The sequence below is a fragment of the Oncorhynchus masou genome, chromosome 18 (assembly GCF_036934945.1).
Source record: "Oncorhynchus masou masou isolate Uvic2021 chromosome 18, UVic_Omas_1.1, whole genome shotgun sequence".
NCBI classification, from domain to species: Eukaryota; Metazoa; Chordata; class Actinopteri; order Salmoniformes; family Salmonidae; genus Oncorhynchus; species Oncorhynchus masou.
This window is the reverse complement of record NC_088229.1, coordinates 22,310,137-22,598,494: the sequence shown is the minus strand read 5'-3', so window position 1 is coordinate 22,598,494 and position 288,358 is coordinate 22,310,137. Positions and strand designations below refer to the sequence as shown.

General features: G+C 42.7%; 5 protein-coding genes, 1 long non-coding RNA gene and 1 pseudogene across 17 annotated transcripts; 1 reads left to right on the top strand and 6 right to left on the bottom strand.

Annotated features, from left to right (window-relative positions):
- The first annotated feature begins 11,901 nt into the window (after positions 1 to 11,901).
- LOC135504240 (coiled-coil domain-containing protein 50-like) lies at positions 11,902 to 57,000 on the top strand. 3 transcript variants are annotated; one of them, XM_064922621.1, is made up of 13 exons: positions 11,902 to 12,001; positions 13,421 to 13,533; positions 30,782 to 30,844; positions 30,949 to 31,084; positions 31,372 to 31,462; positions 47,580 to 47,658; positions 48,878 to 50,311; positions 52,187 to 52,305; positions 52,571 to 52,654; positions 53,755 to 53,889; positions 54,008 to 54,099; positions 54,998 to 55,098; positions 55,190 to 57,000. In XM_064922621.1, the coding sequence occupies exons 2-13, from the start codon at positions 13,485 to 13,487 to the stop codon at positions 55,333 to 55,335; spliced, it is 2,529 nt and encodes an 842-aa protein (XP_064778693.1). In that variant the 5' UTR covers positions 11,902 to 12,001; positions 13,421 to 13,484; the 3' UTR covers positions 55,336 to 57,000. The 3 variants fall into 3 exon arrangements, with proteins under 3 accessions (XP_064778693.1, XP_064778692.1, XP_064778694.1); XM_064922620.1 differs by lacking the exon at positions 11,902 to 12,001 and adding an exon at positions 12,023 to 12,408; XM_064922622.1 differs by lacking the exons at positions 11,902 to 12,001; positions 48,878 to 50,311 and adding an exon at positions 12,023 to 12,408.
- A 1,637-nt stretch (positions 57,001 to 58,637) lies between these two features.
- LOC135504239 (tumor necrosis factor receptor superfamily member 9-like) lies at positions 58,638 to 63,067 on the bottom strand. Its single transcript, XM_064922619.1, has 7 exons — positions 62,740 to 63,067; positions 61,963 to 62,082; positions 61,684 to 61,827; positions 61,490 to 61,562; positions 61,157 to 61,278; positions 60,918 to 61,073; positions 58,638 to 60,732 (listed from the first exon to the last, which is right to left on the bottom strand). The coding sequence occupies exons 1-7, from the start codon at positions 62,879 to 62,881 to the stop codon at positions 60,620 to 60,622; spliced, it is 870 nt and encodes a 289-aa protein (XP_064778691.1). The 5' UTR covers positions 62,882 to 63,067; the 3' UTR covers positions 58,638 to 60,619.
- A 10,872-nt stretch (positions 63,068 to 73,939) lies between these two features.
- LOC135504238 (segment polarity protein dishevelled homolog DVL-1-like) lies at positions 73,940 to 123,029 on the bottom strand (annotated as a pseudogene).
- A 5,579-nt stretch (positions 123,030 to 128,608) lies between these two features.
- Positions 128,609 to 145,824, bottom strand: LOC135504235 (matrix remodeling-associated protein 8-like). Its single transcript, XM_064922616.1, has 10 exons — positions 145,736 to 145,824; positions 140,502 to 140,528; positions 140,037 to 140,342; positions 139,817 to 139,918; positions 139,189 to 139,707; positions 131,870 to 132,034; positions 130,251 to 130,281; positions 130,046 to 130,125; positions 129,829 to 129,882; positions 128,609 to 129,694 (listed from the first exon to the last, which is right to left on the bottom strand). The coding sequence occupies exons 1-10, from the start codon at positions 145,752 to 145,754 to the stop codon at positions 129,669 to 129,671; spliced, it is 1,329 nt and encodes a 442-aa protein (XP_064778688.1). The 5' UTR covers positions 145,755 to 145,824; the 3' UTR covers positions 128,609 to 129,668.
- Positions 145,603 to 247,903, bottom strand: LOC135504233 (rap1 GTPase-activating protein 1-like). Of its 10 annotated transcripts, XR_010450108.1 has the most exons (27): positions 247,757 to 247,903; positions 217,920 to 217,955; positions 196,994 to 197,096; positions 179,505 to 179,540; positions 177,703 to 177,750; positions 177,181 to 177,219; positions 176,823 to 177,011; positions 176,089 to 176,192; positions 175,473 to 175,551; positions 175,283 to 175,336; positions 175,082 to 175,165; positions 173,989 to 174,089; positions 172,685 to 172,814; positions 171,769 to 171,924; positions 171,588 to 171,659; positions 171,395 to 171,481; positions 171,127 to 171,267; positions 168,662 to 168,739; positions 167,373 to 167,482; positions 160,154 to 160,285; positions 152,817 to 152,955; positions 152,598 to 152,709; positions 152,243 to 152,322; positions 150,149 to 151,640; positions 147,304 to 147,425; positions 146,778 to 147,197; positions 145,603 to 146,576 (listed from the first exon to the last, which is right to left on the bottom strand). XR_010450108.1 is itself a non-coding variant. In XM_064922607.1 (24 exons), the coding sequence occupies exons 1-24, from the start codon at positions 247,798 to 247,800 to the stop codon at positions 151,545 to 151,547; spliced, it is 2,250 nt and encodes a 749-aa protein (XP_064778679.1). In that variant the 5' UTR covers positions 247,801 to 247,903; the 3' UTR covers positions 150,116 to 151,544. The 10 variants fall into 10 exon arrangements, 9 of the variants coding, with proteins under 9 accessions (XP_064778679.1, XP_064778681.1, XP_064778680.1 ...); XM_064922607.1 differs by lacking the exons at positions 145,603 to 146,576; positions 146,778 to 147,197; positions 147,304 to 147,425 and having other exon boundaries at positions 150,116 to 151,640; XM_064922609.1 differs by lacking the exons at positions 145,603 to 146,576; positions 146,778 to 147,197; positions 147,304 to 147,425 and having other exon boundaries at positions 150,116 to 151,640; positions 152,817 to 152,934.
- A 29,362-nt stretch (positions 247,904 to 277,265) lies between these two features.
- On the bottom strand, positions 277,266 to 286,220 carry LOC135504237 (uncharacterized). The gene is made up of 3 exons (XR_010450110.1): positions 285,921 to 286,220; positions 278,282 to 278,336; positions 277,266 to 278,165 (listed from the first exon to the last, which is right to left on the bottom strand). It is a non-coding gene; the product is annotated as an uncharacterized LOC135504237 (long non-coding RNA).
- Positions 286,221 to 286,228: 8 nt separating this feature from the next.
- On the bottom strand, positions 286,229 to 287,223 carry LOC135504236 (5'-nucleotidase domain-containing protein 2-like). The gene is made up of 3 exons (XM_064922617.1): positions 287,097 to 287,223; positions 286,553 to 286,613; positions 286,229 to 286,426 (listed from the first exon to the last, which is right to left on the bottom strand). The coding sequence occupies exons 1-3, from the start codon at positions 287,202 to 287,204 to the stop codon at positions 286,302 to 286,304; spliced, it is 294 nt and encodes a 97-aa protein (XP_064778689.1). The 5' UTR covers positions 287,205 to 287,223; the 3' UTR covers positions 286,229 to 286,301.
- Positions 287,224 to 288,358: the final 1,135 nt, after the last annotated feature.

Below are 288,358 nucleotides of genomic sequence, written 5' to 3'. Positions count from 1 at the left end.
CATTCGCAATTGTTTATTTAATTAACAGAGGTCTCTGATGTCAGTCCCATGGTCTCGTATGATAATGTTTATTTAATTAACAGAGGTCTCTGACGTCAGTCCCATGGTCTCGTATGATAATGTTTATTTAATTAACAGAGGTCTCTGACGTCAGTCCCATGGTCTCGTATGATAATGTTTATTTAATTAACAGAGGTCTCTGACGTCAGTCACATGGTCTCGTATGATAATGTTTATTTAATTCACAGAGGTCTCTGACGTCAGTCCCGTGGTCTCGTATGATAATGTTTATTTAATTAACAGAGGTCTCTGACGTCAGTCACATGGTCTCTCATATGATAATGTTTATTTAATTAACAGAGGTCTCTGACGTCAGTCCCATGGTCTCGTATGATAATGTTTATTTAATTAACAGAGGTCTCTGACGTCAGTCCCGTGGTCTCGTATGATAATGTTTATTTAATTAACAGAGGTCTCTGACGTCAGTCCCATGGTCGCATATGATAATGTTTATTTAATTAACAGAGGTCTCTGACGTCAGTCCCATGGTCTCATATGGTAATGTTTATTTAATTAACAGAGGTCTCTGACGTCAGTCCCATGGTCTCGTATGATAATGTTTATTTAATTAACAGAGGTCTCTGACGTCAGTCCCATGGTCGCATATGATAATGTTTATTTCATTAAGAGAGGTCTCTGACGTCAGTCCCATGGTCTCGTATGGTAATGTTTATTTAATTAACAGAGGTCTCTGACGTCAGTCACATGGTCTCGTATGATAATGTTTATTTAATTAACAGAAGTCTCTGACGTCAGTCCCATGGTCTCTCATATGATAATGTTTATTTAATTAACAGAGGTCTCTGACGTCAGTCCCATGGTCTCGTATGGTAATGTTTATTTAATTAACAGAGGTCTCTGACGTCAGTCACATGGTCTCGTATGATAATGTTTATTTAATTAACAGAGGTCTCTGACGTCAGTCCCATGGTCTCTCATATGATAATGTTTATTTAATTAACAGAGGTCTCTGACGTCAGTCCCATGGTCTCGTATGATAATGTTTATTTAATTAACAGAGGTCTCTGACGTCAGTCCCATGGTCGCATATGATAATGTTTATTTAATTAACAGAGGTCTCTGACGTCAGTCCCATGGTCTCGTATGGTAATGTTTATTTAATTAACAGAGGTCTCTGACGTCAGTCCCATGGTCTCGTATGATAATGTTTATTTAATTAACAGAGGTCTCTGACGTCAGTCCCATGGTCTCTCATATGATAATGTTTATTTAATTAACAGAGGTCTCTGACGTCAGTCCCATGGTCTCGTATGATAATGTTTATTTAATTAACAGAGGTCTCTGACGTCAGTCCCATGGTCGCATATGATAATGTTTATTTCATTAACAGAGGTCTCTGACGTCAGTCCCATGGTCTCATCTGATAATGTTTATTTAATTAACAGAGGTCTCTGACGTCAGTCCCGTGGTCTCGTATGATAATGTTTATTTAATTAACAGAGGTCTCTGACGTCAGTCCCATGGTCGCATATGATAATGTTTATTTAATTAACAGAGGTCTCTGACGTCAGTCCCATGGTCTCTCGTATGATAATGTTTATTTAATTAACAGAGGTCTCTGACGTCAGTCCCGTGCTCTCGTATGATAATGTTTATTTAATTAACAGAGGTCTCTGACGTCAGTCCCATGGTCGCATATGATAATGTTTATTTAATTAACAGAGGTCTCTGACGTCAGTCCCATGGTCTCGTATGGTAATGTTTATTTAATTAACAGAGGTCTCTGACGTCAGTCACATGGTCTCGTATGATAATGTTTATTTAATTAACAGAGGTCTCTGACGTCAGTCCCGTGGTCTCGTATGATAATGTTTATTTAATTAACAGAGGTCTCTGATGTCAGTCCCATGGTCTCGTATGATAATGTTTATTTAATTAACAGAGGTCTCTGACGTCAGCCCCGTGGTCTCGTATGATAATGTTTATTTAATTAACAGAGGTCTCTGACGTCAGCCCCGTGGTCTCGTATGATAATGTTTATTTAATTAACAGAGGTCTCTGACGTCAGTCCCATGGTCTCGTATGATAATGTTTATTTAATTAACAGAGGTCTCTGACGTCAGCCCCGTGGTCTCGTATGATAATGAAGGTGGCGCAAGCGGCCGGTGACATTGACTTTTTTACGATTCATAGACTGTTTCAGTTAAGGGTCATCTGATTCATTTCATTTTGATGGTGGTTTAAAGAGCATGTTTTAATAAAGTAATTAGTTGAAATTGAAATGATTTGTGGACTCCAACCGAGCTGATTTAAAAGAGATTTAGTAGAGAAATATCAGAATGTTGTATAGGGTATAGCATTTATAAAAGAGCACAACTCAATAATCAGAGGTGGCTGATGATGGTGTTCTGTGTGAGACAGACAAAAAACAGCGGGTTGGGAAGGATGAGAAGAAGTGTCACACCTCCAAAATATTTTTTTACAATTATGTTCTATCAGGATATGGTACATTATCTGGCAGGATTCAAATGGAGCTAAGTACTATGTTTGTTTTTATATCTATAAAGAATGCACAGTCGTGTATATTTGATGCATATAACTATCTGCTCGTTCCTAAACAGTTCACCCTAAATTTATGGGTGTAGCTGTCTTTTGACCTTGTGAGTGCCACACACAACTCTTGCCAGAGACAGAAGAGGAAGTGAGACATCCCACTCGCTGTTTTTTTTCTTCAATGAAAGTTAATGAACTAAGTAGACCCGACCCAGCTGCTATTGCATTGGTGTCTACACACCCAGTGGTAAACAGCCTTGGTAAACAATCTACCATTTTCGCTCATGCCACTGGCTTGTTGTCACCCATGTCATCCCATGGACACAGCTTGTTGTTTTTAAATGGCACCAGCAGATGGCAGAAAATGCCTAGTAATTCAAGTAACCATTTAACTTAATTGCATTAAAATATAAATGTTAGTTTACATTTGAACTTGTGGAAAAGTTTTTAAAATATACAAATGTAAAGTTGTTTTGTCAAGTTTCAAGTATCGGATGTACTGTAGGCTACAGGATACACACACAAACACGATTTATTAGTCTATGTAGGATACATATTGTAAGGAAACAGCAGGGAGCAGGTCTCGAACCCTCAACCTTATAGCCCGAGGTCCGGCGCACTATCGACTCTGCCGAAAAAACATGCTCGTGCAGCAGAGTCGATTTCCACGCTTATGAACCCAGGGTCGTTACACTATGTAGCACTACTGCCTATGGGGGGTGATTCATGCCAGAATTAAGCCTTGTGAAGCTACTGATAACTCTCACCAAGTCACCTAACGTCTTCCTTGCGTCATAAAATCACGCCATGGATTAACATGGACTGTCAATGGAGACAAGTTTGTTTCTAAGGCGTCAAACTGCCGACGCTTCACGTCACGTACACGTCATGTAGACGTATTGTTCAGGTTGCGTAATGTGTCACTGACACGTCATGTAGACGTATTGTTCAGGTTGTGTAATGTGTCACTGACACGTCATGTAGACGTCATGTGGACGTATTGTTCAGGTTGTGTAATGTGTCACTGACACGTCATGTAGACGTCATGTGGACGTATTGTTCAGGTTGTGTAATGTGTCACTGACACGTCATGTAGACGTCATGTGGACGTATTGTTCAGGTTGTGTAATGTGTCACTGACACGTCATATGGACGTATTGTTCAGGTTGTGTAACGTGTCACTGACACGTTATGTAGACGTATTGTTCAGGTTGTGTAATGTGTCACTGACACGTCATATGGACGTATTGTTCAGGTTGTGTAATGTGTCACTGACACGTTATGTAGACGTATTGTTCAGGTTGTGTAATGTGTCACTGACACGTCATATGGACGTATTGTTCAGGTTGTGTAACGTGTCACTGACACGTTATGTAGACGTATTGTTCAGGTTGTGTAATGTGTCACTGACACGTCATGTAGACGTCATGTGGACGTATTGTTCAGGTTGTGTAATGTGTCACTGACACATCATATGGACGTATTGTTCAGGTTGTGTAATGTGTCACTGACACGTCATGTGGACGTATTGTTCAGGTTGTGTAATGTGTCACTGACACGTCATGTAGACGTATTGTTCAGGTTGTGTAATGTGTCACTGACACGTCATGTGAACGTATTGTTCAGGTTGCGTAATGTGTCACTGACACGTCATGTGGACGTATTGTTCAGGTTGCATAATGTGTCACTGACACGTCATGTAGACGTATTGTTCAGGTTGCGTAATGTGTCACTGACACGTCATGTAGACGTATTGTTCAGGTTGTGTAATGTGTCACTGACACGTCATGTAGACGTATTGTTCAGGTTGCGTAATGTGTCACTGACACATCATGTAGACATATTGTTCAGGTTGCGTAATGTGTCACTGACACGTCAGTTTGCGAGTAAGAATGTTATGAATGATCTTACCATGAACGCCTTAAAAACGTCTACATGTGTTTCGTGCTAGTTTAAGTGTCTGTTTAGTTCATCAATTTCATTTGTTGATTTAGCTAAAATAGGACTGTCACCTCAATGCAAAAATGATTAGGCTACCTGATATCGCAGCCACCATTACTGTGTAGTTATGCCTATTTCTCGCATCATATAAACACAAGGGCTTATTGGTAGCCTAGTGGTTAGAGGGCCAGTAACTAAAAGGTTGCTAGATTGAATCCCAAAGCTACAAGATAAACTTTTTTTGTCATTTTGCCCGAGCAAGGCACTGTTCCCCGGGCGACAAAAACGTGGATTTTGATTAAGGCAGCCCCTTACACCTCTCTGATTCAGAGGGGTTGGGTTAAATACGGTAGTGTTGATAAAGAGATATGATGAAGGGCGAGCCGGTCAAGGATCGATGCAGACAAGGTGGTAGATTGTATGACAAGCGACAGTTTATTCAGAGTAAAGATATCTGGTACAGCGTATATACGGGCCCTTCTATTAGCTCATGAGGAACCAACAAAAAAGCCCCGCTAATCGTTTGCACAAGCAATTAATACAGAACAGAAAGTAGGTTGATTCTAGAAGTTCGGTTCTTCGGATTGGTTCAGGCTGGGGTGTAGTCTTCCGTCAATGGCTCAGTTGTCTGTCCGTCATCGTAGAATCCCTCCATGCCTGTTCTCAGTCACACAATGTTCAGCTAGAAAAAGGAGGTTATGTGTGTGCGCTGGTTTGTCTCTCCCTGCCAATGTGTGTAGGAGTCTTATCTGTATGTCCTCGGTAGTTAGTGTGTAATGTGTGTGCGTTCGTGTCCTCACTGGATGTTGTGGCCGAACTGAAGGCTAGCACCTGTGGCTAGGATGTATCCTATTTTGACAGTGTTGTGGATGATTTAAGTGAGTCTGTGAAAATACGTTGCTATGTGTTGTCTAAGTTACAGCAAGGCAATAGCAGTAAGTTGGTCACCTGCATAAGAATTAACATTTCTTTACAGTAGACACATTTCAGTTGAATGCATTCAGTTGTACAACTGACTTGGTCGACCCCTTTCCTTTTCTTTGTTGGAGGTAGCCTAGGGTTGCCCTTTCCTTTTCTTTGTTGGAGGTAGCCTAGGGTTGCGGTCCAAACACTTAAAAGACACACCCAAATTAAGTGGACAGTGGACGTATCATGACGTCTAACGAGTATATACTTACAGGGCAAGGGGCGAGAGGAAGGAATGATTTTTAAATGGAACATCCTTGGTCATCAAATTGTGTTTTCAGCCACCAGTAGCTTGTGGGTGCTTTATGTGTGCTACAGTCAATTATGTTTGCATGTCTACTTGTATTAAATATATAATTATTAATATACTCCTACTGTATGATAGCTAGCAAATTATTTCGCTAACCAACGTTAGCCTGCCTAGCTGGAACTTCTGAAGAAGGAACATGTTTTATTTCTACACTATCCAAAAGATAACCAAACAAAAACATATTTACTTTTTACGTAGTAGCAACATTTCTAACTTATTTGCATTCGTTTTTACTTACACTTGTATGTTGACTGCTCCATTGATGTTGTTTTTAAGTTTACGCTGACTTTTCTTAGCGGATGTACAATCGACACAATTTGAATTATGGGGAGTTTCAGGCCCTGGAGTGAACATAATTGTACACTAGCAAAACTGGTTAAAATGAGGTCTGAGGGGCTTACATTACATTCCCTTGCTTGGCTAATCATTTGGACCACCCACCAAGATGGAGACGGGGATTCCCCAAAGGGCATAAGGCGAGGGTAAGTGGACGAATGTGTGTCTTTTAAGTGTTTGGACCATAATCTAGGTCTCTAGTGGTGCATTCAAAACTCGGAAGTCAGCAATCTCTGACTTCCGACTTCAGTGCGATCAAGACAACTGGGAACTCTGAAAAAAACAAGGTCAGACTGGGATTTTTGTTTTGACCAGTCCTCCAACTCGGAATCTCTGGCATCTTTCTCTGAAAATCACTGAGGTTATGATTTGACCTCGTTTCCCTCCCCCACTTCACCGGATTAAGACACAATCAGTCACCATGCAATCCTTCGTCTATACATTTCTGTAGAGATGTCTTATGGTTAAAAACAGGGTTCGAGTTGAGGGGCTATGTGAGGATATAGGCCTTGTTATAGACTTGCAAAAAGCATATGCTACCACTTGTTTGCTTAGCCATAGGAAAAACAACAGTCCAGATTTTATAAAGCGATCTAGGCTATGACAATGATAAACTCCACGATTATTTCCGCAGTCTACTAGTTTATCAAAGGTCTTGCGCAGCCTAAACATCACAGGAAAATGTGGATGGTTTATTAAATGCTCTGCAATGTAGAGCTATGCCTAATGCAAAATACCCAAAAGTTAGAATTGGTTTGGGTCTATGAATCAATCAAACAACTTAACAGATAAAAATATGTATTATTCAGGAGAATCCCATTGAATCAGGCTATTCATTTCAGTGCAGTTGCGTTCTTACGCATATACTTAGACTCAACGGAACCTGATGAAGCCTGAACATTTAAGCTGTTTGTCATTGATTTAGTCCAAAATTGCCGACAGATGAAGACCTATATTTAATCTGGAATTGACAAACAAAAGCCTGACTAGGATCCTGACTTTCCCCCACGTCATATTACCAATTAGGGTAAATGTATTCCTATTAATTTGCATGGGCTAACCATTGTGATTAATGTAATTTACCATCGTCTGCTTTTTATGAATAAACAGGCATCAGGGTAAACATTACATCATTTCAATCCCCCCCCCCCCCCACACACACACACACAATAATGTTACTTGCCTTTACAGATCACAAAGTGAGCTATTTTCCACCCCATTCATATGCAAATGCTTTTCATTCATACACTGGCTTGTCTAGCTGGCATGTTTTCATTTTAAACAGGCATTCCCTTCCCTACACTGAAAACATTTTTGTCCTCAATTGTGATTTAAAAAATAATCTCATTAGTACCCCCTTGTGGTTGAATATATATATATATATATATGTCTTTTGATACAATTAATAATGTTGAACTAACAAATACCATCAAGGGATACGTTACAATTTACAACAACAAACACCTTATGAAACAGCTGTGAAAACCAATTTAGCAATATTTTAGATTTAAATACATAACCATTGATATTATTTTGGTACATGTGTATCAATTTACTTTCAGATTTGTTGTACTCTCACATGGCAATCTTAGACTGAAATACAGAATTATAGTGTGTGGAATAGGGAGGAGGTGGGTATTGTGTGGATGGGAAGTTCTGCCTGTCACTTGTTCTTCAACAGGTAGTGGACTCGAAGAGGGAAACTGCAAAGTCCAGGCGCTGCTGCCCTCTTTGTTCTGAATGTTTGCAGTGCTAGTGTTTTTAGCTAATCTGTGTATCTCACATTATGTGCCCAGTATGATAGTTGTCTTGCTCTTTCTTAGCAGATAATGACAACTTGACATAACAGTAGCTGTAGATGATGTAATGAAAAGTTGGAGGGTGGTTGGTAATGGAGGACATCAGGTGGATCCATGTCTGTGTGTTTGGCAGAACCCCTAGGTCCTGGAGAACAGGAGCAGAGTAAAGGGAACAGGGTAGGAGACAGACGTAAACAAGCAAACACACAGGTTGAATGATTCAGGTATGTAAAAATAGTTATTTAATTATTTACTTTAAATGTTTGATTAGACATGGTTAATGTTAACGGCAGACAGAAAATAAAGGATACCTTTCTAATTGTTGATGTCAGTGGGGTTGGGAAGGGATGGTCCTTGCGAAAGGTAGAGAGATGAGTTGTGAGAGAAACTCCAGGGTGGTGTCATGACCACTGGAGTCATACACCTTAACAGTACCTATCTGGAAGTGGCGGTTACTTAACATGACCCAGTGGTTAGCCTAAAAAGTTTTCTCCTTTGGTGACAGCCAAAGAACCTTGTTGGAACTTCTTTCTCAGAGTGTACTCAACAAGTTTAGTCTGTTAAGTTTACACCATTTGATTCTGTACTCAAACATCTGCCTGGTATTCCTGTACATATACCCCTGCGCCCATCTCAGTGTAACATGATCCATCCAAGGCCTCAGCTGGATGCATAAAATGTGATAAATGTTAGCGAGATGCTATAGTATGTGTGTGTGTTTGTATGGATGGAGTTCTAGGTAAAGACCTGAGAAGATGACAAAGGAGATAGTGATGAGAGTGAGAGCATACAGTATGAAAATAAAAACCACTTGTGGAGGGAGAACAGTGAGGGTGGTGGGTTGAGCACCTGCAGTGAAGCTGATTGGCTTCTCTGGCTCATCACACTGTGACTAAAAGAAAGAGATTTTGAAATTAGAACAGCTGAAAAGCCGTCATTAACATACTCCCAGAGATAGCAATATATTCAGAATTCACTGAATGAAGTAGCCTACCCATCCCCATTTACAATTGTATTCATCACTGAAATAAATGATACTATAGCATATTCAACTACATTATTATTGTAGACTATAGACTACTCTGTCACGCCCTGGCCTTAGTTATCTTTGTTTTCTTCATTATTTTGGTTAGGTCAGGGTGTGACATGGGATTTATGTGTTTTGTCTGGTCTAGGGGTTTTTGTATGTTTATGTGGCTGGCTCCTTTCTAGGTAGTTTGTAGGTCTAAGGTTGCCTAGATTGGTTCTCAATTATAGGCAGCTGTCTATTGTTGTCTCTGATTGGGAACCATATTTAGGCAGCCATATTCTGTGGGTACTTTGTTGTTTGTCTTCTGTCTTTGTACCAGATAGGACTGTTTCGGTTTTCACTTTTGTTGTTTTGTATCTTGTAGTGTTCTCGTGTATGGTCTTTATTAAACATGTTGAACTCTAACCACGCTGCATTTTGGTCCTCCTCTCCTTCCCAGGAAGAAAACCGTTACATACTCCTGTATCTAACTTGTACAATAACGTAATCATTGAATGAAATAGCGTACCATCCACATTTACAATTTAATTGATCAATAATACTAGCACATACAGTTACATTGTTGTAAAATAGACTATTACTGTATCCACACCATATTAGGATACCGTTTTGTCAGGCATGATTTTACAGTTGAAGTTTACATACACTTAGGTTGGAGTCATTAAAACTAGTTTTTCAACCACTCCACAAATTTCTTGTAAACAAACTATAGTTTTTGCAAGTCGGTTAGGACATCTACTTTGTACACAACACAAGTAATTTTTCCAACAATTGTTCAGACAGATTATTTCACTTATTCACTGTATCACAATTCCAGCAGGTCAGAAGTTTACATACACTAAGATGACTGTGCCTTTAAACAGCTTGGAAAATTCCAGAAAATGATGTCATGGCTTTAGAAGCTTCTGATAGGCTAATTGACATCTGAGTCAGTTGGAGGTGTACCTGTGGATGTATTTCAAGGCCTACCTTCAAACTCAGTGCCTCTTTCCTTGACATGAGGAAATCAAAAGAAATTAGCCAAGACCTCAGACAAAAAAATCTGGGAGCAATTCCCAAACGCCTACGTTCATCTGTACAAACAATATTATGCAAGTATAAACACCATGGGACTGTGAAGATGCTGGAAGAAACAGGTATAAAAGTATCTATATCCACAGTAAAACAAGTCCTATATCGACATAACCTGAAAGGCCGCTCAGCAAGGGAGAAGCCACTGCTCCAAAACCCCATTAAAAAAGCCAGACTACGGTTTGCAACTGCACATGGAGACAAAGATCGTACTTTTTAAAGAAATGTCCTCTGGTCTGATGAAACAAAAATAGAACTGTTTGGCCTTAATGACCATTGTTATGTTTGGAGGAAAAAGGGGGAGGCTTGCAAGCCGAAGAACACCATCCCAACCATGAAGCATGGGGGTGGCAGCATCATGTTGTGGGGGTACTTTGCTGCAGGAGGGACTGGAGCACTTCACAAAATAGATGGCGCCATGAGAAAGGAAAATTATGTGACATCAGTCAGGAAGTTAAAGCTTGGTCACAAATGGGTTTTCCAAATGGACAATGACCCCAAGCATACTTCCAAAGTTGTGGCAAAATGGCTTAAGGACAACAAAGTCAAGGTATTGGAGTGGCAATCACAAAGCCCTGACCTCAATCCTATAGAACATTTGTGGGCAGACCTGAAAAAGCATGTGCGAGCAAGGAGGCCTACAAACCTGACTCAGTTACACCAGCTCTGTCAGAAGGAATGGGCCAAAATTCCCCCAACTTATTTTGGGAAGCTTGTGGAAGGCTACCCGAAACCTTCGACCCAAGTTAAACAATTTAAAGCCAATGCTACCAAATACTAATTGAGTCTATGTAAACGTTTGACCCATTGGGAATGTGATGGCTGAAATAAATAATTCTCTCTACAATTATTCTGACATTTCACATTCTTAAAATAAAATGGTGATCCTAACTAACCTAAAACAAGGACATTTTACTTGGATTAAATGTCAAGAATTGTGAAACACTTTAGCCAAATACATTTAAACTCAGTTTATGTAAACTTCGACTTCAACTGTAGGTCTTCCATCGAAGTTGCATGTTGTACCTCGTTTCCCTTCTTCAGTGAAAAGTAGTTATTTCATTTATAATTGAATTAATCCATTAAATAAATACTAGGAACTATAAAAATATTTTAAAATAAACCAAATTTGCCTTAACATAGTAGGACTAAATATTTTCTAACGATATCACGACTTAAATATAGTCTATTTACTACTCAATTGGATCAAGTACATATTGGCAATTATTTTCTTGTCTATAATGAAACTATCTGGGGTAGACACTCAAAAATCCCTTCTGCCGCTTGTTTAAAAAAATAATAAAATGAATATCTGTGTTGCTGCCGAGCTCTCAAATACCGGTGCCAGTCTCTCACGCTACGAATGGTCACTGCAATCCGGATTCCTTGGGACTTCTAAACTTAACCAATTTACATGTATACTTGATAGAGGTATGGACATCCAAAAGATTCCAAATAGCAACTATGAACTCCCCTGAAAGCCGTGAACACAACTCTTATTGGTTGTCTGATGTGGAAGTTGTAACAACACAGTTTGTGATTGGCTGAAAACATTTAGATCTGTATACAGCGAGATAAGATAACATAACATGCCATGAGGTGTTGAGGGAAAGACAGATTATCTATAGATTAGGCATCATCTTTTCTAGGCCATTAGCCATAATAGGAAATACACAAGCCATTGGCTATAGTTCAAGGTAGCTATGTCCCAATGTCTGCTTGCACAGAAACATTGTATGTTTCTAACATTTATGGTTGAGATTTAATTAATATAAACTATGCACATTATCACTTTCATTAAACGCGATGCAGGCATCACACAGACCTTAGTAAGGCGTTGGTGTCATGTAAATCAGAAAACGAAACGCAGACTTAGTAAGGCTTTGGTATCATGTCATGTCAGGTGGAACGGTTGCCTAGGCATATATGTCCCTTATCACCCCCCATAACTATCTCCAGCCAAACAACTTCACGGTGAGTGAGCTAAGCTTTTCCTGGGCCTTGATAATGACTCTCAGTTCCATTGCACATAAGAGTCATTGGACGAAGGCGTCTTCTCTGTATAGGGTAGTTTTACAAATAGCCCTAGCTTGCGCTTGGTCTGAACATTAAATCGCGTCACTTGCGGTATGGTTTTGGAAGCATAATGACCTCGGCGAATTTTTATTTTATTTTTTAGCACACCTTTATGGGGCTAGTGCTCCCACAAGGCCATATAACCATGTAACAGCGCGTGTTTACGGAAAACAGACGGAAGACAGTCGACTACCTGCGCTAATTAGCCATCTGAATCTCACCTGTGTGTAAATAGAAGATGGACGCCACAAACGTGTGTCACTGAAAAATACTGTCAGTTGTAAATACGGTTAAAACAGTGTACAGTAAGTATGTATTTTGAATTCGTGAAATAGTTGTTGATGTGATATGAGAGTAGAGGGATTTGTTTCTAGAACTGTACCGCAAATATGAATCAATCGAATTATCGTTTAGATTGCGTATTGGACTGTTTTGGCTTACAGAATATGTAAGGTTCTTGGACTATAAAGGAGGCTCGTTTAGTCCATTATTTGTCCTTGATGGCGTGCCATCAAACTATCAGCTTTGTTTCATTGATAAACTAAAAACATAGTTGTGTCAGATCTAAATAGATGCCTGGAATAGGTGTATCGAATGTATCCGAGACTGGCGAACGTCAAACGATAACTGCGGATAAAGTGTCTGGAAAATAGACAACCGCAACAAAATAATCAAAGGTTTTCTCAACTACCATGTTTACTTGTTGAATGTTATTTTGTGTGCACGAAGGCTACAAACTATATTCAGGGTAGTGCTGCGGATACAGGTAGGTAACAGCTGTAGGTTTTGTTTGTTTTGTTTGGGCATGTTTTTAGCGATTGATTGAGCTTGACAGACACGCATTAAACCATTGTTGATCTTTATATTAATTTGACAAAGAGCACGTTGTCTGTATCGCCATTATCATACAAAACAAATACGTAATTGCAATGTTGTGCATTGCCTTTGTAATGGAATTCTGTACGTGTTGCAGCATACTGCTGTGGAAATTCGTTCCGAGTTTCTCAACTGTATGTAACCGCCATGCAAGTGTTACATGGGGGTTACATTTGTAGCTATTGTCATAATAGTTTTAGAATGTTTAACATAAATTTAGTATAGTTCATAGGAATTATGTCATTATAGTGTGTGCTTCAACGGTTTGCCTGCAGTAGACTTCTGTGCATACATAGACACATTTGGACAAAGGATTAAGAAAGTCAAATGCTGAATGTACCCTCCTTGCAATAACAAAGAGTAACTACTGCAATTCAATGTTGAACATGGCTGTTCTATGCTACTGGACTCATTTGTCTTTATGTACCCTTCATTCCCCAGGGTCTGTCTGTACTCTGATCCGCCCTGAGGGCAATGAGGCCGTGACTGCCCTTCTCTAGCTGCCATGACAGAGCTGGAGCTTGATCAGTCCCACCTGCCTCGGGTCCAGGAAGGTATGTAGAGGACCAGACTCACTGGCCAGACCGTCATGTGTGTGTGTTTGGAAACATAGGTGTAACACATAATTTGATTTGAAAGGCCAGGCCACAGATACCCTGACAGTCCGCCACCCTCACTAAGACTTAAAAGAATGTGTGACTTCAAATTGCTGTGAAAATAAAAAAGCCAGACCCTCATTACATAGACTCTTGAGGGATTTGGTTAAGGAGGAAGGCTGGCATTAGTTAGCTACCCAGCATCCTTGTTATGTGTTTCAGCAGAGGGTTACGTGTTGTTGCCGTGTCCCTTTCCACCAGCGCGTTGTTTTGTTTTCATCTGGGATAAGAGGTGCTCATGCGATGTCTTAGCATGGCTGGCAGGACTGTACACTGTCAAAGCCCAGACTGGTCTGTAGCATGTGGCAGCAGATAAGAAGAGCCTGTAGTGTGATGGCCATTCAAGATACATCCCTCTCTGATTGCAGCTGAGGGTAGAAGTTGGTCCCACTGGAAAAGGTACTGTGTGTGTGTGTGTGTGTGTGTGTGTGTTAAGGAAACTTGGCCTCTTGAATTTGGTACTTTTTTGTTGCCACTTGTTTCTACCCATGGGTTCTAATTTTCTTACATTATGAAATTAGTAGGTTGTGGCTTGGGTGGATTAGCTTTCTTTGGTATTTCTGCATACATGCTAACTCATGAGCAGGACAGCAATAGATTTCCAGATAATTTCCCTTTCTGCTCTTGTTTCCATAGACAATGAGCAGTGTGTAAGAGCATTTTCACGCTTCATTAAGCAGCCAGCAGTGGACTAACAAAGCCAGCTGTAGACTGTTGGACCCCTATAGTATTCACTAAAACAATAGCAGCATTCAAAGATGTCTGATCATGCTAAACTTTCCCTTAGAAATGTATTTTTACTGAAATATTTTGTCAGTGTTCTCATTGTTTTACATTGAACAAAAATAAATGCAACATGTAAACTGTTGATCCCATTTTTTCATGAGCTGAAATAAATAATCCCACACATTTTACATACTCACAAAAAGCTTGTTTCTCTCAGTTTGTGCACAAATTTGTTATCATCCCTGTTAGTGAGCCTTTCTCCTTTGCCAAGAACATCCATCCACTTGACTGGTGTGGAATGTCAAGAAGCTGATTAAACTGCATAATCAATACACCTTGTGCTGGGGACAATAAAAGGCCACTCTAAAATGTGCAGTTTTGTCACACAACACAATGCCACAGATGTCTCAAGTTGAGGCAGCGTGCAATGGGCATGCTGACTGCAGGAATGTCCACCAGAGCTGTTGCCAGATAATTTTAATGTTAATTTCTCTACCACAAGCTGCCACCAACGTCGATTTAGAGAATTTGGCAGTATCATGGGTAACCAAGCCAGCCCAGGACCTCCACATCCGGCTTCTTCACCAACGGGATTGTCTAAACCAGCCATCCGAACAGTTAATGAAACTGGGTTTGCACAACCAAAGATTTTCTTCACAAACTGTTTGAAACTGTCTCAGGGAAGCATATCTGTGTGCTTGTCATCCTCACCAGGGTCTTGACCTGACTGCAGTTCGGCGTCATAACCAACTTCAGTGGGCAAATGCTCACCTTCGATGGCCACTGGCACCCTGGAGAAGTGTGCTCTTCCCGATCAAGAGCCTGATCAACTCTATGTGAAGGAGATGTCGCACTTGTTGAGGCAAATGGTGATCACGCCAGATACTGACTGGTTTTCTGATCCACGCCCCTACTTAAAAAATAAAGGTATCTGTGACAAACAGATGCATGTCTGTTATCCTAGTCATGTGAAATCCATAGCCTAATGAAGGCAAGCGCGTTTGTCCGTGTGCTCATGTTGATTTTGTCCATCCACACCAGACGCGATCGGGACACGCAGGTTGAAATATCAAAATGAACTCTGAACCAATTATATTAGTTTAGGAACAGGTCAAATCACATGAAACATTCATGGCCATTTAGCTAGCTAGCTTTCTGTTGCTAGCTCATTTGTCCTGGGATATAAACATTGGGTTGTTGTTTTACTTGAAATGCACAAGGTCCTTTTTTTCTGGCTCTTTGTAGAATTTTGAGTCACACAATCGTGTGTTCTCTATGACAATTAATGCACAGATAAAAGTGGAAACATAGTGTCGAGTAAACTCTCCTTCAGTCTTCTTATGTGGACTTTATATGGAAGTTGGCAACCAACTTTAAGGTGCATTACCACCACCTATTGGACTGGAGTGTGGACCTCAGTTCATCTTTCCATCACCCACATGGGTATATGCTCCTAAATATAACAATGGGGTGAAGAAGGGACATGTGTTAAGTGTAAAAAAATATATATATACATGCATACATACATACATAAACATAAGGTGTATTTTAGCTCCTGGCTATGCATACGCACGTGAGCAGTTTGGATGAAAGGATTGTATGTGCACATTTATTTTGCAGCGCACGTAATGCGAGCGGTGTGGTCAGCATGTTATATGAACTGTAACTCAGTAAAATCTTTGAAATTGCATGTTCTGTTTTTAAATGTTTCTTCAATGTAGTTAGGTTTACTCAAAATAGTAAGTTAACATCCTGTAGGTTGTATTTATGCATCAGTTTCCTGAAGTGTGGTGTTCTCAGTGTCTCACTTCTCCTTCCTCATCCTAGAATCTCAGCCGAGTCAACTTGCTTTGTTTTCACTCCCCTCTTATCTGTTCCTGTTTTAAAAAAATCTATTCCTCTGGCTGCGTTCCTGATATATCCTGCCTCACAGGGGGAATGTAGCTCCCTAAGGAATGCCCCCCCAATCCCCATCCCAGTTACTCTTTCTCCCAGTGACTCTCTCCCAGTCCACACAGCCCACCCCTCTCTGTGACTGCTCTATCAGTGTCTGAGCACACAGGAGCTGATGGTCCCAACTCTTGTTAAAACAGTCCACCACAGAAAGAGAGGGATTGAGCGGAGTGTGATTTAAGGTTTACAGAACAGGGAATAGCAGTAAAAACAGACTAGTGGGAAGGAGGGAAGGGAAGCAGTGAGGGGGTGCGTGGGTGATGGGGATTTGGCTTAAAATAGAACTCCTCGTCACTTTCTCCCACTCTCACTCCTCCACTTCTTTTGTCTGCCAACCACTTTACATCATCCACTGGCCAAGTGGCTGGGTAGATAAAAGCAAAATGGCTGTGTTCCTTTTGGAACACCAGTTGCTTCCTCTCACTGGAGGTTGGTTGGATAGATTTGCATTCTACTCACATTGTTTAAGTACCAGTCATTTTCCTAATGCATGATTGACATCCTCAGTGGGGGAAGATTAATGGTAGGTGAAGGTGTTTTTACCCACAGGTCGCAAAGTTCATTGCTGCCAGCTTCTGGCTCTGCACTTTAACTTTAAACTTTTATAGTCCCTTTCCCTGGAGAGGCGACTGTCTGGAACCCTCATTAACCTCTTTCTGTATCGCTTTCATCCTTTCGGTCTATCAGAAACCCTGGCTGTCCTCCCCCTGACTCCCTCACTGTGACAATCTGATACCCTTCTAACCCCTACCCACCAATTTGTCCTTCCTTCATTCGCCACTACCAATTCCACTTGATATTTTACTCCCTATCCTCTTAAGAAACAAGTCGGTGCCTTTGTAAAGAAGCTTAAAGTCCCCTCCCCTCTAAACTCACGTAAAGATCTCCTGGGTCGTTCCATGTCATTTCAGCAAGCCATGACCCCTATCGTCTGAGATTGTTCTGTAATAATTTCTTTAGTTGGGCCCAGATAAGATAAGCATTCCTGCAACATTTATTTGGTTGAAAGACTATTTGAACCTTGAAATTAAGCTAGTTGATTTGCACCCAAATTGACCATTTTAGTTTTATAGGATTCAATCCAAGGAAATTGTCAAACGCCACCCACGGATCCCCTACACCCCACGCCAATCCCACCCTAACTAGTATATAGTATCAATTCTCAGTCTGACGAGTCGTATGGCGCTGCGGCTTGGAGTATTGTTTGTTCATCTTACGCATTTTTTAAAAATTTATTTTATTTTACTAGGCAAGTCAGTTAAGAACAAATTCTTATTTTTCAATGACGGCCTAGGAACAGTGGGTTAACTGCCTGTTCAGGGGCAGAACGGCAATGTATTCACAGTAAATTTTTCACCAAATTCATCTGTACAGAATTTGTTTTAGTAATTGAAGTTGTTAGGTTTATGTCCCATCCTACATCCTGATATTACCCGTTTCTGTCCACTAGAACCTGGTCATAAAAGAAAAAATCACATGGGGATAGTTCACCCAAATTACAAAATGGCATATTGGTTTCCTTACCCTGTAAGCCAGGTGTTCCCAAACTCTTTTTTTTTTGTCCCTTGACCCCATGTTTATATAAAATAATCGAGACCCTAACATGTAAAAAGAGACCAAGTTCACTAAGAGTACGTTACATAGGAGGAAGAAACAATACTCTGAGCCGCAGATCCATACTGCTTGTCAGACATAGAGAACTGATACTATATACTCATTGTTGAGATGTGGCGGGTCCAAATTGGATGTTAGGTACTATATTTATATGAATCCTATGAATTGAAATGGCCAATTTGGGTGCAATTAATTATCATAATTACTCAGTCCAAATTATATTTCAACAAAATAATGTTGGGGGAATGCTAATATTTCTAACAAACAATTCAAAACAATCTTGAGGTGGTGGGTGTCAATCCACTTGTGCTTTTTGAGGTGGCCACATAATTGTACTGACTCTATCCTCCCCACCCTGAAAATGTTTTATTTTTGTTGTGGCCATTGTGTACTTCCTCCCAGCCCTGTCATGTAATACCTGTCTCTCTATTCTTCCCATCCACACCCTTGGATGTGTAACTTGAGCTTAGTTTTTCAAGGGCTGACTGAGTTCCAGAAAACGAGTTAACCCACATGGCGTACACACCTACACGGCCTGTCAGTCACTTCCACTGCTCTAGGGCCTGAGTGAGTTGAGCAGTCTTTGTTTAACATGATGATTTTTTTTATTTCAAGAAGTTTATGGCCCTACTTGATTTTTTTTCTTCTTCCTGGAGTTTGTCCATTTAATTTCTCTTGAGTATGTTGAGGCATGGAGAAAGACTTAAACTCTTAAGCTGTTCTGGTTCAAAGTAGTCACAAAATCTGTGCATTCTGTGAAGACTGGACACAAGGGCAGCTGGCTGATCCATTTTGTTGCATAATCTCTTTAGCCACACGGCAGGTAACTGTGATTGAATGGCGTGTCTGGATGAGGGTTAATGCTGGGGTTAAATCTTGAATGCTGATTAGTCTCAGACTGACATTCATCCACAGTGATAGTGGAATTAAATGTATCTGGGTTTAGTGGTCAGGAAGTGTGGTTACCTTTTGACTTGCGGTGTTGTCGAACACGTTTGCATGTTGTTGACCTCTAAATTACCAAATTGACCAAAAAGAAACACCCTTCCTTCCCTGTTTTACGGAACATGACAAAGGTGAGACATCCTCAATTTCACTGGCTCTGTGAACTCCGGTTGCTTGCGTGAATCCAAGATGGAACATGGCATTGTTAGAGCAGGGTGTAGTGTAGGTACGGAGGCTTAAGTCTACTGGAACAATTTAGAACAGCGAGATGGAGTGGAAAGGAAGAGGAGGATGGAGACAGACGGTGAGAGGGAGAGCGACAGAGTGGTCATTCACTGTTAACATAGGCTCTGCTCTGCCAGTCCATGCTGAGAATCTTGTTTACACAGACATGGTCCAGTCTTGTTTACAGGTTAAGCAGTGGAATTATGTGTGTTTTAATTGTAATTGACATCTCCTGGCTTAATGGCTTTCCCTACAAGAGAAGACTGCTGCACAAACCATCCTCCTAGTGATATCATTTCTTGGTTACATGGGAGTTTCACTAAATCTTGAGCAAATCTGATCAGTACATACATACAGTTGAAGTCAGAAGTTTACATACACTTAGGTTAGAGTCATTAAAACTTGTTTTTCAAACACTCCACAAATGTCTTGTTAAACGAACTATAGTTTTGGCAAGTCGGTTAGGACATCTAACATGACACAAGTAATTTTTCCAACAATCCTTTACAGACAGATTATTTCACTTATAATTCACAAGTTTACATACACTAAGTTGACTGTGCCTTTAAACAGCTTGGAAAATTACAGTAAATGATGTCATGGCTTTAGAAGCTTCTGATAGGCTAATTGACATAATTTGAGTCAGTTGTAATGTACCTGTGAATGTATTTCAAGGCCTACCTTCAAACTCAGTACCTCTTTGCTTGACATCATGGGAAAATCAAAAGAAATCAGTCAAGACCTCTGAAAAAACATTGTAGACCTCCACAAGTCCGGCTCATCCTTGGGAGCAATTTCCAAACGCCTGAAGGTACAACGCTCATCTGTACAAACAATAGTGTGAAAGTATAAACACCATGGGACCATGCAGCCGTCATACCACGCAGGAAGGAGACTCCTTCTGTCTCCTAGAGATGAACGTACTTTGGTGCGAAAAGTACAAATCAATTCCAGAACAACAGCAAAGGACCTTGTGAAGATGCTGGAGGATACCGGTACAAAATTATATCCACAGTAAAACGCGTCCTATATCGACATTACCTGAATTGGCCGCTCTGCAAGGAAGAAGCCACTGCTCCAAAACTGCCATAAAAAGCCACACTATGGTTTGCAACTGCACATTGGAACAAAGATCGTACATTTTGGAGAAATGTCCTCTGGTCTGATGAAACAAAAATAGAACTGTTTGGCCATCATGACCATCGTTATGTTTGGAGGAAAAAGGGTGAAGCTTGCAAGCCAAAGAACACCATCCCAACCCTGAAGTACGGCAGTGGAAGCATCATAATGTGGTGGGGCTTTGCGGCAGAAGGGACTGGTGCACTTCACTAAATAGATGGCATCATGATGTAGGAAAATTATGTGGATATATTGAAGCAACATCTCAAGACAAAGTTATAGCAAAATGGCTTAAGGACAACAAAGTCAAGGTATTGGAGTGACCATCAGAAACCCTGACCTCAATCTAGTAGAACATTTGTGGGCAGAACTGAAAAAGCATGTGCGAGCAAGGAGGCCTACAAACCTGACTCGGTTACACCAGCTCTGTCAGGAGGAATGGGCCGCAATTCACCCAACTTATTGTGGGAAGCTAAACAATTTAAAGCTAATGCTACCAAATACTAATTGAGTGTATATAAACTTCTGACCCACTGGGAATGTGATGAAGGAAATAAAAGCTGAAATAAATCATTCTCTACTACTATTTTGACATTTCACATTCTTACAATAGTGGTGACTCACCGAACTGACCTAAAACAGGGAATTTTTACTTGGATTAAATGTCAGTAATTGTGAAACCTGAGTTTAAATGTGTTTGCCTAAGGTGTATGTTTGTTTTTTTATTCATTTTTATTTAACCAGGTAGGCTAGTTGAGAACAAGTTCCCATTTACATCTACGACCTCGCCAAGATAAAGCAAAGCAGTGCAACACAAACCACACAGTTACACATGGAATAAACAAACGCAGTCAATAATACAATAGAAAAATTATATGTACAGTGTGTGCAAATGAGGTAAGATAAGGGCAATAAATAGGCCATAGTGGCAAAATAATTACAATTTAGCAATTAAACACAGGAATGATAGATGTGCAGAAGATTAATGTGCAAGTAGAGATACTGGGGTGCAAAGGAGCAAAGACAAAAAATAAAGTTGGCTGGGCTTTTTACAGATGGGCTATGTGCAGTGATCTGTGAGCTGCTCTGACAGCTGGTGCTTAAAGTCAGTGAGGGAAATTTGAGTCTCCAGCTAATTTTTGCAATTTTTCCAGTCATTGGCAGCAGAGAACTGGAAGGAAAGGTGGTCAAAAGAGGAATTGACTTTGGGGGTGACCAGTGAAATATACCTGCTGGAGCGCGTGCTACAGGTGGATGCTGCTATGGTGACTAGTGAGCTGAGGTAAGGTGGTGCTTTACCTAGCAAAGACTTATAGATGACCTGGAGCATACAGGTTGCAGTGGTGGATAGTATATGGGGCTTTGGTGGCAAAACGGATGGCACTGTGATAGACGGCATCCAATTTGCTGAGTAGATGGTGTGGAGGCTATTTTGTAATAGACATCGCCAAAGTCAATGATTGCCAGGATAGTCAGTTTTACGAGGGTATGTTTGGCAGCATGAGTGAAGGATGCTTTGTTGCGAAATAGGAAGCCGATTCTAGATGTAATTTTGGATTGGACATGCTTAATGTGAGTCTGGAAGGAGAGTTTACAGTCTAACCAGACATCTAGGTATTTGTAGTTGTCCACACATTCTATATCTGAACCGTCCAGAGTAGTGATGCTGGACTGTGTGCAGCGATCGGTTGAAGAGCATGCATTTAGTTTTACTTGCATTTAATAGCAGTTGGAGGCCACGGAATGAGAGTTGTATGGCATTGAAGCTCGTCTGGAGGTTAGTTAAGTGTCCAAAGAAGGGCCAGAAGTATACAGAATAGTGTCGTCTGCGTAGAGGTGGATCAGAGAATCACCAGCAGCAAGAGCGACATAATTGATGTATACAGAGAAAAGAGTCAGCCCGAGAATTGAACCCTGTGGCACCCCAATAGACGGCCAGAGGTCCGGACAACAGGCCCTCTGATTTGACACTCTGAACTCTGTCTGAGAAGTAGTTGGTGAACCAGCCGAGGCAGTCATTTGAGAAACCAAGGCTGTTGAGTCTGCCAATAAGAATACGGTGATTGACAGAGTCGAAAGCCTTGGCCAGGTCTATGACTACAGCTTCACAGTATTGTCTTATCGATGGCGGTTATGATATCGTTTCGGACCCTTGACCAGCTCGGAAACCAGATTGCATAGCGGAGAAGGCCTTAGATAGGCAGGGTAGGTCTTCGACTGAGGTGTGGCTTCCTTCTGGCCACTCTACCGTAAAGGCCTGATTGGTGGAGAGCTGCAGAGCTGGTTGTCCTTCTGGAAGGGTCTCCCATCTCCTCAGAGGAACTCTGGAGCTCTGTCGAAATGACTATCAGGTTCTTGGTCACCTCCCTGACCAAGGCCCTTCTCCCCCGATTGCTCAGTTTGTCCGGGCGGCCAGCTCTAGGAAGAGTCTTGGTGGTTCCAAACTTCTTCCATTTAAGAATGAGGCGACTGTGTTCTTGGGGATCTTCAATGCTGCTGACATTTTTTTGGTACTCTTACCCATATCTGCGAAAAAAAGTATTTAGTCAGCCACCAATTGTGCAAGTTCTCCCACTTAAAAAGATGAGGCCTGTAATTTTCATCATAGGTACACTCCAACTATGACAGAAAATCACATTGTAGGATTTCTAATGAATTTATTTGCAAATTATGATGGAAAATAAATATTTGGTCACCTACAAACAAGCAAGATTTCTGGCTCTCACAGACCTGTAACTTCTTCTTTAAGAGGCCCTTCTGTCCTCCACTCATTACCTGTATTAATGGCACCTGTTTGAACTTGTTATCAGTATAAAAGACATCTGTCCACAACCTCAAACAGTCACACTCCAAACTCCACTATGGCCAAGACCAAAGAGCTGTCAAAGGACAGTTTGGGAGAATGGCTGCCCTGTGAGTTCTGCTTTACATACAGACATTTCGAACGGTTTTAGAAGCTTTAGAGTTTTCTATTTAATAATAATTATTATATGCATATATTAGCAATTTTGGACAGATTTTTTTTCTGTTTACTATGGGCACGCAATTCCTCCAAAGGGGGCAGTATTGTGCGTAGCCTTAACAGGTTTTAAGCCAATACATGTCCAGGCCCGTCTGAAGTTTGCTAGAGAGCATTTGGGTGATCCAGAAGAAGATTGGGAGAATGTCATATGGTCAGATGAAACCAAAATATAACTTTTTGGTAAAAACTCAACTCGTCGTGTTTGGAGGACAAAGAATGCTGAGTTGCATCCAAAGAACACCATACCTACTGTGAAGCATGGGGGTGAAAACATCATGCTTTGGGCTGTTTTTCTGCAAAGGGACCAGGACGACTGATCCGTGTAAAGGAAAGAATGAATGGGGCCATGTATCGTGAGATTTTGAGTGAAAACCTCCTTCCATCAGCAAGGGCATTGAATATGAAACGTGGCTGGGTCTTTCAGCATGACAATGATCCCAAACACACCGCCCGGGCAACTGTGGTTTCGTAAGAAGCATTTCAAGGTCCTGGAGTGGCCTAGCCAGTCTCCAGATCTCAACCCCATAGAAAATCATTGGAGGGAGTTGAAAGTCTGTGTTTCCCAGCAACAGCCGCAAAACATCACTGCTCCAGATGAGATCTGCATGGAGGAATGTGCCCAAATACCAGCAACGGTTTATAGAAAACGTTTGACCTCTGTCATTGCCAACAAAGGGTATATAACAAAGTATTGAGAAACTTTTGTTATTGACCAAATACTTATTTTCCACCTTAATTTGCAAATAAATTCATTAAAAATCCTACATTGATTTTTTTTTTCTAATTTTGTCTGTCATAGTTGAAGTTTACCTATGATAAATTACAGGCCTCTCATCTTTTTAAGTGGGATTACTTGCACAATTGGTGGCTGACTAAATACTTTTTTGCCCCACTGTATGTGTATATATATATATATATGAGGCGTGTGTGTGTCTTTTCCAAATCATGTCCAATCAATGGTATTTACCGTAGTTGGACTCCAAGTTGTAGAACCATCTAAATGATGATCAGTGGAAACTGGATGGACTCAACTTCAATTTCAAGTCTCATATGAAAGGGTCTGAACACTACTAAATAAGGTATTTCTGAAAAAAATTTTTTTTCGCTTTTTCATTTTTTGTAGATTTGTTAAATGCTTTATTTTAATACAGTTTAGAATAAGGCTGTAACTTAACAAAATGTGGAAAAATGGGTCTGAATACTTTCCAAATGCACTGTAAAATATGTGCATACACATGTTGGAAAAGCTCTGATTTTGTTGAATGTGTATTCAGTTGGAGTTGAACTGAGGAATAGGAGATTGTGACTGGGTAGAGCCTTTTGTCTATCAAGCATGTGGTGTATATTTAGTTTTATTCACCATGTCAGCCCCTGAGTGAGTTTTTCTTTTTTTTTTTTAATCTACACTGCAGGCAGAGAAGTTTAGATCCTCTCAGGCTGCTGTAAACCACTTAGATGAAACAACCCACCCACTAGTCTCTTAACTAGCTATTAAAACAAGTTCAGAGGACGGGAGCAATACAGTGGTCATTTTTCTACCTGAAGTTTCAAGTGTTTTGCTCCACTTAAACCTTTAACAACCAGCCTTCTCATTGGTCAGTTAATATCCTGTTACTAACCATGAAGTGCACCTCTCTCTACACATCAGGCATCACTTTCTCTCTGTGACCTACTCTCGTAATATCTCTCTCTGTCCCTCTATTTGACTTTCTGGTGGCTTAAGAATGGGGGGGAGTGGTTAATGGTAGTGATGCACCGATATGACATTTTTGGCCGATACCGATTACGGATATTTAACATTTTTGCAGCCTTTTAAGCATTCTAGTACAGTTAAATAGTTAACACACACAGTGGTCTAAGGCACTGCATTTCAGTGCAAGAGGCGTCACTACAGTCCCTGATTCGAATCCAGGCTGTATCCCATCCGACCATGATTGGGAGTCCCATAGGACGGCACACAATTGGCCCAGCGTCATCCGGGTTTTGCCGGGGTAGGCCATCATTGTAAATAAGAATTTGTTCTTAACTGACTTGCCTAGTTAAATAAAGGTTACACACACCACAGTGACCAAAAAGTTAATTTGTTGGTATTTACACATGTCCCGATTACCAGTAAAACATAATAAAAACCTATTTCTTTCACTTACTTGCTGTGCTGTTTCGTTGTTAATTTGTTCAGTCGTTTCATTCTCAAACAGAATTTCTATGGAACGCCGTTTGGGACTTTGTGTGTCAAATAACACTTTGACCAATCAGGACCTGAAAATGACTGCACGTCACACAATTTAACTTCAAGCGACGAGCAATCCCGTATACGGGATCCTATTTATAGCCTCAAGCTCATTAGCATAACGCAACGTTAACTATTCATGAAAATCGCAAATTAAATTAAATAAATATGCTAGCTCTCAAGCTTAGCCTTTTCTTAACAACACTGTCATCTCAGATTTTCAAAATATGATTTTCAACCATAGCAAAACAAGCATTTGTGTAAGAGTATTGATAGCTAGCGTAGCATTTAGCGTAGCATTTAGCGGGCAACATTTTCACAAAAACCAGAAAAGCATTCAAATAAAATCATTTACCTTTGAAGAACTTCGGATGTTTTCAATGAGGAGACTCTCAGTTAGATAGCAAATGTTCCGTTTTCCTGAAAGATTCTTTGTGTAGTAGGAGAAATCGCTCCGTTTTTGTACATCACTTTTGGCTACCAAAAAAAATAAATAAAAAAAATCAAATTAACTCCATAATATCGACTGAAACATGGCAAACGTTGTTTAGAATCAATCCTCAAGGTGTTTTTCACATATCTCTTCATTGATATATCGTTCGTGGAAGTCTGCTTTCTTCTCTGAATTACATGGAAAAATACTTGCAGCTGAGGTTTATGCACCAATTTCGACGCAGGACACCGGGCGGACACCTGGTAAATGTGGTCTTTTATGGTCAATCTTCCAATGATATGCCTACAAATACGTCACAATGCTGCAGACACCTTGGGGAAACGGCAGAAATTGTGGGCTCATTCCTGGCGCATTCACAGCCATATAAGGAGACATTGGAAAACAGCGCTTCAAAAATTTTGCTCATTTCCTGTTTGAAGTTTCATCTTGGTTTCGCCTGTAGCATCAGGTCTGTGGCACTCACAGATAATATCTTTGCAGTTTTGGAAACGTCAGTGTTTTCTTTCCAAAGCTGTCAATTATATGCATAGTCGAGCATATTTTCGTGACAAAATATCTTGTTTAAAACGGGAACGTTTTTTTTATCCAAAAAGGAAATACTGCCCCTAGAGTTCCAAGAGGTTAACGCATTCATACATTTTTTTTACATAGTTATTACACAATCACTCGTATTTAATATGTCACAACGATTCATCAATACCTATGCTATGATGCTGGGAAAGTGGTCTCGCGCAGCTGCTGTGCTGGTCATAAAAAAAAACGCTAGCTCATGGATGCAAACAATTTTCTTCCCTAAAAACATAGAAAACGACATCTGTTTCAGTAGCTATATAGTTAGCTTGCTACCCGTGATTGGGAGTCCCACGTTTCATCAATGTGAAGCTAGCCACAATAGTGGACTTAAAAGTATGGCATAATTCTACTATTTGTATTTGTTTGCATCACTGCCAATGACATACTTTTATGTTGAAGGCAGACCGCAAATTCCACTTGTGCCTAATCCTTATTGTGGCTAGCGTCACAATACAACCCGGTCAGGTCGAGCCTCACTAGCTAGATGGCTGCTTATAATGCTAGCTTTGGGCAACAGGGTTAAGTAGCTGGGTAGCTATTTATTTTCATGAAGTTCAATTTCAATAGGCGAACAACAAGTGGCAACCTAGACTATACTTACTCACAAGGACTCCTAAATCATTGCTAAGAATAATGAAAATGACTGCAGTTTCTACTGGTCATTGTTTTCAGGCTTGTTGTATTGGTGCTAGCTAGGTACCAAGCTAAAGCTAGCTACACCAGAAGTTATGGTCGAACAAATTATGCTTTATTACCAATGCGGTATTAAAACACATCGTTCATGGCCGGTGTTTGCTTGTTTGCAGACTTTTTTTGTACAGCTTTGACAGTGCTACTGTATCTTTTTTGACACTCAAAAGACACAAACGGCGTTCCATAATATGACTTTTTATGAATTGATTGTCAAGGGCAAGAATTCCATTATCTTGGCTTTAATGGATTTCACCTTTTGAGTTCTTTCTCTGAAATTTTCTTACTCTTTCAAATGATTGCGTGACTTGACTGCTCGATCCACACAGCAGACATTGTGGGCTAGGTTAGGAATGCTGTGTTACACGTAAGCTTAACATTTTACATGGCTTCATTACGTCATGGTCCTTCATTATATAGGTATGCACGTCAGCTTGGACATTGGTTTTGCACATCGGGCGTTATATTCAACATCGGATTCGGCCGATATTAGCTAAAAATGCCAACATCGTTATCGGCCGATTCCGAAATGTTCACCAATATATCGTGCGTCCCTAGTTAATGGTGGAGTAAACTGATCTGCGGTATCACCATGTTCGGCAGTTGGCCAGGCCTGTGATATCTCGGTCCTGTGGCTGTGTAACAGTCAGACCATAATGCAGCAGGGTGATTTGATTTGGGGGTCAGAGGTCAGGAGTCTTTAAATGCTGCTGTGGAATGTCTTGGGGCCCCTGTTGGCACCTGCAGGGCAAGGGAGTAGGTACTAAAGTTATTTTCTGCACCAACTGCTCTGTCCCCTGCAGGAAAGGGTCTGACAATCTGTTTAGAGACCTTTTTATTAATGCTTCGCCCACATAAAGACAAATATACCACGGAGTTCAAACATTACACTTTTTATTAATTAGAACGTGACAAAAAAAAGTCAATTAATTCAATGATTTTCAATCTACACTAAATTCTTCCCCTGTGTATTGCTGTTTGTGTAAGTGTGTGTAAAAAGGTTGCAATGCATAGGAGGCTGGTGGGATGAGTTCATTGGTATGAATGGAACAGTCAAATATGTGGTTTCCATATGTTTGACGTGTTTAATACTGTTGTTGGAAAAGCTCTGATTTTGTTGAATGTGTATTCAGTTGGAGTTGAACTGAGGAATAGGAGATTGTGACTGGGTAGAGCCTTTTGTCTATCAAGCATGTGGTGTATATTTAGTTTTATTCACCATTTCAGCCCCTGAGTGAGTTTTTTTTTTAATTATTTTTTTTAATCTACACTGCAGGCAGAGAAGTTTAGACCCTCTCAGGCTGCTGTAAACCACTTAGATGAAACAACCTACCCACTAGTCTCTTAACTAGCTATTAAAACAAGTTCAGAGGACGGGAGCAATACAGTGGTCATTTTTCTACCTGAAGTTTCAAGTGTTTTGCTCCACTTAAACCTTTAACAACCAGCCTTCTCATTGGTCAGTTAATATCCTGTTACTAACCATGAAGTGCACCTCTCTACACATCAGGCATCACTTTCTCTCTGTGACCTACTTCGTAATATCTCTCTCTGTCCCTCTATTTGACTTTCTGGTGGCTTAAGAACGGGGGGGAGTGGTTAATGGTAGTGATGCACCGATATGACATTTTTGGCCGATACCGATTACGGATATTTAACATTTTTTGCAGCCTTTTAAGCATTCTAGTACAGTTAAATAGTTAACACACACAGTGGTCTAAGGCACTGCATTTCAGTGCAAGAGGCGTCACTACAGTCCCTGATTCGAATCCAGGCTGTATCCCATCCGACCATGATTGGGAGTCCCATAGGACGGCGCACAATTGGCCCAGCGTCATCCGGGTTTTGCCGGGGTAGGCCATCATTGTAAATAAGAATTTGTTCTTAACTGACTTGCCTAGTTAAATAAAGGTTACACACACCACACTGACCAAAAAGTTAATTTGTTGGTATTTACACATGTCCCGATTACCAGTAAAACATAATAAAAACCTATTTCTTTCACTTACTTGCTGTGCTGTTTCGTTGTTAATTTGTTCAGTCGTTTCATTCTCAAACAGAATTTCTATGGAACGCCGTTTGGGACTTTGTGTGTCAAATAACACTTTGACCAATCAGGACCTGAAAATGACTGCACGTCACACAATTTAACTTCATGCGACGAGCAATCCCGTATACGGGATCCTATTTATAGCCTCAAGCTCATTAGCATAACGCAACGTTAACTATTCATGAAAATCGCAAATTAAATTAAATAAATAGGCTAGCTCTCAAGCTTAGCCTTTTCTTAACAACACTGTCATCTCAGATTTTCAAAATATGATTTTCAACCATAGCAAAACAAGCATTTGTGTAAGAGTATTGATAGCTAGCGTAGCATTTAGCGTAGCATTTAGCGTAGCATTTAGCGGGCAACATTTTCACAAAAACCAGAAAAGCATTCAAATAAAATCATTTACCTTTGAAGAACTTCGGATGTTTTCAATGAGGAGACTCAGTTAGATTGCAAATGTTCCGTTTTCCTGAAAGATTCTTTGTGTAGTAGGAGAAATCGCTCCGTTTTTGTACATCACTTTTGGCTACAAAAAAAAAAAAAAAAAAAAAAAAAAATCAAATTAACTGTTTGTGTAAGAGTGTGTAAAAAGGTTGCAATGCATAGGAGGCTGGTGGGATGAGTTCATTGGTATGAATGGAACAGTCAAATATGTGGTTTCCATATGTTTGACGTGTTTAATACTGTTCCATCAATTCCATTCCAGTCTTTTACAATGAGCCCGTCCTATAGCTCCTCACATCAGCCTCTGTTGCAATATAGTCTGTGGGTGTAGAGAGGAGTGACAGTAGAGGCACTAAAAGACCTTGGTGGGGCCCAGGCCTGGGCCAGCACCCGGTTAATAACAACGTCTGGTTTGGTGCACTGTTACACTGCAGCTGATGACAATTCCAGGCTGGGTGTTCTTCTGAGACTCACTGGGCTGCCCTCCAGCTCCAGCCACTTGGTCATCACACTACAATAATAGATCTACCTGTCCCAAACATGCAGAGATGGCTTGTGTTGTGTGAATAGCTGCCTGTTTAGATGTAGGCTATTTAATGACCTGTATACCTTTCCATTGGCCTCCAGTGTGATTGGGACATCATGCAATGGATAACTTTTGTTGTGCTCCGAGGGGCACCAAGTGCTGTGCCAAAAACATCAACTGCCCACTACATTGTCTCTCTCTATTGATTGTCATAAAGGACAAGCGGTAATTTCTTTCCCAAGATATGGCCACATTTTATGACATGAGTTTAAAATGTGTTGCTAAGGTGCATTTATGTCTATAATAAAGCCCTTTTTGTAAAAAACAATAACTAAATAAACTAGTTCTGATTGGCTGGGCCTGGCTCCCAAGTAGGCCCACCCATGGCTGCACCCCTGCCCAGTCATGTGAAATCCATAGATTAGGGCCTAATTCGTTATTTTCAATTGACTCATTTCATTATTAACTGTAAGTAAAATCTTTGAAATTGTTGCATGTTGTTTTTTAAATATTTTTGTTCAGTACAGATTGCTAAAATGCCTTTTGACTAACGGTCATGTCCTCTCCTTCAGTGTGCCATGTTTTTGCTGTCCTGGAGGATGGAGCATTGGCACAAAACCTACAGGAACAGGAAAGTAAGTCCAACATCCCACACACCCCTCACAGTAGTCTGTCAGAGTTACTGTAGTAGGTGGTCCATGGCTGTGTTTGTGTAACCCTGTGTTCCCCCCTGTCCCAGTTGAGCAGTACTACACCACCAACATCCAGAAGAACCAGCTGGTGCAGAATGACATCCGCATCGCCATGAGGCTGCAGGATGAGGAGGAGGAACAGAGGGCTCAGCACAGAGCCCTGAGCCAGGCGTCTAGACAACTGTAAGGGCACTGTGTTCATTTAAATAAACACTTTGCTCACACGCAGGCACACACACATTTTCCACCTCACTCTCCATGTACCCTCTGTGTATTTATTTTATTGTACACTCTGTCACTATGTAAAAAAACTATCTAGACTGTCTCCATAAACAATTCCTACATAATCTAAACGATGGGTATACTTGTGGACCCCTGGCAATATTGTACTTACTGTATATGATACACAGGGTGGTTTGGTCTCTGACAGTAATCCATGCCCCTCTCCCCTGTCCCTTCTGTGTACCCAGTGAGGAACAGGATTCGAAGTATGCCCGGATGATCCAGGAGGAGATCCAGAGATGTGCTGATGAGACTCACAGGAGGGAGCAGGAGGATGAGGTGAGCTGCAGATGTCTTCTAATTTGATTTGAGGAGAACCTTGAGGTTCATAGTGGTTCTTTACAATACTGATAGTGTACTCACTACTCAAGTGGATTTCCACTAGCTTTCTGTAGATAATGGAATGGATAAGAGCGTCTGCTAAATGACTTAAATGTAATGTAAATGGAATGTCATCATTTGAGTTTCCCCAGGGACCAAATGGCTCGAAATACAGTATAATGTGGCTCTGTATTGAATGAGGTCACAGTGGGGCTGAATGCTGCGCTCTCTGGGCCAGGGTTTACCCACTCAGATTTATCTACTCAACACTGGGAGACATCAATCTGAGCAGGCTCAAAGGCCACCACAGAGACAACCTGTGATCTATTATTAATCTGAATGACAAGTTAAGCAGTTTCCCTGATAATTTACTGTAGGTTATGCTCCATCCCTCCTCCTCTGTCTCACTGAAGGTTAATGTGAGGAGAAACATGCTAGGTAGATGCAGAGGCTTTATCTCTACCACTCTGTACAATATCATGTCTAAAATGAGTGCATGTAAGTTTCCACTTTCATGTATCATCTAGTTGGTCAACTGTAGAAAAGTAGTAGGAATTTTCAATCTACTGTGTTAGAAAGGAGGTATTTGACGAAGTGATCAGAGTTTCATGAAAAGGAGCTTCCTTTTATAGATGTAGCTTCTTTCCAGTAAGTTGTAGATAAACTGACCTCTGACCCAGACATAAGGAGGACACCCATCCATTACCTCTGCTTCTGCCATAGTAGTAAGGCCAGACCAGTCCCTACTATGCACACAGGGGCCAGGCCAGGCCTCAAAATATACACAAGCTGGAGTAGACACAGAGAAGGAGTTGTGCATGTTTGAGCAAACATTCGGTGCGCCAGTATGGGACTATTTAAAGCTCGACTCTTTAGTTGCTACATCAATATTTGGACTTCTAAATTAATTATATATATATATACCTGATTCTTGAAGAATAGGACTTATCGAGTGCTTTCAAGAAGTAGTCATACCCCTTGACTTATTCCACAAGTTGTTGGTGTTAGCCTGAATTCAAAATGGGTTAAATCGTTTTTTTTTTCTCACCAATCTACATACAATACCCCATAATGACAAAGTGAAAACACGTTTTAAGAAATGTTTGCAAATGTATTAAAAATGAAATACGCCAATACTAATTTACATATGTAAGTATTCAAGCCCCTGAGTTATTAATTTGTAGCACATTTGGCGACGACTATAGCTTTCAGTCATCTTGGGTATGTCTATCAGCTTTGCAAATCTAGTTTTGGGATTTTTCTTCCTTGTAGATTTTCTCAAGCTCTGCTGTTCACCGCCTCTCCCCATCTAATTTAACAATCTTCCAAGTCTTTCCAAAGATTTTCAATGAGATTCAAGTCTGGGCTTTGGCGGGGCCATCAAGGGCTTTCACATTCTTGTTTCGATCCATTCCAGCGTTGCTTTGGCTGTATGCTTGGGGTCATTGTCCTGTTGGAATGTAAATCTTTGCCCCCAGACTACGGTCATTTGCCATCTGAAGCATGTTCTCATTAAAGATTTGCCTGTATTTGGCTCAATTCATTGTTCCCTTTATCCTGACCAGTAAGTCTCCCAGTCCCTGCCGCTGAAAAGCATCCCCAGAGCATGATGCTGTCACCATCATGCTTGACGATAGAGATGGTGTTATACCGGTGATGAGCTGTGCCTGGTTTTCTCCAGAGATAGCACTTTGCATTCAGGCCAAATAGTTTAATTTGTCTCATCAGACCACAGAATCTTTTGCCCAACGATGTGAGTCTTTCACGAGCCTTTTTGCAAACCGCAGGCATGCTGTCATGTGCCTTGTTCTTAGGAGTGACTTCCGTTTGGCCGCACTCCCATAAAGCCCAGATTGGTGCAGAGTCTGGGTAGTTCCATATTTTTTTTTCCTATTTCTCAGTAATGTAGACAACTGTGCTCTTGGAAACTTTCAACACTCGAGAAATGGGTGTATACCCTTCCTCAGATATCCAGTGCATTTGGAAAGTATTCAGACCATTATCTGTTTCCACATTTTGTTACTTTACTGTTTTTTCTAAAATGGATTAAAATGTTTTTTTTTCCCCTCGTCAATCTACAAACAATAACCCATAATGACAAAGCAAAAACATGTCTTAGAAATTTTAGCAAATGTATTTAAGAAAACAAAACAAGGGAAATGTCACATTTACATAAGTATTCAGACTCTTTACTCAGTACTTTGTTTAAGCACCTTTGGTAGTGATTACAGCCTGGTCTTTTTCAGGATGACACGACAAGCTGGGCACACCTGTATTTGGGGAGTTTCTCCCATTGTTCTCTGCAGATCCCCTCAAGCTCTGTCAGGTTGCACAGCTATTTTCAGGTCTCCAGAGATGTTCGATCGGGTTCAAGTCCGGGCTCTGACTGGGCCATTCAAGGACGTTGATACTTGTCCCGAAGCCACTCCTGTGTTGTGTTGTTGGAAGATTAACTTTCGCCCCAGTCTGAGGTCCAGAGTGCTCTGGAGCAGGTTTTCATCAAGGATTTCTCTGCACTTTGCTCCGTTCATCTTTCCCTTGATCCTGACTAGTCTCCCAGTCCCTGCTGCTGAAAATCATCCCCACAGCATGATGCTGCCACCACCATGCTTCACCATAGGGATGGTGCCAGGTTTCTTCCAGATGTGATGCTTGGCATTCAGGCCAAAGAGTTCATTCTTGGTTTCATCAGACTGAGAATCTTGTTTCTCATGGTCTGAGTCTTTAGGTGCCTTTTGGCTTGCCCCACCACCACAGAAAGCACTGGGCTAGGCTGAAACACATTTTGGAGCTGCCTCACTCAAGAAAACAAAAGAGACCTTGTTTGTATGTGGCTTTTTTAACTCAATTATTTATACATACATACATACATACATACATACACACACACACACACACACACACACACACATACACACATACACACATACACACATACACACATACATACATACTGTTCAAAAAATAAAGGGAACAACAACACAATGTAACTCCAAGTCAATCACATTTCTGTGAAATCAAACTGTCCACTTAGGAAGCAACACTGATTGACAATAAATTTCACATGCTGTTGTGCAAATGGAATAGACAACAGGTGGAAATTATAGGCAATTAGCAAGACACCCCCAATAAAGGAGTGGTTCTGCAGGTGCTGACCACAGACCACTTCTCAGTTCCTATGCTTCCTGGCTGATGTTTTGGTCACTTTTGAATGCTGGCGGTGCTTTCACTCTAGTGGTAGCATGAGACAGAGTCTACAACCCACACAAGTGGCTCAGGTAGTGCAGCTCATCCAGGATGGCACATCAATGCGAGCTGTGGCAAGAAGGTTTTCTGTGTCTGTCAGCGTAGTGTCCAGAGCATGGAGGCACTACCAGGAGACAGGCCAGTACATCAGGAGACGTGGAGGAGGCCGTAGGAGGGCAACAACCCAGCAGCAGGACCGCCACCTCCGCCTTTGTGCAAGGAGGAGCAGGAGGAGCACTGCCAGAGCCCTGCAAAATTACCTCCAGCAGGCCACAAATGTGCATGTGTCTGTTCAAACGGTCAGAAACAGACTCCACGAGGGTGGTATGAATCAAATGTATTTATTTATATAGCCTTTCGTACATCAGCTGATATCTCAAAGTGCTGTACAGAAACCCAGCCTAAAACCCCAAACCGCAAGCAATGCAGGTGTAGAAGAACGGTGGCTAGGAAAAACTCCCTAGAAAGGCCAAAACCTAGCCTGGTTCCTCTCTAGGTTTCTTGCTATGTGGGGTGGCCAGTCCTCTTCTGGCTGTGCCGGGTGGAGGTAATAACAGAACATGGCCAAGATGTTCAAATGTTCATAAATGACCAGCATGGTCCAATAATAATAAGGCAGAACAGTTGAAACTGGAGCAGCAGCACGGCCAGGTGGACTGGGGACAGCAAGGAGTCATCATGTCAGGTAGACCTGAGACATGGTCCTTGGGCTCAGGTCCTCCGAGAGAGCGAAAGAAAGAGAGAATTCGAAAGGGCACACTTAAATTCACACAGGACACCGAATAGGACAGGAGAAGAACTCCAGATATAACAAACTGACCCTAGCCCCCCGACACAAACTACTGCAGCCTAAATACTGCAGGCTGAGACAGGAGGGATCAGGAGACCCTTTGGCCCCATCCGAGGACACCCCCGGACAGGGCCAAACAGGAAGGATATATGAGGGACCGACGTCCACAGGTGGGGGTTGTGCTTACAGCCCAACCCCATGCAGGACGTTTGGCATTTGCCAGAGAACACCAAGATTGGCAAATTCGCCACTGGTGCCCTGTGCTCTTCACAGATGATAGCAGGTTCACACTGAGCACATGTGACAGACGTGACAGAGTCTGGAGACGCCGTGGAGAAAGTTCTGCTGCCTGCAACATCCTCCAGCATGACCGGTTTGGCGGTAGGTCAGTCATGGTGTGGGGTGGCATTTCTTTGGGGGCTGCACAGCCCTCCATGTGCTTGCCAGAGGTAGCCTGACTGCCATTAGGTACTAAGATGAGATCCTCAGACCCCTTGTGAGACCATATGCTGGTGCGTTTGGCCGTGGGTTCCTCCTAATGCAAGATAATGCTAGACCTCATGTGGCTGGAGTGTCAGCAGTTCCTGTGAGAGGAAGGTGCTATTGATGCTATGGACTGGCCCGCCCAGACCTGAATCCAATTGAGCACATCTGGAACATCGTCTCGCTCCCTTCCACCAACGCCACGTTGCACCACAGACTGTCCAGGAGTTGGCGGATGCTTTAGTCCAGGTCTGGGAGGAGATCCCTCAGGAGACCATCCGCCACCTCATCAGGAGCATGCCCAGGCGTTGTAGGGAGGACATACAGGCACGTGGAGGCCACACACTACTGAGCCTCATTTTGACTTGTTTTAAGTACATTTCATCAAAGTTGGATCAGCCTGTAGTGTTTAATTTTGAGTGTGACGCCAAATCCAGACCTCCATGGGTTGATTTCCATTGATAATTTTTGTGATTTTTTTTTTGTCAGCACATTCAACTATGTAAAAAAAAAGTATTTAATAAGAATATTTCATTCATTCAGATCTAGGATGTTATTTTAGTGTTCCCTTTATTTTTTGGGGCAATGTGTGTATATATAATGTCAGGAATTGTGAAAAACAGAGTTTAAATGTATTTGACTAAGGTGTATGTAAACATCCGACTTCAACTGCAAAAATATATATATAGATATAGATATAGATATATATATATATATATAATGTATTTATTTATAGTCAAGTCAAATACATTTAAACTCTGTTTTTCACAATTCCTGACATTTAATCCTAGTAAGAATTCCCTGCCTTCGGTCAGTTAGGATCACCACTTTATTTTAAGAATGTGACATGTCAGAATAATAGTAGAGAATTAGTTATTTCAGCTTTTATTTCTTTCATCACATTCCCAGTAGGTCAGAAGTTTACATACACTCAATTAGTATTTGGTGTCATTGGCTTTAAATTGTTTAACTTGGGTCAAAGGTTTCTGGTAGCCTTCCACAAGCTTCCCACAATAAGTTGGGTGAATTTTGGCCCATTTCTGCTGACAGAACTGGTGTAACTGAGTCAGGTTTGTAGGCCTCCTCCTTGCTCGCACATGATTTTTCAGGTCTGCCCACAAATTTTCGATGGGATTGAGGTCAGGGCTTTGTGATGGGCAATACCTTGACATTGTTGTCCTTTAGCCATTTTGCCACAACTTTGGAAGTATTCTTGTGGTCATTGTCCATTTGGAAGACCTATTTGCGACCAAGCTTTAACTTCCTGACTGATGTCTTGATGTTGCTTAAATTTTTACACAATTTTCCATCCTCAGGATGCCATCTATATTGTGAAGTGCACCAGTCCCTCCTGCAGCAAAGCACCCCCACAGCATGATGCTGCCACCCCCATGCTTCACGGTTGGGATGGTGTTCTTCGGCTTGCAAGCGTCCCATTTTTCCTCCAAACGTAATGGTCATTATGACCAAACAGTTCTATTTTTTTCATCAGACCAGAGGACATTGCTCAAAAAGTATGATCTTTGTCCCCATGTGCAGTTGCAAACCGTAGTCTGGCTTTTTTATGGCGGTTTTGGAGCAGTGGCTTCTTCCTTGCTGAGTGGCCGATTCAGGTTATGTCGATATAGGACTCGTTTTATTGTGGATATAGATACTTTTGTTTCCTCCAGCATCTTCACAAGGTCCTTTGCTGCTGTTCTGGGATTGATTTGCACTTTTCCACCAAAGTATGTGCATCTCTAGGAGACGGAACGCGTCTCCTTCCTGAGCGGTGTGACGGCTGTGTGGTCCCTGAGTTTGAAGGTAGGCCTTGAAATACATCCACAGCTACACCTGCAACTGACTCAAATTATGTCAATTAGCCTATCAGAAGGTTCTAAAGCCATGACATAACTTTCTGGAATTTTCCAAGCTGTTTGAATGCACAGTCAACTTAGTATATGTAAACTTCTGACCTGCTAGACTTGTGATACAGTGAAATCTGTCTGTAAAGAATTGTTGGAAATATTACTTGTCATGCACACAGTAGATGTCCTAACCTGACTTGCCAAAACTGTAGTTTGTTCACAAGAAATTTGTGGAGTGGTGTAAAAACGAGTTTTAATGATTCCAACCTAAGTGTATGTAAACGTTCGACTTCAACTGTATATTACATTGTTTGCAAACTGATATGTGACTCGTATTAATGCCAAAATAACATGCAAGCTCCCCAAAATGATATATATTTATTTATTTATTTATATCTCTTATAGTTATAAAACCTTTTGCTAAAAATGTGGGGCTCAATGCGCTGCCCCACCTGCTGTGAATGACGGGTCACCCCTGCTTGACGTAGATTTACAGTGGCTTGCAAAATTATTCCACCCCCCTTGGCATTTTTCCTATTTTGTTGCCTTACCACCTGGAATTAAAATTGATTTTTATAATTTGATTTACACAACATGCCTACCACTTTGATGATGCAAAATATTTTTTATGAAACAAGCAAGAAAAAAAATTGAAACTGAACTTGAGCGTGCATAACTTTTCACTCCCTAAAAGTCAATTCTTTGTAGAGCCACATTTTGCAGAAATTACAGCTGCAAGTCTCTTGGTGTATGTCTCTATAAGCTTGGCACATCTAGCCACTGGGGTTTTTGCCCATTCTTCAAGACAAAACTGCTCCAGATCTTTCAAGCTGGATGGGTTCCGCTGGTGTACAGCAATCTTTAAGTCACACCACAGATTCTCAATTGGATTGAGGTCTGGGCTTTGACTAGGCCATTCCAAGACATGTTTCCCCTTAAACCACTCAAGTGTTGCTTTTGAAGTATGCTTAGGGTCATTGTCCTGCTGGAAGGCGAACCTCCGTCCCAGTCTCAAATCTCTGACAAACAAGTTTCCCTCAATAATTCCTTGTATTTCGCGCCATCCACCATTCCTTCAATTCTGACCAGTTTCCCAGTACCAGCCGATGGAAAAACATCATGTTCTCGGGGTGATGAGAGGGGTTGGGTTTGTGCCAGACATAGTATTTTCCTTGATGACCAAAAAGCTCAATTTTAGTCTCATCTGACCAGAGTACCTCCTTCCATATATTTGGGGAGTCTCCCACATGCCTTTTTGGTGAACACAAAACGTGCTTGCTCATTTTTTTTTCTTTACGCAAAGGCTTTTTTCTGGCCACTCTTCCATAAAGCCCAGCTCTGGAGTGTACGGCTTAAAGTGGTCCTATGGACAGATAGTCCAATCTCCGCTGTGGAGCTTTGCAGCTCCTTCAGGGTTATCTTTGGTCTCTTTGGTTCCTCTCTGATTAATGCCTGCCTGGTCTGGTCTATACATTTTGGTGGGAGGCCCTCTCTTGGCAGATTTGTTGTGGGGCCATCTTTGTTAAAAAAAATATATAAGGGATTTAATGGTGCTCCGTGGGATGTTCAAAGTCTCTGATATTTTTATAACCCAACCCTGCTCTGTACTACTTCACAAATTTGTCCCTGACCTGTTTGGAGAGCTCCTTGGTCTTCAAAGCTTGCTTGATTGTGCCCCTGGCTTAGTGGTGTTTCAGACTCTGGGGCCTATCCAAACAGGTGTGTGTTTTATATATACTGAGATTATGTGACACTTAGATTGCACCCAGGTGGACGTTATTTATCTAATTATGTGACTTCTGAAGGCAATTGGTTGCACCAGATCTTATTTAGGGGATTCATAGCAAAGGGGGTGAATACATAAGTAACTTTTTTTCACTTCACCAATTTGGACAATTGCCATGAAATTCAAATAAAAATCCATTTAAATTACAGGTTGTAATGCAATAAAATAGGAAAAACTCCAAGGGGGGTGAATACTTTTCAAAGCACTAAGTAAAAACTGTAACTCTGCAACTCAGGAACATTCACGGTCTTCTTGGAAAGCAACTCCAGTGTAGATTTGGCCTTGTTTAAGTTATGGTCCAGCTGAAAGGTGTCTGGTGGAAAACAGGAAAAAAAGCAGTTTTCCTCAATTTTCCTCAATTCCATTCTTTTTAATGCTGAAAACCCCCTAGTCCTTGCTGACGACAAATATACCCATAACATGATACTGCTACCACTGCTTAAAAATATATGGATTTGTACTGAGTAATGTGTTGTATTGGATTTGCCCCATACAAAACACATTCGGGACTAAGAGTGAATTGCTTTGCCACATTTGTTTGCAGTATTACTTTAGTGCCTTGTTGTAAACAGGATGCATGTTTTAGAATACTCTTATTCTGTACAAGCTTCCTTTTTTCACTCTTGTAAATTAGGTTAGTATTGGGGAGTAAGTACAATGTTTATCCATCCTCAGTTTTCTCCTATCACAGCCATTAAACTCTGTAACTGTTTCAAAGTCACCATTGGCCTCATGGTGAAATCCCTGAGTGGTTTCCTTCCTCTCCGGCAACAGAGTTAGGAAGGAAGACTGTATCTTTACAGTGACTAGGTGTATTGATACACCATCTGAAGTGTAATTAACTTCACCATGCTCAAAGTGATATTCAATGTCTGTTTTATTTTTTACCCCCATCTACCTATGTGGCCTTCTTTGAGGCATTGGAAAGCCTCCCTGGTCTTTGTGGTTGAATCTGTCTTTGAAATTCACTGCTTGACTGAAGAACCTTTGTAGAAAATGTGTGTGGGGTACAGAGATGAGGTAGTTATTAAAAAATCATGTTAAATACTATTATTGCATGAAGGGCGAGTCCATGCAACTTATGTGACTTAAGATATTTTTAGTCCTGAATTTATGTATGGATTCAATTACAAAAGGACACTTATTTCAGCGTTTAATGTTTTATTAATTTGTCAATCATACGCAAACAATTGAATTGGCCACAGGTGGACTCGAATGAAGATGTAGTCTGCCAACATTTATAAAAACATGTTTTCACTTTGTCATTATGGGGTGTTGTATGTAGATGGGTAGATCTTTTAATTATTTGAATCCATTTAGAATTCAGGCTGGAACAAAGTGTAGAATACGTCAAGGGATCTGAATACTTTCTGAAGGCACTGTATATGCGTCATGAGCTTAGTCCAACTGTCATACCCCCATCAGAACCCAAAATATAAGCCTTTTTTACTCCTATGTTTGTAAACTATGTAAATATAAACACTATATAGCCTTAAAATATGGTTAAAATATCATTTTGATATCATTGATGGTCAGTCCATGCATAGCTCTCTTTGAATTTCAATGTTTTACATTTCATTTTTTATTTGTAAAAAAACAAAAGTGAAAACATAATTGTACTTTGAATTATGGGACGTGTGTAAGCCGGTGACACACAATCTCAATTGAATCCATTTCAGGCTGTACACAACAACATGTCAATACTTTGTGAAGGTAGTGTACAATTAGGGGTGTTATGGAGCCAGAGACCAGACCAGGTTATCCAGACTCCCAAAGACCGCTTTCTCATTCCTTTACTCTTTTTAGGTTTCCTTATTGAAGCTAGCTGCCTCAGAATCTCTCATAAAGGATCCTTGTTCAGAGTGAGTGAAGTCAGAGCAGACTGTTGGTATGTACAGCATTCTGGGGGTACGGTGGAGATCATTTAGTAGCTTGCCCCCTGAACAGTAGTGTTGCTGAAAGTGGTGGTCTCACACGGAATACAAATTGAAACGCAACATGTAAACTGTTGGTCCTGTATTTCATGAGCTGAAATAAATGATCCCAGAAATATTCCATATGCACAAAAGGTGCATTTCTGTCATATTTTGTGCACACTTTTGTTCACATCCCTGTTAGTGAGCATTTCTCCTTTTGTCAAGATAATCCATCCACCTGACAGGTGTGGCTGATTTTAAACAGCATGATCATCACACAGTTGCACCTTGTCCTGGGGACAATAAAAGGCCAATCTAAAATGTGCAGTTTTGTCACAAAACACAATGACACCAATGTCTCAAGTTATGAGGGAGTGTGTAATTGGTATGCTGACTGCAGGAATGGCACACATACACAATCCATGTCTCAATTCTAAAATTCTTTAACCTGTCTTCTCCCCTTCATCTACACTGTTTGAAGTGGATTGTTGTGTTAAATCCTGAATTTAAAATGGAATAAATTGAGATTTTGTGTCACTGGCCTACACACAATACCACAATGTTAAAATTAAAAGCTGAAATATAAGAAACTGCCGTTACTCCATCAGAACCCAAAATAAGCATGCAGAAAACAATGGAAATAAAACACTATATCCTCAAAACATAGTTCAAATATAATTTTGATATCATGGATGATCAGTCCTTGCATCCATAGCTCTGTCTATGAATTTAGAGCTATGGATGCAAGGACTGATCATCCATGATATCAAAATTATATTTGAACTATGTTTTGAGGATATAGTGTTTTATTTCCATTGTTTTCTGCATGCTTATTTTGGGTTCTGATGGAGTAACGGCAGTTGGACTAAACTCATGACGCTCAGTGCCTTTTAGAAAGTATTCATACATTACTTTTTTGTTTGTTACAGCCTGAATTCAAAATAAAAACATAATGACAAAATTAAAACAAGTTTTTATAAATGTTTGCAAATTTTATTGCAAATAAAGTCTAAGTGCTCACACCCCTTTGCTATGACACTCCAAATTGAGCTCAGGTTCATCCAATTTAGTTTGATCATCCTTGAGTTATTTTGTTAAATCCACTTCAATCAGTGTAGATGAAGGGGAGAAGACGGACTAAAAATGATTTGAAAGATTTGAGATATGGGTTGTGTATGTGTGCCATTCAGAGGGTGAATGGGCAAGACAACAGATTGAAGTGCCTTTGAGCGGGGTGTGGTAGTAGGTGCCAGGTGCACCAGATTGAAGTGCCTTTGAGCGGGGTGTGGTAGTAGGTGCCAGGTGCACCAGATTGAAGTGCCTTTGAGCGGGGTGTGGTAGTAGGTGCCAGGTGCACCAGATTGAAGTGCCTTTGAGCGGGGTGTGGTAGTAGGTGCCAGGTGCACCAGATTGAAGTGCCTTTGAGCTGGGTGTGGTAGTAGGTGCCAGGTGCACCAGATTGTGTGAAGAACTGCAACGCTGATGGTTTTTCTTTTTACGCTTAACCGTTTCCTGTGTGTATCAAGAATGTTCCACCACCCAAAGGACATCCAGCCAACTTGACACAACTGTGGGAAGCATTGGAGTCAACATGGGCCAGCATCCCTGTGGAACGCTTTCGACACCTTGTAGAGTCCATGCCTTGACAAATTGAGGCTGTTCTGAGGGCCAAAGTGGGGGGGGGGTGCAACTTAATATTAGGAAGGTGTCCTTAATGTTTTGTGTATAGAATGTATAGGTAGGAGCTTCCGAATGTCTTTTTTTTTGACACAAGCAAATGTGAACAAGAGACATTGTGCAAATGAACAAAGTTTTGACACATGCTTGGCTGAAGGAAGAACAGTACTGGCTCTGGAGCAGCTTGTGTACAAGCTGTATCTGTGGAGTCTGGAGTCGCTAGGGCTGCCTGCTCTGCTCTGAGAAGATTGGGGAGGAGCAGACGGGGCGAGAACAACCGAGAGTTGAAAGAAACGCAAGGAAATCAAGATGGCAGTAGAATCTGTATAGATCTCATCCAAAGGTCTTTGACTTCTCGAACATGGCAGAACGCTAATGCAATATGATGCCCTGTCACCTTATTTAGTCAAGCACTTGTTTAGATAAACTTCTTGTTAACTGGATAGTTAATACAACATTCTATGCTTTTCACACAGGAAATAAAGATAAAACGCATAAGAAATATCGTTTTCTAAACACAGATCTGAAATGATTGGCCTCCCGAGTGGCACAGCGGTCTAAGGCACTGCATTGCAGTGTTGTGGTGTCACTACAGCCTGAGGTTCGATCCCAGGCTGTGTTGTTACCAGCTGTGACCGGGAGTTCCATAGGGTGGCGCACAATTGGCCCAGCATCGTCTGGGTTAGTGAAGGGTTTCTGCTCGGCATCAATCTTCACTTGGATGAGAATTCATGAAGGGCATTCTATCAGCAGACAGCGCTCTGACTGATGTGTAGCTACTTTTCTCTGGTACTTTTCTCATAGTAGCCAGCCTACTTTTCTCTGGTACTTTTCCCATAGTAGCCAGCCTACTTTTCTCTGGTACTTTTCTCATAGTAGCCAGCCTACTTTTCTCTGGTACTTTTCTCATAGTAGCCAGCCTACTTTTCTCTGGTACTTTTCTCATAGTAGCCAGCCTACTTTTCTCTGTAGCCAGCCTACTTTTCTCATAGTAGCCAGCCTACTTTTCTCTGGTACTTTTCTCATAGTAGCCAGCCTACTTTTCTCTGTAGCCAGCCTACTTTTCTCATAGTAGCCAGCCTACTTTTCTCTGGTACTTTTCTCATAGTAGCCAGCCTACTTTTCTCTGGTACTTTTCTCATAGTAGCCAGCCTACTTTTCTCTGGTACTTTTCTCATAGTAGCCAGCCTACTTTTCTCTGGTACTTTTCTCATAGTAGCCAGCCTACTTTTATCTGGTAAAATGCAAGATTAACTTTTTAAGCAAAATATTAGAATGTAGCCAGCTACATTTCCTATGATAAACATTACAAAATATGAAGACCATGCATAATTTTTTACTAAAACAATTACTTTGCTTTTTCATTGTAAGCTCATTTACTTCTGTGGCTGCCTGTGAAATAGCATTGCACTTCTTTTGAAATCTGATGAAAATTAAGCTGTTTTCTGCTGAATGTGTTGCCCTAATGTATTTTCTGTGAAGGAAAACTATAGTTGCACATCCCTGATCACTATTAAAGCAACAACAAAACAAAACTTGACTTTCAATATAAAATGTGACCCCTGTCAATACACAGCTGGACTCACCTGCTCCCTCTTGTTCCTGTTGTGCTACTTACAAACACACGTGACTGGCTCAACTGTGCTGTGATACCACGGTAAGCTTCATAATGTGAAATAATTTGACAGGTGAAATGAAGAATACGATCTGCTTTATGTCCTAACTTTTTGCACAAGTTGACTGCAGGTATTATCTTAAGAAGTAGCTAAACATATATTGAAAAACTAGTTTCAATAGTTTCAATGTTGATGATATTGAAAAACCATCCCGTGGCTATTTCCAAATACCACCCAAGCCTGATAGTCATATTCTACTTCCAAGGTCATTGTGAATCCCTAAAAGACAGTCCAAGCAAATTCACATTTATGTAACGTTGGCTGATGTAGTGTGTTGATTTAAATATTAGCATCCCTGATGACTGTGTGTTTAATTGTGCAGCAGAACAGAAGGCACCAGGCAGTGCAGTCAGTCTGAATGCCAGTTCCCCATTGCACTCCCTGAGCTAACCTGCCATTTCAAGCTGCTAACTGTCTGCTGAGGCTGGCAAGGCTAAGCTGGCTAAGCACTGGGATTTAGCCAACCAAGAGGCTCTTAACACTTGTCATTGGAGGGTTTTTTTGTCCCGAAAGGGCCCACCCATCTAAACATGCACTATTTGATATAGTTGTTGTCTTCGGTCTCTCTCTTTAAGTAGTGTTGTGGTGTCTCTTGTCTCTCGGGATGTGTGTTGTCCTATATTGTATTTTGAACCCCCGCTGGAGGCCTTCTGGTAGGCCGTCATTGTAAATAGGAATTTGTTCTTAACTGACTTGCCTAGTTAAATAAAGGTTAAATAAATAAAACACATCTACAGGTGGCATCAAGGGAGGGCTTCAATTCTGTCTCAGAGGAGGCAGAGCACAAGTTTTTTTTTTTGAGGTCAAAGTTACAAGGGAGGCAGCCCTTGTCAACTTGGCATTCCACTGCCACCCTGCACAAGGTGTTCATGAAAGTAAAGCAGCCCACTCTCAGCAATTTGTCCAGACCAGAGCCCAGCTGCTGAGCCAGGCAGAGGGAGATAAAAGGTTGGCCTTCTGTTCTGTTCTGTTCTGGTCTGCCTGCCTGGCCTCTTATTTTCCATTGAGTCAGCCCCCAGGCCTTCCTGAAATTACCAGCCTGGCCTGGCCATCTGGAGCTAGTCTGTTCCTAGATCTGTTTGTGCTGTTTTTCCACAATGACCATAGGAGTTGGTAAGACCGTACAAACCGCTCTGGGACCAGGCTAACACGGCGCAGGTTTTGTGATGCGCAGCCACTGTGGTCATGCTAGATCTCCCTCCATAATGGAGACAAGTCACCTACTGTGGCTCTGCATTCAGCAACACTTCCACTGTCTTTCTATTGCAGGCCACCCAGACTATACAATTAGAGACTAGTTGTCAGTCTTATCATGTTGCAAGTTTCCACACGTCATTGAATACTATTTAGTTGTTGTAGTTGTAGTATTTGTAGTATTTCCACAGACAAAGCAAAGACAAAGCACAGACAAAGCAAAGATACATTTGTATCGTGGTCTGAAGAGTTTTTGATGTATTGTTTGTCCTTACTGCTTGTTTGAGTTAACCCACTAAACCACCTGACAGTGATTGAGCAATTGGATCCTTGCAGTGGTGTAAAGTACTTAAGTAAAAATACTAACTCCTACGTAAGCAGTTTTCAGGTATCTGTACTTTACTATTTACATTTTTGCCAAATTTTACTTAAACTACATTCCTATAGAAAATAATGTACTTTTTACTCCATACATTTTCCCTGACACCCAAAAGTAGTTGTTACATTTTGACATGAAAATGTTCAAATTCTCAAAACATAACTGGTCATTTCTTCTAAACACAAATGTTTAGTTTGTAAATTATGTCGGCGTGTTGGTGTGTGCCCCTGGCTATCTGTAAATAAAACAAGACAATTGTGACCATCTTGTTTGCTATAAGGAATTTGAAATTATTTAGACTTTTACTGTTGGTACTTAAGTATATTTCAGAAATTACTTTGGATACTTCTATTTGAAACCAAATACTTTGACTTTTTCTGTAGTATCCAACTGGGTGACTTTTCTATTAAGGTATCTTTACTTTTACTCAAGTATGACAATTGAGTACTTTTTCTACCACTGGATCCTTATTTGAATTGTGATTTAAGAACCATGAGCCAATCATTTCTAGGTCTAATGCCATGTCACTCATACACCTTAACATGTAGCAATAATATATCTGTGGCTTGATTTGATGCTTTGCATCACACCAGTCATTCATGACCAAGAAGTAAGAACCCTGACCCTATTTCTCTGAAGATTCTCTGTTGTTGATTTGACAAATGTTATTTTAGGGTAACAGGGCTTTACTGTTTATATTGTCATGTTGGGCCATGTTATACTGACACCTTGTGGTACTAATCTGTAATGTACAGAATGATCTCTTTCAAAGGTTCTCTGAATGTAGATGGGTGGAGGCTGAATAGAAAACCACAGTGATTGATGCCAGCGTCTGCCCACACATTGGCACAAGCCTACTTAACCTCAGCCATATGCTTGGCAAGCATTTGGAGGTTGACATATTAGGCATTTTCTGACTGACTCGGTACTGCAACTGAGCACAAACTGAGTGTGTGAAGGATACAATTAACATATTTCTTCTCCTGTTCTGGGCTCTTTATTCCCATCTGCTGACTGAGTGTATTGTTACAGCTCTGGTTCCATGGATGAAACAATAATAGATCTAACCTTGTTTCCACAGGAAATGGCTAAACACATCCAGGAAGAGGAGGAGCTGAGGGTCAGGCAGAGGAGCAGTGGGCAGGAAAGCCTCTGTGATGGTACAGTCACACTTAGTATCTGTTGCTTCATTATAGAAGAAAATAAACTGTCACTATTGTTTTGTTTGGGCCTCAAACAAGATTTCCAATTATTCCTAGGCATGACAATACTTTATAATCTAACAGTGTGCTTTATGGGTAAAAGGCCCCTCTGTTGACAGGGTCATTTGCTTTAGGGTTATTTTTTATCATCTATCTGGTTTCTTCTCTTTTTATTCTTGAAATAATGTCTAATGGTGACAAAGGTTGGTTGGATGATTGCTTTGGTTTAAATCATACTTTGGGTGGTACCTGCTATTCTGACCTGTCCTCTTGATTTTATTGTTACTTCTCAATGCTTTTTCACCATGGTTGGTGTACATACTGTTTCTTTTATGATCATAACAAGGACAAAATATGGCACAGAAGGACTTGAAATCCTAATCAACTCTGGACTCTTAAACTCTGATCAAGCCCTCCACACCTGGGTCATTGTAGCCGGTTTGTAGCTGTGGGCAAACGGGGATACCTAGCCAGTTGCACAACTGAATGCATTCAACCAAAATGTGTCTTCCGCATTTAACCCAACCCCTCTGGATCAGAGAGGTGCGGGGGGCTGATTTAATCAACGCCCACGTCATCAGCGCCCGGGGAACAGGTGTTGTGAGTTAACTGTCTTGCTCAAGGGCAGAATGGTAAGTTTTTCTACCTTGCCGGCTCAGGGATTCAAACTAGCAACCTTTCGGTTACTGGCCCAATGCTCTTAACCACTACCTGCGTAGTAGGTGTAGAGCTGAAGTTACTTGGGGAGACTGCTCTAATCTAACCCTGCTTTGCTCTGCATACTTGACTGCCTGTCCTCCTCCTCCTCAGCCGGACATTCCAATCTGCATCCACTTGACTCTACAGGTTTCCTGGCAGCCTTATCACTCTGGCAATCACTTCGCTCTAGCTATCTTGTTAATAACATGGACCGTGGCACTGTGTGCGTTGTTTTGTCTGTCAAGCTTGTATTTAAATGTTCACTTATAGATAAATAATCTAGGATAATTTAATTACATGCCTCCTTGCCAAATATTAAACAACATTATTACAAAATGGCATGTCTAGCATGGTCCCTTGTATATTGATATGAATGAACCCTGTGTTAGCCTGGCACCATTCACTGCACCTGTCTAATATAAACCATTAACACCCACACTCACCTGCTTTTGTGTTTGCATGTTTGGCTTGATTATAGACGGTACCAACGTCCGTGGCTCACCCTCGTCATGCTCACGCCTGCCTGCTCTCAGCACCAGCCCTAGCCAGGGAGAAGGGCTGCACCATCAGCCTGCTACCAGCAGGTGGCAATGTTCCATCTCTAACACACAGCCACAGTCACACTCTACTGCTGAGCCTCTGTATGAGACCCACAGGTCAGCAGGACAGAATAACAGAACACAATCATCACATAATGGACACTCTAATCCAACTAGACTCATCAGAAACTACCTCCAATGCCCTCCACCAGACTATTTGAGTGATGAAGGCTCAGAGGACGCAGACACTGTTTTCCCTGAACACCTCCCTCCATCCCGGCCCTGTAGACTGGAGAAATGGCTCAATACTCCCCCTAGTCGTTGCCAGGCTTCTGTGTACCAACTACCAGAGAGAAGTTACAGGAGTCTCGGCAGTCCCATCAGCTCCAGAGAAGAGCGCAGCAGGATGTGGGAGAGGGGAAGTGGAACAAGGGTGGAAAGGCATAGGGGGAGTTGTCAGGACAGGGATAGGGGGGTTAAGGAAAAGAGGGCTAGGATTTGGGATAAGAATCCCAGGGCAAAGCATGACCGGGGTTATGACAGGGAGCCCAGGTCAGAGGAGGGGAGAGGGTGGCGCTACATCAGTAGTACTAATGACTCTGCCAGAGGGCTGCAGGATAGAGACGGGGGGGTTAGGAGGAGGTGGACCTACAGAGAAACCAGCGACAACAAACAAGTCCGCTTCCAGGACAATGCCAGCAGGCATTGTTATAGTTACCATGACGACAGCAGGCTCGCAGTGAATGTATGGGACCTGATTGCCCATGATTTAAGAGAGAGGAGTGTGGCCGTGAGGCAGAGCTTCCAAGGGGGGTCAAGGTCACGGGGGGTCAGAGGTGAGGTCAGAGACTGCCAAGTGCATGATGGGGAAAATGCCGTTGCCCACAGTGACTCTCAACATCAACAGAGAGCGTTTCTAAGAGCTGTCCCCACCAGGCGTAGTTACCATGGAGATGTCGGGGAAAGAAAGAGAGCCTCACAAAGCGAAGGCTACAGTAACCAAGGCCATGGAGGAGAGGGAGAAAGAATCCTTGAAAACCTGACCATAGTGGAGGGTAGTGGGACTGAGGTCAATGTTGAACACAGCAGAGGGAGAGGGGGGAGGAGGAGTAGTGGAGACCCTAGGAACAGGGTCAGCTCAGGTGGGGACCAGAAGAGGGATGGCAGGGATGATAGGCACCACCATAGTGAGCGCAGGGTGAGGAGTGCAAGTGATTGCCAGCATGGGTATAAGCAGGAGGAGCAGAACAGCTCAGAGGAGGAGGAAGAGAGGAGGGAGGATAGACCCCTGCTGAGAGCCCACCATTTCAGCCAAAGCTTCTGCAGCAGAGGGGCCTCCATCAGGGCCAGATCGAGGCACACCTCCAAAGCAGGTAACACCCTGAGCTGCAGGTACCTCAGCACTCTGAACACAGACCTGCAGGGGAGGCGACTACTGTACTCTTTACCCAAAGCTTCCCAACAACCTCTCTGTGTATGTCTACTCCTCTTCACGTCCTCCCTCCTTAAACAAAAAAATCTACTCATCTTGGTTTCCTTGTGTTTAAAGGAGGGGCCTCCAAATCTTTTTATTTTTCTCAGAAATTAGATTTTTCTTTTGTAGTGTTCATTCGGATGGTCTGGGAAATATCTTCATCTGGATTTCCCTCATTTATAGACTAGCTGTTCTTCAAACCCCTCTCCATCCTTCATCTTTGTCCTCTCTTGAAATGATCCAAGAGATGATTGTTGTTCTTCTTGATGAACCTATTTTATTCTTAAATAAATATTTTGTCACATACACAGGATAGGTAAAGTGAGATGTTGTTCTGTAGGGTCAGCTATAGTAGTGTGATGCCCCTGGAGCAAAATAGGGTTAAGGCCTTGCCCACTTTTCATCTTGACAGCACGGGTATTTGAACCAGCAACCTTTCAGTTCCTGGCCCAATGCTATCTGCTAGTCTACCTGCTACCCCAGACCTGTCTTCCAGCACATGTGCTGTATGATTTGCAGTATGTTTCTTTTCTCTAATTATGAAGAAAAATATAAACGCAGCATGTAAAGTGTTGGTCCCATGTTTCATAAGCTGAAATAAAAGATCCCAGAAATTGTGTGGCATGTGGCATGAAACAGCACGATCATTGCACAGGTGCACCTTGTCCTGGGAACAATAAAAGGCCAGTCTAAAATGTGCAGTTTCGTCACACAGCAAAATGCCACATATGTCTCAAGTTTTAAGGGAGAGTGCAATTGGCAGGCTGACTGCAGGAATGTCCACCAGGGCTGTTGCCAGAGAATTGAATGTTAATTTCTCTACCATAAGCCGCCTCGTCGCATTACAGAATTTGGGAGTATGTCCAACCGGCCTCACAACCACAGACCACATGTAACCACGCCAGCCCAGGACCTCCACATCCAACTTCTTCACCTGTGGACAGTCTGAGACCAGACACCCGGACAGCTGATGAAACTGTAGGTTTGCACAACCAAATAGTTTGTGCAGAAATTCTCAAGGAAGCTCATCCGCGTACTCGTTGTCCACACCAGGTTTTTGACCTGACTGCAGTTTGGCGTCAGAACCGACTTCTGTGGGCAAATGGTATAGGCAGGCATAAGCTAGGGACAACGAAACACAATTGTATTTAATCAATTTGAATGCACAGAGATACCGTGATGAGATCCTGAGGCCCATTGTCGTGCCATTCATCCGCTGCCATCACCTCATGTTTCAGCATGATAATGCACTGCCCCATGTCGCAAGGATCTGTATACCATTCCTGGAAGCTAAAAATGTCCCAGTTCTTTCACCTGCATACTCACCATTTGAGAATTTCCAACAGCGTGTTCCAGTTCCGCCAATATCCTGCGACTTCGCACAGCAATGGAAGAGGAGTAGGACAGCATTCCACAGGCCACAATCAACAGCCTGATCACCTCTATGTGAAGGAGATGTTGCAATGAGTCACACCAGATACTGACTGGTTTTCTGATCTACTTTATTTTTTAAATTAAGGCATCTGTGACCAACCGCTGCATATCTGTATTCCCAGTCATGTGAAATCCATAGATTGGGGCCTAATTAATTGATTTAAATTGACTGATGTCCTTTTATGAACTGTAATTCAGTCAAATCTTTGAAATTGTTGCATGTTGCGTTTCAATTTTTGTTCAGTATCCTTCACTAGATTTCATTTCATAGACCTTTTAATCATACCTCATCACAGCCTTTATCTCTAAACCTTCCTGACCCAGGTCTTTCCTTCTACAGGAGCCGCACTGCAGCCAGAGGAGGGGGTGTGTCTGGACCTGGGGGAACTGCACCAGGTGTTGCTGGATGAGGAGCTGGCCAGGAGGCTGCAAAAGGAGGAGGAGAAACTGTTGACTAAGGTAAGGGAGGATCATCCTACTGGCTGTACTGTGTCGGCTCACATCCAACTATGTTACTAAATGTCGCTGTTTGATGGTCTGTCTTGAAAATTTGAGGTTTTCAGGAAATGTATTTTATTTTTTTACACATTAACGAGCATACAATTATGAAACTTCAGAAGCCATTTTGAATATGTTCTTGGTCATAGAGTCATGACATGTTCAGAGTAGATTCAGGGGAGTTACTGCAGCAACACCATGCTGAGTTATCCTCTTGTCATTGCAGAGCCCTCCAGCCCGTTCTTCCTTCTCTCAACATGACTCCTACCCAGAGGGAGACTTCAGAGTTGCGCAAGTGGCTCAGGATGAGGTAAGATAAAGGTGTAAAAGGAAATATCATGATTTTGGTATTATCTCCCAACAGAACTGACTGCAAGTGAGGCTATGATTTAGGTGAGAGGTCTTCAACCTTTCCTTGCCCAGGCACCCGCTCCCAGGAAAACCGAAGACCCAGGGACCCTTTCATACGTTAACAAAACTAATAATGGCGAGGAGAAGTAATCAACATTTTAAAATGAATAGATCTGCTAGACATTTTTTTCTCATTATTTTGACTTCCCCACATTATAATTGTAGGAAGTGTAAACTCTAACATACTATTTGCTAGAAAGGTAACTCCAAACACATTTTTGCTTAGAGCAGCTATTTATCTGGTTAAACAAAGGTTAGCAAAAGTTTATGTCCAAGTCAATAAAACTTGCCAGTGGCACTGGTAGCCTGTTCGCGGGTGCTTTTTCAAAGCCTATGTTAAATAGATACTCCAGCGAGTGTAATTGACTCTTATTTTGCTCAATACTAGGAGTTAAGAAATAAAGTTGACATTATTAGAAATAAAATATTCTACTCTTTTCTACTGTAGGCATGTAATTCAAAAGTCATAAATTTTTTGCTTCTATATTTGTCGCAGACCCCCTGCGAAAAGGGCTCCCGAGTGGTGCGGTGGTCTAAGGCACTGCATCTCAGTGCTAGAGGCATCACTACAGACCCTGGTTCGATTCCAGGCTGTATCACAACCGGCCGTGATTGGGAGTCCCATAGGGCAGCGCACAATTGGCCCAGCATTGTTAGGGTTTGGCCGGGGTAGGCTGTCATTGTAAATAAGAATTTGTTCTTATCTGACTTGCCTAGTTAAATCAAGTAAAACGTTTTTCTAAAAAAAGTACCTTTGAGGGCTGTGGACCCCCAGTTGAATACCCCTGATCTAAGGAGAGGTATATTACCTTCTTTAACTAGGGGATGTGCTTCCAAAGTTCATTTGACCTTTTTATCAACCAATCTCAAAATTCATCAGATAAATCATAGGTTCAGGTCATAGGTCCCTCAAAGCCTTCAGCTAGAGTCCACCTGTCCAATGTGTAACAACATGCCTATTGTGTATTGACCCTTCATGGTCACTGTGTCCTCTGTCAGGAAATCGCCCGCTTCATGCAGAAACAGGAAATACAGTCGAATCGCCAGTCACGTGACCTTAATGGCCCGGGATCACGACGTGAACAGCATGACCTGGCTGACCCCCACAACAGGAGAACTGCCAGAGAGAGACCGGTGGCTGCTGCTGGTTTTATGAGCCATTGTCTACGTATAATGTTAACTATTGACACTATACATGGACTTAACAGTCTTATTTCAAAACAATATAATAATAATGTGTTCTGTGTGTCAGATTCAGCGGGAGAGACTGGACTCCGAGGGCCTCCCATCTCCTACTGAGGAGTGCTCTCCAGACTCTCAGGCCCCTAGCCCCACCTCAACACTGTGAGTCAGGCTTGGGCGGTATCCATATTTCCATAACTTCAAACCAACCATCCTGCAGTATGCGGTATTACCAAGTACATGTAAAATCCCATTGCGGATGCTAGCTAAATGTAAATGAGCGTATGCAAACATTTTATATGGTCTCTCAACTATTTGCAGGACAGACATCCCAGCTCAAAGTTATACAAGAAACTCAAACATGCTACTCACATTTTTCCTCACCCACAAAACAACCGTAAGGTTCTTGATCCAGGAGGGGATTCTCTGCAGTTACCAAGATGAGCTTGATTTTTGTAGGAAGCTAGCCACTTGGATAACTCGTTAGTAAGTTAGCAAATAAAATACACAGTATTTAGCACATTTTAGACAGTTATAACACATCTAACTGGAAAATATTTAGCAAAGTGTTACTAGATCACCTGCATTTCTAAACAAATGTGACCGGCTCAGCTATTTTAAGGGAACGAGGCATGCCTACTGGTAAGTACTTACTGGTAAGCTTCATGATGAAAAATAATGGAACAGGTCAAATGAAGAACGCAATCTGCTTTATCTCCTAAACTAGTGCACAAGTTGACTGCAGGTATTTAAAGTCAAAATAAATACTTCAATGTAATAAAAACTTTATTGAAAATCATACCATGAGTATTTCAAAATATCCCCAGTATACCAGCCAACCCTACTGTGCCACTCTAATGTATAATGCTGGGAAACCCCTGTCTGGAAATGCCCTCTTTAGCACCTGACTGATCTTATCATTTGCTGCTAAAATATGGGTCTTTTGAAAAAGTTTTTGCTAGAGATTTGCTACCTGTGTAATGGACTGCAATCATATGTTTTGTAATAGATTAGGCTATGAAAAGTTCTATATTTCAACCTGCTACTTATATCCTTACAGATCACAACAGCCAATCAGAAACATTGCAGAGGAACTGGACCCAACTTTCAAGACCAAGAGACCAGGCAAGGAGAGCATCAGAGCGGGACAGACCATTTCTGGTAGGAATAACAATGTAACACCTCACCATAACATGTAGCTTCATATAGAGGTGATGTACAGTTATAGGACCTTCTCTTGTCTTCTTAATAGGCCCATCCTCCTGTCAGTCTCATCCAATCCCCCACTTACATGACTTCATGGAGGAGCCTACGTTCATCCCGCCCACGAAGAGGCAAAGCGCCAAATCAGGACGCGCCAAATCCAAAGAGAAGAAGGAGAACTGTAAGCAGCAGTGATGTCACAGTTAGAGATACTGGGCCTGGGTGTACAGGGAACAACCCCTCATCCCGCCCCATATCAATTTACACCCCCCCCCCCCCCCCACACACTACTTGTATTATTATTTAGTTGTCCCAACTAGCACTTTAACCAGTTAAATACAATTGGAGATTTTGTTTTTGTTTAAATTACTGGTGTAGATAAGACAACAATTTGGGTTCATATAACCTAATATAATTAACAAAGTGAAGAATTATAGTTGACCTGCCAATTATTCTCTCGTCTTCTGTGTTGATGAGGGAAGGTTAATATCAATCACTATGTTTGATTGTTTGTTACTTTTATTTGTTTTATTATTTAGTATTATTAAAGGGATACTTCAAGATTTTGGCAGTGAGGCCCTTTATCTACTTCCCCAGAGTCAGATGAACTCGGATACCATGTTTGTGTTTGTCCCGTATGAAAGAAGTTAGAGGTAAATTTGTGAGCCAATGCTAACTTGCGGTAGCGCAATTACTACCCATAGACTTCCAGTCATTGTGCTAACGCTAGTTAGTATTGGCTCACAAATTTACCTCCAACCTTCATACTGGACACTGAGACACAAACATGGTATCCGAGTTCATCTGGCTCTGGGGAAGTAAATAGAGAGCCTCACTGCCAAAATCCTGAAGTATCCCTTTAATGGGGAGATCTAAGTAACACTCCACATGGCTTTAACCATATCTGACAGGGATTGCATCCAATCCCTCTTGTCAATATCTGTTTGAAAAATACCTGAGGAGCTCTCTATCAATACTATATCATTACTATCATGTCATTCACACCCTGCTAAAGTGACAAGTTTCCCAAGTACTGGGAAATAGACTTGTCACTTTATGCTAATACTGTATTTCCCCAGTAAGCCAAGTCTATGGTAGGATATTGAGTCATATGTTTAATCCCTGGGATCCCCATGCTGTACATACTGTACTGTAGCCACCCTACAGCTAACGCTACATCTTTAGTGTATGACAGGAGGACACTGCAAACCCAGTCAACAAAGCATACTGCTAAACCTTCTACCAGCAACCTTAACTGGACATTGATTGGTTATGTAAGTTCAACTACTAAAATACATCCTCAATGTAGTTTTCCCACCAACTCTCTGCTTCCCATCCTTTTGCAGCACTCATTCGAGTGCATTCAACAGACAATCATCGCTCTGTACTGTACATTTCCGTTCCTTTTATTTAAACAGTATTTTTTTTGCACACATCATACAGTAACTGCACATTAGACAGGCACTGCTGGGCTTGTAGTTTGCTACAACTTATCTTTATTGCATGATTTTTGTTTATGCACACACAATTGTTGTTTACTTATATTCTGTGACCTATTATTGCCAGTTATTTTTTATGGAACAGTTGATTCAAACGATCGCATTTATTTTGTATTGATAAATACTTTTAGTTTTGTGTTTATAGTGTCTTATGAACACAATCTGCTTCATTGCTTAAATGTAATCTTGTACAATACTTTTTCATGTTTGAGCATGAACATTATTCATTCTGTTCTTCTATTTAAGTAGAAATGTTCATATTACTATTGAGACACATATATTATATACACACACTGGCATTAGTGCTCTCGTAGGTTTCTGAGAAGTTTTTCTGAATAAAATGAACAGCCATGAAACCTCAGCAGTAATATTGTCTTTTTCCTCTCTCTTAGGGAAACTTGCAGTGCCTTCAAAGTATTCAGACCCCTTGACGTTTCCCTCATCTTGTTACATTACAGCCTTATTCTAAAATTGATTAAATTATTTTTTCCCCTTAGCAATCTACACACAATACCCCATAATGACAAATACATTTAGCAAATGTATGAAAACATTTAAAAAACATACCTTATTTATATAAATATTCAGCCCCTTTGATACTAAGCTCAGGTGCATCCTGTTTCTATTGATTATCTTTGAGATGTTTCTACAAGTTGGAGTCCACCTGTGGTAAATTCAATTGATTGGACATGATTTGGAAAGGAACACACCTGTCTATATAAGGTCTCACAGTTGACAGTGCATGTCAGAGCAAAAACCAAGCCATGAGGTCAAAGGAATTGTCCCAAGAGCTCCGAGACAGGATTCTGTCGAGGTGCAGAATCTAGGGAAGGGAACCAAAACATTTCTGCAGTGTTGAAGGTCCCCAAAAACACAGTGGTCTCCATCTTTCTTAAATGGAAGATGTTTGGAACCACCAAGACTCTTCCTAGAGCTGGCTGCCCAGCCAAACTGAGCAATCGGGGAGAAGGTCCATGGTCAGGGAGGTGACCAAGAACCTGATGGTCATTCCTACAGAGTTCATCTGTGGAGATGGGAGAACCTTTCAGAGGGACAACCATCACTGCAACACTCTACCAATCATCCCTTTATGGTAGAGTGGCCAGACGGAAGCCTCTCCTCAGTAAAAGGCACATGACAGCGCGCTTGGAGTGTGCCAAAATGCACCTAAAGGACTCCGACCATGAGAAACAAAATTCTCTGGTCCGATGAAACCAACTCTTTTGCCTGAATGCCAAGCATCACGTCTGGAGGAAACCTGGCACCATACCTATGGTGAAGCATGGTGGTGGCAGCATCATGCTGTGGGGATGTTTTTCAGAGGCAGGGACTGGGGGACTGGTCCGGATTGAGCGAAAGATGAACAGAGCAAAGAACAGAGATCCTTGATGAAAATCTGCTACAGAGCACTCAGGACCTCAAACTGGGCAAAGGTTCACCTTCCATCAGGACAACAACCCTAAGCACACAGCCAAGACAACACAGGAGTGGCTTTGAGACAAGTCTCTGAATGTCCTTGAGTTGTCCAGCCAGAGTCCGGACTTGAACCCGATCGAACATCTCTGGAGAGACCTGACAATAGCTGTACAGCAACACTCCCCATCCAACCTGGCAGAGCTTGAGAGGATCTGCAGAGAAGAAGGGGAGAAACTTCCCAAATACAGGTGTGCCAAGCTTGTAGCGTCATACCTAAGACTTGACGCTGTAATCAATACTCAGTACTTTGTTGAAGCACCTTTTGGCAAAGGGTCTGCGTACTTTTGTGACATTTCAGTTTATTTTTTAATAAATTAGCAACAATTTGCTTTGTCTTTATGGGGGAAAAGCAAGAGGGAAAAAGCAATTTAATCAGTTTTAGAATAAGGCTATAACATAACAATTGTGGAAAAAGTCAAGGGGTCTGAATACTTTCCGAAGGTACTGTATGCCGACCAGAAATGTGCTGTCATAACTTTAGCTGATTATGACAGTTGGTTGGAATACAATAAGACAACCCAGTGGTATTTACTAGTTCTTTAATATCAAAACAACAATATTACAGTACTTATTCAATCAGTACCATTTTATCATGGCCTATAACATATTGTATACAAGGCATAGAAAGTCCTAGGAGCCTGCCAGTCCAAGTACATATTCGCATGAATGCCACTCAATAATCCATCAGTAACTGGCTCTTTAAAAACCCTGTCCTCAGATGACTGACAGTCTGTGGCGGTGATGACTCATTAACACCTCTACTGTTATAAGCCCACTCCATGGGTGTGGGTTAACATTTTACACCATGTAGGCAATTATGGCCCCTATTGTGAATGTGAGACGTTCCATCTCAGTGGCCTATGCCTGTCACACCAGCTAAATACAGATACAGTTCAGACACCCTTACGTCTGTAACTCCACTGATACGCTACTCCTCTGCACACATGACAAGTCCAGGTTACATGAGTACAGATCTGACCAATGTTTCTACACAATCCTCTGGCTGAGGTGCTCTTTTTAACATTCATGTCTTCCCTGCACTGTGTAATTCAGCATTCCAACGAGATCCCGTGAGCTTTAGTCAGACCAGTTTCATTGTGTACATTCCCAGCAGTGATGGTACTACATGATTAATATGACACATCAGAATCCCTGGGCTTTCCCAGCTCTGCTTAGTGGAGAGCCCACAGGGAGGCATCGCGTGGCAGACACTTTTATCACAGATCTGTCATCCCATTGTACAGCACGTAGGATACCTTGTGAAAGCCATTATTTACAACCAGGAAAAAATGGCTTGAATTAACATGCATGTATAAGCAAGCCAAAGGAACAGCCACAAACAATGCTTGTGATTGCAAAACTACAGTGGTGAAAGGGTTTAATCAAACGAGGTTAAAGGTAGCCCTTTGGAATCACTTGCAATGCCTACTGCCTACATTATAAATTGCGTGTCAAGTACAATTTACATTTGTATTAGTTAATTTATGGTTCCAATGATATTAGATAAGCTTCTGTGTAAAGGGCTGGGGAAAGCCCCACATGAGAGGACTCCCTGACCTTTAGCATCCCCTACTACATTTGAGGAAAGTCCAGACCCCTCACTTTCTGGCAGTGTATCATAGAGAAGAATATGACATATTGTTTCCCACACATGTCCTTCACTCTTATCCCATTCAATACAAGCAGTACTTTCACACAAAACGCTGCTCCAAGTCCCGTACTGTATCACATTGGCACATTCCTAACAAAGTGCTGAGAAAAATACCTTTTGTCCTTGCTGTAATTAATCAGGTGTCACAGTAATGTTAAATAGGGATATTTACTTCTGATCAGTAACTGTGGGCAGCGGAGTTTAGCCTTACAGGAAATACGTGAATACGATACGAGGCAGTGGGAGGAATGTGGGCAGTCACATCTCGCTGCCTGTGGTTTACACTGTTGCTGCAACCCCACATTGCGCTGTATTATACGAAAACGGCATGACTCTGCTCACATCCTCACACATACAAATGTCAAGTGTAGCATGTCATCACGTTTAGGTCATCTAAACTGTATTAACAGGAAACTATGCTAATAAAACCAGGAAATGTACAAGTACATAGTTGAACTAATCCAGCAGCAGACACTTGATACAGTAACTGCTGGGGAGTCTAACTAATGAATAGGTCAAATAATGACAACGTTTTTCCCCCTGAACTTCCCCACCACTACTGACATTTGAATATCAGTTTACTGGCTGACATAAATGGTATACTTTCACAGAAAGTCATTGTTAAATAGAGATCTCAATATTCACATCTTTGAATGTGCATGTAAGATACAAACAAATGCTGGGGTATTAAAGTATCTGAACCTCTCAATTCCTTAGTGACAGCGTGTGGCATGAACAATCAGTCTAACAGTACTGGAACGATGTGTTGGCCAATCACTGGAAAGGCATCAGAGAGCCAGTGTGTGAGGTAGTGGCCTGGAGATCAGACCTGGTATAACCTCGCCACTCCCAATCACACAGGCAGGAGCTTGGTCTCAGAGTCCTGGGAGTGCAGTGTTTCAGAACTGCTGCCCTGTTCCTGCTGAGGGTGGTGGAAACTGACCTCTATCAGGCTCCTCGGCTCATCTGAGATGGAGGGGGGGGGGGGGGGGGGAGCGAGGGAGGATCAGGGAGAGAAGATTGAGTTTATATTTTAATGTGAGGTTAAGTTAAAGCTGTTTCTACATTTCAGGACAACAGTTTGAAAGCGTACAGAATATTGATCGAGTATGGATGAGTTGTCCCCTGATAATGAGGAGGAACATGATTACCTGTAGGAGGAGTTGGCACAATAAGGTTTGGCTCATTGTGGGTTGTCTTCTCTGGTTTCCTTTTGTTGTTGTTGATGATGATGACCAGAAACAAGATAATAAGGATGATAAAGACTCCACACGAGGCCGTTATAGCCCAAACCAGCCCTGTGCCATCTGGGAGTAAGAGGTTGGCATCTTTCAAACAAGGTGATATTACAACATCAATTTTGCCATAGTGTTAGATTCACAGGTCTTACCTTCAGAGCCTCGTTTCGTAGGTAAGGTAATCACTTGTGGGATTGAATTGTTGGTAATGCCACACTTGCTGTCACTAACTGCATCTCCAAAGGCCACAATGTGTTCATGGGGATGGGGACAGCTGGGACAGAGATGGAGAAATAAAGATTCAAGATTGGCTTTCTCCAATACCAGATTACATTGAGTAGCCATGGTGCAGGATTTTTGTTCCGGGTTGCTGTGATTTGCTGCATACGGTAATAATTTGTTGGCAGATTACTGCCATGGCATTAGTATTACCAGTACACCAATATTGAATCAAACTCAGAGTTTAGGGGGAAATTAAGTCTAACCTTGTTCTCCAAGGCTTACACTTCTCATGGATTTGGTCACTGAAGGTCCCAACTGGACAATTCCGGCAGGAGCCTATGAAGACAAACAGGCAGGGGTTTGAGACTTGGTGAATAAGTGTCCTGAGATTGAGTCTTATTAGGCATGCCAGATAACGTGTATGACTTTAGTGTTTGCAGGTACAGATGTGTCTTACGTGCAGCGGGAAGAGGTTCCTGGCCCTTTCCACACTCCTGGACACAAAAGGAGCAGTGGCCATCACCACATCTGAGTCCTGCCTTACAGTCACACTCTGTGTCCTTGCTTCTTGTACAGGCCTTCTTAAGGGTCAGTGCCCCACCTACACACACACACAAAAGCATGCGATAGTGGAGTAAAATGAATAATTGTTAAAAGTCTAATTTATCAAACAATAGACATTTCAGTTCAGGGGTAAATAAATAATGTTAAAAGCTCAAATATCCTGGTGACATACCTACGCACTGAGTACACCTGCGACAGGAGAGTGATGTCGTGTCAGTTGTGTAGGTCTCATTCCTACAGGGAACACACAGCTTTTTCGGGTCTGGACCACAGGGAGTCACCAGACGGTTCCCTACGCAAATACACACACAGACAACATTGAACGTACTATATTGAAATCAAATCTGCATCCATAATAACTCAGAGTCAGGTGATTAACATCACATTTGCTTCATCAGTAGCAATTGCAGTGGACATGAATATATAAGGTAAATGCTTTTGATAGGAAACTATTTCCCTTCCCACATAGAGCTGAGTTTATCATTGATCTGATCCCGGGTGATCATTATCCATCTCCTTTAATGTGGTCCTATTAGAAACCACTGAAAATCAACTGGGTCACTGTGGTATAACCACTAAAGAGGAAATAATATTTAATTCACAACCTGGGATACACTAGATTTTTCATCCCCATGAAAGACATGGGCTCTATTCAATCTGCCTCCCAGAAGTTAATTTGTACAGCTTTGTTGACATTTAAAGGCAATGTTCCAGCTTTAGCAGAGACATCATTCACGGTTAACGCTGCATATGTCATGTCAATCAGAAATTAACTTTACATTTCTATCGCGGAATTTGTAACGCTTCAATTTTACAGATTGAATAGACCCCATAATTTAACCAGATAAACCCTCTAGAATCGAATTCTCAAAATCCAAGCCATATTACATTAATTTACCGAGTACTGTTAAAGTTAAACCATATACAGTTTCCTAGTTTAGAAACTTACCTGGATGGCAGCTTTCACAGCAGATATCCGGAGAACCAGCAGAGGTTCTCCATTGCGCACAGCCTATCGCTATCTCGCCAGTGCTACTCAGACAGCCCGGTATGAGCAGAGAGAAACACAGTACCCTGAGTACCAGATGCATCGTCTTTCACAGCCCTCCAGACCAAATCTATAGCTACGGGACACAGCCGGGCTGTGGATTCCAGATGACAGCAGTGCAGGTGAAAATAATAATACTCCAAATAGAATTGACATTAACAATGGTATTTAATCTACTTGAAAGCACCTTCTTGTACCAGTAAACCCAGATATTACTAACTGTCCTTGTCTTAATGTACCCTACCATTGTCTTGAGGGCGTGGTTAAATATGTATTGACCGTATTAAAACCAATGATTTTTAAGTGTTGAACCCAGCGTGCCAAAAAAAAGCCTGCCTTCAACGTGGCACTCCCCCCACGATTGTAAAAAAAGCCTGCCTTCATCGTGGCACCCCCCCACCCCACGATTGTAAAAAAAAGCTGTAGAATGCATTTGGATGTATTAAATTCGTTATTGACACATTTACTGTTTTACAGACACCTTAATGCATACTTTTACATTATATTATGTGAGCTAAACATACAAATATTTATTTTTAAATATATTAAAACATTTTTGATAAAGTATACCTTTTTTGAGATTACTAATGTTACTGTCCCATCTACAACAACAAAATACTTAATTAAGTAATAAGTCCTGAGGGGGTGTGATATATAGCCAATTTACCACTGCTAAGGGCTGTTCTTATGCACAACACGGAGTGCCTGGCTACAGCCCTTAGCCGTGGTGTATTGGTCATATATCACAAACCCCCGAGGTGCCTTATTGCTATTATAAACTGGTTACCAACATAATTAGAGAAATACAAATAAATGTTTTGTCATACCTGTGGTATACGGTCTGATATACCACGACTGTCAGCCAATTTCTTCTGCCAAATTAACACACTTCTAGTGGCAAATGTGTGAAATTATAGCCATGGTATAAAAGGGATAATCAACTCGGGGCTCTATACATTCTCTGGAAAATAATGCAACTCCATGGAAGGTAACTTTACTGGATTATCCCTTACTTAAATTAATTTGAATCATGATGGTGCAATCATACTTATCAAATTGTTTTTCCAAGTTGTGTTTCCAACATTAAAGAGGCAGTGCAGTCAAAAATGTGATATTCTTGTGTTTAATATACACTGCTCAAAACAATAAAGGGAACACTTAAACAACACAATGTAACTCCAAGTCAATCAAACTGTCCACTTAAGAAGCAACACTGATTGACAATAAATTTCACATGCTGTTGTGCAAATGGAATAGACAACAGGTGGAAATTATAGGCAATTAGCAAGACACCCCCAATAAAGGAGTGGTTCTGCAGGTGCTGACCACAGACCACTTCTCAGTTCCTATGCTTCCTGGCTGATGTTTTGGTCACTTTTGAATGCTGGCGGTGCTTTCACTCTAATGGTAGCATGAGACAGAGTCTACAACCCACACAAGTGGCTCAGGTAGTGCAGCTCAACCAGGATGGCACATCAATGCGAGCTGTGACAAGAAGGTTTGCTGTGTCTGTCAGCGTAGTGTCCAGAGCATGGAGGTGCTACCAGGAGACAGGCCAGTACATCAGGAGACGTGGAGGAGGCTGTAGGAGGGCAACAACCCAGCTGCAGGACCACTACCACCGCCTTTGTGCAAGGAGGAGCAGGAGGAGCACTGCCAGAGCCCTGCAAAATTACCTCCAGCAGGCCACAAATGTGCATGTGTCTGCTCAAACGGTCAGAAACGGACTCCATGAGGGTGGTATGAGGGCCCGACGTCCACAGGTGGAGGTTGTGCTTACAGCCCAACACCGTGCAGGACGTTTGGCATTTGCCAGAGAACACCAAGATTGGCAAATTTGTCACTGGTGTCCTGTGCTCTTCACAGATAAAAGCAGGTTCACACTGAGCACATGTGACAGACGTGACAGAGTCTAGAGACGCTGTGGAGAACGTTCTGCTGCCTGCAACATCCTCCAGCATGACCGGTTTGGCGGTGGGTCAGACATGGTGTGGGGTGGCATTCCATGTGCTCGCCAGAGGTAGCCTGACTGCCATTAGATACCGAGATGAGATCCTCAGACCCCTTGTGAGACCACATGCTGGTGCGGTTGGCCCTGGGTTCCTCCTAATGCAAGACAATGCTAGACCTCATGTGGCTGGAGTGTGTCAGCAGTTCCTGCAAGAGGAAGGCATTGATGCTATGGACTGCCTGTATGACCTTCCCCAGACCTGAATCCAATTGAGCACATCTGGGACACCATGTCTCTCTCCATCCACCAACGCCACGTTGCACCACAGACTGTCCAGGAGTTGGCGGATGCTTTAGTCCAGGTCTGGGAGGAGATCCCTCAGGAGACCATCCGCCACCTCATCAGGAGCATGCCCAGGTGTTGTAGGGAGGTCATACAGGCACGTGGAGGCCACACACACTACTGAGCCTCATTTTGACTTGTTTTAAGGACATTACATCAAAGTTGGATCAGCCTGTAGTGTGGTTTTCCACTTTAATTTTGAGTGGGACTCCAAATCCAGACCTCCATGGGTTGATAAAATTGATTTCCGTTGATAATTTTTGTGTAATTTTGTTGTCAGCACATTCAACTATGTAAAGAAAAAAGTATTTAATAAGAATATTTCATTCATTCAGATCTAGGATGTGTTATTTTAGTGTTCCCTTTATTTTTTTGAGCAGTGTATATTTCCACTCTGAGGTTGGAATAATAATTTGAAATTGTGAAAATGATAATGCCCCTTTAGTGTAAGAGCTGTCTGAAAAGACATGACATTTCAGCTTGTTTTGCACGGGTGTGGTTTGTAGTCCTATGTAGTTGCATATCTGATTCGAATCTGTTCTTTTTCCTGCAGTCTGAACAGCCAGCCATAAAGCACATGGAATTGGATAATTCAAGCCATATTTAAAATCTAATTCATGGCCATGTGACTTGTGTCTGACTGGTCAAATCTGATTTATTTACCCTCAAGTGGATTTTAGACTGTTATTTTGCATATCTTGTTTCTTGCTGGCTACTCTATCGACAGTTTGACAAGAACATGTGGTAGATAACTGGCTTGGTAATTGTTTACAAACAAATAAGTGAATGTTCTAGAAAGCTAAACAGCTACCTAGCTAGCTAGTCAAAAAGGCTAGTCAAAAAGGACTTGACTTGAGACTTTAAAAGTGTTCTTACCCTATGATTTTGAACATTCAAAGCAACTGGGAAACGTCCATGACAGGCACTGTTGTCACCTTAGCTTGCTACATAACTTCTGAGTGATGGGAAGCACAGGCACCACCACCAATCAGCCTACACTAATACACACACACACACACACACACACACACACACACACACACACACACACACACACACACACACACACACACACACACACACACACACACGTCATTACTATGACAACTAGCATAGCCTTGTCAGCTGATTACTGCTGTCTGAACACACACAAATCCGATTTGGTCACATTTAACTTGCTGTTTGGACAGTCCATAGTGCAAAACGGATTTGAAAACTAAACTGATTTGAGCATTAAGGCCTAACATATCCTCATGGGGTTCTCTGTGTTACAATAGTAGTATTGTACTGAAAGAAGAACAAAAGAAGAGACAAAATATGTTATGATCTCACACAATGGAAGAATGTGAATGTCCTCTTAGGACAGGGAGGAAGACATTTCTTGGCTGAGAACAAGGCCATACTGAGGGAGAGAAAGTAGCATCAAGGGAGGAAAGATAATATTGTGCAGAGCAACACATGGTTTGGGAGAAGTCATTACAAAACCTTTCAAATTTCTTTGTCATTCCCTTGTGCTCATCCTCTGTTGTTTTGACTGAGTCAACCTGACTGGAGAGACTGCTACTATTCATATTTCACAACAAAGGAAATAGGAGCCTCACCACAAAAGGAGAAGCAACATTGCTGAACTGATGAAGCTTGGAAATGGAAAGTGAAACAAAAAGCAAGTTTTGACATGAAAGTACCAATGACTTTCCAAAACTTTTCCATGCATGGGAAACACAATAGATGGCTGCATAAAATACCAAGCAAACAGATCAAGCCCTCTTTAAATAGTTTAATTGAAATAGGGAGAGCTGTGACACCCTTGTCTTGAAAGGAGGTTGTTTGTTACTGCAACATTTGCTCAGAAATTGTGCAACTGGTTTGATTAGTTCTCGTAAATATATTTTGTTTTGAGACCTCTTGTTGTCTGGATATGATAATCCAACCATTGTAATGGAGAGGGGCTGTGCTCAGGGGCTGTGTGTGTCTGAGCGTGTGGGTGTTTGAGTGAGAATGTCACAGAGGAGAACCAACCAGAAAAAGCACAGCCCCTTCATTATTGACGCATCTCGCCAACAACATCAAAGAGCCATTTCAATCTCTGAAGCCAGGAGGACTTTGAGAGTTAGGTGTTAGCCAGATGGGAAATCCATCCAGGGGAACATACACTACATGGCCAAAAGCATGTGGACACGTTCTCGTCAAACATCTCATTCCAAATTAATTGGCATTAATATGGAGTTGGTCCCCCGCTTTTCTGCAATAACAGCCTCCTCTCTTCTGGGAAGGCTTTCCACTAGATGTTGGAACATTGTTGGGTTCAGCCACAAGAGCATTGATGTGGTCAGGCATTGGTGTTGGCAATTAGGCCTGGCTTGCAGTCAGCGTTCCAATTCATCCCAAAGGCGTTCGATGTGGTTGAGGTCAGGGCTCTGTACAAGCCAGTCAAGTTATTCCACATCGATCTTAACAAACCATTTCTGTAAGGACCTCGTTTTGTGCACAGGGGCATGGTCATGCTGAAACAGGAAAAGGCCTTCGCCAAACTGTTGCCATAAAGTTGGAAGCACAGAATCATCTATAATGCCATTGTATGCTGTAGCATTGAGATTCCCCTTCACTGGAACTAAGAGGCCTAACCCAAACCATGAAAAACAGCCCCAGAACAAACTTTACAGTTGGCTCTATGCATTCGGGCAGGTAGCATTCTCCTTGCATCCACCAAGCCCAGATTCGTCCTTTGGACTGCCAGATCGTGAAGTGTGATTCATCACTCCAGAGAATGCGTTTCCACTGCTCCTGAGTCGAGCTTTACACCACTGTGGCTCAGCTTCCAGGAGTTGCTAAGGATGGAGGTTTAGAGTTTAGTTGCTGTTCCCAATAAGTTATTCCTTAAGAGACGTCCAGGGAAAAAAAGGTGATGCATTGTCCATCCTGTGGTTAGAGACTCCAGCATCACTTGGGTTAGATGTGGGAGGGGGGAGTTAAGACGTGGAACTCAGCCCTACCTCAATGTTCGGGGTAGTGCTAAGATTAGGGGCAGGTTAGGATGTACCTAAGTACTTTTCGTTGAGTCCATTGGGGTATTTTGTATTCGTATCTTAATCCAAGCATTTTCACTGCTCTTGCTTTGTTGATCCGACCAATAACGATGTTCCAGGCCCATGATTACCAACATATTCATCCATGGTATTTAACCTGGGGTTAAGGTTGTGGTTGAGGCTAGGGTTTTTTAGTTAAGTCAATATATTTTTTGTATGATTTAAACAAAATGCTGTTTGATCCCATCCCTCGGGAGTAGGTACCGTTGAAGAATGGGATCTAAAATTAATTAGGCCTATGTTGTTAGACCCATCCCTTGTGTAACTCACACTCTCAAACACATAGATCCCCTGAACGCAGCTCATTTTCCAGCCCACTTTCCAGCTCACACTCTCAAACACATAGATCCCCTGAATGCAGCTCACTCTCCAGCTCACTTTCCAGCTCACACTCTCAAACACGTAGATCCCCTGAACGCAGCTCACTCTCCAGCTCACTTTCCAGTTCACACTCTCAAACACGTAGATCCCCTGAACGCAGCTCCATCTCCAGCCCAATTTCCAGCTCACACTCTCAAACATGTAGATCCCCTGAACGCAGCTCACTCTCCAGATCCCAATCACCTGAAGACTGATCACCTGTTCACACACCTGTATGTCATTATCACACACTATGTAGTTCAGTTCTTCACACCCCATCATTGTGAGGTATTGTTTGTTTTGTGACACACTTCTATTTGAAGTGTTGGGTTTCTTGTAAATAATCCTCCTATGTATGATTGTTTTGGCCTGCCTCACTAATGATGCCTATTACCTGCCTGTAATTATTAGTTGTTGTTAATTGTTTTTAATAACCTGCCCAGGGACTGCGGTTGAAAATTAGCCGGCTGGCTAAAACCGGCACTTTTACTGAAACGTTGATTAACGTGCACTGTCCCTCTAAAAATCGGATTTCCTGTTATCAACCTATTGCCTGATCTCCCTGATGACGTTACTAGCCTTTTCCCTGCCTGTACTGTTGCCTTGTTTGGACCCCCTGTGTATGACCTTCTGCCTTCCCCTGGACCCAGCTACCTGCCTCCTCCTGTGTTATGGCCTTCTGCCTGCCCCTGGAACCACCTACCTGCTTCCTCCTGTGTATGACCTTCTGCCTTCCCCTGGACCCAGCTACCTGCCTCCTCCTGTGTGTGGCCTTCTGCCTGCCCCTGGACCCAGCTACCTGCCTCCTCCTGTGTATGACCTTCTGCCTGCCCCTGGACCCAGCTACCTGCCTCCTAATGTGGTCCTTTGCAAATAAACACCTGCTGAGCCCTGCGCTTGAAACCAGCTCTCTGTCTCCCATCGTGTTCATTACACCTTCAGAGTATGTATTCTTGAAGTTGGGTAATCTCCACTAAATAATATTTAGAATTGGGTGACCTGGTTAAACTGTTGGGGTACATTTTTTGCACCTTTGTGTTGCTGTCTCTGATCTTCTTTCAACCTTTCACACACCCAACTTTGTCCAACACACACAAGTGTAGGATTTAAGGTCATCAGGACATGAAACGTCAAAAACTTAATCTGCCTACACATGTTACATCAATAGCACACCCCCACTCTGAACAATACTTGCGTACACACACAGCATGTTGAAGTGTAGGCCCCTACGACTACAGCCTGTCGTAGTAACACTGTCTAGTAAAAGAGCTGCTCATAGTCAGTTTGTCAAAGTGAGGGCTGAGGTGGTTTTGAGTAAAGTTATTGACACATAACAGAACCTTTTTATATAGTGGGCTTAGATATTTGCATCGAACAGGGCCATACTGAAACTACGTCACTCCACATTTCACGCAAACCTTTCCACCAGCTGTGCAACACAGCCATAGTAGTCACCACATGTTCTGGGCTGTAGCTCTGAAGAGGCTTGCTCTAGTGTCTACAGTAAAAGTGCCACCTCTGCAGCGGGGTCACCTCCTCTGCCTCTCCTGGGCCACAGCAGAAGCGTCACTTCCTGTTAGAAGCACCACATCCTCCCACTCGTGTGACTGACGGGTAGCATGTCAGTAGGGTCTCATGACGTCACAGCGGGGTCTGCTCTGGCCCGGTGTGATCCTCACTCAGGCTCAGACTCAACCCACAGGGAAAGTACAGCAGTGTTTGTACCAGTAAGTTCCACTCGGAGGCGTGTAGATTTACCAGCAAAGCAGATACCTTCATCAAGAAAAAAGACAAGACACTACAGAATGTATTGCCTTGCCAGAAAGAACACCACATTTACAAACCATGGTGTATAGTGTGCACTGGCACACATAAATTCAAACATTATCCACCAGTTATATTCTCCTGAGACCTAGCAATTCATTTTTGTCCTCTAATAAACATAAGTATTTGGTCTGTATCTCTAAGGCCATACATGCCACTGTGCTAGGTCTGTTGTACATTTTGAGAGAACATTCTGGCTTTTCAGTGATACCACGTGTGTGGGTGTCACCTTGATAATATTTTCTTTATGGCAGTTTGTTATATCTGGAGTACTTCTCCTGTTTTATCCGGTGTCCTGTGTGAATCTAAGTATGCTCTCTCTAATTCTCTCTTTCTCTCTCTCTCTCTCTCTCGGAGGACCTGAGCCCTAGGACCTTGCCTCAGGACTACCTGGCATGATGAGTCCTTGCTGTCCCCAGTCCAGCTGGCCATGCTGCTGCTCGAGTTTTTCCTAGCCAACGTGCTTCAACACCTGCATTGCATGCTGTTTGGGGTTTTAGGCTGGGTTTCTGTACAGCACTTTGAGATATCAGCTGATGTACGAAGGGCTTTATAAATACATTTGATTTGATTTGATTTCTTTCTGGTTCTGGCTACAATTACAATTACCATCACAATTAGCACATTTTATGGTAGGTGTGTGTAATTGTCTAATTGATTTTGAACTTTGACCTGTGTACAAATGGTCTTCTGTGCAGTAAAGACCCATGATGATCACAAGGATCTACACTGAAAAAAAATATAAACGCAACATCTAAAGTGTTGGTTCCATGAGCTGAAATAAAAGATCCCAGAAATGTTTCCTTTGCACAAGAAGCTTATTTCCCAAAATGTTAGTGAGCATTTCTCCTTTGCCAAGACGATCCATCCACCTGACAGGTGTGGCATATCAAGAATCTGATTAAACAGCATGGTCATTACACAGGTGTATCTTGTGCTGGGGACAATAAAAGGCCACTCTAAAATGTGCAGTTTTGTCACACAACGCCACAGATGTCTCAAGCTTTGAGGGAGCGTGCAAATGACATGCTGACTGCAGGAATGCCACCAACACTGTTTTAGAGAATTTGTCATTACATCCAATCGGCTTCACAACCGCAGATCACGTGTGTGGCGTTGTGTGTGCGAGCAGTTTGCCGATGTCAATGTTGTGAACAGAGTGCCTCATGGTGGCGGTGGGGTTACGGTATGGGCAGGCATAAGCTACGGACAACAAACACAATTTCATTTTATCGATGGCAATTTGAATGCGCAAAAATACCGTAACGAGATCCTGAGGCCCATTGTGAGGCCCATTTTTTTTTAAAGGTATCTGTGACCAACAGATGCATATCTGTATTCCCAGTCATGTGAAATCCAGATTAGGGTCTAAACAATTTATTTCAATTGACTGATTTCCTCATATGAACTTTAACTTATATTTTTTGTTCATTATAAGTATGTTTTCCATTTGATTTTCAAAGGGACAGTGATCTGAAGTTTGGTCAAAGAAATTGATGAAAATGTCTTAAATGTCATAATTTTATGATTTACAACTTTGGTTTAGTAATCAAACATTTGGCTCTACATTTTGACCAGTTGGATCTATCAACTCAGAGGGTTGAGCATATGAACGAGGACATGTTCAACTACTGGAAAATGCCTTTTTCGGGAGGATGAAATCATATATGTATTATCTTGATGTACTATCTGTACTTACTGTATGGGTTAAATTTACCCGGGACACAAACGGTTAAGGCTGAATCGAACATAAAGGGTTAAATAAGAGCTAGCTAATAAATGCACTCTGCTAACTAGGTTTTTACCTACTATCATTCACTGTAATGTCAAATGTTTAATATTTACTATTAACCCTAATGGCCACTACAGTTTAAGTACTGCAGTGCATCTCCTCCTCGTGGACTGCACCAGGTTTGCCAGTTCTTGCTGTGAGATTTTACCCCACTCTTTCCCCAAGGCACCTGCAAGTTCCCAGACATTTCTGGGGGGAATGGCCATAGCCCTCACCCTCTGATCCAACAGGTCCCAGACGTGCTCAATGGGATTGAGATCCGGGCTCTTCGCTGGCCATGGCAGAACACTGACATTCCTGTCTTGCAGGAAATCACGCACAGAATGAGCAGTATGGTTGGTGGCATTGTCATGTTGGAGGATCATGTCAGGATGAGCCTGCAGGAAGGGTGCCACATGAGGGAGGAGGATGTCTTCCCTGGAACGCACAGCGTTGAGATTGCCTGCAATGACAACAAGCTCAGTCCAATGATGCTGTGACACACCGCCCCAGATTGACGGACCCTACACTTCCAAATCGATCACACTCCAGAGTACAGGCCTTGGTGTAACGCTCATTCCTTCGACGATAAACGTGAATCCGACCATCACCCCCGAATCCAACCGCTACTCGTCAGTGAAGAGCACTTTTTGCCAGTCCTGTCTGGTCCAGCGACGGTGGGTTTATGCCTATAGGCGACAATGTTTCCGGTGATGTCTGGTGAGGACCTGCCTTACAACAGGCTTACAAGCCCTCAGTCCAGCCTCTCTCAACCTATTGGGGACAGTCTGAGCACTCATGGAAGGATTGTGCATTCCTGGTGTAACTCGGGCAGTTGTTGTTGCCATCATGTACCTGTCCCGCAGGTGTGATGTTCGGATGTACCAATCCTGTGCAGGTGTTGTTACATGTGGTCTGCCACTTCGAGGACGATCAGCTGTCCATCCTGTCTCCCTGTAGCGCTGTCTTAGGCGTCTCACAGTACGGACATTGCAATTTATTGTCTTGGCCATATCAGCTGTCTTCATGCCTCTTTGCAGCATGCCTAAGGCACGTTCACGCAGATGAGCAGGGGCACTGGGCATCTTTCTTTTGGTGTTTTTCAGAGTCAGTAGAAAGGCCTCTTTAGTGTCCTAAGTTTTCATAACTGTGACCTTAATTGCCTACTGTCTGTAAGCTGTTAGTTTTTTAACGACTGTTACACAGGTGCATGTTCATTAATTGTTTATGGTTCATTGAACAAGCATGGGAAACAGTGTTTAAACCTTTTACAATGAAGATCTGTGAAGTTATTTGGATTTTTACGAATTATCTTTGGAAGACAGGGTCCTGAAAAAGGGAAGTTTCTTTTTTTGCTGAGTTTATATAATAATTCCAAAATATTTTTTTTTGCTGTGTCTCAGAAGGATACTCTATACATCTGGCCTAGTCTTTTTGGACACATTTCATGTTGATCTGAAAACACTCATATCACGCTATTTCTAAATGTATTCTACAAATTTAACATTTCACAAATGTTTTACTAGAATGGGTGAATATGGAATAGAACAAATGTAACAATAAATACCTGATGGCTGGATGTCTCCTACTGCTGGTTAAATAATGTAAATGCAATTATGACTATTGGCTACCATTGAGCATATAACACTTAGCATCATGTAATACAGTTAAAAGTTGTCTAACCAACCTTTTTTTCTGGTTTCTGTACGTACAACTAAAAAGCACGGTTCACAATGTTGTTTTTTTAGAAGAGAAAAACAGACAAAATCTTTGTACATATATATTTTTTTATTCTTATATATAATACATTTCTATGTACAATTTATTCCTCTTTTTGTAAAGAAACAAAATGACGGACGAAGCTTTGATTGCAAACAGTGTTTCATACTAAAGGGCCAGAGAGAGAGCGAGACAATGAAAAAGTGCTCAAATAATTAGGACAGTGTCGTGATAGAAAGGTCTTATGCACCACACCATTTGTGTGTTGTCGGTCGACTCAAACACAGCTGTATTCATTTGTTTCAAAATAATAATTTTTCATCAGAAATCATCTGGTGATATCACAGAACAATACCTACACTGTACAGAACTACACACCTCACTGTGTGAAGCTTTGGTTATCTCTGATTCAGTCAACACTGATGACTGGAGGGGGACATCCATCCACTTTCAGCGACCCTGTTGTCTTTAACTGGTGATGATCAGCTTAGTTCTGTTTCAGGTAGTATACCTCAAACACATGTCTGTTGTGGAGGTCACGGGTCAATTGACTGCATTATTAATGAGACATTGGACAAAGCACAGCTAGGACAGTGGCCATAACCTGGCCACTGAGTCACAGAGAGGGAAACCATGTGTGATTGTAAATGTGTCATAGAGAGAGGTATGACACTGACCATCAATGCAACATCATGATCACATAAATATCACTAAACTTCTCCAGTGTATGGATTCTCCCTTTAGACCATTGGCAAGATACACGACCCCCACAATTGAAACTAACAACTGGCTACAGTGCCTCCCTTATGAAGTTGGACAAATACAAGGGCTGTCAAATGGGCTGAGGCTAGCTTTGACTAGTTAGATTACTGATATGCTCTCTTATCCGGTATTCAGGGAGACCATGACATATTATGTAGGGGGACCAGCTTCATACGGGATAAGATCGGTGAGAGCAGGAGTTTTGGTATTATGGGCTAAACAGTGGAAGTTTGTGTAAAGGGCTCTGGGTGGGTCTGGGGGATTGAGATCCAGACCCAGTCAGTTAGCCTGGATGTTAGGTTCTACAAACAGCAGGTAGTTGTACTCCACATAGAGTAAGTACATGCTCTCAGGACTGGACTGTCTGTGTGGCAGCTCACAAGGATCACCATATTGAACACCACTCACATCGATTTTACAAACTGTACACGTCACGTCAATACAAAGGAGCTGGCAGGGGTCCAGTTCAGACACTGAGGCTCTGTATGTTTGTGTGATAGCAGGACTCTCATCTGTTCTGTTGTGCTCTAGTCTGCTGTCTTCCCCTGCTCCAACATCAGAGGGAGGGAGGGGACCAGCGTCTACATTCTTAACTCAGGGATAGTCAGTAGCAGAGAGGTAAAGAAGAAAAGGACAGGCGTCAGGCAGTTGGACAGGGGAGTTGTTTGTGCTCTGCGAGTTTTTAAAAGGCACTGTCCTGTCTGTCACATGATGTCAACAAAGAACTCACAGGGATTGCCCATAGCATGCTGAAAGGACTGGCGGCTGGCCGTGAGCTCAGGGGGGACGGCTCCTAGCTCCCGTACCGGGGGGGCCCCGGGAGGGGTGCTGCTAATGACGGAGGTCTTAGGGGCCAACCGGGCCAGGCAGTATGGGGGGGGCAGGCCAGGGGGGCCGTAGGAGGAGGCATGGCTTCGCTCACTGTGGCCACATGAGCCAAGCCCAGGCTGGGTGAAAGGGGCGTGTTTGTAGGTGAAGGAGGCGTGGCTGTGGGCGTGGCTGTTCTGGGACTGACAGTGGCTCCTGTGAGACTGGGCATGGCTGAAACCCGAGCGGGCGTGGCTGTTGCTGGAGTGGGCATGGCTACTGTGATGACTCAACTGGCTGGCGGACCTATCACCAGGGCGCCTCGCCCCTAGGATGCCCGGTGGCTCGGATTCACTGCATGTGGATCGGTGACCCTTCTCTTGTGGGGAGGAGCGTCGGCTAGGGCCCTTCCCTATCCCAATACCCACACTGGGGTTGGATCCACTGCTTCTGCTTCCTAGGAGAGGACAGAAACACACACACGTCACCTGGGCAGTCTCTCACCTGGTTTAACAACACCAGACACACATCAGCAGCTCCACCTCAGCAGCTACTTATTGCTGATTTTGAACAGGTCGCTGAATTGGCTGCCATTGCTGTGATAATCATGGTGGTTGAACAATCATTATAATTCCCATCCACTATACAGACCTAGTTGTTAACAGTCAAAGACAAACACATGATAATTCCCTGGCTTTTTCTCCTGCAAATCTCAGACCGACTTCCCACTGGGCACAGACGTCAGTCCAACATCTAGTTTTGATTTACATTTGGTTAGTTGTCAACTAACCTGAATTCAAAGTGAAATCAACAAAACAATTCATATAATTTGATTTAGGTTAAAAGTTGGGTGAAAGAATGACATTCCCAAATCCAATCAGTTTTCCATGTTGATTCGACGTCATCACATTGAACTTTTTGTTGTTGAAATTATGTGAAAACAACGTCGATTCAACCAGTTTTTGCCCAGTAGGTTGAGATGCCACTCTATCACCTATCAATGCTGACTATGGATTCCTCTCTGCATTTTATTGATACAAATGTAACGATACACCTGCATCATCACATTTTAACATTGGAGCACTGCATTGGCAATAGCCCCACAAATGGTGCTTTTATGATCTGTTCTCAGAGAAAGACATCCATTCAGTATTCCAGTGTTTAATTGTACAGAGAAAGATGAAAACGATCGTACTGATACAGGTGTACAACATTATCATCATGATCAAACATTTCCCTCACCTTTCGATAAGCAATGAGCCCAACAGTACTGGGTAAAGTGGTGAATGATTGCCCCCTAGCAGTGAGAATGATAGTGCAAGGCTTGGCCTGAACTGATCCTCCTGAATCATTACATCTCTGACAGAGACTACAGCAACACAGTACCAACCAACACATGCCCACAGGTGCAGAGAGGGAGAACAGACAGTCAGGAGAGGAGAGTCAAACAGACACAGCTGCAGGAGCAGAAACAGTACGGAGACACACCTTCACACACGCATACACTCAAACACTCAGAGGGAGAGGCATGGGAGAAGCACGGGAAACAATAACCTTAAACGCTATGGTATGAGGAGAACAAGGTGTGTATATATACATTGGGGCAAAAAAAGTATTTAGTCAGCCACCAATTGTGCAAGTTCTCCCACTTAAAAAGATGAGAGAGGCCTGTAATTTTCATCATAGGTACACTTCAACTATGACAGACAAAATGAGAAAAAAAATCCAGAAAATCACATTGTAGGATTTTAAATAATTTATTTGCAAATTATGGTGGAAAATAAGTATTTGATCAATACTTTGTTATATACCCTTTGTTGGCAATGACACACTGTTGCTGGTATTTTGGCCAATTCCTCCATGCAGATCTCCTCTAGAGCAGTGATTTCTTGGGGCTGTTGCTGGGATTTTCTCCAGGACCCTGAAATGTTTCTTACGAAGCCACTCCTACGTTGCCCGGGCGGTGTGTTTAGAGCATTTGTCATGCTGAAAGACCCAGCCACGTTTTATCTTCTTTTTTGTTGTTTGTGTTTTTGATGGAATTTTTTACCCCTTTTTCTTCCCAATTTCGTAGTGTCCAATTGTTGTAGTAGCTACTATCTTGTCTCACTGTATCTCCTGTACGGGCTTGGGAGAGACGAAGGTTGAAAGTCATGTGTCCTCCGATACACAACCCAACCTAGCCACACTGCTTCTTAACACAGCGCACATTCAACCCGGAAGCCAGCCGCACCAATGTGTCGGAGGAAACACCGTGCACTTGGCAACCTTGGTTAGCGTGCACTGCGCCCAGCCCGCCACAGGAGTCACTGGTGCGCGATGAGACAAGGACATCCCTACCGACCAAGCCCTCCCTAACCCGGACGAGGCTAGGCCAGTTAATTGTGGGTCGCCCCATGGACCTCCAGGTCGCGGCCAGTTACGACAGAGCCTGGGAGCGAACCCAGAGTCTCTGATGGCACAGCTGGCGCTGCATTACAGCGCCCTTAACCACTGCGCCACCCGGGAGGCCCCACGTTTCATCTTCAATGCCCTTGCTGATGGAAGGAGGTTTTCACTCAAAATCTCACGATACATGGCCCCATCCATTCTTTCCTTTACACGGATCAGTCGTCCTGGTTCCTTTGCAGAAAAACAGCCCCAAAGCATGATGTTTCCACCCCCATGCTTCACAGTAGGTATGGTGTTCTTTGGATGCAACTCAGCATTCTTTGTCCTCCAAACATGACGAGTTGAGTTTTTACCAGAAAATTATATTTTGGTTTCATCTGACCATATGACATTCTCCCAATCTTCTTCTGGATCATCCAAATGCTCTCTAGCAAACTTCAGACGGGCCTGGACATGTACTGGCTTAAGCAGGAGGACACGTCTGGCACTGCAGGATTTGAGTCCCTGGCGGCGTAGTGTGTTACTGATGGTAGGCTTTGTTACTTTGGTCCCAGCTCTCTGCAGGTCATTCACTAGGTCCCCCCGTGTGGTTATGGGATTTTTGCTCACCGTTCCTGTGCTCATTTTGACCCCACGGGGTGAGATCTTGCGTGGAGCCCCAGATCGAGGGAGATTATCAGTGGTCTTGTATGTCTTCCATTTCCTAATAATTGCTCCCACAGTTGATGTCTTCAAACCAAACTGCTTACCTATTGCAGATTCAGTCTTCCCAGCCTGGTGCAGGTCTACAATTTTGTTTCTGGTGTCCTTTGACAGCTCTTTGGTCTTGGCCATAGTGGAGTTTGGAGTGTGACTGTTTGAGGTTGTGGACAGGTGTCTTTTATACTGATAACAAGTTCAAACAGGTGCCATTAACCTCTTGGAACTCTAGGGGCGCAATTTCATTTTTGGATGAAAAACGTTCCCGTTTTAAACAAGATATTTTGTCACAAAAAGATGCTCGACTATGCATATAATTGATAGCTTTCGAAAGAAAACACTCTGACGTGTCCAGGACTGCAAAGATATTTTCTGTGCGTGCCCTAGAACGTGAGCTTCAGGCAAAACCAAGATGAGACGGCACCCAGGAAATGAGCAGGATTTTTGAGGCTCTGTTTTCCATTGTCTCCTTATATGGCTGTGAATGCGAGAGGAGTAAGTCTGCCCTTTCTGTCGTTTCCCCAAGGTGTCTGCAGCATTGTGACGTATTTGTAGGCATATCATTGGAAGATTGACCATAAGAGACCACATTTACCAGGTGTCCGCCCGGTGTCCTGCGCCGAAATTGGTGCGCAAAAGTCAGCTGCAAGTATTTTTCCATGGAATTTAGAGAAGAATACAGGCTTCCACGAACGATATATCAATGAAGAGATATGTGAAAAAACACCTTGAGGATTGATTCCAAACAACGTTTGCCATGTTTCGGTCGATATTATGGAGTTAATTCGGAAAAAGTTTGACGTTGTAGGTGACTGAATTTTCGGTTCGTTTCGGTAGCCAAATGCGATGTACAAAACGGAGCGATTTCTCCTACACACAGACGCTTTCAGGAAAAACACCCCCCAACCCAGAGTCTCCTCATTGAAAACATCCGAAGCTCTTCAAAGGTAAATGATTTTGTTTATTTGGTTATCTGGTTTTTGTGAAAATGTTGCGTGCTAAATGCTACTCAAAATGCTAAGCTAGCTTAGCATACTCTTACACAAATTAGTCCATTGCTATGGTTCAAAAGCATATTTTGAAAATCTGAGATGACAGTGTTGTTAAGAAAAGGCTAAGCTTGAGAGCAGGCGCATTATTTTCATTTTATTTGCGATTTTCAGAAATCATTAACGTTGCGTTATGCTAATGAGCCTGAGGCTTTAGTCACGATCCCGGATCCGGGATGGGGAGATTCAAGAGGTTAATACAGGTAACGAGTGGAGGACAGAGGAGCCTCTTAAAGAAGAAGTTACAGGTCTGTGAGAGCCAGAAATCTTGCTTGTTTGTAGGTGACCAAATACTTATTTTCCACCATAATTTGCAAATAAATTCATTAAAAATCCTACAATGTGATTTTCTGGATTTATTTTCAAATTTTGCCTGTCATAGTTGAAGTGTACCTATGATGAGAATTACAGGCCTCTCTCATCTTTTTAAGTGGGAGAACTTTCACAATTGCTGGCTGACGAAATACATTTTTTCCCCACTGTATATATATCTAAAGAGAGACAGAAATAAAAAGAGATGTAGAGAGAGGAGAGGGCAAAGAGCAAGAGAGGAGGCAAGATAAAAAGTTGCAATAGAGAGAGAGAGAGATAGAGAGCGAGAGAGAGACAGAGAGAGAGAAAGAGAGAGGGAGAGGTAGAGAGGTAGAGAGAGAGGGAGGTAGAGAGGTACAGGTAGCAGAGAAGTAGAGGGGTAGCGAGTGGGTTAGCTGTTAGCTTACCGGATCCCCAGAGTCCAGGGACTACCTGGTCCATCAGTCTACCGTTGCCCAGCAGAAACAGAGGGAACAACAGAGTTACACACGCCTCCCAACCCAGCCTAACCTCTCAAACCTGTCTACTGCTGTCACCCCCCAACCCAGCATAACCTGTCTACTGCTGTCACCCCCCCAACCCAGCATAACCTGTCTACTGTTATCACCTCCCAACCCAGCCTAACCTCTCAAATCTGTCTACAGCTGTCACCCCCCAACCCAGCATAACCTGTCTACTGTTATCACCCCCCAACCCAGCATAACCTCTCTAACCTGTCTACTGTTATCACCTCCCAACCCAGCCTAACCTCTCTAACCTGTCTACTGCTGTCACCTCCCAACCCAGCCTAACCTCTCTAACCTGTCTACTGCTGTCACCCCCCAACCCATCCTAACCTGTCTACTGTTATCACCTCCCAACCCAGCCTAACCTCTCAAACCTGTCTACCGCTGTCACCCCCCAACCCAGCATAACCTGTCTACTGCTGTCACCTCCCAACCCAGCCTAACCTCTCAAACCTGTCTACTGCTGTCACCCCCCAACCCAGCATAACATGTCTACTGTTATCACCTCCCAACCCAGCATAACCTGTCTACTGTTATCACCTCCCAACCCAGCATAACCTGTATACTGTTATCACCTCCCAACCCAGCATAACCTCTCTACTGTTATCACCTCCCAACCCAGCATAACCTCTCTACTGTTATCACCTCCCAACCCAGCATAACCTCTCTACTGTTATCATCTCCCAACCCAGCATAACCTGTATACTGTTATCACCTCCCAACCCAGCATAACCTGTCTACTGTTATCACCTCCCAACCCAGCATAACCTGTCTACTGTTATCACCTCCCAACCCAACATAACCTGTCTACTGTTATCACCTCCCAACCCAGCATAACCTGTCTACTGTTATCACCTCCCCAACCCAGCATAACCTGTCTACTGTTATCATAACCTGTCTACTGTTATCACCTCCCAACCCAGCATAACCTGTCTACTGTTATCACCTCCCAACCCAGCATAACCTGTCTACTGTTATCACCTCCCAACCCAGCATAACCTGTCTACTGTTATCACCTCCCAACCCAACATAACCTGTCTACTGTTATCACCTCCCAACCCAGCATAACCTGTCTACTGTTATCACCTCCCAACCCAGCATAACCTGTCTACTGTTATCACCTCCCAACCCAGCATAACCTGTCTACTGTTATCATCTCCCAACCCAACCTAACCTGTCTACTGTTATCATCTCCCAACCCAGCATAACCTCTCTACTGTCTACTGTTATCACCTCCCAACCCAGCATAACCTGTCTACTGTTATCATCTCCCAACCCAACCTAACCTGTCTACTGTTATCATCTCCCAACCCAGCATAACCTGTCTACTGTTATCACCTCCCAACCCAACCTAACCTGTCTACTGTTATCACCTCCCAACCCAGCATAACCTGTCTACTGTTATCATCTCCCAACCCAGCATAACCTGTCTAATGTTATCATCTCCCAACCCAGCATAACCTGTATACTGTTATCACCTCCCAACCCAGCATAACCTGTCTACTGTTATCATCTCCCAACCCAGCATAACCTGTCTACTGTTATCATCTCCCAACCCAACCTAACCTGTCTACTGTTATCATCTCCCAACCCAGCATAACCTGTCTACTGTTATCATCTCCCAACCCAACCTAACCTGTCTACTGTTATCATCTCCCAACCCAGCATAACCTGTCTACTGTTATCATCTCCCAACCCAGCATAACCTGTCTACTGTTATCACCTCCCAACCCAGCATAACCTGTCTACTGTTATCACCTCCCAACCCAGCATAACCTGTCTACTGTTATCACCTCCCAACCCAGCATAACCTGTCTACTGTTATCATCTCCCAACCCAGCATAACCTGTCTACTGTTATCATCTCCCAACCCAGCATAACCTGTCTACTGTTATCACCTCCCAACCCAGCATAACCTGTCTACTGTTATCACCTCCCAACCCAGCATAACCTGTCTACTGTTATCACCTCCCAACCCAGCATAACCTGTCTACTGTTATCACCTCCCAACCCAGCATAACCTGTCTACTGTTATCATCTCCCAACCCAGCATAACCTGTCTACTGTTATCATCTCCCCAACCCAGCATAACCTGTCTACTGTTATCGCCTCCCAACCCAGCATAACCTGTCTACTGTTATCACCTCCCAACCCAGCATAACCTGTCTACTGTTATCACCTCCCAACCCAGCATAACCTGTCTACTGTTATCACCTCCCAACCCAGCATAACCTGTCTACTGTTATCACCTCCCAACCCAGCATAACCTGTCTACTGTTATCACCTCCCAACCCAGCAAAACCTGTCTACTGTTATCACCTCCCAACCCAGCATAACCTGTCTACTGTTATCACCTCCCAACCCAGCATAACCTGTCTACTGTTATCACCTCCCAACCCAACCTAACCTGTCTACTGTTATCACCTCCCAACCCAGCATAACCTGTCTACTGTTATCACCTCCCAACCCAGCATAACCTGTCTACTGTTATCACCTCCCAACCCAGCATAACCTGTCTACTGTTATCATCTCCCAACCCAACCTAACCTGTCTACTGCTGTCACCTCCCGACCCAACCTAACCTGTCCACTGCTGTCACCTCCCAACCCAACCTAACCTGTCTACTGTTATCACCTCCCAACCCAGCCTAACCTGTCTACTGTTATCATCTCCCAACCCAACCTAACCTGTCTACTGTTATCACCTCCCAACCCAGCCTAGCCTGTCTACTGCTGTCACCTCCCAACCCAGCCTAGCCTGTCTACTGCTGTCACCTCCCAACCCAGCCTGTCTACTGCTGTCACCTCCCAACCCAGCCTGTCTACTGCTGTCACCTCCCAACCCAGCCTGTCTACTGCTGTCACCTCCCAACCCAGCCTGTCTACTGCTGTCACCTCCCAACCCAGCCTGTCTACTGCTGTCACCTCCCAACCCAGCCTAGCCTGTCTACTGCTGTCACCACCCAACCCAGCCTAGCCTGTCTACTGCTGTCACCTCCCAACCCAGCCTAGCCTGTCTACTGCTGTCACCTCCCAACCCAGCCTAGCCTGTCTACTGCTGTCACCTCCCAACCCAGCCTAGCCTGTCTACTGCTGTCACCTCCCAACCCAGCCTGTCTACTGCTGTCACCTCCCAACCCAGCCTGTCTACTGCTGTCACCTCCCAACCCAGCCTGTCTACTGCTGTCACCTCCCAACCCAGCCTGTCTACTGCTGTCACCTCCCAAACCAGCCTGTCTACTGCTGTCACCTCCCAACCCAGCCTGTCTACTGCTGTCACCTCCCAACCCAGCGTGTCACCTCCCAACCCAGCCTGTCTACTGCTGTCACCTCCCAACCTAGCCTGTCTACTGCTGTCACCTCCCAACCCAGCCTGTCTACTGCTGTCATCTCCCAACCCAGCCTGTCTACTGCTGTCAGCTCCCAACCCAGCCTGTCTACTGCTGTCACCTCCCAACCCAGCCTGTCTACTGCTGTCAGCTCCCAACCCAGCCTGTCTACTGCTGTCACCTCCCAACCCAGCCTGTCTACTGCTGTCAGCTCCCAACCCAGCCTATCTACTGCTGTCATCTCCCAACCCAGCCTGTCTACTGCTGTCAGCTCCCAACCCAGCCTGTCTACTGCTGTCACCTCCCAACCCAGCCTGTCTACTGCTGTCAGCTCCCAACCCAGCCTGTCTACTGCTGTCATCTCCCAACCCAGCCTGTCTACTGCTGTCACCTCCCAACCCAGCCTGTCTACTGCTGTCAGCTCCCAACCCAGCCTACCCTTTTCAAACCCAGTCTAGCCCAGCCCCATCTAACCCAGAGCGGCTCCCTTTATTTCAGTCTAGTCTATCCCCTATCCTGTTCTGGTCCAACTGCAGCCTGACTTACTTTACAGCAAACTCACTGAATGATGAGTTAGAGCAATGAAATGTCCTCAGATACTCGCCAACAAATGTCCTGTTACTCTCTCTTTCTCTCTCACGCACACACACACACACACACACACACACACACACACACACACACACACACACACACACACACACACACACACACACACACACACACACACACACACACACACACACACACACACACACACACACACACACACACACACACACACACATTCTCATGATGAACATCCACAAATGCTCGCCTGGAAGTGCCAAATGAAAAAAACACTGCAAATGTCAATCAAGACATGCAGCAAAAGATGAAAGGGAATAAAACAACTTATGTAAAAGATGAAGATGAGATGTAAACATGCCCTCAGTCCTACAACTGTCCTACTGATGACTCATCCTGACGACTCTTCAGCCCTAAGGAACTGTATTACTGTATCAGAACAGTCCAGGACAATGAGGTCTGAATGCAATGGGAATCCTTTTGAAATAATGGGAGATGACTAAAAACATGTGATGACAACGTCTGGATGATTGACTTCATAGTGATTTGAACAGAAGCTGGAAATCAGACAGAGGAGCAATACGATGACAAATGTGAAACAAAAGACCAAAAATCTCCATGCAGGCTAGTTATTACCACCCCACCCTGATGCCACTCTCCCTCAGTGCAGTACCATGTCGGAACGATTACAAACCGTGCAGCAGAAACAGAGCAATGTAATGTGTAGTGTCGTGTTAAAATCAAACAACATATAGTTCAAGAATTGTTGGGAGGGTGGGACCTCATTTGATCATTTCGTGCAAGCAATAATCAGCCAAAAGCGGATACGGTCCTTAGTGTACACACCCAGTACTGAAGAGCTGTCCTCTGCATGAACCATGTTGAATCATGATCGACCTTGACAATATAAGACCATTTTAGAACACCCTCTATTAAATAAATATGTATCTCTGTGCGTGTGACATCTTATGTCAACTTAATTTCCAAGCAGGCCGAGCAGGCTAACCTGAACAGCCATATGCCTTATGGAATTTAAATACAATAGTTTGTTAACAGTTGACATTAGCTGTCATGAAAAGTAACTTGGTGACATACAGTATATGGTCAAATGAGTCATCCACTCTGACCCATTCATATTGATGAGGAAGTTAGAGTTAGCAGCCCTGACCTGCAGACTCACCCTCACTGTTGTGGCTGCCAGCACTCCCACTGTGGAAACTGTGGCAAGGGTCTGAGTAGCCCGGAGGGAAGCCTGCAGGTGCGGAGGGGAAGGGGGGGTAGGGGAATGGCTGACCCCCCAGGGGCCACGGGTTGGTGGCAGGGGGAGGGAGGGGGGCCAGGGTGTCCTGCTCAGAGCCCCACCACTGGAACCCTCGTTCAGGTTGAGAGACGCCATGTCTGAAAGAGAGAGCAAGAGATAATAAAGAGAGAGAGAGAGAGAGAGAGAGAGAGAGAGAGAGACAGACGTACAGACAGAGAGAGAGAGTTAGTGAGGTAGCCCCTCCATGACAGGTAAAAAAACACTCTGCCACTGGACTCTACAGTACACTTAACACATTGGACTCTACAGTACACTTAACACATTGGACTCTACAGTACAATTAACACATTGGACTCTACAGTACACTTAACACATTGAACTCTACAGTACAATTAACACATTGGACTCTACAGTACACTTAACACATTGGACTCTACAGTACACTTAACACAAGTAAAAATACACTTCTAACGATACAATCCAGTAGATAATATATGACTGTCAAAGTGGCTCAGTGTCAGTACTTTGGCAGAGGTCTCCGAAGGTGTAGTAGCACTGCTCTGAGAAGGTGATCTTGTTGACGGTGTGTCTCAGGTAACCATGTTTCAGCAGACTGCTGGCATACTTCCTGGCATCTCTCCTGTCCTTGAAGCCCTCCACCCTCGAGTAGAGCCAGTCCACCACGTCAGCACCTGGCACAGCGACACACACAGCAACACACTGTTTTAGACTGTAGTCTGAATCACAACCTCACAACGTCGAGTAGCGCCAGTCCACCACGTCAGCACCTGGCACAGCGACACACACAGCAACACACTGTTTTAGACTGTAGTCTGAATCACAACCTCACAACGTCGAGTAGAGCCAGTCCACCACGTGACACAGCAGCACACACAGGATAAGAAGACTGTAGTCTGCACTACAACAGCACACACTCATACAGGATTATATTACCCTATAATACTGATAGCATATACTAACTACACCACATCAAGCAAGTAGATGTTATGTTGACACTATCAAAGAAATGTTTTGTAAAAGACATCACAGTTTAACAGTAAGGGAAGTGATTGCTGTTTCAAGTCAAACTTTAAGCCCTTATTTAATACATTTAAATGGTACATTATTGGTAGTAATCAGTGTCCCCCAGTCCCTCTCACCGATGACAGCGTTGCCAATGGTGATCTTCAACCACATCCTGTCCCGGATCTCCAGACCAGAGTCAGGCAGCTGCATCACCTTGACGATGGTTGATATGTCCGTCTTACTCGCAGATAGCGGCAAGTCGTCAAATTCTGAAGGGGAGAGGAGGTTGAGACACAGCACATTCACAGACAGTGACTGACAACATGTTCTGTATGTGGCCTTTCTAGTACTGTGAGAGTGCAACTATGTCTAGTGATTGCAGTAGTTTGTGTGTGTGACTGTGGTCATAGTGTGGTCATACCGTAGTGTGGGTAGGGTCCGGTCAGGGCAGTTGTGTGGGAGATCCAGGCAGCAGGGTCGATGGGCCTCACTGGTTCAGCTGCACAAACATAACATAACACACACACACACAGCCAGTTAGAACACATAACCTCCATCATATACTGTGAGTTAGCCAGTATTTGTGGTGAAACTTCTACTCTACATGAATTTATAAGCACAAACACTGAGATTTTCAAAACATTTCAAAAAGTATTTAAAACGTTTCTAAAGTGAGTTTCCAGCAGAGTTTGAGAACCCTGTTTGTAAGTGGTAATAACCTGTTGTTGGTGGAACATCGGTGAGTGTCTTACCCCGGGGGATGGTGAAGTAGCTTCGCGGAGACGGGTCCCAACACTTGGCCACAGTAAGACTAATAGGACTGGAGAACACATGGGGAGACCATCAGTTACAATACATACATATTCTACTCACTTCTACAGCTCCTGCACAGTTAAAGGAACAAGAGGAAACAATAGAGAGGAAAGGAAATGATTGGTTGAACTACAAGATTTATGGAGAGAAATATTACTACAATACAATAGTCAATCAATAGTCAATCATGCAGGAGCTGTTTAAAATACAAACCCACTGTTATCCAATCAGAGATCAGCATCAACTGATACCTCTAATAAAATACTAATATACTCCAATCTTACCATCGCTCAGCTTTAAATCCTGTAAATACCCAACAGCCATGTTCTTTGACTGTCTGTCCTGACCTGTGACCATGTTCACACGCAACATTTGAACATCGCTTGAAATGTTTTCTGGGTTATTGTTAACAATCCTGCATTGTAACACAGTACTGCTCTTACCCTGTTTTGGAGACAATCTCTCTCAGGATCCTCACAGCGTCATCGTTGCTCATGTTCTCAAAGTTCACATCGTTCACCTGGGGAACACAAGCACACAGTTAACGTCCATGTTCACAGATCACGTCTTTAAAATGAACAAGTGGTTGGACAAAAGGAACAAGTGGTTGGACAAAAGGAACAAGTGGTTGGACAAAAGGAACAAGTGGTTGGACAAAAGGAACAAGTGAATAAAGAAACACAAAATAAACATGTGCTTTAGGACTCTGCAGTCTAAAATTATCCAGAGCACTATTGTCACGCACGCACGCACACACACACACACACACACACACACACACACACACACACACACACACACACACACACACACACACACACACACACACACACACACACACAAACACGCACGCACGCACGCACACACACACACACACGCACACGCACGCACGCACGCACACACGCACACACACACACACACACACAGTAAATCCTAAGCAGCTTTATAATGCATGTATGTATGGGTGGAAAAACACACTGGCTCCCCAATAAATTAGGTTAATAAATGCGGAATCCACAATAACTAGAGATCAGCCACCATGTATATTGTGTACAAGAGGAGGCGTGGCCAGAGAGGTTAGTCTGAGTCCATCCATACACACGTCAAAGAGAACTAACAACAGGGAGGAAATGGAAAAGCAGAAAAACAACTCATAGAAAAGAGGGTTATGGAGAGGGAAGTGATGAGGACCATTACAGATGGTTGTCAATAGGTCACAACAAAGCTAGGCAGAAACACAGGACCTGTTTCCCCTTTCCCTCATTGAGTCAAACACACTGTATCCAAACATCATTGGGAATGCTATGGAATTCACAAAGCAAGTTTTTCCATTTGCAAGCACTGGCTCATTCCCTCAACAAATCATACAAATATGGTCAAAATATCTCACGAAGAATGCAACATATAGAATAACCTTAGAATATTGCATATAGAATAAACGTTAGGTCCATTAATAGTGGGTGTACCTGTAGGAGCATGTCCCCAGGTTCTATCCTGCCATCTGCAGCCACAGCTCCTCCCTTCATGATGGAGCCGATGTAGATCCCCCCGTCCCCCCGGTCGTTACTCTGCCCCACGATACTGATACCCAGGAAGTTATACTTCTCTGGAGGAGAGAGACAGAAATAAGTCTGTTTACAGTCAATGGACTCTGATGCTAACTAACACTCTACAACGTAGAAAATAGTAAAAAATAAAAACCCTGGAATGAGTAGGTGTCCAAACTTTTGACTGTATCAAACACTATAACTCTGATGATACTGTATCTGTATAAAACACTATAACTCTAATGATATCTGCATAAAACACTATAACTCTGATGATACTGTATCTGCATAAAACACTATAACTCTAATGATATCTGCATAAAACACTATAACTCTGATGATACTGTATCTGCATAAAACACTATAACTCTAATGATATCTGCATAAAACACTATAACTCTGATGATACTGTATCTGCATAAAACACTATAACTCTAATGATATCTGCATAAAACACTATAACTCTAATGATATCTGCATAAAACACTATAACTCTGATGATACTGTATCTGCATAAAACACTATAACTATAATGATATCTGTATCAAACACTATAACTCTGATGATACTGTATCTGCATAAAACACTATAACTATAATGATATCTGCATAAAACACTATAACTATGATGATGTCTGTATCAAACACTATGAACCCTGATGATATCTGTATCAAACACTATGAACCCTGATGATATCTGTATCAAACACTATGAACCCTGATGATATCTGTATCAAACACTATGAACTCTGATGATATTTAGTAGAAAAAAAGAGTCCGAGAGAAAAGACATTAAAAGGGGAAAGCCGTACCCATGTTGAGTGTGACAGTGATGATGTTGAGACTCATTGTGGAATCGGTGATGCTGCTGAAAGACGAAGACTGGAGAGGAGGGAGGCAGATACAACAGTCACAAAGATATTCACATAAACCACTGTGGTTATTTCCTTTTCACAGGCACATGGGATGTGGGAAAACCTGTGAGGGGAACTCACCCTGTCTATTTTGGCCACTTTGTGTCTCCGTCTGCGGCGTTTATGTCTGCGCATCAGCTGAGAGGACGAGCTCTGTTCTGTGGAGCTGCTGAGTCTGAGACACAATTCATCTCAATACAATATACATTGGTCCCTGATACAGAAACAAGGGAAACCCTTAAGAAGACACTGTGTGCTAAAACACGGGTGTTTAATAAACATTCAATATCTGAGAGCATATATAGAGTGTGCAACTATCTTTCTCTGTACATAACAGTACCCAGCCCCACCACACAACATACACTGCAGGTTGTGAGCAGCACAGGGTCAGCCGCAGGGCAGCACCCCTGGAGCAGGAAAGGGGAAGAGGTCAGAGGGGATATGGTGATTTTATTTAGTAAAGAACCACCGATGAAAAGAGAGGAAGATGACATACAGAGAGCGAGATAAAGAGGGAGCATCTACCTGCTAGCGTCCTCATCTTCCTCACTGTCGACGAAGGAGCTGGACTCTAGCTCACTGCTCATTACTGAGGCACTGTCATAGCCCATGGCGGAGTCCCTTGCTGTGCGCTCCGACTTAGAGTGGCCGTTGATTCGAGGGACTGTTGATACGAGGGACAAAACAACAACAGGTCCGATATCAACAGTCAGATATCAACAGAACTCATGTTAACACTTGGATAGAAGGCCACATGAACATCTTTGACGCATGTGTCACTCCACGGTGGTCTTCTGGAGCTCAGTTAGAAGAGCATGGCTCTTGCAACACCATGATAGTGGGTTCTAATCCCAGGACCACCAATCCGTAAAAAATGTATGCTTGCAAGACTGTTAGACGCTTTGGATAAAAGAGTCAGCTGAAGGGCATACTTTACATCATGACACAGTGAAAGACAACTCAGAGCTGAATGAGCTGATATCAGAGACCAACTGGGCCAAGGAAGCATTTACTAGTGATTCACTATTACAGAAGGAAGCCCAGTGGCAAACATGGCATCGTACCTTACTGTATGTGATGGTATGGTAAACATGGCATCGTACCTTACTGTATGTGATGGTATGGTAAACATGGCATCGTACCTTACTGTATGTGATGGTATGGTAAACATGGCATCGTACCTTACTGTATGTGATGGTATGGTAAACATGGCATCGTACCTTACTGTATGTGATGGTATGGTAAACATGGCATCGTACCTTACTGTATGTGATGGTATGGTAAACATGGCATCGTACCTTACTGTATGTGATGTTATGGTAAACATGGCATCGTACCTTACTCTATGTGATGGTATGGTAAACATGGCATCGTACCTTACTGTATGTGATGGTATGGTAAACATGGCATCGTACCTTACTGTATGTGATGGTATGGTAAACATGGCATCGTACCTTACTGTATGTGATGGTATGGTAAACATGGCATCGTACCTTACTGTATGTGATGTTATGGTAAACATGGCATCGTACCTTACTGTATGTGATGGTATGGTAAACATGGCATCGTACCTTACTCTATGTGATGGTATGGTAAACATGGCATCGTACCTTACTGTATGTGATGGTATGGTAAACATGGCATCGTACCTTACTGTATGTGATGGTATGGTAAACATGGCATCGTACCTTACTGTATGTGATGGTATGGTAAACATGGCATCGTACCTTACTGTATGTGATGTTATGGTAAACATGGCATCGTACCTTACTGTATGTGATGGTATGGTAAACATGGCATCGTACCTTACTCTATGTGATGGTATGGTAAACATGGCATCGTACCTTACTGTATGTGATGGTATGGTAAACAAAGATTTCAGTGGACTTGTGAATAACATCTTTATGCAGTGTATCATCAAATATGATACCATAGACTTTAGTTAATGTATTATCAGTTGGCAGTGTAAAATAAGAGCTACCTCTGATCTACCAAAACAATAACATCAGTGTCCCCAATTCCCAACACCTCTCTCCCACATCTACCCCCAATACATACAGTGGCAGGGGAGGGGTCCTGTCTCAGCAGGGTGACAGCGGATTGGCTGGAAGGCTCTGGCAAAACGGCGAGGGCGTGGCTGACCCTGCGTTCTCTGCGAGCGACCAAAACATTCCAATAATGTGGTGGTGCCCATTACTGACTCAGCCCAAAGTGTGTGCACGCACACACATACACACACACACACACATACACTCACACGCACCACATACACACACCACATACACACACCACATACACACACAAATAAACAGCAGAGCTGTATGTCTCAGGTGCAAAACTGAGACTGTCTGGTGTCTGTGCAGTGCTCTGTCCCCTCTCTCCCAGCTCCTGTCTGTCTCTCAACCCCTGTGAGAAGGACCAGGTTCTCTGCCCAATGACAGGCTGCTGGCAGGCAGACTCCAATCCTTATCTACAATGAAGGCAGTGGAAAAAGACCAAAAAATATAGTGAATTTGGGGAAAGATACTGTGAAACGAAGAGAGATAACACAATCACTCAACATAATATTTTCTCCTTTTTGCTCATCACAGTCAATGGCAGGTGTCTCACAGCGAGGCATCTTGACTTATTAAATTCTACAAATGTCTGACTCTTTTTTATTTGATTTATTTCACCTTTATTTAACCAGGTAGGCTAGTTGAGAACAAGTTCTCATTTACAACTGCGACCTGGCCAAGATAAAGCAAAGCAGTGTGAACAGACAACAACACAAAGGTACACATGTAGTAAACAATAAACAAGTCAATAACACAGTAGAAAAAAAAGAGTCTATATACATTGTGTGCAAAAGGCATGAGGCGGTAGGCGAATAATTACAATTTAGCAGATTAACACTGAAGTGACTCTTACAGTCATGGGCAGTGTGGTTGGCATACACCCGATTCATTGACATGTCATCTACTACTATACTCATTGACCAAACAATACAAAAACAATAAATCAAACCTATTCTATTTTGGGACACTGTGCTGTGAACTATAAGCCTTCAGTGCCAAAGCTGCCTTCTATCCTCCATTACTCAGATTGGATCAGGATTTTTTCATGTCATGATTTTAGAGCCATAAAGAGGGATTGGAATGTCATACGTTATCTGCTAAAATGAAGGTATTACGGTATGATAAGGTGGGTGATTATGTAGGATATAATAAACCATTATGATCGCTATCTATTAGACTGTCTCAAAAACATTCACTAAGGCTACTCCATTCACAAAACAGTCAAACTCTTCAATAGAATGTAGTTTACACAATCGGAAAATAAATATTTGCATAAGCACAAAAGATATCTATAATTAAAAATGCCAGTGGTTGGATGATGATAATATTAGTTACTTCCTCGTTCAGCCATATCTAGAATGGATTTCTTTACTAGTATTGAAAATGATTGATCACATAATAGTCGGTAGGCTACAGATTGCCTTTGAATTTACTGCTGCAAAGGTTAGACAAGAACCTGCATTAACCTAAAATAAAGGACCTAAATCATTTACTTCCATCACACGTATCTACCATTTAACAGCCAGTGGACTACAAACTACACTATACAGCAATTCCATGAGCAAATTGTATTATCTTACCTCAACCGCGGGAGAGTCAGATCAGAGAGCCAGTGGTCTCGTGCGACGCACTGAGAAACTGAACGAATTGGTAGCGCGAAAACACTACCCCGCACTCCCATCCCATGGCACACGACTGGATGTCTGATAATCTCTCTCTGACCTATCAGAGAACTGCATTCCAAAGCGCGGAGAGATTGCCCTGCATTTGATGGGATTTTATATGATGCACGAGCATATCTCTAACCGCCACAGGTGTTGGTGCCATCAGGTGATGGTGCCATCAGGTGATGGTGCCATCAGGTGATGGTGCCATCAGGTGATTAACAGTGCCAAAGCCTCTCAGAAGCACGAAGCTCATGCTCTCCCTTCATCACAATACACTTCACAAAATAGCAAATGTTTAAATGAAAAAATGTTGCTAAACACTAGGTTCCAAGCATCTTAAACATTTAGGAATGCTCATTTGACCTATACATTTTAACTGAATATAAATATTCTGGATTATTGCTGCCTACATTTTGATTAGGCTATTATACAGTGATTCGTAAAACCACTCTGGAGTCAATACACCTATTGTAGGTGTCATAACAGTCCTGCCAAAGCCACAGCGTGATAAAGCCAGACAGACAGACAGACAGACAGGGGTCTCAGTTCACCTACCCCCCTCATCTCCCAGTGCAGGTAGCACAGCTAAAAGGCTTGTGGCCCTGAAACAGATCCTCTCCCATACCTCCACAGTGTCCTGTGGGCTCAGTCACCAGCTGTCCACTCTCCTCACCCTGTCAAACACTGCATTATTCATCCATTCATTCTCACATACCTACAGCCAGAAACGAGAGAACGAGAGATATGTTTACCTCTGTTAAAACACTGATTCACCCTGCTCACTTCATTGTAAAGCAGGCTGCATTCACACAGACACAGTGGCACTTAAAGAAAGAGGGGAATTCCTGCTATACTACTGCTGCAGTGCCAGGCAGGATAACTTTACATGTCGCTGGATGGGCATGGGCCTTTAAGTCAAGGACACAGATTGAATGACCACAATTGGCATTGTAGCGCTCGAAACAAATAATGCCTGAATTTGATTATATTGAGCAGTGTAGGGCAGAGTTTTATGAGCCATGATGCAGTGTGTTCACCATGAGGGACATGCCCTGTTCCCTGACACTCTCATTTAATTAGCACTAACCAACTAGCAGGCCGGCAAACCAGATGGAAGGAGGGGTGGAAGAGGGAGGGAGGGAGGGAGGGAGAGGGAGAGAGAGAGAGAGAGAGAGAGAGAGAGAGAGAGAGAGAGAGAGAGAGAGAGAGAGAGAGAGAGAGAGAGAGAGAGAGAGATTATTACTCCTTCAACAGAGGGGCTGCTACTGGCTGCTAATTCTAGAGAGGGCCACAGGGACATGACACACAGTCCTATTTTCACTTTCTCAAATCAGAACTTAACAGTGTGACTAGAAAGACAAAGGTTGTAGTGAGAGGAGAAGAGATAGGTTACATGATTCCAGCTCTGTAGTTTGTTTCCCAGTAGGACAGCAGGTACACACATGTACACACATGCTCTGTATTACACATAGACTTTACAGCTCTCTCCTCTCTACAGTACCAACCAGCCTGATGCTTTATCTTGCTCATCCTAATTAAGCCACAGAAATGAATGAGTGTTTGGTTAATGAGCCTGGAGCTGCAGGATCCACACAGCCAGGCTTGCTGTGAACAGCAGAACAGGGGAGGAAGAGATGGAGTGATGAGATAAAGAGATAAAGGACTGTCTCTGGCTCTATCTGCTGTGGGCATGGATGGAGGAGAAACAGAGGAACAGACAGCAGGGACTGTAGGCTGACACATTACAGTAGTTGTTGAATGGTAAATATAGACACCAACATCATCACACTGTTGAACCGGTTCCAGGAGAAGTGTATAAACAGGAGTAACAGTGGAAATGAGTAGGAGTGACTATTATTATTGGAAGAATCAGAATTGCTAATAATGATATTGTCCAAAGTGCCATCTTAAAATATTATATTTCTCAAAGAACTACACCGCACACATTCATTCTGAGTGTAGAAAGAGAGGTGACATGTAATGTGCTTATTTACTCTCTAGACAACAGAATGGTGGGACAAGAGGAAGGTCCCTGAAGGAGGACAGAGGAAGGCCCCTGAAGGAGAACAGAGGAAGGTCCCTGAAAGAGCATAGAGGAAGGTCCCTAAAGGAGGATAGAGGAAGGTCCCTGAAGGAGGACAGAGGAAAGTCCCTGAAGGAGGACAGAGGAAGGTCCCAGAGGGAGGACAGAGGAAAGTCACTGAAGGAGGATGGAGGAAGGTCCCTGAAGGAGGACAGAGGAAGGTCCCTGAAGGAGGACAGAGGAAGGTCCCTGAAGGAGGACAGAGGAAGGTCCCAGAGGGAGGACAGAGGAAGGTCCCTGAAGGAGGACAGAGGAAGGTCCCAGAGGGAGGACAGAGGAAGGTCCCTGAAGGTGGATAGAGGAAGGTCCCTGAAGGAGGATAGAGGAAGGTCCCTGAAGGAGGACAGAGGAAGGTCCCTGAAGGAGGACAGAGGAAGGTCCCAGAGGGAGGACAGAGGAAGGTCACTGAAGGAGGATAGAGGAAGGTCCCTGAAGGAGGACAGAGGAAGGTCCCTGAATGTGGATAGAGGAAGGTCCCTGAAGGAGGTTAGTGGAAGGTCCCTGAAGGAGGATAGAGGAAGGTCCCAGAGGGAGGACAGAGGAAGGTCACTGAAGGAGGACAGAGGAAGGTCCCTGAAGGAGGACAGAGGAAGGTCCCTGAAGGAGGACAGAGGAAGGTCCCTGAAGGTGGATAGAGGAAGGTCCCTGAAGGAGGTTAGTGGAAGGTCCCTGAAGGAGGATAGAGGAAGGTCCCTGAAGGAGGACAGAGGAAGGTCCCTGAAGGAGGACAGAGGAAGGTCCCTGAAGGAGGACAGAGGAAGGTCCCTGAAGGAGGACAGAGGAAGGTCATTGAAGGAGGATAGAGGAAGGTCCCTGAAGGAGGATAGAGGAAGGTCCCTGAAGGAGGACAGAGGAAGGTCCCTGAAGGAGGACAGAGGAAGGTCCCTGAAGGAGGACAGAGGAAGGTCCCTGAAGGAGGACAGAGGAAGGTCCCTGAAGGAGGACAGAGGAAGGTCATTGAAGGAGGATAGAGGAAGGTCCCTGAAGGAGGACAGAGGAAGGTCCCTGAAGGAGGACAGAGGAAGGTCATTGAAGGAGGATAGAGGAAGGTCCCTGAAGGAGGACAGAGGAAGCCCTCCTCCTCTCCAAGTGAACTTTTTAGAACTCTTTGCTGAGCTCAGTGCCAAAATGTGTCCATGACAGTAACAACAAATAAAGACAGAAGTATTTCTTCTTAACCAAGACTGGTATGAGTTTCCTGACATTTTCCCATGTCCATTATTCATGATACTGTATGTGTACATGCAGTAAGGATAAAATATGCAACAACAAATAAGAGTTTATTTGAATAGTTTCCCAATAGCAAAAAAAATACAAAGGTGGTTTCAGATCTCCACAATAACCGAGAGGCAACTATACATCTGCTATAGTTTTATTTTTTATTTTTTTGGGGGGGCCTTCCATCCACCACCTATCCAGCTGCTATACATGGTCATAATAGGAAGAAAAGTACTCCTCCCACAGATCCTGAAGTTAAACCATCAGGTGGAAAATAGCCTCTGACCATGAAACTGAACTGCACTCAAGAAAAAACAAGATCGGTCTCTTGGGAAAGAGAGAAAGCGCCGAAAGCAATCTTGGTCAAACTGTTCCACTTACCTGTCACCAGCAGATCTGAACCCCGTGAACCCTCTGATTTGGTTTTGACATTATTTACAGTCCACCCTTTCGGGGTGTTACTGAACAATGTCAGCACTGTGAGGGGATATTGCTAAAATGATGTGTAATGATATTGTGATGATGTGTTATTGGTGTTACAGTACCACACATACTGTACTTAGGTAGTTATCCTAATTGTGTGTATTGTTACTCACTTTCAGTCTCTCGTGCTCTCCTCCGGGCACGTTCTCTCTCTCTCTCCCTACGGTGGCTCAGGAGGGACTCTGTGCCTGTCTCTGTGTCCAGGCCATCCCGACTGCTCACCGCGTTGGCACTGAAATACACACATTCAAAAAGTTGAATAACTGTAGATCCACAATGAAACCAATAATTTATATATACACTAGATGACTGATAGGAGTGCTGTGTTGAAGTCACTGTGCCTCCATCTTGGCACTCCGCCACTAAAATACATTTTGTAAGCTATAGAAATACATTTAATGTCTCCATTTGTTTTTGCCACATTTATTCTAAAACAAATGATGACTCTGTTTCATATTCAGTCCCCCTGGCCATGAGAGATGTGTTGTTGGGGTGTGGTATGTGATGTGTGTTTCACTAAGTGTCATTTATGACCAGATACCCTGAGAGAGATGCATTCTATCCAATGCTGCATGGTACTAATGAGGGCCATTGAAATCCCAGATGATGCCTGTGGCAGGGGGGAGGATGGAGTGTGTGTCTGTGTGTATGTGTATGTGTATGTGTATGTGTGTGTGTGTGTATGTGTGTGTGTCTGTGTGTATGTGTATGTGTATGTGTATGTGTATGTGTATGTGTATGTGTGTGTGTGTGTGTGTGTGTGTGTGTGTGTGTGTGTGTGTGTGTGTGTGTGTGACCGGGAGAGCAGGTGTGGGATGGGACTCTTCTCATCCTGTACAGAGCTGGATAGAAGGTGCTGGAGGGAGGGTTATCTTCAGAGGGGTGAGAGGCTTTAGTCTCAGGGTAGCAGTGTAAAACACACTCATCACTAGTCAATGCTGCTCCCGAGTGACGCAGCGGTCTAAGTCACTGCATTTCAGTGCAAGAGGCATCACTACAGTCCCTGGTTCGAATCCAGGCTGTATCCAACTGGCTGTGATTGGGAGTCCCATAGGGCGGCGCACAACGAGCCCAATGTCATCCGGGTTTGTAAATAAGAATTTGTTCTTAATTGACTTGCCTAGTTTAATAAACCCTAACCCTAAGGAAACCTGAAGCTGGTGAGAAACACAACTCAACCAACCCAGCCTGCTGAACTCAGCACAAACACACTCTGCACATACACACTCTGCATACGCACACTCTGCACACGCACACTCTGCACACGCACACTCTACACAAACATACACACTATACACAAACATACACACTATACACACTCTGCACATGCACACACACACACTGCACATGCACACACACACTCTGCACACGTACACTTTACACATACACACTATACACAAACATACACACTATACACACTCTGCACATGCACACACACACTCTGCACATACACACTCTGGGATGTCCTAGACCTATACATATATGCATCATGCATGAACGCACCCGGACAACACAAGCGCATGCGCACACTAGTGTTCACGTACGTACACGCGAGTGCACATGACTACACACTGAGTAACTCTTGCATTATAGTCCTCGGGGTATAAAAGCCAAAGACTCATCAGCCTTAGGAGCATGAGTGGATGAGGCTGATGCGTGCACATTAACAACACACACACACACACATATATATATATATATACACTGCTCAAAAAGTAAAGGGAACACTAAAATAACACATCCTCGATCTGAATGAATGAAATATTCTTATTAAATACTTTTTTCTTTACATAGTTGAATGTGCTGACAACAAAATCACACAAAAATCAAATTATCAATGGAAATCAAATTTATCAACCCATGGAGGTCTGGATTTGGAGTCACACTCAAAATTAAAGTGGTAAACCACACTACAGGCTGATCCAACTTTGATGTAATGTCCTTAAAACAAGTCAAAATGAGGCTCAGTAGTGTGTGTGACCTCCACGTGCCTGTATGACCTCCCTAAAACGCCTGGGCATGCTCCTAATGAGGTAGTGGATGGTCTCCTGAGGGATCTCCTCCCAGACCTGGACTAAAGCATCCGCTTGGACAGTCTGTGGTGCAACGTGGCGTTGGTAAATGGAGCGAGACATGATGTCCCAGATGTGCTCAATTGGATTCAGGTCTGGGGAACGGGCAGGCCAGTCCATAGCATGCCTTCCTCTTGCAGGAACTGCTGACATACTCCAGCCACATGAGGTCTAGCATTGTCTTGCATTAGGAGGAACCCAGGGCCAACCGCACCAGCATATGATCTTACAAGGGGTCTGAGGATCTCATCTCGGTACCTAATGGCAGTCAGGCTACCTCTGGTTAGCACATGGAGGGCCCCCAAAGAAATGCCACCCCACACCATGACTGAACCACCGCCAAACCGGTCATGCTGGAGGATGTTGCAGGCAGCAGAACGTTCTCCATGGCGTCTCCAGACTCTGTCACGTCTGTCACATGTGCTCAGTGTGAACCTGCTTTCATCTGTGAAGAGCACAGGGCGCCAGTGGCAAATTTGACAGTCTTGGTGTTCTCTGGCAAATGCCAAACGTCCTGCACAGTGTTGAGCTGTAAGCACAACCCACACCTGTGGATGTCGGGCCCTCATACCACCCTCATGGAGTCTGTTTCTGACCGTTTGAGCAGACACATGCACATTTGTGGCCTGCTGGGGTTCATTTTGCAGGGCTCTGGCAGTGCTCCTCCTGCTCCTCCTTGCACAAAGGCGGAGGTAGCGGCCCTGTTGCTGGGTTGTTGCCCTCCTACGGCCTCTTCCACGTCTCCGGATGTACTGGCCTGTCTTCTGGTAGCGCCTCCATGCTCTGGACACTACGCTGACAGACACAGCAAACCTTCTTGCCACAGCTCGCATTGATGTGCCATCCTGGATGAGCTGCACTACCTGAGCCACTTGTGTGGGATATACAGGGATAAAGCATACAGGGATAAAGCAGGGATGGGGCAGTATGTTAATATTATCTGTCTCAGACAGGGATAAAGCAGGGATGGGGCAGTATGTTAATATTATCTGTCTATATGGCAGGGATAAAGCAGGGATGGGGCAGTATGGTAATATTATCTGTCTATATGGCAGGGATAAAGCAGGGATGGGGCAGTATGGTAATATTATCTGTCTCAGACAGGGGTAAAGCAGGGATGGGGCAGTATGTTTATATTATCTGTCTATATGGCAGGGATAAAGCAGGGATGGGGCAGTATGTTTATATTATCTGTCTCAGACAGGGATAAAGCAGGGATGGGGCAGTATGTTTATATTATCTGTCTCAGACAGGGAAAAAGCAGGGATGGGGCAGTATTTTAAATTTATCTGTCTCAGACAGGGATAAAGCAGGGAATGGGGCAGTATGTTAATATTATCTGTCTCAGACAGGGATAAAGCAGGGATGGGGCAGTATGTTTATATTATCTGTCTCAGATAAAGCAGCAGCAGTATGTTTATATTATCTGGATAAAGGGATAAAGCAGGGATGGGGCAGTATGTTAATATTATCTGTCTATATGGCAGGGATAAAGCAGGGATGGGGCAGTATGTTAATATTATCTGTCTCAGACAGGGATAAAGCAGGGATGGGGCAGTATGTTTATATTATCTGTCTCAGACAGGGATAAAGCAGGGATGGGGCAGTATGTTTATATTATCTGTCTATATGGCAGGGATAAAGCAGGGATGGGGCAGTATGTTAATATTATCTGTCTCAGACAGGGATAAAGCAGGGATGGGGCAGTATGTCTATAGTATCTGTCTCAGACAGGGATAAAGCAGGGATGGGGCAGTATGTTTATAGTATCTGTCTCAGACAGGGGTAAAGCAGGGATGGGGCAGTATGTTAATATTATCTGTCTGTATGGCAGGGATAAAGCAGGGATGGGGCAGTATGTTTATATTATCTGTCTCAGACAGGGATAAAGCAGGGATGGGGCAGTATGTTAATATTATCTGTCTGTATGGCAGGGATAAAGCAGGGATGGGGCAGTATGTTTATATTATCTGTCTATATGGCAGGGGTAAAGCAGGGATGGGGCAGTATGTTAATATTATCTGTCTATATGGCAGGGATAAAGCAGGGATGGGGCAGTATGTTTATATTATCTGTCTCAGACAGGGATAAAGCAGGGATGGGGCAGTATGTTAATATTATCTGTCTATATGGCAGGGATAAAGCAGGGTTGGGGCAGTATGTTTATATTATCTGTCTCAGACAGGGATAAAGCAGGGATGGGGCAGTATGTTTATATTATCTGTCTCAGACAGGGGTAAAGCAGGGATGGGGCAGTATGTTAATATTATCTGTCTATATGGCAGGGATAAAGCAGGGATGGGGCAGTATGTTTATATTATCTGTCTATATGGCAGGGATAAAGCAGGGATGGGGCAGTATGTTAATATTATCTGTCTATATGGCAGGGATAAAGCAGGGATGGGGCAGTATGTTTATATTATCTGTCTATATGGCAGGGATAAAGCAGGGATGGGGCAGTATGTTTATATTATCTGTCTCAGACAGGGATAAAGCAGGGATGGGGCAGTATGTTTATATTATCTGTCTATATGGCAGGGATAAAGCAGGGATGGGGCAGTATGTTTATATTATCTGTCTATATGGCAGGGATAAAGCAGGGATGGGGCAGTATGTTTATATTATCTGTCTATATGGCAGGGATAAAGCAGGGATGGGGCAGTATGTTAATATTATCTGTCTCAGACAGGGATAAAGCAGGGATGGGGCAGTATGTTAATATTATCTGTCTATATGGCAGGGATAAAGCAGGGATGGGGCAGTATGTTAATATTATCTGTCTATATGGCAGGGATAAAGCAGGGATGGGGCAGTATGTTTATATTATCTGTCTATATGGCAGGGATAAAGCAGGGATGGGGCAGTATGTTAATATTATCTGTCTATATGGCAGGGATAAAGCAGGGATGGGGCAGTATGTTAATATTATCTGTCTATATGGCAGGGATAAAGCAGGGATGGGGCAGTATGTTAATATTATCTGTCTATATGGCAGGGATAAATTATCTGCAGGGATGGGGCAGTATGTTAATATTATCTGTCTATATGGCAGGGATAAAGCAGGGATGGGGCAGTATGTTAATATTATCTGTCTATATGGCAGGGATAAAGCAGGGATGGGGCAGTATGTTAATATTATCTGTCTATATGGCAGGGATAAAGCAGGGATGGGGCAGTATGTTTATATTATCTGTCTCAGACAGGGATAAAGCAGGGATGGGGCAGTATGTTAATATTATCTGTCTATATGGCAGGGATAAAGCAGGGATGGGGCAGTATGTTAATATTATCTGTCTATATGGCAGGGATAAAGCAGGGATGGGGCAGTATGTTAATATTATCTGTCTATATGGCAGGGATAAAGCAGGGATGGGGCAGTATGTTTATATTATCTGTCTATATGGCAGGGATAAAGCAGGGATGGGGCAGTATGTTAATATTATCTGTCTCAGACAGGGATAAAGCAGGGATGGGGCAGTATGTTTATATTATCTGTCTATATGGCAGGGATAAAGCAGGGATGGGGCAGTATGTTTATATTATCTGTCTATATGGCAGGGATAAAGCAGGGATGGGGCAGTATGTTTATATTATCTGTCTATATGGCAGGGATAAAGCAGGGATGGGGCAGTATGTTTATATTATCTGTCTATATGGCAGGGATAAAGCAGGGATGGGGCAGTATGTTAATATTATCTGTCTATATGACAGGGATAAAGCAGGGATGGGGCAGTATGTTAATATTATCTGTCTATAAAGCAGGGATGGGGCAGGGATAAAGCAGGGATGGGGCAGTATGTTTATATTATCTGTCTCAGACAGGGATAAAGCAGGGATGGGGCAGTATGTTTATATTATCTGTCTCAGACAGGGATAAAGCAGGGATGGGGCAGTATGTTAATATTATCTGTCTATATGGCAGGGATAAAGCAGGGATGGGGCAGTATGTTAATATTATCTGTCTATATGGCAGGGATAAAGCAGGGATGGGGCAGTATGTTAATATTATCTGTCTATATGGCAGGGATAAAGCAGGGATGGGGCAGTATGTTAATATTATCTGTCTATATGGCAGGGATAAAGCAGGGATGGGGCAGTATGTTAATAGTATCTGTCTATATGGCAGGGATAAAGCAGGGATGGGGCAGTATGTTTATATTATCTGTCTCAGACAGGGATAAAGCAGGGATGGGGCAGTATGTTAATATTATCTGTCTATATGGCAGGGATAAAGCAGGGATGGGGCAGTATGTTAATATTATCTGTCTATATGGCAGGGATAAAGCAGGGATGGGGCAGTATGTTAATATTATCTGTCTATATGGCAGGGATAAAGCAGGGATGGGGCAGTATGTTAATATTATCTGTCTATATGGCAGGGATAAAGCAGGGATGGGGCAGTATGTTAATATTATCTGTCTATATGGCAGGGATAAAGCAGGGATGGGGCAGTATGTTAATATTATCTGTCTATATGGCAGGGATAAAGCAGGGATGGGGCAGTATGTTTATATTATCTGTCTCAGACAGGGATAAAGCAGGGATGGGGCAGTATGTTAATATTATCTGTCTATATGGCAGGGATAAAGCAGGGATGGGGCAGTATGTTAATATTATCTGTCTATATGGCAGGGATAAAGCAGGGATGGGGCAGTATGTTAATATTATCTGTCTATATGGCAGGGATAAAGCAGGGATGGGGCAGTATGTTAATATTATCTGTCTATATGGCAGGGATAAAGCAGGGATGGGGCAGTATGTTAATATTATCTGTCTATATGGCAGGGATAAAGCAGGGATGGGGCAGTATGTTAATATTATCTGTCTATATGGCAGGGATAAAGCAGGGATGGGGCAGTATGTTAATATTATCTGTCTCAGACAGGGATAAAGCAGGGATGGGGCAGTATGTTAATATTATCTGTCTATATGGCAGGGATAAAGCAGGGATGGGGCAGTATGTTAATATTATCTGTCTCAGACAGGGATAAAGCAGGGATGGGGCAGTATGTTTATATTATCTGTCTCAGACAGGGATAAAGCAGGGATGGGGCAGTATGTTAATATTATCTGTCTATATGGCAGGGATAAAGCAGGGATGGGGCAGTATGTTAATATTATCTGTCTATATGGCAGGGATAAAGCAGGGATGGGGCAGTATGTTAATATTATCTGTCTCAGACAGGGATAAAGCAGGGATGGGGCAGTATGTTAATATTATCTGTCTATATGGCAGGGATAAAGCAGGGATGGGGCAGTATGTTTATATTATCTGTCTATATGGCAGGGATAAAGCAGGGATGGGGCAGTTTGTTAGTATTATCTGTCTATATGGCAGGGATAAAGCAGGGATGGGGCAGTATGTTAATATTATCTGTCTCAGACAGGGATAAAGCAGGGATGGGGCAGTATGTTTATATTATCTGTCTCAGACAGGGATAAAGCAGGGATGGGGCAGTATGTTAATATTATCTGTCTATATGGCAGGGATAAAGCAGGGATGGGGCAGTTTGTTTATATTATCTGTCTCAGACAGGGATAAAGCAGGGATGGGGCAGTATGTTAATATTATCTGTCTATATGGCAGGGATAAAGCAGGGATGGGGCAGTATGTTTATATTATCTGTCTCGGACAGGGATAAAGCATGGATGGGGCAGTATGTTAATATTATCTGTCTATATGGCAGGGATAAAGCAGGGATGGGGCAGTTTGTTTATATTATCTGTCTCAGACAGGGATAAAGCAGGGATGGGGCAGTATGTTAATATTATCTGTCTATATGGCAGGGATAAAGCAGGGATGGGACAGTATGTTTATATTATCTGTCTCAGACAGGGATAAAGCATGGATGGGGCAGTATGTTAATATTATCTGTCTATATGGCAGGGATAAAGCAGGGATGGGGCAGTTTGTTTATATTATCTGTCTCAGACAGGGATAAAGCAGGGATGGGGCAGTATGTTAATATTATCTGTCTATATGGCAGGGGTAAAGCAGGGATGGGGCAGTATGTTAATATTATCTGTCTATATGGCAGGGATAAAGCAGGGATGGGGCAGTATGTTAATATTATCTGTCTATATGGCAGGGATAAAGCAGGGATGGGGCAGTATGTTAATATTATCTGTCTGTATGGCAGGGATAAAGCAGGGATGGGGCAGTATGTTAATATTATCTGTCTATATGGCAGGGATAAAGCAGGGATGGGGCAGTATGTTAATATTATCTGTCTATATGGCAGGGATAAAGCAGGGATGGGGCAGTATGTTTATATTATCTGTCTATATGGCAGGGATAAAGCAGGGATGAGGCAGTATGTTAATATTATCTGTCTATATGGCAGGGATAAAGCAGGGATGGGGCAGTATGTTAATATTATCTGTCTGTATGGCAGGGATAAAGCAGGGATGGGGCAGTATGTTAATATTATCTGTCTCAGACAGGGATAAAGCAGGGATGGGGCAGTATGTTAATATTATCTGTCTATATGGCAGGGATAAAGCAGGGATGGGGCAGTATGTTAATATTATCTGTCTGTATGGCAGGGATAAAGCAGGGATGGGGCAGTATGTTAATATTATCTGTCTATATGGCAGGGATAAAGCAGGGATGGGGCAGTATGTTAATATTATCTGTCTGTATGGCAGGGATAAAGCAGGGATGGGGCAGTATGTTAATATTATCTGTCTGTATGGCAGGGATAAAGCAGGGATGGGGCAGTATGTTAATATTATCTGTCTATATGGCAGGGATAAAGCAGGGATGGGGCAGTATGTTTATATTATCTGTCTATATGGCAGGGATAAAGCAGGGATGGGGCAGTATGTTTATATTATCTGTCTATATGGCAGGGATAAAGCAGGGATGGGGCAGTATGTTTATATTATCTGTCTAAAGCAGGGATGGGGCAGGGATAAAGCAGGGATGGGGCAGTATGTTTATATTATCTGTCTATATGGCAGGGATAAAGCAGGGATGGGGCAGTATGTTAATATTATCTGTCTCAGACAGGGATAAAGCAGGGATGGGGCAGTATGTTAATATTATCTGTCTCAGACAGGGATAAAGCAGGGATGGGGCAGTATGTTTATATTATCTGTCTCAGACAGGGATAAAGCAGGGATGGGGCAGTATGTTAATATTATCTGTCTATATGGCAGGGATAAAGCAGGGATGGGGCAGTATGTTAATATTATCTGTCTATATGGCAGGGATAAAGCAGGGATGGGGCAGTATGTTAATATTATCTGTCTATATGGCAGGGATAAAGCAGGGATGGGGCAGTATGTTAATATTATCTGTCTATAGACAGGGATAAAGCAGGGATGGGGCAGTATGTTAATATTATCTGTCTTATCTGTCTGTATGGCAGGGATAAAGCAGGGATGGGGCAGTATGTTAATATTATCTGTCTGTATGGCAGGGATAAAGCAGGGATGGGGCAGTATGTTAATATTATCTGTCTATATGGCAGGGATAAAGCAGGGATGGGGCAGTATGTTAATATTATCTGTCTGTATGGCAGGGATAAAGCAGGGATGGGGCAGTATGTTAATATTATCTGTCTATATGGCAGGGATAAAGCAGGGATGGGGCAGTATGTTAATATTATCTGTCTGTATGGCAGGGATAAAGCAGGGATGGGGCAGTATGTTAATATTATCTGTCTATATGGCAGGGATAAAGCAGGGATGGGGGGGCAGTATGTTAATATTATCTGTCTATATGGCAGGGATAAAGCAGGGATGGGGCAGTATGTTAATATTATCTGTCTATATGGCAGGGATAAAGCAGGGATGGGGCAGTATGTTAATATTATCTGTCTATATGGCAGGGATAAAGCAGGGATGGGGCAGTATGTTAATATTATCTGTCTATATGGCAGGGATAAAGCAGGGATGGGGCAGTATGTTAATATTATCTGTCTGTATGGCAGGGATAAAGCAGGGATGGGGCAGTATGTTAATATTATCTGTCTATATGGCAGGGATAAAGCAGGGATGGGGCAGTATGTTAATATTATCTGTCTATATGGCAGGGATAAAGCAGGGATGGGGCAGTATGTTTATATTATCTGTCTCAGACAGGGATAAAGCAGGGATGGGGCAGTATGTTTATATTATCTGTCTCAGACAGGGATAAAGCAGGGATGGGGCAGTATGTTAATATTATCTGTCTATATGGCAGGGATAAAGCAGGGATGGGGCAGTATGTTAATATTATCTGTCTATATGGCAGGGATAAAGCAGGGATGGGGCAGTATGTTAATATTATCTGTCTCAGACAGGGATAAAGCAGGGATGGGGCAGTATGTTAATATTATCTGTCTCAGACAGGGGTAAAGCAGGGATGGGGCAGTATGTTAATATTATATGTCTATATGGCAGGGATTGGCCAATGTGGTGTGGCTGTTGTTTGTCAATGGCAGCCGTCCAGCCTGGAAGGGGGTAGGCTGATCGCCTGTGTTGGCCGATCCTTTGTGAGATTACCAAGGGACGGAGGCTGGGGGGCTGCCAGCTGTGATCCCCCTGCCCCGCTAACCGCCTATCACCCCCCCCCCCCCCCCAGAGATGGTTGTTCGCTAATCCGGATTATCAGGCAGAAGCACATTAATTCTGCCTGCTCTGCACCACACTCAGCCCAAACTCCTATTCTACCTATTCTGTCCTCCATCAAACACAGCCATTCATACAGAAATGGATCCATGAAATACATGAATAAAGCACAATAACAAAATGAACTGGTAATAATATTCTGTCTATTTTCAGAATGAGACTGAGAATGACAGAAGCTCACTATGGGGAATTCACCATAGGCCTACTAAGACCAGAGAAAAAACACTGCCTGTCTGAAAGAGAGAGAGAGAGAGAGAGAGAGAGAGAGAGAGAGAGAGAGAGAGAGAGAGAGAGAGAGAGCAGAGAGAGAGAAGAGAGAGAGAGCGAGCAAGGGGAGAGAAAGTGAGGGGGGAATAGGAAAGTTAAATCCTTGTGTGGGAGCCGAACCGACATGCCCATATTTGACCACAAGGTGGCAGTAGACGCAGCAGGAAGAGACGAGGCCCGGACAATAAAAGGATCAGGCAGGCTGACAGCCAAGCAGCAGGGAGCAGCAGCCCGCAGAGGGCAAAAAGCCAGGATGTCAAACAGCAGATAAAGAGATACTGGAACATGACAGATTGCATGCTCTCAATACAAACCCCTGCAGAAGGTAACACTGCTGTAATGGCACTAACAACTCCAGCCCAGGGCCCACAGCATTTCCTGCTAAATTTGGCTTTGGGGGTCTCTCTCTTTACAAGTACAGTGAGAATCTTTAATCAGTCTGTTTGAAGTCAATGTGTAGTGCTTGCATAAGGGTCAAACAAGATTCGAGAAGCAGAGTTCACTCCTAAGCTTTTAACCCATCGATGTAGTAATAACACCACACATTGTCTGACCTCATAATATATCTTTACTAACTCTTAACTAGTAGTGCTGGGAATTGCCAGGGACCTTACGCTACGATATTGCCACGATACGTAGGTGCCGATGCAATATTTATTGCGATTTGATGTTCCAAACATGTCTGCTGCATGAGTGACGTGACAGCATGAGAAAATGACTTTTGATCAATCATAGAAGTAAAAGTGCTGAAAACACATTGGCTTGCTATTTAAAAGAAGATGGAGAACAAGCTATAAGATGAAAAATACAGGAGTTTTGGCGCAGGTACAGCCAACTGCACTCTTCGACAAAAAGGGTTCCAAAAGGGTTATTTGGCTGTCCCCATAGGATAACCTTTTTGGGGTTCCATGTAGAAGCATCTTGGGAAAAGTTTATACATTGAACCCAATAGAGTTCTATTATTATGGTGGAAAATAAGTATTTGGTCAATAACAAAAGTTTATCTCAATACTTTGTTATATACCCTTTGTTGGCAATGACAGAGGTCAAACATTTTCTGTAAGTCTTCACAAGGTTTTCACACACTGTTAATGGTATTTTGGCCCATTCCTCCATGCAGATCTCCTCTAGAGCAGTGATGTTTTGGGGCTGTTGCTGGACAACACGGACTTTCAACTCCCTCCAAATATTTTCTATGGGGTTGAGATCTGGAGACTGGCTAGGCCACTCCATGATCTTGAAATGCTTCTTACAAAGCCACTCCTTCGTTGCCCGGGCGGTGTGTTTGGGATCATTGTCATGCTGAAAGACCCAGACACGTTTCATCTTCAATGCCCTTGCTGATGGAAGGAGGTTTTCACTAAAAATCTCATGATACATGGCCCCATTCATTCTTTCCTTTACAGGAATCAGTCGTCCTGGTCCCTTTGCAGAAAAACAGCCCAAAACATGATGTTTCCACCCCCATGCTTCACAGTAGGTATGGTGTTCTTTGGATGCAACTAAACATTCTTTGTCCTCCAAACACGACGAGTTGAGTTTTTACCAAAAAGTTATATTTTGGTTTCATCTGACCATATGACATTCTCCCAATCTTCTTCTCGATCATCCAAATGCTCTCTAGCAAACTTCAGACGTGCCTGGACATGTACTGGCTTAAGCAGAGGGACACGACTGGCACTGCAGGATTTGAGTCCCTGGCGGCATAGTGTGTTACTGATGGTAGGCTTTGTTACTTTGGTCCCAGCTCTCTGCAGGTCATTCACTAGGTCCCCCCGTGTGGTTATGGGATTTATACTCACCGTTCTTGTGATCATTTTGACCCCACGGGGTGAGATCTTGCGTGGAGCCCCAGATCGAGGGAGATTATCAGTGGTCTTGTATGTCTTCCATTTCGTAATAATTGCTCCCACAGTTGATTTCTTCAAACCAAACTGCTTACCTATTGCAGATTCAGTCTTCCCAGCCTGGTGCAGGTCGACAATTTTGTTTCTGGTGTCCTTTGACAGCTCTTTGGTCTTGGCCATTGTGGAGTTTGGAGTGTGACTGTTTGAGGTTGTGGACAGGTGTCTTTTATACTGATAACAAGTTCAAACAGGTGCAATTAATACAGGTAACGAGTGGAGGACAGAGGAGCCTCTTAAAGAAGAAGTTACAGGTGTGTGAGAGCCAGAAATCTTGCTTGTTTGTAGGTGACCAATTACTTATTTTTCACCATAATTTGCAAATAAATTCATTAAAAATCCTACAATGTGATTTTCTGGATTTTTTTTCTTCTCATTTTGTCTGTCATAGTTGAAGTGTACCTATGATGAAAATTACAGGCCTCTCTCATCTTTTTAAGTGGGAAAACTTGCACAATTGGTGGCTGACTAAATGCTTTTTTGCCCCATTGTAGCTGCATAGATGAGCAGACTACTACCCCACAGATGGGAGGGATGCCACACACACACACACACACACACACACACACACACACACACACACACACACACACACACACACCTACACATTTACACACACACGCACCTCCCGTGTGCGGTCGGCTTGGCCCCTGCGTGATGAGTTCTCCAGATACTGATTAGCATATGGCTTGCAGTGAATTACAAAGGTGACATGGTGCATGTGTGTGTGTGTGTGTGTGTGTGTGTGTGTGTGTGTGTGTGTGTGTGTGTGTGTGTGTGTGTGTGTGTGTGTGTGTGTGCGTGCGTGCGTGCGTGCGTGCGTGCGTGTGTGTGTGTGTGTACACATGTATTTGTGTGTGTAATGATATGTGCATGGTGTTTATGTGTAATAGGACACATATGCAGTCAGTGCTGTGTACTCACTGGAAGGAGGGTGGGCGGGAGTCACCGATGCCCCCTGTCCTCTCCAGGGGGGGTGGCAGCTCTGGGTGGCTCTCTGTACACTGGGACCCCCCATCAGAGTGAGAGCTCTCTGCCAGGACGAGCTGCAGACACACACAGAGAGAGAGAGAGAGAGAGAGAGAGAGAGAGAGAGAGAGAGGGGAGAGAGAGAGAGAGAGAGAGAGAGAGACAGAGAGACAGAGAGAGAGAGACAGAGGGAGAGAGAGAGAGGGAGCGAGACAGAGGGGTGAGTCAGAGACCTAATAACAGAGACAAATATGAACATAGAGATACACACAGAGACAGGTATATAAACAGGGACTGGAAAAGAGGTAGAAAGTAACAGGCAAAGAGATAGACAAACATATTCAGTCACAAAAACAGACATAGAGAGAGATACAGAGACACACAACAGATAAACACAAACAGACATAGAGAGAGGCACAGAGACACACAACAGATAAACAGACACAGATACACACAAACAGACATAGAGAGAGACACAGAGACACACAACAGATAAACAGACCCAGAGACACACAAACAGACATAGAGAGAGACACAGAGACACAGAACAGATAAACAGACCCAGAGACACACAAACAGACATAGAGAGAGACACAGAGACACACAACAGATAAACAGACCCAGAGACACACAAACAGACATAGAGAGAGACACAGAGACACACAACAGATAAACAGACACAGAGACACACAAACAGACATAGAGGACTATCTGAGAGACGTAAGAGAGAAATACTGTCTAAATGAGATGCACCAAAGGGGCCTGAGGAAAGCTGGTGGCTGGTGGCTATGTATAAATACATTGGGAAACAGAGGGAACGACGCAGCTCACATTGCTTTCACTCTGGTGACTGTGTGCGCGTGTGAGCACAAAGGCTTATGTAAAATGGCCCATAGATACAGCTGCTCTGCTTTCACTTGAACCATAATAATGAGTGTTAAAGGAACATGCCAGAGGGAGAATCTAATAACACTGCGACATGATTAAGACACTGGGACATGATTAAGACATTAAGACACTGGGACATGATTAAGACACTGGGACATGGTTAAGGCACTGGGACATGACTAAGACACTGGTAAATTGTTAAGACACTGGGACATGGTTAAGACACTGGGACAAGGTTAAGACACTGGGACATGATTAAGACACTGGGACATGATTAAGACACTTGGACACGGTTAACCTCTTGAACCTCTGGGGGCAGTATTTCATTTTTGGATGAAAAACGTTCCCGTTTTAAACAAGATATTTTGTCATGAAAAGATGCTCGACTATGCATATAATTGACAGCTTTGGAAAGAAAACACTCTGACGTTTCCAAAACTGCAAAGATATTGTCTGTGAGTGCCACAGAACTAATGCTACAGGCGAAACCAAGATGAAATTTCATACAGGAAGTGAGCCAGATTTTGGAGGCGCTGTGTTCCAATGTCTCCTTATATGGCTGTGAATGTGCAAGGAATGAGCCTGCACTTTCTGTCGTTTCCCCGAGGTGTTTGCAGCATTGTGACATATTTGTAGGCATATCATTGGAAAATTCACCATAAGAGACTACATTTACCAGGTGTCCGCTCGGTGTCCTCCGTCGAAACTATTGCGTAATCTCCAGGTGCGTGCATTTTTCCATTTTGAAGAGAGGAGAAACCAAACTGCAACGAGTGATTTATCATCGCATAGATATGTGAAAAACACCTTGAGGATTGATTCTAAACAACGTTTGCCATGTTTCTGTCGATATTATGGAGTTAATTTTGAAAAAAGTTTGCGTTGTAATGACTGAATTTTCAGGGTTTTTTCTTAGCCAAATGTGATGAACAAAACGGAGCGATTTCTCCTACACAAATAATATTTTTGGAAAAACTGAACATTTGCTATCTAACTGAGAGTCTCCTCATTGAAAACATCCGAAGTTCTTCAAAGGTAAATGATTTTATTTGAATGCTTTTCTTGTTTTTGTGAAAATGTTGCCTGCTGAATGCTAGGCTTAATGCTATGCTAGCTATCTATACTCTTACACAAATGCTTGTGTAGCTATGGTTGAAAAGCATTTTTTGAAAATCTGAGATGACAGTGTTGTTAACAAAAGGCTAAGCTTGTGAGCCAATATATTTATTTAATTTCATTTGCGATTTTCATGAATAGTTAACGTTGCGTTATGGTAATGAGCTTGAGGCTATAATTACACTCCCGGATACGTTTTTTTTTTCTTAGCCAAACGTGATGAACAAAACGGAGCGATTTCTCCTACACAAATAATCTTTTTGGAAAAACTGAACATTTGCTATCTAACTGAGAGTCTCCTCATTGAAAACATCTGAAGTTCTTCAAAGGTAAATGATTTTATTTGAATGCTTTTCTGTTTTTTGTGAAAATGTTGCCTGCTGAATGCTAGGCTTAATGCTATGCTAGCTATCAATACTCTTACACAAATGCTTGTGTAGCTATGGTTGAAAAGCATTTTTTGAAAATCTGAGATGACAGTGTTGTTAACAAAAGGCTAAGCTTGTGAGCCAATATATTTATTTAATTTCATTTGCAATTTTCATGAATAGTTAACGTTGCGTTATGGTAATGAGCTTGAGGCTATGATTACGCTCCCGGATACGGTTAAGACACTGGGACATGGTTAAGACACTGGGACATGGTTAAGACACTGGGACATGGTTAAGACACTGGGACATGGTTAAGACACTGGCAAAAGGTTAACACACTGGGACATGGTTAAGACACTGGGACATGGTTAAGACACTGGCAAAAGGTTAACACACTGGGACATGGTTAAGACACTGGGACATGGTTAAGACACTGGCAAAAGGTTAACACACTGGGACATGGTTAAGACACTGGGACATGGTTAAGACACTGGCAAAAGGTTAACACACTGGGACATGGTTAAGACACTGGGACATGGTTAAGACACTGGGAAAAGTTTAAGACACTGGGACATGATTAAGACACTGGGACATGGTTAAGACACTGGGAAAAGGTTAAGACACTGGGACATGATTAAGACACTGGGACATGGTTAACAGACTGGGACCTGGTTAAGACACTGGGAAAAGGTTAAGACACTGGGAAAAGCTAATATAAATATCTCTATTTACAGTTCCCAGTATATAATTCACAGAAATGGTATGCAGTACAGTCTGTCATGATAATGTATGCACCACTGCTCCGAGCACTATGTACAACTATACCAAATTAACCTGTGTCTCGTATCCTTAGGTAGGCCAATGTAAATGATTGTTAGCTGACCTCATTTGTTGGTAGAATACTGTATGATATTGCTAGTAAAACTGTTAAGCTTGGACTGTTGTGATGTCGTTGTGTAACCATGCCTTAGTTCATCTCCCATTGGCAGAGCTCACACCTGTGTAAGGCACTTAGCATAGAAGCTCAACAATGAGTAAGTCCCTCTCTACTGTCGAGTCTTGAGTGTTGTACTGTGGAGGCGTGACAGTGTGATCTCTCTAGGTAGATACACTATATGGAGCGTTACACTACACGTATCTTTAGCTACCGCTGAGCCAGCGAGCCGCAGCGAAGTGGAGAGGAGAGCAATGAGACGGGGAGAGGAGCTACGGGACAGGGGGTGATGCCGCGGGGGCGCCATTCATCTCACTTACCCAGGACACCACTCTCCCGTTGAAGCAGGGCAACTTGGCGTTGTCGTCGGAAATCTCCTCTTTAACAACCCTGAGAGAGAGTGAGAGTGAGGGTGGGAGAGAGAGAGAGAGAGAGAGAGAGAGGGTGGGAGAGAGAGAGTGGGAGAGAGAGAGGGTGGGAGAGAGAGAGAGGGGGTGGGAGAGAGAGAGAGGGTGGGAGAGAGAGAGAGGGAGAGAGGGGAGAGAGAGAGAGAGAGAGAGAGAGAGAGAGGGAGAGAGAGAGTGAGAGAGAGGGTGGGAGAGAGAGAGAAAGAGAGGGTGGGAGAGAGAGAGGGGTGGGAGAGAGTGAGAGAGAGAGAGAGAGAGGGTGGGAGAGAGAGAGAGTGGGAGGGAGAGAAGGTGGGTGGGAGAGAGAGAGAGAGGGGTGGGAGAGAGAGAGAGAGAGAGAGAGAGAGAGTGAGTGAGAGAGAGGGTGGGAGAGAGAGAGAGAGAGAGTGGGAGAGAGAGAGAGAGAGTGAGGGTGGGAGAGAGAGAGAGAGAGAGAGGGTGTGAGAGAGAGAGAGGGGTGGGAGTGAGAGAGAGAGAGAGAGAGGGAGAGAGAGGGGTGGGAGAGAGAGTGGGAGAGAGAGGGAGAGAGAGAGAGTGGAGAGAGAGAGAGGGTGGGAGAGGGAGAGAGGGTGGGAGAGAGAGAGAGTGGGAGGGAGAGAAGGTGGGTGGGAGAGAGAGAGAGAGGGTGGGAGAGAGAGAGAGAGAGAGAGAGAGAGAGAGAGAGCGTGAGAGAGAGGGTGGGAGAGAGAGAGAGAGGGTGGGAGAGAGAGAGAGAGAGAGAGTGAGGGTGGGAGAGAGAGAGAGAGAGAGAGAGAGGGTGTGAGAGAGCGAGAGAGGGTGGGAGCGAGAGAGAGAGAGAGAGAGAGGGTGGGAGAGAGAGAGAGGGTGGGAGAGAGAGAGTGGGAGAGAGAGAGGGTGGGAGAGAGAGAGGGTGGGAGAGAGAGAGGGTGGGAGAGAGAGAGAGAGGTGGGAGAGAGAGAGAGAGAGAGTGAGAGAGAGAGAGGGTGGGAGAGAGAGAGAGAGAGGGTGGGAGAGAGAGAAAGAGGGTGGGAGAGAGAGAGAGTGAGAGAGAAGGTGGGAGAGAGAGAAAGAGAGAGAGGGTGGGAGAGAGAGAGGGTGGGAGAGAGAGAGGGAGAGAGAGAGAGAGAGAGAGAGAGAGAGAGAGAGAGAGAGAGGAGGGTGGGAGAGAGAGAGAGAGAGAGAGAGAGAGTGGGAGAGAGAGAGAGAGAGGGAGGGAGAGAGAGAGAGAGAGAGAGAGGGGGAGAGAGAGAGGGGGGTGGGAGAGAGAGAGAGAGAGGGGTGGGAGAGAGAGAGAGAGAGAGAGAGAGAGAGGGTGGGAGAGAGAGAGAGAAAGAGAGAGAGAGAGAGAGAGAGGGTGGGAGAGAGAGAGGGAGAGAGAGGGTGGGAGAGAGAGAGAGAGAGAGAGAGAGAGAGAGAAAGGGTGGGAGAGAGAGAGAGATAGTCAGTGCTCAGCACACAGTTGCTAGCCTACAACCCAGGGATCATTTCTACTACCCTGTCCTGCTCTGCACAGATTCATGCTTAATCAGTAGAATTTTCCACTTTTCGACCATAAAGGGATTGGCATCTATGTTAAGTTCATTGAAAGCTGATAGATGTTGAGCCTCAGCCTCCATAAGTGATTAATGGCCCTGACTAAGTACAACAACATGATATTAGTGCAGAAACATTACATGGACAAGCACATAGATCAACAGCAAAGTGAAGACGATGCAGACCTGTTTGGGCTCTGTGTGCTGTATGTGTATATGTGTGACAGGTCTGGGCATTGAGGAAATACATTGAATCTGTATTTATCATGTGCACACAATATATTGTACATATCGCCATCACATCCAATTCCAAATATATAGGCTATCCCCTACACTCTTGGGTGCTTCTAGAACCAAAAACGGTCCATCGGCTGTTCCCATAGGAGAAACCTTTGAAGATCCCCCTTTGGTTCCAGGTAGAACCCTTTTGGGTTCCATTTGGAACACTTTCCACAGAGGGTTCTACATGGAACCCAAAAGAGTTCTAACTGGAAAACCCTTTTGAAACCATTTTTTCTAAGAGTGTGCCTCTCCACCCAGCCCAGCCCTCGAATAGTGAGAGTGGTTGTGTTGCGGTGAAAAGGGGACAAGGTACTACCCGCCTGGGTGTCAGGAGTTAGAGGGGTATTAATAGACTGGTTGACTTCAGCATGTACATCTTAGACTGTAAATTCCCAACAAAAATACCTCCCATTTACCCTCTGACCCCTGGGACAGGGATCAGCAGTAACCACTGCCAGTAACCAGCCACACCTGCTGGGCTCCTGTCACACAGTACAGACTAGAGCAGGCCTGGTCTGGAGGCAGAGGATAGACACAGACACACAGAAAAGGTCCTGGGCTACAGTCCTGGGCTGTAGTTATGCCTATCTCAAAGGTGGGAGAATAATAGCGGATAAATAGATAATATAGGTGTGAATTCTGGAACCTGAACAGGACAAAGAGACGACTTGAAAGGAAAGCAACAGAGCATCTGATGAAGACTTTATGCTGCATTTCTATGAAACTGCTGGTCCATTCATTTACTTCTTTTCCCCTTCAGACATTGCCAGGAGTTCCTACGCACATGACAACAGCGAGCGACTGTGTTCTACTGCGGCTGTGTTATACTGTACTGTGGGAGTGGTGGAGAGAGATAACGTAGACTTGTGGCTGTAACTTACTAACACAGTAGACAGAATGCTGCCGTGTGTGTGGCCTGTTCTGTTCAACCACAGAGAGGAAGAGGGGGTGTGATTCTCATCGTTAGGTAGGAAGTGTATGTATCCTCTGTCTACAGCCACGTGACCAACTGAAGGTGACTTGGGAGGATGTGGGAGTGGTCAATAGAAACAGAACGCCTATAGTCAAAGTCATCGCCTTTTAACTCTTAAGGTCTCGGGATGGGACTCTGATATATTATTAGCAGTGCTAATTTAATGCGGTTCCAAACTGAACAACATCATATTGGTAAATTAGTGGCCAAGCACCCTGTTTAAGGGTAATAAATTTATAAAATAAGCTAGATACAACATGAATTGTAACAATCTCTCTCTCTCTCTCTGCCTCTCACTCTGTTAAAAGCATTAAAACCAAAGGAATCCAGACAAACGTCCAACGTAAACAAAATGATGTGCTCTCTGTAAACCATGACCTTTCTTCATGCATACTTTCATATTCCAACTGATTTCAGCATCACAATTTGCTACACCTAATCCCCATGCACAAACACATCCAGTAGCTACCCACTGGGCACACACTGGTTGAACCAACGTTGCTTTAAAGTCATTTCAATGAAATTACGTTGAACCAACATGGAATAGACGTTGAATTGACGTCTGTGCCCAAGTGGGTAGATGACACACACACAGGAGAGCTCAGTTTAAAATGTGACAAGTGTCAGACACTGGGTCCCGGTCATCACAACTCTCACTTCTCAAAGCCGGCAGCTTAAACAAGTCTTAACAGATTCCACAGGCTAATGACACAAGATTTAAAGGGAGATTGCTGCATAATGTAGTGGTGGACCATGGTACGGCAGGGCTGGCTGTGTGTGTGTGGGGGGGGGGGGTGTTGTAGGGATTAGAGGACTTTAATTATGCCCAGGGCAGGAGGGAAGCTAGTTATCATCTGGCCCAACAGCACAGGGTCAGGAGGGGCGACTGACCAGCCGGCTGTACACAGCAGGCCCATAGTCCAAAGCTTTCACTCGCCACAATAGTACACAAAATATCTGTGATTCAAATTAGAATGAAAATGTATTTAATTATTCAACAGGATTGGTTCCTCAACCTTAGCTCAGTGCTATTCCTGAAACCTCAGGTTCTCAGAACATATCAGGTTACTGTACTAATAACAACAGTAACCTTTCAAGTGAGGTACGGTAGACGTGGCGCAGGTGGAAAGATCTCCATATTCAGCTGAGTATCCTCATTCATGCCAAGAGCACTTACTTCCTTTCCTTATAACAATTACCTTCAGTGGTCCTCTATGACAAAGGTTTTCCTGAGGTCTCAAACAAACATCTCAACCGTTGCCATAACAAAACAGCATATTGACCATACAATTAGGAATTTGAATACTAATAGTTATTTAATAGGATCTCTATAATATCAACCTCAAAGCTCTACTCATTCATATGTGGTTGAACAACATTATAATGCAGTCTTTTGTCAGGCCAGTGAGGGATAAAAATTCAACAGCAAACCGGATTTACATTCTATCCTACACAAATCTATGTTTCAACTGGAAATGGACACACAATATTTCACGAGATATAAGACAGACAATAGATGCGTAATCATACACAGATGGACTAAATATATTTTATGGACCCCCAAAAGAATCATAAAAACCACATAGTCCACATGAACTAATCCTGGTATTATCAGCACAAATCTAACATTTTATAACAATGAAATAAAAAATAGCTTGCTTCCCCTTCACAACAGGGGGTCTACTATGTAAGATCGGGCACTGACTGAACATTTACATATCAAACACTGTCTAGAACTGCAAGGGATTCCATGTTTTCCCTCTCTAATGGAGTCTGATTATTCCCTAGTTCATTTCTCTAACAGCTATACTGTGTCTATGCGATACACCAGCCTTATTATCCTCTGTGTGTCCCTGACTGTCTGTGTTGTTCCCATACTGTATACAGCCGGTACACTGAGTACAATGCTGCTCAAGGATTTCACTTTCACATGTGACTTTCAGTGTAGCCTTTGCCTACTTATCTACTTTAACAATGCTACAGTTATCAAACCATAGGAATGTGTTGATTGAAATGACAAGACCAATTCCACCACTGCACTGGCCCTTGTGAAAGGTGGACCATGGCACGAAGCCTAACACTGCACTCAGCAACAGAAATCTGTAACTCCATGTGGAGTTCTAACCCTAACTATAACTCTTTAGAACATTATTTGTTTCCATAATCAGATGATGGATCTCCTCACTTGGGGCCTCATGGATGAATCTGCCCTGGCTGGTGACAGGGGGGACAGGGACAGAACAGGAAGGCCCTGCTGAGGACACAGTATAGACCCAACTAACTATCCTGCTACTAGGAAAAAACAGTTCCCTCACAAGGTCGTGCTGCCTGCTGTAGGAATTTCTGACATGACGATATGACGTCCCTGTGCTAGAGACAGGCGACTGTCTGTCTCTGTGTGTGTGGGTTTCCTCCTCTGATGTCTGTGATAGTGTGTACTAAAAACAGTTTGGCTGTGAAATCGCCTCAAAACATCTTAAAAACTAGAATAACTGGAAATCGCCTGAAAACATCTTCGAAGGTAGAATAACTGGAAACAATAGCACCTTTTGGTAAATGGAATAAAGCTAAATGAATGAATCACTGAATAAGATAATAGGTTTCAGAATGAGTCATTGCTAAGTTGATGACTCAAACCAAATAAGGGAAATACAATCATATTCACACCAGATGGAGTCAGGTCTTTTACAGAGCTATGCCTGTGTGTGTGTGTGTGTGTGTGTGTGTGTGTGTGTGTGTGTGTGTGTGTGTGTGTGTGTGTGTGTGTGTGTGTGTGTGTGTGTGTGTGTGTGTGTGTGTGTGTGCGTGCGTGCGTGCGTGCGTGCGTGCGTGTGCGTGCGTGTGTGTGTGCGTGTGTGTGTGTGTGTGTATCTGCGGCTGTGCCACTGTGTGTCTGCGGCTGTGTGCGTTTGTTTGAGTGCAATGTGGCGGCTGTGTGCGTTTGTTTGAGTGCACTGTGGTGCCATGTGTGCTGTGTGTGCAACTGTGCTTGTCAGAGGAGAAACAGACATTAACACAAATATGTCATCCTCCAAGGAGGACTCTATAACAAGTGAACCTCTGACCTGCATCTATTAAAGGTGTCCATGTTGTCTGAATGTATGGGAGCGGGGGAGGGGGAAGGAGAGGTCAAACACATTCTATTAACAGGACCATAACTAGAGACTTCTACCAACTCTTTAGACCGAGCTGCCTGTCTGGGGAGATATGTCGGTGCAGAAAGACTGAGCAATGACAACACAATACTGAGTGCAATGGAAAGGGTGAGAGGAAATACTACATACAAGAATAAAAACATACTTATAAACTGCCTGTAGGCCTATGGTGAATTATACATCAATGTATCCTGCATTAATTCTAAATACTAGACCATTTGAAAGAACAGAGGATAAATCCCTTTCACAGTAAAATAAAATATCAGTGAAAATAGGCTGTTGGCAACATGTGAAAAAGAATGTTAAACATCTAACAATTCAGACTATCATCCTATTTGATATCAGTGAGCATAAATTAAATGTCTGACAGGCAACAATGCAATGAACTAATTGCTACCACTAACCACATACAATCTATTGGCCAATAGAACTGTAGTGTACATTCACAGGACAATAGGCAGAACTATTAAAACTGAGACAAGGGTCATTAAAATACGCGTTATTAATTAAATAAAATGTTCAATGGAGTATTGGTGTTGGCCAGCTGAGCTTGTTCGACTGATTTACATGATGTATGTCAATAAAAAAATGTATGCGCGATTTGAGCGCTATTTGACAATTATGGCAGGCCGTCAGTCCACGGCACTCGCCTCTTTCAGGGAGTGCTCTTCTACCGGGCAGCCATGTTTCTACTCAGGCATTTTTAGCTGATTTGCGGCCTAGGGTCGCATGGCAAAATGGCAAAAAAAGAGAGCAAAATCCCAACAACGAAGAGTGAGCTTTTGGCTCTTCAACCCATTCGTTATATAACATATATGGCGAGCGCACGGCGCGTTATGTTTTCCATGAAAATGGATGTTCGCTTGATTCACCTTCAGCCTAGAATCGGAGGAAATTACCTTTATGCGTGTGTGTGTGTGTGTGTATTCGTGCGCGTGTTCGTCTAACGTGTAAAACAGAGCGACATGAGAGGGATACAGGATCCCTACTGTGACAATTTCAGTCCATTGGAAGCCTATTTGACGCATCGGATGACTTTTTAGCCTGTCCTATTAAATGAAATAAGATTAACATGACATAGATATATCAAAGTTCTCATCATATAGTCATGCTGTCACATTTGATAAATGTCTCCTGAAAATCACGATTGGCTACAGTTAATATGTGACTATTATCGATCGGCATCAATCTCTATTATGCCTTTCATTTTCTTCTCTCTCTTTATTATCTATTGCTATAAGTGCTACAAAGTAATGAACACACAAGAGAAACCTGTCTGGCAATAATTCATTTGGAATCGATCCCGAACTCGCGCCACACAGCAAACATGTGGAGGATTTGTCAATGTAACGTCTATATCATTAAATTAGATGGGTTTATTACATGACGATGACAACACAGCACAATCTCCGAAATGAGATATAATCACTTTTGTGCAGGCTACAGTAGCCTATAACCAACATCGACAACAATAAAAGCGTAACGTTAATCGCGTTTAATGTCCTATGAGATATTGATGTTACGGGTCTGAACTTCAAAGGACCAATTCTATTGCGCATTGGATACAATGAACAGGTGCCAACCGCGGATCAGACATTGCACAATCAGTCTTGCGCAAATGTTACAATGTTACCAACCTTTGTTGTGAAATTGGACACATGGTTGTGTCTGTGTAATAACCAATTAGCGCTGAGATACATTTATTTATTTACTTATATGATAACAATGACAAGACCGCAACATACACAGGAAGAAAATATAGTCTATTCATGGGTGGATTCTTACCCAAAATCCTGGTCCATGGATTTGAAGAAGAATTTGTAGCTATTGACCGGACGATTGTTGAGGACATTTTTAAAATCCGCTAAAGTGACTTTCTCAGGAGAAACGGATAATTTCACTAGATAAGGAGTCTCCTCCTCGTCAATGTGATATATTATTTTAGTCTCCGCCATAAGAGTGAGGGTAGGAGAATCATTGACACAGGAAAGGAACAAGGGTTGGCAGCGCAATAATAAATATGTGGCTATCTAGCTACCTAATAAGACGAAACGCTGACGTGACATCATTAATAAATATAACTGTAGACCTCACGCTGGAAAATAAATAACCTTGTCTTTGATAAAATAAACATAAATCTAAACATAATCGAGTCCTAAGTGACTGTATTCCAGCTCCAATGTGTCTCGGTACGGTGGCTCTCTCGGTACTAAAACAGGAAGGGACGGTCCACATCCTTGCGATATTGAGTGGAGAATATTTCAATTTTTTTCCAGTAATTCGTTAGACAGTGCTGTCATCTAGTGGTGTGTTTAGGCTAGAGACCTACTGTTCCCCATTATACAGTACTAGTCACAGCCGGTGTTCTGCAGGCTGCAGTGCACCACACATGAAGAGAGGATTGGAGTCACATTCTATTCAGTAAACCTTTGGAGTGGATTTTGCTCAAGCTACTGTAGGCCCTTTCTAATTTACCATAGGCTACTGTATTTAATTTTTTAATTTTTTAATTTTACCTTTATTTAACCAGGCAAGTCAGTTAAGAACACATTCTTATTTTCAATGACGGCCTGGGAACAGTGGGTTAACTGCCTGTTCAGGGGCAGAACGACAGATTTGTACCTTGTCAGCTAGGGGGTTTGAACTTGCAACCTTCCTGTTGCTAGTCCAACGCTCTAACCACTATGGTTTTCATCAGTAATAATAGTTTGTATTAACTGTTGAAATATTATATTGAGAACAAAAGGATATAATATTACTAATAACTTATTATTATATTATTAATTAATGTCATTATTTTTGTTATTATTAGCCTACATTATGGAATTCTAATTATCACAAATTTAGTAACAATCTATCTAATAATAGCAGATAATATAATCATTATAAATCCATTTTATAATCACAAATGAACTACAATAATTATGATCATGTTAACAAGTGATCATCATCATAATCAATATTATCATCAAGATGGGCAGACTTTCTTGATCACCTGAGTCCAACTTGTGACAGTAGGTGGTAGTCTTGTGCTGCTGTACAGTGTAGGCAGAAAGTCTTGCCGCAGCCAGTGGGTGAAGAAACCTATAGAATGAACATGGCATGTTTCTAACCTATGCAAACAAATACCTGTGGCCAAATCTTTTGTTCTTATTTTGAATTATTTTCAAGAAACCAAAATCATTTCCTAATAATTATTTATTGTGAGGCTTTTTGAATAAATCTAATTTGACCAATATTTTTCTTCATATTCATATATTCAGTGTACCAGTATACCACTTTGTACACATTGTAATGACCATATCAAATATTGATCAAAACACTATGGTTTGTTTTGAACCTTTATTAGAGGGGAAAGAATGGACCAACAACATGCAACTGCATAGATGCGTTGCTTGTATGTAAAACACCAAAATTGAAATATTGTCAGAACTTTAAATGACATTGTCAAGAATCCAACTGCAATAGTTTAATTCATCATCTTTTAAACACCAGTCTCAACGTCAACAGTGAAGATGCGACTCCAGGATGCTGGCCTTCTAGGCAGAGTTGCAAAGAAAAAGCCATATCTCAGACTGGCCAATAAAAAGAAAAGATTAAGTGGGCAAAAGAACACAGACACTGGACAGAGGAACTCTGCCTAGAAGGCCAGCATCCAGGAGTCGCCTCTTCATTGTTGACGTTGAGACTGGTGTTTTGTGGGTACTATTTAATAAAGGTGCCAGTTGAGGACATGTGAAGAGTTTCTCAAACTAGACACTAATGTACTTGTCCTCTTGCTGAGGTGTGCACAGGGGCCTCCCACTCATCTCTCTATTTTGGTTAGCGCCAGTTTGTGGTGTTCTGTGAAGGGAGTAGTACACAGCGTTGTACAAGATCTTCAGTTTCGTGGCAGTTTCTCGCATGGAATCGCCTTCATTTCTCAGAACAAGAATAGACTGACGAGTTTCAGAAGAAAGTTCTTTGTTTCTGCCCATTTTGAGCCTGTAATCGAACGCACAAATGCTGACGCTCCAGGAACTCAACTAGTCTAAAGAAGGCCAGTTTTATTGCTTCTTAAATCAGCACAACCGTTTTTAGCTGTGCTAACATAATTGCAAAAGGGTTTTCTAATGATCAATTAGCCTTTTAAAATGATGAACTTGGATTAGCCTTCACAACATGCCATTTGAACACAGGAGTGAGGTTTGCTGAAATTTGGCCTCTGTACGCCTATGTAGACATTCCACAAAAAATCTGCCATTTCCAGCTACAATAGTCATTAACAACATTAACAATGTCTACACTGTATTTCTGATCAATTTGATGATATTTTAATGGACGAAAAATGTGCTTTTCTTTCAAATACAAGGACATTTCTAAGTGACCCCAAACTTTTGAATGGTAGTGTGCAGTCAAATTTCAGCCCTGCCACAAAAGGACCAGCTGACATCATGTGTGAGTGTTGACAAGGACAGGGCTGGAGATCACTCTGTCATGCTGTCGTGATGTTGTATTAGTTAATGTGATGACTGTTGTTCATCGAATGATTAAAGTTTCTAATTGCGTGATTATCTGAATCAAGCAATTATTAACTCATTAACCTGGGGCACCATTGGAAAACTAGTTTTTATTGAGTTTCTATTTCCCAAATTAACTCAAAGAATATCAGAATATCAATTTTACAACAGCCGCTAATTAACTAGTTGCCTCTACCAGTCTCGTTCTGAACGTCGTATAGCCCGTGAATCTGCACGGACCCGGGTCTCACCAATGAGTTCATACCACACCAATCTTAGTTGAATATTTATTTACTAAAAAGCTAAAATGATAATAAAAGATACACATAGACAAAACACATTATAGGCTATTGATTAGAACTTAGTATAACGGGCCAACACACTATGGCGCGTGTTACCCACGATGGGGATTTCAATAGAGAGAGAAAAAAGAAAGTACACAAGAGAAATATACATTTGGGTGAATTTGTCAGCTATGCTATTCTAACCCTAGCCTTGCCCCAAACTGCCGCTCTTATGGGTCAGAATATAATGATGTAATTACGTGGGGATGTTCTCCATGGATTTTCTGCATAGGCCTTCAGCTGTTCGATGACGCACTACCCCGGCGCACCTCTCTGAGAGTCCTCCCAACGTCAGTGTCCTATTTTGGCTTAGGAGTCTGTTCCCTCACCCTTTGCTCTGGAAGGGGTCTTCTGAGGACAGACAGCTCTGTCGCTCAGAGCTCACAGCATAGGAATAAAACCCTTTAGATACCACGATTTGATGGGAGATGGAGGCTAGGTGGTTTGACTTGAATTCACCCACTTAGACACAGCTACTCATCCGTAGCTTGGGTAAAAAGGATTCCTTTGTCCTCAAACTTGCGTTGCGTTCTGGGTTCGTTGACTTTTTAGACCTTGCTGCAGCTGGGGTCACGTAGTCCTCCTGTAAATTCTATACTCACAGGTTTTAGACCAGAAGTGTGCGTAACCGCCTTTAAGGCAATTCTCTGGGCGTATCAAGTTAATGATGCAAGGTCTAGATTTTACTCAAATCCAATTTTAGACAACTAACTTAACATTTCATCTTCCCCAAAACATTCTCTTTGATTTGGATATTTTCCGTACAATGTATAAACATCAAGCATCTACTAGGAAAACTCTTTACGTTACAATGTTTTCGTAATAACATCTATTAACCTTTAATAACAAAACAAAAATGACATACATTTTCATATTCGATCTATCGTCATGACCACCATTGTGGCTGATGGAAACCATTGTTCCAAAGTCCCTTTATTTCATGTTTAATGTTCTGAGGCTGGTTCTCCATATTGTGGCAAATCTCTTCAAGGTTATGAGCGTTTGTCACAACTTAAGTGGGAAACTGTCACCAAATCACCCAAGAATGAGAGATCTTTCGAACAGGACAGTACCTGTGTGTTTGTTTCTCCATCCTGGTCCACCCAGGCCGTAGGCAAGGACAAGGATAGCATGGTTCGGTACACGAATCGGGTTCTCGTTAGGTCCAGGTCCAAATGCCAACAGGTAAGTCCAAAACAGTCCAGCTCATACACGGCAAATCCAGCCAATCTCTATTGTCTCTTTCTCTATTGTGCATAGATCCTTCCAGCCCTCTCGCTTCCTCTTCCTGGTTTTTCTTTACCCTTTATCTGTGGTTCAGGGTGGCCATTTCTGATCACGGTGGCCATTTTAGTGATCGGGCAGAGCCTGTTTATAGTTCTGCTCTCACATATCTGCCATTTATCACTCGACCTCCTTCTTTGCCACAGTAACAGGACAAAGGAATTTGTCTGTGGCCTGAGATTTACCACTGGTGTGAGGGGTCATAAAAAACACATCTTCAGACCTCTAGATCTCTCCTCCTCTGTTGGGGTTGAGAGATAATGTCCTGGAACCTGACCTGGTCAGGACAGTCATAACAATGCTGATTGAGCTTGAATAACAGAGTGGAAGCTTCAAAAGGAGGGTGGTGCTTGGAATCATTCTTCTTCCTCTGTCATCCATGGCTACCTGTCACGTTCTGACCCTAGTTTTTATGGTATTTGTTTGTTTTAGTTGGTCAGGACGTGAGTTGGGTGGGCATTCTATGTTTTGTGTTTCTAGGTTGTTTTTCTGTGTTCGGCCTAGTATGGTTCTCAATCAGAGGCAGGTGTCGTTAGTTGTCTCTGATTGAGAATCATACTTAGGTAGCCTGGGTTTCACTGTTGTTTTGTGGGTGATTGTTTCCGTGTCTGTGTTTGTTCGTCACACGGTACTGTTTCGGTTTTTTTCACGTTTATGGTTTTTGTATTAGTGTTCATGTTGAGTTTTAAAATAAACAACCATGGACAATTACCACGCCACATCTTGGTCCTGTCCTTGCTGAAAACCTTTACACTACCTGCAAGGAATCACGTGCCGGCATCATTGCTTTGCACAAAAAGGGCTTCACAGGCAAGGATATTGCTGCCAGTAAGATTGCACCTAAATCAACCATTTATCGGATCACCAAGAACTTCAAGGAGAGCGGTTCAATTGTTGTGAAGAAGGCTTCAGGGCGCCCAAGAAAGTCCAGCAAGCACCAGGATTGTCTCCGAAAGATGATTCAGCTGCAGGATCGGGGAACCACCAGTACAGAGCTTGCTCAGGATTGGCAGCAGGCAGGTGTGAGTGCATCTGCACGCACAGTGAGGCAAAGATTTTTGGAGGATGGCCTGGTGTCAATAAGGGCAGCAATGAAGCCACTTATCTCCAGGAAAAACATCAGCGAAAGACTGATATTCTGCAAAAGGTACAGGGATTGGACTGCTGAGGACTGGAGTCATTTTCTCTGATGAATCCCCTTTCCAATTGTTTGGGGCATTCCGGAAAAATGCTTGTCCGGAGAAAATAAGGTGAGCGCTACCATCAGTCCTGTGTGATGCCAACAGTAAAACATCCTGAGACCATTCATGTGTGGGGTTACTTCTCAGCCAAGGGAGTGAGCTCACTCACAATTTTGCCTAAGAACACAGCCATGAAAAAATAATGGTACCAACACATCCTCAGAGAGCAACTTCTCCCAACCACCCAGGAACAGTTTGGTGACGAACAATGCCTTTTCCAGCATGATGGAGCACCTTGCCATAAGGCAAAAGTGATAACTAAATGGCTCGGGGAACAAAACATTGATATTTTGGGTCCATGGCCAAGGAAACTCCCCAGACCTTAATCCCATTGAGAACTTGAGTTCAATCCTCAAAAGGCAGGTGGACAAACAAAACCCCACAAATTCTGACAAACTCCAAGCATTGATTATGCAAGAATGGGCTGCCATCAGTCAGGATGTGGCCCATAAGTTAATTGACAGCATGCCAGGGCGGTTTGCAGAGGTCTTGAAAAAGAAGGGTCAACACTGCAAATATTGACTCTATGCATCAACTTCATGTAATTGTCAATAAAAGCCTTTGACACCTATGAAATGCTTGTAATTATACTTCAGTATTCCATAGTAACATCTGACAAAAAATATCTTAAGACACTGGAGCAGAAAACTTAATTAATATTTGTGTCATTCTCAAAACTTTTGGCCACAACTGTACATTGTCAACAACCCTATCTGGACGCATTGATTCTGTTTAAGGCTTGATTTCCTGAGTTTTATTCCATGTATAGCCTTTCTTTGTGGTCCATGATCATCAATCGCAAGAATCTTGGTAAGAATACCATTATAACAGGTATAAAGGCTTAATACAGATTTCTAAGCAAGTTATGAACTAATAATTAACAGCATAGCTATAAAATACTTGTGACCCTTTACAAACCCTTTACACACAGAATGAATGTTACTAGTACATTACTAGTAAATTACAGGTTTGTGCAAATACTTTAATAAACATTCTCAACTAATTCTGAGCTTGCTGAGTTCTGAAATCAGAAAACAGAACATGACAGTTTTCCTACATACATTTAAAGACAACATGCTTTTGGAAAATGAAGTCATATAGTGATAGAAAGTATTTTGTTATGTACCAAAAGACAAGGAATGTTGAAAAGCACACACTGGTTGTTTTTTGTAATATAAAATACTTGACATCAAATATCTATGTAGTACAATACAAAGTTGAAGACATGTTTAGCCATCTTGAAATAACAGCAGATCAGAATACAGAATACACAAGTATGAAAATATGAAATAAAATATTAAAAACTGGCGCAGCAACAGAAACGTTTTGGTAAGAGTGTTTGGTAAGGGGTGTCTATAAAAAGAGAGTCCCTCCTGTCCTTTTTTGGATTCCACCATTATAAACCCTTGTTTCCTCTTCCTAGTCATGTGTGTCTGCTCTGGAGCCGCCAGCGGCATATCAGCTCTCTCTGTCTCATATCCACAACTTTCCATCCATTTCTAGAGAGAGAGAGAGATGGAGGAGGGAAGAATAAGTGGTAGGAAAGAAATGAGAAGCGGCATTAGCAAAAAACCACTGCATTAAATGAGACATGCAATTGTTGTTTTGAACCCCTGCTGTCACATACACTGACCTTTATTGCAGCTTTTAGACATATCTCTCTCTTTCAGTAGGTTGTTTTTGTAGTCTAAGGATAGAAAGTGCAAAAAGGTGGGTCATTAAATTCGCCATGTCATGATGTACCATGCCGTATGAGATCTGTGCAGCGGCAGCCATTATTGAGTCACCCTGTTCAAACTCTCTAGTCTATATGAGGTACAGTAGGGCCTACAGCAGCATGAGAACCTTACCTGAATTCGGGTATTCCTGGGTGCAGACCTTCAGCTCTGTGGCATCCAATGCGATGTCATCGTGGCCAGTCACATGACTCCTGTTTACCAGTAAGAGAGGGAGGTGGTTAGTGTTAACAGTTCAGTGAGAGTTCAGCTCCACCTTAAAATGAGTCATGCTCTCATTATCAATTGTGACCATCCACCATCCTAAATCAGTTCTGACCGTTCAGATCTTCGCAGGTCATACTTCAGCCCTAAAACAAGATTAAACATACTTTAATCACACCATTACAGATCACCAATCACACACAGAGCCATTTAACTGATTTAAATAGGAAATTGAGGACATTCATACAAATATATAGTTTGGTTGTGTGTGATAGAGAAGAGTCACGAAGAGATACAGTATATACAGTTGAAGTCGGAAGTTTACATACACCTTAGCCAAATACATTTAAACTCAGTTTTTCACAATTCCTGATATAAAATTCAAGTAAAAATTCCCTGTCTTAGGTCAGTTAGGATCACCACTTTATTTTAAGAATGTGAAATGTCAGAATAATAGTAGAGAGAATGATTTATTTCAGCTTTTATTTATTTCATCACATTCCCAGTGGGTCAGAAGTTTACATACACTCAATTAGTATTTGGTAGCATTGTCTTTAAATTGTTTAACTTGTGTCAAACGTTTCAGGTAGCCTTCCACAAGCTTCCCACAATAAGTTGGGTGAATTTTGGCCCATTCCTGCTGACAGAGCTGGTGTAACTGAGTCAGGTTTCTAAAATGTTCTATATGATTGAGGGCATGGCTTTGTGATGGCCACTCCAATAGCTTGACTTTGTTGTCCTTAAGCCATTTTGCCACAACTTTGTAAGTATGATGCTGCCACACCCATGCTTCACGGTTGGGATGGTGTTCTTCGGCTTGCAAGCCTCCCCCTTTTTCCTCCAAACATAATGATGGTTATTGTGGCCAAACAGTTCCATTTTTGATTCATCAGACCAGAGGACATTTCTCCAAAAAGTACAATCTTTGTCCCCATGTGCAGTTGCAAACTGTAGTCTGGCTTTTTTGCTGAGTGGCCTTTCAGGTTATGCTTATATACGACTCGTTTTACTGTGGATATAGATACTTTTGTACCTGTTTCCTCCAGCATCTTCACAAGGTCCTTTGCGGTTGTTTTGGATTGATTAGTACTTTTCGCACCAAAGTATTTCTAGGAGAAATACTCCTCACTCCTTCCTGAGCGGTATGACGGCTGCGTGGTCCCATGGTGTTTATACTTGCATACTATTGTTTGTACAGGTGAACGTGGTACCTTCAGGCATTTGGAAATTGCTCCCAAGGATGAACCAGACTTGGAGGTCTACAATTTTTTTCTGAGGTCTTGGCTGATTTCTTTTGATTTTCCCATGATGTCAAGCAAAGAGACACTGAGTTTGAAGGTAGGCTTTGAAATGCATCCACAGGTACATCTCCAATTGACTCAAATTATGTCAATTAGCCTATCAGAAGCTTCTAAAGCCATGACATAATTTTCTGGAATTTTCCAAGCTGTTTAAAGGCACAGTCAACTTAGTGTATGTAAACTTCTGGCCCACTGGAATTGTGATACAATGAATTATAAGTGAAATAATCTGTCTTTAAACAATTGTTGGAAAAATTACTAGTGTCATGCACAAAAAAATGTCCTAACCGACTTGCCAAAACTATAGTTTGTTAACAAGACATTTGTGGAGTGGTTGAAAAATGAGTTTTAATGAAGTTTTAATTACACAGTGTACGTAAACTTCCGACTTCAACTGTACAGAGGAAGACAAACACACACACACACACACTACCTCTCTTTCTGCGTCGTCGGGTAAGCACAATGACGATTGTTATGATGAAGGCTAGGAGGAAGAAGGTAGCCAGGAAGTAGCCCATCTGCTGGAAGAAGTGCCCTGGGTACTCAGGGAGGATGACGTTGACTACCCGTGGTCTCTCAAGTTCAACCACATCAGGGCCTGAAGGTAGAAGGACAACAACACAGTGGATTCATCCATCCACTAATAACACTCAATACTTTATAAACACAGTCTGGTGGTTCAAAGTACATTGTCTTGTTCACATTGTGTTTTATCCATGCTCAGTGAAATTAAAATGTCAATCAAACGATTTATCTTAATGATAGTTCAAATGATTATATGTAATGGCTATATGTCATTTATATTGCATTTTGAAGGACAATTACAACAGTATGTTATTTCTCCTTCAGTTAAAAACAATTGTGCTTATTTTAGGCTGGTTTTCATTTCTCTTGGGGAGCGTAAGGCAGAGAGCGTGAGGTAAGGAAGAGCAGCTTTATGCCAAAACACTTTTCAGCTGTAACGAGTTCCAGACCTGATGCAATGCAGCTGCTATTTTTCTCCTTAAAATAGAAATACAGATTAACCAAGAAAGGAAAGGGAGAAAAGGAAGGTGGGAGGGAGGGGAGAGGGGAGGAATTCTGTTGTGTGTAGACAAGTCTGTCTGAATGAGTTTTCCAGTTATTTACTTATTCTCAGAAACACAGTCAACCTTTTGCACAGTATGGAAAAATAAATCCTAGCCGTTGCCATCTCTCTCAGTCCCTGAAACTCCACCAGTCTGACTGGTCCATGTGAGCAGACATATGACATCACTCACCTCACAGTCATCAAGTCCTCTGCAACATAAACACAACTTCTGCTAGTTTTCAGGCAGAGTTGTGCAATACACCAAAATATCAGGCAGAGAGAGGGGGGAGGGAGAGGGAAGCCATATGATTTAATAGATAAAAATAGCTATTTCAGATTGGCATATACAAGTGTTTCTTCCCTCACTGAGGTGTTTCTTCCACTGTCTAGAATCTGCTCAAACCCTATGCACACAATAATATGTCATCCATCCATACTTTTCCATTAGACAATAACAGTTACTGCACCATAACCCTCAATCAGCATGCCACTGTTATTAAACAGGTCACGCTCTCACCTGCTGGGGTGAGAACAGAAATTATAGTCATTGGGGATGATGATGGTGGAGACCAAGCTTGGGAAGGCTGATGACACTAACAAATCAAATCAAATTTATTTATATATTATTTACATCAGCTGATATCTCAAAGTGCTGTACAGAAACCCAGCCTAAAACCCCAAACAGCAACCAATGCAGGTGTAGGAGCACGGTGGCTAGGAAAAACTCCATAGAAAGGCCAAAACCTAGGAAGAAACCTAGAGAGGAACCAGGCTATGAGGGGTGGCCAGTCCTCGTCTGGCTGTGCCGGGTGGAGATTATAACAGAACATGGCAAAGATGTTCAAATGTTCATAAATGACCAGCATGGTCAAATAATAATAATCACAGTAGTTGTCGAGGGTGCAGCAAGTCAGCACCTCAGGAGTAAATGTCAGTTGGCTTTTCATAGCCGATCATTAAGAGTATCTCTACCACTCCTGCTGTCTCTAGAGAGTTGAAAGCAGCAGGTATGGGACAGGTAGCACGTCCGGTGAACAGGTCAGGGTTCCATAGCCGCAGGCAAAACAGTTGAAACTGGAGCTGCAGCACGGCCAGGTGGACTGGGGACCGCAAGGAGTCATCATGCCAGGTGATGGCACTACTCCATACCCTGCTGAGACCTGTTAGGTAACTCAACCCAACCAAAATAGTAGTGATTTCCATCACCTTGGGGCATTTCTCTAGTTTAAATCTATTGTCCTTAGCCAAAGCGCAGGTTTGTCATGACGAGCCTGAGGAAATTAAGAGGTTGAGGCAGGCTTCAAATAAGAAATTATCTGAGGACAGGTACCACTCCTGGGTGGATCTTGCAAACCGCACCAGTCTTACAGAACAAATTGTAGTCAATTAATCTAATTTAACACTTCCCAAAGGGCATCAAGGTTGCTAATTATCTCTTGTCTGTTTTGAATTATGTTAATATGCACAAAACCGCAGTGTCACGATCAAGGTCAACTCTCTGGAGAACAATTCGTCAAGCCTCAGTTCTCTCTTCGTGTCTCAGCTGTTGACGGTTTCATTTCCCCTGACAGATAAAATGAGAACATACATGCAGAAACACAGTGTGACGTGCCATGCAGACTGCAGGGGTCACACAGGGTGTGGTTTTAGTCTTGTTGAAACATTGTGGTTAATTTGCAGCCAATGAGCTGAGGGAAGACATCTTCATTTAAACAAGAAGACACTGACAGCATATTCTATTCTATGCTAGCTACACGCTGTTACTGATACTTATGCACGTTCTTGTGGTCACAACAGAACTGAGTTCTACTTCAGCTTGCCATAAATGATTGCAGTGTAACAAAAGAGAGGGTAATGACTGCTGCAATTGTAGAGGATTGTAGAGGTCAGCACAGATAAGATTTGGCTGGATTTAACAAAGGAAAGGGCACAACTACGTAGGAGAAAAGTAAAGATAAAATTAAATACCTCAAGCAATATATGCATTGATCCATGTGAATGTCTTCCCTGCATACTTTACAATGATGTTAAATGGGTCAACCTATCTTAAAAGGGTGAAGCAGGATCCAAATCTAACACAGAACCTCCCCCCCCCAACTATTCCCTTTTATGTCCCAGCTGGCCCAGATGCTGAACAGATGTAGCACACTTCCTTCTGCTGCTGATAAACACGCCACAAGCAGAGGGCCAGAGAGAAGGAGAGAGACTAGAGATGAAGTGGGTAGGGATATATTACTGTTCTGTAAAGATAGGCTACTGTCCTGTAAAGATAGGCTACTGTTCTGTAAAGATAGGCTACTGTCCTGTAAAGATAGGCTACTGTTCTGTAAAGATAGACTACTGTTCTGTAAAGATAGGCTACTGTTCTGTAAAGATAGGCTACTGTTCTGTAAAGATAGGCTACTGTTCTGTAAAGATAGGCTACTGTTCTGTAAAGATAGGCTACTGTTCTGTAAAGATAGGCTACTGTTCTGTAAAGATAGGCTACTGTCCTGTAAAGATAGGCTACTGTCCTGTAAAGATAGGCTACTGTTCTGTAAAGATAGACTACTGTTCTGTAAAGATAGGCTACTGTTCTGTAAAGATAGGCTACTGTTCTGTAAAGATAGGCTACTGTTCTGTAAAGATAGGCTACTGTTCTGTAAAGATAGGCTACTGTTCTGTAAAGATAGGCTACTGTTCTGTAAAGATAGGCTACTGTTCTGTAAAGATAGGCTACTGTTCTGTAAAGATAGGCTACTGTTCTGTAAAGATAGGCTACTGTTCTGTAAAGATAGGGTACTGTTCTGTAAAGATAGGCTACTGTTCTGTAAAGATAGGCTACTGTTCAGTAAAGATAGGCTACTGTTCTGTAAAGATAGGCTACTGTTCTGTAAAGATAGGCTACTGTCCTGTAAAGATAGGCTACTGTTCTACTGTTCTGTAAAGATAGGCTACTGTTCTGTAAAGATAGGCTACTGTTCTGTAAAGATAGGCTACTGTTCTGTAAAGATAGGCTACTGTCCTGTAAAGATAGACTACTGTTCTGTAAAGATAGGCTACTGTTCTGTAAAGATAGGCTACTGTTCTGTAAAGATAGGCTACTGTTCTGTAAAGATAGGCTACTGTTCTGTAAAGATAGGCTACTGTTCTGTAAAGATAGGCTACTGTTCTGTAAAGATAGGCTACTGTTCTGTAAAGATAGGCTACTGTTCTGTAAAGATAGGCTACTGTTCTGTAAAGATAGGCTACTGTTCTGTAAAGATAGGCTACTGTTCTGTAAAGATAGGCTACTGTTCTGTAAAGATAGGCTACTGTTCTGTAAAGATAGGCTACTGTTCTGTAAAGATAGGCTACTGTTCTGTAAAGATAGGCTACTGTTCTGTAAAGATAGGCTACTGTAGACAGTTTCTGGGAGAGATTAGGGATGGAGGGAAATGTACAGAATCGGTACCGAGAGGAAAATGGGGGAGGGTCATGCTTTTTACATTTTAGTCAAGGGGAGGGTTTAGTATTTTTTAGATCTGGTCCAGGGGAGGGTCATGTAGTCTGTAATTGATGACATTTAAATATTTCTCCGTGTTTTAGAATGAGTTGCTCATTAGTCTATATATTAATGTGTGCCCAATGCCGCACCTCATCTCTGGGGAATATCAAGTGTGCCTCTAGGCTATGTAGTGTGGTCGCTATCAAATTATCCACAGTCTGTAGGCTATACGCTATGAAGTACATGCTCGGAGAAGCACAGAGCAAAGTTATATTTCCTAGATAGCTGCTGGGATGGTTTAAATTAAACTAGGCTACATTATGTGCTGCAATGGATATTCCAACCATGAGCCCCGGCCTGCTCTACTCTTGCTGATCAAACCTTGTTGTGTGCTGCCTAACCAATGCTGTGCTGTGTAGGCCTACAGTGGCAGTACAGGAGGAGAATCCCAAAATTATTCAGAAAATAGTTGTTGATTAGGCCTAGTCCAAAAAATGCAATATCTTGCACAAGGACCGGCCTATGCTCTTTAAATAGCCTACCTCCTTGTCAGTGAAAGGCTATTAAGTTAAGACCAGGATCCGAATTGAGGGGTATGAGAAGGGTATGCCATAGGCCTTAAAGACAATGGCAAAAAAGCACAGGCCTACCCCTTGTTAGCTTACCATTTTGAAGAAAATCAAACGGATCCGATTATAAAGTGATATATAACAGTGCTTTGGTCGGCTAGAAACAAGCTGAAAAATACCCGGATGCATATGGGAATATCATTTTTTAGTTTCTTTGACATTCAGAGATGGGGCTATAACCCTCTATAGCCAAGGATACAAACAATGTACTATGTTTGGGAAGTAATCTAATTCTGTCACTATCAATTGATTAAGCTATCCATATTCTGTAAAATAGAAGATGTTTTAACCCAGACATCTTTTAGGGAAACACTAGCTACCTTCTCTCATTGGGTTAACCCACAGAAAAAGAGTAGCTAGCAGTTAAAGCATACATTTTTCTGCATCAGGTAGACCTAACTTTTGAAAGTACCATGCTCAGATTCATAATAATGTCACAGATGTAATTATTTGCAAACAGAGACAGTTTTTTGCCAACAAGACAGACTGATTTGGCATTGGATAAATATGATAAGATGAACACATAGGCCTATCACTCAGTCCATTCTTAGCCTGTAATTTCAGTAATTTGTGTGGTATTAAAAATATTGTGTCAAATTACATGGAATTGCATGAAATGTTTATAGAGGGATATTTTTTCTCAAATACGATGAAAGAACAACATTGTGGCCCACAGCCCTGTGTGCTATCAACATTCTGGCCCACAGCCCTGTGTGCTATCAACATTCTGGCCCACAACCCTGTGTGCTATCAACATTCTGGCCCACAGCCCTGTGTGCTATCAACATTCTGGCCCACAGCCCTGTGTGCTATCAACATTCTGGCCCACAACCCTGTGTGCTATCAACATTCTGGCCCACAGCCCTGTGTGCTATCAACATTCTGGCCCACAGCCCTGTGTGCTATCAACATTCTGGCCCACAGCCCTGTGTGCTATCAACATTCTGGCCCACAGCCCTGTGTGCTATCAACATTCTGGCCCACAGCCCTGTGTGCTGTCAACATTATCAACATTCTGGCCCACAGCCCTGTGTGCTATCAACATTCTGGCCCACAGCCCTGTGTGCTGTCAACATTCTGGCCCACAGCCCTGTGTGCTGTCAACATTCTGGCCCACAGCCCTGTGTGCTGTCAACATTCTGGCCCACAGCCCTGTGTGCTGTCAACATTCTGGCCCACAGCCCTGTGTGCTGTCAACATTCTGGCCCACAGCCCTGTGTGCTGTCAACATTCTGGCCCACAGCCCTGTGTGCTGTCAACATTCTGGCCCACAGCCCTGTGTGCTGTCAACATTCTGGCCCACAGCCCTGTGTGCTGTCAACATTCTGGCCCACAGCCCTGTGTGCTGTCAACATTCTTGCCCACAGCCCTGTGTGCTGTCAACATTCTTGCCCACAGCCCTGTGTGCTGTCAACATTCTGGCCCACAGCCCTGTGTGCTGTCAACATTCTGGCCCACAGCCCTGTGTGCTGTCAACATTCTGGCCCACAGCCCTGTGTGCTGTCAACATTCTTGCGTTGCCATGTAATGCTCACAGGATGATGAACAGTTTTTAGAAACGGCATATCTAAGGCTCTGGTCTGTCCAAAAAGGGAGGGTAAATGGTACGCATGTTCTCTGCTATCCACTTTATGTTTTAAAAAATTGAAGCGCTCAGGGAGGGTTTTGGTCAAATATATTTTGCTGAAGGGAGGGCTATCCATTTTCATTTCAGACAGGTCAGATTTTCTCCATGTAACCTTTACTATAAATAACGTTCACTCCCTAATGAAACTAAAAGAGACTAACAGAGAAATCCCAATGCACCAGATGCAAAGCCTAACCATGCTCCCTCTTTCCCCTGGAGTCTGGCTTTACTGCTCCTGTCTGACTCTGTGGAGCTAAAATGGTGAACTAAGCCATTGCTCAACTGTGGAAAAAGGAAAAAGGTCTCCAATGAAAATGAGAGCACTTCCGTTATGGCCAATTAGTGGCCTTCCAGACAGACTTTTTCAGACAGGCTGCCTGCTGTCCAACATCACAGTTAGATTCCCCTTCTCCACACTCCAAAACTCTCAGTTCTCTCTCGCTCTGTCTCCCTCTATGACTTTTTTTTCTGCAGCCAAATGCATTATTTCATTATTTTTTTCTCGCTCCCTTTTTCTCAGTCTGTTTCCTTTGTTGCCTCTTTCAACCATTCCTCCATTCCCTCTTTCTCTCCCCCTTTCTCTCGTGCGGACAGGGAAAAGGTTTGAGGATCTGCCACAAATATGCACTGACTTAACCAACCAAAAATACCTATATGTAAAAATGACCCATAAATACATCCCAGGAACAGTGTTCTCAGACCACAAAAACTACTGAAAAGACAGACACACACCAATCAGATTAGGGAAAGCGAAACTCAGAGAAGATGTGAAAAAGAGATTATAGAGAGAAGATAGAATGATTTATAGTTGAAAAGAGAAAGAGAAAAGAGAAAGTGCTTTCAAAGAACAGAACTGTAGTTTCATTCTTACTTTGTCATGTTCTAATGAAGATTTCAAAAGGTTCACATTTACCATCAGAAAAGCAATTTCTAAAATAAAGGGTAATACTGAGTCTCTTACTTGTGTCATCATTGGGGAGTGTGTGGGGGACAGCAAGGCCAGTCGGGACAGCAGGGGCAGCAGGGGCAGCAGGGACAGCAGGGACAGCGGTGAGGACCGGAGGAGGTGGGGGCAGTGAAGGCCCCACCATGAGCCTGTAGATGAGTCTCTCGTGCAGGCCGCAGTAGTGGTGGTGCAGGTGACAGGAGTACAGGCCCTTGTCAACAGGCTGGAGATTAGAGATGGTCAGAGAGAAATCCCCTACAGAGAAGGCATCCTCAGAGACACTCATCTTGTCCACAGGGAAGAGTGGTCCATACTGCCGGCGCTCTCCAGAAGCGTAAAGGTCCACCAGGCGGTCAGCTCCATCAGGTCTCACCCCAGGTGGCTGCCAGTCCCAGTGGGCTACCTGCTGCTGGTCCTCCTGCTGGCCCTCCATCCACAAGGGCCGCCTGTTCACACAAGGCAACACCACAGAGCTCCCCAGCAACACCACAAACACTGTCTTGTCCCCGTCCCAGTAACGCTTCTCCTTACGGACTGAGACAGGACAGGTTGAAATGTGTTATTAAAATAAGCTAAACAAATAGTGCCAATACACAAAATTAATTAGATCGTTACTATTCAGAAATGTATTGAGGGTAGTCACCTGACTTGGTGGTGTTGAGCTGTATCTTGATGGACTGGTGAAGCTGGCAGTAATGGTGATGCAGATTACAACTATAAACACCTCGATCAGCTGTTCCTACATCTGGAAGAATAGCATACATTACAAGTACATTTCTAGATTCCAAGAATTTGTGTAATATTAATGTCGTCCAGCATGAAATATTTTATGGAGCATACAATAGACCACAGGCCCAACTCACTGTTGATGACGAGGGAGAAGTTCCCGTCAGTGAAGGCGGTTTTGGGGATGGTTATGCGGCCCTTGTTGAACCCATTGTAGACTCTCTCTTTGACGCCAGCAGACATGTCCAGTATCCTTTCCACAGAGTACTCTGGTGTGCTCCGGAACAGGTCCCAGTGGACCACCCTCTGGCGATCCTTCAGCCGGTCCCGGGTCCATATCATGCGGGGGCTGTGGCAGGGCAGCACGGCCTGGGTCCCGGCTGGGAGGGTGATGTTACGGGCCTCCACCACCATATCTAACTTGCTGTTGCTCTGGCCCCACGCTAATGCAATACACACACATGGGACGTATTAGTAAACTTGGCAAAGACCTAAAACCCCATGAATCACACACTACAAAACAAAGCCGCAAACACATGCATAAATGTTTTCAATGCAATAAAATGAGTTATACAATTAAGTCATATTTTATGAGGACGTACCACTGGGCAGGAAGAAGACAGAAGAAACTGAAACAAATAATAGAAAATGCAACTGAGTCATCATAGGAACAATAACTATCTGTCTGGCAGGGTTGGACCTGAGCTGATCCCTGACTTCTGGTCATGATGCTGTTGTTGTGAACGGATAGCTAATACAGTAGTCAGGACTGACTGGTATTACAGCTGGGTAACTGAGACAACTGGGTGGAGAGATAGAGAAAAATAGGCCAACAGAAAACCAAGAAGAATATGTAAGAATGAAGCAGGGAGGAGGAATTTAAATAACAGGGAGTGTCAGCACCAAAGGAACAATAAAGACCATGATTGTTTTCATTAAAATACTGTATATGCCTGAATTTAGAATTTAGAGAAATAAGTAAGTGAGATGTACAGTACCAGTCAAAAGTTTGGACACACCTACTCATTCAAGTTTTTTTTCTTTCTACATTGTAGAGTAATAGTGAAGACATCGACACTATGAAATAACACACATGGAATCATGTAGTAACCAAAAAAGTGTTAAACAAATCAAAATAAATTTTATATTTGAGATTCTTCAAAGTAGCCACCCTTTGCCTTGATGACAGTTTTGTTCACTCTTGGCATTCTCTCAACCAGCTTCATTAGGTAGTCTCCTGGAATGCAATTTAATTAACATGTGTGCCTTGCTAGAAGTTAATTTGTGGAATTTCTTTCCTTCTTAATGCGTTTGAGCTAATCAGTTGTGTTGTGACAAGGTAGGGGGATATACAGAAGATAGCCCTATTTGGTAAAAGACCAAGTCCATATAATGGCAAGAACAGCTCAAATAAGCAAAGAGAAATAACAGTCTGTCATTACTTTAAGATACGAAGGTCAGTCAATTCGGACAATTTCAAGAAATTTGAAATGTTCTTTAAGTGTAGTCGTAAAAATCATCAAGCGCTATGATGAAACTGGCTCTGATGATGACTGCCACAGGAAAGGAAGACCCAGTTACCTCTGCTGCAGAGGATAAGTTCATTAGAGTTAACTGCACCTCAGATTGCAGCCCAAATAAGAGTTCAAGTAACAGACACGTCTCAACATCAACTGGAGACTGCGTGAATCAAGCTTTCATGGTCAAATTGCTGCAAAGAAACCACTACTAAAGGACACCAATAATAAGAAAAGACTTGCTTGGGCCAAGAAACACAATAAATGGACATTAGACCGGTGGAAATCTGTCCTTTGGTCTGATGAGTCCAAATTTGAGATTTTGGGTTCCAACCGACGTGTCTTTGTGAGACGCAGAGTAGGTGAATGAATGATCTCCACTTGTGTAGTACCCACCGGGAAGCATGGAAGAGAAAATGTGAGGGTGTGGGGGTGCTTTGCTGGTGACACTGTCAGTGATTTATTTAGAATTTAAGGCACACTTATGTGTGTCGCACATTTTCCCCATTATCCCTTGTATATTTATACCTGTGTTCTCTGTTGTCTGTTGCCAGTTGGTCTTGTCTCATCAAGCCTACCAGCGTTTTTCCCCTACTCCTGTTTTCTCTCTAGTCCCTGTTCCCGGTTTTGACCATTCTGCCTGCCATGACCCTGAGCCTGCCTGCCGTTCTGTACGTTGTGACACTGCCCTGGATTACTGACCTCTGCCTGCCCTGAGCCTGCCTGATGTTCTGTACCTTTTAGACTCTGATCTGAATTACTGACCTCTGCCTGCCCTTGAAATTGTGATTTGCCTGCCCCTGTTTTGTAATGCACTTTTGTTACTTCAAACTGTCTCCCTCTGTCTGATGGAAACACCACTATCCTCACTGTGGTGGACAGGTTTTCCAAAGTCGCCATTTCATTCCCCTCCCCAAGCTACCTTCTGCCAAGGAGACGGCCTAGCTCATGGTGCAGCACGTCAACTGGATCCATGGACTTCCAGTGGAAATGGTTTCTGACCGTGGTCCTCAGTTCTCGTCCGGGTTCTGGTAGGTGTTCTGCACAGTGGGTCGTCGGCCAGCCTGTCCTCCAGATTTCATCCCAAATCCAATGGCCACTCAGAGCATGCCAATCAGGAACTGGAGCCTCGTCTCGGCCAAACCCACCCCCTGGAGCCAGCAACTCGTGTGGGTGGAGTACCCCCGGAACACCCTTCCCTGATTGGCCACTGGGCTCTCTCCCTTCAACTGCTCCCCCGTGGGTTATCAGCCCCTGCTCTTCCCAGAGCAAGAGGAAGAGGTCAACATACCCTCTGCAAAGATGTTTGTCTGGCGCTGTCGGAGTACCTGGAAGAGTGCTCGGTCGGCTCTTCTTAATACCATCTCCAGTTATCGTCGACCCCGGCTCCCCGCTATCATCTTGGGCAGAGGGTATGGCTCTCCCCTCGGGATCTGCCCTTCCGGGTAGAGTCCCGCAAACTTTCCCCCCGTTTTATTGGCACTTTCCCCATCTCCAAGATTAATAGCCCCTCTGCTGTTTGTCTTCTGTTGCCCCATATCCTCCGTATACATCACACTTTTCATGTGTCTAGGATTAAACCTGTCTCACAGCCCTTTGTTTGCTGTTTCCAGGCCCATCCCTCTCCCCCGTCTCATCGACGGCTAACCCGGCATACACGGTGAGGCACCTCCTGAAGGTTCGGCTGTGGGGCAGGGGATCCCAGTACCTGGTTGACTGGGAGGGTTATGGTCCAGAGGAGAGGTGCTGGATCCCCGCTAAGAACATCCTGGACCCAGCCCACATCACCGAGTTCCATCGCAGGCACCCCGGTCAACCAGGTATACGCCCAGGTAGGACGCCAGGGGGTGTCCTTAGAGGAGGGGTACTGTCACACCCTGATCTGTTTCCTATGTCTTTGTGCTTATTTCTGTCCCCCTCCAGGTGTCGCCCAATTGCCCCATTATCCCCTGTGTTATCAAAGCATTCTGCAGCAATACACCATCCCATCTGGTTTGCACTTAGTGGGACTATCATCTGTTTTTCAACAGGACAATGACTGGCCTTCACAAGCACTTGACCTCAACTCAATTGAGATGGTTTGGGATGAGTTGGACTGCAGAGTGAAGGAAAAGCAGCCAACAAGTGCTCAGCATATGTGGGAACTCCTTCAAGACCGTTGGAAAAGCATTCCAGGTGAAGCTGGTTGAGAGAACGCCAAGAGTGTGCAAAGCTGTAATCAAGAATCAAGGCAAAGTGTGGAAACTTTGAGGAATATAAAATATATTTTCATTTGTTTAACAATTTTTTGGTTACTACATGATTCCATATGTGTTATTTCATAGTTTTGATGTCTTCACTATTATTCTACAATGTGGAAAATAGTACAAATAAAGAAAAACTCTTGAATGAGTAGGTGTGTCCAAACTTTTGACTGGTACTGTATATACTTCTCTACATTTGTGTTTTACTCTCTTGGGACTGAAGGATTCCCTGTTGCAAGTCATCTTTTTCTAACCCAGATTTTCACTAAGTGCCATTACATGTGCTGTTTACCTAAGGGCCAGCAGCAGCAGTGAGATGTATACAGCCCAGGCAGCACACAGAGGCTTTATTCATTCCCCTGATAACCTCTTTCAAGGCCAAGGTCCTGGGGGATAACACAAAGTGACCGCTGCCACAGCCCAGCACTACAGCTGGCTGCCTATTACATAGGTCATAGATGTCTATTGTAATACCAGTGTATGTTAGCTATTCTTGTCAAGTCACATAGGTTTAGCAGGCATGTTTATGTTTTGTTTAAATTAACGCCATAAAAATGGATCGTAATGGTTTTGAGTAGGCCTACAGTATTCTGATATTTTTGAAGGGGTAGTTGTGGGGTTTATGAGAGACAATAGAGACCAGGTGCTTGTCTCTATGGGCATTGAAATACCATTATTTATTTCAAAGGATCATTCTGGATTAAAATGACTCTCATCCACTTCTGACACTTTAATGCTGATGTTTTATATAACTAGACGATACCTAGAAGAGGCTAGATGTCTCATCTATATGATCAACATGTCAATGCATGTCAATGAGTGAAAAAGTGTGTCAGAATTTGAGTGACTGCAGTCGGAGGGTTTTGTACAATGAGCTCATAATAGTCCAATACTGAGTATGCCACTGTACTTGCATGTGAGAGCCTACTGGAAAATGGTGGCATGAGCAGCACTGAAGAGTATAAAGTATTCTGTAGACAGAGAAGAAACTGTGTCTAAAACCCTATAATTTTCTCCTTGATCTCTGATGCAGTTAGCTGACTGACTCAGGCAGCCAAATGAACACTTAAAGACTTAACTACATGCTACTGGATTGCCATGTTTAATGACTGCAACTTTCACAATAACTTAACTATTAAGGTGAATCCCTATTGTGTTTTATATTCAATGTTCAGTTTTAACATGAATATATTCATTCATGAGGCCACAGGAAGAAATCATGCACATGGTTTCCTCTCCTACGAATCTTTGTAACCACCACGATATTGGTAAATCATTCAGCTGTGAACACGTTATCACACTAATACTTTTCTTTTGCAAGAATTCATGAAGAAATTACTTTTTTTCACAGTTCATATAAGACATTGTTATTTGCTAGGAGTCTAAGTCCCCTAAATGTTTTTTTTTCGGAGTGGTAATCCCCTTCCCCTGTATCTCGGGTAACTTCAGCTCATTTATGGTGAGACACTCATTACTGACACATATAATGACAGGCTGCAGGGATTGTGCTGACTCTCCTATTCTGACCGCAGTTAACTCAAAACACATCGGAATGAACCCATAAGAAAAGCACCCACACACCACCAGATGATGCAGACATGATGCATATTTTTTTGTTGGTGTTTACCTCATTTGCACAATGCCTGTCCCGGATAAATTAACATTTGTTCAATTCAGTCTATTTGATTTTTATCACTGATCGGTCAAAATGATACGCATACACTTCATAAGTAGATCCAAAAATAAATAAATAACAAGGGGGTCAAGACTGTAATTATGATTGTTTTCGGCTTACACCATAAAAGTAAGGTGATGGAGATCATCACCTATAGCTACTTCTTTCACATTGTACAACAAACTTATAATTGTCAAACAGAACAACAAAAAAATACCAATGGAGAACAAATGTTTGACTAACCACAGTACAAGAAACACCCCCTAACTGTGTATAACATCTTAGAAATACATTTATTAAAGCTTTACCATCTTCCCTGGCATTGACTCTTTAAAATGGTTTGCATAGCCTAATTCTCAAAGCGTTGTTCTTGTTTTAGTAAAAACATAGTTGGAACTTACTTAGAAACAACCGCAACATGTCTTCCAGTCTTTCTTCTACAACTCTTACTCAAAGAAATGGGATAAAAGTAGGTAGGTTACAACACAGTGTTTTGCGCATCAATGGATAGAGGACAGCAACACCTGAAGAAAGTTCATCAACCAGCAACAACAGAACTGCAGAATTCTCCAGAGTGTAAACCAGCTGTGTATGTCCCTCCTTCTCTTGCCTGTGAAACCCTACACCTTCCTGCCACTGCTACTGAGTGAGAACATCTTTGAAAGTGATCACTTCTTCTGACCTAATATCACAGCTTACCAGAATAGTTTTAGAACTTTGTCACTGACTGAACAACAGTAGACTATTTCAGCTGAACATCTTTGAGACTGCCAAGTTCACAATGTTCAATGAAACAAAGGTTGTATAATACTGCCACCCACTGTTTAACTTAGGAAACTGAATAGGAGAAGGTATTAAATAACAGCCTATTCTAAGAAGGTATGAACATACTGGTATGATATATTAAATAAGATAAGTAGAGTGAATAATCAGGATGTGAAAAAATTTGTATTGTTTTTTTTTTCACCTACTTGCAACAACCATCACACTTAACAGGAGAAGGCAGAACACAAATGTCCACATCACTAATGTCTTATTTCATGTAGCAGAGAGGAGAGGAGGCTTATGAGAAGCATGTGAGCATCCTGTCAGTCAGCAGTGTGCCAGAAGAGTACAGACATTCTTCAATCTCTCTGAGACTTTGGATTGTTTGTTGAAGATCCTCTGTGTATTCCATCCTTCTGGGGATTTCTTCAGTCCAGCTCACATCCAGATCCTCTGAAGATCCTTCTCAAAGCATTTCTGGATACAAGGACACAGTCACTGTTAGATATCTCATAATGGCTACAATAATACAGTAAACAGGTCTGTTCATAATATGTTGGATGCGTTGGGAACATTATTACTGAGGTAAACTTAGCTGTGCAGTTAAGAGTTCATACTCATAACAATAACAACTAAGAGCACAACATTCTTCCTCCCATCTCCAGCCAAAACACCGACCTGCTTCGTTTTCCTCCTGCCCTGCAACACTCTCCTCCTCAGGAACTTGGTGCGTTTCAGCAGCTTCTTGTACTTGTGCCTGTTCATCTTCCACCGCCGGATCTCCAGCACGTTCTTACAGCGGAGATTCCCAGCTACTTAGTTACTGAGCCTTCACCCTCCTCCAGGAGGGGGGCAGTACCTTGGTGTCCTCCAAGGCAGAGGAGACACTAGAAGGGGAGGGAGTAGTGCAGCTCGAGCCAGCTCTTATGTGGGGACACTGATGGATTACGAGGGATGAGGAACTCTTCCAGCTCTGGCTCCAGTGTTGGGGAGGCTGTGTGTTGTCTGCTGCTGGTTTTACAATTAGAGAAGAGCAACGAGTAGGAAAGACAGGAAGTAAAGATTCACTCAATGACTGTCCTGGAGTCTGAAGTCCACCTGAGCATTGAATGAGAATAAACATAATTGTATTAATTTACTGTTTTCAAGTGATAGTGCCACACTTTAGGTTAACTATAGATCTGACATGTCTTACAACACTTACCAGTACCTCTGTAAAGCAGACTTAGGTGAGGGGCCACCCTTGAGATAAGCATATCTATGACTATTCAAGTGAAGTAATCAGGAATGAATGAGTGAGTATGTTTCTCCAGTGCATGCAGTACCCTAAGGAAAAATGTTAGATAACAACAGTCATGTCAGATATAAAACCTGCAATATTAAAGGGAAGTTTCACACATTTTCAACTTAATTTTCATCATGTCCAGCACCACCACAACATCAACGTATGTGAAAATTGCACATTTCTATGTTTTGTAGTAAAAATGATAGAGGAAATAAGTGGTGTAATTTTTGTGTAATTTTAAACAATTATGAGTAGGCATTGCATGATGTCATTGAAAACACTTACAGTGGGACAAAAAAGTATTTAGTCAGCCACCAATTGTGCAAGTTCTCCCACTTAAAAAGATAACAAGCTCAAACAGGTGCCATTAATACAGGTAACGAGTGGAGGACAGAGGAGCCTGTTAAAGAAGAAGTTACAGGTCTGTGAGAGCCAGAAATCTTGCTTGTTTGTAGATGACCAAATACTTATTTTCCACCATAATTTGCAAATAAATTCATTAAAATCCTACAATGTGATTTTCTGGATTTTTTTCCTCATTTTGTCTGTCATAGTTGAAGTGTACCTATGATGAAAATTACAGGCCTCTCTCATCTTTTTAAGTGGGAGAACTTGCACAATTGGTGGCTGACTAAATACTTTTTTGCCCCACTGTATCTATCTTTTTACTACAATTTTCACATATGTTGATGCTAAGGAGGTGCTGGAGATTATGAATATAAATATGAAGAGAAAAATTGTGAAATTTCTCTATAACTAACTGTATTGCTGGCCCATAGTTTACACTTCAGGCAGTTACCTGGTAACTAGCCAGCTGCTATCTAACATTAGCTTAGCTGACAGCTACCACAGAGATCCTGTTGATTTCCTTGAATGGTAGCTGCTTTGCTAGCTAGCTAGTTTACGCTACTCTGAACACTCAGATTATGATGAAATAGTCCCCAAAACAGTATTTCTAGTATGACGTTTACTAACGACACATGATTGAATCGACAATTAAACAAATTGATTCCCAATTACTTACTTGGCAAGTGCTACAAGTGTAGCTAACATTAGCATAGATTTTCATTTTTAATGTGACTCCAGAAAAATACTTCCGTTCAGCCCCGAGCCACTTGGTTTCCACTAGCTAGCTACCACCAACACAAGTCATAATTGGCTATATCAACAGTCAATCTATAACAATTTTAAGTAGAGACCACTCAATAGTTATTCTCACCATACATAGCACATTGGTAGTAGTCAGTGGTAAATATCTAAAGCTAAGCACGGGATTAGTTCAAACCAAGGTTGAGAGACCAAAGGTGTATCTGTTGATAGATCAATTTTCCTGTAGGAGGTGCTGCCCAGCCTACTGACATTGTTTCAAAGGTACAATTTCAACATATTTTATATAAGGTTTGTCTATGCAGAAAATTGGTTACCATGATGACATAATCCTGGGGTTGAAATTTGATAAGATTCATGTCACGATACGTTTACAAATTACATTGAAACAATGTTGGTGCCCAGTGGGAATGGACATTTAGTTTAGTTTTCCTATGTAAATGTGTGTGGCTTTGCTGTACAGGCAACAGAAAGCATGGTGCACTCGCTCACTACATAAAACTTTGCTTCCCCATAAAGCCATGAATCTTTATAACAAAAAAAACGGTATTGTAGCGAGGTAAAAAACAATACAATTTTCTCAAGAAAATTCTAAACTCAGCAAGACATAATGCATCTGTCGCAGTCATTTTCACACATTGATACCATTTCTAGCCCCCTTGATGATGATAAGTTACTGACTCAATAATTATTAGGCCATGGCTACGAATACAGAGTTCTCGCTCACGCACGACCGCTACGGAAACCTTTTGCTCAAAGCTAAGAATCCGGATCACGTTCTGCGCATGTGTTATTTTACGCACACTTCGTAACTACTGCTCACACTCCACCCCTCTTTACGTTTCTATCTTTACTCACCGCTTCTGAACCATGATGATGTAGCCTATCTTTCTGAACAGCTGAAATAAATAAAAACCTGTGGCGATTTGAAGGAACATTCATTATTATGCTGCTCTGGTCCATGTGGCACAGTTATAGCATGTAAGAGGAGAGGAGTAGAGGCGTCTCCACTTCTAGAGGGCTCTACTTTTCGAGACTGGTGATGTTATCCACATCTAATAACGTATTTATGGGACGTTCCTTCAATGGTTTCATTCAGTAAAAAAAAACGATAAAGAGGTATACAGTAGGCTACACACGTTTAATTGTTTAACTGTCACAAGTGTTATGATGGCTTGTGGAACCCTGTTGTAGTTAGGATAAACGTTGGGAGGAAATACCAAATGATGAACTGCATCTTTAAGTCATCTCTAAACAGTGATCTAGGGCAAGAGGTGAATGTGTACAGTAGCATTATTCACAAACTATAGATATAAGAATGAAATAATATCCAAAAGGCAATTGAATATAAATGCTATCAGGGCAATTTTAGTTAGATAGACATATACAGTATCTGTTCAATCAATGCCTGTTCTACATTCAACCTTTTTTGTTCTATGTTGCCATTCCTCACACATAAGGCAACCACAAGTTACTTTATAGGTTGCTTTTTACCTTTTATTGAGCAGACAGTGTGGGCTAGTTTTTGTTTATTTTCAAACTTATTTTCAAATTGTACTTGAAAGCTAACAGCACCAGTAATAAAAAGATGGCACACAATGTGAACATTTGGCAGTACTCAATAGAACAAACAGGGTTATATTTATGTATAACTTACTGTATGACACAATCAGGATTTCTACTTAAAGAAATGTAATTGTTGGGCTGCAGTAGATCTGGCATGTAGTGTCATCTGAGGTTCCATGGTGGGTAGGACTATACTCTATATAACAGGCACAAACTGAAGTATTCATCTCTGTACATTATCAATCTATCAACAGCCTAAGAATTTTTATAAAACAGTGAAATATACTGTATAATAATAGGCATACAGTGGTGCCCCATCTCATCCCCAAATAAAACCAAAAATAAATAAATACAAACATGTTTTTCTTCGACGGTACTGATGGCAACACTTAAGCAACAGGATTTGTTATGTAGAGTACTGTAGATCGGCAGACAAGTTGATTAGATGGACTAATACAGTAGATTATCCAATACAGTTATGAATTACCCTTGTAGTCATCAACACATTTCTACATACCCGACCTCGGTAACCTGCTTGATACACATCATAACAGAGGGCTGTTTCTGAGGACAGAAAGAACAAAGCTAAAATTGCCTGTTAGCTTACAATGATACAAATGTACGGTGGTTCACAATAATAAATAAGTACCAGTTAGCAATGAGCATCTGTGTGCAAAAACAGTGTGGAACATAAAACAGAACTTCCCCATATCCATGTAATCTGAAACCACGCACTGGCTGCTTCTGGCCATGTTGATAACGGTAGAAATTAATAATGAAGGTATAGAAAAACTGTGTTTGAAAAGTTTAAGGCTATGTCCATTCTTTCTGGTTACATATCTATCTTCAATTACATTTACATGAGCAGGCGAGGCTTGAAGTACATTGTATATTGTGATGACAATATCCCAGCTATTGTATATTGAGAAGAAAATATTCACTGTCAAAGCAACTGTTTTTGGCTGTACAGTTAAAACTATGGCTAATAGACAAATTACAATGACTTTACCTGTAAAATCAATACCACATTCAACTGTATTCAACATAACCTACAATTAAAAATGCACATATATTTGTTGTTGGATATTTGGTATTTGGAATGAAATAGGTTCAATTAATAGATTTTTTCAGGCAGTGCTACTGTCACTATATTGTACAATCCATGTGACTATACCAACATGCCCCTCCCAAAGTCCCTGGCAGAGTTCAATGTCGCTATAGCTACCATGTGATCCACGTGTCTACATACAGTAGGCGTCAACAAAACTGAACCAAAGGTACCATTTGTTCACTGAGACAAATACACCTATTTACACAAAACCAGGCAGAAGATGTGTGTACAGACAGAGGCGAGGGAGTGAGCAGAACGAAACGACACTGTGCAAAAGTTGGCCCCTCTGTGTTTGACTTCCTCTCCTGGTACGACACCACCAACACCACCGCCGGGGCTTCTGGGAAGGGGTGGTCTGGCCTCACTGACTAGCAGACTATCCAGGGTCCACCTCATCCTCATCGTCATCCTTGGTTATGGCAAAAGCCTGTGCTCGTCTCACCTCCCAGACGGATTGTGTCTTATAGGAATGCTTTAGGGACAGGAGACACAAGACAAGACTCTTACTTAAAGTTGACATGACAAAATTAGATGGAAATGAGGCGACAGTATATAAGTGGATAAGCAGGGCAGGATGTGTGTGTTCTTTTGAGGAGTTCTAAAACACTAATGAGGAAAAACATGTACAGTAGTTACAGTATATACTGTATAATGAAGTCCACCGCTTTGTAAATCATTCATCCATGATAGAACCCCATTCAGAGAGAGACAGGCAACCTACAGATGGACACCCAGGAAATAACCAGGCTAACAGTTCTGGACAGGAAGGGTACACAGACAGAGATGCATAGAGAGCAAGAAGGAGTTACACAACAACCACAACAGTTATCACATGACCACAGTAATGAGAATACAACAGCAGCCGCAGTAACAGAAGTACAACATCTGAAGTTACAATGCCAAAGTTCACTTAATAGAATAAAATAAGAATTCATGCAAAGGCAGAGAGCACACATCTATTTATAGTGAGCAAGGCATTTCAAACTGTACAATCTGAACTATTGTATTAGACAGAGGAACAGCTGTAGACCCCTAGCCCTTTGAGGCCTAGACCCAGTATGGATGATGTCTCACCGATGAGGACCGACTATCTTTTGGCCTGTCCAGTTTAATGCGGATCTCTGACCCTTTACCCCCATCAAGTTGACCAGGACCTGGATAATAAAACACATGACCTCAACAGTTATGATCCTGGACCAGGTTGTACTGGGAGAAATGTACAGTATATGGCCTTCTCTGACTCAATACCCCTATAAATCAGACATATCTACATCATCAAACTGCCAAATGTTGTATTTATTTTGGTATGACCTTTATTTAACCAACCCCCTTTTACAATAACAACCTGACAAGCAACGGTAACTGACTTCGAGACTCATATGTACTTTATGCCCTCTAGCCTCCTAGGCCCCCAGGCTCCCCTCCTCACCTGGCGAGCTGCCTCGGCTGGTGGTGCTTGTGCTGCTCATACTGTCCTCTAGCCATGTGCTGTAGGTTAACGAGTCCTGCTTGTGTGGCGTCCCCGATGATGACAGGCTCTCCTGAGGAACACACGCAAAAGGTTAGAAGCATGGGCAAAACACGCACACACACATACACACACAACGCGGGCATGCACCAACACACACAAGCACACACACACACTCACCATGCCAGTGTCATAGTCCTCCGTGGCCTCTGTCTCGTTCTCCTCCACCACACTGGCGAAGCTGCTGTCATTGGAGGAGGAGCGGGAAAGGTCGTGACCCTCAGGGATAGACTGAGCCCTGTTGTTACAAAGAGCAAAACTACATCCTGAGTCAGTCAGCCATCCACAATGTGACAGGACCATGCCTGCATTAATAGTCCAACAATAGAACCAGGCACTGTCTGGAGTAGAAGACGTACATATTGTAGGATATTTGGGGAGGGGGGGTACCTAAATCACATTGTCCTAGTGATGTTGAACTTGATAGTGCACTACTCATGTTGATATGATGCTTACATTTTAATGTGAATGATAATATTGGCTTATACAGTGCATTCGGAAAGTATTCAGACCCCTTGACTTTCCCCCCAGAAATTCCACAGCGCTCTGGTGTAGGTTTTCCTCGAAGATTTCATGGTCTGTACATTGCTATGTTCTTTAATCAACATTATCATCATACAGCTGGCTGGTTATACGCTGTATCGTCAGGATAGAACAGCAGCGTTTGGTAAGACAAGGGGCGGTGGACCATGTACTTTGTAAAAAACAGCTGGTGCACGATATCTAAGGAAGTCTCGAGGTTTTTCCTCACCTGAGGTAGAGTATCTCATGATAAGTTGTAGACAACATTATCTGACCTTTAAACATGTCAACATTCACAAGGCCACAGGGCCAGATGGATTACAAGGACGTGTACCGCGAGCATGCGCTGACCAACTGGCAAGTGTCTTCACTGTCATTTTCAACCTCTCCCTGTCCAAGGGAGTCTGTAATACCAACATGTTTTAAGCAGACCACCATAGTCCCTGTGCCCAAGAACACTAAGGTATACTGCCTAAATGACTACCGACCTGTAGCACTCACGTCTGTAGCCATGGAGTGCTTTGAAATGCTGGTCATGGCTCACATTAACACCATTATCCCAGAAACACTAGACCCACTCCAATTTGTGTATCGCCTTAACAGATCCACAGATGATGCAATCTCTATTGCACTCCACACTGCCCTTTCAAACCTGGACAAAAGGAACACCTGTGTGAGAATGCTATTCATTGACTACAGCGCAGCATTCAACACCATTGTGCCCTCAAAGCTCCTCAATAAGCTAAGGACCCTGGGACTAAACACCTCCCTCTGCAACTGGATCCTGGACTTCCTGACGGGCTGCCCCAGGTGGTAAGGGTAGGTAACAACACATCTGCCACGCTGATCCTCATCACAGGGGCCACTCAGGGGTGTGTGCTCAGTCCCCTCCTGTACTCTCTGTTCTCTCATGACTGCACGGCCAGGCACTACTTCAACACTATCATTACGTTTTCCAATGACACAATAGTGGTAGGCCTAATCACCAACAATGACGAGACAGTCTATAGGGAGGCCAGAGACCTGGCTGTGAGGTGCCAGGACAACAACCTCTCCCTCAACGTGATCAATACAAAGGAGATGATTGTGGACTATAAGAGAAAGAGGACCGAGCATGCTCCCATTCTCATCGACGAGGCTGTAGTGGAGCAGTTTGAGAGCTTCAAGTTCCTTGCTGTCCACATCACCAACAAACTAAATGGTCTAAGCACACCAAGACAGTTGTGAAGAGGGCACGACAAAACCTATTCCCCTTCAGGAGACTGTAAAGATTTGGCATGGGTCCTCAGATCCTCAAAGGGTTCTACAGCTGCACCATGGAGAGCATCCTGGTTGCATCACTGCCTGGTATGGCAACTGCTCGGCCTCCGATCGCAAGGCACTACAGAGGGTAGTTCGTATGGCCCAGTAAATCACTGGTGCAAAACGTCCTGCCATCCAGAACCTCTATACCAGGCGGTGTCAGAGGAAGGCCCTAAAAATGGTCAAAGACTCCAGCCACCCTAGTCGTAGACTGTTCTCTCTGCTACCACACCGCAAGCAGTATTGGAGCACAAGTCTAAGTCCAAGAGGCTTCTAAACAGCTTCTACCCCCAAGTCATAAGCCTCCTGAACATCTAATCAAATGGCTACTCAGACTATTTGCATTGCCACCCCCCCTCTTTTTTTGCCACCTCTGCTACTCTCTGTTGTTATCATCTATGCATTATTCATACTTATATATAATTTTTAAACTGCATTGTGGGTTAGGGGCTCGTAAGTAAGCATTTCACTGTAAGGTCTACACCTGCTGTATTCGGCAAATAAAAATTGATTAGATTTTTCCCTTGATCCTGACAATTCTTCCAGTCCTTGCCGCTGAAAAACATCCCTACAGCATGATGCTGCCACCACCATGCTTCACCGTAGGGAACGGTGCCAGGTTTCCTCCAGACGTGATGCTTGGCATTCAGGCCAAAGAGTTCAATATTGGTTTCATCAGACCAGAAAATCTTGTTTCTCATGGTCTGAGAGTCCTAGGTGCATTTTGGCAAACTCCAAGCGGGCTGTCATGTGCCTTTTACTGAGGAGGGGCTTCCGTCTGGCCACTCTACCATAAAGGCCTGATTGTTGGAGTGCTGTAGAGATGATTGTCATTCTGGAAGCTTCTCCCATCTCCCCAGAGCAACTCTGGAACTCTGTCAGAGTGACCATGGGGTTCTTGGTCACCTCCCTGACCAAGGCCTTTCTCCCCCGATTACTCAGTTTGGCCGGGCGGTCAGCTCTATGAAGAGTCTTGGGTGGTTCTAAACTTTTTCAATTTAAGAATGATGGAGGCAACTGTGTTCCTGCAGACCTTCAACGCTGCAGACATTTTTGGTATACTTCCCCAGACTTGTGTCTCGACACAATCCTGTCTTGGAGCTCTACAGACAATTGCTTGGTTTTCGCTCTGACATGCACTGTCAACTGTGGGACCTTATATAGACAGTTGTGTGCCTTTTCAAATCATGTCCAATCAATTTAATTTACCGCAGGTGGACTCCAATCAAGTTGTAGAAACATCTCAAGGATGATAAGTGGAAACAGGATGCACCTGAGCTCAATTTTGAGTCTCGAAGCAAAGTGTCTGAAAACTTATTTAAATAACGTATGTCTGTTTTTTATTTTGAATACATTTTTCAAAAATGTCTAAAAACCTGTTTACGCTTTGTCATTGTGTGGTATTGTGTGTAGATTGATGAGGATTTTATTTGATGCATTTTAGAATAAATTCCGGTTCCGGGTTGGAGCGAGCGGTTGCATCTACACTTCGGTCCGCAGGTAGTATAACTTTTCATTACATTTTCATTACATTTAATTATAGTACAACGGTCTGATTTGTCTAATCTTAGCAATTTCTTCTTAGCTAGCTACATAGCCGTCTTTGTATCAAAGATAATTGCGTAATTATCGTATTTCGTCGTCCTAACGTAGTCTACACTGCTATCTGCCCAGCAGCTAGCTAAGCAGCTAGCTAACGTCCACCGTCCACCAGCACTGTAGAAACTATTACACTCAACTGAACGACTCGATTAGTGTAGTGTTAGCTAGCTACATAGTTGTCTTTGCTGTCTTCGAATCCAAGATAATTGTGTAGTTTAGAGTGTGTAGACTTAGAGTGATTATCTTAATTTACCGAGGTTAGCTAGCCAGCTATTTGTCGTCCTTACGTAGGAGATACTGCTAGCTAGCTAGCCAACAGCTAGCCAACCTCTACCGAATAGAACTTCAACTACCCGGGCAACATTCCGCGTCGCTCCACAGGTAGTATCACATTTTCATTTCACTTCATTACAGTACAACGGTTTGATTTGTTTGATCGTAGCTAGCTAGCTACATAGCCGTCTTTGTATCTAACACAATTGTGTAGTCTAGAGCGATTTTCTAGGTTAGCTAGCCAGCTATTGTCGTTCTTTTAACGTAACATAACGCAATCAACACTGCTAGCTAGCCAGCTAGCTCCCGAATAGCAGCACTGTAGAAACTATTACACTCGACGGAACGACTTGATTAGTGTAGTGTCAACAACGCAGCCACTGCCAGCTAGCCTACAAAGTCAACAACGCAGCCACTCCCAGCTAGCCTACTCCAGCAGTACTGTATCATTTCAATCATTTTAGTCAATAAGATTCTTGCTACGTAAGCTTAACTTTCTGAACATTCGAGACGTGTAGTCCACTTGTCATTCCAATCTCCTTTGCATTAGCGTAGCCTCTTCTGTAGCCTGTCAACTATGTGTCTATCTATCCCTGTTCTCTCCTCTCTGCACAGACCATACAAACGCTCCACTCCGCGTGGCCGCGGCCACCCTAATCTGGTGGTCCCAGCGCGCACGACCCACGTGGAGTTCCAGGTCTCCGGTAGCCTCTGGAACTGCCGATCTGCGGCCAACAAGGCAGAGTTCATCTCAGCCTATGCCTCCCTCCAGTCCCTCGACTTCTTGGCACTGACGGAAACATGGATCACCACAGATAACACTGCTACTCCTACTGCTCTCTCTTCGTCCGCCCACGTGTTCTCGCACACCCCGAGAGCTTCTGGTCAGCGGGGTGGTGGCACCGGGATCCTCATCTCTCCCAAAGGGTCATTCTCTCTTTCTCCCCTTACCCATCTGTCTATCGCCTCCTTTGAATTCCATGCTGTCACAGTTACCAGCCCTTTCAAGCTTAACATCCTTATCATTTATCGCCCTCCAGGTTCCCTTGGAGAGTTCATCAATGAGCTTGATACCTTGATAGGCTCCTTTCCTGAGGACGGCTCACCTCTCACAGTCCTGGGCGACTTTAACCTCCCCACGTCTACCTTTGACTCATTCCTCTCTGCCTCCTTCTTTCCACTCCTCTCCTCTTTTGACCTCACCCTCTCACCTTCCCCCCCTACTCACAAGGCAGGCAATACGCTCGACCTTATCTTTACTAGATGCTGTTCTTCCACTAACCTCATTGCAACTCCCCTCCAAGTCTCCGACCACTACCTTGTATCCTTTTCCTCTCGCTCTCATCCAACACTTCCCACACTGCCCCTACTCGGATGGTATCGCGCCGTCCCAACCTTCGCTCTCTCTCCCCGCTACTCTCTCCTCTTCCATCCTATCATCTCTTCCCTCTGCTCATACCTTCTCCAACCTATCTCCTGATTCTGCCTCCTCAACCCTCCTCTCTTCCCTTTCTGCATCCTTTGACTCTCTATGTCCCCTATCCTCCAGGCCGGCTCGGTCCTCCCCTCCCGCTCCGTGGCTCGACGACTCATTGCGAGCTCACAGAACAGGGCTCCGGCAGCCGAGCGGAAATGGAGGAAAACTCGCCTCCCTGCGGACCTGGCATCCTTTCACTCCCTCCTCTCTACATTTTCCTCCTCTGTCTCTGCTGCTAAAGCCACTTTCTACCACTCTAAATTCCAAGCATCTGCCTCTAACCCTAGGAAGCTCTTTGCCACCTTCTCCTCCCTCCTGAATCCTCCTCCCCCTCCCCCCTCCTCCCTCTCTGCAGATGACTTCGTCAACCATTTTGAAAAGAAGGTCGACGACATCCGATCCTCGTTTGCTAAGTCAAACGACACCGCTGGTTCTGCTCACACTGCCCTACCCTGTGCTCTGACCTCTTTCTCCCCTCTCTCTCCAGATGAAATCTCGCTTCTTGTGACGGCCGGCCGCCCAACAACCTGCCCGCTTGACCCTATCCCCTCCTCTCTTCTCCAGACCATTTCCGGAGACCTTCTCCCTTACCTCACCTCGCTCATCAACTCATCCCTGACCGCTGGCTACGTCCCTTCCGTCTTCAAGAGAGCGAGAGTTGCACCCCTTCTGAAAAAACCTACACTCGATCCCTCCGATGTCAACAACTACAGACCAGTATCCCTTCTTTCTTTTCTCTCCAAAACTCTTGAACGTGCCGTCCTTGGCCAGCTCTCCCGCTATCTCTCTCAGAATGACCTTCTTGATCCAAATCAGTCAGGTTTCAAGACTAGTCATTCAACTGAGACTGCTCTTCTCTGTATCACGGAGGCGCTCCGCACTGCTAAAGCTAACTCTCTCTCCTCTGCTCTCATCCTTCTAGACCTATCGGCTGCCTTCGATACTGTGAACCATCAGATCCTCCTCTCCACCCTCTCCGAGTTGGGCATCTCCGGCGCGGCCCACGCTTGGATTGCGTCCTACCTGACAGGTCGCTCCTACCAGGTGGCGTGGCGAGAATCTGTCTCCTCGCCACGCGCTCTCACCACTGGTGTCCCCCAGGGCTCTGTTCTAGGCCCTCTCCTATTCTCGCTATACACCAAGTCACTTGGCTCTGTCATAACCTCACATGGTCTCTCCTATCATTGCTATGCAGACGACACACAATTAATCTTCTCCTTTCCCCCTTCTGATGACCAGGTGGCGAATCGCATCTCTGCATGTCTGGCAGACATATCAGTGTGGATGACGGATCACCACCTCAAGCTGAACCTCGGCAAGACGGAGCTGCTCTTCCTCCCGGGGAAGGACTGCCTGTTCCATGATCTCGCCATCACGGTTGACAACTCCATTGTGTCCTCCTCCCAGAGTGCTAAGAACCTTGGCGTGATCCTGGACAACACCCTGTCGTTCTCAACTAACATCATGGCGGTGGCCCGTTCCTGTAGGTTCATGCTCTACAACATCCGCAGAGTACGACCCTGCCTCACACAGAGTACGACCCTGCCTCACACAGGTCCTAATCCAGGCACTTGTCATCTCCAGTCTGGATTACTGCAACTCGCTGTTGGCTGGGCTCCCTGCCTGTGCCATTAAACCCCTACAACTCATCCAGAACGCCACAGCCCGTCTGGTGTTCAACCTTCCCAAGTTCTCTCACATCACCCCGCTCCTCTGCTCTCTCCACTGGCTTCCAGTTGAAGCTCGCATCCGCTACAAGACCATGGTGCTTGCCTACGGAGCTGTGAGGGGAACGGCACCGCAGTACCTCCAGGCTCTGATCAAGCCCTACACCCAAACAAGGGCACTGCGTTCATCCACCTCTGGCCTGCTCGCCTCCCTACCACTGAGGAAGTACAGTTCCCGCTCAGCCCAGTCAAAACTGTTCGCTGCTCTGGCCCCCAATGGTGGAACAAACTCCCTCACGACGCCAGGACAGCGGAGTCAATCACCACCTTCCGGAGACACCTGAAACCCCACCTCTTCAAGGAATACCTAGGATAGGATAAGTAATCCTTCTCACCCCCCCCCTTAAATGATTTAGATGCACTATTGTAAAGTGGCTGTTCCACTGGATGTCAGAAGGTGAATTCACCAATTTGTAAGTCGCTCTGGATAAGAGCGTCTGCTAAATGACTTAAATGTAATGTTAAATGTAGAATAAGTCTCTAACGTAACAAAATGTGGGTCTGAATACTTTCCGAATGCATTGTATAGCTGTGTTAAAATGTAATCTACTCACATGTTCTTTGTAATGAGCACTTCTGGTGAGCTTTGATTGGAGGAGTTCTCAGACTTGGGGTCCTGAGAGGCATGGTCACTGTCAGGAGTCTTCTGTGTGCCAGGTAAACACTCCCTACCGCTGTGACTGCTGCTGAGTGGGGAGTGGACAGGGCGATAGATGGATACATGGACAGGGCGATAGGTGGATACAGGGACAGGACGATAAATGGATACAGTGCGATAGGTGGATACAGGGACAGGGCGATAGGTGGATACAGGGACAGGACGATAAATGGATACAGTGCGATAGATGGATACAGGGACAGGGACAGGGCGATAGATGGATACAGGGACAGGGCGATAGATGGATACAGTGCGATAGGTGGATACAGTGCGATAGGTGGATACAGGGACAGGGCGATAGGTGGATACAGGGACAGGGCGATAGGTGGATACAGGGACAGGACGATAAATGGATACAGTGCGATAGGTGGATACAGGGACAGTGCGATAGGTGGATACAGGGACAGGGCGATAGATGGATACAGGGACAGGGCGATAGATGGATACAGTGCGATAGGTGGATACAGACACAGGGCGATAGATGGATACAGGGACAGGGCGATAGATGGATACAGGGCGATAGATGGATACAGTGCGATAGGTGGATACAGGGCGATAGGTGGATACAGTGCGATAGATGGATACAGGGACAGGGCGATAGGTGGATACAGGGACAGGGCGATAGGTGGATACAGGGACAGGGCGATAGGTGGATACAGGGACAGGGCGATAGGTGGATACAGGGACAGGGCGATAGGTGGATACAGGGACAGGGCGATAGGTGGATACAGGGACAGGGCGATAGGTGGATACAGGGACAGGGGCGATAGGTGGATACAGGGACAGGGCGATAGGTGGATACAGGGCGATAGGTGGATACAGGGACAGATAGGTGGATACAGGGACAGGGCGATAGGTGGATACAGGGACAGGGCGATAGGTGGATACAGGGACAGGGCGATAGGTGGATACAGGGACAGGGCGATAGGTGGATACAGGGACAGGGCGATAGGTGGATACAGGGACAGGGCGATAGGTGGATACAGGGACAGGGCGATAGGTGGATACAGGGACAGGGCGATAGGTGGATACAGGGACAGGGCGATAGGTGGATACAGGGACAGGGCGATAGGTGGATACAGGGACGATAGGGGGATACAGGGACAGGGGCGATAGGTGGATACAGGGACAGGGCGATAGGTGGATACAGGGACAGGGCGATAGGTGGATACAGGGACAGGGCGATAGGTGGATACAGGGACAGGGCGATAGATGGATACAGGACAGGGCGATAGATGGATACAGGGACAGGGCGATAGGTGGATACAGGGACAGGGACATAGGTGGATACAGGGACAGGGCGATAGGTGGATACAGGGACAGGGCGATAGATGGATACAGGGACAGGGCGATAGATGGATACAGGGACAGGGCGATAGATGGATACAGGGACAGGGCGATAGATGGATACAGGGACAGGGCGATAGATGGATACAGGGACAGGGTGATAGATGGATACGATAGATGGATACAGGGACAGGGTGATAGATGGATACGATAGATGGATACAGGGACAGGGATAGATGGATACGATAGATGGATACAGGGACAGGGTGATAGATGGATACAGGGACAGGGTGATAGAAGGATACAGGGTGATAGATGGATACAGGGACAGGGCGATAGATGGATACAGGGACAGGGCGATAGATGGATACAGGGACAGGGCGATAGATGGATACAGGGACAGGGCGATAGATGGATACAGGGACAGGGCGATAGATGGATACAGGGACAGGGTGATAGATGGATACAGGGACAGGGTGATAGATGGATACAGGGACAGGGTGATAGATGGATACAGGGACAGGGTGATAGATGGATACAGGGACATGGTGATAGATGGATACAGGGACAGGGTGATAGATGGATACAGGGACAGGGTGATAGATGGATACAGGGACAGGGTGATAGATGGATACAGGGACAGGGTGATAGATGGATACAGGGACAGGGATACAGGGATAGATGGATACAGGGACAGTGATAGATGGATACAGGGACAGGGCGATAGATGGATACAGGGACAGGGCGATAGATGGATACAGGGACAGGGCGATAGATGGATACAGGGACAGGGCGATAGATGGATACAGGGACAGGGAGATAGATGGATACAGGGACAGGGTGATAGATGGATACAGGGACAGGGTGATAGATGGATACAGGGACAGGGTGATAGATGGATACAGGGACAGGGTGATAGATGGATACAGGGACAGGGTGATAGATGGATACAGGGACAGGGTGATAGATGGATACAGGGACAGGGTGATAGATGGATACAGGGACAGGGTGATAGATGGATACAGGGACAGGGTGATAGATGGATACAGGGACAGGGTGATAGATGGATACAGGGACAGGGTGATAGAAGGATACAGGGTGATAGATGGATACAGGGACAGGGTGATAGATGGATACAGGGACAGGGTGATAGATGGATACAGGGACAGGGTGATAGATGGATACAGGGACAGGGTGATAGATGGATACAGGGACAGGGCGATAGATGGATACAGGGACAGGGGGATAGATGGATACAGGGACAGGGTGATAGATGGATACAGGGACAGGGTGATAGATGGATACAGGGACAGGGTGATAGATGGATACAGGGACAGGGCGATAGATGGATACAGTGCGATAGATGGATACAGGGACAGGGTGATAGATGGATACAGGGACAGGGTGATAGATGGATACAGGGACAGGGTGATAGATGGATACAGGGAGATAGATGGATACAGGGACAGGGTGATAGATGGATACAGGGACAGGGTGATAGATGGATACAGGGACAGGGTGATAGATGGATACAGGGACAGGGTGATAGATGGATACAGGGACAGGGTGATAGATGGATACAGGGACAGGGTGATAGATGGATACAGGGACAGGGTGATAGATGGATACAGGGACAGGGTGATAGATGGATACAGGGACAGGGTGATAGATGGATACAGGGACAGGGTGATAGATGGATACAGGGACAGGGTGATAGATGGATACAGGGACAGGGTGATAGATGGATACAGGGACAGGGTGATAGATGGATACAGGGACAGGGTGATAGATGGATACAGGGACAGGGTGATAGATGGATACAGGGACAGGGTGATAGATGGATACAGGGACAGGGTGATAGATGGATACAGGGACAGGGTGATAGATGGATACAGGGACAGGGTGATAGATGGATACAGGGACAGGGTGATAGATGGATACAGGGACAGGGTGATAGATGGATACAGGGACAGGGTGATAGATGGATACAGGGACAGGGTGATAGATGGATACAGGGACAGGGTGATAGATGGATACAGGGACAGGGTGATAGATGGATACAGGGACAGGGTGATAGAAGGATACAGGGTGATAGAAGGATACAGGGTGATAGATGGATACAGGGACAGGGTGATAGATGGATACAGGGACAGGGTGATAGATGGATACAGGGACAGGGTGATAGATGGATACAGGGACAGGGTGATAGATGGATACAGGGACAGGGTGATAGATGGATACAGGGACAGGGTGATAGATGGATACAGGGACAGGGTGATAGATGGATACAGGGACAGGGTGATAGATGGATACAGGGACAGGGTGATAGATGGATACAGGGACAGGGTGATAGATGGATACAGGGACAGGGTGATAGATGGATACAGGGACAGGGTGATAGATGGATACAGGGACAGGGTGATAGATGGATACAGGGACAGGGTGATAGATGGATACAGGGACAGGGTGATAGATGGATACAGGGACAGGGTGATAGATGGATACAGGGACAGGGTGATAGATGGATACAGGGACAGGGTGATAGATGGATACAGGGACAGGGTGATAGATGGATACAGGGACAGGGTGATAGATGGATACAGGGACAGGGTGATAGATGGATACAGGGACAGGGTGATAGATGGATACAGGGACAGGGTGATAGATGGATACAGGGACAGGGTGATAGATGGATACAGGGACAGGGTGATAGAAGGATACAGGGTGATAGATGGATACAGGGACAGGGTGATAGATGGATACAGGGACAGGGTGATAGATGGATACAGGGACAGGGTGATAGATGGATACAGGGACAGGGTGATAGATGGATACAGGGACAGGGTGATAGATGGATACAGGGACAGGGTGATAGATGGATACAGGGACAGGGTGATAGATGGATACAGGGACAGGGTGATAGATGGATACAGGGACAGGGTGATAGATGGATACAGGGACAGGGTGATGGGTGATAGATGGATACAGGGACAGGGTGATAGATGGATACAGGGACAGGGTGATGGGTGATAGATGGATACAGGGACAGGGTGATAGATGGATACAGGGACAGGGTGATAGATGGATACAGGGACAGGGTGATAGATGGATACAGGGACAGGGTGATAGATGGATACAGGGTGATAGATGGATACAGGGACAGGGTGATAGATGGATACAGGGTGATAGATGGATACAGGGACAGGGTGATAGAAGGATACAGGGTGATAGATGGATACAGGGACAGGGTGATAGATGGATACAGGGACAGGGTGATAGATGGATACAGGGACAGGGTGATAGATGGATACAGGGACAGGGTGATAGATGGATACAGGGACAGGGTGATAGATGGATACAGGGACAGGGTGATAGATGGATACAGGGACATAGATGGATACAGGGACAGGGTGATAGATGGATACAGGGACAGGGTGATAGATGGATACAGGGACAGGGTGATAGATGGATACAGGGACAGGGTGATAGATGGATACAGGGACAGGGTGATAGATGGATACAGGGACAGGGTGATAGATGGATACAGGGACAGGGTGATAGATGGATACAGGGACAGGGTGATAGATGGATACAGGGACAGGGTGATAGATGGATACAGGGACAGGGTGATAGATGGATACAGGGACAGGGTGATAGATGGATACAGGGACAGGGTGATAGATGGATACAGGGACAGGGTGATACAGGGACAGGGTGATAGGGATACAGGGACAGGGTGATAGATGGATACAGGGACAGGGTGATAGATGGATACAGGGACAGGGTGATAGATGGATACAGGGACAGGGTGATAGATGGATACAGGGACAGGGTGATAGATGGATACAGGGACAGGGTGATAGATGGATACAGGGACAGGGTGATAGATGGATACAGGGACAGGGTGATAGATGGATACAGGGACAGGGCGATAGATGGATACAGGGACAGGGTGATAGATGGATACAGGGTGAATGATGGATACAGGGACAGGGGGTGATAGGTGGATACAGACAGGGTGATAGATGGATACAGGGACAGGGTGATAGATGGATACAGGGACAGGGCGATAGATGGATACAGGGTGATAGATGGATACAGGGACAGGGTGATAGATGGATACAGGGACAGGGTGATAGATGGATACAGGGACAGGGTGATAGATGGATACAGGGACAGGGTGATAGATGGATACAGGGACAGGGTGATAGATGGATACAGGGTGATAGATGGATACAGGGACAGGGTGATAGATGGATACAGGGTGATAGATGGATACAGGACAGGGTGATAGATGCAGGCACAGGATCAGGACATCAGACAGAAACACAGGATATTATAACTAACATATAATGGGTATCATAAGTATTAACCCCCCTTGGAGTTTTTCACATTTTGTTGCGTGACAAAGTGGGATTTAAATAGATTTCATTTAGATCTACACCAGATACTCCATAATGTCAAAGTGAAAAGAAATTATACATATTTTAACAAATTAATAAAAATATAATAACTAAAATGTAGATCAGGAGTAAAATCTGGCTCAACATAAGTTACATGGACTGAAATGTGTGAAAGCTAAACATGATTTTTTAATGACTACCCCTTCCTCTGTTCCCCATACATACAACATCTGTAAGGGTATTACATTTCAAGCACAGACTCAACTACAAAGACCATGGAGCTTTTCAAAAGCCTCAAAGAAGGGCAGTGATTGGTAGATAGATAACAATAACAAATCAGACATTGAATATCTCTTTTAGCATGGTCAAGTTAATAATTATGCTGTGGATGAAGTATTAAACCACCCAGACACAACAAAGATGCAATTGTCCTTCTGAACTGAGCTGCAGGACAGGAAGGAAACTGCTCAGGGATGTCACCATGAGGTCATTGGTGATTTTAAAACAGTTCAATGGCTGTGATAGGAGAAAACAGGATGGATTAACAACATCGTAGTCAAAATAATAATAAATATACAGAATAAAAAGGTACAAAAGTAATCCTGCAAAAAAACACGACAAAGGAATATTTTTTTGGCCTAAATGTTTGGGGCAAATCCAGCACAACACATCTCTGAGAAACTGCCTCCTTATTTTCAAGCATGGTGGTGGCTGCATCATGGTATGGGTATGCTTGACATCAGCAACGACTGCAGAGTTTTTCAGAATTAAAAAAAACAGGATGGAGCTAAGCACAGACAAAATCCTAGAGCAAAACATCCTTCAGTCTGATTTACACCACTGGGTAGAGGAATTTACCTTTAAACAATGGCCTACAACACAAGGCTAAATCTACTCTGGAGTTGCTTAGCAAGAAGACAGTGAATGTTCCTGTGGCCAAGTTATAATTGACTTAAATCTGCTTGAAAATCGATGGCAAGACATGAAAATTGCTGTCTATCCATGATCCCCAACACCTGACAGAGCTTGAAGAATATGTGAAAAAATAATGGCCAAATATTGCACAATCCAGGAGTGCAAAGCTCTTAGAGACTTACTCAAGAAAGTGTTTCTAACATGTATTGACTCAGGGAGGTAAATACTTATCTAAACAACGTATATTAGTGTTTTATTTTTCATAAATTAAAAACATTATGTAAAAACGTTATGATAGCATTTTTCTTCCACTTTGACATTATAAACCATTCCAAAAACATCAAAATTAAATTAATTTAAATCCCACATCTTAACGCAACAAAATGTGAAACAAAATGTGAATACTTATGATACCCACTGTATCAACATCATATACAAACATCTATCAACATCAATATTCATGTCTATGAACATTGACCCGTCCCTGCTATGTGACTCGGTCACACTTACATTTTCTGGTGGACTTCCTGGATATTCTCAATACCGATGGCACTGCTGCGTCTGGAGCTAAACGGACCAGACTTTTTCCTGGTTGGACTCTTCCCAGGGATGATCAGAGACTGACAGGACAAGATGAAAACAGCCAGTGAGCATCCATGACACCATATCTTTCACAATAACAGCCTATCAATAGCCAATAACATGGGATCTGTCTTTAATGCTGTGGTTATTGCATCGTTATGCTCTGTTCATTTGTTTCTAGTACGTTAGGTGTTATTACACAGTATGTCATCCCTTGTGTTTTACAAATGTCATGACTTTCCAGGTATTGTATCATTATTCACTGTAAATCGTGAGACAATTTAACCGTCTCTGCGGAAAGTACAAGATGTTCTATCTTGCATAAGAATGAATCATTTTTATCAGGCTACATACAGAGTAACCATTCTTATGCCTTGGAGTTGTGGCTAACAGAGATAAGAAAACATTAGAATATGCACTTAGAGGCTTAGCAACAAGCCCCAGTTCCACTCAGATTGGCTAGCGAGAGCAGAGCATGAGATGAAAGATGAGTTGTAGAGCTCCAGGGCTTACCACTAAAATGTGCTTTCTGACTGAACACTTTGTTCACTCAATCTCCCGTTGTAAGCTCTCAAAATAAGGACTTGAAAAATAGCTTGTGTCTAATGTGGGCTTCAAAGAGCTTGAGAAGAATCTATGTTCTCTAAACCATTAATATTCATAGTTTTAAACAAATGGAGAATTAGCTAAACAAGATTTGCATGTTGAGAGATATGCTTGTGGAGACTACAGAGGGTGAACACACAATACAATATAATAACAAAACAAGGAAATATGCAAAAAAAAGACCAGTTAAGTGACGGCTAAGGGCATTAAACGGACCACTTGTCTCTATGCACTTATAGGAAACGTTATTTGTGCTAGTGTTGTACCTACAGTGTATCTGATGTCATATGGATCAAAGGCTAGTGTACCGTGTGTTATGTAGTTCAAACAGTTGAGAGAGGAAAGTCATTTCACAAGCCTCAATAATACCATAGCTTTAAAAATAGGTGTATAATATTGTATAGATGCAATCTCCTGCTAAGAAATTGACATATTTCATATTAGGAGTCATCCTTTTGCATTTCTGGAGGGGTTGCCCTGGAATCCTAAAGTTGTGGTTCACTGACCAACCACAGGAAAAGTGTTTGTTAGGATGCAGTGTAGTCATGCTGAGAAATAAGACACAGAGAAGAAGAGTAGGAAGGAGGGAGTAGTTAGAATTAGATATGAACCTCTTCTACTGTTCCTATCCCTATGGCACTGCCTCGACGTCCATGTTTACTGGGACTTTTCCCTGGGACAAGCAATGACTGAGTCATACAGAGAGAGAGAGTGAGAGAGAGAAAAACACCATGAGATTAATTACATGCAGCAAGTTACTGTTTGTTAATAAAACAAAATACATTAAAGCATGTGTTATATCTGAACTTTACAAATAAAAGCACAGTTTTAAAATATAGAGAGAGTGAGGCTTTGGGCACCACGGGTGTGACACAGACAGTGAAATAGGGAGACACACTTTAGCAGAGAGAAAAAAATGGCCCACAGAATTGGGCCTGTAAAGAAGAGGATGATGGAGTCATGGAGAAGAAAGAGGAAGAGTAGAAAACAAGTACACATACATATGTTACAGCGTTGGAGAGCGCAGCAGGCAAGGTCACAGACAAGAAGAAAGCCTCCAGTAGAGTCACATAGAGGTTAGTTACAAATACTTTTCAAAGCACTTATTTGTTTGTTTCATCAATATGTTTTCTTTGAGTCTTGTCTATGTATGTGGCATCTTAGACAAAGGGGATGACTTAATAGAGAAAGATCTTGTGACTTCCCAAATTAGGTTCCTCTCAGATTTGATATAAATGTATATCATAAGTTTCATCAAAAATGTTAGTGGTATAATAGATCCCAAACATAGAGGAAACATTCAAACAGTCATGAGCCACACTTGTATCACTTAGAAGGGCAACTCTTCTGCCACTGGAGTGTCAGACATATCATTCCATCTGTCAGACAAATGGCAAAAACATGCTCGCCATGTACGCACTACGCACTCCCCTTGAACTCTTGAACTAACAAGCTTGTTCTTGATATAAACATCACAAAGCAAACATAAAGCAGGAGCAGGAGCTGGCATGTACACAGAGCATACAGTGCAAGGACCCATTCTGATGCAGTGCATTTGCATGGAATTTTTATCATGAAAACAATATTAAATTGTATTCAATGTTAAAAACACATTTGATCTAAAGAGATGACTCAGCTCATCCACTATATAAAGGCAAGGGTAGTGACAGTCTAGTAATTCTAGATGTGTGAGTGTCCAAGTCTAATCATGTGCAAGACTATTGTGCAAAAGCTCAGACACACCGGTAGGATTGTCAAATGTTTGCCTGCCGACAGTATTTAGCACCTCTGAACAGTGTTGGCAGTCAATCTCTTTTGTTTACACAGCCGAACCAGAAGGTGGCAGTAGCATTTTTTTGCCAATGCAGGTGTGTAATACTTATGGTCTAGATTCCAAGCTATCTGCGCTAATGTTTCTATTTTTATAGAAAGCCCTTGTTGATGCTAGACAGATGGCCAAAGCTAGATAACTACCAAGCAAGATGACGAATAAACATAATCCCATACTGCCTGTGCCAGCCCATAGCCAAATGTTTAGCTAGCTAACTAACTTTAGCATGTTCGCTAGCTAGCGCAACATAGCTGATGTAAACTAGCTAATCGACTGTGACTTAAATATAATGTCAATACTAGCTACTGGTTAGCTAGCTTGGAGGAAGTATTTAGTGTTGTGTGCTTAGCTAACTACCATCCCATAGCCTACATTGCTATGAAGTATGTCTGGCTCATCCGTGGATGTACAGAGAAAAGGCCCTCTGTTTTAATTTATGTTTGTTGGCTCCCGCATGTTGGAGTTCGTGCTCTCTGATTGGCTCAAAGCAAAGTTGTTGGCCACTGATTCTACATTGCGATTCTACAAGTAGAAGCGGTAGGTTCGTCACTACTATGTCGGCACGCAGTAGGTAACGCTTTTGTTCTAGCAAGAGAAGGAACAGCCTTCCACTGTGATAAGTACCTATCAGCAGTGAGATTCTCTGTGTGTTTCATGCTTTAGAAGTTAGTGAGTTGAGTTAGGCATGCATGTGAGTGGGCTGGGCTCTATCAAGGGTTTCTCAGGGAAGGGAGAGGGAGCATCGCTCCCCTCACTCTGGAAGGGTGAAACAGAGAAGGAAATGTATGTCAAATGTATGTCACAAACACATGGTAGCATGCTGCAGACAGAACACAACATCACATAAAGCTTGACATTAAGAAGCTGATGTGCCATTTGACAGAGCAGCAGAGCACAGAGACAAGGATGTTCCCCAGACAGACTAATGGTGACTGATCAAGCAGTTGATGCCAGTGTCCTGTATTATAGATAAGGACATTCTTGGAACCCCCCAGACAGACAACAGCCCGTACAACCAAGGGGAACAACAGAGAAATAGTGGCGTGTAAAGAACTGTGTCACTATAAGATGGAAATTATCCTCTATTTGTAATTCATTTGAATTATGAAACTAAAACAGTTTTATGAGGGTGTTCCGTTTTAGTACTGTTACATATTCAGGAACAAGTGATCATATGTAAAAACACATTAGTCAGTGCATACTAAGCTTATTGCCCCAAGCCTTTTCCCAGCCGTGCTGGGTTACCTTAAAGGTTTCAAAGAAGCCCCCTCCTCCTCCGGACCCGTTCTCCATCTTGTCCTCATCTCTTCCCAGACCCATCATGGCCTGGCTGTTGATGTGCAAGTCCTCATACAATGTCTCCAGTAAGGCTGACCGTGTACGCTCCTGGTAACACAAACAGGTGACAGTTAATATGTAATGATAGGCTGGCAATACTGTCTACCAAGGATGCTGGCCTATGTCCCTTAGTTGGCTCCTGAAAACAATGACAGAGATCCTTTGAATAACTCACCTTCAGTTTGGCAAATTTCTCAGCTTTATAGCAGGCATACTCAGCATTGATGAGCTTCGTGAAGAGGAACTCCTGGAATTCTGGACCCTGGGATAAAAGAGAACTGGACTGAGTGACACAAAAGAAGGAGGAGAGAGAAAACACAAGCTGACCGGTGTTTTAAGGAGTTGGGATTGTAGTTTTGCCAACTTACTTTTCTAAAGACAGCCGGGTCTGGCAGGGGTGGTCCAAAGAAAGGTACGTCATTTCTCGCCGTCACTGACACCTAACAGGTGACAATCACACTGGCCATGAATGATCAATGGTCACAGTATTGTATGTTTGGTATGATGTTGGTTGGCTAGTTTAGTGAAAATCAAGGAGTGCTTTAGCACCTTGTACAGTACATCACCAGTGCAGGCGTTCTCCACCTGCACCACTACGTAGGAATGGAGGAAGTTGGAGGCAATCATATCTGGTACGAACGGAGTGCTTTCCTCCTGGAACACTATGGCCACAATGTCATTCCCTATGTGCCTCTTCCTCTGCAACTGCAACACAGAACAGCACGTAAAGCAAAGCTGTATTGAACATTCATGTCACATGGAAATGCTTTCAAGAACAGTAATGAATTTGTCTGTCATGTATTGCTTGAGTAGGAGTAATGCGAGTTTTTTATTAACTTTCAAACTACTGAATGTTGCAAATGCCTTTCTCTACCACTCTGGGGAGGCCCTTGTCTCTCCCCCTCTCTCCCTGTTTGTCTTGGCAGGTTTCTGTCTGTCCACAGATGAGCCAGGATAAACCAACACCAGTTGGAGGGTTGCTGCTCCACCATATCAACCTAGACAACAGCTCTGATTGACTTAACTCTCAGGGAAACCAATCAGCTGCTCCCACTGCAGCTGTGGGCTCTGATTACACGTTGTGTGTTCGTCCTGATAACTTATGGTGTGTGTTCGTCTAGATAGGCTTAAGACATTCTTCTGATAAGGTGTCTGTCTGTGTTTGTGTTGGGACAGTTTCCCTGATGAGTGAAGACTGAGGAAGTTTACACTGTAAGACATTATACAGTAGTGCTCCACTGAAGACTGCACTGAAAGAGAAAGATACTGTTTCTAAAGAAAACATACAATATACATAAGCTTTATGGATGCTTCCAGAATGTTCCCAATCATATGGATACCAATACTCATGTCATACCAATACACAACGTTCTACTCATTTAGAACATGATCCATAACATAATAAACAGTGTGATGATGACAGTCTGCATCAGTAGGAGGAGATCAGAGGGGTTTGTAATAGTACCTGTTGTGTGTCCCCCTCAGTGTAAGGCAGCTTGGTGGACACATGAAACATGACCTCCTTGTTGCGGTAGTTGTGGTAGACAGACTCAGATCCTGTCTGCCCGTGGGTCACATCCAACCCACCACGAAACCTAGACAGATAGGACCATTCAGTGAAACCCTCTATCTATTTCCAACACACTGTTCAAGACACAATCAATTGCACAATTGTGGTTGTTGTTATTGAATGTACACTACCGTTCAAAAGTTTGGGGTCACTTAGAAATGTCCTTGTTTTTGAAAGAAAAGCAATGTTTTTGTCCATTAAAATAACAACAAATTGATAAAAAAATACAGTGTAGACATTGTTAATGTTGTAAATGACTATTGTAGCTGGAAATGGCTGATTTTTAATCAGTGTCTAGTTTGAGAAACAGACCACTCACAAGTCCTCAACTGTCAGCTTCATTATATAGTACCCGCAAAAAAAAACAGTCTCAACGTCAACAGTGAAGAGGCAACTGGCCTTCTAGGCAGATTTCCTCTGTCCAATGTCTGTGTTCTTTTGCCCATCTTAATCTTTTTGAGACTGGTGTTTTGCGGGTTCTATTTAATGAAGCTGCCTGTTGAGGACTTGTGAGGCATTTGTTTCTCAAACTAGACACTCTAATGTACTTGTCCTCCTGCTCAGTTGTGCACCGGAGCCTCGCACTCCTCTTTCTATTCTGGTTAGAGCCAGTTTGCGCTGTTCTATGAAGGGAGTAGTACACAGCGTTGAACGAGATCTTCAGTTTCTTGTCAAGTTCTCGCATGGAATAGCCTTTGTTTCTCAGAACAAGAATAGGCTGATGAGTTTCAGAAGAAACTTCTTTGTTTCTGGCCGTTTTGAGCCTGTAATCGAACCCACAAATGCTGATGCTCCAGGAACTCAACTAGTCTAAAGAAGGCCAGTTTTATTGCTTCTTCAATCAGCACAACTGTTTTCAGCTGTGCTAACATAATTGCAAAAGGGTTTTCTAATGATCAATTAGCCTTTTAAAATGATAAACTTGGATTAGATAACACAACGTGCCATTGGAACACAGGACTGATGGTTGCTGATAATGGGCCCCTGTACGCCTATGTAGATATTCCATTAAAAATCTGCCATTTCAAGCTACAATAGTCATTTGCAACATTAAGAATGTCTACACTGTATTTCTGATCAATTTGATGTTATTTTACTGGAACTTTTATTAGCTTTTCTTTCAAAAACAAGGACATTTCTTAGTGACCCCAAACTTCTGAACGGTAGTGTATATTAGAAAGTTGTGGTGAAGTTCTTACCCTTTGAAGTCATGCAGCTCGACCTTCTCCCCCAGAAACTCTAGGAATTCAACAAAGGCAGGACTCTCAACACTGTTCCCAAACAGCTCTTCTTCTGATGTCTGCAAACCAGGAGTTTATATAGGCTAACAGCAGTCAGAAACAGAAAACAATACCACTGACCAAAGCACTATGAGGATTAAACAACTTATTGTATATGAAGCTCTCATGATAACATACTTAAGATTTACGCTATATTGTGAATAGAATAGAACTATAATAACTATAATAATAATAATAATAATGAGTCAACTATAATAATGAGTGAGGAACAATAACACTTTGATCACATAAAACCTCTCTTTGTGTGTGTCTGTGTGTGTGTGCGTGTGTGTGCGAGTGTGTGTGTATCCAGTCCTCAGTGTCTCTCCTGTATGTTAATGTCTCTCTGGGTGCTGAGAAGAAGAGGAGAGGGTTCTTGAGGCCCCTGAAGCCCCTGTGAGGTCGAGCCTCTGCTGAGTGTGGCCCTTTCCTTTAGAGTTTAAAGATCAAGGATGTGGAGCTCCACCCCCTAGGCTCCATCAGAGGATACAATGACCCTCTACTGAGGCTATGCTGAGGCTTCTCCAGCTTCTCTGGCTCAGTGCCGTAAATAATAGGGTTGTTATTGTAATGAGAAGGAATATTGAAGAGAAACATATGGTTGGCTTAGGCTTAGAGAGACTATTAATGTGATGGGGAGGAGGATAAGCATATTGTGCATTTTCTTATGAGATTTGCAAGAGATGGTACTCATGTTAATGCACTCAGGTCAGCTCTTATTCAGTACATTCACTTTTCCATTCTAGTCATTTATCTGATGCTCCAGATCGACAGATCTTAAGATGGTTAGGTGGGACAACCACATATCACAGTCATAGTAAGTACATGTTTCCTCATTAAAGTAGCTATCAGCTGAGTCAGTGCTGGTAGGAAAAGTCAAGTGCTCGTTCATTTATTCATCTTTTTTGTTGTTCAATGTGGGGGTCTGGGGGGGATTTGAAGAGTTTGGCATTATGATGATGATTTGATTCCCAATCGTTTTAACTGATCTTAATGTATCTCCAAGGCTCACCTGTCCAAATTTCTGGTAGATAACTCCGAACTTGAAGTTGTTGCTTATAATGTGTTCATCAAAATTAACAATGAGTCTTGAAGCCTGTTTAGAGATCACAAATTGAACGAATAGTCAGGAGTACGACATTTGTATTATCCATGTAAAAAAACATATTTCTGTGGTTAATTATCTGAGCACACTTCAAAACCTAATGCTTACTTTTGGGTAGAGGACAGGGTAAAAACGATCCACATTCACCTCTTCACAGACAAGCTAAGGGTCAAAAATAAAAACATAGAAATAACTGCGCTGAGATCAAATGAATGTAATCACGGTACAATTATGACACTTTTCAACATCTTTTCCACAAACAGTATGTGTTGATATTCATCCCCAACCATGATCTCACCTTGGCCATCTGCACCACGTTAGGGAACTCTGTGAGACAGGATATGGGGATCACATCATGGTATGTCTCCAGTTTGGTCCTGGTAGTTTAGACAACCACAACAACATGTTCTCGTCATGATCATAGTTATGCTTCTTAGAAGCTGTCAGTCTGTCACATGGGCTGGGCATCTGGAATGGATCATCTACCCACTGTAACTAACCCAGCCCTGGCCCTGGTCCCTACATCCGCATCCCTCTACCCTCCACCCACACACTGCCTAAATCTGTCACATCATGCAGATATGACAGTGTGCTGTTTACACTCTCCCTGGCTTTATGACTCCTATGAGGATGGGATTATCACCACAATAGGGAATGATTCATAAACACATAAATCTGTTTTTTTTAGCAACTTTCCATTGATTACAACAGTTACAACTGTGCATTTTGCATTACTCAGTTGCACAGACACAGAATGATGTGAACAATACCAGTATGTTTACAGTTTAGTACTGTATGTACTGTATGTATCTACAGCATTCAGATAAAGGAGAACGTGGGGATGAAAGAGGAGGAAGGGAAAGGGATGAGAGCCAGCAGAGAGGAGGTGATGGAGGAGGCTACGGGTGTTTAACCTGAGCATGAGGTGGAGGTCTTCCTGGTGTCCGATCTCGTCATACTTCATGGACAACACCAGATGTCCCAGAGTTCCGTCCACTGAGTAGTAATTCAAGTGCTCCTGGGGACACAGCACAAGGACAGAGTTTAGCTGAAGAATACATTTTCTGTCTTTCATACACAGACACACACCAACCCAAACACATTTCAATGAGTTAATGAACTATGTCTCAACTGTATGTGCTAACCAACTGTTGTCATTCCATTCAGGTCTCTGCTCTCCTCTATGGGCACATTAGATTAGTTCATATTACTCTGACTGGTGTGAAACATGTGGCAAAGCCTAATGCCTCTTCATTACCACCCGTCTCTGAAGTGCCACCCGACACGTAGAGTAGCTCTTATTAGGTTACCCAGCTGGGATTGTTCTAACACTCATTCACTTTCATTACCATAATGAATAGGAATCTATGTGAGTTATGGTGTCTTCATACTAGTTGTATGCCCTTTGGGCTGCAATATGTTGTATGAATAGAAGGTACTTAACAAATGTTTCATACACATGTAGCCTCATTATTCTACAGACAGTGTTTGTTTTGTCTTGTGTTTTAAAGGCAGTTGGAAAAATATGTGATGGAAGGAGAGGAGGAGACAAACTGCAAAAAGGATGAACCGGGAATCGAACCCCAGTCTCCTGCAGTACAACCACTCAGCCAAACTCCAACACAACAGTCCCAGTGTTCAGCCTCACCTTGCCCAGAAAGTGCTTCCTGTACATCTTGGCGGTGGAGTTACTCTCCAGCTTGTGTGTGGTGGGGGACAGAGGCTGGATCTGGTCTGGCTCAGCACTGTCACCAAGCTCATGGTTGTTGCCCTCGATCCAGTAACCCCCAAACTGAGGCAGTAGAATCAGTGGGAACCCACTCTTTCTCCCCAGCACCTGGTTCACAACACAAAGTAGAAGACACGAGGTTGGAGGGTCATTTTTCCCCCCAGGAAATGTGATAGTGATTTTCAATGAATACTGAAATATCAACCATGAAGCACAAATTGCCAACATCCATGTTACTGGTGAAATGACTGCATTGAAGTTGAGTCTCTGTATGTACCTCATGGACACTGGGGTAAGGAATGTAGTCCTCTTCAGTCTGCAAAGACAACAATACAGACATCAATTATTCATCTGTCTCAGTAAGAGTCAGTGGTGCTCTACAACTGATTTAAATGATGCTACTGATTTAAAGTGATGCTTTTATTACCATGAAATCCAGCCAAAGTGCCTGTCTGTTTAACGCATAAACAGACAATCATGCTGCATGGTTGATGTTTATATTACTCTGTAACAATAATTGTATTCTAACCTTGTTAGTCTATACATTAGTTGGTAGGGAGGGCTGCTGGATTCGAGCATACCCATTGGGCACAGATGTCAATTCAACGTTGGTTCAACGTAATTCAATTTAATTTAATTGACGTGAATCAACGTTGATTCAACCAGTTTGTGCCCAGTATGTGCCCACTGAGTGAATACAATTCGACAGTCAGTAGTCAGATACAGAGAGATATGAGGAGTAGTGACACAACGGGTGTATTGTGAGAGAGAGAGGTCAGGAGACCCAGCGAGAGCGTACTTTGAGTGGGGGAGGAAAGGTGTATCGCTGCTCCTCCATTCTGTTGCCCTGAGAGAGAAACACACACACACACAGAGAGAGAGAGAAACACACAGAGAGAGAGAGAGAGAGAGAGAGAGAAACACACACAGAGAGAGAGAGAAACACACACACAGAGAGAGAGAGAGAGAAACACACACAGAGAGAGAGAGAGAGAGAGAGAGAGAGAGAGAAAACACACACAGAGAGAGAGAAACACACACACACAGAGAGAGAGAGAGAGGGAGAAACACACAGAGAGGGAGAGAGAGAGAGAGAGAAACACACAGAGAGAGAGAGAGAGAGAGAGAGAGAGAAACACACAGAGAGTGTGAGAGAGAGAGAGAGAGAGAGAGAGAAACACAGAGAGTGTGAGAGAGAGAGAGAGAGAGAGAGAGAAACACACAGAGAGAGAGAGAGAGAAACACACAGAGAGTGAGAGAGAGAGAGAGAGAGAGAGAGAGAGAGAGAAACACACAGAGAGTGAGAGAGAGAGAGAGAGAACACAGAGAGAGAGAGAGAGAGAGAGAAGAAGAAGAAGATAATTGTCACACGCTGGTTACACATGACAGATGATGTTCCATTCCAAACCCAGGTCATTGGAGGTCCGGAGATGTTCATCATCATCACTGATTCACAGCCGTGTCGTACGTCTTATCTGACACATTAGTTACATTTCAATTCACAGTTTTAGAGGAAGTAACAAAGTACAGGGAGGACTAATCATATTATCAACAGACAAAGAGGTTACAAAGCCATCCATGTGTTTATACAGATAGCAGAAGAGCAAAGGGATGCAGAGTGGGGAGTTGGAGAGAGATGGGTATCAGCCATGGAAGCAGTAGTAACACCTTTGGGGCTGTGTCACACAGACTTGGCATACGAACAGTACGTGGCCTGAAATTCCCACACTGTCCCTCAGTCCATGAGTCTGCACAGATACTGGCTACAGACCTATGGGTAAAGGGCTGTGAGTCTGTCTGATATGATGGAGCAGATAGTTGCTGCTGTGAGTTTGATGTCTTGATATGCGATCTGTTATTGAGGAGAAGCGGAATCCTTGGGGCATCTGATATACAAACTGACGAGGAATCTTCTGTTCAAAGAAATTATTTTATACATAACTATGTCAACATACATACAGAATAAAAACACAAGCCCATATATAATATCTCCAAGCCCAAATATGATGTATATGTTCATGAATAATAATCCTTAAGAAATACATTAGAAATAGTGAAGTAATACAATCTCCATACAGACTTTGTATTACAGCTCTTACAATAACGTCATATGTTTCTTTATATGACACTGTAATAAAAATGTACGTTCAGACAGTGTAAAAAGCACACCCTGTTCACCAATGTACTGTATCAAACACGGTCTTGCCTTATGATAAGTAGTAAACTGCTATAATGTTAACCTGTATTCCTCTAGTTTGTGCATGGAGGCTGGCTACAGTTTTCAAAGGCTAGGGGACAGGGGGTTATTAGAGGCTCTCTGAAGTTAGGTAATTAGCTGAGGGTCTGGAATAAGCATCAGGAGAGGGGCTGTCCAGAGTCAGGCACACTGCTCGTGTCCAGACATCTCCTCTCCAACACTGTCTGTCCCAGCTCTGCTAACCTCCAGTACAGAGAACAGGTAAGACAAGCCGTTGTTACAGGAGAGCAGAGCCAGAAAAGCAGAGTTTACAGTAAAAGGGACTAACTCACTGGTTAGTGTACATTGCCTAGCTTAGAAACATGAGTTAATAAAGGAACAGCAAGAGATCCAAAATACATTACCTGCATCTTCTCAATCATTTCAAATAAATCTGTGGTCTGTAGAGAGGAGAATGAGATGAAGTGGAAATGAAACTCGATTCAGTATTTTATCAGCGTTAGCGTGGGATGTGTTCCCATTGTACTACAAACTGAGTCTTAGGACTGACTGTGTGAACTTTCTACTATAAAATATTATTTCATAGAACCATCACATAATGAATTTGTTACACATTAGTTCTCCATGGCATTGCACATCTGGCCCTGCGGAAACACACACTCATTGTTTTCTTCCCCTCAGAAGTGAGATGAATCTTTCAGTGGAATAATCCTTTAAAAAAAAGACTGTTTACATCTCCGAGAGCAACAGATACATAAATCACCAGTGTGATAAACATAAACTGATACAGTATATTGAAGGGCCTGGCGTGTGAGCCTGAATGGAGATACACGTCCCATCTCACAGAGAGTCTTGTCTGAGCCACAGCTCTCTTCCCTTTGATGATACTGTTCCATGACAATAGCAACAACAAAATGATAGTATGTCAGCATGTCTGAGTCTTGTTGGGTTGTAAATCTATATGCTAGGAGATGGTCTGCATCATGCTCAGTCTAGGCAGGTTGCCAGCACACGATTCATCAACATCAAGATGGAAAATGCTGTATCTTCCATGCAGCATCAAGTACGATGCAGTGACATGTTATGTAGGACTATAACATCCTAAAGTCATTTTGGCATCGTCCATTTCAGAGTTTCAACACTTTACTGGACTTTTTAACAGATTTCATCTGTGTGAACTAATCCGCCCCTCCCTGGTTGAAGTGGACCCTGTTTCATAGTCAACACACCAAAGTAAAGAATGCTTCAACATGTAATATTATTCCCTCACCCTTTCACATGCTGAGAAGTTGATTAGGGTTGGTACTCAGTATCTTAACAGACCTCAGTCTGGATAACACAAAAGTATGAGAATTACGGCCTCAAAAGATGTCAGAATCCAAAAGGCACACTCACTCAAGGCTGACATGACCAACCAATTTGTGTACAGTACTATATGATCTGAGTGTCCAGAGTGAGTATGAGTCCTCCGCCATATGCAAACAGTAGAAACTAGTACTAACCCTAAAGATAAATATCACTGTCCTGGAAAACACAGTTGAAAACGATGACACTGTCAAAACATTATGGTCAGCTGAAATATTCAGAGACATGACATCCTCATTGTCTACATACAGAACAGTCAACTGTCAGAAACACAACTGGAATATGTATACATTATAGGATTTTTAAAGGCACAAAGACATTTACAGTATATTGCCTTTACCACTAAATGAACAAGGAACAATCAACATGGTAGTATTCCATAATACTGACCGGGATTTGAACCGGCAATAACCCAAGCTTTTCATCTAAAAAAAAGTTCAGTGAATGGGCTCTTTGAATTAAATCTACAAACAACGGTCCTCGTCTTCTTGAAGCCTGGTTTGTTGTGATGTTGTAATGTAGGCCTATTGTACTTTTATAATAATATGAGAGGGTTAAATCATTCATTTTTGATATGCTAACTTTACTTGATGAAGACATTTTGTTAGCAGTAACTCTGTGCTTTTGTCTTGAAGCTAAAATGTATTGAGTGTAGCCTACAGACAAGAAAAAATTACTTTAATTGTCCACACATGCTTGTGAATTGTTATTATTCAACAGTGTAATATGGTTCTGTTCCAATAATTAATAGTATAGTCCTAATGCTATGCTTAGCTTCCTGTCTAGTGGCTACTGTGACATTTAAGATACTTTTGAGCTGTGAAGCAAGAACGTCAACCGAAATCTCTCTCAGCTCGTGACATTCCCGTCACTAATGTGATTTGAAAAGTGTATGTACATATTATGTAAATTGACATTTCAACCTGATAACTCTCTTCGGTGAGAATAAGCCCTTTATTCTTACTCTAGTCCTAATACTTCAGACAATCAAAAGAAGAGATCTCTGTCAGAGGTGTGACTAATCTACCCAAGTACTTACTTCGCTGTGTCTCCTCCACGGTCCCACTGTCACCAGTGGAGCATTGAGATGAATCTGACTTTTAGACATTTTCAAAGTAGACTTTTCTTCCAAGGAAAAATCCTGCAGCTGAAAAATGATTCAGAGTCCCTGGTTTGTGAGTTCAACTGTTAAGTTCCAGGATTAGAAGAACACATTGCCTGATGCGTCTTTGTCCAGCCCCAGAGACATGCCTATATTCCACTGTGGTACTGCAGAGTTCCTCACCCACAGCACAGTGACTCCCCAAACGACTACAGCCATGACCAAGAGTCACAGAGGCAGAGGTGGTGACAGACTCAAGGAATCCTCAACTGCATGTTTGTATAATGAGTATGTCCGCAGGTGTGTGTGTCGTAGGTTGTTCAGCGATCCTCAGTTAAAAATGGTGTCTTTTTACGCTATCTTTGTCTCTCTGTCACTATCTAGGAAGTAGAAAGGGAGGTAATGCATTCCCGAAAGAGCACTGTGTGTACAACACTCCTCCTCTCTCTCTGTGTGTGTCTGGCAGATGGCCAGAGGTGGAGCATGGTCCTACTCCTCAGGCCGTGATGTACTTTACAGCTCAGACAAGTCCCTGCAGCACCCGCCTACCCACACTGGAGCTAGGGTAGTTGTGGGCGCTGCTTCACTTTATAGAGACAATGTTTTGGGCTCATATAGCTAGGAATAACTTTATTGTAATACAATTGTAGGCGTACATCAACTGCCATCATTTCAATGAAATTCTTTTCACTTTTTTGGGCTGCTCATTATAGCAAAGCTGGATCAAAGAGAAAGGGAATAGAATAGAGAAATAATACTATAAGATCTCATCCCACATATGGCATACTTCCACTAAGGACTTACCCCAGTATTTTACCCAAATGGCTCAGACTTTTGTGTTTCCACCTCCACGGCCTGGCTCCAGTATCTCTCTGGGTCATGACCTCAGTGGACCTGCTCTCCAAGGCCCTGGACACTGGTACTTTTCAGCTGTCATTTACATAACAATGGCTAACTGGGTACATGGGTTAACACCTCCCACCATTAACACATCACAAAAAACTATCTTGATGATGCAGAGGTTGTTGATACTGCTCTTTACAAGTCCTCCATATCAGCCCAGTTCCCTAAAAATAATACTAGAGCTGATATTAACATAATGACTGGTGACACACTGATGCTACACTGGAAAACACACAATAGTTTAACACAGGAAGCAGAGCAATACCAGCCAGCCGGTCTGAGAGGTGGCCCACAGGGAACACCACGTCACTTCAACGAGGATAATTGGGTAATAATTGGTTGAGACATTGATCAATGAGATTACCACCTATATTCAGCCACTCAAAAAGACAGCCAAAAGTTAGCTGAATGTTCAGTGTGTTATCACTATGTTTTCAACCATCTGAAAGCACAATAAAATTCCAATTGAAAAACAATGTCAGATTTTTTTGTCACCCAAATGACTCACTGTGCTTTCAACCATTGAAAAGCACAGCAAAGTTCAAATTGTAATATAATGTTAGATATTTAGCTTATTTATATTTGACTGAATAATGTGCTATCCACTGTACTTCAATCAGTTTGTGCCTAGTGGGGGAGGAGTGAACAGCAGTGTGGAATCTGCCTGGCTCAGCCTCAGTTATAATGCCCTGTATGCAGGCCTAGTGCAGGTGTCAGAGCTGGGACCTCTCCTTAGAAAAGACCAATAGGCCTAACATTAGTATAAGGAGCAATAACTCCTCTCTACCAGACCTGTTTGTCAGCTGGTACTCCACCCACCCATCGTCTGTCTTTCTGAGCTACTCGTTAAAACTTTGGAGAGAAGTAACTCTATCTGTGCATACAGTACATCAGCTGGGTCCAGACTCCTGGACACTACATAATAGATTACATAATACACAACATAATAAAATACATAATAAAATGCACTATATAATACATAATAAACTACATAATACCACACATGATAAAATACATAATAAACTACATAATACACTACATAACACTACATAATACACTACATAATACAATACATAATACAATAGATAATAAACTACATAATACAATACACTACATAATAAACTACATAATACAATACACTACATATTACAATACATAATAAACTACATAATACCATACATAATAAAATACATAATACAATACATGATAAAATACATAATAAACTACATAATACACTACATAACACTACATAACACACTACATAATACACTACATAATACAATACATAATACAATAGATAATAAACTACATAATACAATACACTACATAATAAAATACATAATACAATACATATTACAATACATAATAAAATACATAATACCATACATAATAAAATACATACTACCATACATAATAAACTACATAATACCATACATAATAAAATACATACTACAATACATAATAAAATACAAAATAAGCTAAATAATACAATAGATATAACACTACATAATACAATACACTACATAATAAAATACATATTACAATACAAAATAAACTACATAATACCACACATAATATGCTACATAATACAATACAAAATATACTACATAATACAATACATAATACAATAAATAAAATACACAATAAAATACACTAAAAATAAAATACATATTACAATACATAATACAATACACTATATAATAAAATGCATAATACAATACATAATAAACTGCATAATACCACACATAATGCAATACATAATACACTACATAATACAATAGATAATACACTACATGATAGAAAACACTACACAATAAAATACATATTACAATACATAATAAACTACATAATACCAGACATAATACAATACATAATACACTACATAATACAATACATAATACACTACATAATACAATACACTATATAAATAAAATACATAATACAATTCATAATAAACTACATAATACCACACATAATGCAATACATAATACACTACATAAAACAATACATAATACACTACATAATACACTACATAATACACTACATAATACGATACATAATACGATACATAATACAATACATCATAAACTACATAATAAACTACATAATACCAGACATAATACAATACATAATACACTACACAATACAATACAATACATAATACAATACACTATATAAATAAAATACATAATACAATACATAATAAACTACATAATACCACACATAATACACAACATAATACAATACAATACATAATAAACTACATAATACCACACATAATGCAATACATAATACACTACATAAAACAATACAATACATAATACACTACATAAAACAATAGGTAATACACTACATAATACAATAGGTAATACACTACATAATACAATACACTACATAATACACTACATAATACACTACATAATACACTACATAATAGACTAAAACATCATAAACTACATAATAGAAAACATCATAAACTACATAATACACTACATAATACACTACATCATAAACTACACAATACAATACATAATACGATACATAATACAAAATATATGCAAATAATCATCATGCTGTAAAGTGTTCTTTTATAATTTTTCTTAATCTGGTTTTATTGCTAGTTTGAGTTACCTGGGGTGGCAGAGAGTTGAACAGACAGTTCAGTACTTTAACCCTTCAACAAGTCACACAAAGATCAATAGTGATGCAGTTAATCTTAATCTGTTTGCTAATCTTGTCGACAAAATAGTTATTAAAGTGGTTGGCAACATCAAAGGGTTTTGTTATGAACAAACCATCTGCCTATATGAAGGATGGGGCTGAGCTAGCTTTTTTGCCCAGAATTTCATTTACGTTACTCCAGAGCTTTTTACTATCATTCTTTATATAATTTATCTTTATAGTATAGTTTCTTCATATTTTTGTTTAGTTTTGTACAATTTACTGTATGTTTGTCCAATCTGCTGTGTTGTCAGAATTATTTGCTATTCCCTTTGCCTCATCCCTCTTTAGCCATAGAGATTTTGGACCAGTACATCAAGTCATAGGGCTGACATCCATAGATCTAACCATGGGGATTTGGCCGTTCTAACAGTCTTGATGGGCGCATGCCGATCAGTAAGTGGAAAATAAGCAATTTCATAAATGCTTCAAGTGCAGCGTCAGGTTGTTTCTCATTACACACATCCCACCAACAAATATTCTTCACATCTCAAATCAAATAAAATGTTATTTGTCACATACACATGGTTTGCAGATGTTAATGCGTGTGTAGAGAAATGCTTGTGCTTCTAGTTCCGACAATGCAGTAATAACCAACGAGTAATCTAACCTAACAATTCCACAACAACTACCTTATACACACAAGTGTAAAGGGATGAACAATATGTACATAAAAATATATGAATGAGTGATGGAACATAACGGCATAGGCAAGATGCAGTAGATGGTATAGAGTACAGTATATACATATGAGATGAGTAATGTAGGGTATGTAAACATTATATTAAGTGGCATTGTTTAAAGTGGCTAGTGATACATTTTTACATCCATTTTTTCCATTATTAAAGAGGCTGGTGTTGAGTCAGTATGTTGGCAGCAGCCACTCAATGTTATTGGTGGCTGTTTAACAGTTTGATGGCCTTGAGATAGAAGCTGTTTTTCAGTCTCCCGGTCCCTACTTTGATGCACCTGTACTGACCTCGCCTTCTGGATGATAGCGGGGTGAACAGGCAGTGGTTTGGGTGTTTGTTGTCCTTGAGCATCTTTATGGCCTTCCTGTGACATCGGGTGGTGTCGGTGTCCTGGAGGGCAGGTAGTTTGCCCCCGGTGATGCGTTGTGCAGACCTCATCACTACCCTCTGGAGAGCATTACGGTTCTTGGCGGAGCAACGCGACTCTAACCAGAGCATAACGGACCTATTTATTTTTTTATTTTTTATCCCCGGATTCCCGCCGCAAACGGAACATCTGGATCTTCACAACTAGTTATTTAGCTAAACCGCAACCCCGGACGATTACTGCTGGCTAGCGCTTCCAACCACCTAGCCTGAAGCTAGCCCCGCCAGAGCACCTGTGCTACCTCCGTAGCATACTCCTGGGCTACAATACCTACCACCGTAGCATACTCCTGGGCTACAATTACCCGGACCCACGACCGGTCTATCGATGTCACCGCATGAAGAGGAATAAACAGACTCACCCCATCGCGACGTCCCCCAAAGGCTAACTCTCTAGCCCTTGCTATCTCCCTGCTTGCTATTTCGGCCTGCTAACTGCTACCTTGTTTAGCCCCGGCCTACTAACTGTTAGCTTGTTAGCACAGGCCTGCTAACCGTCTGAATCGCCTCGTCCCAAACACTCACTGGACCCATATTTACTCTCTTATCTCTTTCCGATTTTTTATTTGTTTATACCTTCCGGTAACCTGCCTCACCCAATGTGATACGGAATCACTATTATTTTTAATTTTTAAGAACACACTCAAGAACCTCCAGAAGCTAACTAGCTAACTAGCTATAAGCTATTTAGTCATTGTTAGTTTTTTTTTTTTACCTGGATAACACTCACTAATCCAGCTTCCCTGGACACTGATCACTTGGCTACATAGCTGATGCACGCTGGACTGTCCATTAATCACGGTACCTCATTCTGCTTGTTTATGTTTTATCTGTCGGCCCGTTGCCTAGTCAACGCCATTTTACCTGCTGTTGTTGTGCTAGCTGATTAGCTGTTGTTGTCTCACCTACTGTTTTAGCTAGCTTTCCCAATTCAACACCTGTGATTACTGTATGCCTCGCTGTATCTCTCTCAAATGTCAATATGCCTTGTATACTGTTGTTCAGGTTAGTTATCATTGTTTTAGTTCACAATGGAGCGCCTAGTTCCACTCTTCATACCCCTGATACCTCCCACATATGCGGTGACCTCACCCATTACAACTAGCATGTCCAGAGATACAACCTCTCTCATCATCACCCAGTGCCTGGGCTTACCTCCGCTGTACCCGCACCCCACCATACCCCTGTCTGCGCATTATGCCCTGAATATATTCTACCATGCCCAGAAACCTGCTCCTCTTATTCTCTGTCCCCAATGCTCTAGGCGACCAGTTTTGATAGCCTTTAGCCGCACCCTCATACTACTCCTTCTCTGTTCCGCGGGTGATGTGGAGGTAAACCCAGGCCCTGCATGTCCCCAGGCACCCTCATTTGTTGACTTCTGTGATCGAAAAAGCCTTGGTTTCATGCATGTCAACATCAGAAGCCTCCTCCCTAAGTTTGTTTTACTCACCGCTTTAGCACACTCTGCTAACCCTGATGTCCTTGCCGTGTCTGAGTCATGGCTCAGGAAGGCCACCAAAAATTCTGAGATTTCCATACCCAACTATAACATCTTCCGTCAAGATAGAACTGCCAAAGGGGGAGGAGTTGCAGTCTACTGCAGAGATAGCCTGCAAAGTAATGTCATAATTTCCAGGTCCATACCCAAACAGTTCGAACTACTAATTTTGTAAATTACTCTCTCCAGAAATAAGTCTCTCACTGTTGCCACCTGCTACCGACCCCCCTCAGCTCCCAGCTGTGCCCTGGACACCATTTGTGAATTGATCGCCCCCCATCTAGCTTCAGAGTTTGTTCTTTTAGGTGACCTAAACTGGGATATGCTTAACACCCCGGCAGTCCTACAATCTAAGCTAGATGCCCTCAATCTCACACAAATCATCAAGGAACCCACCAGGTACAACCCTAACTCTGTAAACAAGGGCACCCTCATAGACGTCATCCTGACCAACTGGCCCTCCAGATACACCTCCGCTGTCTTCAACCCGGATCTCAGCGATCACTGCCTCATTGCCTGTATCCGCTACGGAGCCGCAGTCAAACGACCACCCCTCATCACTGTCAAACGCTCCCTAAAACACTTCTGTGAGCAGGCCTTCCTAATCGACCTGGCCCGGGTATCCTGGAAGGACATTGACCTCATCCCGTCAGTTGAGGATGCCTGGTCATTCTTTAAAAGTAACTTCCTCACCATGTTAGATAAGCATGCTCCGTTCAAAAAATGCAGAACCAAGAACAGATACAGCCCTTGGTTCACTCCAGACCTGACTGCCCTCGACCAGCACAAAAACCTCCTGTGGCGGACTGCAATAGCATCGAATAGTCCCCGCGATATGCAACTTTTCAGGGAAGTCAGGAACCAATACACGCAGTCAGTCAGGAAAGCTAAGACCAGCTTCTTCAGGCAGAAGTTTGCATCCTGTAGCTCCAACTCCAAAAAGTTCTGGGACACTGTGAAGTCCATGGAGAACAAGAGCACCTCCCAGCTGCCCACTGCATTGAGGCTAGATAACACGGTCACCACCGATAAATCCATGATTATCGAAAACTTCAACAAGCATTTCTCAACGGCTGGCCATGCCTTCCGCCTGGCTACTCCAACATCGGCCAACAGCTCCGCCCCCACCGCAGCTTCTCGCCCAAGCCCTTCCAGGTTCTCCTTTACCCAAATCCAGATAGCAGATGTTCTGAAAGAGCTGCAAAACCTGGACCCGTACAAATCAGCTGGGCTTGACAATCTGGACCCTCTATTTCTGAAACTATCCGCCGCCATTGTCGCAACCCCTATTACCAGCCTGTTCAACCTCTCTCTCATATCGTCTGAGATCCCCAAGGATTGGAAAGCTGCCGCAGTCATCCCCCTCTTCAAAGGGGGAGACACCCTGGACCCAAACTGTTACAGACCTATATCCATCCTGCCCTGCCTATCTAAGGTCTTCGAAAGCCAAGTCAACAAACAGGTCACTGACCATCTCGAATCCCACCGTACCTGCTCCGCTGTGCAATCTGGTTTCCGAGCCGGTCACGGGTGCACCTCAGCCACACTCAAGGTACTAAATGATATCATAACCGCCATCGATAAAAGACAGTACTGTGCAGCCGTCTTCATCGACCTTGCCAAGGCTTTCGACTCTGTCAATCACCATATTCTTATCGGCAGGCTCAGTAGCCTCGGTTTTTCGGATGACTGCCTTGCCTGGTTCACCAATTACTTTGCAGACAGAGTACAGTGTGTCAAATCGGAGGGCATGCTGTCCGGTCCTCTGGCAGTCTCTATGGGGGTGCCACAGGGTTCAATTCTCGGGCCGACTCTTTTCTCTGTATATATCAATGATGTTGCTCTTGTTGCGGGCGATTCCCTGATCCACCTCTACGCAGACGACACCATTCTATATACTTCCGGCCCGTCCTTGGACACTGTGCTATCTAACCTCCAAACGAGCTTCAATGCCATACAACACTCCTTCCGTGGCCTCCAACTGCTCTTAAACGCTAGTAAAACCAAATGCATGCTTTTCAACCGATCGTTGCCTGCACCCGCATGCCCGACGAGCATCACCACCCTGGATGGTTCCGACCTTGAATATGTGGACACCTATAAGTACCTAGGTGTCTGGCTAGACTGTAAACTCTCCTTTCAGACTCATATCAAACATCTCCAATCGAAAATCAAATCAAGAGTCGGCTTTCTATTCCGCAACAAAGCCTCCTTCACTCACGCCGCCAAACTTACCCTAGTAAAACTGACTATCCTACCGATCCTCGACTTCGGCGACGTCATCTACAAAATTGCCTCCAACATTCTACTCAGCAAACTGGATGCAGTTTATCACAGTGCCATCCGTTTTGTCACTAAAGCACCTTATACCACCCACCACTGCGACTTGTATGCTCTAGTCGGCTGGCCCTCGCTACATATTCGTCGCCAGACCCACTGGCTCCAGGTCATCTACAAATCCATGCTAGGTAAAGCTCCGCCTTATCTCAGTTCACTGGTCACGATGGCGACACCCATCCGTAGCACGCGCTCCAGCAGGTGTATCTCACTGATCATCCCTAAAGCCAACACCTCATTTGGCCGCCTTTCGTTCCAGTACTCTGCTGCCTGTGACTGGAACGAATTGCAAAAATCCCTGAAGTTGGAGACTTTTATCTCCCTCACCAACTTCAAGCATCAGCTATCTGAGCAGCTAACCGATCGCTGCAGCTGTACATAGTCTATTGGTAAATAACCCACCCATTTTCACCTACCTCATCCCCACACTGTTTTTATTTATTTACTTTTCTGCTCTTTTGCACACCAGTATCTCTACCTGTACATGACCATCTGATCATTTATCACTCCAGTGCTAATCTGCAAAATTGTAATTATTCGCCTACCTCCTCATGCCTTTTGCACACAATGTATATAGACTCGCCTTTTTTGTACTGTGTTATTGACTTGTTAATTGTTTACTCCATGTGTAACTCTATGTTGTCTGTTCACACTGCTAAGCTTTATCTTGGCCAGGTCGCAGTTGCAAATGAGAACTTGTTCTCAACTAGCCTACCTGGTTAAATAAAGGTGAAATAAAAAAAATAAAAAAATGTTGCCATACCAGGCGGTGATACAGCCCGACGGGATGCTCTCAATTGTGCATCTGTAAAGGCTTGTGAGGGCCTTTGGTGACAGGCCGAATTTCTTCAGCCTCCTGAGGTTGAAGAGGCGCCGCTGCGCCTTCTTCACCACGCTGTCTGTGTGGGTGGACCAATTTAGTTTGTCCGTGATGTGTACGCCGAGGAATTTAAAACTTACTACCACTACCCTCTCCACTACTGTCCCGTCGATGTGGATAGGGGGGTGCTCCCTCTGCTGTTTCCTTAAGTCCACGATAATCTCCTTTGTTTTGTTGACGTTCAGTGTGAGGTCATTTTCCTGACACCACACTCCGAGGGCCCTCACCTCCTCCCTGTAGGCCGTCTCGTCGTTGTTGGTAATCAAGCCAACCACTGTAGTGTTGTCTGCAAACTTGATGATTGAGGTGGAGGCGTGCATGGCCATGCAGTCGTGGGTGAACAGGGAGTACAGGAGAGGGCTCAGCACGCACCCTTGTGAGGCCCCAGTGTTGAGGATCAGCGGGCTGGAGATGTTGTTACCTACCCTCACCACCTGGGGGCAGCCCATCAGGAAGTCCAGTACCCAGTTGCACAGGGCGGGGTCGAGACCCAGGGTCTCGAGCTTGATGGTGAGTTTAGAAAGTACTAGGGTGTTTAAATGCTGAGCTATAGTCGATGAACAGCATTCTCACATAGGTATTCCTCTTGTCCAGATGGGTTAGGGCAGTGTGCAGTGTGGTTGCGATTGTGTCGTCTGTGGACCTATTGGGGCAGTAAGCAAATTGGAGTGGGTCTAGGGTGTAAGGTAGGGTGGAGGTGATATGGTCCTTGACTAGTCTCTCCAAGCACTTCATGATGACGGAAGTGAGTGCTACGGGGCGGTAGTCATTTAGCTCAGTTACCTTAGCTTTCTTGGGAACAGGAACAATGGTGGCCCTCTTGAAGCATGTGGGAACAGCAGACTGGGATAAGGATTGATTGAATGTGTCCGTAAACACACCAGCCAGCTGGTCTGTGCATGCTCTGCGCGAATGCTGCCATCAATCCATGGTTTCTGGTTTGGGAATGTTTTAATAGTTGCTGTGGGTGCGATATCGCTGATGCACTTGCTAATAAACTCGCTCACCGAATCAGTGTATTTGTCAATGTTGTTTGACGCAATGCGGAACATATCCCAATCCACGTGATCGAAGCAATCTTGAAGCATGGAATCAGATTGGTCGGACCAGCATTGAACAAACCTAAGTGCGGGACCTTCCTGTTTTAGTCTCTGTCTATAGGCTGGGAGCAATAAAATGGAGTCGTGGTCAGCTTTTCCAAAAGGAGGGCGGGGGGAGGGCTTTATATGCATCACGGAAGTTAGAATAACAATGATCCAGGGTTTTACCAGCCCTTGTAGCGCAATCAATATGCTGATAGAATTTAGGGAGTCTTGTTTTCAGATTACCCTTGTTAAAATCCCCAGCTACAATGAATGCAGCCTCAGGATATGTGGTTTCCAGTTTACATAGAGTCAAATAAAGTTCATTCAGGGCCGTCGATGTGTCTGCTTGGGGGGGAATATATGGGGCTGTGATTATAATCGAAGAGAATTCTCTTGGTAGATAATACGGTCAACATTTGATTGTGAGGAATCCTCAGGTGAACAGAAGGACTTGAGTTCCTGTATGTTGTTATGATCACACCACATCTCGTTAATCATAAGGCATATCCCCCCCTGCCCCTCTTCTTACCAGAAAGATGCTCGTTTCTGCCGGCGTGATGCGTGAAGAAACCAGCTGGCTGTACCGACTCCGATAGCGTGTCTCAAGTCAGCCATGTTTCCATGAAGCAAAGAACCTTACAGTCTCTTATGTCTCTCTGGAATGCTACCCGTGCTCAGATTTCATCAACCTTGTTGTCAAGAGACTGGACATTGGCGAGTAGTATGCTCAGGCGCGGTGTGCAATGTGCCCGTCTCCGGAGCCTTACATTATAATCACTACATCCGATGGATGTGGCCATGCACGCCTCCAGCTTCGTCTGCCCCTTTTACGGCAACTTTGTTTTGGTTCGCCCGCTGGGATCCGATTCATTGTCCTGGGTGGTGGGCAAAACACAGGATCCGCTTCGGGAAAGTCGTATTCCAGGTCGTAATGATGGTGAGTTGACGCTGTTCTTATATCCAGTAGTTCCTCCCGACTGTATGTAATAAAACCTAAGATTACCTGGTGTACCAATGCTTGTTTGACATAGGAGATTACCTGGGGTACCTGACAAACCTCTTGTATGGTTGCTTATACACAATTTTAAGTCCAGTCTTTGGAACTTTTTTCTAGATATGGTTATTACATTATAATCACTACATCCGACGGGTGTGGATCATGCTTTAGACCAGCCGCATTAGCAAAGATGTGGTCAATACACGTGGATGATTTAGTTCCTACTCTTTTAGAAAATATCCTGGTAGGTTGACTGATAACCTGAACCAGATTGCTGGAATCGGTTACAGCTTGAAGCCTCTTTTTGAGTGGACAGCTTGATGACAAGCAGTTAATATTTAGGTCACCCAGAAAATATACCTATCTGTTGATATTACATACATTATTGAGCATTTCACACATATAGTTCAAATAGTGACTTTAAGCACTTGCTGGTCTGTAGCAACTTCATACGAGAATAGATTAACCTGTAGCCGTATTACTTATTACTATATCATCTGACTTGAGTTCCTCTGCAGCCTAACAGGAATATGACTCTGGGCATATATAGCAACATCTCCTCCATTTGCATTTCTATCTTTCCTGTAAATGCTATAACCATGTAGAGATACTACTGCATCATCAAAGGAATGATCAAAGTGTGTTTCAGAGATGAAAAGAAAATGAATGTTTTCTGATGTTGGTAAGTTGTCAATTTCATGAGCCTTGTTTCTCAGAATACATACAATATGCAAATATGGGCTGTTTTTAATCATTTTCTGGGTTGCTTGTTTGTTTTTAGTACTATTCTGAGAGGCTGATCCAAGATAGACATGTCAGTGACATTAACATTTGAGCCAATTGTACTGAGTGGTCTGCCCGCAGACGCTTCTTCCTAAAGCAGACCGTTTCAGTGGAAACAGTGTCATGTCTTGTTATGTCTGTTCCTGTCCTTTCTCTTCATTCTCTCTCTCTGCTGGTCTTTTTAGGTTACCTTCTCTGTCTCTCATCCCTCAGCTGTTCTACATTTCCCCTAACTAGCTCATTCTCTCTTTCCCCACCTGTTCTCTCTTCCCCCCTGATTAGGTCTCTATTTCTTTCTCTGTTCCTGCTACTTTCAGTGTCTGATTCTTGTTTGTGTTTTTTGATGCCAGAAGCAAGCTGTCGTCTCGTTTGCTTCCACCTTGTCCTGTCCTGTCGGAGTCTGCATGGCAGGTGCAACCTGCATTATACTACGTTCTTTTGTTCCATTGACTACGTTGGAAGAGGATTTATGCCATTCCTGTTTTTTATTAAAGAACTCTGTTTTCTGTTAAAACCGCGTTTGGGTCTTCACTCAAGTTCATAACAAACAGTGGACATTCTATGGGCATATGATTATTGCTGACAATACCCTCGGAACTAAAAGTTAAAGGAACATAGATTGGGTTACTTACATTGATTTCACTTCTTTCTCTGGGATAAAATACAATTTCCATGTCCTCTGAGCTTATTGCGACAGGGATGACTGTGCTTGCATGACTGTTCCTGGTCTGTGAAATGATGAAATTGACAGTAGAACTGAAATAATTACAGTAGAACTGCCAGTCGCTACAATGGCATGTTACACCATGTTTATCACCTTTGGTCAAAGTCAAGTGAAACAATGTGTACATCCATGAAGTCAGATCAACAATGTGTACCTCCATGAAGTCAGAGCAACAATGTGTACCTCCATGAAGTCAGAGCAACAATGTGTACCTCCATGAAGTCAGATCAACAATGTGTACCTCCATGAAGTCAGAACAACAATGTGTACCTCCATGAAGTCAGAGGAACAATGTGTACCTCCATGAAGTCAGAGCAACAATGTGTACCTCCATGAAGTCAGAGCAACAATGTGTACCTCCATGAAGTCAGAGGAACAATGTGTACCTCCATGAAGTCAGATCAACAATGTGTACCTCCATGAAGTCAGATCAACAATGTGTACCTCCATGAAGTCAGAGCAACAATGTGTACCTCCATGAAGTCAGAGGAACAAGTGTACCTCCATGAAGTCAAAGCAACAATGTGTACCTCCATGAAGTCAGAGCAACAATGTGTACCTCCATGAAGTCAGAGCAACAATGTGTACCTCCATGAAGTCAGAGCAACAATGTGTACCTCCATGAAGTCAGAGCAACAATGTGCTAATATACAGTAATTCCAGAGCGGAGACATTTAGAAGAGAAAGCAGCAGGTCATATTTAATCTAATCTCTATGGTTGGGAAAAAAAGTCTGATTTATTTTATTCAGTTAAAGTTGGTAGGAGTCATGTGCCATGTGACGCAGTCTCTGACCGACCTTGACGCTGTGTGTGTGTGTGTGTGTGTGTGTGTGTATGTGTGCACATACGAATGACTGCCCTTTGCAGAGGGCTCTGACCCTCACAGTACCCACACAGTACCCCTCATTCCAACAATTATCAATAAGCACCACCTACGATCTCTCAGCAATGCCTTAAAATAATATTTCAGAGATGGACAGAATATGAATGTTTTCTGATGTTAGTAAGTTGTCAATTTCATGAGCCTTTTCTCAGAATACATACAGTATTTTAATATGGGCTGTTTTTAATCCTTTTCTGGGTTGCTTGTTTGTCTGTAGTACTATTCTGAGAGGCTGATCTAAGGTAGACATGTCAGGGATTTTGGCAATGAGGATACCATCCTAGTTCGCATTGGCTAGGGAAACTGCTTCCTTCATACTGGACACAGAGACATAAAAACGGTATCCACAAGCTCATCTGACTGTGGGGAAGTAGATAAAGGGCATCATTGCCAAAATCCTGAAGTATTCCTTTAACACACGGCCTTCTCATTGTAATGCTACAGATGACTGTAATGGTCCAATCCTTCACAGATGGTGTTAATTAGGGATTGGCCTGATTTCACCACAATGCTCACTGACTCTTGATCTGGTAAACCGTCCACGACTCCCTCTCTACTTCCTGCTTCTCACACCGTCTATCCATCCCCTCCTCAAAATTCAATCCTTCGACTCTTGGTCTGCTACTTAGGTCTAATGTCGGGAAGGCCTACTCAAAGAACTATGCATGGGTGTTGGCTGGATTATCAAGGGAAGTGAATGATTCAAGTTAAATAACCCAATCTAAATAACCCAATCTAAATAACCCAATCTAAATAACCCAATCTCAGAACACTGTCTTGATCTGTTTCTCATTCTAACCATTACATTCAGATGTCAGACCTGTCAAAAGGTATATATTCTTTGAAATGGATCGTTTGGAAATGGGTGCTGATGACAAGTATTTTGACAACTACTATTGCCACAATTTGAATTGTGAATGAATTTAGAGTTAGGTTGCCAAGTCACTGTAAGCCATAAGCAGTATAGTAGTACATTAGTAAGGTAGGTGACACATTGTGGTTTTGGGACAGGGTCATTTTACCTTCAGAATCAATATTATTCAGACAGGCTTTAGGGTAGAGAATAGAGAGACACAGGACCGACAGTATGAGTACAGTCTCATGTTACACAGGGTCAGTACAGACAGAACAGAACAGATATGGTGAGTACAGACAGATAGAACTGGCAGAACAGACGGGGTGAGTACAGACAGACAGAACTGACAGAACAGACAGGGTGAGTACAGACAGACATAAGACAGAAATGACAGAACAGACAGGGTGAGTACAGACAGACAGAACAGACATGGTGAGTACAGACAGACAGAACAGACATGGTGAGTACAGACAGGCATAACTGACAGAACAGACACGGTGAGTACAGACACAGAGAACATAGGGTAAGTGAGTGTAGGTTATGCTGGGGGGTGTAAGCTGAGGACGGGTGTCCACAGCACACAAATCCAAACCTCTCCATCTATCCACTCCGCTCCCACCCCACCCTCCCCTCCTACCTTGAGGAACGGTGGAGCGGTGTACGGGAGAGGGGACAACAGGGGCTGGAACAGCGGTGGATCTAGTGTGGTAGAGATCCGGGGGTCACCCCCATTTTGTTTCCTACAAACACAGAAAACACACAGAGAGAAACATGAACATCAGACAGATCAGAATAAGTCCCTCATATCACATTGAGGTCATGAGGGGAGAGAAGGGGAATAAACAATGTGGCTGAATGCCTCAGGGTTCTAGGGTTCGAATCCCTTACAACTGCAACACAACACAATACACAGCTATTTAGGAAACACTGGCTGCAGCGTGGTGCCCATTCTGGGAAGCATCACAATGGCCTACGGTGTAAACAGTAAACTGAGGTTGAAGAGCAGTATGAAGAGACTGAGTAATCCAATATCATTCTAACTCCTCATCTCTGCTCTGACTTCCTTCCTCTATTGTTCTGGCAGTAGGGCATTATTAGATAATAGATATGATGACTCAGTGACCGGAGGAAAATATATTGTATTACATTTCAGGCTAAATAAGGTTTCTGGGGATATGAGAGTTGAGCTAAAGGGTGACTTTCAATATCTTGTAGAAACCAGCTTGAGACTGAAGAATATGTTACAGTCAACATTTCTGGTGAATACAGGAAATGTATAGCCATTTCTCCCTGATTGTGAATCCCACTGTGTCCAGATGAAGATCAAGTTTAAACTGGATTTGTCCCAGAGAGCAATTGGTTTTGCAGCAAAGGAGCATAAAACACAATATTAAACATACAAAATCCCCATGGAACACAATGCCACAGTTATAGTGAATACCATGATATTGCTAGTACATCATGTCATAGGGGTGACATCCATCAATATGCATACACTGTATATACAAAAGCATGTGGACACCCCTTCAAATTAGTGGATTCTGCTATTTCAGCCAGACCCGTTGCTGACAATCAACCAATCAAATTTATTTATATAGCCCTTCTTACATCAGCTGATATCTCAAAGTGCTGTACAGAAACCCAGCCTAAAACCCCAAACAGCAAACAATGCAGGTGTAGAAGCACGGTGGCTAGGAAAAACACCCTAGAAAGACCAGAACCTAGGAAGAAACCTAGAGAGGAACCAGGCTATGAGGGGTGGCCAGTCCTCTTCTGGCTGTGCCGGGTGGAGATTATAAGAGAACATGGCAGGTGTAAATTAAGATTTTTAAAAATTGTGAATTAATATAGTGGTGAGTAGAGGTATGGGTTGTTGGTTGGTGAGGCTGAATAAAGCAAATTTCCAGTCGCTGTCAGATTAGTTTAAAAAGGTATACGGAGCAGGCTGTATGACTAGGCTGTATGAGTCATAGATTACAATATGTGTTTAAACATATTCATGATGGTAAAGTCATCATCACATTTGCTGTGTCTGACTGCCTGACTGACTGAGCTGAGCTGAGTGATTGATATAGCAGCTCTCGTCATCTTACTGAAAGAGAGACCCTCCTGATTGACAGTCTCTTGAGGAGATGAAGCTGAAACCAGTGTGTCTTTAGTGGAATACAATGAGGCCATGCAGGCAGCTCCAGTCTGTCTCGTGAGAGATCAAGACAGAACTTCAGCTGCCCAACACAGCTAATTAGACCTGACACAAACACTGTGTATGGACGGAGCCGGAGTGCACACACACACACACACTCAGACACGCACATGCACGCACATGCACGCACACTGTGGATGGACAGTGCTGGAGTACACACACACCCAGACACACACATGCACGCACACACACTGTGGATGGACAGTGCTGGAGTACACACACACACACAGACACACCCCCTTATACACACATGCACGCACGCACACACACTGTGGATGGACAGTGCTGGAGTACACACACACACATGCACGCACACACACTGTGGATGGACAGTGTTGGAATACACACACACACACACACCCAGACGCACACATGCACGCACACACACTGTGGATGAACAGTGCTAGAGTACACACACACCCAGACACACACATGCACACACACACACTGTGGATGGACAGTGCTGGAGTACACACACACACCCAGACACACACACAGTGGATGGACAGTGCTGGAGTACACACACACCCAGACACACACATGCACACACACACACTGTGGATGGACAGTGCTGGAGTACACACACACCCAGACACACACATGCACGCACACACACACTGTGGATGGACAGTGCGGGAGTACACACACACCCAGACACACACACAGTGGATGGACAGTGCTGGAGTACACACACACCCAGACACACACATGCACACACACACACAGTGGATGGACAGTGTTGGAGTACACACACACCCAGACACACACATGCACGCACACACACTGTGGATGGACAGTGCTGGAGTACACACACACCCAGACACACACACAGTGGATGGACAGTGCTGGAGTACACACACACCAGCCAGCAGACTAACTCCCTAAGGAGGAGGTGGTCCTGGTGGTTGTGGGATGTATTTAATTTAGATGTGTAATTTAGAGAGAGAAGATCTGTCAGAAGTTTGGAAAGAGATTAGCGACTTGAGTGAGTGATTGCAAGTGTGCATAGTTCTAATATAGATGACTCATTCTTCCCCAATGACATGAATCAGGAGAGAGGAAACACACTGTACCATGCACCACACACAAACTGTCAGAGCACATAAATAACAACGATATCACATCAGAGCAGTAGGGAACCCTCTCTCCTCTCTCCTTACTAGGGCCATGACCATACCAGTATCATGAAACTCCTTAGTATCGTGGCAAGGAAACAAAACACAAAGCAGATTTCACCTAATTAGGAAAACAGCCCTAATGTTGGAAACAAACATCATTATGTTCTCATCCAGAGTCCCGCACGCCCAAAGCCTGCACGCCCGCCTGCCTGCCTGCCTCTACGTAAAACTCCTGCATATCAGTCTGCAGGAAGCACACAGCTGCCACAGCTTCACCCCCCCCCCCCCACAACACAGATTACATAACAAATCCAACCTATATATAATGCTACAGAATGAAATCATAGGGTCATAAAGTAAAAGCCGTAGGTACTATCAGAACAAACATGATGAAACAGAAATAAGAGCAAAGTAAGTTACTCACTCTGTGTCAGCTGTGAGCAGTGTTGCTCCTGGATACATTTATCAGAGATCAGTTAAAAAGCAGATGGCTTGGACTCTCTCTCTCTCTCAACTCTCTGCCTCTGCCTGTCACACACCTGCTCTCTCACACACTCCCTTTCTCTTTATTTCTCTCTCTCAATGCTCTTAGCTCTCTTCTCCTTTCTCCCTCCCTCTCTGACACAGTGCCCCTCCCCGCCCATACTGGGATTGGGAGAAAGAAATAAGAGAGAGAGAGAAGGGAGAGAGTGAAGCCTGCCGCTCTGCTCTGAGTTTTCTAGATGTTTGTTCTCTTCTCCTCTGAATACAACTCACCTTAATTAAACAACGTGCCTCACTAGCTAGGACCGGTTGCTCCGGCAACCAAATCAGATGAGTCTCCACCGACAACGGGACAGACGCATGCAAAACCACAGACAAGCACACACACAGGCATCCACGCATTCACGCACCTAACCCCAACCAACAACACACCTACACCCACCCACCCACACACACACTGAATAGTGTACTTCGTATATTGAGTGTGTGTTTCTATAGTTATTCTTCCAGTAAGAGAGAATACTAGAGGAGACATACTCTGCCTTGCAGTACCACAGTTTGGAGAGAGATGCTACAAGCAGAAGAGCTTTTAATGACTAAAATGATCAGCGATTGCACTCCTGCAATAAAAAGGAAAGCTTATATTTACTCTATTACTGGAACATGTTGAATGTCAGTTTCTTTTGAAGTCCTTCCGCTCCCACCAGTCCTAATGTCCCTGGCGATGTTTTCTTCTCCTAAAGCATGTTTGTTTGTCCCCTCAGGTACGTAGGAACACTAATGCACTGTCTGACCTGTCTGCCAGTGAGTGCACTGACCTTTCTATTCTTCCCATAGTTTGAGTCAAGGACCAAGTGGACCTGTTTCACTAAATCGTGTGCCTTGATGCACAGTCATGCAGGAGTAGGATTCATCCTACTAGTAGTGTTTGGTATGCTAGGAGAGATAAAGGATTATAGTCTTTAAAGTTGTGTATTGTAGTAATCATTACAAAAAGTAATCCTCACAGTTTTACTTCCCAATGCCAGAATAAAAGTGAACAAAAAATTTACTGTCCATTCAGCATGAACAGCTCAATGCCCAGCTTATTCAACTGGAGTTGGGAGGACTCTCGCTGTTTCTCTCTTTCCCTCGCCTCTCTTATTCTCTGACCGCTAACCTCACCTACTGTACCAACATGGTCTCTACATCATTCAAGGCCTTCACACTCTGATGGAAGATCACAAGGTGCCATCATAATATTCCCCAGCATTGCATTCTGGGATGACGCAAGTTATGTTTAGAGCGAGTTGTTCAACTCGTCTGTGAGCTATTTTATCCTAACTTATAGGCTATTTTATATTTTACTTACTTGAGTGTATCGACCGACGGCCTGTACAGGTCCGAACTGATGCCCTTGTTTTTTGTTTTTGTAGCCTATTTGAGCTTTTCATGGAACACACCACCTTACTGGACTATAGGGCTGCTAACTGTGGCAAGACTGCTTTGTTCTTTAGCATTATGGCTACCGACGGCTATCCAATGGATATCAATGGCCAACCATTGAGTGTCTAATGCTACCACTGTGAGATGTTCACTAACCAGAAGGACAGACAGCATACGGAACAGGGGTGTCTGGAAAATGTGCCTTTGGTGTGACCGGATGATGGATGATAACGGGCGGGCTGCAGAGGGGCCTTCCCCAGCTAACCTGAACCATAAGCAGACTCTTATTGGTGAGTTCACCAATGTAGCTATAGCCCAGGCTAAACATATCTCATCGCTGAACATCTCTCTCGCCCAAGGTGGTGGAGAGTTGGTCGAAGTCCATCTGGCCCACTTCTCAGAACAAGTGGCTCAATGACTCCACTTCACCACAAATCCTCGGCAGAGGTGGTTAGGTGAAAGGGCCCGAGGGAGCCTTTCCTGCCTTGGAGGAGTCGTCCGCCTGGTAAAAAGCTTTGCACCGCTGGAACGGGACTGTCAGGCCCCAGGACTCTGCTCTGGTCCTGGAGACCCTGATGCCAGGCAGGTAATCGCCAACATCAAACAACAGGGCGACAACATCCCTCTTAGGGCTGACCCTGTTTAATTGACTTGTCGATTGTTTTGTCAATACAACCGAGATTGTTTTAGTCAAAAAGTTGCAAAAAAAAGTGGACTATTCATTGAGGATTCCATGGTCCAAGAAGAAGGGGAGTGTGGCTAAGATGCACAAAGACATCTCTTTCCTGCCACTTTGTTCGCATTCATTGTTTCATAACTTCATTGTGTGAATTGTTTGCCCTTTGATTGTTAGTGTCTATCAATTCCACATGACATATGTCCCCAGTAATGGCCAACATTTACGGTTAATTCCCATCATTTCTAATCTACAATGCTCGTTTGGTTACAGAAATTTCTGTTAATGCATTCAATATATTATTATTACAGTTGTTTACCGTTCTCATTGTCAGAGTGGACACATGGTTTGCAGAGCTCACAACCTATGCTACACTTGTGAGAAACACATTTTGGTTAATTTCATTCCATTTACACATATTATCAATTTATTAATGGTCTTTTGTTAGGGGCACACCTGTCAATGTTGGGTAAGGACGCGCCCGATTACGCATAAAAAGCAGGCCTAGGCTACCTGGCCTGCATGCTAATGTAGGCCTATAAATATGCCCATTTGGGGATGTCTAAAAGTATTTATGATTGTCTAAACAAAGTCATTTTTTCTTCACCTCAAACAGCAAGTAAACAAAGCATGTTTATAGAATCCATTGAGAATGACAATAGTTCCTCAATGTATTTCTACCACTCGGCATCAAAGGGAAAAATGTCATAAAATACCTGATGACTTCTTATCCCTTGTACAAGAGACACAAGGGACACAAGGGACAGCATACAGCTGTGTCTGTCCCGAGCTCACTGGTGTGGGAAACTGAGGGCCCACAATATTTGATGCATCATTTCATTTAGAAACAATTTCAATTAACCACATGACAATGATTTTGAGATACAGACTATTGCAAAATAAATTAAATTGTTCCATGAACATGTGCATATGAAAATCATAATTGGCATGCAATTGTAAAATAAATTGGCACTCCAAATGGAAAAAGGTTGCCGACCCCTGGTGTAGACTATTACCGCCAACTTCAGGAGCATAACGGCAGAATCTGTAAAGGTCAGCAGCAGCGAGAGGAGGAGGGTTGGAACAGAACGAGTAGTATGGCTGGTGGCATTGTCATGCTGGAAGGTCATCGGAAATCTGACAATCACTCCCGGTGAGACAAAACCGCGACTCGTCAGTGAAGAGCACTTTTTGCCAATCCTGTCTGGTCCAGCGACGGTGGGTTTGTGCCCATAGGCAACGTTGTTGGCGGTGATGTCTGGTGAGGACAGGCCTTCAACCCCTCAGTCCAGCCTCTCAGCCTATTGCGGACAGTCTGAGCACTGATGGAGGGATTGTGCGTTCCTGGTGTAACTCCGGCAGTTGTTGCCATCCTGTACCTGTCCCGCAGGTGTGATGTTCGGATGTACCGATCCTGTGCAGGTGTTGTTACACGTGTTCTGCCAATGCAAGGACGATCAGCTGTCCGCCCTGTCTCCCTGTAGCGCTGTCTTAGGCGTCTCACAGTACGGACATTGCAATTTATTGCCCTGGACACATCTGCAGTCATCATGCCTTCTTGCAGCATGCCTAAGGCACATTCACGCAGATGAGCAGGGACCCTGGGCATCTTTCTTTTGGTGTTTTTCAGAGTCAGTAGAAATGCTTCTTTAGTGTCCTAAGTTTTCATAACTGTGACCTACTTGCCTACCTGTAAGCTGTTAGTGTCTGAACGACCGTTCCACAGGTGCATGTTTATTCATTGTTTATGGATCATTGAACAAGCATTGGAAACAGTGTTTAAACCCTTTAGAAGTTGTGAAATTATGATTTTTACGAATCATCTTTGAAAGACAGGGTCCTGAAAAAGGGACGTTTCTTTTTTTGCTGAGCATCAGACACGCTCAGTACATGTACAGTACCAGTCAAAAGTTTGGACACACCTACTCATTCAAGGGTTTTTCTTTCTACACTGTAGAATAATAGTGAAGACATCAAAACTATGAAATAACACATATGGAATTATGTCGTAACCAAAAAAGGGTTAAACAAATCCAAAATATATTTTAGATTTCAGAATCTTCAAAGTAGTCACCCTTTGAAGGAGTTCCCACATATGCTGAGCACTGCTTTTCGTTCACTCTGCGATCCAACTCATCCCAAACCATCTCAATTGGATTGAGGTTGGGTGATTGTGGAGGCCAGGTCATCTGATGTAGCACTCCATCACTCTCATTCTTGGTCAAATAGCCCTTACACAGCTTGGAGGTGTGTTGGGTCATTGTCCTCTTGAAAAACAAATGATAATCCCACTAAGTGCAACCAGATGGGTCTTTTACTTTTACTTCACTACATTAATGTAAATAGAATGTACTTTTACTGCATACATTTTCCCTGACAGCCAAAAGTACTCGTTACATTCTGAATGCTTAGCAGGGCAGGAAAATGATCCAATTCACGTACTTATCAAGAGAACATCCCTGGTCATCACTACTCCCTCTGATCCAGAGGACTCACTAAACACAAATGCTTTATTTGTAAATGATGTCTGAGTGTTGGAGTGTTCCTCTGGCTGCCCATAAAAATACATGAAAAAAAGAAATGGTGCTGTCTGATATTAATATAAATCATTTTAATTTTATGTTTACTTTTGATACTTCAGAATATTTTAGCAATTACATTTACTTTTGATACTTAAGTATACTTGGGTGACTTTCACTTTTACTTGAGTCAATTTCTATTAAGGTATATTTACTTTTACTAAAGTATGACAATTGGGTACTTTTTCTACCACTTTGATTGTGAAAATGTATTTCATTGTAATTCTGTCTTCTCAAACCAACACGTACATTTGTATTACTACTGAGACTTGGTTAAAAGGTCTGTGCCAGACTTGTCTTCCTTCATGTCTTCCTTCCAGCAGCAGCAGCCAGACATTCTGAGCTTTAGTCAAAGTAGCACTGCACTGGCAGGCTCCCCACAGCCAGATTGAGTCATCCTCTGGAATATGTACACAGTTGACTGAACACCAACAAGATACCTGATCCTGAACCCCACTTCATTGTATGGGGAAGTATAGATGAATATTGACAGACTGTATGTAAAAATGTGCCACACTGCAGGTTTGTCAATTTATGAGTCAACCCTTCTGGCTTTCCATGTCTCATTTGCTGGTGTGTCAGAGAGAGGCAGGAGAAGTGTATTGCGTGGATGGATGGATCTGTGAGATCTGTCTCTGGGTGGCTGGCTGCGTTTGACCATCCGTTGAACCCAGAGCAGCCTGCCCGGTCTGGCCCGGGGTTTACAACCCCATCACAGACACACCACACACGGGATCTGAGGCATGGAAAACATGCCAACAAATCAGACCTCAGTATTACAGAACTGACGGGCTGCTCAACGCTCAATCTCTCTCAGCTGCTCTTTTCTCATTGAGAGCTTACATGTGATGAGAAATATCCGTAACAGCAGATACTGTATTTCTCACAGGAAAAACTAGATACATTTTACCACTTCAAGCTTTGATAAAACTGAATGAATGAGCAGGTCAGCTGCTCTCTACATCTTCCAGTATGATCAATGTGATCTATCACAGTTGTAAGATTAACTATTACAGTGTTCATATTGCTCTGCCTAGGATAACAGATGGTCTATTCATGTTGATTAGGGGTTTGAGTGGTGTGATAGCCTGTCCTCCCTCCCTCCCTCTGTCACTACATCCCCCCCATCCCTCCCTCAGCCCAGATGACCCTGCTGTGAAGGGGCCAGGGAGGTGAGGAGAGGAGGAGAGAACAGATGGGACATCATGTACAGTATGTATGAATGTTGTGTATTAAAGGTCAATGAGAGAAGGAGGGATTGAACATCCCAGCCCAGGCAAGGTAACACCCTCCAGCATCACCTCAGGAGGAATTGGACCAACGAATGGCCGGCCCACACTACACTATTTGGTCCAGCATCACTGTAGATTATCTCTAATTCCTTATTCCCTCCCGGGTTTAACAAGCATTTCAATCAAACAACAACCCCCAAAAAACCCACTGATATTTAAAGATAAGGAGGAAGTCTGCTACATACATTGTAAATGATGTTCTGCATGTCCTCCATGGTCCCCATGTTCCCCCATTCCTCTAATACATTAGCATCATGACAATGAGGAGCTCAGATGTTTTTAGTCAGCCTCTGGCTTAATCTGTTCTAAATAGGTCACATGACAACATCACCTGCTGCCCTGCTCTGCTTTGGTCCGGTCTGGCTGCCACCAGTCACTCCTGTACTACCCTGTCCTTCCTTTTCCTCTAACAGCCACAGACAGGAGTAGTCCATATGTGTTGTGGACTGAGATGCACCTGCTCCCTTCAGGGGCCCAGCCCGCAGGCGGTGTGATAGAGCTGTCCGGAATGGGTACAATTTCAAAGGGATGGGAGCTGAGGTGATGCATCACTGTCTCCTCTGTGTGTGTGTGTGTGTGTGTGTGTGTTTCAAAAGATGATGCGCACGCACATTTACGAGTTTCTTTTATCGTAAACATTACAATTCAAGTACTCATCATGCGTGCAATAGTATTTGTCTCTCCGTGTGTTTTTTCTGCACGGAGCCAGACATCATGTGTCACAGGCATCACACACACTAGCATGCTATGTCCTATCCCATCCGCTCAGAGCAATATGACACACAGGTCACCTCTAGGCAGATATGATGAATTGCATATCCTACTAAAAGTGCATCATTCTCAACATTCTCCTCTGGCAGCATAGTGCGTTTTAAGACCATAATCTCCCCTTCCAAATGAAAACTACTTCTAGCCTTAAGAGACAGCAGATCTTGCTAATATTGGACCGCAGTCAAAAGGCAGATTAGTCTGATAGAGAGTCATTCTTAATTGGTTCCTCAACAAAAGCCATTTGGGAAGGTCCATTTGGCCTGTCATTTAACGATAAGGAAACAGTTCTCTTAGTTGTTCCGTTTGGCTGCGAGGGTAAACATAGCACAGTCTGGGAAAGCTTGAAGCATGACTCTTGTTCTTTCAAATATCTACAAATGGGGCCACTTGTAAGTCATGAAACAATGACAATCTGTTGGCAGACAAAATACAAACTATTGCTCTTTCAAAATGTTAGCTCTTTCGATAAGTTGAATGACTAAGTAAAGTGTTCCAAAGTGTTGTGTGAGACCAGCATCCTACATGCACCTTATTTACCTTTGCCTCCCGCTGACAGTTGCCTGTATCATTAGCATTAAGAAGAACAGGTGATACTCAATAAACCATATCCTCTCTCTTGCAGCTTTAGATTCCCAATCCCCAATGTTTTCACTGCAGCTGCCTCCCTCCCTCCTTGCCTGCCCAGATATTCCTGGAAAATAACACCCTAGGGAAATCACCATGATTCCTTTAAAACAATAGTAGGAAACAAAAACAATCACTTGTATCTCTCTGTTGTGATGTATTATTCTGCTAGGAAACTTGGATCCTCCCTCGTTATCACTGAGTGCTGTCTGTCAGTCTGTCAATCAGATAACAATAACAAAATAGGAAGAGGAAATCCCTACTTTGGAATACTTTTTAGCCAGTAGTTCTGAAAGTAGCACCCACGAGACAAAGTGATCCCAGTAAATTGCGTACTACTTCACATATGGGCAGATGTAACCGATGTAAAATGGCTAGCTAGTTTGCGGGGTACGCGCTAATAGCGTTTCAATCGGTGAAGTCACTCGCTTTGAGACCTTGAAGTATTGGTTCCCCTTGCTCTGCAAGGGCCGTGGCTTTCTTGGCGCGATGGGGAACGATGCTTCGAGGGTGGCTGTTGTCGATGTGTGCAGAGGGTCCCTGGTTCAAGCCCAGGTAGGGGTGAAGAGAGGGACGGAAGCTAAATTGTTACACAGACATGTGCATCACGTCATTGTTCTCTCTCTTGCACTCTCTGCTGTGTCCACTGAGCTGTTGGGCCCGCCCTGCAATGTATAGCAGTAATTCTGCTTATAGATTATGCATGTATGACACAACCAACCCAAAGTGGGAGGTTTAAAAAATATTTTCTTAGTCGCCAAAATACTGGAGCATGTCTTTAAACCTCCTCTAAACAGGAAGTAGAGCGTAAAATGTACTGGAATCATCTAACCTCAGCTCAGTGACTGGCCTCTGTTGGCTTAAAACACGAATTCTCCTGTATCTAGCCTTCCCACAAAGGACATCCTATTGTATGGCTGTTTAACAATCCACACACATCACAGATGGTTCATCTTTAAAGGACCTTAATGTGGAAGGCCAACTTATCTAACTTCGTTGTTCAAGTATAAAAAAACATCGGATACCAGACCTGCTCACAGGGTTGGTTAACTCTTGAAGTTCCTTGGGCCTCCACCGAATTAGGTAAATCCGCCTTCAGTTTTAAATCTCATTTTTGGAACCAACTGTAAAATACACTGCAGTTGGACGCTCTGATGCAGCTTGGGCAATTACACACGTTGATTGGGGAACTATTTGCTGAGGAATGTGTCTGTTTCTCTTGATTGCTTGTTGTACTGTATTATATCTTACTTAATAATCTCATTTAGATTTGATTTGTCTATGAATTGTATGTGCAGGGCTCCCTTGTGAAAGAGACCCAGGTCTCAATGGTGGCTCACTGTTTAACTAAAGGTAAAAATATCATAGAGGAAATGTGTACGTGTTCAAAGATGTTAACACACAGGATAATAATATTAAAGGGGCAATCTGCAGTTGTTACATACATGTTTTTACTTATAAATTAATGATATGCACCCATTGATTCTTGAAGAATATAACTTAGAAATGCTTCATGAGCTTAGTCCAACAGTCGGACCCCATCATAACCCCAAATATACATTTGTTTTACTCCAAATAAAGGACATTTAAACAAACACTATATAGCCTCACAGTTGAATAGATGGTTAAAACTATAATTTCTCCAGCCCCATCCCGTAGCTTCTTACTGAAACAGAGGCAGGGATACCTTTGTTATTGTTTCTACTGTTGATTGCCGCTGTAAGCGGAAAATAAAACGAAACTGCCCAAAAGGCTACCAAATGACTTCTTCTAATGTGACAAATTCAAAGTCGATATCAAATGAGAAAAGAACAAAGTTTTCTGTCAAGATTACCACACCTGGTGTCTTGACCTCTGAATGTTCGTTTAAGAAAATCCAACTGACATTTATTTACTCTTGAGGTGCTTAACTGTTGCACCCTCTATAACCACTGGGATTATTATTTGACCCTGCTGGTCATCTATGAACTTTTGAATATATTGAAGAACAATCTGGCCTTAATGACCATGTACTCTTATAATCTCCACCGGCACTGCCAGAAGAGGACTGGCAACCCCTCAGAGCCTGGTTCCTCTCTAGGTTTCTTTCTAGGTCCTTGCCTTTCTAGGGAGTTTTTCCTAGCCACCGTGCTTCTACATCTGCATTGCTTGCTCTTTGGGGTTTTAGGCTGGGTTTCTGTATGAGCACTTTGTGACATCTTTGATTGACTGTATTTGGACTGGTGTGTCTGTGAGAAGTTAGAACCAGGGGGTTAGCTTGTTTCTCTCTTGCTATATTTAGTCAGACAGGACAGACAGCAGGCTGAAGGAGACACAGATAGAAGGTCTTGGCTGATTGGGTATGACAGTGTTCTCCCCCTCCCGTCCCGTCCCCTGTCCCCCTCTCTCTGCCAGCCAGACAACTCAGCTAGCTACATGCACAGAGGAGTGTGCACATGAAAGTTGACATCTTCATTTGAACCAGTTTGCCACAACAGGAGAATGTGAATTATTATGGCAATATTTGTAGTGGTTAATACATTGTGGTGAATAATACAAGGGAAAAGGCCAAACTTGAAAAAGTAGAAGCCTTTTTAAACCTCAAATACACAAAACATTTTAAAAGTCTTGCACTGCAGGAAAGTTCTCCTGCAAGAGGGTGACCAAATTAAGTTCCTACATCTGTAAGCCTGGGTTACATACTCAGTGACTGCTGGGCCTCTTCCCTGGTCCTGGAGAGTACACAAATAGAGGAGCGTGCACAATGACATCTCTAACCTCAGTTTACCCTAAACAGAGGGAGGGTTCAGCAGTGGGTGGTCACAGACCATAATGACAAAATCAATTTCCTGAATGCAAATCTTTTAGACTTTCAAGCTCGAGGCTGAATCCATTGGGTAGGGTACACTTGGCCACTAGAGGGCATACAACCACAGGCAAAGTCACAGCATACACCACCCATACAACACCCTTTTCTAAACCACCGTGCCTGAAGTGTAATATTGTGAAATATGCCTCAACAAATTAGCAGTTTCATTTAGACATACATTGAAACAGATCATTTGACAACGGGCATGACATTTTGTTCCCCTGTAAAACTGATTCCAAGAATCAGTATCCATCCTTGAGAGAGAGGTTGTGGTTGTGTAAACCTTGGGCCCTGCGGCCTGTGTTGATAGTGAGTGTATCTGCAGGAGTAGCCTGCCTGTGTGAGGTCTCTCTGGGGGGAGCTGGGGCATGGATGGCCCTGATTGAGGCTCAGGGTCCAGCACATAAGGAGTTAGTCTAATGGATGGAGTCACAGTGGAGAGGAAGTTACACAATGTCAGGCTGGCACATTCATCTCCTAGCTCTATGGACGGAGGAGGGGAGTATGGTCTAGGAGGGAGGGTGAGGGAGGTAGGGGGAGAAGCTTCTTACACAACACCTACACATCAGGCACTCCACTCTCCATCTTCCTCCCTTCATTATCTATCTTCATCCCTTCATCATCCATATTCATCCCTTCATCCTCCATCTTCCTCCCTTCATCCTCCATCTTCCTCCCTTCATCCTCCTCTCTTCATCCTCCATCTTCCATCTTCCTCCCTTCACCATCCTCCCATTATCCTCCATCTTCCTCCCCTATCTTCCTCCGTTCATCCTCCATCTTCCTCCATCTTCCTTCCCTATCTTCCACCCTTCATCTTCCTCCCTTCATTCTCCATCTTCCTCCCTTCATCCTCCAGTTTCCTCCATTCATCATCCATCTTCCTCCCTTCATCCTCCATCTTCCTCCATCTTCCTCCCTTCAGCCTCTATCTTCCTCCATTTCCATTCCTCCTTTATCTTCCTCCCTATCTTCCTCCCTTCATCCTCTGTCTTCCTCCCTTCATCCTCTGTCTTCCTCCCTTCATCCTCTGTCTTCCTCCCTTCATCCTCTGTCTTCCATCTTTCTCCCCTGTCAGCTTACCAATCAACATGGGATTCCAACCAATTACTGCTATCCCTTTCAGAGGCTTTTAGAGAGACGGCCACTGGTTAAATGGGGGTCCAGCTGTTTCTGTGACACAAGTGCTCACTCTAAGACCTTGTCTGACAACAAGTTAAAATGTGGATGACCATGATAAAATCTTGTGAGTTATTCACATGTGTTTCCCAGAGGATTATTCAAATCCGGCAGTAGCAGCAGGAATGATAAAGGGAGATGAAAGCATGTACAGTAGATCGCTCACAGACTGGCTCTGTCCTGGCTCTGTCCTTTGCAGTACATGACATGACATTGAGCAAACATAGAGGGCTGAATCCTGGTTCCACAGTAAATGCTAATGAGCCCATACAGCATGAGGGGAGCTAATCACTCTCAAACTGTCTTTACTGCACAGCTCAGTGTTAATGCTAATGTCTCTGGTAGGTACAGGCACTAACCTAAATAACTCAAAGGGAAGAACAATAGGGAGAAACAGACTGGTCACAGAGGAGGTTGCAAATCAACAAAAATGCCATTTATCCCAAATTTCTGTTGTAGGAAGTAAGCCATCTACCTGAGAAATAAAAACTGGCACCATTATGAAGAAGTAGAGAAAATCACGCTAGCATTTTAGCAGCATCTGCTTCTAATCAAATTCCAATTTGCTGATATGGTTTGCCAATGGGCCAATCAAAGGTCTGAACACAAGGTTATCTGCACTTGGTAAATTCTAATCTGGCGTCTTCAGGCTTATCCCAAGTGAAGTGGGTCAACAAATACCCTTATCAATATGTGATTATGCACAGAAAATGCCCTTGCTATTTCTACATGCAAAAACAATGGAATAATTCCTTTCTATCGCACAAACGAAAGGTAAACTCACCAGAATCTTTTTGGCCTTCCAATTCGGAAAGGTGAGCAAGGCATGTTGGTGTCTTGTGCTTTTATTGTCCTTGTTTAGAGGGTAATAGAGAAGCACTATGCTTTTCTATAATACCTTGTACTGTGTGATGTTTCCTGCAACAATACCTCTATGTGGGCCTACAAAACAAACAGAACTTTCTGGAAGCCCTCTGTCCAAGCCTGGAATGTAAATGCAGCCGGACGATCCCCTTGGCTTTGTTAGCAATTAGGGTTTTTTCCACATTGGAGAGACGTTGAGAAAGGACTTTGAGGATAGCTGATACCATGTACAGCCTGTGTCATTCAACTTTCAACTATGCTCCGCCCAGTTGGCCATGCTTTTTTGTTCCAAGCGTTGATCCGGTCTACCAAGGAATACTTCAGCCCAGAGAAAGAGGTTGCGCAGACCAACGCAAGGCTCCTATTGACCACCAATTTACATTCAGCTAATAAGTATTACAACAGAAACTTAAAGACTGTATTCCCGAATTGTCCGACTCCATCCTTGCATTACGTGCTCTGCAGCGTCAGGAAGTGCAGGTCCCACTCCCCTCCTGTGTTCCAGGTAGTGTTGAGTAATGCAGGCCTGGCTCAACCAGGCAGAGAATGGAGGGTCCTGAGGGCGTACTCTCACAGGGACAAGGCAGAGTATCCCACTCCCCTCCTCCTGTGTTCCAGGTAGTGTTGAGTAATGCAGGCCTGGCTCAACCAGGCAGAGAATGGAGGGTCCTGAGGGCGTACTCTCACAGGGGCAAGGCAGAGAGGCACTATCCCACTCCCCTCTCCTCCTGTGTTCCAGGTAGTGTTGAGTAATGCAGGCCTGGCTCAACCAGGCAGAGAATGGAGGGTCCTGAGGGCGTACTCTCACAGGGGCAAGGCAGAGAGGCACTATCCCGGTGTGGTCACCTAGAGAGAGAGGGTTGGAGGTCGGGCTGACATCCAGGACATCCAGTGCTACCTTTCAACCTTCAGGACAGCCAGGGAGAGGTGTGCTCCATCTGCTCCTTTCTGTGTGTCTGCAGTGCTGGTGCCAGGTCCACTCCGCATCACAACAGAGCCTCAGCCTCACCTTGCCTGCGCATCAGCACCACCCTATGCTGCCAACACTGCAGAACAGTTAGGCAGTGCCTGCCTGTAGTTACTGTGGCAACGGGACCTGGGAGGGGGACTGCAGGCAGGGAGAGCGATTGGGCGGGACAGTGTCCCATGCTAGTCGTCTCTCTCAGTGGCTCATTTATCTTGCTTACTCTGTTGCCTCTTAAGTGATACAGTTCAAGTTCGTATCATATTACTAGTGTCTCACTAATGTCTCACAAACTGAATGCCCTGTAGAGAGCCAAAAGCCTTCCTTTTCATTCACCTGTATGTACACTACAATACCAAAAGTATGTGGACACCTGCTCGTCGAACATCTCATTCCAAAATCATGGGCATTAATTAGGAGTTGGTCCCCCATTTGCTGTTATAACAGCCTCCTGTCTACTGAGAAGGCTTTTCACTAGATGTTGGAATATTGCTGCAGATACTTACTTCCATTTAGCACAAGAGCATGAGTGAGATTGGGAGATGAGGCCTGACTCGCAGTCGGCATTCCAATTCATCCCAAAGTTGTTTGATGGGGTTGAGGTAAGGGCTCTGTGCAGGCCAGTCAAGTTCTTCCACACCTATCTCGACAAACCATTTCTTTATGGATCACGCTTTATGCAAGGGAGCATTGTCATGCTGAAACAGGAAAGGGCCTTCCCTAAACTGTTGCCACAAAGTTGGAAGCACAGAATCATCTAGAATGTCATTATATGATGTAGACTTAATATTTCCCGTCATTGGAACTAAGAGGCCTAGCTCGAACCATGAAAAACAGCCCCAGACCATTATTCCTCCTCCACCAAACTTTACAGTTGGCACTATATATTGGGGAAGGTAGCGTTCTCCTGGCATCCACCAAACCCAGATAAATCCATCGGACTCCCAGATGATGATGCGTGATTCATCACTCCAGAGAACGTGTTTCCACTGCTCGAGAGTCCAATGGCGGCGAGCTTTATACCACTCCAGCTGACGTTTGGCATTGCGCATAATGATCTTAGGCTTGTGTGCGGCTGCTTGGCTATGGAAACCCATTTCATGAAGCTTCCGACGAACAGTTATTGTGCTGATGTTGCTTCCAGAGGCAGTTTGGAACTCGGTAGTGAGTGTTGCAACTGGGGACAGGCGATTTTTACACGCTATGCGCTTCAGCACTTGGCGGTCCCATTCTGTGAGTTTGTGTGGCCTACCACTCCACGGCTGAGCCGTTGTTGCTCCAAGATGATTCCATTTCACAATAACAGTACTTACAGTTAACCGGGGCAGCTCTAGCAGAGCAGATATTTGATGAACTGACTTTTTGGAAAGGTGGCATCCTATGATGGTGCCATCCTATGATGGTGCCATGTTGAAGTCACTGAGCGCTTCAGTAAGGCCATTTTACTACTAATGTTTGTCTATGATGATTACATGTCTGTGTGCTCCATTTTATATACAGTGCCTTGCGAAAGTATTCGGCCCCCTTGAACTTTGCGACCTTTTGCCACATTTCAGGCTTCAAACATAAAGATATAAAACTGTATTTTTTTGTGAAGAATCAACAAGTGGAACACAATCATGAAGTGGAACGACATTTATTGGATATTTCAAACTTTTTTAACAAATCAAAAACTGAAAAATTGGGCGTGCAAAATTATTCAGCCCCCTTAAGTTAATACTTTGTAGCGCCACCTTTTGCTGCGATTACAACGGTAAATCGCTTGGGGTATGTCTCTATCAGTTTTGCACATCGAGAGACTGACATTTTTTTCCCATTCCTCCTTGCAAAACAGCTCGAGCTCAGTGAGGTTGGATGGAGAGCATTTGTGAACAGCAGTTTTCAGTTCTTTCCACAGATTCTCGATTGGATTCAGGTCTGGACTTTGACTTGGCCATTCTAACACCTGGATATGTTTATTTTTGAACCATTCCATTGTAGATTTTGCTTTATGTTTTGGATCATTGTCTTGTTGGAAGACAAATCTCTGTCCCAGTCTCAGGTCTTATGCAGACTCCATCAGGTTTTCTTCCAGAATGGTCCTGTATTTGGCTCCATCCATCTTCCCATCAATTTTAACCATCTTCCCTGTCCCTGCTGAAGAAAACCAGGCACAAACCATGATGCTGCCACCACCATGTTTGACAGTGGGGATGGTGTGTTCAGGGTGATGAGCTGTGTTGCTTTTACGCCAAACATAACGTTTTGCATTGTTGCCAAAAGGTTCAATTTTGGTTTCATCTGACCAGAGCACCTTCTTCCACATGTTTGGTGTGTCTCCCAGGTGGCTGGTGGCAAACGTTAAATGACACTTTTTATGGATATCTTTAAGAAATGGCTTTCTTCTTGCAACTCTTCCATAAAAGCCAGATTTGTGCAATATACGACTGATTGTTGTCCTATGAACAGAGTCTCCCACCTCAGCTTTAGATCTCTGCAGTTCATCCAGAGTGATCATGGGCCTCTTGGCTGCATCTCTGATCAGTCTTCTCCTTGTATGAGCTGAAAGTTTAGAGGGACGGCCAGGTCTTGGTAGATTTGCAGTGGTCTGATACTCCTTCCATTTCAATATTATCGCTTGCACAGTGCTCCTTGGGATGTTTAAAGCTTGGGAAATCTTTTTGTATCCAAATCCGGCTTTAAACTTCTTCACAACAGTATCTCGGACCTGCCTGGTGTGTTCCTTGTTCTTCACGATGCTCTCTGCGCTTTTAACAGACCTCTGAGACTATCACAGTGCAGGTGCATTTATATGGAGACTTGATTACACAGGTGGATTGTATTTATCATCATTAGTCATTTAGGTCAACATTGGATCATTCAGAGATCCTCACTGAACTTCTGGAGAGAGTTTGCTGCACTGAAAGTAAAGGGGCTGAATAATTTTGCACGCCCAATTTTTCAGTTTTTGATTTGTTAAAAAAGTTTGAAATATCCAATAAATGTCGTTCCACGTCATGATTGTGTCCCACTTGTTGATTCTTCACAAAAAATACAGTTTTATATCTTTATGTTTGAAGCCTGAAATGTGGCAAAAGGTCGCAAAGTTCAAGGGGGCCGAATACTTTCACAAGGCACTGTACCTGTCAGCAGTGGGTGTGGCTAAAATAGCCTAATCCACTAATGTGAAGGGGTGTCCATATACTTTTGTATATATACTGTATCTCTCAAAATACTGCAACTTATGGACAATGTGGTCCTCTGCAGCTCAGTTGGCAGAGCATGACACTTGCAATGCCAGGATAGTGGGTTTGATTCCTGGGACCACACAAATGTATACATGTATGCCTGTAAGTCGCTTTGAAGAAAAGCGTCTGCTAAAGCGTCCCCGTCCCCCCTCGACAAAACAAAAACAGGTTTTTAGAAATGTTGGCAAATGTAAAAAAATATATATGAAAAAATGAAATTGACATTTACATAAGTATTCAGACCCTTGACACAGTACTTTGTTGAAGCACCTTTGGCAGCGATTATAGCCTTCAGTCTTCTTGGGTAACACGCTAAAAGCTTGGCACTTTCTCCCATTCTTCAAATCAAATCAAATGTTATTAGTCACATGCGCAGAATACAACAGTGCAGACCTTACAGCGAAATGCTTACTTTCAAGCCCCCAACCAACAATACAGGTTAAAAAAAATATGGATAAGAATAAGAAATAATAGTAACAAGTAATTAAAGAGCAGCAGTAAAATAACAATAGCCAGACTATATACAGGGGGGTACCAATGTGCGGGAGGGGGCACCGTTTAGCTGAGGTAATATGTACCCCTTGCTTAAAGGTGTTTCAGACTCTGGGGTCTTTCAGAACTGGTGTATATATGCTGAAATAATGTGACAGATCATGTGAAACTTAGATTGCATACAGGTGGACTTTATTTAACTAATTATGTGATTTCTGAAGGTAATTTGTTGCACCAGCTCTTATTTAGGGGCTTCACTTTCTGTTGTTTTTTTTTTAATTTCACTACACCAATTTTGACTATTTTGCGTATGTCCATTACATGAAATCCAAATAAAAATCAATTTAAATTACAGGTTGTAATGCAACCAAATAGGTAAAACGGAGAGGGGGATGAATACTTTGTAAGGCACTGTAGACAGGTGTGAGCCTTTCCAAATCATGTCCAATCAATTGAGTTTACGACAGGTGGACTCCAATGAAGTTGTAGAAACATATCCAGGATGATCAATGGAAACAGAATGGATCTGAGCCTCGTAGCTCATGAATTTCGAGTCTCATAGCAAATGGTGTGAATGGTTATATAAATACGGTATTTCTGTATTTTTTTTAACTTGTTTTAATTTTGTCATTATGGGGTATTGTGTGTAGATTGATGAGGAATACAATTAATTTAATCCATTTTAGAATAAAGCTGTAACGTAACAAAATGTGGAATAAGGGAAGGGGTCTGAATACTTTCTGAATGCACTGTACATTCGATTAGAACGTATTGTAGCTGATTCTACATGACACAGAATCAGAAGATGAGCAACTCACCATATGCTTCTGGCCCTGGAGAAGGTCTTGTCCACTCTAAAAAGAACGAAACAGAGGTGAGAGTTAGTCTGGCTGCTGTCCCTTATTATCCATTCACTGTTGTTCTGTGGAATTGCTGGATTTGGCCAAATTACACTACAAAAACAATAGATTTGTGTTTAAGGTATTGTGCTCATTAAAAAGCCAGCTTCATACAGCTATTCTAGAAATGATCTGGCTCGAAGGACCAGTGCTAGAACAGTTGTCTGAAGGAGCTGGCCTTTTTAACAATACTTCTCACAATCCAGCCATCTCAATCTACTATAATCAACCATTGTAATACAGGGGGTAACCCAAGAGATGGGAGCACTGTCAACAACATGAATATTTCATGTTTGTTTGTTTTCTAACAAAGAGAGACAGTGCAGTACACATAGAAATAGAATTAATAGAATGGACTTGGAAGTTCTAGCCCTGGTAATTTGAAATGTAAACTAATGGGTACTCTCACAATGGCTGCCTGGTATTGTGATGCAATAATTTCCATGGTAATGTAGAATGTTCATTCAAATGATGCCAACTGACGAGGCTCATGCAATGGAATATATTTTTTGTAACGTCAGTTGAGTTGGCTCAATACATCACAGCACAGATTGAAGAGTACACTTCCTGCTTTAACTTCCTATATAGGTTAAGACAACGTCATCACAAATCTGGGACCAGCACCTTTGCTAGCTACCAGTGCCGTTGCTAGCTACCAGTGCCGTTGCTAGCTACCATAGCTGGTCCCATTGTTGCAAAGAGTCATGGAATATTTAGAATCCCGTTGTCTTAACCTTTGTCATCTTCAACCTAGGCATGGGTGCACTCAAAATGGCTTACATGTCCACCCATTATGCCATCATTGACTTGAATGGAGACGTCCTTTCTAATCATTCTATTTCTATGGCAGTACGTAAACACTATAGTACAGAAAATGGGTTGGGGAGTAGCAGTTACTCTAAATAACTCAGGCCACCTGCTAAAGTGGCACTTGTATGGATCGGTACCAGTCCTGCATTTCCTGACCACAAACTCAACTTGATCCATATTGATTGCGTAGCACACCGGTCTTTCGGACAAAGTATGTATGTATGTAACCTTATTTAACCTTATTTAACCTTTATTTAACTAGGTACGTCAGTTAAGAACAACATCTTATTTACAATGATGGCCTACCAAAAAACCTCTCCTGTGGGGACTTGGGCTGGGATTAAAAATATTTATATATGTAGAGGAAAACACAACACTACATAAAGAGAGACCTAAGACAACAACATTGCATGGCAGCAACACATGACAACACATTATGGAAGCAGCACAACATGGTAGCAGCACAAAACATGGTACAAACATTATTGTGCACAAACAACAGCACAAAGGGCAAGAAGATAGAAACAACAATACATCATGCGAAGCAGCCATAACTGTCAGTAAGAGTGTCCATGATTGAGTCTTTTGAATGAAGAGATGGAGATAAAAAGATCAGGACTTCCTAAAGACTTCCTATGCTTCAGGTAACTTCTTGAGACCAGAGGGGTTCAAATGGCTCTATTCTTATGATCAAATGATCCACCGTGGATGTGAATGAAATAAACTGCCAGCCTGCTATTCTCAGTTTATGCCAGTAGATGGTACTATGTGACATGGTACACAAACCCATTTCTGACATGAAATATGTGGGGGAATTTGGCCTAAGTCTTTCTGTTGATCTCCTACAGTATGCTCTCTAAGACCAGTGAAGAGGCCCAGCGGTCAGTATAACTAAGGGGTTGATGACCTTTAATGATTGTTGGGAACTAGGGAGTGGGATGTTTAGCATGTCTAAAAAAAACTTGTCTCCTCTCCTGTACATCTGATCTCACATTAAAGTTTACCCGCTGCTAGGCTGACAGTGCATGATCAGATGTCCGAGGCTCTAGTCAAACGTAGTGCACTATGTAGGGAATAGGGTGCTATTTGGGACACACTCTAGCTCAACACCCAGTTCACCATAGGCCCTGAAAGCCCCTGACCACTGATAGGCCTCTGACAGGGTCCCTCCCAGTCTCCTAGTGGAGCTGCAGGAATCCAGGCCTCTTACTCATCTTTCCAGGGACCCGTCTATTTCTCACCAGGATTGGTCTACATTTTCTATGGAATCACAACCCAACTTACATCCCAGGGACCCCTGTGCTGTTACTGGAAATAGAGCTGGTGTGAAAACAACTGATGGGTGATCTCTCTCTGCATCACAAGATAGGCATGTTTGTAATTTGAATTAGAATAGCTTGTTATACAAATAGCAATCAAGCAAAAACAAACAAGTTTTTGTTTACAGCAGTACTTTGTCACTGATATTTTGTTAATTTTGAAGGAAAGCCCCATGTGGTTCCTTTACAGAACCAAGAAAACTCTTAAAGCAACTTCCTCTTTCTCAGAAATTAGAGCCTCATTGAGGGGAAACAATGATTCAGGGGGTAATGACTATTAATTGTACTTTCACAAATCACTGTCCTCCTCGTTCTTAAAGAAGGACTGTCACGTTGTTACAATAGTCCTGAGGGTGCTGTATGCTTGACACACATGCTGTAGATAAAAACATTGTTCAGTATAGAAAATACATACAATTCCTTCGTCAGAATAAATTATATTACATTTCTTGGGAGGAGTCTGCATTAACTTAATGTGGATCTTATTGTAAGAAGGGTAGTGCAGGCTTCCTTAGCATCACAAGCATAATATTTTCTAATCTTCACATTGTGGGTCTCACCCATTCTCAGTTTGCCTGGAATTTCCATAAAATGAAATTGGCTAGATGTTTGGACAGTGGCTCCAACCTAAAATACCTGCTGGGAATATGTTCTGTTCTCGACTATGAAAAGGGTTGGTCAACATAATAATGTGATATGATACCCACATTGATACCGAACACGGGTTGTATGCTAGTGCAAAAAGAAGCTTTGTATCACTTCAAAACAAGATTGTGGCATCACTGTGAACATTAAGCTACAGTACACACTAAGCTACAGTACACACTAAGCTACAGTACACACTAAGCTACATTAAGCCACAGAACACACTAAGCCACAGTACACACTAAGCTACAGTACACACTAAGCTACAGTACACACTAAGCTACAGTACACACTAAGCTACAGTTCACACTAAGCTACACTAAGCTAGGGTACACACTAAGCTACAGTACACACTAAGCTACACTAAGCTGCAGCACACACCAAGCTACACTAAGCTGCAGCACACACCAAGCTACACGAAGCTACAGTACACAGTAAGCTACAGTACACAGTAAGCTACGGTTCAAAGAAAGCTACAGTACACACTAAGCTACAGTACACACTAGGCTACACTAAGCTACAGTACACACTAAGCTACAGTTCACACTAAGCTACACTAAGCTACAGTACACACTAAGCTACAGTTCACAGTAAGCTACAGTACACACTAAGCTACACTAAGATACAGTACACACTAAGCTACAGTTCACACTAAGCTACAGTACACACTAAGCTTCACTAAGCTACAATACACACTAAGCTACAGTTCACAGTAAGCTACAGTACACACTAAGCTACAGTTCACACTAAGCTACAGTTCACACTAAGCTACAGTTCACACTAAGCTACAGTTCACACTAAACTACAGTTCACACTAAACTACAGTTCACAGTAAGCTACTGTACACACTAAGCTATACTAAGCTACAGTACACACTAAGCTACAGTTCACACTAAGCTACACTAAGCCACAGTACACACTAAGCTACAGTTCACAGTAAGCTACAGTACACAGTAAGCTACAGTACACACTAAGCTACACTAAGCTACAGTACACACTAAGCTACACTAAGCTACAGTACACACTAAGCTACAGATCACACTAAGCTACAGTACACACTAAGCTACAGTACACACTAAGCTACAGTTCACACTAAGCTACAGTTCACACTAAGCTACACTAAGCCACAGTACACACTAAGCTACAGTTCACAGTAAGCTACAGTTCACAGTAAGCTATACTAAGTTACAGTACACACTAAGCTACAGTACACACTAAGCTACAGTACACACTAAGCTACACTAAGCTACAGTACACACTAAGCTACAGTACACACTAAGCTACAGTACACACTAAGCTATACTAAGCTACAGTGCACAGTAAGCTACAGATCACACTAAGCTACAGATCACACTAAGCTACAGTTCACACTAAGCTACAGTTCACACTAAGCTACACTAAGCTACAGATCACACTAAGCTACAGTACACACTAAGCTACAGTTCACACTAAGCTACAGTTCACACTAAGCTACACTAAGCCACAGTACACACTAAGCTACAGTACACACTAAGCTACAGTACACACTAAGCTATACTAAGCTACAGTACACACTAAGCTACAGTACACACTAAGCTACAGTACACACTAAGCTACAGTACACACTAAGCTACAGTACACACTAAGCTACAGTACACACTAAGCTACAGTACACACTAAGCTACACTAAGCTACAGTTCACACTAAGCTACAGTTCACACTAAGCTAAAGTACACACTAAGCTACAGTACACACTAAGCTATACTAAGCTACAGTGCACACTAAGCTACAGTGCACACTAAGCTACAGTACACACTAAGCTACAGTTCACACTAAGCTACAGTACACACTAAGCTACAGTACTAAGCTACAGTGCACACTAAGCTACAGTGCACACTAAGCTACACTACACACTAAGCTACAGTTCACACTAAGCTACAGTACACACTAAGCTACAGTACACACTAAGCTACACTAAGCCACAGTACACACTAAGCTACAGTACACACTAAGCTACAGTACACACTAAGCTACAGTACACACTAAGCTATACTAAGCTACAGTACACACTAAGCTACAGTACACACTAAGCTACAGTACACACTAAGCTACAGTACACACTAAGCTACAGTACACACTAAGCTACACTAAGCTACAGTTCACACTAAGCTACAGTTCACACTAAGCTACACTAAGCTAAAGTACACACTAAGCTACAGTACACACTAAGCTATACTAAGCTACAGTGCACACTAAGCTACAGTGCACACTAAGCTACAGTGCACACTAAGCTACAGTTTACACTAAGCTACAGTTTACACTAAGCTACAGTTTACACTAAGCTACAGTACACACTAAGCTGCAGTACACACTAAGCTGCAGTACACACTAAGCTGCAGTACACACTAAGCTGCAGTACACACTAAGCTACAGTACACACTAAGCTACACTACACACTAAGCTACAGTACACAGTAAGCTACAGTACACACTAAGCTACAGTACACACTAAGCTACAGTACACACTAAGCTACAGTTCACAGTAAGCTACAGTTCACAGTAAGCTACACTAAGCTACAGTACACACTAAGCTACAGTACACAATAAGCTACAGTTCACACGAAGCTACAGTTCACACGAAGCTACAGTTCACACGAAGCTACAGTTCACACGAAGCTACAGTTCACACGAAGCTACAGTTCACACGAAGCTTCAGTTCACACGAAGCTACAGTTCACATTAAGCTACAGTTCACATTAAGCTACAGTTCACATTAAGCTACAGTACACACTAAGCTACAGTACACACTAAGCTACACTAAGCTACAGTACACACTAGGCTACAGTTCACAGTAAGCTACAGTACACACTAAGCTACAGTTCACACTAAGCTACACTAAGCTGCAGTACACACTAAGCTACAGTTCACAGTAAGCTACACTAAGCTACAGTACACAGTAAGCTACAGTTCACAGTAAGCTACAGTACACACTAAGCTACACTAAGCTACAGTACACACTAAGCTACAGTACACACTAAGCTACAATACACACTAAGCTACAATACACACTAAGCTACAATACACACTAAGCTTTAGTACACACAAAGCTACAGTACACACTAAGCTACAGTACACACTAAGCTACAGTACACACTAAGCTACAGTACACACTAAGCTACAGTTCATACTAAGCTACACTAAGCTGCAGTACACACCAAGCTACACTAAGCTACAGTACACACTAAGCTACAGTACACAGTAAGCTACAGTACACAGTAAGCTACACTAAGCTACAGTAAACCAGCTACAGTACACACTAAGCTACAGTACACACTAAGCTACACCAAGTTGCAATACACACTAAGCTACAGTTCATACTAAGCTACAGTACACACTCAGCTACAGTTCATACTAAGCTACACTAAGCTACAGTACACACTAAGCTACACTAAGCTACAGTACACACTAAGCTACAGTACACACAAAGCTACAGTACACACTAAGCTACAGTACACACTAAGCTACACTAAGCTGCAGTACACACTAAGCTACAGTTCACAGTAAGCTACAGTACACACTAAGCTACACTAAGCTACACTAAGCTACAGTGCACACTAAGCTACAGTTCACAGTAAGCTACAGTTCACAGCAAGCTACAGCTCACAGTAAGCTACAGTGCACACTAAGCTACACTAAGCTAGAGTACACACTTAGCTACAGTACACAATAGCCTACAGTACACACTAAGCTACACTAAGCTACAGTACATACAAAGCTACAGTACACAGTAAGCTACAGTACACACTAAGATACACTAAGCTACAGTACACAGTAAGCTACACTAAGCTACAGTTCACACTAAGCTACAGTACACAGTAAGCTACACTGAGCTACAGTACACACTAAGCTACAGTACACACTAAGCTACACTGAGCTACAGTACACACTAAGCCACAGTTCACAGTAAGCTACAGTACACAGTAAGCTACACTAAGCTACAGTACACAGTAAGCTACACTAAGCTACAGTTCACACTAAGCTACAGTTCTCACTAAGCTACAGTTCACACTAAGCTACAGTTCACACTAAGCTACACTAAGCTACAGTACACACTAAGCTACAGTACACACTAAGCTACAGTACACACTAAGCTACAGTTCACACTAAGCTACAGTTCACACTAAGCTACACTAAGCTACAGTTCACACTAAGCTACACTAAGCTACAGTACACACTAAGCTACAGTTCACACTAAGCTACACTAAGCTACAGTACACACTAAGCTACAGTACACACTAAGCTACAGTGCACACTAAGCTACAGTTCACAGTAAGCTACAGTTCACAGTAAGCTACAGCTCACAGTAAGCTACAGCTCACAGTAAGCTACACTAAGCTAGAGTACACACTTAGCTACAGTACACAATAGCCTACAGTACACACTAAGCTACACTAAGCTACAGTACATACAAAGCTACAGTACACAGTAAGCTACAGTACACACTAAGATACACTAAGCTACACTAAGCTACAGTTCACACTAAGCTACAGTACACAGTAAGCTACACTGAGCTACAGTACACACTAAGCCACAGTTCACAGTAAGCTACAGTACACAGTAAGCTACACTAAGCTACAGTACACAGTAAGCTACACTAAGCTACAGTTCACACTAAGCTACAGTTCACACTAAGCTACACTAAGCTACAGTTCACACTAAGCTACACTAAGCTACAGTACACACTAAGCTACAGTACACACTAAGCTACACTAAGCTACAGTTCACACTAAGCTACAGTTCACACTAAGCTACACTAAGCTACAGTACACACTAAGCTACAGTTCACACTAAGCTACACTAAGCTACAGTACACACTAAGCTACACTAAGCTACAGTACACACTAAGCTACAGTACACAGTAAGCTACACTATGCTAGAGTACACACGAAGCTACAGTACACACTACGCGTACGTTTACATATTTGTTTGGCAATGTTGACAACTATCAGTGTACATACTGAAGAAGACATGTTTTCAGATAAAAGATTAAAATGGATCAGGACAAGAATGTTATAGGGGCAGGACATACAGAGTTTAAAAATCTGCTCATCCTCATTCTTGTCATTGAATTGTGGGGTGTGTGAAAGGGGTGTGGATGTTTGGGTACATAGTGTATGTACAGTCCAGTATGGGTGTTTGTTTTTCATGCTGTAGGAGGTGTAGCCTTCTGTACTTGACAGGATAATTGAATCAACCCCTAGTTTAATTGACTGGGTGAGGGTTAAGTCAATACAAAAGGAATACGAATTAATAATGGAGGAGAAACTAAGCATTTGTGAAGGCAAAAAAATCCTATAATAGTCTAATGTCAGACACATTGTATAAGACTAGTCATTATGTTGCTAATGATAATATCCAAAAGTTTAAATGTTTCCACAACAATTAAACCTGACCTTTATCTGACTCAGTATCAGTGCAATCAGCACAAAGTGGAATGCCAGTAGCAGGCTGACACTTAATGGTGATGCATGGCCTTCACAGACAAACTGCCACCTTTACCAGCAGGACAAAAGTATTTTCTGTTTGTCTCATGCATTATAATATGGGTCAGTCATATTTTCACATTCTCAGCCTAGCACTCTTTGCCTGGCCAGGGCTAAACTATAACTACATTGTCCCCAAACAATAGAAGCAATGGCTTCAGTTAGGTCTAGATTGATAAGTAAAAAGTTATGGATGAGTAGAGCTATTCCCCACAGATAAATAAATGTGGACTGCAGATCTGCAGGTGTTGTGAAACAGCTAAGAGGGTGAAATATAAACCTGACCAGAACAATGAGGCAGCGCACAATTGGCCCAGCATCGTCCGAATTAGGGGAGGGTTTGACCAGCCTTGTCCCATCGTGCTCGAGCGACTCCTTGTGGCGGGCCGGGCGCCTGCAAGCTGAACATGGTGGCCAGTTGGACGGTGTTTCCTCCGACATATTGGTTAAGTGAGCAGTGTGTCAAGAAGCAGTGTAGCTTGGCAGGGTCATGTTTCTGAGGACACATGTCTCTTGACCTTCGCTTCCCCGAGTCAAACATGGAGTTGCAGCGATAGGACAAGACTGTAACTACCAATTGGGGAGAAAAAGGAGTAAAAGTAAAATCTTACAATATGTTACGAATTTGTAAACGATGTAATATGTTACAAATTTGCAAAACGTATGATATGTTACGAATTCTATCTAGGTGGCTAACATTATCTAGCTCGCTAGGGGTTAGGGTTAGGTTAAGGAGTTAGGTTAAGGAGATAGGGTTATGATTAGGGGAAGGGTTAGCTAAAAGGGTTAAGGTCAGGGTTAGGGGAAGGGTTAGCTAACACGATAACTAGTTGCACAGTAGCTAAAAAGTAGTAAGTAATTGAAAAGTTGTATAATTTGCTAAAATGCTTAAGTTGTCCATGATGAGATTCAAACTCGCAACCTTCGGGTTGCTAGATGTTCACATTATATGCCCACCCATCCACACAAACCAACCCTACTTTCGTTTTTGCCTTAAGTAACCATTTGCCTTATGTAACCATACAAAGCGTAACATACTAAACAGAGTGTCTCGGATTTACATACAGAATAATATGAAATGCTCTGAGCCCAGGTTGAACATGGCTTCCACCTAGACATGGGATCTCACTTCAGGCAACTGGGTAAGGCCGTGTCTACACTTGACATTTACATGCGACTTCTGCTATCAGAATACAAAGATTGCATTGAAAAGACAGGTCTAGATGCACAAAAGTCACATTGCATTCTGATTGTGTTCAGATCTGACTGCCCACCTTCTGACACATTGGGTGCGTATTTCTCCTGTCTGGACGCAATCGGGCTCCCGAAAGCGCATAAAATGGGCGACTTCATCAGCACTATGCCCACAAGTCTGTGTTATGGGAGAGAGGCACCTTTTCATTTTAAAGTTGGGGGAAATATGTTCCTAGCGTGTGAGGAACGTGTTTTCTGGGCTCAAAAATGCTGTTGAGAAAACACGTTTTTGGGGGGGCTGCAGTTATGCTAACCTGTTTGCAATCCCTTTAGCTTTGCTTGCTAGCTTGTTGGCTATCTACAGAACTGTAGATAGCCAACATGCTATAGCGGGTGTAGCGAAATGATTGTGTTCATAGCTCCAACAGTGCAGTTGTATCTTACAATTCACAACAATATACATCTCTAAAAGTAAAAGAATGGAATTATGAAATATACAAATATTAGGATGAGCAATGTCGGAGTGGCATTGACTAAATATAGTAGAATAGAATACAGTATATACATATGAGATGAGTAAAGCAGTATGTAAACATTAAAATTACTAGTGTTTCATTATTAAAGTGGCCAGTAATTCCATGTCTATGTAGATAGGTCAGCAGCCTCTATGGTGCAGGGTTGAGTAACCCGGTGGTAACCGGCTAGTGATGGCTATTTAACAGTCTGATGGTCTTGAGATAGAAGCTGTTTTTCAGTCTTTCAGTCCCTGCTTTGATGCACCTGTACTGACCTCGCCTTCTGGATGATAGCTGGATGAACAGGCCGTGGCTCGGGTGGCTGATGTCCTTGATTATCTATTTGGCCTTCTTGTGACATCGGGTGCTGTAGGTGTCCTGGAAGTCCGTCAGCGACCCTGTGGTGATGTGTAGGGCAGACTGTACCACCCTCTGGAGAGCCCTGAGATTGCGGGTGGTGCAGTTGTCGTACCAGGCGGTGATACAGCCTGACAGGATGCTCTTAATTGTGCATCTGTAAAAATGTCTGAGTGTCTTATGGGCCAAGCTGAATTTCTTCAGCCTCCTTCTTCACCACACTGTCTTTGTGGGTGGCACATTTCAGATTGCCACTGATGTGTACACAGAGGAACTTGAAGCTTTCCACCTTCTCCACTGCGGTCCAGTCAATGTGGATATGGACGTGCTCCCTCTGCTGTTTCCTGAAGTCCACGATCAGCTCCTTCATTTTGTTGACATTGAGAGAGAGGTTATTTTACTGGCCCCTGTAACAGCGTTCTTTTGTTGTTGAAAGAGAGTCGGACCGAAATGCAGCGTGTAAGTTACTCATGTTTATTATAAAGACAGAACGAACTATACACGAATAACTAAATAAATACAAGAAAACAACAAACAGACCGAAACCTAATACAGCCTGACTGGTGCAACCTACACAGAGACAGGAACAATCACCCACAAAATGCAAAGCGAAATCAGGCTACCTAAATACGGTTCCCAATCAGCGACAACGAGAAGCACCTGACTCCGATTGAGAACCGCCTCAGGCAGCCAACCTAATAAACACACACACACACCCCTAATCAACTACAATCCCAACTACTACAAACCCCAATATGAAACTACAATACATAATAACCCCATGTCACACCCTGGTCTGATTAACTAATAAACTAAAACACACAATACTAAGACCAAGGCGTGACAGCCCCACTCTGCCAGGGCCCTCACCTCCTCCCTGTAGGCTGTCTCGTCAATGTTGTTAATCAGGCCTACTACTGTTGTGTCGTCTTTAAACTTGATGATTGAGTTGGAGGCGTGCGTGGCCACACAGTCATGGGTGAACATGGGTTGTTGTGTTATTATCATATTTGGCCTATTCCACCATTTGCAGAATGCATACTGGCATTTAAAATGATATAGCGCGTAAGAAGGGAATTAGGACACTATGTGGACATGGTGGACACATTTAAATGTAAGTGTAGACACATGATGTGTTCAGACTTCCATAATCAGAACTTCATGACCAGAATATAAAAACTGCATTAACTGTCAAGTGTAGACACAGCCTAATACACACACTTGGCAAAAATATTGCTTTGCATTAAACATGTTATCTTAGAATAGAAATGACATTTTCTGAAATGAGTAACACCAACACTAATTATAAAGTCAATTTAAGCAATTGAGTCATCACCGGGCAAGATTGCAAAGGAGGTTGTGAGGAGATTGTAAACAAATGTAGGAATATTCAATTGAAAGCTCAAACAACTGTCCTCTTGTAGCTCCAGTGTGTGGGTGAAAGAATAGATACACAATCAGGACTTGTTCCATCTATTTTATATTTTCTGATCATTTTAAATGCAGAATAAAATTGGAATAATGACTCCTATATTCCACATGCAAACTATTTAAAGCTGACAGTTAGCTGTACGACATTGTGTTTTCGTGCATACATCATTCGCATCATGGACATGTGCTTTCTAAAGGTATTGTAACCATGAATTCAAAGGCTCTATGTTCTGTTTATAATAGCATTCACTGAAATGAAAGGTGGCTGAATATCTAGAGGTGGTTGAATGTCTATTCTGCATTTTAATAAAGCTGATTCTATCCTCCACCCTTCCTCTATTCAGCTGACTGGAAGAACTGTGATGAAAATAGAAACTAACTGGAAATCATTCAAAATACAGTACCAGTCAAACATTTTGACACAGCTACTTATTCAAGGGCTTTTCTTTATTTTTACTATTTTCTACACTGTAAAATAGTAGTGAAGACATCAAAACTGAAAAAACAAACATGGAATCATGTAGTAACCAAAAAAGTGTTAAACAAATCTAAATATATTTTAGATTCTTCAAAGTAGCCACCCTTTGTCTTGATTCTTACTTACAGTTCCGCACACTCTTGGCATTCTCTCAACCAGCTTCACCTGGAATGCTTTTCCAACGGTCTTGAAGGAGTTCCCACATATGCTGAGCACTTGTTGGCTGCTTTTCCTTCACTCTGCGGTCCAACTCATCACAAACCATCTCAATTGGGTTGAGGTTGGGTGATTATGGAGGCCAGATGCAGCACTCCATCACTCTCCTTCTTGTTCAAATAGCCCTTACACAGCCTGAAGGTTTGTTGGGTCATTGTCCTGTTGAAAAACAAATTATAGTCCCACTCAGCGCAAACCACATGGGATGGCGTATTGCTGCAGAATGCTGTGGTAGCCATGCTGGTTAAGTGTTTCTTGAATTCTAAATAAATCACTGACAGTGTAACCAGCAAAGCACACCCACACCATCACACCTCCTCCTTCATGCTTCACAGTGGGAACCACACATGTGGAGATAATCCGTTCACCTGTCCTGTGGCGATCCTTGTGAGAGCCAGTTTCATCATATCGTTTGAAGGTTTTTGCAAATGCACTTGAAGAAACTTTCAAAGTTCTTGAAATTTTCCGGATTGACTGACATTCATGTCTTAAAGTAATGATGGGCTGTCGTTTCTCTTTGCTTAGTTGAGCTTTTCTTGCCATAATATGGACTTGGTCTTTTACCAAATAGGGATATATTCTGTATACCACCCCTACCTTGTCACAACACAACTGATTGACTCAAATGCATTAAGAAAGACAGAAATTCCACAAATTAACTTTTATCAAGGCACACCTGTTAATTGAAATGCATTCCAGGTGGCTACCTCATGAAGATGGTTGAGAGAATGCCAAGACTACAAAGCTGCCATCAAGACAAAGGGTGGCTACTTTGAAGAATTTAGATTTATTCAAACTTTTTTGGTTACCACATGATTCCATTTGTGTTATTTCATCGTTTTGATGTTTTCACTATTATTCCGCACTGTAGAAAATAGTAAAAAATAAAGAAAAACCCTGGAATGAGTAGGTATGTCCAAACTTTTGACTGGTACTGTAGATCGGAAAGAAATAATTACAAAAAGCCTCTGAATAACGTCTTCCATATCATCCTCCAATTCAATGTCTGATATTCACTATTGTTGTTAGCCAATAGTTATGTGAGCCCAGGTCTAGAGCCAGCAGGCTCTGTACTATATAACATGGGCAGCTGAATGAGCCCATTGATGGAGTAAATGAGAGTGAAGTGGCTGAATGTGCACATTGATGCTCTGGTACAGTGGAGTACAGTGAGTCTGTGTGGCTGGGACTGTGAACACACACTGGTACCAGAGCAGAGCAAAGTAGAGCAAGACCATGCTAACAGGGCGAGGCTATGCCATTGCTGGCCTGGCTATAACAGATTACACCAGTCACCTCTGAGACACACACACACACATACACACACAGCCTCAGGAGCCTGAAGGTCAGCACACTTGTTTGGTAACACATGTCTTAAACCATGCATCATTTAGCCTTGATCAGAAACATGACAGCTGTCATAGCTTCTATGATTATTCTTGACAAATGGCCTTTCAATGCCACGTGGTCCAAAGTTCTATCTTTGCTGGCTAACCAACTTGCTACAGTAGCTGAGATCTGTACATTCTGTTATTACAGGAGCACTGTGTTAACAGGCATTAATTACAGTATACACACAACTGCAGTGTACACACAACTGAAACAACACTTCCCACCCGTTTTGTGCAAGTTATTATGAATCCAGGTTCATCTCATGCTTTTCCCTGTTCCTCTAAAGCAGGATACAGTAGATTTCCATTGTGAATATCAATGTGAATGTCAGTGTGAATATAAATACTGTTAACTGTGATTGACTGACACCCACTCCAGCCCTCTTGCATGGCATAGATATCCTGCTTGTTTTGCCCTACGCCTTGCCATGTAATCATTGACTGATCTTTTGTCATGCAAACTTGACCATGATGACAAAGAAAGTATGCCCACTCCATGTTGTTTTTGTATAGGGATGGGCACGGTTATTTAAATATTTGAATATCCAAGTGGACTTTTGTATTTGATTACTTGGGAGAGTATTACATTTTGAGAATAAGAAAATATAGGCCTATTAGCAATGAAAAGGCTTCAAATGATCTATGTGGCGTTGCTCAATAGCCTACAAGGATAGACCATTACATTTGAAATTGAAATAAAACAACAGTTTTATGACCGTTTTTATGAGTGCACCCCTTAAAAAAATGCACAGTTGCCTTGTTGTTATTGTCAGTCAATCAAAGCAGCGCCACATAGGCTCCATGTGTAGCAAGTGAAGTGGGAGATTTCTAATCAATTTGAAATGGATCAACCAACAGGTAGACTGTTGTTTCATATGAATGGAATTGTTGTAGACATGTACGGGGAGCGCAACAAAATAGCCTCCATTAGCCTAGCTACTTTAGCTACATTGAACAAAAATATAAATGCAACATGTAAAGTGTTGGTCCCATGTTTCATGAGCTGAAATAAAAGATCCCAGAAATGTGTTTACATCCCTGTTAGTGGGCTTTCCTCATTTGCCAAGATAATCGATACATCTGACAGGTCATATCAAGAAGCTGATTAAACAGCATGATCATTACATAGGTGCACCTTGTGCTGGGGACAATAAAAGTCCACTCTAAAATGTGCAGTTTGGTCACACAACACAATTCCACAGATGTCTTTGATGGAGCGTGCATATTACAAAAAAGTTTTTTAACCAGGTAGGCCAGTTGAGAACAAGTTCTCATTTACAACTGCGACCTGGCCATGATGAAGCAAAGCAGTATGACAAAAACAACAACACAGAGTTACACATGGGGTAAACAAACGTACAGTCAACAACACAATAGAGAAACATATGTACAGTGTGTGCAAATGTAGTAAGGTTAGGGAGGTAAGGCAATAAATAGGCCATAGTGGTGAAATAATTACAATTTAGCATTAACACTGGAGTGATAGATGTGCAGATGATAATGTGCAAGTAGAGATACTGGGAGAAAAAATAGCAAAAAAATAAATAACAATATGGGGATGAGGTAGTTGGGTGTGCTATTTACAGATTGTGTACAGGTACAGTGATCGGTAAACTGCTCTGACAGCAACAGAAATTGGCATGCAGGAATGTCCACCAGAGCTGTTGCCAGAGACTTTAATAGTCTTTTCTTTACCATAAACTGCCTCCAACGTTGTTTTAAAAAATTGGCCAGTATGTCCAACTGGCCTCACAACCGCAGACCATGTGTACACACTCCAGCCCAGAACCTCTACATACCGTGACGAGATCCTGAGGACCATTGTCGTGCCATTCATCCGCCGTCATCACCTCATGTTTCAGCATGATAATGCACAAGCCCATGTCACAAGGATCTGTACACAATTACTGGAAGCTGAAAATGTCCCAGTTCTTCCATGTCCTGCATATTAACTAGACGTCACCCATTGAGCATGTTTGAGATGATCTCGATTGAGTGTACAACAGCGAGTTACAGTTCCCGACAATATCCAGAAACTTCCCACAGCTATTGAAGAGGAGTGGGACAACATTCCACAGGCCACAATCAACAGCCTGATCAACTCTATGTGAAGGAGATGTGTCGGGCTGCTTGAGGCAAATGGTGGTCAAATCAGATACTAACTGGTTTTCTGATCCACACAGCAAACTATAGTTTTGGCAAGTTGGTTAGGACATCTACTTGGTGCATGACACAAGTAATTTTCCCAACAATTGTTTACAGACAGATTATTTCACTTAGAATTCACTGTATCACAATTCCAGTGGGTCAGAAGATTACATACACTAAGCTGACTGTGGCTTTTAATAGCTTGTAAAATTCCAGAAAATGTTATGGCTTTAGAAGCTTCTGATAGGCTAATTTGAGTCAATTGGAGGTGTACCTGTGGATGTATTTCAAGGCCTGCCTTCAAACTCGCTGACTCTTTGCTTGACATCGTGGGAAAATCAAAAGGAATCAGCCAAGACCTCAGAAAAAAATGGTAGACCTCCACAAGTTTGGTTCATTCTTGGGAGCAATTTCCAAATGCCTGAAGGCACCACGTTCCTCTGTACAAACAATAGCTCGCAAGTATAAACACTATGGGACCACGCAGCTTTCATACCGCTCAGGAAAGAGATGCATTCTGTCTCCTAGAGATGAACGTACTTTGATGCGAAAAGTGAAAATCAATCTCAGAACAACAGCAAAGGACCTTGTGAAGATGCTGGAGGAAATAGGTACAAAAGTATCAACAGTATATCCACAGACAAAGATCGTACTTTTTGGATAAATGTGCTCTGGTCTGATGAAACAAAAATATAACTTTTTGGCCATAATAACCATCGTTATGTTTGGAGGAAAAGGGGAGGCTTGCAAGCCGAAGAACACCATCCCAACCGTGAAGCACAGGGGTGGCAGCATCATGTTGTGGCGGTGCTTTGTTGCCGGAGTGACTGGGGCACCTCACAAAATAGATGGCATCATGAGGATGGAAAATTATGTGGATATATTGAAGCAACATCTCAAGACATCCGTCAGGAAGTTAAAGCTTGTTCGCAAATGGGTCTTCCAAATGGACAATAACCCCCAAGCATACTCCCGAAGTTGTGGCAAAATGGCTTAAGGACAACAAAGTCAAGGTATTGGAGTGGCCATCTCAAAGCCCTGACCACAATCCTATAGAAAATGTGTGGGCAGAACTGAAAAAGGGTGTGCGAGCAAGGAGGCCTACAAACCTGACTCAGTTACACCAGCTCTGTTAAGAAGAATGGGCCAAAATTCACCCAACTTATTGTGGGAAGCTTGTGGAAGGCTACCTGAAATGTTTGACCAAAGTTTTAAACAATTTAAAGGCAACCCTACCAAATACTAATTGAGTGTATGTAAACTTCTGACCCACTGGGAATGTGATGAAAGAAATAAAAGCAGAAATAAATAATTCTCTCTACTATTATTCTGACATTTCACATTCTTACAATTAAGTGGTGATCCTAACTGACCTAAGACAGGGACTTTTTACTAGGATATAATGGTAGGAATTGTGAAAAATTGAGTTTAATGTATTTGTCTAAGGTGAACGTAAACTTCCGACTTCAACTGTATGTATTCCCAATCATGTGAAATCCATAGATTAGGGCCTAATAAATGTATTTAAATCCTTATCCTTATTGCATGATGATTTTATATTTTATATTTTTGTTCAGTTAGCTGACTACCTTAGCTGGCTACTGTAGCTAGCTAGCTTCTTTACTATGATTTGATTTGATGCAGTCAAGACAAGCCCTAACAGATTGTCTATCTATTATAATGACTTGTTGCAGACATAAATGATCTAACGAGCACAAGTCAGTTTGTCTACTTCCTTTCTCTCCCTCTCTGCCACACATATAGACTGTCACACACACCAGCCCCTGCTCGTCTCTTGCCCCTCCCCCAACCTCCATCTGAAACAAGCAGAGCACAGCCACAGGCTTTCAAGTCTTAATTGAAGTAGAAAAAATAATCATTACAAAATTAAAACTCATGTATTTCGACTATGCAGATATCCGAAAATATAATGATAATGAAATAATTTCAAATGCCCATCCCTATTTGTGTGTTCTGTAGATTTGAGAATTCCATAAAAAAAAAAAACTCAAACACACACAAGGTTGGATACAACCCTCTTGTGAGAAAGTGACATAGTGAGCTTGTAGGTGAATATTGGTTCTACAAAACAATAAAGTATCCTTCAGTAAAAGTAAGGCATCTTTCATTCAATTGACCAGGACTATCATTTAAGGAAGCTCCTCTTCTCAAATCAGCTGACTGCTTTGCTATAAATCTACCATTTGTTGCTGGCCTGCTCCACTTTCACAACAATGAGCCTTTCACTCAGCTGTTCTTGAACAGGGTCTACACACACTGATCCATGTATTTTTTCTCTCAGTGCTTTGCAAATGCACTGTAGCAAAAATAACAGAAGGGGAGAGATCCATAGTGAGCGCATGCAGCCTCTCTGTCTGTGTGTCTGGTCTTGAGCCATGGGGGAGATGAGTGTGTGTTCAGATCTGGGACAAAGACATACCTCACTGTTAATTTCATGAGTCCCATGAAGAGTGTATGAGGAAGGGGATATGAGCTGTATGCTAAGGGAGAGACCATGGAGGAGACTACAGAAATGGAGGAGACTACAACATGGAGGAGACTACAAAGAGATGACAAATGAAACGGTCTCATTTAGTATATGACAGAGATAGAGCCCGTGGCTCACCATGTATTGGGCTCGACTGCTTGGGGGAAACCAACCCACAACCCCTGTTCAGTCTCCACAAAATCCCCTGCAAGGAGACAGCAGTCCTAAAGAGACCCCTAAAAAAAGGAACTGAGTAGGACTGACAACCGCAGCACCACATGATAAACTGTACAGTATACTATGTCAATAAATCCATTGGATTGTGAACAGACTTGATTCTGAGAGGATAGCATATCCATATCAGTATTCATGAAATGTACCTCAATAAATATCTTACATGAGGTGGAAACTAAAAACATTCAAAGGATTATGTGACAAATGGTGTTGGAAGCCTGATTTGGAGATGAGGAGCTGCTCCTCTGACATTTAAATGAGACAAAGTAGAGTGACGGAAATACCAATCTATAGACAGAATAGTTTAATTCCTCACAGTGAATGCCAAAGGGAAGCAAGGGAAGGATACAGTGGATGTCACCTGGTGATGTGGGTAATCAGACTGACCTATCAAAACGGTCAAATTGCAAACAAAGTGGAAAGTGCCAACAGATATACATATCCTCCTATTTCTTCAAATCTGTTTTCCACAAGCAACTGGAACAATCTCTATTCCTCAGGTTTGAACACTCTGAATGATAGGGACATGCACTTGAGAGAAGCTATTTTGACATACCATAGAGCACCTGTTACATTTTGGCACTTTTTTCAGATGTAAGTGGTATATTTTCAAAATGGCAAAAGTACAAAAATCTAAACTGATAACACTTTTAATACCCCCTATCTTATGTTCAGAACCCTTGCAATATTTGATTAAATAAAATATAATTTTCCATACAGTATTTGACTATAACTTGACAGGCACCCTTTTTTAAATCATTTGTATCCAATGGTAGGTTGTGAGCATGTTGAGGAATACTGTATGTCAGTCTTACAGTTTAATTATCCTCAGACCTATTATCCTATTTGTAGGACAAATCATCCCGAATAGGGGTCTTGAAAAGCAGTTGGCTACTGTAAAAACATGACAAGGTGGTGTATGCCCTTTCTGCTCCATGCAACATTGTACAAGATCACCTTTTCCATGTGACTTGTCGACTGATAGAGTATTGTCTGTCTCTGTGCTTGATATTCATCAGCTTACAGTGAGTGTATCGATGACATTCAGATAATGAGTGGAATATATTGCTATATACAACCCAGGTATTTTACCAGTGCGTTGTACACCACACCATAATTCCAAATGGTAGCACATAGTGACTCTTTCCACTTTTTCCTATTAAAGCACACTGGCTGATTGAGAATGGTGATACTGTATCAGTTGTCGTAGGAAGTCACATGGAAAAGGTGATCTTGTATAATGTGCAGAAAAGGCACACATGCTCCATATTTACAGTAGCCAACTGCTTTACAATAGCCCTTATTTATGATGATTTGTCCTATGTATGTACTGTATGAGGATAACAAAACTGTAAGACTGACATGTCATAACATGCTCACAACTTGCCATTGGATGCAAAAAAATAAATAATAATTTGCATGTCAAGTTATAGTCAAATACTGTATGGAAAATTATATTTACCATCCACTATTCTTTATATTCAGTTCATTAAAAATAATTGTTTTGAAATGTGTTTTGCCTTTTTGCTATTGGATTAAATGGTAGTTTAATTAAAGCTCCAGTGTTTTTCCTGTGTTTTATATATTTTTCCACACTATGAGGTTGGAATAATTCAGTGAAATTCAGCCTGTTGTGGTGGGATGGAGTTTTGACCTGCCTAGTGACATCACCAGGCGGTAAATTAGTTAAAATCTTATTCAGGATAGGGGGCAGCATTTTCACTTTTGGATAAATAGCGTGCCCAAATTCAACTTCCTGCTACTCATCCCCAGAATTTAAGATGTGCATATTATTAGTATTTTATATATTTGGATAGAAAACACTCTGAAGTTTCTAAAACTGTTTGAATCATGTCTGTGAGTATAACAGAACTTATGTAGCAGGCAAAACCCAGAGGACAAACCATTCAGATTTTTTGGTCTATCCAATGAGGTTTCATTGGGTAACCAGATTTCTAAAGGACTTGTTTGCAGTTCCTACCGCTTCCACTGGATGTCACCAGGCTTTAGAAATTGGTTGAGGTTATTCCTTTGTGTAATGATGACTCGAAAAGTAGCGTCAGTTTGTTATCTTCCTGTATTGAACACAGATAGTCCCGTCTTCAATTTGATCGATTAGTAACGTTTAAAAATACCTAGAGTTGTATTACAAAAGTAGTTTGAAATGTTTTGGCAAAGTTTACAGGTAACTTTTGAGATATTTTGTAGTGACGTTGCGCAAATTGGAAGCTGTGTTTTGCTTGATCAAACGTGCCAAATAAATGGACATTTTGGATATCGACGGAATTAATCGAACAAAAGGACCATTTGTGATGTTTATGGGGCATATTGGAGTGCCAACAAAAGAAGCTCGTCAAAGGTAAGGCATGATTTATATTTTATTTCTGTGTTTTGTGTCGCGCCTGCATGGTTGAAATATGCTACTCTCTCTTTGTTAACTGTTGTGCTATCATCAGATAATAGCATCTTATGCTTTTGCCGAAAAGCCTTTTTGAAATCTGACATGTTGGCTGGATTCACAACGAGTGTAGCTTTAATTTGGTATCTTACATGTGTGATTTAAGGAAAGTTTGATTTTTTATTTGTATTTGGAGCTCTGCATTTCCCCTGGCTATTGGCCAAGTGGGACGCAAGTGTCCCGCCTATCCCAGAGAAGTTAGACCAACAAGAGAGGTTTTCCCTCCCGACAGACAGTAGGACACTGTCAGACAGTCCTTGCTAAATTCTTGCTTGGGAATTTGCTCTTTGCTAAGAAGCAATTTTTTCTTTTTGACCGTTTTTATTGAAAACAATCACAGTAAGGTACTTAATTGTTACCCAGAAATGATTTGATATTGAGATAAAAACGGCTGCATTGGACCTTTAACCTGTTGATGCTCTGGGGGCGCTATTTCATTTTTGGATGAAAAACGTTCCCGTTTTAAACAAGATATTTTGTCACAAAAAGATGCTCGACTATGCATATAATTGATAGCTTTCGAAAGAAAACACTCTGACGTGTCCAGAACTACCAAGATATTTTCTGTGCGTGCCCTAGAACGTGAGCTTCAGGCAAAACCAAGATGAGACGGCATCCAGGAAAAGAGCAGGATTTTTGAAGCTCTGTTTTCCATTGTCTCCTTATATGGCTGTGAACGCGAGAGGAGTGAGTCAACCCTTTCTGTCGTTTCCCCAAGGTGTCTGCAGCATTGTGACGTATTTGTAGGCAGATCATTGGAAGATTGACCATAAGAGACCACATTTACCAGGTGTCCGCCCGGTGTCCTGCGCCGAAATTGGTGCGCAAAAGTCAGCTGCCAGTATTTTTCCATGGGATTCAGAGAGGAAAGCAAGCTTCCACGAACGATATATCAATGAAGAGATATGTGAAAAACACCTTGAGGATTGATTCCAAACAACGTTTGCCATGTTTCGGTCGATAGTATGTAGTTAATTCGGAAAAAGTTTTACGTTGTAGGTGACTGAATTTTCGGTTCGTTTCGGTAGTCAGATGCAATGTAGAAAACGGAACGATTTCTCCTACACACAGACGCTTTCAGGAAAAACTGTGCATTTGGTGTGTAACTGAGAGTCTCCTCATTGAAAACATCAGAAGCTCTTCAAAGGTAAATGATTTTATTTATTTGGTTATCTGGTTTTTGTGAAAATGTTGCATGCTAAATGCTACTCAAAATGCTATGCTAGCTTTGCATACTCTTACACAAATTAGTCAATTTCTATGGTTCAAAAGCATATTTTGAAAATCTGAGATGACAGTGTTGTTAAGAAAAGGCTAAGCTTGAGAGCAGACACATTATTTTCATTTTATTTGCGATTTTCAGAAATCGTTAACGTTGCGTTATGCTAATGAGCCTGAGGCTTTAGTCACGATCCCGGATCCGGGATGGGGAGTTCCAAGAGGTTTTAAATTATTAAATTGTGAATCTATCGTTATCTGATATATTGGTGACTAAACAAAATGTTCTCATATTTCATGGAAAACTTTGATTTTGGATGAATGACTCAGGTGTGAAACCGCACTGAATGCACAATCAAGGGTTCTAAACATAAGATGGGGGCATAAGTGTTATCAGTTTGGGTTTTGTAATTAGAGATTTGAAAATATACCACTTAGATCAAAAAATGTTTTGACAAAGTGATTGAAAAATGTTTTATGTACAGAAACTTTGATTATACATCATTGGGGTTTCACATATCTTTCACCCCTGAGTCAACCCGCCTCTACCATCCAATCCATTGGCCAGCATGCATTCACTGGAAAATAAACTGGATGATCTCTATCTTGTTTCACCAAGTCATGGCTGAATGAAGACACGGAACATATAGAGCTGGCTTAGTTTTCCATGCATTGGCAGGACAGAACAGCTACGTATGGTAAGACGAGGGGTGGGGTTGTGTGTCTATTTGTCAATAACAGCTGGTGCGCCATGTCTAATATTAAAGAAGTGTTGAGGTATTGGTCACCTGAGATAGAGTACCCTATGATAAGCTGTAGATCACACTATCTACCGAGATAATTTTCATCTATATTATTTGTAGCCATCAATTTATCACCTCAAACCAATGCTGAGACTAAGACCACACTCAATGAGCTGTATAAGGCCATAAGCAAACAAGAAAATGCTCATCCAGCTTTACTCACAGAGGTGCATACAAAGCTATCCCCTCCCCTCCATTTGGAAAATCTGACCATAATTCTATCCTCCTGATTCCTGCTTACAAGCAAAAATGAAAGCAGGAAGTACCAGTGACTCACTCAATATGGAAATGGTCAGATGACGCGGATGCTATGCTCCAGGACTGTTTTCCTAGCACAGACTAGAATATGTTCTGGAATTCATCCAATGGCATTGAGGAGTATACCACCTCAGTCTCCGGCTTCATCAATAAGTGCATCGAAGATGCCGTCCCCACGGTGACAGTACGTATATATCTCAACCAGAAGCCATGGATTACAGGCAACATCTGCACCGAGCTAAAGGCTAGAGCTGCCGTTTTCAAGGAGCGGGTCACTAATCCGGAGGCTTATAAAAGAATCCTGCTATGCCCTCTGATGAACCATCAAACAGGCAAAATGTCAATACAGGACTAAGATTGAATCCTATCACACTGACTCAGACACTCTTCGAATGTGGCAGGGCTTGCAAACTATTACGGACTACAAAGGGAGACCCAGCCGCAAGCTGCCCATTGACGTGAGCCTACCAGATGAGCTAAATGCCTTTTATGTTCGCTTCAAGGCAAGCAACACTGAAGCATGCATGAGAGCAACAGCTGTTCCGGAAAACTGTGTGATCATGCTCTCCGTAGCCAATGTGAACAAGACCTTTTAACAGGTCAACATTCACAATGCCAAACTGCAGTCAGGTCAAGACCCTCGTGAGGACGACTAGCATGTAAATTAGCTTTCTTGAGACGGTTTCCGACCGTTTGAGCAGAAGTTCTTCTGTTTTACAAACTCGCAGTTTCATCAGCTGTCCGGGTGTTTTGTCTCAGGCGATCCCGCAGATGAAGATGCCGGATGCGGAAGTCCTGGGCTGGCATGATTACACTTGGTCTGCGGTTGTGAGGCCGGTTGGACTTACTGCCAAATTCTCTCAAATTAGTTGGAGGCGGCTTATAGTAGATACATGAACATTACATTTTTGGCAACAGCTCTGGTAGACATTCCTGCAGTCAGCAAGCCCATTGCACGCTCCCTCAAAACATTATTTTGATTCAGTAGTTATCCTTTTTGATCAGTTTGAGTAAGTGTTAGTTGATTTATATTGTTAACAAATGAAAAGAAAATCATATCAAAAGTAAAGTGAATATTGTATTTTGAAAATCAGATAGATTGAATATATATCCAAGTTGAAAGATTGATTTGGTGCAGTCAACAGGTGAATTTGTTTGTTGTATTTAGCCAATTGAAAATGTGCTTAGTGTTTTGAAACATGAGCCACAAACTTTTGAAATTGCACAAAAGTGATTGAAAAAAAACTGTACTAGGTGAAAATATAGAAATGCACACTGTTCAGGAGTTATCAAACTATATAAACTCAGCAAAAAAAGAAATGTCCTCTCACTGCGTTTATTTTCAGCAAACTTGTAAATATTTGTATGAACTTAACAAGATTCAACAACAGACATAAACTGAACAAGTTCCACAGACATGTGACTAACATAAATTGAATAATGTGACCCTGAACAAAGGGGGGGGGGGGTCAAAATCCAAAGTAACAGTCAGTATCTGGAGTGGCCACCAGCTGCATTAAGTACTGCAGTGCATCTCTTCCTCATGGACTGCATCAGATTTGCCAGTTCTTGCTTTGAGATTTTACCCCACTCTTCCACCAAAGCATCTGCAAGTTCCCAGACATTTCTGGGGTGAATGGCCCTAGCCCTTACCCTCTGATCCAACAGGTTCCAGACATGCTCAATGGGATTGAGATCCGGGCTCTTCGCTGGCCATGGCAGAACACTGACATTCCTGTCAGTGTTCTGGCAGGAAATCACGCACAGAACGAGCAGTATGGCTGGTGCCATTGTCATGCTGGAGGGTCATGTCAGGATGAGCCTGCAGGAATGGTACCACATGAGGGAGGAGGATGACTTCCCTGTAACGCACAGCGTTGAGATAGCCTGCAATGACAACAAGCTCAGTGCGATGATGCTGTGACACACCGCCACAGATCATGACGGGCCCTCCACCTCGAAATCGATCCCGCTCCAGAGTACAGGCCTCGGTGTAACGCTCATTCCTTCGACAATAAGTGTGAATCAGTCTGAGCACTGATGGAGGGATTGTGCATTCCTGGTGTAACTCGGGCAGTTGTTGTTGCCATCCTGTACCTGTCCCGCAGGTGTGATGTTCAGATGTGCCAATCCTGTGCAGGTGTTGTTACATGTGGTCTGCTACTGCGAGGACAATCAGCTGTCTGTCCTGTCTCCCTGTAGAGCTGTCTTAGGCGTCTCACAGTAAGGACATTGCAATTTATTGCCCTGGCCACGTCTGCAGTCCTCATGCCTTCTTGCAGCATGCCTAAGGCATATTCACTCAGATGAGCAGGGACCCTGGGCATCTTTCTTTCGGTGTTTTTCAGAGTCAGTAGAAAGGCCTCTTTAGTGTTCTAAGTGTTCATAACTGTGACCTTAATTGCCTACCGTTTGTAAGCTGTTAGTGTCTTAATAACCTTTCCACAGGTGCATGTTCATTAATTGTTTATGGTTCATTGAACAGGCATGGGAAACAGTGTTTAAACCCTTTACAATGAAGATCTGTGAAGTTATTTGGATTTTTACGAATTGTCCTTGAAAGACAGGGACCTGAAAAATGTTTACGTTAACTAGGCACTACATCATTTGGTTCAGTAGTTTTAATTTTAATTAAGAGATAGTTAATTGTATTGTTAACAAATGACAAGAAATCATATCAAAAGTAAAGTGAATATTGTATTTTGAAAGCAGATAAACAGTGATTTGTTGCAGTGAACAACTGACTTTGTGAATTTGTTTGTTGTACTCAATGAGTGAATGAGTTGTTATCAATAAAAACATCACAATAAGGTGCAGAGCGTTCGATTTGCCTGCTGAGGGGCAATGAGACCAGCATCTCTGCTTAAACCATTAATACGTGCGTTAATTTTGTCAATGGATTGTTAAATAAATTTTAACTATTTGGTTGTAATATCACCACCTCTTGAGGAGCACAGTCAGAACTACAAATTTCAGATTATTCCATGAAAATCAATTGTGCACATTTAGCTTTATCATCATCAGAGTTATAGGCCACAGCCAGTAACTGCATTCTTTTCATGATCAGTAAACATCACTTGGTCATGGTATTTCAGATAAATGAGGGTAGCCTCTCGAAATCTATCAATATTGGCCACCATTAATTGGATATTTGAGTGATAGAAAATAAAAGTGAACTATACCTGACAAGTTTGAGTGGTAGGTTGATTTGAGTAGGTTGATTTCCCATCCTTTGTGGGCTCGGCCTGTCAAACAACCGAAGGGCACATTTGCCGATGCACAGTTAACTGATAATGTTCACTTTGCAAGCTACCGGTAGAAACTTTGTACAGTTGGCTAAACAACATAGGCCTACCTAGCGAAGTTAACTAACAATATTTTTTTTAAGAGTGTTTCAATTCCGATTGCTGCTGACAGATATGATTGATGGACCACGTCAAATTGGCTAGCTAGCTAATAACAGATAATATCAATATAGCTAGTTAGCATGGTTATTTTCAGGGGATAAACTAGATTGCTATATCCAAATGTTGTTTGGTTTGCTTGCCATCTATGGTTGTGAAGACAGTAGTCCGACTGACAACTTTACTAGGACGAGGACTTGCCGATCAAGCTCTTTCCAAAAGCCTTATCACTGATGAAGCAAGTTAAATGACACGTGTTGTTTCCTTAGCTATCTAGCTAACTACATGCCAAATGAATCTGTCAACCCTCAGAATTTCCTAATGTGAACCGCCTCGAACAAAAAAGATCTCTGAAGACCTAAGACTAAGAATTGCTGACTTGCAAAAAGCTGGAAAGGGTTACAAAATCTCTAAAAGCCTTGATGTTCATCAATCCATGTTAAAAGAAATGATCTATAAATGGAGAAAGTTCAGCACTGTTGCTACTCTCCCTGGGAGTGTCTGTCCTGCAAAGATGACTGCAAGAGCACAGTGCAGAATGCTCAATGAGGTTAAGAAGAATCCTAGTGTCAGCTAAAGACTTACAGAAATCTCTGGAACACAATAACATCTCTGCTGACGAGTCTACGATACGTAAAATCTTAAACCAGAATGGTGCTCATAGGAGGATACCATGGAAGAAGCAACTGCTGTCCAAAAAAAACATGATGCTGCACATCTGAAGTTCGCAAAAGTGCTCCTGGATCTTCCACAGCGCTACTGGCTAAATATTCTGTGGACAAATGAAACTACAGCTGAGTTGTTTGGAAGGAACACAACACTATGTGTGGAGAAAAAAACGCACAGCACACCAACATCAAAATCTCATCCCAATTGTATGGTGGAGGGAGCATCATGGTTTGGGGCTGCTTTGCTGCCTCAGGGCCTGGACAGCTTGCTATCATTGACAGAAAAATGAATTCCCAAGTTGATCAAGACAATTTGCAGGAGAATGTTAGGATATCTGTCCGCCAATTGAAGCTCAACAGAAGTTGGGTGATGAAACAGGACAACAACCCAAAACACAGAAGTAAATCAACAACAGCATGGCTTCAACAGAAGAAAATACACCTTTTGGAGTGGCCCAGTCAGAGTCCTGACCTCAACCCGATTGAGATGCTGTGGCATGACGTCAAGAGAGCAGTTCACACCAGACATCCCAAGAATATTACTGAACTGAAACAGTTTTGTAAAGAGGAATAGTCCAAAATTCTCCTGACTGTTGTGCAGGTCTGTTCTGCAACTACAGAAAACGTTTAGTTGAGGTTATTGCTGCCAAAGTAGGGTCAACCAATTATTATAACCAAGGGTTCCCATACTTTTCCCACCCTGCATTGTGAATGTTTACACAGTGTGTTCAATAAATACATGAAAATGTATAATTGCTTGTGTGGTATTAGTTTAAGCAGACTGTGTTTGCCTATTGTTGTGACCTAGATGAAGATCAGAACAAATTTTATGACCAATGTATGCAGAAATCCAGGTATTTCCAAAGGGTCCACATCCTTTTTCTTGCCACAGTACATGAACAATTGATGTTGACTAATCATGACAGTATGCAGTGACTTGCTGTATAACTCTGATTACAGCGCTAAATGGGGAATCATTGGAAATGTGTAGTTCTGACTATGCTCTTCCAAGAGGTGATGATATTAAAACCAAATAGTTTCATTATTTTATTTAACAATCTCTTGAAAACGCCATGTTGTTGCCAATGGTTTAAGTATAGCTAGGGTTCTCCTTGCCCCCCAGCAGCCAAATCGAACGCTCCGCATCCGTATTGTGACGTTTTATTGATAATGGCCTATTGAAAATGTGCATAGAGTTTTGAAACACAAGCCATTTTGATTATCTGTTTTAAATGTTTGTGCCTAGAGTTGTGAAAATGTACAACATACTTGTGAAAATTGCACAAAAGTGATTGAAAACACCTAATTGTGGTGTTAATTTCTACATGGTGTCTATAGGGAAGTATCCAGCAGGTCAGAGGAGGGAGACGCCACCTGAGTCCTCCATTTACACTGTTACTGGAAAACCTAGGATACCGAACAGTACAACACAAAAACATACAAAGTGTGCACATGATCAGACAGAGAGAAGACTTGAGAAACATGTGTTGTGCACACACACTCCTATTGTGTAGACTCTGCTTAACCAATCTGTAAGTGAGGAACCTGTTGCATAAAGAGAGTCAATCAAATCAACATCGCTTGATAAATTGATCAAATAGACTGATTTTGTTTACAGTTAACAACCTGTGTGTGTGTGTGTTTGTGTGTGTCTGTGTGTGTGTGTGTGTGTGTGTGTGTGTGTGTGTGTGTGTGTGTGTGTGTGTGTGTGTGTGTGTGTGTGTGTGTGTGTGTGTGTGTGTGTGTGTGTGTGTGTGTGTGTGTCTACTCTAATTCAATAATTTCAACTCTGACGGGCCTCTCTCCCTTTTACATACAGTCTTCTATCAGAGTTCCTGTCTGTGCAGCTTCCACTGAAACTCTCTTCTCTCCCTCTTCACCACCCTCCACCCTGCCAAGCCTCCTGTGCCTGTCAGTCAGTCAAGAAATCAGTGTTTAGCTGGGGTTGAGTCTGTAATAGCTGATGTTAAATAATGCAGCACAACCAGGGTCAACTGCATTGTCATGTTCAGGGAAGCAGGGAATGGTTTATAGCAAGCTCAGCGACTTCAAACAGAAATCACACCCCTTGGTGACAAGCAGGCAGGCACACACATTCACACTCACAAGCCTGTGTACACGTGCAACCACACACAAACACAGTAAAAGGTGCAAAGTAAGGTTGAACAACTCTGTAAATGAGAATGCTATTCCCTCTTACCCTCCATACGCTCCAAAGGTGAAACTCCTCTTTCTCTGTGCCATGCCGGCTAATGGAGTGGGAAGTGGACCAACAGTGTGTGAGTCAACTCAGCACTGAATGGAGCCTCTACTTCTGTCACTGACTCCCTCACGTCGAATCTGTGTGTGTATGAGAGGGAGTGTGTGGCTGTCTGCTCTGCTCCACTCCCCTTTTCTCCCTCCATCCCTCCCTTCCTTCCTCCCTCCCTCGTACGCTCGCTGACTCGCTCTACCTATCCCTCCCTCCCCTCTCACGCCTCCTCAACAAACAGGAGGAGGAGGGAAGGGGGAGTTTAGGGGGCTGCTGACCATATCAGTCTCCCAGAGAATCAGTAGGAGCCCTCTTCATCCCCTTACCCTAGTCATTGAGCCCAGAGGGGACAGGAGGACAGGCACCAAATGTCCATCTCCTTATCTCCAATAGATTCATCATCGGATAAGGATTAATTCAATAGTTTGCTGATGGGTGCAATTAATGAGAGTACTATTTATACAATTCAGATGAGGACAGAAAAGGAGTGCCATTGGAGGTAATGTCATAGACGACAGAAAACAGCAAGTTCAACGTGGTGAGAAATGTGATGCAGCTCTTTATCTTCACAATCTGTTGGGAACTTGTTTTTCATTCCTCTCTCTCTGTTTCTCTGTTTCTCTCTCTATCTCTCCGTCTATCTCTGTCTCTCACTCTGCGGCAGCTGGTCAAACAGCACAGTGCCGGAGGCTTTACTGATCAGGCCAAACAGATCATTACTCTTCTCAAACATTGAAATCACAAAGAGACACCACCAGCTCCAGGATATCAACTGTTCCATCATAGTGAATATGAGAGCTCCCAGTTACAAGAAATTAGTTAAAAACAGGAAGGAAGAAGTACCACTCTCTCACCACTTACTATCTCTTACTACTTACTCACTACCACATACAGTAATTCCCCTTAGCAGGTAGTGTAACCCTAGTGCTACAGGAGAGATGTTTAGATCTGATACTTGGGTGTGTTCAATCCTGTAGCGCTGTATATCACTATAGAGATTGACTTCATTGATTACCTGGAGTACATTCTTGGACAGAATAGTCAACTCCTCTGGCAGACAGCTCCACGAGTCACTGGTAAAGCAGGATCACTGCTACCATAGGAATAGAGTCAAAAAACACGAGGATCCTTATTTTCATTTATTAGGCAAGTCAGTTAAGAACAAATTCTTGTTTACAATGACAACCTACCCCAGCCAAACCTAGATGACGCTGGGCAATTGTGCACTGCCCTATGGGACTGCCAATCACGGGTGGATGTGATGCAGCCTGGATTCAAACCAGGCATGGCAGTGACACCTTTTGCACGGAGATGCAGTGCCTTAGACCGCTGCGCCACTTGGGAGCCCTAATCTACAAGCAACATTCAAGTTTTAGACAATATATAACACTAACACTATATATAACACTTCATTCTTAACTATACTAAAGACAATTACTCATACTGTGAATTACCTACAGAATGAAAAAAGGCATAATTGTAAGTGAACGTAGGATTGGACAGACAGAGACATTTTCTGTTTGAAATAAGACGTGTTTTCAATTCTGACTGGAAATAATTCCATCATGAACGAGGAACAAAACTCTGCAATCTAGTTGCTCACTTTCCCCTTAGGACCAGTGAGGTCCAACACCATAACTGCAGAGCACTCATTGTAATTAGAAGGATAGGCACCTAATTAATCAATGTAACTGATTAATAAACATAAACAGATAGACAGTTACATCATCTGTTTGCTCAAATAACGTACTGTATGCTAGATTAATTGAACAATCTGAAAAGCAGAAGAGAATTAGAACGTCCCAACAGTCTTGACGTGCTGCTGAATTGATAAACAACAGAGGACGTTTCAGCAGTGTCTGTTCTGTGTTGTAGAGCCAGTGAGCTGGACTAGTAAATATACTGACTGCAGAGAGAGATTACAGCCAGAAGACAGAGACCATTACTAAAGACTCACACAGGCTTCACAGTTTACACTATAAATGTTTTACATCTGCACACACATTAGTGTTAGTGTAGCTCAGGCAGACTCAGCCCTCAATTAAAGAAACGGAGGAATTATTGGGAAAACTCAATCAACAACATGAAGTCATGACAAATAAACTTGAGTTGAAAGTGTCAAGACTTTTGGGATGTTCTGTTTACTGTCTGCATTTCAGACAATTCAATTAATCTAAGCTGTGAGTAACTGCGAGTGAGTGAGTGAGTGAGTGAGTGAGTGAGTGAGTGAGTGAGTGAGTGAGTGAGTGAGTGAGTGAGTGAGTGAGTGAGCGAGTGAGCGAGTGAGTGTGTTTTAATCACAGCAGCAGGAACAGGACTGCAGTCCCATAGGTCCTCTGACTGGCTACTCTTTTGTCTTAAAAAATAGTAAGATGGCAGGAAGACTCTCAACAAGGACAAAGAAGCACAGATCCCTCAGTGATAATAACAAACCTCTCCTTCAGATTCACACTGCTATTGATCCACTACAGGGCGATTCCATGCCAGGACAGCCCGAAAATATTTTTGGGACGTCAGATTGTTCTGGCAATTTTTGCATTGAAACTTTTTTTTTTTTTGAGAAAATCATAATGATAGTGGACATTTTAGGCCCTTTAATAGAGCTATACATGCCTCCTGTAAGACCCTATGATCTGTGAACTGTACATGATACAGACAACATCTTGGAGTCAATATACTCATTATAGTGTGCTCTAACAGATGGAGTATCTCCAGATTCTTTAAAAATATATTCACATTAAGTTATTCAACATTAAAAATATGAATATCTAAAAAGTACCCTTTTGGATTTTGTTCATTTTAAGACATATTGTTTGGAACAATATACTCTACAAGTATATCACATTTCCACAGTGGGAAATCTGCTAATTTTGAAGTTATGATACATTTTATGAGCACCACCAACACAGTGAATGGGAAAATGGATTCAAAGGGAACTCCCTCTGCTGGTGATTTGCTAAATTTGCAATCCTAAAAGAGGGCAATGATTGCATAATTAACAATAATGTCTATTTCTATGTATAAAATGTGTCATATCTTCAAAAGTACCAGAGAGCCCACTCTCACCACTTGTATATTATTCCAAACAATATGTCTTAAAATGAACTAAATCAAAAAGGGTACTTTTGAGATATTAATATTTTATTGTTCAATAAATGAATGTGATGTTTTATTCCAGAATCTAGACACACTCCATATTTGAGAGCTCATTATAATGAGACCAAGATGTCTGTATCACATACAGTTCATGGATCATAAGGCCTTTATATAGGTCTAAAAAGGGCCTAAAATGTTTTGTTTTTTAAATAACTATGATACAAATGTAAAAAGCATGTCAAACATCCTTCCTCCCAATTAAGTTTATATATGAGAATTGCCTGAACAATCTAATATTGTTACGTCCGTCGTCGGAAGGAGACCAAAGCACAGCGTGGAAAGTGTACATCTTTCTTTATTTTAGATGAACACCAAAAAATAAACAACCGTAACATTCTGTAGGCTACACAGTAACAAGATCCCACAAACTCAGGTGGAAAACAGGCGGCCTAAGTATGATTCCCAATCAGAGACAAAGATAGACAGCTGCCTCTGATTGGGAACCCTACCCGACCAACAAGGAAATTGAAAACTAGAATTCCCACCCAAATCAAACTCTGACCTAACCAAATAGAGGAATTAACAGGCTCTCTAATGTCAGGGCGTGACAAACATACCCAAAATATTTCCAGGCTGTCCTAGCGTGGAATCGCCCAACACTGATATCACCCTCTAGCAAAACAACACAACATGAAAAAAAGACAGTGCATTTTACAACATATAGAGTTGAACTTAAAGAGTAAGTAGTCATTGATCCACTATACATCACCCTCCAGCCAAAAAAACAACAACATGAAAGAAAAATAAATAGTTTTAAGGTTGAATTAAGTGGGGAGATAGTCAATGTTAGGATAACCCAAATATAATTTATTCACAACAACAAGCATTGTTCAGTGGCACAGGAGGTTGGTGGCACCTCAATGGTGAGGACGTGCTCGTGGTAATGGATGGAGCGGAATAGTGGAATCGTATCAAACTCATAAAACATATGGTTTCCTTGTGTTTGATGCCATTCAATTCACTCCGTTCCAGCCATTATTATGACACATCCTCCCCTCAGCAGCCTCCACTGATTGATGGATACCTTATTAAAAAAGTACATTGAGTGAACAAAATATTAGGACCTTTCCATGACATAGAATGACCAGGTGAATCCAGGTGAAAGCTATGATCCCTTATTGATGTCACTTGTTAAATCCACTTCAATCAGTCTAGATGAACGGGAGGAGACAAGATAAAGAAGGATTTTTAAGCCTTGAGACAATAAGACATGGACGGTGTATGTGCCATTCAGAGGGTGAATGGGCAAGACAAAAGATTTTTAAGTGCCTTTGAATGGAGTACGGTAGTAGGTGCCAGACCCACCGCACCGCGAACGCTTTCAACACCGTGTAGAGTCCATGACCCGACGAATTTAGGCTGTTCTGAGGGCAAAAGTGGGTGCAACTAAATATCAGGAAGGTGTTCCTAATGTTTTGTACACAGAGTGTATATTATGAACACAACAGAGACGGTCTCATTACCTCCTCTGTTGTAAATGGAGCAGGTTGTCTCCTCCTTTAGACCGGCAATCTGTTAATGTGTAAATAAGGCTGTGTGCATTCAATAATGTATCTCCAATCTGGGCTATGTGGAGAGGATAGAGGGAAAGCAGGAGATATGGCCAGGGAGGGCTGATGCAGATTGGGCTCTGGTTTCAGCAGCCAGGCAGGAAATTTGCTATTAAAAAAGAAATCAGTGTGTGTCTGGGCTGGAGGAGCGGTGGCTGATGGAACGAGCAGCTTTATGTGTACAGCTCCTTGATTTCAGGTCTGGGACCTCCATTCATCCTTTCTATCCCTTTTAAAAAGAAATCCCATTTTCCCTGTGGAGAGGTGTAATGTGTTAAAGGCAAGCCAAACAATATCAATCATGTGGGTTTGCAAACAAACGAGGCTAAAACGGGCCTGGGCCCACAGCATCATCTCTCCCTTTACCTCTTTATGCTCTCCAAGTTTAAAGTCGAGTAAAATAGTTGATACATAGATTTATCCTTGCCGATAACCAACAGATTTCTTTCATCCAATTTCCACCCAACAGAGGGGCCTCTTTAAAGATGAAATACGCAGTAGGGGAAACAGGGCCACTCTCCGCCCACCGGCATTGTTTTTGTTTTTGTTTTGTTGACGAAGTGAAGGTGAGGAGCGTCGTGCAAAGTGGTAAAAAAAGCTGCAGGTCATATTTTGCTGTTCAATCGCGTGCAATGATGTACGGGGAAAAATGTGTCCGTTGTTTGCAGTAACTTCTTATATCCCTGATCTGACCTGTTTCAATACGCAGAGGCAATATCCCTGATCTGACCTGTTTCAATACGCAGAGGCAATATCCCTGATCTGACCTGTTTCAATACGCAGAGGCAATATCCCTGATCTGACCTGTTTCAATACGCAGAGGCAATATCCCTGATCTTACCTGTTTCAATACGCAGAGGCAATATCCCTCATCTGACCTGTTTCAATACGCAGAGGCAATATCCCTCATCTGACCTGTTTCAATACGCAGAGGCAATATCCCTCACCTGACCTGTTTCAATAAGCAGAGGCAATATCCCTCATCTGACCTGTTTCAATACGCAGAGGCAATATCCCTCATCTGACCTGTTTCAATACGCAGAGGCAATATCCCTCACCTGACCTGTTTCAATACGCAGAGGCAATATCCCTCATCTGACCTGTTTCAATACGCAGAGGCAATATCCCTCATCTGACCTGTTTCAATACGCAGAGGCAATATCCCTGATCTGACCTGTTTCAATAAGCAGAGGCAATATCCCTCATCTGACCTGTTTCAATAAGCAGAGGCAATATCCCTAATCTGACCTGTTTCAATATGCAGAGGCAATAACCCTCATCTGACCTGTTTCAATACGCAGAGGCAATATCCCTCATCTGACCTGTTTCAATACGCAGAGGCAATATCCCTGATCTTACCTGTGCACATAGAAATCTCTTGCTTTTAGGTAGGTTATACATAATATCTCTCTCACATACAAATTCATCCTTAATGGAACAAAAGGTTCTATGTTGTTGTTGACTGTTTGACATGGGTGGTGTTGAGGCCACTGGGCTGTGCGTGGTTGTACAGTGTCTCACAGGGCCCTGGGAGCTACACACACATCCGCATGCACACCCACACCATTGGGATGTGCTCCACACACTGTAGCCTTTCACAGGGTCTCATTAGAGGGGCAGGATATTATGGCGGACACAGCACATGAAAAGTAGTGTTGTTGTTCAGGCTACCCTATTGGAACTCTCTCTCTCACCTATTACCTCACTCACTCTTTCTCTTTCTGTGTCTCAGTCAACACAACAGCTAGGCCTATATGTTTAATGTATACTGCAGATGAGAGCGAGAGGGAGACTCACAGGTGACCAATGGAAAGGGGATGGAAGTGAATAACATTTTAACCTCCTGAATAGATCTATAATTGAGTTTATAAACTGAAGACATGAAAGCTATTAGGCATCATATACTGTATTATGAATGACTTGCAAAGGCAGGTCTGTGGTGAGGTGAAGGCGATAGGGACACATTGCTCTTAGGCATCGATCGATCTCTGTTCCCAGAGAGAGAGAGAGAGAGATCTATTTCAGTTGTAATGGATCCTTTGTGGCCCAGGCAGCCCCTCTCCCACGCAATCCATAGAGACCCAGCCCGGTGAAGACAGACTGAACAGCACAGAACATAACACAACTCCACTTAATTTCCCACAGCAGAGAAAAAAACGATAGATAAATGTCTGTTTTTAGTCTTTTAACGACTGTAGGATAGTGTAAAAGTGAAAAGCTGACATGCCTTGCGTTGGAATAACCCAGAACAATATTACCTGTTTGGATAAATGAATAGGCATGCAGAGTGAAACGATCAGAATCAGATTAGAAAGTATTAATAATAATGAATCAAACACTTAATGTTTTATCAACTGTGACTAAATCAATGTGTACTGTACTGTACCTAATAGCCTTGTGAGGATGTCCATGGGGGACAGTGCAGGGAGGACAGAGTAAGAGTGTCCTCTGCTGGAAAACTGAGGAATTGATACATTTCATCAGCCATCAAGGAGCTGCCGAAAGGATGACAGTGATAGCTCTCGTTATATGTCCTGAGCCACAGGCCTACTGGAATACTCCTCAGTATGCCCAGGGGTCCTCCACAGTCACTTTGTCAATGAGGGTAGTTTCTAGATGTGTCAGCCAGAGAGATGCTCACAAAATAGTGGGGCGTGAGGGTAGGGGGATAAGGCAGGGAGTTTGGGGCCCCGTCATGTACATGGCACACTAGGGACAGTCACACTGACAGCTGCCTGGCTGTCTTCATCTCCCTGAGACTGTCTGCAAAGATCAGCCTCCTTATGGAAAGAGAGCGAGAGAGACAGAGAGAGCGAGAGAGAGAGAGAGAGAGAGAGAGCACAGACCATTCCGTAGGGGAGAGCAGGAGAGTGTATAGAGAAGAGCAGCTACAGGGGCTACTAAAGGTACTACTTATGAATGTATTATTTAACTCAAAGGGTGGACGAGCAGACATTGTGAGTGTACACATAGCAAAGCAGGAAGTAAAAGCAGGAAGTAAAAGCAGGAAGTGTACACTGCAATATGTGCTGTGAGTTGTTGATTCAACTCAACTGATATTACTAAAAGTACATTCCACTGTATGAGCCACATCAGTTAACATCATTTGAATGACCATTCTACATTACCATAGAAATTATTACATCACAATACCTGGCAGTCATTGTGCGTGCATCAGCGGAGTCAATCACCACCTTCCGGAGACACCTGAAACCCCACCTCTTCAAGGAATACCTAGGATAGGATAAAGCAATCCTTCTCACCCCCCCCTTAAATGATTTAGATGCACTATTGTAAAGTGGCTGTTCCACTGATGTCAGAAGGTGAATTCACCAATTTGTAAGTCGCTCTGGATAAGAGCGTCTGCTAAATGACTTAAATGTAAATGTAATGTAAATGCATCCATGAGTTTATCAGTCAAATTGCCAGGGTTAGAGGGTCCAAGGCGGAAGGGTAGCCTAGTGGTTAGAGTGTTGGGCTAGTAACTGGAAGGTTGCAAGTTCAAATCCCCGAGCTGACAAGGTACAAAAAAAAGAGGGTCCAAGCCCGTTCTACTCATTATATTTCTATGATGACACATTCACGGCCAATTATCATGGTACATGTACTGTATCTAAGTAACCTACAGTAAGACAGCACAGAGAATACCAATTCCCAGCGTGCTAGTGGTTAGCTACATCAGCAAACATATGGCTGAGGTTGAGGTTATAGAATACCATACTGCATGTATTTGGATAGACATTGTAAGACCAACTGTCAATCTATTATGGTCCCAACATGCCTATGATAGCAATATGAACTGACCACAGTGTACACAAAAATGCAAAAGCAAATGAGTTTCACATGATTTCATGACAAGGGGAGTCATCAGTCAAGTCATGCCTGAAGGCCACTGATGCAGGAGTTATACATGCCTCCTTGTTGGTTTCCACAGGTGAAAAATGTCATAGTATGTTTTATTAATTCATTACTATTGACTGGACTCACCATGTTATTTGCAACTCAGTGGGACAGGATGCACACAGAGAGGAAACAAGCCAAAATCATTACAGGGGTAGAAACTGGGAACCCACAGCAGGCAATCAGTCAGCTGGTATATATTTAAGAAATAAGGCACGAGGAGGTGTGTTATATGTCTAATATACCACGGCTAAGGGCTGTTCTTAGGCACGACCCCATAATGACAAAGCAAAAAAAGTGAATTTATATTGAAAAAATGTTTTTGTAATTTCACATTTACATAAGTATTAATACCCTTTACTCAGTACTTTGTTTAATCACCTTGTGCAGCAATTACAGCCTCGAGTCTTCTTGGGTATGACACTACAAGCTTGGAACACCTGTATTTGGGGAGTTTCTCCCATTCTTCTATGCAGAGCCTCTCAAGCTCTGTCAGGTTGGATGGGGAGCATCGCTGCACAGCTATTTCAGGTCTCTCCAGAGATTTTCGATAGGGTTCAAGTATGGGCTCTGGCTGGGCCATTCAGGGACATTCAGAGACTTGTCCCAAAGTCACTCCTGTGTTGTCTTGGCTGTGTGCTTAGGGTTGGTGTCCTGTTGGAAGGTGAACCGTCAGCCCAGTCTGAGGTCCTGAGCGCTCAGGAGCAGGTTTACATCAAAGATCTCTCTGTACTTTACTCCGTTCATCTTTCCCTCAATCCTAACCAGTCTCCCAGTCCCTGCCATTGAAAAAAACATGCTTCACTGTAAGAATGGTTGCAGGTTTCCTCCAGACGTGATGCTTGGCATTTAGGCCAAATAGTTAAATATTGTTTTCATCAGACCAGAGAATCTTGTTCCTTATGGTCTGAGAGTCCTTTAGGTGCCTTTTGGAAAACTCCAAGTGGGCTGTCATGTGCCTTTTACTGAGGAGTGGCTTCCGTCCAGCCATTCTACCATAAAGGCCTGATTAGTGGAATGCTCTCCACAAAGGAACTCTGGAGCTCTGACAGAGTGACCATTGGGTTCTTGGTCACCTCCCTGACCAAGGCCCTTCTCCCCCGATTGCTCAGTTTAACCGGGTGGCCAGCTCTTGGAAGAGTTTTGGTAGTTCCAAACTTTTTCCATTTCAGAATGATGGAGGTCACTTTGTTCTTGGGGACCTTCAATTCTGCAGATATGTTTTGGTACCCTTCCCCAGATTTGTGACTTGACAAAATTCTGTATGTACAGAGATGTACAGACTATTCCTTCAACCTCATGGCTTGGGTTTTGCTCTGACATTCACTCTCATTTGTGGAACCTTATATAGACAGGTGTGTGCCTTTCCAAATCATGTCCAATCAATTTAATTTACCACAGGTGGATTCCAATCAAGTTGTAGAAACATCTCAAGGATGACCAATGGAGACAGGATGCACCTGAGTTCAATTTCTAGTCTCATAGCAAAGGGTCTGAATACTTACGTATGTAAATAAGGTATTTCTGTTATTTTTATATATATATATATATGTACATTTGCAAACATGTTTAAAAACCTGTTTTGGCTTTGTCATTATCGGGTATTGTGTGTAGATTGATTAGGAAAAAAAAAATGTAATCCATTTTAGAATGAGGCAGTAACGTAACAAAATGTGCAAAAAGTCAAGGAGTTTGAATACTTTCCGAATGCACTGTAAGTTTATTTATAACGTTATATAGGGAAATTGTATGTGTGAATGGAACACTCGTGTTTTGTGTGGGAAGATATGAAAAGGGAGATGAAATGGTATGTGTGTATAATCAGTTACTAGACATTGATAAAGTAGCAATGGAAATTATAATAATGTAGAACTTGCACACCTACACGTATGCCAGTGGTGTAAAACGTATTAAGAGAAATCAATAGTATAATGGCCTACTAGACTTTACAATGGAACAATGTATGAATGTATAATGGGTTACTGGAGTTTAACTTGCTAGGTAGAGAAACATATTATGCACAAAGCACTCCATCTATAGGCGATACGTATGCCAGTGGTGTAAAACGTATTAAGAGAAATCAATAGTATAATGGCCTACTAGACTTTACAATGGAACAATGTATGAATGTATAATGGGTTACTGGAGTTTAACTTGCTAGGTAGAGAAACATATTATGCACAAAGCACTCCATCTATAGGCGATTGATAGACAGTGCCAGCCCAGTTATCATGAAAGTGGATCCCAGAAAGTTTCTCTCTTACCTTTCTGAGATGGCCAATGTATTTTATAGTTTAGGCGCATTACATTTGAATCTCAAAATAATAGATATTTAATAACTTTGAAGCTCAGAGTGAATATACAACAGAAATGTGTAATAAATATATAGAGCAACATTGTTAGGGTGGACTAAAATAAAAACAATTCCTTCCAATAGTAATTTAATTTGTAATTTGAATAATTCAATCTTTCAAAACAAGGTCACATGACTAACAGAGGGATTGAGCATTGTGACTGATTAAATTAGAGGCCGCTATCTGGTGTTTGGGTTAGAGATAAGCTTCCTGTGGACAAATAGATAGCCGCCAGTACTCACTGAACTCAAGCAGGCTGTAAGGGACATAGTGAGAAATTTGGGACAGAGGTATGAATAATTGAATAACCAGTGATTTCAGTAAGAAGGTAATGTAATCTAAAACAATCATCTGTTTCCATTATGTGGAACTGTGTCCATAATTGATGTAGATCCAAGTACCGAATATTGAGCTGATAAGCCAGCACCAACTTTTTGAAGGACCTGCAGTAGCAGATGTGTTAAACAACAGGTTTCATATTTTGACTAGTTGATGGGAGAGTCAGTACAGGACATACAGTACCAGTCAACAGTTTGAACACACCTACTCAGTCATGGGTTTTTATTTTTTGACTATTTTCTACATTGCAGAATAGTGAATACATCAAAACTATGAAATAACACATATGGAATCATGTACAGTAGTAACCAAAAAAGTGTTAAACAAATCAAAATATATTTGAGATTCTTCAAAGTAGCCACCCTTTGCTTTGATGACAGCTTTGCTCTCTCAACCAGCTTCATGAGTGCCTCACCTGGAATGCATTTCAATTGACAGGTATGCCTTGTTAAAAGTTAATTGGTGGAATTTCTTTCATTGGCGTTTGAGCCAATCAGTTGTGTTGTGACAAGGTAGGGGTGGTATACAGAATATATCCCTATTTGGTAAAAGACCAAGTCCATGTTATGGCAAGAACTGCTCAAATAAGCAAAGAGAAACGACAGTCCACCAATACTATAAGACATGAAGGTCAGTCAATCCGGAAAACGTCAAGAACTTTGAAAGTTTCTTCAAGTGCAGTCGCAAAAACCATCAAGCGCTATGATGAAACTGGCTCTCATGTGGACCGCCACAGGAACCGAAGACCCAGAGATACTTCTGCTGTAGAGGATATGTTCCTTAGAGTTAACTGCACCTCAGATTGCAGCCCAAATAAATGCTTCACAGAGTTCAAGTAACATCAACTGTTCAGATGAGACTGAGTGAATCAGGCCTTCATGGTCGAATTGCTACAAATAAACCACTACTAAAGGACACCAATAAGAAGACGAAGACTTGCTTGGGCCAAGAAACACGAGAAATAGACATTAGACCGGTGGAAATCTGTCCTTTGGTCTGATGAGTCCAAATCTGAGATTGTTGGTTCCAACTGCTGTGTCTTTGTGAGACGCAGAGTAGGGGAACAGATGATCTCCACATGTGTGATGGTGTGATGGTGTGATGGTGTTGGGGTGCTTTGCTGGTGACAGTCAGTGATTTATTTAGAATTTAATGCACACTTAACCAGCATGGCTACCACAGCATTCTGCAGTGATACGCCATCCCATCTGGTTTGGGCTTAGTGGGACTATCATTAGTTTTTCAACAAGACAATGACCTAACACACCTCCAGGCGGTATAGGGGCTATTTGACCAAGAAGGAGATGGAGTGCTGCATCAGATGACGTGGCCTCCACAATCCCACGACCTCAACCCAATTGAGATAGTTTGTGATGAGTTGGACCACAGAATGAAGGAAAAGCAGCCAAAAAGCACTCAGCATATGTGGGAACTCCTTCAAGACTGTTGGAAAAGCATTCCAGGTGAAGCTGGTTGAGAGAATGCCAAGCGTGTGCAAAGCTGTCATCAAGGCAAAGGGGGGGTACTTTGAAGAAATTTGTTTAACACTTTTTTGGTTACTACATGATTCCATATGTGTTATTTCATAGTTTTGATGTCCAATATTCTACAATGTAGAAAACCGTAAAAATAAAGAAAAACCCTGGAATTAGGTGTGTCTAAACTTTTGACTGGTACTATATATGTGAAATTTGTTTTGATTTAGAATGGACCATTATCATGCACCTGTCTCTAACCAGGAAAAGAAAAGACATGGTCCATCCTCTCTCTCGCTCACAAACATATGTAATTGTTATCCCAGCACCAATCACCAATCTCAGCGACTCGCCCTAAATGTAAATTATATGAGTGTCATAGGTACAGGCCCTCTGGTAATCATGTAATGAAACCAGGCAAGCAAGTATGCATCACCATGAGTACACCTTGATAAATAACCACTCACAGAGCCAAGCCAGTGATGCAAACATGAGGTACATATACTGTAGCACAATTATAGAGTCAGAGGAGAGGATGGTGGAGGTAGTGACTCATTCCAAAGCCATCAAAGAGAAAGTACTCTCTCCAGCTTTAATAATCTGCTAGCTATCAGTTCTTGTACAGTTGACATGACATCTGCATCCCAAACACTATTTCCTACATCTTGCACTACTTTTGACCAGAGCCCTATGCACTACTGTATATAAGCAATTGAGTGCCCACACCATCAGAGCGGGTGTTGAAACAGCAGCACACAGATGCGGTCTCCAGATAAATCATTGATTGCAGAGGAAACTGATGCATTCATAGCACCGTGCCTTGTAAAAAAAGACCATTAGTACCAACATCCACCTCTAGATAGAGTGCTACAGTAGCTAGCTGCCTGGCCTGCAATAGCTATGAAGACCACTGAACAGATGTATTATTACCACATCATTGTTAATAGAGCTATCAGTAGGCACATGTAAAGTGCATTTCAAACAGGAATAGAAATAGAAAAAAATATGGTGTTACTTCAGTGTGTTAGTCCTGCAAGTTATACTCAACCACCTTCTGAGCCTCCTTGAACAACATTGACCCTAGTAATTACAAGCCTGTAATTGAGACAACACTGACCGTGCTATAATTAAGATGGTGTTCATTACCATATTATAGCACAGTACATCATACTGTAGAATGTAATTGGGGAGAGAGAACATGAAAGAGAGAGAAAGAGAGACTGAGGAAGTGAGAGAATGAAAATGAGAGAGAGAATGAGGAAGTGAGAGAATGAAAATGAAAGAGAGAATGAAGAAGTGAGAGAATGAAAATGAGAGAGAGAATGTGGGGAGAGAAAAATAATCTGATGCACACCGACAGACCCCAATGTCACATAGTTTGACTTCTACAGTGCAGTGAGAACACAAGCAGCATGATAACGAAATAAGCAGAGAGAGCATAATCTCCTGAGCAGCAAGCCCAGCGGCCTCATAGACTTCTAGCTACTGCATAAATAATCCATGATATGAGATCTGGCGGAGCTTTAATGGAAATTGACTGGGAGAAGTTCAGAGGCTTTTCTCTCTCCTCAGCTAGTTCTGATGCACTGGAGGTACTGGAGGGAGAGTAATGAGCAGCACTGAGGGGCTGACTGACTGGCTACACTGTTAGACAGACTGAATGTAGGTCTGATGAATGCTAACTGATGCTTAGGTTGGCAATAATGTGGAAGGGTAATGTTTTAGGATACACTATTTTCATGGCAGTTCGATACAAAGTGATTTTCATAGTAGTTTAGGAGAGCATTTTCGCTAACCTGTTTCCTAACCTTAACCTCAGTCTCCTAACCTACTATGTTAATTCTCCTAACATGCTGCGTACATTTGCCTAACCTGCTGTCATGACGTTGGCCTGTGGGTAAGGTTTATGACCCTCCATAAATACCTTTCTCCCTTCCTTCTCTCTTGACTCTACAGAGGGACTCTTGAATAGCCTTTGTTAAACAGAGATTATGAGAACATCAGAAGGTGGGGGGAAATTAACCCTATTTTGGTAATCCAACCAGTTGATCATATGCGTTGGTACTTAATGAAAATGATGTCAGTTCGGTTGTCATCTGAGACATTCTCATCAATGATAGGATGACATAAATGGTACAGTGGAAAGTCTACACATTATAGTTATCAGATTCACATGGAATTGATGTGCAATTTAAATGTTTGAATATTAAATTATTTGGGAGGGGATGAAATGTGATTTTAGCTTCTAAAATGTGAGAATTGGGTTTTCATGAGTGAAATAGGCCCGACTCCGTGGTCCGCCCACGTGAAGAGACATTGGTTGTAAACTATGAAACACGCCCTCCTCTCCCTTCCTATATAAAGCCTTGACGACAATATAACTTTCTGTTCCGGTTACATTAGGATGACAATCCGATGTCAGAAGGGTTTAGATAATAACTACAGAATGAAGCCAACCTTAGCATGAGCTTTGGTTGCGAATGGTATGAACATTGAACCCTTATTCCCTACAGAAGTGTTACCTCCTAGCCATTGAGTTAGCAACAGCAGCAGCAAACGTGGGCTAGGAAATAACAGACAGAGTATCCCGTCTACCACACAATGACGTTACTACAACGTATCTAATTTACCACCAGAGCCATTCTTCAAAGGACAAAGGACTCTGTTGGGCAACACAGCCTTCCATCTACCACTAACATACCGAAGCGCAACTCAGAGTAAATATTTATTGCATTTTCCTTTTCCAAATGGGTGGTAATTTAGAATGCATAAGATTCTGTATTTACGATAGAGTAGTTGCCTATGGCAACGATAGAGTAGTCGCTTCTCCCTTTGTTCTTCAGTCTTTCCGCTCTTTCACTCAAACCCAGCCCCCTTTCCTTTGGGTAACCAGCTGTCATATCTGTTCCGTCCCCTAGGGACGTTTTCCTTTGTGACATAATTTGTAATCAAGGTATGATTCATTCTGTGTATATGTAATTCTGTGTGATTAGTTAGGTATTTAGTAAATAAATAATTAAACCAAATTTTCTATTGCTGATTCAACTTGTTAGCCAGGGTTCGTGAAGATAACCAAGAATTCACAACTTTCAGATGAGACTGAAATAAGGTGACGATTAATATTGACTGCTATTGATGTAAAATTTCACTAGGTCTTTAAGAGTTTATTCGGGAAGATAACTGCTCTATAAATATTATTTCTAGTTAATTACATTTACATGATTAGCTCAATCAGGTAATATTAATTATAGAGAAAGGATTTTATAGAATAGCATGTCATATCACTTAATCTGGCTTAAGGTGATTAGATGAAAATGGTCACGTGTCACGACTTCCACCGAAGGTGGCTCCTCTCCCTGTTCGGGCGGTGCTCGGCGGTTGTCGTCGCCGGCCTACTAGCTGCCACCAATCCATTTTCCTGTTCGTTTGTGTCTGTCTGTTTTGTTTACACCTGTGTCCTATTTGTTGATTTCGGTGGGTTTATTAACCTCCGCTGCCTGCTAGTCTTTGTGCTGGATTGTTTGCTGTGGTTACTTTGTTACGGGTGCGTGTCTGCTCCACAGGGTTTTCCTTCTCACGGCAATTGTACCGGTTTGGTATGTGTTTAGGAGTAGAGGTTTCTCCCCCATGTGTAGCATTTATTTCCCTGTGTGTGGCGACCTCGTTTGGGCGTATTCCCCCCATGTTGTTGAGTTGGGACTTCTGAATAAACTATTGTGCCACTGGGACTTTCTTGTTCTCCTGCTCCTGATTCCTGCACCTCCCTCCTTCCCGGGGACACGTAACAGGTAGGCTATATATTTAGGGTATCAATTTTGTAGAATACAGTTATTAATTGGTCCTACTTGGCAGACAACTGAGTGGCGCAGCGGTCAAGGCACTGCATCTCAATGCTAGAGGCGTCACTACAGACCCTGGTTTGATTCCAGGCTGTATCACAACTGGCCGTGATTGGGAGTGCCATAGAGTGGCGTACAATTGGCCCAACGTCGTCCGTGTTAGGCTGGGGTAGGCTGTCATTGTAAGTAAGTATTTGTTCTTAACTGCCTAGTTAAATAAAACATGTAAAAAACAGTACAAAGCTACAACTGTCTTATTCTGAGCTTCAAAATCCTCGGCTTTATGCCAACAAAGTTTAATGAAGTCAGGGAAGGACAAAGAAACAAGGTAGGAGATTCAGTGCCATCCAACATAGTGAAACATGAGCCAAGCTTTAACCGAGAAGCAACCATAAATGAACCATTGGAAGTACATTGATCAAGATGTCTTGTATTTGGACTGATTTACTGTACATGTAAATAAATCAGGAGACCAGTACAACTCTAAAAACTATCATGGCCTTGTAAAGTTTATGTAGCCTATATTCATTAACCCAGTAATGACCTACACTTACTATGTAGGTAAGGAATACATAATTCACACACAACTCCTGCCTACACAATAATACATCATAATAAATGCCTACCTACTGTAAGTATGCAGCAGCGGGATATGTTCCATAAAGGTGCCCCCCAACAGTCCCAGGTCCCTAGAGACATACAGACAGAAAGAAGCCAATTATCAGCTGGCCTCAGGCTACTGTCCCCAGAGTCCCCGTGAAGCCACAGGATCCAGGGTGAGAATGGGATTTCCAAGGTCACTGTTCTGCAGCTGAGCCCACAGACTGTTTTAACCCTCTAACTGGCACACTAATAAATAAATACAAAAATCAGAAATGATGTGTATTTAGCTTCAAAGGGGAAGTTTACCTACATTTCCTAAGTGATTCCATACATTGAAACTACTGTAGTTAGGTAGAGTATGCCTTCTCCCTGTAGTCTATAACTGGAAAGCTGTAAAAACGCACTACTAGCTCTGCTCTGTTGTGAGTCATAGAGAGATTGGGAAATCAGCAAATTGTGGACAAATTCTTTGTTTCATTGAAAGCATATAGCCGAGTTAGCTATTTTTTTAATCAAAGGTACTATCGGGGGGGGAGGGGGGGGGCTGGCACAAAATTTGAAAGACTCATCACAGGTAGCCTAAAGTATGTTCTGAAAAGTGGAAATCCGAAGGGATGGCAGCAAGAGCAAGCTGGTATTCGGTCCCTGGCTGCAAGAAATCTAGAGAAGAAGGAACAAAATGTCACTGTTTTCTGTTGAAAGATGCAGAAGATGGCAAGTAGCTATAAAAATCTGTAAATACGATGTAAACACTGCTACAGCCAATCTTGCAAATCTACTGTACATGTGTGAGGTAGCCTAAGCAATTCATCAACGATGGCTACCAGAGAGATATACATTCAGAAATGGGGGAAAAACACTGAAAACTCACACAGCTGTTCCTTCTGTATTCCCATGGACTGGATATGCTGCAGTGCCAAAATACAGAGGCAAGAGTCAAAGCAAACATGCAGAGGTACAATATGTAGTCTAATCGGCAGTTGGAGTGGATATAATTCTGTTGTAACCATTGCACCATATGATGTAAACATTACCTAGGCACTCTACCGGTTAGCATATGTGCCCTGTGTTTATGACAAGGGGGTTAAGGAGATCATAGACAGTAATTGTGTCACCTTACATTGCAGAATAGACTGAATAAAAATGAAAGGTGTTGCTGCATTTGAATTACTTAGTATCTGTCTACTCGCTTTTTTTCATAATCATAATCTCTAATGTCTGATGTGTTGGCTAGCCATGGTTTATTTGCATGAAAACATATCATGCTTTTAACAACTGTAAAGCCTTGCGTGAAATAAAATGCCACAGGAATCACCTGGGGTAGGCCTATTTGTTTGCATGTAGTCTGGTCTATTGTGTATTCGTAACCCCCAACTCATGACTATCCTAAAAATATAATACATTTTAGTCCCATTGCCATAAAAAAAATATATTACAGATATAAACTTGGTATCACTTTATACTTGTGTGTTAGGATGGATGTTTTTCTTTGTCAATACACATAACTGTCAGGACCCGGTTACGAACCTGGGTCTCCGGAGTGAGAAACAGTCACTTAACCAACTGAGCCACGAATAGTCAGCAGAACCCAGAAGATGAGGCAGACACAGCAGTACTTAAGACAGTGTATTTAATAAAGTAAAAAGGAGAAGTCCTTCAATACAAAATGGCAAATCCAAAAGGTGGTAGGTATAGCACAAAAAAGCCTCAAGAGATACTCAAAAAACAAAAACAGAATTCCACAAGAGCGTCCACCGGAATCGACAAGAATACACAGAACACTAGGGCTGGGTGCTAACATACAAACACAGAGCACAGAACTGAGGGAAACTAAGGGTTTAAATACAATCAGGGGAAACGAGGCACAGGTGCAAATAATAATGGGAATCAAGGGAAAAAACATAAGGTCAAAAAGCACAATGGGGGCATCTAGTGACCAAAACCCGGAACAACCCTGGCCAAATCCTGACAATAACAATAATAATTTGCCATATAACCCAATCTATATCAACTGTCAATACCTTTCACATTTAGAATTGTATGTATCATGAACTCACATTGTGTCACAAATAACAATGAGGTCAATTTCCGCATCCCACTCGCATGTTAAGTCCTCAATAGATTGGTCTTCAAATGACCAAGCAACAGCAAGCTCCTCTGGCACCTGTGTGAAATGATGTTGTCTCCTAGATATTTTCACACCTTTTCCCAATGTCTGATGTGTTGGCTAGCTATGGCTTATTTGCATGACAACATTTCAGGCAACTGTACAGCCTTGTGTGGAATACCTGAACCCAGGAAGCAGACTTTTAGCACAATGACCATAGCAAAACAGTTTTACAGGTTAGTAAACATGGTATCACTTGACTTGTGTGTTAGGCTGGAAGTTTTTCTTTGTCAATACAAATGTTTATTTTATTTAACCAGGCAAGTCAGTTAAGAACAAATTCTTATTTACAATGATGGCCTACCCCGGCCAAACCCGGACACATAACAATAATAGTTTGGTTTATAACAATGACAATTTGGGCAGGACACAAGCTACAACTGCCACTGCAACTTGAAGAACTTCAATTAATGGATAAACCCGATTGACTTGATTTTTATTATAAAATGTATCAAGCATTTGCTCTTTCCAAAACATAGACAAACAAGGTGAATCCAGGTGAAAGCTGTGATCTGTTATTGATGTCACTTGTTAAATCCACTTCAATCAGTGTAGATGAAGGCGAGGTGACAGGTTAAACAAGGATTTTTAAGCCTTGAGAAAATTGAGACATGGATTGTGTATGTGTGCCATTTAGATAGTGAATGGTCAAGACAAAAGATTTAAGTGCCTTTGAACGGAGTATGGTAGTAGGTGCCAGGCACACCGGTTTGAGTGTCAAGAACTGAAATGCTTCTGGGTTTTTCATATTCAACAGTTACCCGTGTGTATCAAGAATGGGCCACCACCCAAAGGACATCCAGTCAACTTGACACAACTGTGGGAAGCATTGGAGTCAACATGGGCCAGCATCCCTGTGCAACATTTGACACCTTGTAGAGTCCATGGCCCAACAAATTGAGGCTGTTCTGAGGGCATAAGGGGTTGCAACTCAACAGTAGGAAGGTGTTCCTAATGTTTGGTACATTCAGTGTACATCACACTCGGAATACATTATGTTTAACATAATATAAAGTACCATCTTTCCTGTTAAAACATAAGCTATTTGTATTTTGTGAACCATCAACATTTAGGCTGTGTTCCTGAAACAGTCCAAGCAGTGGGTTGCCAAAACAATCTACTAACCAAAACAATTCCAATTCATGGAGAAACTGGTTGACCGGGTGTTGGAGCGGCAACAAGATCTGACAGTGGTTTACAGGGATCCTTCATCCCACCTGCCCAAGCATAATCTTCCAGCCAACATTGCCACAATGGAGAGACCTGATAATGAGGACCTGGTCAGAAGAAATTGTTCCCGGATTAATGTTGCCATTAACAGACTTTTGGGATGCACATACAATAGTTGCTTACATTGTGCTGAATGCTAGTTTGTTTTGTTTTCTATATGCAACCAAACGTCTTCCCTAAACAATGTGTTCATTTTGTGCCCCATATTTTGTGACTACAAATATATTATAAAAACAACAAAATACTTGCTTTATTGATCTATTTGCATGGATATTCTTTATTTTTACAGTCACAGTACGAAACCTGACTCACAACACACACATCACAGGCTGGGAGCAGCGCATACTGTACCTGTAACTTTGACTATTCACAAGTCCTGTGAATCTTCCACTTCCTGAGAACCAGTGTGAAAACCCCATATGGCGATATTTAGCTTGGATGGCATTTACCATGCAGGATGGGAGAGGAATCATGACTGCTGGACGCAGTGTCTTACCACGGATGACCCACTCCAAAACGATGCGGTATGAGACCAGTCTGAACTGACAATTACAGATCGAAAGGTAAAGTGGATTTGATCATCTGGAGCAGCAGTCATGTTTTTTGACAATATGAAATCAGGTTCTTATCTTCTGTTCTTCGATTTTGTGTCACATCTGCTCATGCAATTTCCCTCTACTTTTCATCCTGGTGTCTCCTTGACCTGTCACCTCCCCCAGTGCTCTTTCCCCTCTCTCTCTGTGTGTGTGTGTGTGTGTGTGTGTGTGTGTGTGTGTGTGTGTGTGTGTGGTGTGTGGTGTGTGGTGTGTGGTGTGTGTGTGTGTGTGTGTGTGTGTGTGTGTGTGTGTGTGTGTGTGTGTGTGTGTGTGTGTGTGTGTGTGTGTGTGTGTGTGAAGAGACAGGTGTGCTGGAGTCAGAGCAGATCCCCACCAGCTGCAACCTGTTCCATAATCAAGACCTATACAAATACTCAGCCCTGCCACTTCCACACTGCCAGATCGTCATTTCTGCTCATTCTGCCCACTCCGACTCTGGTCCCTGTCTCCAGTCCCACGTCTCGTCACCCTGCTACACTGTCCTGGATTCCCCACTCTACTACTCCCTCAGATTCCCCTCCAGACCTGCTTACACTGTCTCAACCCCTCTCGCCTCAGCCTCCACACCTGGTTTCCAGCAACCTGCCCGAGCTTCCCCTGACCTGCACTCCATCTCCCCCCTGTGTTTCAATAAATACCTTGGTATACTTTATCCCAGTCTCCTCGTCTGAGTCTGCTCTTTGGTTCCCCTGTTCCACTCCGCATAACATTTTGCTGTTATTTCAAGTTCAAATTGTAGGGCTGTATTTCGTACAGTGCCTTCAGAATGTATTCATACCCCTTGATTTATTCCACAATTTCTTGTGTTACAGCCTGCATTCAAAATGTATTTCAATAGATTTTTTCACACAATGTACACACAATACCCCATAATGACAATGTGAAAACACGTTTTAGAAACGTTTACAGGGCCTCCCGAGTGGCGCTGCGGCCAAGGCACTGCATCGCAGTGTTTCAGTGTCACTACAGCTTTGATCCCAGGCTGTGTCACAACCGGCCATGACCGGGGTCCCATATGGCAGCACACAATTGGCCCAGCCTCATCTGGGTTAGGGGAAGGTTTGGGAGGGCTTTACTTGGCTCATCGCACTCTAGCGACTCTTTATGGCAGGCTGGGTGCCTACAATCTGACAATGGTCGTCAGTTGAACGGTGTTTTCTCCAACACATTGGTGCGGCTGGCTTCTGGGTTAAGTGGCTGTTAAGAAGCGCGGCTTGGTGGATCATGTTTCGGAGGACACATGACTCACCCTTCACCTCTCCCGAGCCCGTTGGGGAGTTGCAGCGATGAGACAAGATCGTAATTGGATAAAGAAATTGGGGGAAATACAGATATCAAATTCACATAAGTATTCAGACCCAAGTCAATACTTTGTAGAAGCAGCTTTGGCAGCGATTATAGCTGTGAGTCTTCCTGGGTAAGTATCTAAGAGCTTTCTATAACTGGATTGTGCAACATTTGCCCATTATTCTTTTGAAAATTCTTCAAGCTCTCTCAAATTGGTTGATCACTGCTTGACAACCATTATCAGGTCTTGCCATAGATTTAAGTAGATTTAAGTCAAAACTGTAACTCATCCACTCGGGAATATTCAGTCTTCTTGGTAAGCAACTCCAGTGTAAATTTGCCCTTGTGTTTTAGGTTATTGCCCTGCTGAAAGGTAAATTCATCTCCCAGTGTCTGGTGGAAAGCAATGCCTTGTTGCAAACAGGATGCATGTTTTGGAATATTTTTATTCTGAACAGGCTTCCTTCTTCTCCCTCTTGTCAATTGGGTTAGTATTGTGGTTGATCCATCCTCAGTTCTCTCCTATCACAGCCATTAAACTCTAACTGTTTTAAAGTCACCATTGGCCTCATGGTGAAATCTCTGAGCGGTTTCCTTCCTCTCTGGCAACAGAGTTAGGAAGGAAGCCTGTATCTTTGCAGTGAATAGGTACAGTATATTGATACACCAGCCAAAGTGAAAATAATAACTTCATCATGCTCAAAATGATATTCAATGTCTGCTTTTTTTACCCATCTACCAATAGGTGCCCTTTGTGATGCCTTAGAAAACCTCCCTGGTCTTTGTGGTGAACTTTGTGTTTGAAATTCACTGCTCTACTGGGGGACCTTACAGATAATTGTATGTGTGTGGTACAGAGATGTGGTGGTCATTCAAAAATCATGTTAAACACTATTATTGCACACATAGTGAGTCCATGCAACTTATTATGTGACTTGTTAAGCACATTTTTACTCCTGAACTTATTTAGACTTATCATAACAAAGGCGTTGAATACTTATTGACTCAATACATTTCAGCTTTACATTTATTTTCAATAGATATTTCTTCGTTCAGGACACCAGAGTTGATGTGCTCAGCAAAATCCCTGAAAGCAAACTGGATCATGTAATCAAATTCTCTGCAGCATAAGCATTCTTCATGAGTCGGCATTGGATCGCACTTTCCACAACTGCTCCACTAATCTGTGTTCATCCTGGGGGTGTGGTCCTGCTGCGGCCTTGGTGGCTGGAGCCGCCATATGAAGCTCAATTTGCCTCAATTCTTCGTCAGAATTCTCTGGCTCAAATAAATACGGTTAGAAAACAGCATCAGCGCACCTCAAGTACTTTTCCTATCACTCGCAAGGTTTTTTGTCATCAGACATGTTTGGTTGTTTCATTTGTATAAGTAATATGCAACGCTACTGTCTTCACTTCTACCCCGAAAGAAACTTGAATATGGGTCTTACATGCAGTTAAGTAAAGGTATTCCCCCAGGAGAGCGCACATTTGCAGTTGTTACCTATCTCCGATGTTGTTGTAGTTGTTACCTATCTCCGCTGTTGTTGCAGTTGTTACCTATCTCCGCTGTTGTTGCAGTTGTTACCTATCTCCGCTGTTGTTGCAGTTGCTACCTATCTCCGCTGTTGTTGCAGTTGTTACCTATCTCCGCTGTTGTTGCAGTTGTTACCTATCTCCGCTGTTGTTGCAGTTGTTACCTATCTCCGCTGTTGTTGCAGTTGTTACCTATCTCCGCTGTTGTTGCAGTTGTTACCTATCTCCGCTGTTGTTGCAGTTGTTACCTATCTCCGCTGTTGTTGCAGTTGGCTACATAAAATAATATAAATTCATCGCAATCTTTTTAGGTGGGAAGGTACACATTTCCTGACTCAAAACCGATAGTACTTTTGATAAAAATATATAATTTGGCCGTATGCTTTCAATTAAACAACGTATTTGTCCACAGTTAGCAGATTTCTTAATCAGTCTTTGACTGACAACAGAGCAGAGCACAAAGAAACCTCACAAGACATATGGCCCGTTTTTGCAGCTTTCCAGTTCTTGACTGCAGGGAGAGAGAGGGGCAAACTCCACCTAACTAGTTTCAATGCATGGAATCACTTGGGAAATCTTTGCTTTTAGGTAAACTTCCCCTTTAATATTGACCATCAATTCATATTTTTTTTATTTGTATGACTTAAAATTTGATAGATAATGCATCACAAACATCTCAACCAGCCGCTTGAGTTGTCCAATTAGAGGTGTACTAGAATTTTCTGACTTTTTAAATAATTAAAAAAACGATACATTCATTAACATTATGTATGCTTTAGTTACTTATAATGGAAGACAGGTGTAGTTAAATGAGGACTGATATCAAATATGAATAAAATATTATAAATGTGTGTCAAAATATGAATATTTAAATATATGTTAATTAATGCATAAGACATGCCACCAGAGGTCTCTTCACAATCTCCAAGTCAAGAAAAGACTATTGGAGGCACACAGTACTACATAGAGGCATGGCTACATAGAACTCTATTCCACATCAGGTAACTGATGCAAGCAGTAGAATCAGATAAAAAATAACAGATGATGAAAATACACCTTAAGAAACAGTGGGGACTATGAAGAGATACAGACACACACATACAATAGACATGCTAACACACTCTACACAGACATACACATATTTTGTATTGTAGATATCTGATAATAGAGTAGTGGCCTTTTTGTGAAAAGTGTTATGAAATGTCATGTAATATTTGTAATTGTATATAACTGCCTTAATGTTGCTGGACCCCAGGAAGAGTAGGCAGCAGCTAATGGGGATCCTTAATAAATATAAATGTTTATATGCTCATAATTCCTGTAAAATGATATGTACTGAATAATATTGTGAAAATATTGAAGATTACAGGCACATAGTAAATATTGATATTTTCATATTTATATGTTTTTATTTGCACAGATCAACAACTAACAAATATTTATCCATTGTCCATAACAGCTAGCTTTGACTACAATGCATTCCTTTAAAACCTCTGATGTAAAGTCCCGTTTAAATATGTATTTTCCATTATAAGTAAGGTGAAATCTTATAGTTACTCATTTTCTAAATTGATTATACTATATTTAGAAAGTATAAGTCATTTCAAGCCTTATTCATACAGTTTTGTTGAATAGGAAAGACAAATATGAAATATTTGATATGATATTTGTACTGTGTACATATTTGTACTGTGTACTTGAGCTTGTGTCTTCAAAAGTGACTAAATCTCAGGAATTTATAACTATTTTTACCAGAAAGGCGAGATTTGAACATTTCTTGGAGTATGCAGCATTACTAGTTATTGTTTATGGCCCTCATGAGAAATCATACAGTGCCTTGCGAAAGTATTCGGCCCCCATGAACTTTGCGACCTTTTGCCACATTTCAGGCTTCAAACATAAAGATATAAAACTGTATTTTTTGTGAAGAATCAACAACAAGTGGGACACAATCATGAAGTGGAACAACATTTATTGGATATTTCAAACTTTTTTAACAAATCAAAAACTGAAAAATTGGGCGTGCAAAATTTTTCAGCCCCCTTAAGTTAATACTTTGTAGCGCCACCTTTTGCTGCGATTACAGCTGTAAGTCACTTGGGGTATGTCTCTATCAGTTTTGCACATCGAGAGACTGAAATTCTTTCCCATTCCTCCTTGCAAAACAGCTCGAACTCAGTGAGGTTGGATGGAGAGCATTTGTGAACAGCAGTTTTCAGTTCTTTCCACAGATTCTCGATTGGATACAGGTCTGGACTTTGACTTGGCCATTCTAACACCTGGATATGTTTATTTTTTAACCATTCCATTGTAGATTTTGCTTTATGTTTTGGATCATTGTCTTGTTGGAAGACAAATCTCCGTCCCAGTCTCAGGTCTTATGCAGACTCCATCAGGTTTTCTTCCAGAATGGTCCTATATTTGGCTCCATCCATCTTCCCATCAATTTTAACCATCTTCCCTGTCCCTGCTGAAGAAAAGCAGACCCAAACCATGATGCTGCCACCACCATGTTTGACAGTGGGGATGGTGTTCAGAGTGATGAGCTGTGTTGCTTTTACACCAAACATAACATTTTGCATTGTTACCAAAAAGTTAAATTTTGGTTTCATCTGACCAGAGCACCTTCTTCCACATGTTTGGTGTGTCTCCCAGGTGGCTTGTGGCAAACTTTAAACAACACTTTGTATGGATATCTTTAAGAAATGGCTTTCTTCTTGCCACTCTTCCATACATTTTGCAGTGATTTGCAGTGGTCTGATACTCCTTCCATTTCAATATTATCGCTTGCACAGTGCTCCTTGGGATGTTTAAAGCTTGGGAAATCTTTTTGTATCCAAATCCAGCTTTAAACTTCTTCACAACAGTATCTCGGACCTGCCTGGTGTGTTCCTTGTTCTTCATGATGCTCTCTGCGCTTTTAACGGACATCTGAGACTATCACAGTGCAGGTGCATTTATATGGAGACTTGATTACACACAGGTGGATTGTATTTATCATCATTGGTCATTTAGGTCAACATTGGATCATTCAGAGATCCTCACTGAACTCCTGGAGAGAGTTTGCTGCACTGAAAGTAAAGGGGCTGAATAATTTTGCACGCCCAATAAATGTCGTTCCACTTCATGATTGTGTCCCACTTGTTGTTGATTCTTCACAAAAAAATAGTTTTATATCTTTATGTTTGATGCCTGAAATGTGGCAAAAGGTCGCAAAGTTCAAGGGGGCCGAATACTTTCGCAAGGCACTGCACATTTTTGGGATTACGTAGATTACATTTTCCATTATACATACTTTTATCTAACCACCTGGTAGAGCATATTTTTCAAGAGTTCCTAAAACACTATTTTAATAATTTCATCCTTCCAAAATGATATTTGAAAATGATACAGTCTTGTAATGTCCCGTTTTATACACAATTACTACTGAAAATGTATGATTTTTTTTTGTACCTTTTCTAAAATTATCTGGGATTTCTTTTCGAGAACAGATTCCGAAGCTCTGAACTGGTTAAGAAAATCATATTGCTTCTTTGAGACCATTTAAATCTTTACAATTTCTCAGAGGATGAATTATAGATACTCATTCGGATTTCAATCAAAAAAATCCTTGCCTAGAGTGAGAATCAAAAATGCAACTGTCAAGAATACTTGTGAATCTGTTTTTAGTTTGTGCCTCCCGCTTACTACCAACCGACACAGTGGGCCAAGTGGAACACAATACTGGCAGCCTATGATGGAGGGTCAACCTGGGAACTCACAATCAATGCTCAGCTCTGAAGCTGCCTGAAGGGGAAACAGTTATAATACTTCTCAAATGCCACCCTTTTCTCAATATAGTGCACACATTTAACCAGAGGCAAAAACACCACATCACTTTCTTTCCTTCCTACGCATATTTAAGAACAATCAATACTCATCATCCATGGTAGAGTATCAAAGACCTCTATTCATTTAATCAAGGAGACGTGTCCTATATAGACAGCAGTTTTTCCTGAATTCTCTCTGCTGAGATATAAAGGAGGTGAATGTGATGAATGGCCTATAGGACAGTTTTGTTCAATGATGTATAGCCCCTGTCAGCTCTATGGACCAGGTCAATTAACTTAGAACATCTGAGACTAAGGAGAATATCAATCAATACATCATACATGGCAGAGGAGATGACCTATGCATAACATGCTGTCACAGTTAAAAACTATTTAATAGTCCAAAACGATGTAACCGACATGGGACACAATGAAAAGGTGAATGTGAACAACACATTCTGACAGATAAAGCTGCTGGGAAACTACAGAAAGAGTCTAGGCCTAATGAATTAAATAAAGGAGAAAAAATCTGCTATTGAGAGTTCTGTTTTGTCTCTGAGTGACAGCTCCTTATAAAAATGAATTCCAAAATCATAAAACCAACGCCCTTAGTATTAGACAAAAGCCCGACAGTGGGCCCTTCTCAAACTAAACTTACGTTCTGTAGAAATGTTTAACAAGTTAAAACAATTGGGGGGAAAAAGTGCACTAAACAATCTGTTTCGATGGTCAAACATGTTAACTTTCAAATTCACGCCCCATGCCCGTATTAACTACAAGAACACTTTCAAAACGAGCATGTAGCCTAATAACCAGATTCAATACGCAATAACGCTTGAAATAAGTATGAAACATGCATGTTTTTTTTGCTTACCTCTTTCTTTGACAGGAGTTTGCGTGCTCCGTCTGTCTCGTGTGGCTGCAGCAGCTGAGGTGCACTGGTACTCTGCTCAGGATGATGATGATGAGGTGCTTGCTGCCTAGCGACGCGCAAACATCAGCCAATGAAATCATTTTCAAGAAGAATGTGCAAAATAGTCAATGCTTTCAGCTTATCATACATAACCTACTAAGAGCTTCAATAACAGTTGAGAGCCAGCTCTTGGTAGTGGAACAGTTGGTTTTTCTCAGTCAGCAATAATGACATTTTATAATGCATAATCTGGGAAAAACTGAAGTGCCTTCAGTGTATCGGCTACAGAATAGCTTCAATGTGCCTTGGCATAGATTCTACAATGTCTGGAACTCTACTGGAGGGATGTGACTCCATTCTTCCACAAGGAAATTCCATAATTTGGTGTTTTGTTGATGGTGGTGGAAAATTCTGTCTCGGGCGTCGCTCCTGGATCTCCCATATAGTGTTCAACTGGTTTGAGATCTGGTCATTGAGACACACACACACACACACACACACTTTAAACCCCTATGTCCCTTTGAGACCCTCTTTCAAAGTCCCTGGGATCTCTTCTTCTAGCCATGGTAGACAAAATAACGGGCAACTGGGCATTTTTATACATGACCATAAGCATGATGGGATGTTAATTGCTTAATTAATTCGGGAACCACACCTGTGTTAAATATACTCTGTACCCCTCATTTACTCAAGTGTTTCCTTTATTTTAGTAGATAACTGTATGTGATAGCTGTATGTGAAATCAATTTGAATAGATGCCTACCTCAAAAATTCATACACATTTCTTGATTTACAGATTTTGATTGTCTAACTTCTTGTTCTTCCAATGCACAATTACATTTTTATGGACATGAGAGCTTGAGTTGGATCCGTCAACAATCAATAGGCTACACATGCAACATCATCACAAATGAAAAAGGTTATAACAGTGACAAAATTGTTTAAATTTAGCCATATTCTATTGAATGTATACAAGCACAAAAACAGGTTTTTAAAAGCAGCTATAGTATTTTGAACATACATTGTTAACATACAGTACGTGCTATGTCTTCATCACGGAATAGACATGTGTCCATGATGGGCACATGCTGCATCGGTCTTTGCATGCTGTTCATCAAATGCAACCAGATATTTTGTTTGCCAGTCACACAGGGATGGGTGTATGACCCATTAGTTAATAACTAACATGTACAATGAAGGGTGTTTAAGTTAAAGGTTTCTGAAGTTCATGTCTATTATTGGTTCACTTAGATCTGCCAGAGAGTAACTCCTATATAGGCCATGATACTACTCACAGTATTCAATTACAGAAATAGCAATAACCTAAGCTTATTCTCTGAATAATACTGATCACCAGTGGCCTCTAGTGGGCTGCTTTGTGAATGTCCATGTTGAGAACCCAGCAATGACAACCCATTGTTAGCTCAGCAGATGTGGGCCATCTCCTCTAGGAAAGGGGTCTTCATGCAGCCACTGCAAATCTGGTCCATCCACAGGGGCACCTCATGCTGTAGAGGGATGCATAGGGGGTAGAAGGTATCGGAGAGGTCGTAATTTAGCACACAGCTGATGGAGGCCATGTTGAACAGGTTCTTTGTTCTTAGTCTGAAAAAAGGGGACACGGTCCCAGAAGAGGGAGAATAACATGTAAAGAACCGTATGTGCCAAGGTTTAATTAGTGAGTGAAATAATAGAATAAAATATAATAGTATTTTGTTCACCAGAGTTAGGGCCTCTTCACACTACACTGACGACAAACTAGGTCCAGGAGAGATACTGTGTAAAGAGACAGATCGAGATTCAGATCCTTCCAGAGGTTGTGTGGGAGACATCTACACCACATACCCCCCCTCTGAGTGGTACAGTGTAAAGACAGGCTCTCCCACACCACATGTCCCTGCAAAAATTACCTTAACACCAGTAGACAGCATTTTTATTCTGTTAGCCACATTGAAAATTAAAGGCTTTTAAAATAGCCACACATTTGTGAATCAGTGCATTAATCAAGTGTGCAACACTATGTGCAATATGGTTTAGATGAGAAGCTCCTGTATAGTTTGAATTGCTATCCATATTTGGTTTGTCTATTTAAGATGGTATTTACTGTATTCTAATAGCTGTACTCATGAAGCAGGGATGTGGCTTTGGCCACACCACATCCAAATCTGATGATGAAGAGAAATAGAACTCACTAAACATATTTTACTGATGTGCATACACCCTTAGCTTCTGTCTTGGGTTTCACCTCTCAGCATTCAGCATGAACACACGTTTCATAACTGTGTTCATATGACAACATGTGTCTAGTACATTGGTTCCTACTGTAGCTTACCATTATAATCATCCATTAAATCGAAGTTTGCAGATGTTATAGCAGTTGCAGTGAAATGCTTATATTTCTAGCTCCAACAGTGCAGTAATATCTAGCAAAAACAATACACACATAATCCAAAAAGTTAAAAAAGTATAATATCAGAACAAGCAATATAAGGATGAGCAATGTCAGAGTCCAGAATATAAAGTATGTCGGTATGGTCAGTACATTAATAGAAAATGTGCGTACAGTATTAATTATATAGGATAAACCATGACTAGAATTCGAGAAAGTATTCAGACCCCTTGACTTTTCCACATTTTGTTACATTACAGCCTTATTCTAAAATGCATTAATTAAATAGTTTTCCTCATCAACCTACACACAATACCCCATAATGACAAAGTGAAAATAGCTTTTTAGAATTTTTTGCAAATGTATTAAAAATAAAAAACAGAAAGACAAGTGCATCCTGTTTCTATTGATCATTCTTGAGATGTTGCGACAACTTTATTGGAGTCCACCTGTGGTAAATTAAATTGATTGGACATGATTTTGAAAGGCACAGACCTGTCTATATAAGGTCCTACAGTTGACAGTGCATGTCAGAGTAAAAACCAAGCCATATGAGGTCGAAGGAATTGCTCGTAGAGACAGGATTGGGTCGAGGCACAGATCTGGGGCAGGGAACAAAACATTTCTGCAGCATTGAAGGTCCCCAAGAACACCGTGGCCCCCATCATTCTGAAATGGAAGAAGTTTGGAACCACCAAGACTCTTCCAAGAGCTGGCCACCCGGGCAAACTGAGCAATTGGGGGAGAAGGGCCTTGGTCAGGGAAGTGACCAAGAACCCGATGGTCACCCTGACAGAGCTCCAGAGTTCCTCTGTGGAGATGAGAAAATCTTCCAGAGGGACAACCATCTTTACAGCACTCCACCAATTAGGAATTTATAGTAGAGTGGCCAGACGGAAGCCATTCCTCAGTAAAAGGCACATGGCAGCCCGCTTGGAGCTTACCAACAGGCACCTAAAGGACTTAGACCATGAGAAACTAGATTCTCTGGTCTGATGAAACCAATATTGAACTCTTTGGCCTGAATGCCAAGTGTCAAGTCTGAAGGAAACCTGGCAACATCACTACGGTGAAGCATGGTGCTAGCAGCATCATGCTACTGGGAGACTAGTCAGGATCGAGGGAAAGATGAATGGAGCAAAGTACAGAGAGATCGTTGATGAAAACCTGCTCCAGAGCACTCAGGACTTCAGACTGGGGTGAAGGTTCACCTTCCAACAGGACAACAACCCTAAGCACACATTCAAGACAATGCAGGAGTGGCTTTGGGACAAGTCTCTGAATGTCCTTGAGTGTCCTAGCCAGAGGCCAGACTTGAACCCGATCGAACATCTCTGGAGAGACCTGAAAATAGCTATGCAGCGACACTCCCCATCCAACCTGACAGAGGTTGAGAGAATATGCAGAGAAGAATGGGAGAAACTGCCCAAATACAGGTGTGCCAAGCTTATACCGTCATACCCAAGAATACTCTAGGCTGTTATCGATGCCAAAGGGTCTGAATAGTTATGTCGATGTGATATTTTATTTTTATTTTTTTGCAAACAACTCTAAGAACCTGTTTTTGCTTTGTCATTATGGGTTATTGTGTGTAGATTGATCAAGGGAAAAAAACGATTTAATCCATATTCTAATAGGGCTGTAATGTAAAAAAAAAAAATGGAAATAGTCAAGGGGTCTGAATACATTCCGAAATGCACTGTACAGTAACAGTATGTAAACATTGTTAAAGTGACCAGTGTTTAATGCCTCTATATACATGGTGAGATAAAAGATTCACTCACAGCTAAGTCACTATAGATGTAACGGATGTGAAACGGCTAGCTAGTCAGCGGTGGTGCGCGCTAAATAGCGTTTCAATCGGTGACGTCACTTGCTTTGAGACCTTGAAGTAGTGGTTCCCCTTGCTCTGCAAGGGCCGCGGCTTTTGTGGAGCGATGGGTAACGATGCTTCGTGGGTGACTGTTGTTGATGTGTGCAGAGGGTCCCTGGTTTGAGCCCGGGTATGGGCGATGGGACGGACTAAAGTTATACTGTTACATAGAGACAGTCCCCAAAGTAGAGCACACTGGACCCTCTCCAGCCTGTCAGCCCCAGAAAGACATACAGAACACAACAACCAAATGTCTCTGTATGATATGTTCATGGGGGGATTAGGTCACAAGCATTGTAGTTTAATAGTGAAGATGTTTAGACTTGTTTGTAGATTTGTCCTTTGTCCAGGCTGTTTATTTTGTCCCACTAGAGGTCCCCATTTCCATCTAAGCGTCTAAAAGGTCTTTGAGATGGTCTGTGAGATGGTCTGTGAGAGGGGCAACATTGGACAGCAAATTGAATATGGTTTCAATAAACACATGAAAACACTCCTTTTCTCTCTCCCCCTCCATTTCTCACATCATTTCCGGTCACAACTTGCAGCCTTGTTTTCGAGTTGCTGTGCGTTTTGTTGCCAACCTATTTTGCTACCTGACAACTTTACGGTTTTTACTTTTTAATTACCGTTTATATCTTTGATTTTTTTTTTCCTCAACTTTTTCACTCCGGACGCTTTATCTGGACACGATTCGTCAGGACCTCCTAGTAACATTAACATGATGCCTTCTAATTGCAGTCGCTGTACTCGCCTACAAGCCCACCTTCAGACGCAATCGTTAGGCAGGGTAATTTCAGTGTAGGAAAGGATGAAACAGCATCTGTGCCACCAGTAAGTACAGATAGTAGTATAAATCCCCTGGCACAGTCCCCGCAGCCGGACAACTTTCTCACGGTTTCTTGAAGGAAATGCTGAACCGGTGTCGCTCATTCAGCCGACAGAAACTTTCAACCGGTTTTCCCCATTAAGCAGCCAGTCGGAGTCAAGAGGCCGAGTCGTCTCTGGTCTCTACTCCTCCCGTTACGGGGTCTGAGACGCCGAAGCATCCCAACATTAGCTCTGACAAATTGAAAACTTTAGTCATTGGCGACTCCATTACCCGCAGTATTAGACTTAAAACGAATCATCCAGCGATCATACACTGTTTACCAGGGGGCAGGGCTACCGACGTTAAGGCTAATCTGAAGATGGTGCTGGCTAAAGCTAAAACTGGCGAGTGTAGAGAGTATAGAGATATTGTTATCCACGTCGGTACCAACGATGTTAGGAAGAAACAGTCAGAGATCACCAAGCGCAACATAGCTTCTGCGTGTAAATCAGCCAGAAAGATGTGTCGGCATCGAGTAATTGTCTCTGGCCCCCTCCCAGTTAGGGGGAGTGATGAGCTCTACAGCAGAGTCTCACAACTCAATCGCTGGTTGAAAACTGTTTTCTGCCCCTCCCAGAAGATATAATTTGTAGATAATTGGCCCTCTTTCTGGGACTCACCCACAAACAGGACCAAGCCTGACCTGCTGAGGAGTGATGGACTCCATCCTAGCTGGAGCGATGCTCTCATCTGATCTACCAACATAGACAGGGCTCTAACTCCTCTAGCTCCACAATGAAATAGGGTGCAGGCCAGGCAGCAGGCTGTTAGCCAGCCTGCCAGCATAGTGGAGTCTGCCACTAGCACAGTCAGTGTAGTCAGCTCAGCTATCACCATTGAGACCGTGTCTGTGCCTCGACCTAGGTTGGGCAAAACTAAACATGGCGGTGTTCACCTTGGCAATCTCACTAGGATAAAGACCACCTCCATTCCTGTCATTATTGAAAGAGATCATGATACCTCACATCTCAAAATAGGGCTACTTAATGTTAGATCCCTTACTTTAAAGGCAATTATAGTCAAGGAACTAATCACTGATCATAATCTTGATGTGATTGGCCTGACTGAAACGTGGCTTAAGCCTGATTCATTTACTGTGTTAAATGAGGCCTCACCTCCTGGCTACACTAGTGACCATATCCCCCATGCATCCCGCAAAGGCGGTGTTGCTAACATTTACAATAGCAAATTTCAATTTACAAAAAAAAAATTAGGTTTTTGTCTTTTGAGCTTCTAGTCATGAAATCTATGCAGCCGACTCAATCACTTTTTATAGCTACTGTTTACAGGCCTCCTGGGCCATATACAGCGTTCCTCACTGAGTTCCCTGAATTCCTATCGGACCTTGTAGTCATAGCAGATAATATTCTAATATTTGGTGACTTTAATATTCACATGGAAAAGTCCACAGACCCACTCTAAAAGGCTTTTGGAGCCATCATCGACTCAGTGGGTTTTGTCCAACATGTCTCTGGACCCACTCACTGTCACAGTCATACGCTGGACCTAGTTTTGTCCCATGGAATAAATGTTGTGGATCTTAATGTTTTTCCACATAATCCTGGACTATCGGACCACCATTTTATTACGTTTGCAATTGCAACAAATAATCTGCTCAGACCCCAACCAAGGAACATAAAAAGTAGTGCTATAAATTCACAGACAACACAAAGATTCCTTGATGTCCTTTAACCAGATTCCCTCTGTCTACCCAAGGAAACTAGCTCCCTGGTACACAGAAAATACCCGAGGACAAAAACATCAGTTAAACACCTAACTGAGGAACTCATCATTTAACCAATCCGAAATTCCTTTTTGATACTGTCAATACCCATTCCCCAGATGCAGTTGCACCCTAAAAACTAAAAACGTAAAAAAATATAAAAAACTATCGGCATATATCGAATCTTCCATTCCTCTAAAATTTTTTAGAAAAGGCTGTTGCGCAGCAACTCACGGCCTTCCTGAAGACAAACAATGTATACGAAATGCTTCAGTCTGGTTTTAGACCCCACCATAGCACTGAGACGGCACTTGTGAAGGTGGTAAATGACATTTTAATGGCATCGGACCGAGGCTCTGCATCTGTCCTCGTGCTCCTAGACCTTAGTGCTGCTTTTGATACCATCGATCACCACATTTGGAGAGATTGGAAACCCAAATTGGTCTACACGGACAAGTTCTGGCCTGGTTTAGATCTTATCTGTCGGAAAGATATCAGTTTGTCTCTGTGAATGGTTTGTCCTCTGACAAATCAACTGTAAATTTCGGTGTTCCTCAAGGTTCCGTTTTAGGACAACTATTGTTTTCACTATATATTTTATCTCTTGGGGATGTTATTCGAAAACATAATGTTAACTTTCACTGCTATGCGGATGGCACACAGCTGTACATTTCAATGAAACATGGTAAAGCCCCAAAATTGCCCTTGCTAAAAGCATGTGTTTCAAATATAAGGAAGTGGATGGCTGCAAACTTTCTACTTTTAAACTTGGACAAAACAGAGATGCTTGTTCTAGGTCCCAAGAAACAAAGAGATTTCTGTTGAATCTGACAATTAATCTTAATGGTTGTACAGTCGTCTCAAATAAAACTGTGAAGGACCTCGGCGTTACTCTGGACCCTGATCTCTCTTTTGACGAACATATCCAAGACCATTTCAAGGACAGCTTTTTTCCATCTACATAACATTGCAAAAATCAGAAACTTTCCATCCAAAAATGATGCAGAAAAATTAATCCATGCTTTTGTCACTTCTAGGTTAGACTACTGCAATGCTCTACTTTCCGGCTACCCGGATAAAGCACTAAATAAACTTCAGTTAGTGCTAAATACGGCTGCTAGAATCCTGACTAGAACCAAAAACATTTAATCATATTACTCCAGTGCTAGCCTCTCTACACTGGCTTCCTGTCAAAGCAAGGGCTGATTTCAAGGTTTTACTGCTAACCTACAAAGCATTACATGGGCTTGCTCCTACCTATCTCTCTGATTTGGTCCTGCCATACATACCTACACGTATGCTACGGTCACAAAACGCAGGCCTCCTAATTGTCCCTAGAATTTCTAGGCAAACAGCTGGAGGCAGGGCTTTCTCCTATAGAGCTCCATTTTTATGGAATGGTCTGCCTACCCATGTCAGAGACACAAACTCAGTCTCAACCTTTAAGTCTTTACTGAAGACTCATCTCTTCAGTGGGTCATATGATTGAGTGTAGTCTGGCCCAGGAGTGGGAAGGTGAACGGAAAGGCTCTGGAGCAACGAACCGCCCTTGCTGTCTCTGCCTGGCCGGTTCCCCTCTTTCCACTGGGATTCTCTGCCTCTAACCCTATGACAGGGGCTGAGTCACTGGCTTACTGGGGCTCTCTCATGCCGTCCCTGGAAGGGGTGCGTCACCTGAGTGGGTTGATTCACTGATGTGGTCGTCCTGTCTGGGTTGGCGCCCCCCCCTTGGGTTGTGCCATGGCGGAGATCTTTGTGGGCTATACTCAGCCTTGTCTCCGGAATGTAAATTGGTGGTTGAAGATATCCCTCTAGTGGTGTGGGGGCTGTGCTTTGGCAAAGTGGGTGGGGTTATATCCTTCCTGTTTGGCCCTGTCCGGGAGTGTCCTCGGATGGGGCCACAGTGTCTCCTGACCCCTCCTGTCTCAGTCTCCAGTATTTATGCTGCAGTAGTTTCTGTGTCGGGGGGCTAGAGTCAGTTTGTTATATCTGGAGTACTTCTCCTGTCCTATTCGGTGTCCTGTGTGAATCTAAGTGTGCGTTCTCTAATTCTCTCCTTCTCTCTCTCTCTCTCGGAGGACCTGAGCCCTAGGACCATGCCCCAGGACTACCTGACATGATGACTCCTTGCTGTCCCCAGTCCACCTGGCCGTGCTGCTGCTCCAGTTTCAACTGTTCTGCCTTATTATTATTATTATTCGACCATGCTGGTCATTTATGAACATTTGAACATCTTGGCCATGTTCTGTTATAATCTCCACCCGGCACAGCCAGAAGAGGACTGGCCACCCCACATAGCCTGGTTTCTCTCTAGGTTTCTCCCTAGGTTTTGGCCTTTCTAGGGAGTTTTTTCTAGCCACCGTGCTTCTACACCTGCAATGCTTGCTGTTTGGGGTTTTAGGCTGGGTTTCTGTACAGCACTTTGAGATATCAGCTGATGTACTAAGGTCTATATAAATACATTTGATTTGATGACAACATGGCACATAAAAACACTTCATACTCACTTCACAGTCATTGAAGAAGTGTGGTTTGTCTGCCTGAACAATGACCCCGTCAAAGAAGTCCCTCCAGTCTTTCCCCACCATGAACCTCATGCCTTTATCCTTACAATCAGAGTAATCATAGCGATTGGGCCAATCTTACAGAGAAAGCAACAGAGCGGTGTCTCGTTCCATTCATTAAAATACACAGTGCTCACTGTGAATGACATATGCTCGTGCTTACTCTTCCCATTCAGCAATACTGTTCTGACTGAATGATACTTCAGTGTTTGTGCTTCCGCTATCAATCATGTTCAGTATTTATGCAAAATACGTGGTTGGCATTAGGATAATTACTCATCCTCTTTAATGATCTATCCTAATTATGGTCAATTTACCATCAAATCAATATGTCATCCAAACCAACATATGACCCTGGGTCTTCATCCCCATGAGGAACACTTTCTTCCCGTGGCTGATCAGGCATTGCAGAAAAGCATAAGGCTCGTCCCCTCGCAGAATGTACTTCTCTATGGAGGGGGAAGACGAGGGAAATGTACACAACAACGACAACAATTCAAACTTTTACATTTTGCAGGCGTAAAAAAGAAAAGATGTTTGACTGGACATCACAAACAGAATCCAACATTGCTCACCCAGATCTTGCATGATCCATTTGTACATGTAACCTTTGATGTGAACCATTCCAATGGCTTCCTGAGGATAAAAACATCAATAAAAACATCAATGTTTCCATATGCCTTTAAGGAGCACAAACAGTAAGTGCACATAAATATACTTAAATTCAGCTATAGTATGCTATAGAAAATGATCAATTCAACATGCTTATACTCAGGTTTTGAATATCACGCTCTCTACTCCGACCCAGTCTAATTGATGAGGGAGGATATAGAGAGCTCGATCTCGTCTTTCTCTGGCAGACAAAGTGAATCTGAGCAGGACAAACTGTATCCTAAACCCTTTCATCCCAGTGTGGAATGAGAATATCCACACGTCTGAGTCCCTGGCAACCTCTCTCTAGGTGGACAGACAGCTGAACCTGCTGGTGAACATCCCCACTGTGCCCAAACGGTCAAATGAACCGGGCAGAGGGTTTATAAAACCAGCAAGAGGGAGTGAAAGAACATTACACAGGGTGAGAAATGACATGAGAAACAGGCATTGTGCTGAGACACTCACTGAGACATCTTTGATGAGGTGCTCAGGATCGTACTCAATGTCGTTGGAGATGAAGAAATCATTGGCCACACACAGGAGGGTCATCTCTGGGATGGAGAAGATGTTCATGAACTGCTTCACTTTGAGATCCTATGGTCAATTACAAGTCAACTACTTACTGTATGCTTATAAACTCACTTATAAAACCCTCAGTTTTGTATGGTTATAAACACACTCATCAACATATTACAATGGCTCTAAAATTGGGTGTAATTAACAAGAAATGCAGTTACAAAATGGGTATAAAATACTTATTTCTAAACATGATATTACCACCCGGTGCTTCTAGCTCTAATGAACGACCATGTCTGGAACCACTCTCTTTCCAAGGAGGAAAAAATGAAACCAGTGCCCACAGTGAGCGAGACCTGTACACAGAGCTAATCATTAATTTATGAAGACGGGGAGCCCAGTACCAGACCCAGAGGACTGTGGGTAGTGGGAATACAGTATGTTTGAGATGGAAGATAAGGAGGCAGGGGAAGCATGTTGTGCTTCCTCCACAGGGAGGCATTCAATAGACGTAGAAGAATGTGAACCTGAGTGAAAACATCAAAGCCCCAGGTCTTACAGACTGAACCTGATGAATAAAACCTCCCTGCTGGAACAAAGTGCTCCACTCACTCAATTTGCAAGTTACGGGAAAGTCCATGTTCCAAATGTCGCCTAACCTTCCAGAATTCAAGACACTAACACCTGTGAAATTGTGATTTGTCCAAAGTACCGGAACTAACGTTGCACATTATCTGATCTATAAATGATCTCCGGTACCATTCATGTTTATGTAGTCTGTCCATAGAATTCGCTGATCTGGTGTAGGGGGACATGGTGGGTAGCCCCACAAAGCCTCAGGACCTCATCTGGAACTGGGTTCAGCCCCCTACAGGGTCAACACAGTTTTAGTACCAAACAAATATACAGTACCAATCAAAAGTTTGGACACACCCACTCATTACAGGGTTTTCTTTATTTTTACTATATTCTACATTGTAGAATAATAGTGAAGACATCATGTAGTAACCAAAATAAGTGTTCAACAAATCTAAATATATTTTATATTTGAGATTCTTCAATGTAGCCACCCCTTGCCTTGATGACAGCTTTGCACAATCTTGGCATTATCTCAACCAGCTTCACCTGGAATGCTTTTCCAACAGTCTTGAAGGAGTTCCCACATATGCTGAGACCTTGATGGCTGCTTTTCGTTCACTCTGCAGTCCAAC

Coding starts and splice junctions, on each gene's coding strand:
- LOC135504239 (XM_064922619.1), bottom strand. CDS start 62,881: ATGCATCTGGTACTCAGGGTACTGTGTTTCTCTCTGCTCATACCGGGC. Junction 62,083..62,739: donor CTGTGAAAGCTGCCATCCAG/GTAAGTTTCTAA, acceptor GTATTTGCGTAG/GGAACCGTCTGGTGACTCCC. Junction 61,279..61,489: donor TGTAAGCCTTGGAGAACAAG/GTTAGACTTAAT, acceptor TCTCTGTCCCAG/CTGTCCCCATCCCCATGAAC.
- LOC135504240 (XM_064922621.1), top strand. CDS start 13,485: ATGACAGAGCTGGAGCTTGATCAGTCCCACCTGCCTCGGGTCCAGGAA. Junction 13,534..30,781: donor CCTGCCTCGGGTCCAGGAAG/GTATGTAGAGGA, acceptor CCTCTCCTTCAG/TGTGCCATGTTTTTGCTGTC. Junction 50,312..52,186: donor GAGGCACACCTCCAAAGCAG/GTAACACCCTGA, acceptor TTCCTTCTACAG/GAGCCGCACTGCAGCCAGAG.
- LOC135504236 (XM_064922617.1), bottom strand. CDS start 287,204: ATGAACATCTTCTCCATCCCAGAGATGACCCTCCTGTGTGTGGCCAAT. Junction 286,614..287,096: donor ACCTCATCAAAGATGTCTCA/GTGAGTGTCTCA, acceptor TTTTATCCTCAG/GAAGCCATTGGAATGGTTCA. Junction 286,427..286,552: donor ATGGATCATGCAAGATCTGG/GTGAGCAATGTT, acceptor CCCCCTCCATAG/AGAAGTACATTCTGCGAGGG.
- LOC135504235 (XM_064922616.1), bottom strand. Junction 139,919..140,036: donor CTTCTCCCTCGTCATCAACA/GTGAGTTGGGCC, acceptor CTATTCTTCCAG/ATGTAGGAACAGCTGATCGA. Junction 130,126..130,250: donor GACCTGCGAAGATCTGAACG/GTCAGAACTGAT, acceptor ACTGGTAAACAG/GAGTCATGTGACTGGCCACG.
- LOC135504233 (XM_064922607.1), bottom strand. CDS start 247,800: ATGGCACAGAGAAAGAGGAGTTTCACCTTTGGAGCGTATGGAGG. Junction 217,956..247,756: donor ACCTTTGGAGCGTATGGAGG/GTAAGAGGGAAT, acceptor CGTTCTTTTTAG/AGTGGACAAGACCTTCTCCA. Junction 171,482..171,587: donor ACCCGGCTGTCTTTAGAAAA/GTAAGTTGGCAA, acceptor CTTTTATCCCAG/GGTCCAGAATTCCAGGAGTT.